This window comes from Aotus nancymaae, unplaced genomic scaffold (genome assembly GCF_030222135.1).
Source record: "Aotus nancymaae isolate 86718 unplaced genomic scaffold, 86718_ANA_hifiasm-v0.15.2.pri h1tg000108l, whole genome shotgun sequence".
NCBI lineage: Eukaryota > Metazoa > Chordata > Mammalia > Primates > Aotidae > Aotus > Aotus nancymaae.
This window is the reverse complement of record NW_026988523.1, coordinates 37,880,697-38,144,558: the sequence shown is the minus strand read 5'-3', so window position 1 is coordinate 38,144,558 and position 263,862 is coordinate 37,880,697. Positions and strand designations below refer to the sequence as shown.

The 263,862-nt window shown below is 42.3% G+C and overlaps 5 protein-coding genes, 2 long non-coding RNA genes, 1 other non-coding gene and 1 pseudogene across 14 annotated transcripts; 5 read left to right on the top strand and 4 right to left on the bottom strand.

Annotated features, from left to right (window-relative positions):
- The first annotated feature begins 61,218 nt into the window (after window positions 1-61,218).
- On the top strand, window positions 61,219-62,515 carry LOC135272244 (uncharacterized). Its single transcript, XM_064370462.1, has 3 exons — window positions 61,219-61,508; window positions 61,734-61,926; window positions 62,094-62,515. Exons 1-3 carry the CDS (start codon window positions 61,219-61,221, stop codon window positions 62,460-62,462), a joined length of 852 nt encoding a protein of 283 aa, XP_064226532.1. The 3' UTR covers window positions 62,463-62,515.
- A 3,916-nt stretch (window positions 62,516-66,431) lies between these two features.
- On the bottom strand, window positions 66,432-69,575 carry ACKR1 (atypical chemokine receptor 1 (Duffy blood group)). Its single transcript, XM_012449733.2, has 2 exons — window positions 67,910-69,575; window positions 66,432-67,471 (listed from the first exon to the last, which is right to left on the bottom strand). The coding sequence occupies exons 1-2, from the start codon at window positions 67,928-67,930 to the stop codon at window positions 66,482-66,484; spliced, it is 1,011 nt and encodes a 336-aa protein (XP_012305156.2). The 5' UTR covers window positions 67,931-69,575; the 3' UTR covers window positions 66,432-66,481.
- An 89-nt stretch (window positions 69,576-69,664) lies between these two features.
- Window positions 69,665-101,231, bottom strand: CADM3 (cell adhesion molecule 3). 2 transcript variants are annotated; one of them, XM_012449728.3, is made up of 10 exons: window positions 100,999-101,231; window positions 82,836-82,937; window positions 80,649-80,789; window positions 79,998-80,150; window positions 79,169-79,306; window positions 78,673-78,843; window positions 76,294-76,384; window positions 75,686-75,855; window positions 72,892-73,017; window positions 69,665-71,982 (listed from the first exon to the last, which is right to left on the bottom strand). In XM_012449728.3, exons 1-10 carry the CDS (start codon window positions 101,078-101,080, stop codon window positions 71,864-71,866), a joined length of 1,293 nt encoding a protein of 430 aa, XP_012305151.1. In that variant the 5' UTR covers window positions 101,081-101,231; the 3' UTR covers window positions 69,665-71,863. The 2 variants fall into 2 exon arrangements, with proteins under 2 accessions (XP_012305151.1, XP_012305152.1); XM_012449729.3 differs by lacking the exon at window positions 82,836-82,937.
- On the top strand, window positions 84,259-261,690 carry AIM2 (absent in melanoma 2). 3 transcript variants are annotated; one of them, XM_021667356.2, is made up of 6 exons: window positions 84,259-84,647; window positions 250,679-250,960; window positions 255,421-255,554; window positions 257,738-258,160; window positions 260,563-260,748; window positions 261,474-261,690. In XM_021667356.2, the coding sequence occupies exons 2-6, from the start codon at window positions 250,699-250,701 to the stop codon at window positions 261,498-261,500; spliced, it is 1,032 nt and encodes a 343-aa protein (XP_021523031.2). In that variant the 5' UTR covers window positions 84,259-84,647; window positions 250,679-250,698; the 3' UTR covers window positions 261,501-261,690. The 3 variants fall into 3 exon arrangements, with proteins under 3 accessions (XP_021523031.2, XP_012305153.2, XP_064226721.1); XM_012449730.2 differs by lacking the exon at window positions 84,259-84,647 and adding an exon at window positions 227,062-227,312; XM_064370651.1 differs by lacking the exon at window positions 84,259-84,647 and adding an exon at window positions 242,093-242,161.
- LOC110567566 (uncharacterized) lies at window positions 104,497-117,014 on the bottom strand. The gene is made up of 3 exons (XR_002477955.2): window positions 116,953-117,014; window positions 115,459-115,671; window positions 104,497-104,721 (listed from the first exon to the last, which is right to left on the bottom strand). It is a non-coding gene; the product is annotated as an uncharacterized LOC110567566 (long non-coding RNA).
- On the top strand, window positions 128,895-128,968 carry TRNAR-UCU (transfer RNA arginine (anticodon UCU)). Its single transcript has one exon. It is a non-coding gene; the product is annotated as a tRNA-Arg (tRNA).
- Window positions 137,455-162,998, bottom strand: LOC135272291 (uncharacterized). Its single transcript, XR_010340404.1, has 3 exons — window positions 161,909-162,998; window positions 139,795-139,888; window positions 137,455-139,177 (listed from the first exon to the last, which is right to left on the bottom strand). It is a non-coding gene; the product is annotated as an uncharacterized LOC135272291 (long non-coding RNA).
- Window positions 221,530-222,057, top strand: LOC105715399 (cell cycle checkpoint protein RAD1-like; annotated as a pseudogene).
- Window positions 230,023-242,109, top strand: LOC135272290 (endogenous retrovirus group FC1 Env polyprotein-like). 4 transcript variants are annotated; one of them, XM_064370648.1, is made up of 3 exons: window positions 238,498-239,392; window positions 241,184-241,234; window positions 241,465-242,109. In XM_064370648.1, exons 1-3 carry the CDS (start codon window positions 238,498-238,500, stop codon window positions 241,506-241,508), a joined length of 990 nt encoding a protein of 329 aa, XP_064226718.1. In that variant the 3' UTR covers window positions 241,509-242,109. The 4 variants fall into 4 exon arrangements, with proteins under 4 accessions (XP_064226716.1, XP_064226717.1, XP_064226718.1 ...); XM_064370646.1 differs by adding an exon at window positions 230,023-234,485 and having other exon boundaries at window positions 239,186-242,109; XM_064370647.1 differs by having other exon boundaries at window positions 235,432-239,392; window positions 241,184-242,109.
- Window positions 261,691-263,862: the final 2,172 nt, after the last annotated feature.

Genomic DNA, 263,862 nt, shown 5'->3' with positions numbered 1-263,862 from the left:
TTTTTATTAAATTTATTTTTAATTTAACATGGATTTTCTTTTCTTTTTTTAAAATATATATATTTTATTGCACTTTAGGTTCTGGGGTACATGTAAAGAACATGCAGGATTGTTGCATAGGTACATACATGGCAATGTAGTTTGCTGCCTCCATCCTCATCACTTATATATGGCATTACTCCCCATGTTATCCCTCCCCAACTCCCTACACACCATTGTCCCTCCCCTAGTACCCTCCAACAGACCCCAGTGTGTGATTCTCCCCTCCCTGTGTCCATGTGTTCTCATTGTTCAACACCCACCTATGACTGAGAACATGTGGTGTTTGATTTTTTCTGTTCTTGTGTCAGTTTGCTGAGAATGATGGTTTTCAGGTTCATCCATGTCACTACAAAGGACATGAATTCATTGTTTTTTATGGCTGCATAGTATTCCATGGTGTGTATGTGCCACATTTTCCCTGTCCAGTCTATCATCGATGAGCATTTGGGTTGGTTCCAGGTCTTTGCTGTTGTAAACTGTGCCACAATGAACACATGTGTGCATGTGTCTTTATAATAGAATGATTTATAATCCTTTGGATATATACCCATTAATGAGATTGCTGGGTCAAATGCAATTTCTATTTCTAGATCCTTGAGGAATCGCCACACTGTCTTCCACAATGGTTGAACTAATATACACTACTACCAACAGTGTAAAAGTGTTCCTATTTCTCCACATCCTCTCCAGCATCTGTTGTCTCCAGATTTTTTAATGATCACCATTCTAACTGGTGTGAGATGGTATCTCAATGTGGTTTTGATTTGCATTTCTCTAATGACCAGTGATGATGAGCATTTTTTCATATGCTTGTTGGCCTCATATATGTCTTCTTTTGAAAAGTGTCTGTTCATATCCTTCTCTCACTTTTGAATGGGGTTGTTTGTTTTCTTCTTGTACATCTGTTTTAGTTCTTTGTAGATTCTGGATATTAGCCTTTATCAGATGGGTAGATTGCAAAAATTTTTTCCCATTCTATTTGTTGCTGGTTCACTTTAATGATTGTGTCTTTTGCTGTACAGAAGCTCTGGAGTTTAATTAGATCCCATTTGTCTATTTTGGCTTTTGTTGCCAATGCTTTTGGTGTTTTGGTCATGAAGTCCTTGCCTACACCTATGTCCTGAGTGGTTTTGCCTAGATTTTCTTCTAGGGTTTTTATGGTTTTAGGTCTTATGTTTAAATCTTTAATCCATCTGGAGTTCATTTTCATGTAAGGTGTCAGGAAGGGGTCCATTTTCTGCTTTCTGCACATGGCTAGCCAGTTTTCCCAACACCATTTATTAAACAGGGAATCCTTTCCCCATTGCTTGCTTTTGTCAGATTTGTCAAAGATCAGATGATTGTAGATGTGTGGCATTGCTTCTGAGGCCTCTGTTCTGTTCCATTGGTCTATATCTCTGTTTCAGTACCAGTACCATGCTGTTTTGATTACTGTAGACTTGTAGTATAGTTTGAAGTGTGGTAACGTGATGCCTCCAGCTTTGTTCTTTTTGCTTAGAATTGACTTGGCTGTGTGGGCTCACTTTTGGTTCCATATGAAGTTTAAGGTGGGTTTTTCCAGTTCTGTGAAGAAGGTCATTGGTAGCTTGATGGTAGCTTGATGGGGATAGCACTGAATCTATAAATTACTTTGGGCGTTATGGCCATTTTCATAATATTGCTTCTTCTTAACCGTGAGCATGGAATGGTTTTCCATCTGTTTGTGTCCTCTCTTATTTCCTTGAGCAATAGTTTGCAGTTCTCCTTGAAGAAGTCCTTTACATCTTTTGTTAATTGTATTCCTAGGTATTTTATTCTCTTTGTAGCAATTGTGAGTGGGAGTTTGCTCATGATTTGGCTCTCTGTTTGTTGGTTATTGGTGTATAAAAATGCTTGTAATTTCTGCAAACTGATTTTGTATCCTGAGACTTTGCTGAAATTGCTTATCAGTTTAAGGAGATTTTGGGCTGAGATGATGTGGTCTTCTAAATATATAATCGTGTCATCTGCAAATAGAGACAATTTAACTTCCTCTTTTCCTAACTGAATACCCTTTATTTCTTTTTCTTGCCTGATTGCTCTGACTAGAACTTCCAATACTATATTGAATAGGAATGGTGAGAGAGGGCATCCTTGTCTAGTTCCAGATTTCAAAGGGAATGCTTCCAGTTTTTCCCCATTCAGTATGATATTGGCTGTTGGTTTGTCATAAATAACTTTTATTGTTTTGAGATATGTTCCACCAATACCTAGTTTATTGAGAGCTTTTAGCATAAAGTCTGTTGAATTTTGTCGAAGTCCTTCTCTGCATCTATTGAGATAATCATGTGTTTTTTTGTCTTTGGTTCTGTTTATGTGGTGGATTATGTTTATAGACTTGCATATGTTGAACCAGCCTTGCATCCCCAGGATGAAGCCTACTTGATCATGATGGATAAGCTTTTTGATGTGCTGTTGCAATCAGTTTGCCAGTATTTTATTGAAGATTTTTGCATCTATGTTCATCATGGATATTGGCCTGAAGTTTTCTTTTCTTGCTGAGTCTCTGCCGCCTTTTGGTATCAGGATGATGTTGGTCTCATAAAATGATTTGGGAAGGATTCCCTCTTTTTAGATTGTTTGGAATAGTTTAGAAGAAGTGGTACCAGCTCCTCTTTGTATGTCTGGTAGAATTCAGCTGTGAACCCATCTGGACCTGGGCCTTTTTTGGTTGGTATGCTATTAATTGCTGCCTCAACTTCAGCCCTTGTTATGGGTCTATTTAAGGTTTCTTCCTAGTTTATCACTTGTATTTCAACATAAATGTTCCATATGCTCTATAACTTTAATGACCTTTTATGGACATATATGAAACAAATGTATGACTAAGAATAAAAACCATGTAAAGTGGTATAACAGTCAAAATCACCTTGCTGTGATAAACTCTCCAAGTGGCTGAGTCATGAGCTAGTGCTTCTAATTTCCACTGACAGACGTGTTCAACTGATATGCACTTGGATGTCTTTAGGAGGTTCTATATTAAAGGAGCAAGGTCTCTTCCATTTCAAAGCCCACAGCAACCCTATGCAGGGAATGGTGTCAGTTTTCCGAGAAGATAGTAGTCCTTAATATTCACTTTTTCCCAAGATCTGGAAACAAAGATAGTATTAGAGAGGCTGTACCCTCATGAAGATAACATGTTAGGCTTTCTCAGAGGAAAACAGGAAATAAGAAGTTACAGGAAGTGGGGCAGTCACAACACCTGAAACAAGTGCTCAGGGAGGAAAAGGCATTTATATTCATTTATATTTAAATTAGGATCCTGTCAGCCAGAACAAAGCCTTTGTCCTTCAAAAAAGAGTGTAGAAAGCAAGGTAGGAGGTGTCTCTCCCTTACTAGGACTTTTGCAGTCCCCAAGAGTCCTCTCAGCTCTCCAGGTTCACTTGGAAGGAATGGCACGGTGAAGTAGGTACTGAGTTCAGTTAGGTGGAAGCTCCCAACCTAGAAAAACAGTGGTAGAGATAGACTAAAGGGTTCTTTATGGGGAGAGAGAGAGTTAGGGTGGGAAGAGTTAGAGGTGGTAGAAAATGACAGCAATGATTTTTCAAATACCAGAAATTTTTAGGGCCAGAGAAAGGAAAGTTGGTTTACCTACAAAAAGGGAACACCATCATCCCTACTTTATGAGACTGAGAAAAGATTCAAGGCCTATTTGCCAGAAGAAGAGATGATGCTGCAGAGGTGACAGCCTTGGCTAGGCACTTTCTAACTGTGTGAACTTCAGGAAGTTATATACTTCCATGAGCCTCAGTTTCCTCATTTGTAAGATAAGATTTTTTTTTTTAAATCTACCTTATAAAGTTTTATAAATATTGAATGAGATTAATTATGACATTAGATATTTAAAATGTTATAAAATATTAGTAGTTTAAAAAGCTTTAATATTTCTGTACTATCTGCTCAGAAATGAGGTATTCTTTTCCCACATGGTATATTTCCCAAAACAACTACAATTTCTGGCTTTCCTTCAAACTCTTATAAGGAAACAATTAGTAACATAAAAAATAGTAGGATGTTCTGAAAATACCACTCATGATGATCTGCTTCGAGAGATAAGGAAAGAAGAGTTTATTTCACCTTTATGTGAAAAATATTAATCAGAATCTTATTATAAGTGCTCTTAGGAAAACTGGATCTCCACATGCAAAAGAATGAAACTGGACCCTTATCTTACATCATATACAAAAATCAACTCAAAATGGTCTAAGGTCCTAAAGGTAAGACCTGACACCATAACACTCCTAGAAGAAAACATAGGGGGAAAGCTCATTCATATTGACTTTGGCAATTATGTTTTTGGATATCACACTAAAAGCACAGGCAAGAAAAGTGAAAATAAACAGATGAGACTACAACAAACTAAAAAACCTTCTGCACAGCAAGCAAACAATCAAAAAAAATCGAAGGGCAGCCTATGGATTGGGAGAAAATATTTGTGAACCGTATATCTGATAAGATCTAATATTCAAAACAGATAAGAAACTCACGCTACTCATTAGCAAGAAAACAAACAATCAAATTTTAAAATGGGCAAAGAACCTGAATAGACATTTCTGCAAAGAAGACATAAAAATGGCCTGCAAGTATATGAAGTGCTTGATATTATTAATCATTGAAGAAATGGGAATCAAAGCCACAATGAGATGTCACTTCATAACTGTTATGATGGCTACTAGCAAAAAATGAAAGATATGAAGGTGAGGATCTGGAGAAAGGGGGACCCTTGTACACTATTTGTAGGACTACAATTTGGACAAACATTATGCAAAAAATTATGGCAGTTCCTCAAAAAATTAAAAATTGAACTACCATATAATTCAGCATTCCCTTTCTTGGTATCAGGAAAAATGAAATCAATATCCCAAAGAGATATCTGCACTTTCATATTTATTATAAATTATTCACGATAACCAAGATATGAAAATAGTGTCTGTCGAAGGAGGAATTTAAAAACTGTGATACACACACATACATACACACACAAAATAGAATATTATTCAGCCTTAAAAAAAGATACTACCATTTGTGACAACATCATGAGGCTAGAGGGCATTATGCTAAGTGGAATTAGCCAGATGCAGAAAAATAAATACTGCATAATCTCACTATTAATTGCTGCCTCAACTTCAGCCCTTGTTATGGGTCTATTTAAGGTTTCTTCCTGGTTTATCAACTTGTATTTCAACATAAATGTTCCTAATGCTCTATAACTTTAACTAATGACCTTTTATGGACATATATGAAACAAATGTATGACTAAGAATAAAAACCATGTAAAGTGGTATAACAGTCGAAATCACCTTGCTATGATAAACTCTCAGAAAATATAAAAAAAATTCAATATTTTTGAATATTTTTAAGTCAAATAAAAAGAAACAGAAAGTAGAGCAGTGGTTAGTTACCACGGATAGGCACAGGGAGAAAATGAGGAGATGTAATAAAGAGTACAAACGCGCAGTTACGTAAGGTAAGTAAGTCTAGAAATTTAATGCACAGCGGGAGTATTATAGTTAAAAATATTAAATTATATATTAAATATTGAATTATAATTCTATTATAATATTATTTATATAATATCATATGATATTATAATTATTATATTAAATTATAGTTAATATTAAATTATATATTGAAAATTTGCTAAGAGAGTAGATTTTAGGTGCTGTTACCACGCATACACACACAGGCACACACGTGCACAAAAGAGACAACTATGGAAGGTGATGGGCATGTTTAGTTGTATACATGTAGTAATCATTTCACCATGTAGATGTATATCAAAATGTCTTTTTGTACACCCTAAATCCATACAATAAAAAATGAGGGGGGTGAGGGTAGGAAAAATTTTTCAAAGCAGAGAGGATTTTCCTTCTATATTATGTGCATTTTATTTCCAGCCCTGCCACTGACTCACTATGTAACCTTAAGTCAGCCATTTTATCTCCATGTGTTAATTTTCTCCTCTGTAAAGTGGGATAATGAATACAACTTTCTGTTCTCTCAAAAAAAAAAAAAAATTCTTGCTATGATTATCTCATCTTAGGGAGAGGAGAAAAAATCTCACTAAATATGCTTCATTTCAAAGGGAACACATTGGTTTAGCAAATTATAGATGAATGTATACTTTCAGTCACACCTGGCTGAAAGACGGTTGTATTCCTTCTATTCCTACTGAACAAAATTAAGTGGATGAGCACATAGTGATTACACATCCACCTCTGCCTTAAAAGAGGGTAAGTTCATGAGATTGAGCCTCAGCCTCTGAGATGGTAGCTTCAAGTACATTGAACAAACAGGAATTTGACCCTTTTCTTATGAACAGGTAACCAGGGATTGGGGAGGATATGATACAAAAAAGTAATATTTATACCTATTAATTCAGGATTTCTACTTCTTACCCAAAGAGGAATGACAGAGACTCAGGAAAACCAAATCATAGACCAACAGAAATAATCAATACATTTATTTATTATTAACCACATCCAACTCCACCAGAAGAATTTTTTGAGTGTTAGGGTGAAATATCCAGGGACTAGGTATGGAAAGAATAAAAGGACAGATAGGCTCCACAACCTTTGTTCATTACACTCCATAAACCAACCCTTTTCATGTCCCTGGAATTGAGTTGACAGAACCCAAAAAGTAAGTTAGGGAAAATAATTTACCATATAAGATCTTTCATTGCAATATCATATGTAAATAACACATATTTGTAAGCCCTATACCTAATAAGCCCTATGTGGAGATAGAAATTAACATATACTCAATAGGAATTTTATAATATTTCTCCTGGTTCTAGAGAAATCTTACGTATCAACCTCACCTATGGTTAAAGCCTCTTGTTCTACAGCATTTGGACCAAGACAATAAGCTCTCTCTATATCCGTATAAAATTGAAGCCTACACTCTGTCTATTGGCTATGGAGAGGGCATTGTCAAGCCATCCTAAGACTCTCTTGTTTCAATCCATGTGCACCAGCTGGAGGCACTGTAGAGCTCCTAGGTAGAAGAGAAGCCCCAGGAGAGAAAGGGATACTCAACTGAACAGAAAACAAAGATCACCCTGACACAGAAGCAGGATTTATTTGGGGGCAAGCTTGGTAGAGATAGCCCTTTAATGGAGAGATCTGGGAGTCCTGTAGAATAATGTGCTCTTGTCAAAGGAGATACGCACCACCTGTTGTGAGTACATCATCCTAAACTAGTAAGCTTTCTTTTATTCTTACAAACTTTTCTTTTAAAATAATTTTGGATTTACAGAAAAGTTGCAGGAATACTACAAAAAAAAAAAAACTTCCCAGATATTTGATTTTTATTGTGATAAAATATACAAATATAAAATTTATTATTTTAACAATTTTAAGCGTACATCGGTGATGTTAACTATATCATGTTCTATAAGCATCACTATTTTCATAACATTTTCATAATCTCAAACAGAAAATGTGTACCTACTAAACAATAACTCTCCATTTCTTCTTGACTGCCATTCCCGGGTAAGCACTAACCTACTTTCTGTCTATATGGATTTGCCTACTCTGAACATTTCATGTAAATGAATCATAAAATATTTGTCTTTTTGTGAGTGGCTTACTGCACTTAGCATAATGTTTTTAGAGTTCATCCATGTTGCAGGACGTACCAGAATTTCATTTCTTTCTAAGGTAGAATAATATTCTATTGTGTGCATATAGCACATTTTATTTATTTGTTCATCTTTTGATGGACATTTGGGTTTTTTCCACCTTTTGACTACTGTGAATATGCTATGAACATTGGTGTACAAATGTCTGTTTGACTCTCTGTTCTTAATTCTTTTGGGTATACACCCAGCAGTAGCATTGCTGAATTATATGGTAATTCTATATTTAACTGTTTGAAGAACCACCAGACTGTTTCTCACAGTTGCTGCCTCATTTTACATTCCCAGTAGTTATACACAAGGGTTCTAATTTCTCCATTTCCTCACCAACACTTATTATTTTCTATTGTTTCTGTTGATTTTAGTATAATAATGATCCTAATGCCAAAGAAGTGGTATCTCATTGTGGTTTTGATTTGTACTTCCCTGATGGCTGGTGATGCTGCACATCATGTCATGTGCTTGTATTGGCTATTTGTGTATTTTCATTGGAGAAATACATATTTTAGTTATTTGCTCACATTTTAACTGCTGAATTTTTTTTCTTTTAAAAAAATAGTTGTAGGAGTTTCTTTACATGTTCTGGATATTAATCTCTTATCAGATATTGAGATAAATGATATGCACATATGTCACCCCATTCTGCAGGTTGTCTTTTCACTATCTTGTTAGTGTCCTTTGACACACAAAAGTATTTAATCTTGATGAAGTCCAGTTTATCTGTTTTCTGTTGCCTGTACTTTTGGTGCATATCTATGAAATCTTTGCCTGATCCAATGTCATGAAGATTTACTTCATCTTCTTCTAAGAGTTGTACAGTTGGCCGGGCATGCTGGCTCACGCCTGTAATCCCAGCACTTTGGGAGGCCGAGGCAGGTGGATCACGAGGTCAAGAGATCGAGACCATCCTGGTCAACATGCTGAAACCCCGTCTCTACTAAAAATACAAAAAATTAGCTGGGCATGGTGGTGCATGCCTGTAATCCCAGCTACTCAGGAGGCTGAGGCAGGAGAATTGCCTGAACCCAGGAGGCGGAGGTTGCGGTGAGCCGAGATCGCGCCATTGCACTCCAGTCTGGGTAACAAGAGCGAAACTCCGTCTCAAAAAAAAAAAAGAATTGTATAGTTTTAGCTCTTACACTGGGGTCTTTCATCTGAGTTAATTTTGCATATGATGTAAGGGTCAGACTTCATTCTTTTGCATGTATCTCCTGTTTCTCCAGTACCATTTATTGAAAGCACTGTCCTTTCTCCACTGTTTTGGGACCTTTGTTGAAAATCAATTAGTTAAGAAAATTGTTCACTAAACAAGGCCTTTAAAAGCAAGGCAAGCATGGAAAGGAAGTCTGTATTAATATTAAGTTATATTCCAACTGAGCCAATGTTTAATTAACTTTTCAAAAATTAGTCAATGTCAAGGTCGTATACAGAAGTTTTCTGTAAGTACAATAGGGCATCTGGGTGCCCTAGGTTAAACCAGTTGAGAAGATGACTTATTTCTATTGTAGTTAAATGATGCATCTGGCTCAGCCTTAGATGAACTGGGAGGAGCTTATAGACTTAAGGTTCCAGTTAGGTGCAGAGGTGGATGTAATGAGAAGCTAATGAAACTTCTCTCTATTGGCACACACCACTTATACAAAATCATCTTTTTTCATTCTGACTAAATATTCATATATTTAAAATCTGAATCCACCCTTTGTCGGTACCTGTACAGAGAACTGAAGTCAAATTCTGGTCTGCCTATTCTACTTGAGGAGAAAAAATCCTGATTTTAGGATTTTATCCTAGGCCCTTGTGTCAGAATTTTATGATGTGGTATATAAAGAAGAAAACATAATACCACAAAACAATGCCATTTAAAGAAATTTCTTTCTTCAACTACTTGTCTCTCCTCCATGGAGCAAATTATCTTTTCCATAACAAAATGTCTAATTAGGTTATGTTATAATATTGTGCTCCCACTTCCTCTCCCTCCTGCACACCTCAGGTCCTTGTTTATAGAGTGATAAATATGCAAAAAGATTTTAAGCATCTCTTCATAAAAACTAACCTGGATTTTGGTGGTCCTCTGGAAGTAGAGAAAATAAGAGAGGAAGAGGTGCAGGAAGAAGTTGGGCAACATGACACAGATGACAACCTGTGAAGAAATGTGGTACAATGAGAGATTTTAATGAGTGGTGATGATTAATGAATTTCAGAATTATCAGATATTAATATAGAAACAGTTTGAGGTGTGGTGCTGTAATGTAACATTTCTTTATCATTTCTTCCTACAAATTCTGCTATTAAAAACAAGTATCGGCTGGACTTCTGCTTTGTGGAAAAAGAGGGAAATAGGCTGAGTTCCTCTTCCGTGTTGGAGTGGGATTAAGAAAAGACAATGGCCACAGGAAGTAAGGTGAAGGGAGGTGAAGCGAAATCAGGAAATCAGAACTAGAAGTAAGCACACAAATAAAATTTCTAGTGAAGTTTTGAAAATTATAAGAGGGGTTTTTACTTCCCGTCAGACATAGAATAGTAGATTTGAACCAATTTTAAGGAATTATTTGTGTATGTCAAAGGACAGGTTGATTTCAACTGACATCTGTGACAACTATGTATGTGAAAGAATAAGCAGACATTTACCAAGCAGCATGTGTTTAGTAAATGTCGTGATTGCCTTCCCTGGGGTACTGAAGGGGATATCAGTGAGCATTAGGGAAAGGAAATGGTCTTCCTCTTTGGAAAGACAGAAAGTAGCCAGAGCATGGAAAAACAGAATGAGCAGCAGAAGGAATACCATGCTAAAAGCTGGGAGGCTTTCGTTTAAGTGTCAGCTCTTCCATTCATTCAAAGTGACTCTGAGAAGTTTGTGCTTTAAATTCTTTACACACAAAATGTTCAAACCACTGTCTCTCAAATGCTGGACAGCCTTTTCGAACTGAGCCCTTCCATTTATCTTTCTTACAGGACATCCATTTTTGTTTTATTTTGCTTTCAGCAGGTGGTCTATTATTTCTGTCATCAGAAAGTGTTTTTGATCATAGCTGTGGCTTACTGACTATATATAATGCTTTCTGGTTTTTTGGCATTCACAAAGTATATTGCCCTTTTTCTTCCCCGAAAAAATTATCTTTGATTACCCTGAATATGATTTTTCCCCTATCCAGACAGAATGCTAATTCTTCAGGGTCCTCCAGATTCTTCATCTAAATTAAGTCCTAAGAAGAGAAACCCGTTGCCAGGAACTTCCATTGACAGAGAGGCATCCCAAACTTTGAAGATAACTATGTCTCTCAAATATCCAGAACTCCTACTAAAATTTTTTGTTTCAAATGAGTTTATTAACTTCAGGGGTAGTAGTGGGGAGTATTTAGTAAGGATCAGAGATTGTCCAAAATGAGGTTGGTGTAGACTAGCAAGCACATCATGAAAGGCGTCTTATCACTAAGATCAAAATTAATAGGAGTTGCTGATTAAACATACACTTTCTCATTCAGCTCTGCAGTTAAGATGTGTTGGCTCCCATTGTATCAGGTAGCTGTTTTATTTTACTGGGAGTTCCCTTTCATTTTCTTATATTGACAAGAATTAGTCGTTAAGTGCTAGTAGTAAAATAGAGATAGTATGCTTGTCAGGTTGTTATCTTGGGTTTATTACCTTTAGAAAAGGGTTCTGTTTATCACAGGCATTCCTTGCTTTATTGTGATTCACTTTACAGATATCGTGCTTTTTTACAAATTGAAGGTTTGTGACAATTCACAAAGCAAGTTTTTTGGCACAATTTTCCCAGCAGTGTGTGCCCACTTCATGTATCTGTTTCATGTTTTGGTAATCCTCATAATATTTCAGATGTTTTCATTATTATTATGTCTGTTATGGTGATCTGTGATCAATTATCTTTGATGTTACTATTGTAATTGTTTTGGGGTACCATGAACTGTACCCAGGTGAGACAGCAAACTTAACTAATGAATGGTGTGTGTGTGTTTCCCCATCTCTCTCCTTCTCCCCCAGCCTACTTATTCCCTGAGACACAACAATATTGAAATTAGCTAATTAACACCACAGTGGCCTCTAAGAGTCCAAGTTAAAACAAGAATAGCACTTCTTTAACTTTAACTCAAAACCTGGAAAGAATTAAGCTTAGTGAGGAAGGCACGTCAACAACTGAGACAGGTCTCCTGTGTCAAATAGTTAGCAACGTTGTGGATGCAAAGAAAAAGTTATTGAAGGAAATTAAAAGTGCTACTCCAGTGCACACAGAAATGAAAAGAAAGAAAAGCAGCCATACTGATGATATGAAGAAATTTTTAGTGGTCAACATAGAACATAAAACCAGCCATAGCATTCCCTTAAGCCAAAACCTAATCCAGGACAAGACCCTAACTTTAATTCTGTGAAGGCCAAGAGCGGTAAGAAAGCTGCAGGAGAAAGTATGAAGCCAGCAGAGGCTGGTTCTTCAGATTTTGGGTTTTATTTTTGTTTGTTTTGCAGTCTGTGTCTATAACTAAAAGTGCAAGATGAAGCAGCAAGTGCTGATACAGAAGCTGCAGCAAGTGATCCAGAAAATCTAGCTAACTGAATAATTGAAGATGGCTACACTAACCAACAGATGTTCAATGTAGACCAACCTTACAAAGGAGGAAAATGTAATCTAGGACTTTCACAGCTAGAGATGAGATGTTGATGCCCGACTTCAAGGCTTTCAAGAACAGGCAAGCTCTCTTGTTAGAAGCTAATGCAACTAGTGGTTTTAAGTTGAAGCCAATGCTCATTTACCATTCTAAAAATTCTAGAGCCTTTAGGAATTATGCCAAATCTACTCTGCCAGTGCTCTATAAATGGAACAAAGCCTGAATGATAGCACATCTGTTTACAGCATGTAAATATTCACTAAATATTTTAAGCCCACTTTTGAGACCTACTGCTCAGGAGAAAAAAAAAAGATGCCTTTCAAAATATTACTGCTCCTTAACAATACACCTGCTCACCCAAGAGCTCTGATTCAGTCATTTCAAGGAGATTAAAGTTGTTTTCATGTCTGCTAATACAACATTCATTCTGCAGTGAATGGATTAAGGAATACTTTTTTACTTTCAAGTCTTACTATTTAAGAAAAATATTTTGTAAAGCTATAGCTGCCTTACCTAGTGATTCCTCTGATAGATCTGGGAAAAGTAAATTGAAAATTTGCTAGAAAGGATTCAACATTCTAAATGCCATTAAAAACATTTGTGATTAGGATGAGGAGGTCAAAATACCAACATTAACAGCAGTTTGAAAGAAGTTGATTTCAGTCATCATAGATGACTTTGAAGGGTTCAAGATTTCAGTGGAGGAAGTCACTGCAGATGTGGTAGAAAAAGCAAGAGAACAGGAATTAGAAGTGAAGCCTTAAAATGTGAATTGCTGTAGCATCATGATCGAACTTTCATGAAAGATGAGTTGCTTTTTATGGATGAGCAAAGAAAGTAGCTTATTGAAATGAAAACTACTCCTGGTGAAGATGCTGTGAACATTGGCGAAACAACAACAAATGATTTAGAATAGTACACAAACTTAGGTTATAAAGCAGTGGCAGGGTTTGAAAGAATGGACTCCAATTTAGAAAGAAATGAACTGTGGGTACAATGCTATCAAACACCAACATATGCTACAGAGAAATCTTTCATGAAGGAAGTCAATCAATGAAACAAACTTTATTGTTGTCTTATTTTAAGAAATTGCCCAGCCAGCTCAGCCTTCAGGAATCACCACTCTGATCGGTCAGCAGCCATCAACACTGAAGCAAGACACTCCACTAACAAAAAGATAACAATCCACTGAAGGCTCTTCAGGCTAGCACTTTTTAACAATAATGCATATTTTAATTAAGCTATACACATTTTCTAGATAAATGGACACTAAATAGAATATAGTATAATGTAAATATAACTTTTATATGCACTGAGAAACCAAAAAAACATGTGACTGACTTTATTGTGATATTTGCTTTGCTACAGTTTTCTGGAACCAAGTCTGCAATATCTCTGAGGTACGCCTGTATTTCCTCCTGGGAAAGTGACATCTGGTTAGTTTATGCTACCTTACAGAAGATAAAAATACACATTCTTTTGGGGCACTTGACATGTAGAAAATAATTTCGTGGTCTTTACCATGCAAAACCTTTGGGCTCAAATTCAGAGCCAGAACTTACAATAATTACTATAGTGGTTTGAATGGTGCTTATTTAAAAGATAGGGCCACCTCAGAATGTGACTTATTTGGAATAAGGGTCTTTGCAGATATAATTTAGTGAAGGATCTGGAATAAGATTTATCCCGAATTAAGGTGGGCTCTAAATCTAATGATTATTGTCCTTCTAAGAGACAGAAATAAAAACATAGACAAACATGAGAAGAAGGCCATATGAAGAGCAAGAGTTTGTCAAGTTTTTCCATGCGAAGTTTCTCTTTTTCCTCTCTTTACGTACTCTAGTGTTTGGAAAGAATTCATTATGCTTAGCCCACACTTTAGGAATAGCGAGTTATGTTTCATCTTTGGTGGTAGATCTGTTCAGATATTTGGTCAATTTTGTAACTGAGTTGTTTGTTTTCTTATTGTTGGGTTTTAAGAATTTTTATGTAATTTGCATAAAATTCTTTATCAGATATGAGCTTTGCAAATATTTTCTCCCAATATATGGCTGCCTTTTTCTTTTCATTCTCTTAATCACATCTTTCAAATATCAGAGTTTTGTTTAACTTTAATGAAGTCAAATTTATCAGTATTTCCTCTCAAGAATCATGTGTTTGGTGCTGAATCTATAAACTCATCACCAAACCCAAGGTCATGTAGATTTTCTCCTATGTTTCCTTTTAGAAGTTTTATAGTTTTGCATTTTATATTACATTTATGATCCACTTTGACTTATTTTTTTAAAAGATGTAAAGTCTTGGATTAGGCTCATTGTTTTGTGTGTGAACATCCAGCTGTTGTGGCACCATTTGTTGAAAAGAGTATCCTTTATGTATTGAATTGCCTTTGCTCCTTTGTCAGAGTTCAGTTTCCTACAAAATAACTTGCTAAAAATCTTGATTGAATTTGAGACAAATCTATAGTGTATTTTGTATTAGCTGGTAGTGGTTTTTTCTTTCTATATTTAGTGCTCCTTTCAAGATCTCTTGTAAGGCAGATCTGGTGGTAATGAATTCCCTCAACATTTGCTTATCTGAAAAATATCTTATTTCTCCTTCACTTAGGAAACTTAATATAAAATTCTTAGTTGAATATTTTTTTTCCTATAAAAATGTTGAATATAGGTTTCCAATCTCTTCTGGCTTGTAGTTTCAGTTTTAGCTGAGAGGTCTGCTGTTAGTTTGATTGGGTTCCCTTTGTAGGTGACCTGCCCTTTCTTTCTAGCTGCCTTTAACATTCTTTTGTTTCTGATCATTATGTGTCTTGGGGATGATTTTCTTTTGTCAAATCTTGGAGGAGTCCCCTGTATTTCCTGAATTTGACTGTTGACCTCTCCAGCAAGGTTGGGGAAGTTTTCATGAATTATATCCTGAAATATGTTTTCCAAGTTGTTCACTTTCTCCTCCTCCCTTTCGGGGATGCCAATGATTCATAGTATGGGCCTCTTTACATACTCCCATACTTCTCACAGGTTTTTTTTTTTTTAGTTGAGACAGAGTCTTGCCCTGTTGCCCAGGCTAGAGTGCAATGGCGTGATCTCGGCTCACTGCAACCTCTGCCTCCCTGCAACCTCTGCCTCCCAGGTTCAGGTGATTCTCCTGCCTCAGTCTCCTGAGTAGCTGGGATTACAGGCATGTGACATCACGTCTGGCTAATTTTTTTTTTTTTTTGTATCTTTAGTAGAGACGGGGTTTCACCATGTTGGCCAGGCTGGTCTTGAACTCCTGATCCCGTGATCCGCCCACCCCAGCCTCCCAAAGTGCTGGGATTACAGGCATGAGCCACTGTGCTCAGCCAGAGGTTTTGTTCATTTTTTTAAAATTTTTGTTTTTAAACTTTTATTTTAAATTCAGTGGTACGTGTGCAGGATGTGCAGGTTTGTTACACAGTTAAATGTGTGTCTTGGGGGTTTGTTGTACAGATTATTTCATCATCCAGGTATTAAACCAAGTATCCATTAGTCACTTTTTTTTTTAATTTTCCTAATCCTCTCCCTTCTCCCACACTCTGCTTTCCAGTAGGCGCAAGTGTGCATTGATCCCCTCTATGTGTGCATGTGTCCTCATCATTTAGCTACCACTTATAAGTAAGAGCATGCAGTATTTGATTCTTAACCAAATTTTGTTTCCTTAACAGAAAATCAACTACTGCATGTTCTTACTAATCAGAACTGTACTTTTAAGAACTGTCTATCTTCGGTGGCTCACGCCTATAATCCCAGCACTTTGGGAGGCCAAGGTGGGTCGATCACGAGGTCAAGAGATCAAGACCATACTGGTCAACATGGTGAAACCCCCGTCTCTACTAAAAATACGCCTGTAGTCCCAGCTACTCAGGAACCTGAGGCAGGAGAATTGCCTGAACCCAGGAGGTGGAGGTTGCGGTGAGCCGAGATCACGCCATTGCACTCCAGCCTGGGTAACAAGAGCGAAACTCCATCTCAAAAAAAAGGAAAAAAAAAAAAAAAAAAAAAAGAACCGTCTGTCTTATTTCAGAGAACTAGTCTTCAAGTTCTGATATTGTTTCCTCTACTTGGTGTATTTTGCTGTTAATACTTGTGTTTGCGCTGTGAAATCACTGTATTATGGAGCTCTGTCACAACTGTTAGGTTCTTTTTAATACCAGCTGTTCCTCCTTCAGCTCCGGTATTGCTTTATTGTGATTCTTATTTTCCTTGGATTGGGTTTTGCCATCTCCTCATCTCAATGGTCTCCATTGCCGTCTATAAAGTGTCATTTCCTTGTCTCCTGGGACTCCACCCCGGAGAGATTCAGGTCAGCGGTAGCTCAGTGCAATCAGCCCAAGATGGAGGGTTGTACAGGTAAGTGTGTGCCAGGGGTTCCCTGTCTGATGACAAGCAGTCAGGGGTGTGGGGGACCTATGGGAGATGGACTGGCCTCCTCTCCTTGGGTCAACCATAGCTTGTTGGAGGTATGGCTAAGGCACTTAGGGTCTTTGCTCCTTTGTTTGTCTGAGGGTGGTAAGGGCAGTTCCATTGCAGAGGCAGTGGCAGAGAGGCTTTCAGTTGCCCCTGGAGGTTCTGTCCAGAGCATTGCCAAGTTGTTACTGGCTCAATAGCTCTGGCCGGGGTGGCTGGAGGCCCGGACCTGGTAGGAGATATGGGAATGAGGACCCACATAACAGTCTGATCACTTTTCCACAGGGCTGCCTTGGTATGCTTGGGGTCCATTCCAGTCCCTAGTCACCTTGCATTTTCCAGTACCTGGAATTATCACCAGTGAAGGCTGCAAAACAGCAACGATGGCAGCATATCCTTCCCTCTGGGAGCTTAAGCCTAGGGAGGTATGGGCCTGTTGCTAGCCCAAAGGCACTTGTAGGAGGTGGCTGGAGACCCCAGTTGGGAGGTCCTGCCCACTGAGGAGGAACCAGATTGGGGACCCACTTAAAAACACAGTCTGGCCATGTTTTAGTAGAGCAGCTGTGTTGTGCTAGGAATCTGCTTCAGCTCCTGGTCACCTTAAAAACTCAAAGCCTGAAGACTGGAATGGCTAAGTTGTCCAAACAGCAAAGATGGTGGCCAACCCCTCCCTCTGAGAGCTTCATCCCAGGGAGATTACAAAAGTCTGTCTACCAGAGAACACCAATGGAGGTGGCTGGAGGTCCTGGTTGGCAAGTCCTGCCCAGTGAGAAGAAATGGGATTAGGGATACACTTAAAAAAGCAGTCTGGCCATGTTTCAGTAGAGCAACTGTGCTGTGCTGGGGGATCCCTTCTTCCCCTGGTCAGCTCAGACTCTCCAAAGCCTGAAGGCTGGATCAGCTAAGTTGGCCAAACAGCAAAGATGGCGGCCTGTTCCTCCCTCTGGGAGCACCACCCCAGGGGGGATAAAATCTCTGTTGAGTGGAGAGCATGGTTGAGAGTGGCTGCAGACCCCAGTTGGGAGATCCTGCCCAGTGAAGAGGCATGGGATTGGGGACCCACTTAAAGCAGCAGTCTGGCCATGTTTTGGTAGAGCAGCTGTATTGTGCTGTGGTTGGGGGATTCCTCAGCCACCAGTCAGCTTGGGCTCTTCAGAGCCTGAAGTCTGGAATGGCTAAGGCCCCCAAACAGCAAAGGTGGTAGCTTATCCTCCTCCCCGACCCCTCTCCATCCCCTAGGGGGTTCCTTCTTAGGGCGGTGCAATGCTGCTACCAGTGGCTGGCTGAAATTCCAAGCCAGTGAGTCTTACCTTGTAAGGTGCTGTGGAAGTGGGGCCTGCATGCTGTCACTGTTCTGCCCCTGATTTAGCCTCTTTCCTAGGGATATGCTTGGGGGTCTAATCTTTCACTTTGCTGGAGCTGCAGCTACTTTTGCCGGAAAGCCCGAGTATTTAAGGCTCCAGGGTATCCACACATGCCTGAGCGGCTGCTCTGCCTAAACTCCACGTAGCTCTGTCTGTCAGACTGCAGGCCCTGGTGGGACAGGCTCACAAGGAGGGTTGCAAAAATCCATGGGAGAAGCATGGTTTCCTGGGGTCACACATTCACTCACTACTTTCCTGGGTGGGGAAGATTCTCCTGGCTCTGTATTACTCCCTGGTGGGCCATTGTCCTGTCTTGCTGTTTTTCATTCTTCATGGGTCAGGTTTTTTCCTTGATTAGTCCCAATGCTAGTACCTGGATGTTTCAGTTGAAAGCGTTGTGTTTACTCTTCCCTTCTGTTCCTCTCTGGCAAGCCACACACACTAACTGCTTCTAGTCAGCCATCTTAGCCCCTCTCCTCTTCTTCCTCTTTTTAGGTAGATCCCAGTTCCTGAAACATAATTTGTCCTTATGCCTAGAGAACTAATTTTAAAATTATTTTTAGGTGAATTTCTTGGCAATACATTCTTTGTTATTTTATTGAAAAAGATCTTTCATATTTGAAGTGTATTTTTGATGGATGCAGAATTCTAGGTGGGTGTTTTTTTTTCTTTCAAAGTTTTAAATATTTTTCTTCATTCTTTTCTTGCTTGCATGGTTACTGACAAGAAGTCTGCTATAATTCTTATCATGTTCTTCTATAGGTCAGATGATGTGAATTTCCTCCTGGATTTTTCTAAGATTTTTTTTCTTTGTCTTTGGTTTTTCTGTATGCTGAATGATATGCTCACTTCTTTGTGTATTTTTTGGTATTTCTTCAGCTTGTAGTTATCTGAGCTTACTTAATCTGTAGTTTGAGGTCTGTCATTAACTTTCAAAAATGCTCTCTATTTTACTTCAAATATTCCTGTCTCTTTCTTCTCCTTCTAATATTCCAATTACACATATGTTATACCATTTGAAATTGTTCCACAGTTCTTGTGTGTTCTGTTTTGTTTTTTGTTTTCTTCCTCTTTTTTCTCTCTCTTTGTACTTCAGTATGAGAAGTTGGTCTATATTTAAGTTCACTGATTCTTTTCTTACTCATGTTCAGTCTACTGATGAGACCATCAAAGACCTTTTTTATCTCTGTTACAGGGTTTTTGATTTCTAGGATTGCCTATTATTGTTCTTAGAGTTTTAATCTCTGCTTTTACGTTACTCATCTGTTTGGCATGTTGTCTATTTTGCCATTTTCACTCTTAACATAATAATTATGTTAGAAAATTAGCAGACAGTTAATTATATTATATGATAATTCCAAAATCTGTTATATCTGAATCTCTTTCTGATTCTTGCTTTGTCTCTTCAAATTGTATTTTCCCTGTCTTCTGGCACATTTTGCAATTATTTTTGAAACCTATACAACGATGTATTAGACAATAAAAACTCAGGTAAACATGCATTTAATGTGAGGTTTTATGTTACTCTGGCTAAGAGTTGGGCTATGTTTAATGTTAGCTATGTAAGTAAAGGCCAGAGACTTTAAATTCCTCTAGTGTCTTTGTTTTTTCTACTTTGTTAACTTTGAGATCCCCTAAGTACTTCTCTTCAGAGAGAGTTTAAATCTTGTAGCTCTTTTAACTGTGACCCACCATTATACCAAAGCCCTTTTGATCTGATGGTAAGATGTGGAAGTGTGTTGCATTCTGTAATCTTATTATTAAATCTCACTCTTTTAGTGGGCCTGTGTTCCTAGAATGTGACCTCCACAAATGTGTCTTATCCTCTCTCCTCACTCTTGGATGGAATAGGAATGCTAGAGAGAGCTAGAGTGAGAGAAATTATTTTCCCCCAGGTGGGATAAAGCTCTGATAAATCTTTACCCCTGGAGAGTAAGTCTTTGCTATGAAGAACAGTCAGGCTGTACTTTATAAGTTATTCTTTCCCTCCCTCTACCTGAGCCATGAATCTCTGACTTCGGTAAAACCTGCAGAAGTATGTGGAGGCCCTTAAGATTGTAGCACCCAGGAGTTTTTCATTCTCATTACATTATCCTTCCAAAATTTATCAATATTGTTATTTAAGTGTTCCAGTTTATGGCTCCAGGGCTTCTCCAGCAGTAAGCAGATCTATCTTCATGTGCTGGATTCACCTGTTTTTCCAGATTTAGGGGTGGCAATTTGCCCTGAAATCTCAGTTTTCTGATGCATTCATGAAAAGTTGCTAATTTTGTTTATTTAGCTTCTTTATTGTTGTTGACATTAGAATGGAACTGATGACTTCTGAGCTTTTTGCATGAGGGAACTGAAAACCAGCTAATCTACTTTTAAAGACCGGATTTGTTTTTTACTACCTTTTTAAAGGGTGCTGTATTAGGCTTTTCTTGCATTGCTATGAAGAAATACCTGAGACTGGGTAATTTATAAAGACAAGAGGTTTAATTGGTTCTGCACGCTTTATAGGAAGCATGATGCTAGCATCTGCTCAGCTTCTGGGGAGGCTTCAGGAAGCACAATTACAGCAGAAGGTAAAGTGGGAGCAGGGACTCCACAAGACAAAAGCAGGAGGAAAAGAGAGAGAGTCAGGTAGCGGAGGAGATGCCATACACTTTTAAATGATCAAATCTCATAGGAACTCAGAGCAAGAGCTCACTTATCACCAGGGGATGACCTAAGCCATTCATGAGGGATCCGCCCCCACAATCCAAACACCTCCCTCCAGGCCCCACCTCCAAGGGGGATTACATTTCAGCATGAGGTTTGGTGGGGACATGCATTCAGACTTTGTGAGGCACTCTCTGCAAGTTGGCACAGGCTAGATTTTCTCAGAATAAAATCTAAGTAAAAATATCAAGTCAATACATATTTCAGCTCACACTGAGTTCATCTCTGTCTGGGTCTAAATTCTAATATTTTTTTTTTACTCAACTTTCACTTAATCAAATACTATCTAGTAATATTTGACTAATTTTTTTTTATAGATGGGCTATCTCTTTAAATATAAGCTTTTCATAAATATAAAAAATATTTTATACAATCATCGTATCCCTACTTGTGCTATCATAAGTGTATAGTAGACATATGGGAAATATTAAATAGGGTGGTCCAAGATTTGCAATTTTTTCCTTTATTTTGGTGATAGTGAGGCTTCATCAGGTTTTCAGGACAGAGGTATGTGCAGATCACTTCAGTTTATAGAGGATTATTTTACAAATAGATGAGAAGGAAGAAAAAGAGGATAAAGCAGCCAAATATTTGGACCCCACAAGTGGCTGACACATCATTCATTACTACTTTAAAATACAATGATAAATGTACTCATTTCAAAGCAAGTGCAATAAACTAATAGCAATTCTTCAAGTCTTCCATGTGGGCATCTCAACTCTTCCCTCTTTGCTTCTCCTCTTACTACGTACTTTCTGCTTTATTTTTTCCCCTTTTCTCACTCTCTATATACTTTATTCATTGATTGTTTAATTTAATTAATGAAGATTTAGCTGGAGATATTAGCAAGATAGCAGAATGAGAGGTCACAGGCTTCACTACCCCCACAGAAAGTTCAACTGGCAATCACCCACAGACAAGGACACCTTTGTGAAAACTCCAGAACTTGAGAATAAGCCTGAGAAAACAGTGTGGACCACAGAACTAAATAAAGACCACAAAAGAGCGTAAGTAAAATGGTCCCACTGACTGCATCACCCTTGCCCATCCCATGAGTCATCAAAGTACCACACAGAAAGGACTCCCCAGGGCTCAGTTTAAACAGTGGGAAAAGGGAACTGGAGTTAGACATCCAGCTTCCCTAGAATTCTGAGACACTTCCCAGGAATTCCACTCTGGTCTCACCTCACAAGAAGTACAGAGGGTAACAGCATGAATACTGAACAAACCTTCATGGTGACTCTGTGTACCTTCTAGTGCCGGTACCTGATCAGAGATACCAGCCAACAGCATTGCCTACCCACAAAGCTGAGCTGGTCACTCATAGAAGTGATGGGAAGTCCTACCTAGCTTGAATCCCTAGATGGCCAGCCTTCATGCCCAGTCTCAGATCCTATCACAAGGCCCTCAACCCAGGAGAAAGAGGCCTGTCCCAGCACAATTTAGAAAACAGTGGGATCCAGTTTATAAAACATTTAGCACAGCCTCAAAGCCTACTTAAGACCCTGTCCAGAGAGGGAGACAACCAAACAGAACACTTCAGCAAAATGCAGTGGCTAATTCTGCCACACTCAAGTCTGTTCCATCTTGAGCAGCTCCACTGCCTAGTCTCAGGACCAAGCCTGAAACCCTGTCCAACTGAAGATCTCAAATAACAGTACAACTTGGCCAGAAAATACACCTTGTGGCCTAGGCTGATCTGAGGTCATTGCAATGTACATCTAGCAGATCTGCCTGATTGTGTGACTCAGCCAGTGGTGTCACCTGACAAAGTAGCCCAACCAGCAGCCACACCCCAAATCCAAGAAGCTACCCAGAGAACTCGAAAACAAGCTCTGTCTGCACAGGTTTATTACCAGCTGGTCCATTCAAAATCACAGGTTAGACTAAACAAAAAAGTCTATCCCTGGCAAGAATGCTTGTAAAATCTGGAAGAGGTGGCTGTCTCTTCAAATATGCAGACACCAACATAAGGGCACAAGAATTACAAAGAATCAGAAACTCATGACAGCACCCAAAGAAACTAACAAATTAAACCCACAAAAGGGTTCACCAAGACACATAGTAATCAAACTATCAAAAATAAAAGAGAAAGAAAAATTCTGAAAGCAGCAACAGATAAGGAACACATAAAAGGGAGTTCCAATACAACTCTCCACAGATTTCTCAGGGAAAATACTGCAGTCCAAGAAAGAGTGAGATAATATATTTAAAGTGCTGAAGGAAAAAGAAAAAAAAAAAAAAGAAAAAGCCAAACAAGAATATTTTACCCAGCTAAGCTATCCTTCAGAAATAAGAAATTCACTACCACCAGGCCTGCCTGATAGGAATTACTAAAGGGAATTCTTTAAGCTTTATCAAAAAGCCACTAATTAATAATGCACACCATATAAAAGCACAAAACTCAGTAATAAAAGTAAGCCAGCGTCACATTTCAGAATATTTTGGACTGAAATGGTGGTGTGTAAATAAAGGTTACCTCCAGTATGGTGCTTAATAGATCTATTAAAACAATTATAGCTAAAATTAGTTGTAAAACATATAGTGGAAAGAAGTAAAAGCATAGAGTTATTGTATGCAATCAAAGTTGTTTTCTGAAGCTTGAAATAACCTATTATCAAGTATAAGATGTTTTATGTAAGACTCATGGTAACTAAAAAGTAAAAAATTATTATACTAGATGTATATAACACAAAAAGGATTCAAAACATACTATTATATAAAACCTTCAAACCACAAAGGAGGACAGCAACAGAGAAAGAAAGTATATACAAACAATTAGCAAACAAGTTATAAAATGATAGTAGTAAGTTCTTACCTATCAATAATTACCTTCAGTGTAAATGAATTAAATTATTCAATAAAAAGACATAAAATGATGGAACGTATTTTTTAAGACCCGAATGTATGCTGTCTGTAAGAGACTCACCTCACCTTTAAGGATACACACAGACTGAAAGTAAAGGGATAGAAAAAGATATTACATGTAAATGAAAACCAAAAGATAGAAGGCATAACTGTACTCATATCAGACAAAATAGTATTTAAGTTAAAAACTGTAAAAAGAGATAATGGTCATTATATAATGATTAAAAGGTCAATTAATCAAGAGTTTATAATAATTGTACACACAGACACATACACACACGTACACACATATACACCAAATATTAGAGTATGTAAATATATAAAGGAAGTACTAAAGGATCTGAAGGGAGAGAGTGATAGTAGGGAGATTTCAATAACTCATTTTCAACAATAGACAAACTATTCACACAGAAAATAAATAAACACTCATTGGATTTGAACTACACTTTAGACCAAATAGTACTGAAAGATATATAAAGAACATTTCATGCAAAAGCACATTGTTTTCAAGCATGCCTGGAACATTCTCTAGGATACATCATATGTTAGGCCATGAAACAAATCTATATAAATTTAAGAGAATTAAGATCATATCAATGCTCTTTTCTAACCTCAATGTTATGAAACTAGTAAACAATAACAAGAAAATCTCGGAAAATACACAAACACATGGAAATTAAACAACATGCTCCTGAGCATCCAATAGGTTAAAGAAAAAAAATCAAAAAGAAAATAAGAAAAATCTGAAGTCAAATGGTAACGAAAATGCAACATACAAAACTTATTGGGTGTAGCAGAAGCAGTTCTGAGGAAAATTTATGGCCAAAAAATGCCTATTTAAAAAAAAAGATTTCAAATAAACAAACCAGTGATACATCTCAAGGAACTAAAAAGAAGAGCAAACTAAACTCAAAGTTAGCAAAAGAAAGAAAATAGCAAAGATTAGAGCAGAAATAAATAAAACAGAGACTTAAAAAACAACAGAAAAAAATCAGTGAAACCAAGAGTTGTTTTTCCGAAAAGTTAAACAAAATCAACAAACTGTTAGCTAGACTAAGAAAAATTAGCTAGACTAAGAAAAAAGAGAGAAGACTCAAAGGGAATCAGAAATGAAAAAGGAGAAATTACATCTGCTACTACAGAAATACAAAGGATCATAACATATTACTGTGAACAATTACACAAGACAAAATTGGATAACCTAGAAAATGTGTAAATTCCCAGACACATAAAACCCACCAAGACACAATAATGAAGAATAGAATATGCGAACAGATCAATAATGAATAAAGAGATTGAATCAATAATAAAAAGTCTCCATCAAAAAATTCCAAAACTTGATGACTTTCCTGCTAAATTCTACCAAATATTTAAAGAACAAATACAAGCTCTTCTCAAACTTTTCCAAAGTCAAAGAGGAAAAATTACTTTTGAACTCTTTTTGTAAAGCTAACATCACCCTGATACCAAAACCAGACAAAACATTACAGAAAAAAAAAATACACGTCAGTAACCTTGTTGAATATAGATGCAAAAATCCTCAACAAAATACTAGCAAAGTAAATTCAATGTTACATTAAAAGTATTATTTACATGATCAAGTGGGATTTATCCCAGGGATAAAAGAATGGTTCAACATTTGCAAATCTATGAATGTGATACACCACTTTAACAGAATAAAGGACAAAAACCATGTGATCATCCTATTAGATGGAGAAAATAGCATTTGACAAATCTGAACATTCTTTTATGATAAAAACTCTCAACAGATTAGGATAAAAAGGATGCTCCTCAACACAAGAAAAGCTATATATAACAAGAGAACAGTTAACACTGTACTCAACAATGAAAGTTAAAAGCTTTTTCCCTAAGACTAGAAATAAAACAAGGATGCCCACTTCTATTCATTATAGTATTGTTAGTCCTTGCCAGAGCAATTTGGCAAAAGAAAGATATAAAAGGCATCAAAATTGAAAAGGAAGAAGGGAAATTGTTGCTGTTTATTGATGATATAATTTGATATAGAGAAACCCTAAAGAATCCATCAAAAAAAAAAAAAATCAGAACTACACTTTGGGAGGCAGAGGTGATCATGAGGTCAGAAGTTCAAGACCAGCCTGAACGACATGGTGAAACCTCATCTCTACTAAGAATACAAAGATTAGCCAGGTGTGGTGGCATGCACTTGTAATCCCAGCTACTCAGGAGGTTGAGGCAAGAGAATCGCTTGAACCCAGGAGGCGGAGGTTACAGGGAGCCATGATTGTGCCACTGCACTCCAGCCTGGTGACAGTGTGAGACTCTGTCTCAAAAAAAAAAAAAAAGTCAAAAGTAATAAACAAATACAGTACAGTTTTGGGATACAAAATCAATAGACAAAAACAGTAGTGCTTCTATAATACTATCAACAGACTATCTGAAGAACAGATTTTTTAAAATCCCATTTACAATAGCTAGAAAATTAAAATACTTAGAAATACATTTAATTAAAGAGATGAAAAATCTATACACTAAAATTTACAAAACTTTGATGAAAGAAATTAAAGAAACAAATAAATGGAAAGATATATCATGTTTATGGTTTGAAATAATTAATATTGTTAAAATGTTTATGCTGCACAAAGTGATCTATAGATTTAATGGAATCCCTATCAAAACTCCAATGTGATTTTTCACAGAAATAGAAAAAATTCTAAAATTGCTTGAACCATAGAAAACCCTAAATAGCCAAACCAATTCTGCATAAAAAGGACAAAGCTGGAGGCATCATACTACCGGGTTTTAAACTACATCATAAACTATAGTAATTAAAATAGCATGATATCATCATAAAAATCGACACATAAAAAAGAACAGAATAGATAGCCCAAAAAATGAACTCATGCAATTACAGTCAATTGATTTTCACAAAGGGTCGCAGAATACGCAATAGGAAAAGGACAGTCTCTTCAATAAAGGATGTTGGGAAAACTGGATATCCACATGTGGAAGAATAAAATTGGACATTTTTCTCACATCATGTACAAAAATTAAGTCAAAATGGATTAAAGACTTTAAGACCTGAAACTGTAAATCTACTAGCTGAAAACATAGGTTAAAAACTACATGATATGTGTCTAGGCAATGATTATGACCCCAAAAGCTCAGGCAACAAACCCAAAAAGAGACAAATGGAATTACATCAAGCTAAAAAGTTTCTGCACAGCAAATAAAGCAATTAACAAAGTGAAGAAGCAACCTGTGGAAAGAAAGAAAATGTTTGCAAACTATATGGGATTAAAATTCAAAATTTATAAGGAACTCAACTCAGTAGAAAACAAATAACCATATTAAAAATGGGCACTGAACCTGAAATAGATATTTTCCAAAGAAATCACAGAAATGGCCAACAGATACATGAAGAAATCTTCAATATCACTAATCGTTAGGGAAATTCATATTAAAACCACAATAAGATACCACCTCAAACTTCTCAGAATGGCTATTTTTAAAATGACAAAGGATGCTAAATGTTGATGTGGATGTGAAGAAACGGGAACCCTAGCACGCTGTTGGTGTGAAAGTAAACTAATACAGCCATTGTGGAAAACAGTATGGACGTTCCTAGAAAAAAATAAAAGTAGGGTTACCGTATGGTCCAATATTCCCACTTCTGGCTATATATTTAAAGGATTTGAAATCAGTATGTTGTAGAAATATCTGCACGCCCATGTTTATTGCAGGACTATTCACAATAGCCAAGTTATGGCTATTGTGTCAGTTAAATGCCCATTAACTGATTAATGGGTTAAAAACACACACATACACACACGTATATATACACACACACACTGCAATATTATTTTGCCTTTACAAAGAGGGAAATTATCATTCACGACAACATGAATGAACCTGGAGGACATTATACCAAGTGAAATAAGCCAGACACAGATAGACAAATACTACATGTTCTGCTTACATGTGAAAGCTGAGAAATCAAACACATAGCAGCAAAAAGCAGAATGGTGGTCACCAGAGGCTGGGAAATGAGGGAAAAGGGGAGACACGGGTTAAAGGGAACAATGTTGCATTACACAGCAGGAATAAATACATATTTGAGGTGATGAATATGTTAATTAGCTTGAGTCAATCATTCCATGTTATATACATATAGCATCGCTTTGTACCCCATAAATATATACAAGTGCAATTTATCAATATCCAATATAAATCAATTTTTTTTATACTTTAAGTTCTAGGGTACATGTACAGATTGTGCAGGATTGTTACATAGGTATATACATGCCACGGTGGTTTGCTACCTCCATCCCCCCATCACCTACTTTAGGTGTTTCTCCTAATGTCATCCCTCTCCAATCTCTCCACCTCCTGCTCTCCCTCCCTTAGCACCCTACCCCCCAACAGATCCCAGTGTGTGATGTTCCCCTCCCTGTGTCCATGTGTTCTCATTGTTCAACTCCCACTTATGAGTGAGAACGTGCGGTGTTTAGTTTTCTGTTCTTGTGTCAGTTTGCTGAGAATGATGGTTTCCAGCCTCATCCATGTCCTTGCAAAGAACATGAACTCATCCTTTTTCATGGCTGCATAGTATTCCATGGTGTATATGTGCCACATTTTCTTTATCCAGTCTATCACTGATGGGCATTTGGGTTGGATCCAAGTCTTTGCTATTGTTAACAGTGGTGCAATAAACATATGTGTGTATGTGTCTTTATAATAGAATTATTTATAATCCTCTGGGTATATATCCAGTAAAGGGATTGCTGGATCAAATGGAATTTCTCTTTCTAGATCCTTGAGGAATCACCATACTGTCTTCCACGATGGTTGAACTAATTTACACTCCAATGTAAAAGTGTTCCTATTTCTACACATCCTCTCCAGCATCTGTTGTCTCCAGATTTTTTAATGATCTCCATTCTAAATGGCATGAGATGGTATTTCATTGTGGTTTTGATTTGAATTTCTCTAATGACCAGTGATGATGAGCATTTTTTCATACGTTTGTTGGCTGCATAAATGTCTTCTTTTGAAAAGTGTATGTTCATAACCTTCACCCGCTTTTTGATGGGATTGTTTGTTTTTTTTTTTTTCTTGTAAATTTGTTTTAGTTCTTTATAGATTCTGGATATCAGCCCTTTGTCAGATGGGTAGATTGCAAAAATTTTCTCTCATTCTGTTGGTTGCTGGTTCACTCTAATGAGGATTTTTTTCTCTTTTTCTTTTTTCTTTTCTTTTCTTTTCTTTTTTTTTTTTTTTTTTTTTTTTTTTTTTTTTTTTTTTGCTGTGCAGAAGCTCTTAAGTTTAATTAGATCCCATTTGTCTATTTTGGCTTTTGTTGCCATTGCTTTTGGTGTTTTAGTCATGAAGTCCTTGCCTAAGCCTATGTCCTGGATGATATTGCCTATGTTTTCTTCTAGGGTTTTTATAGTGTTAGGTCTTATGTTTAAATCTTTAATCCATCTGGAGTTAATTTTTGTATAAGGTGTAAGGAAGGGATCCAGTTTCAGCTTTTTGTACTTGGTTAGCCAGTTTTCCCAACACCATTTATTAAACAGGGAATCTTTCCCCATTGCTTGTTTTGGTCAGGTTTGTCAAAGATCAAATGGTTGCAGATGTGTGGCATTACTCCCGGGCCTCTGTTCTGTTCCATTTTTTAAAAAGTTGTAATGAGTACTCCCTGTATGCTCAGCCTTCTACAGGGCCTTGGGAATAAGGAAGAAAAATAAATATTTCCTGCACAGAGAATTTACAGCCAAGAGAGACAAGTTTAGAAGTAGTTATGAGAACACATAGAAGAGGTATTTAATCAAGTCTAGGGGGTCAAGAAAAACTTCCTGTAGGAAGTAACATCCAAAATGAGAAGTAAACAAAAAGGGTGACTTTACCAGCAGGGTGATTGTGGGGAGTGTTCATTACAAGCAAAAGGAATCATATGCACAAGGTCTTAGAGGAATACCATAGTGTCAGGAAAACCAAAAGTAGTTTGGTATAACTAGAGTGTAGAAGACAGGATGATGGGCAGCAGGAAGGAGCTGGTGGAAATATAGAAATATAATGCCTTGAAGATAAGCAGGGTCCAGCTTCTAAAAACAATTTAATTATGGCAATAAGTGTGAACTTTACCCTAAGTGCTTCTGGAGGGAAGACACTGGAGGCTTTCAGCAATAGAAAAGATGTGATCCAATTAGTATTTTAGAAATATCACTCTGTAAACAGTTGGAAGAAGGGGAGTAATCCTTGATCCAAATTGACTGCTTATTGAGCTAGTCCACCAATCTAAGTAAGAGCTATAAAAGAAGAGACAGGAACAGAAAAGAGGGAGAAATACTTAGGAAGTAGGATTGCTCAGGCTTAGGACTGACTGTATTAGACTGTGCAAAAGTACTTGCAGTAATTGAAAAAAAAAAGCAATTGCTTTTGTACCAAGCTAATATCTGAGGGAAAGAGGTCATTGGCCAGCCTTTTGATGCTGCATTTGCATCAGCACCTTGTTTATACCTGGGCCAATCGTTGTACTCAGGGTGAGTGTCATGGGTTGAAAACACAGCAGCAGTGTTCCTCAGTAGGACACATCGGCTATGCCAATTTGAATAGCCCCTGACTCTGGCTCTGGAGGGTGAGCAGGAAGCAGAAGACTACAGGAATAAATGTCTACAGACACTTCTCTGTGTCAAGAACAAGGGAAGGCTTTCATATGAGGGCCAGTAGGAGTCTTCTTGAGGATGGAAGGGGTAGCAGGATAGATGCATGGTCCCCAGCAGACTCTTGCTGTTCCTAGAGATGGTGTGGATAAGTGGGAAAGATCCACCGTTCCCCAAGATGATCTTGTCTACTCTAAGTGTTCCTTTATGGAGAGCCACTTCGTAAGCCGAGGCCATCAGCTTCCCCTTCTGCCAAGTCCTAATCTCTAGCAGCTCCCTGGGAGGAAATGAAAGTCACACTGCAACCCCTCCTCCTGGTGGTCATTTCCCATGGACTAGCCCATGAAAGCTGTTTTTCTGTAAGAGTGCCTCTTTTTTACTTTTATTCATTCTTCTGTGCGCGGAGGTTTCACTCTAAATAAAGCTATGCTATCCATCTAATTATTGTGTGATTTTGAATGAATACAACACCCACTAGCAGCAGCCATGCTGTTATGCTTAGGTCCTGATGGGTCACAAGCCTATATTCTTGTGATTATGAAACTATTTCTGGTGAAACTGAGAAAAAATAAGTGAATACTGCTATTTAAAACAGCAGCTGCCTTCTAAAGCAGACTTGGGAGGTGGATCTTGTTAAAAATAGTCTCGGGGACTCTGCTGGTCTTTTCTGCTGCTAATGTTGACTGCACCTTAATGGATTTTGGTGCAACCACTGTGGGCCTGGAACTGAGTTTTTGAGTAGGGACTAGAGGGAGCTCTGTTCTGTATTATAGTATGGAACGAATTCAGAGCCCATAGGAGTGAAGGCAGATATGGGAAAGAAATGAGTGAGAACGAGATGGGAAGAAAGATGGGAGGGAAAAGGAGCCTGAAACAGGGGAAAACCTTTACAGTCCATTAGGCACCATAAACAAACTACTTTTCATGGCAGTGTGGCTAGAATAAACTAGGGCAGGGACGACCGACATGCACAACATCTTTTCAAACTTTTAGTAAAGTCTGATAGATACCTCCACACCAAGGTGAACACATGAATAGGGAAGTATGTTTTGGACATGAAGCAATCTAGAAACTAAACTAATACAGCAGGAGCAAGAGGTAAATATGATAACATAAACCTCTGAGAATTCAAAGAAATCATGGGCAGGTGTTGATCTTCCCGTAAGTTGTGAAATGGGGGTTGAGAACCATTCTTTTGTAAAGAATGTTTACTCCAGCTAAACAATGAGATATACTAACAATGACTGTTCCTAACATGTGTGAGTTATGGGGAAGTACGAATGGCGTATTTTATATCAATATACAAAAGTTGTATATCATGTTAAAAAAATTGGTAAATAAAATATGTTCTAAAATCTTACTTAGGCAAATATATCTTCATAATATCAAAACTTTAAAAGTATGTATGAAGTTATGATTTTGATATGACTGAAAGTTGTCAAAACCTCAAAGATGTCTGAAATTATCTATTGTTGCCTATGTCCGGGTGTTCTGTTTAAACTGGCTACATTTGGTTAAGAAATAAAATAGGGCTGGGTGAGGTGGCTCATGCCTATAATCCCAGCACTTTGGGAGGCCAAGGCGGGTGGATCACTTGAGGTCAGAAGTTTGAGAACAGCCTGGCCAACATGGTGAAACCTCATCTCTACTAAAAATACAAAACATTAGCCAGGCGTGGTGGCATGCACCTGTACTCCCAGCTACTCGGGAGGCTGAGGCAGGAGAATCACTTCAACCCAGGAGATGGAGGTTGCAGTGAGCCGAGATCGCTCCACTGCACTCCAGCCTGGGCAACAGAGCAATACTCTATCTCAAATAAATGAATAAATAAATAAATAAACAGAAAAAATAAATAAAATGGACACATGATTTTATATTTATTTTCCTCACCTTCATTTCAGAAAAATCTCTCTATTTATATTCCTTTAATCAGTATTTTCACATAATATTTGCCTCATGGAAAGCAATGCCCAATTAGAATTAGATCATTTTCCTTGAATTATTATGGTTTCTGGATACTTTTTGCTATTTTCATTTCTTTTCTTCCTTTCTTTCCTTTTTTTTTTTGAGACAGAGTCTCACTATGTAGAACAGATGAGTGGAGTGGACTGGAGTGGAGTGGTGAGACCTTGGCTCACTGCAGCCCTGACTTCCACGCTCAGGTGATTCCCCTAACTCAGCCTCCCACGTAGCTGGGGTCATAGGTGTGCAACACCATACATGGCTAGTATTTCGTATTTTTATTAATAGTAGAAATGGGGTTTTGCCACATTGTCTAGGCCGGTCTCCAACTCTGGAGCTCAAGCAATCCTCCCGCCTACGCCTTCCAAAGGGCTGAGATTACAGTCCTGAGCCACTGTGCCCAGCCGTTTTTGTAATTTTCAATTTGTAGAAAATTTGCTTTCTGAGGCAATAACCATAGGAGCTGACAAGAAAATAATATTTAGAGCAACGTTTAATGTTGTAAATGAGCCATAAATCTTGAATATATGTTCAAACATTGTAATAAGGTCAAATGTAAGAAATTACCTTTATCACAGAATATGTTACAAAATATTTAAATTTCATCATATAAATTATTACCACTTATATCTGAATTTTTTTTTACCATTTCTAGAAGCAATATATAGATACATACAGTATTACTTAAGTTCTTCTTTCAAAATTTTAATGCTGGAATATTAAAAAGAGAACAAAAAATCTCCAGATATAGTTATAGTCTTTAAAATAGCCTATATAGAAATTAATACCAGAATGTCTGTGTATGAATCCTTTCTTTCTGAGTTATAAAAATGTTCCCTTGATTTCTTTCTCAAGTTTATGTTATTGTAATATCCCTTTGTTGCATTTTCACATGTAGTTTCTTTTAGCTTAGAAACATTTTCTCTGAGCTTCAAGACAGTGACGAGTTTTTTATATATATTTATATACACATATATATGTTTGTAAATATATATGGAAAAACATTTTCTCTAAAAGCTTGAGCAATATCTCTTTACCCTTTTAAAAAATATTCATTCGATATTGGTAGTGGTGTTCATTATTAATAGCAAGCAATGTTTCTTTTCTTTTTTCTTTCTTTCTTTTTTTTTTTGTTTGAGACGGAGTTTTGCTCTTCTTGCCCAGGCTGGAGTGCAATGGTGCCATTTTGGCTCACCACAACCTCCGCCTCCTGGGTTCAAGCGATTCTCCTGCCTCAGCCTCCTGAGTAGCTGGGATTATAAGCATGCACCACCATGAACAGCTAATTTTGTATTTTTAGTAGAGATGGGATTTCTCCATGTTGGTCAGGCTGGTCTTGAACTTCTGATCAGGTAATCCACCCACCTCAGCCTCCCAAAGTGCTGGGACTACAGGCATGACCCACATTTCTTAACAAATGTTTTTGTTAAGAATGTCACATTTTTGGCATAGTTGGGTCTATGTCCTCTAGAGACAAATTTAAACTATGCAATGTATATGGCACCAAAAATCCGCTGAAGTTTTGGCTAAAATTCTGGCACAGATATATTAATTTGAATTGAAATGTTTTGTTCAAACTATTTATATTATGTCAAAAGGATGTCATGGCCATTTTCTAATATCTTCATCTAATAAAGCTCAAGATAGTAAAGCTAATTTCTTCCTTAGTCATAGAATTTGCTAATTTCATAAATGTAACTTTCTTTATATTTCAATGAGCAGGTCAAAATTGTGTTTGACCTTTCCAAATTGCAAATTTGCTTTCAATAATTCTCTTTTTCTTTCTCATTTTTTTATTAGTAATTAGATATTTAGTAGGGGTTGAAGTTACAGGCATTTCCTTTCACCTGTTCAAGTTGAAGATTTGGTAGGAATAATTTTCTTGCCCTTGTGCATTGTTTTTATAAATAATTCTTTATGTAATAAAACATTTGTAATGTAATAATCACACATTTTATGCGAGTCTTGCATGTCAGAAGTGTGGTTACTTTCATTGTTTATAATTCTAAATTGTTCATCTTTTTTTTTCTTTTTCTTTACAGCTTTTTTTCTTTTATAAACTCTAATTTCTTAATGTTTCTATCACATTCTTGTACTCATTCTTATTTAAGGGATTTTAAAAATAGCCATTAAAGTGTATGAAATTTGAGTATATTATTAAAATTCAAATTAAAATAAATATAAAAGATTTTATAAACAAAATAATTTTTATGTTTTTAAGGAAGTTTTCTTTAAAGTACTTAAATATGTTGAAATAAAAAGGCATATACAAATTTGATTTAATAAATATCAAAAATTGAATTCAAGATTATTTTAAGCTAAAGTTTTATTTATATTTTTAAACTTTACTTAAATCAACTCAAATATTTTCACAAAAATAATTTATTCACAGTTTTAGGGTTCATTGTCCATGTACTTGCCAATGTAAAGAATCAGTGCCATACCATTTTAATATTATGCATATTACATTGGCCACAAATAGCTAAAGTTAAGAGTTATATAAATTATTTAACGTTGCAAAACATTTCTCATCTGCCATGTGCTACCTGTGCTAGTTGATGAGTCTCTGTGAAGCCACAAATTGGAGTGCAAAGAGAAGCAAGAAAATGGACAATTGGCACTACGGGGGAATGATAATCTTTTATACAAGAATGTGCCGTATTCATGTTATCCTAGAGGACAAATTTGACAAGTTAATTAATTTGTTTTTTTCTGTCCTAATAGCTTCTGCCATTCAAACCTCTCCTAGTGCCACAACACACCAACTTAATGGGATTTGGATACAGTTGCTTCTTAAATTAATTTTATTATTAATTGGTACGTAATAAATATGCATATTAATGGGGTACAGAATGATACTTTGTTACATGTATACCATGTGTAATGATCAAATCATGGTAATTAGCATATCTATCACCTCAAAACATTTATCTTTTTTTGTGTTGGGAGCATTCAATATCCTCTCTTCTCATAATTGCCTTTTATATTGAGGACAAAGGACAAGGGATGTGGAGAAGCATTTCTCTGGGGGAATGAAAGTTGTTAGAGCTATAGGTGTGAGTCACCGTGCCCGGCCCTGCTTTGGGTTTTTAAATAAATTTAGTTTTGGCTGTGTTTATGATACAGTGGTCCCTCTCCAATGTGAGGCTTAAGGCAGGATTTCCTTGCCCAAATCAAAGAGTGTCACTGATACTAGCAATTGTTTTAAATATTTTCATGGTAATAAAACACCGTAAGTTTAGCTTGCTAGTATGTGTATTGGTGATGAGAAGCCTTATTCCCTCTTTGCCTGTGTCTCAAATTACTACATTTCTCAGTAGTCTAATTATATATCTTGAATTTCAATCTCCCAGTTGTGAACATTGATCTCTTTTTTTTTTTAATCTTTCATCTTTTTCTCCTTCTCTAGTAAAACAAACAAATAAAAAACCAAAAAATCTGCTATTCTAGTAACTGTACTTCTCTAGCTCTGGTCTGTGTGCCAGGGGTTCGAATTTTCTGATTGGTCAACCTGAATCATCTGCTCATGACAGTCTTGGGAAAGATGAGGCCCCACCCACCGTACTGGGCACATAGTACATGATGGTTCATCAAAGCTGCTTTCCCCACCCTAGACATAATGATTAGGTCAGAGGTGGGCATGTGGCCCCAGCAAGGATGGGGTTTTGGGAGATTGATATCTCTCAAAATTGTAAACACTAAAGACCTTGTAGGTCTAGAGATGCCACAGGCTATTTTCGCTACGAACTAGGGAATGCATACCTGAGAAAAAACCAACACAGAAGAGCAAGAGCCGGGAGACTGAGAGACAGGCATCTCATGCTTTCACTTGAGCCCCTGGATCCAACCTCACTTATTGTGGGTTTTTGAGTTATATGAACAATCACATCCTTTTATTCTTGTCTTTTCTTTTTTATCTACTTCATGTTAAATTTTGTCATTCATAACCAATTTCTTCCAAATAATATACAACCTTCCTCCTACCTGCCTTCTGGTATTGTTCTTTTCTGTACTTCAACTTCAGCGTTTGACGTGACTTTCCCATTCAAGTTTCTGTGACATTGAATGAAAGAGTGAATGAAGCTAACAATGACTTACTGTGTTTTCCTACATTCAGCAGCATTGATCACATCTGTCACTTTCTTCTTTGATATGTATTATTATCTTCATGCTTACAAATGAGGAAATATCTGCTCATAAAGTTTACGTTTTTTGCCCAAAATCAATAGCTAGCAAGCAACTGGGGCAGAATTCAAAGCCCAGACTGGCTGACTTAAAAACCTAAACTTTTTCTCCCCCCTCAAGGAATCACCAGTAACAAAAATAGTGTTCTTTGATTATTTATTTGCTTAAGATACTCTAAATCAAGTTATCTATCTGCCTGTCTCTTGGTTCTGTTCATTGATCTCTCCCTACTGTCTGCAAATCAATTAGTTTAGTAAGTAGTGATTCTCATAGTTGACTTTCAGACTCTTCTTCGTATTTTTAGAATTCTTCTTAGTATCTTCAGCACCAAGCACACACCTTGGCACATGGTAGGTGCTGTAGGCTACAGAAGAATTCTTTGAACCATTGATTACTTGCTCCTTGACTATATGAAAATAACTACTGTGTTCCTGAGTCTTCTCTTTTCTAGAATAAACTTTTTTAGTCCTTTCAATTCTTCCTTATAAACATGTTTCAGTTGAAGAGGGTTTAGGCTGTTGCAGCCTTATAAATATGAAGATCCATTTTCTTAGGAAGATTAATTTTATATTTAGGTACAGGGTGGTAAGAGGAAAGAGAGAAAGCAAGATGACCAGTGACATTCTATCCTAGGAACAAGCCATGAGCTTTTCATGGCCCTTACCATAACATGACAATTATTTATTTATCACTGCCATTAGACTGTAAATTCGATAAGAGCAGACATACTATTTGCCTTGTTTATTAACTTTTTTGAATGACAAGAATAAAATGCATGATCTTACACCTGGTGTTAAGCCTGTAGGTTTAAAGTGAGACTACTTGAGTTTGAGTCCTGGATCAACCACACACAGGCTCTATGATATGCAAACTGCCATAGAACAGACCACATAATTCCCACAGCCTTGATAGCCTTGTCTTTAATTGGATAACAGTCATTTCTATCTCAAGTATTTATTGTGAAAATAAAATTAGGTAGTTCATAGAAAGTGTTTGGCATAATGACTGGCACATATTAAGCACTCGAAAATGCCTGTTGCTGTTATTATAAGATCCTCAATAAATATTTTTAAGTGAACTAGTTATAGTTTCCTGACCTTCACTATTCTTGTTCCTAACCTCTCCATACATGCTGGTTTGATGATGTTCCTTGCATTCGAGCAACATTTCAGGTGGGATGTGATATCACAAAGACTGGCCACCATCCTTTTGCGTCATTAGCTTTCTCATCTCATCAAGAGTTTACTCCTTTGTGCTTGCCAGACCCCTAAAGCTTTCTCAAACATGTGCCATTTATCAGCTTGTTCATGGAAATCTTGTGGTAGTAACTAAGCACTCATCACATTGGAATCCAGTAGTCAGGGTGATAGCTGTGACTTTAAAATGAAGTGTGGACCTGAGGGCAAAAAGAAAGGACGTTGTCTCCTCAGTCACCCAAGAAAGCAAAGAAAATAATTCTGGAATTGGAGTCAGATGGGAGGAGAACAAAAGTTAAAACTGGAAAGCAGGATGGGATGACAATAAAGACTTGCTTTATATGTCAGCAAATGCCAAGCTGAAGTAATAAAACTGTACTTATAGTTGTTAATCCAGATATAGTTTGCATCCTGAAAGCTTTGCACACTGCAATAAAGTCTCTTTGTCCTCTGAAACAGCTGTTGGGGAGGGGTGGAGCTGAGAAGTGAAGGGGAAAGCAAGGGGTCTTGGGGCATGGCCTTCAGAGGGGCAACTGCTCTCACCTTATGTGGTGCAGTGGAACTGTAATCAGCAGTGACGGCGGCCACAGAGCCTGCTGTTTGGGAGCTGCCCTGGGTGCCTGCTCCATCACATGTTCAGAGAATATCATGTGCTTTCAGCAGCCCAGATGGACACCACCTGTTTCTGTGCCAACATCCTGAACTTGTGGGCACTGAGCGGCAGCCAAAGGGCAATGTCCTGACTAAATCGTAGCTGGGGGCCTTAGCCTTGTCACTGAACTAAACACATTTCTCTATGCCTTTGATTATCTCTGTGTATGAGGATGGGCTCACAGCCCAGGCACTCATGGGCAAAAACCAGTATCTCCCTGCTCTCAGGCATATCCGGGACTGAGCCAGGACAGCCTCTCATCCAGAGAAGGGATTAGTCTTCTTTTGAACATATCCTTCTCGATGACTGGTATCTTGAAAATGTATAATGAAGATTTGGTTATAGCATTGAATCATTGACTAGTTAATGAATTAAAAGGTTGCTTCTAAAGTTAATGTTTGGCTCCTGTACAAAAGATTTAGGCCTATGTTTAGCCTAGCTCACCTAAAAATAAGGTTTCCTTTTCTCCCAAACTCAAAATGCCTTGAGGAAATATAATACCATGTATACATCCTGGAGCCCTAGGTGACCCAGTCCTGTCTCTAGCTTACATTTATAGGCACTCTGAAAACAGAACATAATTAAAATAAGTCTGATCTTTGATGCCCTCAAAGAACACTTACGAGAATCCCATTCAGAAAGCACAACATTCCTGACACAAAGCAAACATTTCATGGGTAGCAGTTTTACTTGCGGTATTATTATTATTTTCTTATTTTACAAGTCCCCTTGTCTGCAGGGGCTCTGTCCCAAAACCCTAAAATCTTTTTATGAAAGCTCCCGTCAAAGCACATACCTCATCTGAATCACACAGAAGCCATCAACAGCTAGGAACGCAGCTTAAATTAGTTTATCAGATTGGCTTCACTCATTTAACAGAGACCAAAGTAACAGAACCTTGGAGCCCAATAAATAAATAGAGGTTTCCTGGCCTCCAAAATGCAGACCATTCAAAAGAGTGCTTATTAAAGGCTCAAATTTCCTGGTTAAAAAAGACAGATACTTCGAGTAACTGTAACAGATAGTGGATAAATTTCTTTCTTATACTTTTGGAGGAAGTAGCTACCTTTAAATGTGAATGTAAAAAAAAAAAAGACACATTCTTAGACTTTGTATGGCGTAATGCAAGTGATAGAATACAAATAGAGCAATAAGGTTCTACTTTATGGTATCTTCTGCAAGGAGCATTACAAATCAAACGTGTATGTCTCTAGCATCAACTTAGGGAAGCAATTCAATTATGGAGAAATATACCCTGATAGGATGAGGTCAACTCATCAATCAATAGAAACTTTGTAGCATAACTTTTTTTTCCCAATTATCAGTATTTGTTGAGCATTTACATTGTACTAGGCACAATAGAACATACGGAAAACACAGTCCCTGCTCTTGAGGGGCTTACATTCCAAAAGAAAAAAATACACCTCTTTTAAAATGGCATTTTTGTTTGGTGTTTTCTGCAGAGTACTGAGGAAATATTTTGTAAAGTGAGTTTTGGGTACAACTTAGCCCCATCATTATTTGGAGAATAGAGGAAGAGAAAGAGCAAGGATTTTAAAGGCAGACCGTGACAGACCATTCAGGAGAGGTAGGGTTTTAAAGGGAGATAAACAGAATCTCATCAACTGAGGAGAGATTTGCTCAGTAAACAGGATGAGGGAAATAGTCTGTGTGATGCAAGCAAAGAAGCAGAGTATCTTAGACATTGAATGGAGCCGGAAAGATCACGTGGCCTTTTTCCAAGTACGTGGCCACCGAGTAGGAATGGTTGGTGGCAAGACAGAGGGCTAAAACAGGAAGGTAATCTTGTGCATCAGACTAACACCTCACTCTTTTCATTCTATATTCTACAATTACTAAATAGTTTTTGGTTCTCCACTTTGCCAAATGTGTGACCTTTGTCAAGTCACTTAAACTTCTGGGGCATATCTTTAATTGCACAAGGACAAGGCCAGGCTAGATAATCACTACGTTTCTTCCAAGTGCTAAAAGTTTCTGTAAATTATATTATTTGTAATTTAATATCCTGGGCAGACAACATATCCAGAAGCTACTAAGAGAACTGATTTCCATTTTTAAGCTTTATATAATATAATGTGCATCTTTTCCTATTAAAACTATGCTACTTCTTCTATTTGCCTTTAGTCTGGACCAACTGGTGTACTTCATTAGAGCAGTATTATTGTTCCCATTAGATATCATATTATGGTTTACAAAGTGTTGTCATGCTAGAGGAGAGGCAATAGGGCATAATGATCAGAGTGTGGGCTCAAGAGCCTGACTGACTGGGTTTGAAACCTTCTTTACTGCTTCTTACCTGAATGGCCTTGGGATAGTTACTGGTGCTCCAGTGTTACCTACTATAAAAAAGGGATGCAAGAGTAACTGCTTACTAGGATTATTGAAAGGATTAAATGTATTAAGACATTAAAGTGTTTCAGACAGTTGCACAGCCACAGCAGGCACTCAGTGACCATTAGCTACAATGTTAATTACTACTATCGTGTCCTTTGATTGTCACAAAGCTAAGCAGGCATTTCCAGTGACCCTTCAGATGAAGCAACTGGAGGATAAGACAAGTTGCACTGATGATCAGAGGTCACACAATTCAGAAAGTTGGGTCATGAGAATGGATCCTAGGCATTCTAATTTCAAGTCTAGTGATCTCTCCACACACCATGCTTTCCCTGTGAAGCCAAGAGCTAGAATTTCACCATTGACCAGTCTGATGAGCTTCATTCCACCCGAACTCTGCTCCCCAGTGAGCGTACACCCCAGCACCCAGTCTTAATGACCAGCAAACAGTGCTAATAGCTACACAATTTTCAGTGTGGGGGCCAAGCCATTATAATATCTCCCAGAGACAACTGCCTTCACTCTCTTTTCACTGGAAGTAATTACTGTCTGCTTTTAATAGCCACATCGCTTTACAGTGTACATAAGTGTCCATAGAAGAGACCACACCATCATTCACTTCCCAGCACACATTATGGCTTCCTACATAAATATCTTATTTACTCTGCTACACTCTTCACTCCTTCAGCGAATTGTTGATGTCTTATTCAGTTTGCACCTGGTTATGCACTCTATAACTATCTGCTGATTGAATAGAAGAATGAGTGTATACTTGAAGTATTTAGGATCAAGCTCCTGCAGAGAGACATAATTGAATTCAACTCAAGTAAATTTTGAATGATGAAATGTACCTGGCTCTATACCATGTTATAGGAGATCTAAAACATATGTCATAGTCTCTTAAACTTTTTTTGGACAGGCAAGACTTATATTCATGAAGAAATTATACCTGCGGGGGGAAAATGGAAATGAGGTAAAAGAGTACTGGCAGTTCTCCAATTAGAATGTTCTTCCAAGAATTTATTTTAAGTTAGTTATCTGAAGTTTGGAGTACATCTACCTATGAAAACATTGTAATGAGCTTTATAATATGTTTCCAATATTGGTCCACAATATTTTGCCAGAAAAGTTAAAGCTGGGAAGGACTTTAGAATTTATCTAGTCAAACCCTCTCATTTCATAGAAGAGACAATCTGATGTTCCTAGGATCACATAGTGAGTAAACTGAAACTAGAATTCTCATTTTAGTAACACTCAGTAGTAATAATAGAAAAGCAATCATCACGACAGGGAACTGTGCTTGTATAAATATTTATCAAAAGCCCATTATGCGGCAGACCATTCAAATGCCTTTTTACCCAAAGCACCATCGTTGACGATCCTCTCCTTCCTCTGCCCTCTTTGATTTATGTTCTGCTGATTTAACTACTTTTACATTCCTCTTATCCATCCTCTTCGCCCCATCTCCACCATCACTTTCCTAGTTCAGGCCACTTCTTCTCTGATCCGGCCAATTACAGCAGCTTCCCGGTTTGCTCTCGCAAACCCTTTGTCTCTAGAACCTTCAGAGTGATCTATCTATGATGTTTAAGAAACAAACTATATCGCCGGGCGCGGTGGCTCACGCCTGTAATCCCAGCACTTTGGGAGGCCGAGGCGGGTGGATCACGAGGTCAAGAGATCGAGACCATCCTGGACAACATGCTGAAACCCCGTCTCTACTAAAAATACAAAAAATTAGCTGGGCATGGTGGTGCGTGCCTGTAATCCCAACTACTCAGGAGACTGAGGCAGGAGAATTGCCTGAACCCAGGAGACGGAGGTTGCAGTGAACTGAGATTGCGCCATGGCACTCCAGCCTAGGCAACAAGAATGAAACTCCGTCTCAAAAAAAAAAAAAAGAAACAAACTATATCATTATATTTCTCTGCTTGAAACTTTCCTGAGTCCACTTTGCCTACCATATGAAATGCATGCTCCCTAACTTGTTCTACAAAGTTCTCCATTGACTACTGCCTCAGAGCCTCCCCTGTCACTCCCGGCCTCCCACTTCAAGCTATGACAATACAGACCTGCTTGCCATTCTCTGCTCAGACTCTGATAGTTTTCCTTCCTCTGCTGGCTCACATTCTCACCTCTCTCTGTAGTCCCCACCTCCCTTCTCAGCTCACCTGCCTAGGTCCTATTTGTCCTTTGAAAATAGAAGTATCCGCTTCCCTCTGTCCCTATGTTGCTTCAGCCTGGCTCCTAAGGAGAGATTTTTTTAGCTCTTTATTCATTGGATGGTGATAGGAAATAATTCAAAACAATTTTTCCATTACCCTATTAGGTGACCAGGGGTTTTCTAAAGTCTCAGTATGTCCAGGAGCATTACTTGAGTGAGTCAAATCAGGGGATCCTTGATATAACTGGACCCATTGCATTGACTGAAGAATTGATACATATCTGAGGCAGAGATCAGATTGCATGCAGTAACTGTGTCCTTAGAGAGCAGGAATGGTCAGAGCTTGAGAAATTGACTGGCCAGCTGCCCTTGTGGGAAGATTGTCCCTACAAGCCACTGCTGGGATAATCCTCTGGTGTAGGCACTGCTTCTAAGCAGACTGCTCTCTTGTCCACTAACCTGTACCTTTTCTGGCCCAGTGTCCTGCCTGGTTCTGTAAATGGCTTCTTCAGGGACTTAGGATCCTGACAGATTTTTTTTTTTTTCTCCTGTGTTTCCCTGTGATCCGCTCACCTCTTCTCCAAGACTTCTCTCAACAAGGGCTGATTCCAGCTTCCTTACATAAAAAGGGTGTTGATCTATTGGGAACCAGATATTTACCCCAAAGCCTATTTCCATGTGATCGCATAGGCCAACTGCAGCGACCTAGCAATTTCCCCTGTCCAGCCTTTAAACCCAAAGGCTGATTATTTTCCCAATGAGCAGAAATAAGGGTTCATTTTTCACCAAAACAATATTTCTCCAATCAAAATAAAATTGGATGGCATTTATTTACAACAGGATGTCCCTGTTAAGCTTTAAGACTTAGTTCAGCATCACGGCTGACATGCAGCCATCCTGACGAAAGCAGGTCTTTTCCCACTCCTCTCCAGCTGGGCTGAGTGCCTCTACTCTGTGCCTTGGAATAAGCAGACCAATATCTCCATCACTGTACTCACCACACTGTTGCAATGATCTATTTATATGCCTGTTTCCACCATATGTGTGAGTTTTCTGAGAGCAGGGGAGATCTTATTCATCTTTATATTTTTTTAGCCTAGCAACAGTGTCTGACAGATAGTAGATGCTCAATAAGTAATGGTTTTACTGTATTTCACTGTCTTCCTTTGATAGCTAGAGTAAATCAGAGAGCTGACCTCTTCCTCAGGAAAGTTATATCCAATTTAACCTTGATTATTAGTATGGCAAAGAGCCATCATTTTCTGATGGTTCTTTTCTGATGCCTCCTAGGAGGGTGCTTCTTAGATGAGTCACCAATAATTACTATGCAGATGAAAGATACATGAAAATATGTCTAGCAGGCCAGGCACAGTGGCTAACGCCTGTACTCCCAGCACTTTGGGAGGCTGAAGCGGACAGATCACCTGAGGTCAAGAGTTTGAGACCAGCCTGGCCAATATGGTGAAACCATGCCTCTACTAAAATAAAAAAAAAAAAAATGAGCTGAGCTTGCTGGTGCACGCCTGTAGTCCTAGCTATTCGGGAGGCTGAGGCAGGAGAATTGCTTGAACCTGGGAGGCTGAGGCTGCAGTGAGCCAAGATCATGCCATTGCACTCCACCCTGGGTGACAGAGCAAGATTCTATCTCAAAAAAAAAAAAAAAAAAGAAAAAAGAAATACATCTAGCCAACCAACAGCCAACAGTTCAGATTGACTGAATGACCAGCCAGAGGTGTGATGGTTTAAGTCAGTTAGATGTCTCCGAAAGAAGTCTACCAGTAATCCCAGCTACTCAGGAGGCTGAGTCAGGAGAATTGCCTGAAACCAGGAGGCAGAGGTTGCGGTGAGCCGAGATCGCGCTATTGTACTCCAGCCTGGGTAACAAGAGCGAAACTCCATCTCAAAAAAAAAAAAAAGAAGTCTACCAGGAGTGAGGGTATTTGTGGAAGGGTGGCAAGTACTCTGATCACTAGCACACAGAATCAGATCCCAAAAGGACTTTAACAGTTATTTCTTTCAAGAGCGCTTCATGTTAAGCAATGATCCTACAGTCTAGATAACAATTTATTTTAAAAATAATAATAATCTAACAGAGTTCTAGGCAAGTATGAAAGGCATTTACAATAGGGCTTCTTCCAGGAAGTTTTGTTCTTACAGAGGAGATAAGGCACGCACATTTGCAACTGGTACACAGATATCTTTCTGGTTGCTTTTCTCCGAATTGCAAAAATTGGCAGAGAGGCAAGATCTAGTGGTGATGAGGGACTTCAACTAGCAGGACATCTGCTGGAAGTCTCATGCAGAACATCTGATGAATATTTGCCTGGCCTTGCTGACAACTTCATCTCTCGGTAGACAAAAAAAAGTAATGAGAGGAAACTGCTAGTCAAGGCTTAATTACGACCAGTTAGGAAGACCTGGATAATGATGTGTGTGTGATAAGAAACGGGGAGGAAAGTGACTGTGACATTTCCGAAAACTGATAATAAATGATAGGGTGGCTCCTATTATAGTAAAATATGGCAACCATCTCAATTCCTTTTGGGAAACAAGCAATGCATGAATAAATTAACTAAAATATTCAGATCAGTACATCCCAGACACCAGAAGAGCAAATGTCTAATAGTTCAGAGCAAAGGATTATGATCTTGTGACCCATGATGCAAAATTAATAATGGGACTCCACCCTCTAACAGGATGGGCCCTTCTAAGAAATGAAATTCAAATAAAATAATCATGAGTCATCCTGATTAAAAAAAAAAGGAGAAGGCAGCTAACAAAACCCATGGGGTTTCATAAAGAGCTCTTTGATGAGCTCAGATTGAATAAAGGCTTGCACAAAAGATATAAGGAGGAGAACATAGCAGAACAAATCCAAAACTTCACATGGTCCTGTAAGGGCAATAATAAGATTAATGCTCACGATACACTGAGGATTCAGTGTGTGCCAGGAACTGTGCTCAGAACTTTTGCGTATATTAACACACTGATTCCTCAGAAGAGCATGACGAAGTAGATGTCATATTCATGACTTTGTTACAGATGAAAGGTCTAAGAAACAGAGTGGTTAGGTTACTGACTCAAGGTCAAAAACCCAATAAGGAACAGAGTTGGGATTTGAATGTAAATAAGCCGCTCCAAGAGCTGACACTCAACCTCTATGCTCTCCTTCTATCTATTTTGATACTTTTCAGGACATTGTTTGGCAAGTTAGAGCAGATTGCATAGGCCTTTGGCAAAATCGTAGTTTCAAATACCTTTCAAAGGGGACATTCCATGAAAAAGGAAGAAGAAATGATAGAATAAAATGGAGGTGGTGAAATAGAAACACGGCAAAGAAGCAGCCCTAATAAACTCTTAGATCGTTACCATGTTCTCCAGAGAGGTTTTTAAGTTGAAAAAGGTAGATTAAATATTGTAGTCTCTAAGCCAGATTAAGAAGGCAAAGCTTCCAGTTGCTCTAAAATATTAACTCGTCAAAAGAAAAACAAGACACATTTGTGCTGTGATTGTAGCATCAAAGTAAAGTGCTCGGGTCGGAAGGTATAAAGGGGAAACATCACGGAAGCCAAGATCCTAATGACCACGCAGGTCAGCGCTTTGCCCACAGATCCTAACGACCACGCAGATCAGCGCTTTGCCCACAGATCCTAACGACCACGCAGATCAGCGCTTTGCCTACAGATCCTAACCACCATGCAGGTCGGCACTTTGCCCACAGATCCTAACAACGACCACGCAGGTCAGCGCTTTGCCCACAGATCCTAACCACCATGCAGGTCGGCGCTTTGCCCACAGATCCTAACAACGACCATGCAGGTCAGCGCTTTGCCCACAGATCCTAACGACCACTCAGGTCAGCGCTTTGCCCACAGATCCTAACGACCATGCAGGTCAGCGCTTTGCCCACAGATCCTAACGACCACGCAGGTCAGCGCTTTGCCCACAGATCCTAACGACCATGCAGGTCAGCGCTTTGCCCACAGATCCTAACGACCACTCAGGTCAGCGCTTTGCCCACAGATCCTAACGACCATGCAGGTCAGCGCTTTGCCCACAGATCCTAACGACCACTCAGGTCAGCGCTTTGCCCACAGATCCTAACGACCATGCAGGTCAGCGCTTTGCCCACAGATCCTAACGACCACGCAGGTCAGCGCTTTGCCCACAGATCCTAACAACGACCACGCAGGTCAGCGCTTTGCCCACAGATCCTAACGACCATGCAGGTCGGCACTTTGCCCACAGATCCTAACAACGACCACGCAGGTCAGCGCTTTGCCCACAGATCCTAACAACGACCATGCAGGTCAGCGCTTTGCCCACAGATCCTAACGACCACTCAGGTCAGCGCTTTGCCCACAGATCCTAACGACCACTCAGGTCAGCGCTTTGCCCACAGATCCTAACGACCACGCAGATCAGCGCTTTGCCCACAGATCCTAACGACCACGCAGATCAGCGCTTTGCCCACAGATCCTAACCACCATGCAGGTCGGCACTTTGCCCACAGATCCTAACAACGACCATGCGGGTCAGCGCTTTGCCCACTTTACTCCATGTTACCAACTAGATCTGAAGTTTATGCTCAGTTCTGGGTATCATGTTTTGTGAAGAGTATTGACTAATCCTTACTCCACCCATGTCCAGAGGAGTAAAAACCGATGGTAAAAAAAAAAAAAAAAAAATAGGTACTGTGCTGTGTGGAGATCTCTTAGTGGAAATGGGGCTGTCTTATCACTATAGGTGTAGGCTGGGTGCAGTGGCTCACGCCTGTAATCCCACCACTTTGGGAGGCCAAGGCAGGTGGATCATCTGAGGTCAGGAGTTTGCAACCGGCCTGGCCAACATGGTGAAACCCCGTCTCTACTAAAAATACAAAAAAAAAAAAAAAAAAAATTAGCCAGCTGTGGCAGCAGTTGCCTGTAATTCCAGCTACTCTGGAGGCTGAGGCAAGAGAATCACTCCAACCTAGGAGGCAGAGGTTGCAGTGAGACAAGGTCACACCATTGCACTCTAGCCTGGGCAAACGAGTGAAACTCCATCTCAAACAACTACAAAACTATAGGTATAACATTTGCATGGTAATGCACTATTTACAAAGTGCTTTCCCGTGCATTATTTTCCTCGATCCCAACAACATTCTTCACCAGCAGATCCTCCTACTCCATTTAACAAAAGTTTGAAGGCGGAAATCAACATGATAGCAGAACTGGAACTGAGATTAAGCCGAAGGCTCTGCTCACTATACCAAGCTTCCTCATGGTTGGTGTCTTCAGAGATCTGAAGGACAGTCATGTAGAAGAGGAGTTAGACTTGCCTCTTAGCTCTATCTGAGCTCTAGAGTATAAATAACGTTTCAGCACCCTGACCCTGTTCAAATGGAGCCAAGAGAATGACCTATAAGGTGAGTCCACTGATGGGAAATTTCATCTATTAGAGCAGTGGTTCTCAGACTTCTACATTTCATGAACAAAACAACAGTAATAAATGGAGAACTCACATGAGATTAACAATTTTACCACCTGCCTTTTGTCAGCTCACTGAAAGAAAGGAAACCAAACACCAAGGAAAGAATAGTTTACCACTACGTTGCCTTTCTGTATTCCATTTTGCTACAGACTGGTTAAAAAAAAAAAAAGTCACAAATTGGCAACAATCCACAGACCATTATTTGGGAAACATTGGATTAGAGAGTTTTTAAGGTTCTTTCTAATTTTAAAAATCATACAACTTTAAAACATGTATTTTGGTACTTAATTATGCCTTTCTTAAATTTTAGCTAACATCTTGAAAGCTTACTCAGTGCCAAGCAATGTGTTAAGTTCTGTACATGTCAGTCAATTTAATGCTCCAAATAACCCAACGTAAAAGATGCTGCTGGTCTACTTTCAGTGGAAACTAAGACTCAGAGAAGTTCTGTGGCTCGTCTCAGGTTACACAGCTGAATTGAACGTTAGTGTCTCACTTCAGTGCCTTTGCTTTTAATTCCTGCTGTAAGAGTGAATGTTTGTGTCCCATCCAAATTCGTGTGTTGAAATCCTAACCCCCAATATAATGGTTAGGAGGTGGGGCCGTGGGAGGGCGATTAGGTCATGAAGGCTTAAGTGCCCTTATAAAAGAGACCCCAGAAACTCCCCTTGTCCCTTCTGCCATGTGAGAAAATGTGAGAAGACAACTGTCTAAGAACCAGGAAACCGGCCCTCGCCAATGCCAAATCTGCCAACATTTTAATCTAGGACTTTCCAGCGTGAAGAACTGTGAGAAATGAACGTCTGTTGTTCACAAGCCACCCAGTCTATGGTATTTTGTTATAGCAATCTGAACAGACTAAGACAACTGTGTTATAGGCCTTCTATTATATTATTAATACTATAAAATATTTCAAGTATTAATATCTTTATAGCCTCTGAGTTCCTAGAAGGCAAGGTCACTATGTTTTTAATTTCTGAATTCCACAATAACAGTACAATATCTACACTACATTGAATTAAGTTAACGCATGTTTACTGAATGCCTACGAGAGTGCATACTCAGCTTGCCTTCACTGAGGCACACGGAAAGTGCTTGTTGATTAGTTGATCTGCAAACTCATATAGGAGAAGTTTTAATCTATGATTGCTAAAACTGTTTTCTCATTTAACTCATATGCTAGCTGAGTATTCAAACTCACAGGAATAATCAGCCAGGGGAGACTTTTCTCTGACTTAATAACTCAAAGAAGGAACACCCTGGCGTCCTGTTGCCTCTGAGACTCTCCTCTCAGTGCCAGGCAGAACAGCAACGATTGAGCTTGTTCTTTATTTCCTGTGTTCTCCATGCAGGTAGCCATGCCTGCCCACTGTCTGTCAGCTTGCAAGAACAAACAGGCTCCCCTCTGGGCCTTTTGAGCCCCTGGACCATTAAAAGGCTCTTGGGAAAAACCTACTGTGAGCCAAATAGGAGGGAAAGTGGGTTCTATGAGAAAAGGTGGATGGGGGGGGTAACACAGTCGCAAGGAAAAGATTCTCAAGGGACTGGGAGCTTGATGTTTGACTTCACAGCTTATATTCATATAATGCTCATCATCTGCCCACTGTCCTGTGTGCCAAAGAGATTGTTGTATTGCACTGCCACCTCGCCAGTGAAAAAGCGTGTAACTTGCTGAGAATGTCCATTCCAATCAGCTAGTTAGTATCTTAGCAGGAACACAGCAGATGTCACCTAGCAGTCGGAATGGCGTGTTTTGAGGATTTGGGGTAAGGCGAAGGCTGCTGTGCTGCCCTTGTTCCTGGCCCTGGGGCCACCTCTCCCTGGTGCTGGTGCCCCTGCACCTTCACTTAGCCCGTTCCCCAATACGCACACACTGGCTCGTCCTGTATCAAGGCCCAGGGACCGTGGGTGGGTGAGAACGAAAGTGAGAAGAGCAAAATCTATCCATGACAACCTGAAGGTGGCAATAATCACATTTACTTGAAAATTGCCTGAGAATGAGCTGCATGTTCTGTGTGAATATGCAAACACATGCAAATGTATGCAAATGTGCGACCCTCCTAACTATTTTCTCCATCTGGATGTGGCCCCTTGTGGCGAGGCCAGAAGGAAGTGGGCTCTGAGTGATGGATTCCATCCAGTTCTCCCTGACCTGAGACGGTAGCTGAAGAAACATAGCCTTTGTTCTTCTGGCCATGTTTCTCCTATTGCTGGGGTTTGGGAGGGGACTTGGGCACCCAGATAATCTGACATGTATATAATGTCAATAAATATACATTGCTTTGATGCATTCTGAGCTGATGTGGGAAAAGTAGCCTGTCTCATCCTTGTCCCCTGTCTCATGTCCAGTCCCTGCCATCTCAGGCCCCATCTTTGGCCCCACCATGATGTAACAACATGATAACATTACCATATTGCTGTGAGTATTACAGTAATGTGGGACGGTTCCACATCTCTGAGCCGCAGCCACCATCTGTAAAACAAGAAGGCAGGCTGAGAGCGGTGGCTCACGCCTGTAATCCCAGCACTTTGGGAAGCCGAGGCGGACGGATCACCTGAGGTCAGGAGTTTGAGACCAGCCTGGCTAACACAGTGAAACCCCATATCTACTAAAAATACAAAAATTAGCCGGGCATACTGGTGCATGCCTGTAGTCCCAGCTACTCAGGAGACTGAGGGAGGAGAATTGCTTGAGCCCGGGAGGCGGAGGTTGCAGTGAGCCGAGATCGCGCCACTGCACTCCAGCCTGGGCGACAAAAGTGAGACTCCGTCTCAAAATAAATAAATAAATACAATAAAATAAATTCTAAATAAATAAATAATAAAAGAGAAACCAGAAAGCAAAACCTGATTCGCTCTAAGCTCCCTCCTGGAAGGCCAGATGTGAATGTCTTGAATGTGTGAGGGAAATGCAGCAACGGGGCGGTGCTGTTATGACTTACCACCAGCTGGGCACATGAGCGAGAGGGCACATTAAACTCATCTGGAACACAGACCTGGGTTCATGTCTCAGAATTTTCTGGTTTCTAAAAGTTGATACTTGGATGAGCTGCATTACTTCTGATTGGAGAGCCCCATTTTTCTCTTTAGTAAAAAGAGTCCATTAGCTCACAAAGGGTATTATACTTAATCTATCCTCAATGCATGCATTAATATACACAACAGACATTTAGAATGCATATTATCATTCCAGCACTGGACTAAGTTCTAAAAGTAAAAGATAAGAAAGCCGCAGCCTTTGTCCTTAAGAAACCCTGTTGGTGGGACCAACACATAACGACAGAAGTTAAATAATGCATGGTAGTAATTTTTTTAATTTTTTTTTTTTTTTTTTTTGAGACAGCATTTCTCTCTTGTTGCCCAGGCTGGAGTGCAATGGTGTGATCTCAGCTCACTGCAACCTCTAGCTCCCGGGTTCAAGCGATTTTCCCATCTCAGTCTCCTGAGTAGCTGGGACTATAGGCCCCTGCCACCATGCCCAGCTAATCTTTTTTTTTTTTTTTAGTAGAGACGGGGTTTCACTGTGTTAGCCCGGATGGTTTCAATCTCCTGACCTCGTGATCTGCCCACCTTAGCCTTCCAAAGTGCTGGGATTACAGGTGTGAGCCACTGCATCCGGCCCACGATAGTAATTATTATGCCCAGTGTGCTTCAGGAGCACAGAGCAGGCACACCTAACTCACCAACACTGCTTGCGCGGACAGAGAGGTTGGGCGCAGGTCAGGGAAGACCAGAGCTAAGTCTTGAACAGGTAGACATTAGCTAGATGAAGGGGAGGTGTTGAGAGCTTTCCAGGCTGATGGAGCGGCCCCACACTAAGGCACAGAGGCTGAGGGAAGGTGACTTGCTTTGGGGGAACTACTGGTCATTCATCATGTCTAAAAGTTAGCATGATTGCTGGTACTGGAGAGACAGGTTTGGGTAAGGTTCTAGAGGACCTTGGGAGCTATGGTAAGCTTGTCTTTACACTCTGATGATGGGGAAGCCACAGATACTCGCAGGAGTGATAGGGATAGATTGGTATGTTTTAAGAATCACTTTGACTGCAGGTGGAATTGTTTTGAGGCGAGTCTGGCTGAAGCCCAGGAGGTCCATCCGAACCCTGGAAATGCTAGTTCCCCCATCTGTCCCTGAAAAGTCAGATCTGTGTAATCCAGGGCCCCTATCCTGCACTATGGCCCAGCACTGCTCTTCCGTGTAATGGTGGAGTAGGTAAAGTCTGGCTCCCGGCTGCCCCGCCCCCACTCCTTCTTTCATTCAGCTCCTTGGCACTCCCCAGCTGCCTGTTTCTCTCCTGCTACCCTCGATCCTCCTTGTGGCAAAATTTCTGATTCATTAACTTACAAGTAGTGTCTGTTATTTAATCCATTGCCCCTCTTGGAAAAATGTCTGTGTTAAAAGAGGAACTCAGAGAGGGGACAGTGTTTGCCAAGGAGAGAGACCTCTCGTCACAGTCATTTCAAGGATCAGCAGAGCGTGTGCAGCGTGTGGGGACTGGGCTATGACGTGTCTGTGCCACTGAGTACGGACAAGGTCTGGCCACTGGGGATGGGGTGGCATGGGCTCTGCCTGCCTTCTGGGATGTGTACCTGGACAGAGCCTGGAAGCAGGAGACCGTGTGTGGCTGTGTACACTTGTGCATGTGAGTGTGCCCACTTACCCCGGTCTCTGACGGTGCACAGCCTGAGACCCCACATGCCTTATGACTCTGTGTAGTCTCTCTGCTACCTCCAGGGGACACATTCTTCCATCCTATGCCCAGCTCCTTGGCACCCCTCGGCACTCACTTCTGATCTTGCTTTTGCGTCACACCTGATGCGGTGATGGTAGTGACGGTTCCCCAGGGTCACCTTTCTTTCCAGAGGCCCCTCCCACCCAGAGCAGGAGAAAGAAGGCAGGTAGAAAGGTCGTGTTCCCCATTGCCACACAGCCCTCAGACCTGTGCCATTTGGGGGAAGATTCGAGGAAGGTCTGTTTTTCTGGGGCAGAGTTGAGCCTGGGAAAGAAAGGGTGTGGCTTTTTTGTCACTTTTTCTAAAAATGGGAACTAGATGGTTGTGCAGGGCCTGTCCCCGGTGCATGGTGATTCCTGAATTTTAAGGTGGAATCTGGAAGACAAGGAGGCTGCTGGAAGTACTGGTGGGGTGGGAGAGAGGACACCCTAGATAAAGACAGGTCCTCCTTTTGTTGAAGATCCAGCAAAACGTGGGGTGCTTCTTAAACTTCACTCGCGTGCAAATGCATCACTTAGGATCTTGTTAAAGTGCGGCTTCTGATTCAGTGGCCAGGTCTGGGGTGGAACCTGAAAGTCCACATTGCCTACAAGCTCCCCGGTGATGCTGATATTGATCCATAGCCCACAGCTTGAGTGGCATTAGCAGATGATGAGAGTGGGGGGAGCTCTGTGGCTGATAAGCAGGTGAGTTCTCCCAGCCACTCCACCCTCCCACAACAAGGAGCTTCCAAAGGACACCGTATTCCAAGGAACGGAAACCATAGGATAGGGTTGTGAGAAGTTGCAATGTGGTCATCTGAGGGTTCCTATAGTAAGGTTACATATGATAAAAGATTGAGAGCATTTTATGCCCTTCTCTAAACAATACTATAATGCAGCAAAAGCCAGCCCAGATGCCATTAAAATGCCCGCCAACAGCTCCCATGACCATCATTCCTACTATCCTTCCCTCGCCCCCTGTTGACTTCTGTTGTAAAGGAATTCTTCCTTAGAGGTCCCTATTCAACACTGTTCTAGGCAGATTCTGTGAGTCCTTTGGTCACAGGGCTGAGTATGAACCCAAAGACAGAGCCGGAAGGGTAACTCCCAGCAGTCCAGCTCCCACGTGCTGCTGCCTTTGTAAGAACTTGTGTTTAGGTAAAATGGCCCCAAAAGGCAATGGACATTTCTCGAATTGCCTGCGGGGCAAACTCTTCTTTAATACAAATTGCAGTGTATTTCCTCCCAGCTGTAACTAATTTTAGAGCTTCCACATCTGTCGGTCCATTTAATCTTTACATCAGACCTGTGAGCCAGGCAAGGAAGGTGTCATTACCTGCTTTTGCTCTTAGAAACTTAGAAAGCTGCGAAGTATTATAGCTCAGAACACACAACTCATCGTCTCCCAACTCAACCCAGTGCTCTCTCTGACCACCCCAACTCTGATGCATTTTCCATTTTGCCAGGGAGTGAAAATGAAACTTGGAATCCCTAACTGATGACCTGGTATCCTAGGGAGCTGTCTACTCTGGTTTGTAAAAGTTGTGTATCCCTCAACTCCCTTCTTTCTCAAGACAAGGTAAAAAGGGTCAGGAAGAATTTGGAAAGAAATTCCTGAGTTACGTCACCTCGACTTTTAATGTTAGTTCTAGAGAAGAGCCTTCTGAAATATATATATGTATTTAGGTGTCTCTGCTTGCTTTTTGCAGGACTCCTTCGTCCCGCTTAGAGCCCGTATCAGCAAAATCTCTGGCCAAAGCTGGGCCAGAGAAGCGAATTGAAGTGACCGCTTCTGACCACTAGAGGGACCCCAGGCACCAGCTACAATTTCTCTGCAGCAACTAGTGCCTGGAATGGTACCCACCCACCTCTTGGAAAAATTCAGGTTACGTGCATATCTGGCTAGGAATCCTTTCGTTGTTTGGTCTCCTGAACAGACAAAAGGTATTATAGCTCTGAACCGGAGGAATTTAGGTCCATAACCCAAGCAAGGAGAGTAAAGTCATCACAAGTGCAAGCTAGACACCAGAATCAAGGATTATGCATTTTAGTCCAGTTCTTTCACTTAACATATTATCATAGAGTTTCAGAGTCTTCTAGTTCCAAAAAATTATAATTAAGGATATCTTGGATTAGGTCAAAGACTATTGAAAATCTTCCTCTAGGTGATTCCAGTGCATTGCCAATTTGAAAGAAAGCAGTTAGCCTGGTCCCAGCTCCATCCCAATTCAGGGGACGCTCTCTGCTACATTTTGATAACTTACTACTGTCCAGTCACAGTTTGAATCCTTTCTGTAACTATGAACTCGTAACTCAAATTACTTTTACCTTCTTATTTTCTTTCTCTTATTTGCACCAGTTCCTTTATCTCATTACAGCATTTGTAATTTATTTGTGTGCTTATGTGTCTAATTACTGCCTTTCACTTTAGTCTCCAAACTCCACAAAGGCAAGGCTGGCTATCTGATATGCTCACCACTGTAAAACAAGAACACAGAGCAGTGTATTAACACATGGTCTGTTCATGCGCATTTCCTCTCTCCCCTGCTCCCTCCCCTCCCCTCTCCTCCCCTACCCTCTTTTCTACTCTCCCCTCCTCATCCCTTCCCTTCCTTCCAGAATGTGACAGCCATCCCTGTGGCTCAGACTGCATTGTCAAAAGCTCTTCCTAACATTCAGCCAAAATCAGCCTCCCTGTTACTTCTTCTCCTTCGGTGTTTCCAGTTCTGAAGCTACATACATGCCTAATGCTTTTTGAACAGCACACCTATTGAGTTAAAGACAACTATATATTTTCTACACATTTCCAGTGTAGAAATCTCCCCTTGCACTTTTAGTCTCTCTGTGTAGAAGTAGCATGGTCTCTAGAGTGTCAATATTTTGGCCACTAGCTCTCTCTCCCACCTTTTTTTTTTTTTTTTTGAGACAAAGTCTCACTCTGTTGCCCAGGCTGGAGTGCAGTGGCACGATCATGGCTCACTGCAGCCTAACCTCCCAGACTCAAAGAATCCTCTCACCTCCGCCCCCTGTGTAGTTGGGACTACAGGCACACACCACCATGCCCAGCTACTTTTTGTATTATTTGTGTGTGTGTGTACAGATGGGGTTTCATCATGTTGCCCAGACTGGTCTGGAACTCCTGGGCTTAAGAAATCTGCCCACCTCAGCCTCCCAAAATATGAAGATTACAAGCGTGAGCAAGCTGGAGTGCGGTGGCACGATCATGGCTCACTACAGCCTAACCTCCCAAGTTCAACGGATGCTCCCACCTCAGCCCCTTTTTAAGCCTAGCCACCCCCTTTTTAAGAACTCTCATTTGTTAATGGCCTTGAAACATGCGGCAACCAGAGCCAAGCCCTCAGTTCTAAATATGGCCTGTCCAGGGCAGGAACGGTGTTGTGTCTCCCTCGTCCCGTACACCGCGTCTCTTAATGCAACTTGAGTCTGCATTAGCGTTTTGGCTACCACACGCGCTACTGAATCACCTTTAGGTTGTGGCCAAGTGAAACCTCTAAGTCTTTTAAATTTTTTATTTTTATAAGAACTTCTGTTGAGCCAGGTATCTTCCATCCTGTTTTTGTGCTATCGATTTTTTAAAACACAGGTTTTGCATAATTCCTATCACATTTTATTATGATTATTTAATTATTATTTAATTTCTGCATATGTTTGCTAGCCCAGTGACCTTCCCTTCCCTTGCTCTTGTCACACTCCCCAAAGCCTGCCATGGAAGTCAGGCCTGTCAATCAACCCAATCTGTGACGTGAACAACCCTCTTCTGGGGCCTAAGGGAGGGGATGGGAGAAGGAGAATCAGGGTCCTGTTTTTGGAAGCGTCAGGCAGATAGCACAGACAGTCCACTTCTTCCTTCCATCTTTATCAGGTCACAGACAGGAAACGGCCAGCTAATTTGTAGAGAACTTTCTTCTCAAAGGCTCCACGCCCATTCCCTCTACTCTGGGGTAATTGTCTTTCAGCGCGTTGGCTTCCAGAATCCACCACAACCGCCCAGAGGAGTGTGAAAGGGCAAGAGCTTCTCGCTCTCGTATCTTCTCTGCATCTGCATGTAAGGAACACTTCTGAACATGACACTGAGACAGGAACACCCCCTGACTAGAGGCTTTTGGATTTGCTACGTGCCTTTGACTGTGAAATAGAAGTTTTCTCTGAGAAGTCTAGGTGACTGAGGGATTTCGGGATTTTCTATGTGTCCTGGGATCCAAATGTGTTTAAGGTTGTTTGGGAGAGGACTGGGAAATTTTGAGAAATGGGGGAAAAAGGAAGAAAGAGAGGGAGGGAGGGAGGGAGGAGATGGAAGGACCAGGTGGGCCCAGGGAGATTCTGATGTCAGTAATTGTGTATGATTCATTTCCAAGTCTTCCAGTACTTTCCCCAGCATCTTGAATGTAGTAGGTATTCAACAAATTCTTTAAATGAAATGAATTATACAATCCTAAGTGCCTTAAAGGGTGATCCTGTTCCCAAAACTGCAGAAAGATAATTTGCCACAGGGGGGCGACAGAGGCCAGAAGGTGAGAGTAGGAACCGGCGTTCACAGGCTGGGAAGGGGCAGGGTTGGCGCGGGAGCTAGGTTGAAACTAAAAGGGAGGTGAGAAAACTGAAGGAAAAAAATATCAACATGGAGACCAAAGTGACTTTTAGGTCCAGGGCGGGTAGTGGGCTCTCCCTGAGTGTGATGCAATCTGAGGAGGTGGCTGGACTGTGAATTTGATTCTGAGCCAGTGAAGGACTTTGTCTCCCAGAACTCTGGGGGAGTCTCAGTGACTCATTTTCCTCAAGCAAAGATAAAAAATGACAACCTTTCCCAGATTTCCCTTGCTGGCCAAAACCCAGCAGTACCCCAAAGGGAAGGAAGCACTGTTTCTTTAATGCCTGGTTTGGGAACTGTGGTGAAGTCCTCAGCTCCAGTTAGCCATAAATTAACACAAAAAAACAGGTTCACAGGCCAGAAATCTACTGAAGATTCTCCAGCCTCTTCAGTCCCCATACACTGGAATGACACGGGAGAGGCTCTGGAAGACTTGGGGATGGGAGGTCAGTTTTCTGCACCAATTATTTGCTTGTTCCTCTTCCCTCTCTGGACTGTGAATCCTCCAGTGTGGGCAATGAATCTTTATTTATGAAATTAATTAACTCGGGTACTTAGTAGATGTTTCCTGAGCTCCGATCACGTGCCAGTCAAAAGACTCGTTCATGGTTGAAGTTTCTTTTCTAGTGTTGGAAGGAGGAGGTAGACAGGCAGTACACTGGTAAGCAAATAAATGAATAAAGAAAAATTTAACACGTGATAAATGCTACAGTGGAAACATCCCAGGGGAACTGGTAGAGAATAATTGGGCGCACGGTATGGCCAGGTTACCTTCCACTGGATGTCAGGGAAGGTCACTCTTGTGGGAGATGACATTTGCACAGAGACCCCAAGGATGAGAAGGTGCCAGTCACATAAAGAGCACAGGAAAAAGCATTTTGGGCAGAAGAGATATCAAGTGCAAAGACTCTTAGAGTGGAAAAGAGATTTGCCCCTTCAAAGAACAAAATTCACCCCTGGGCATAAAGCTTCATGAGCAGCGGGGATTCATGGCCACCGGCTAATCATGAAGTCCTGCCAGATAGTACAGAAGCACTTGGGATTAACTCAAATGCAGCAGCGAAGAACTAAATGACAAATGGAGGGTCTAATGTTAGAGTTTTCTAAAAAGCAACTTTATTACTTTCATTGGATTTTCAGAGACCTGTAACCCTCCTCCTATCCCCTAAACGTTAGTGTAAGGTTGGCCGCATCGTGGAGAGTTCGGACACGCCCCCTCCCCTCGCCGGGAGCTCGGACACGCCCCCTCCCCTCGCCGGGAGCTCGGACACGCCCCCTCCCCTCGCCGGGAGCTCGGACACGCCTCCTTCCATCCGGGTCCCACTCCCCTCCATTTTGTCCCACCCACCTTGGCCACAGCCAATCGGATGCCTCCACTCCCTATAAAACCCTGTGCCTGAGAGGAGTCCGCGCGACTTCTCCGGCCCTTCCTGTCCGGACCGCAGAACCTCGTCCGGGAGCCTGAATAAATTCCCTTGCATTGGATTATTTGCGTGCTGGCCTCAGTTTCTCCGTTTTGTCTTCGGTGAAAACAGACCTTACAGATGGCGAGCCAGCCAGGAGGGAGTTGTAAGACCCCTTCCCGGGGAAACTGACTCCTCCACGCAGAGCCGGACCCGGAAGCTGCTGTTTGTTACACCACAAGGTAAGACTTCTGGTACCCACTACCTCACCTGCTGCTTTCAGGGAGTCCCTGTCAGGAAACCGCTGCGCAGCGTCAGGGATTCGCACCGCCGTGGGGTCCGTGACCCCCGGCTTCCCTACTGCGGGGTCCGTGACCCCCAGCCTCCCTTCCCCACGGGTCCGTGACCCCAGGAGGCCTCCCGCCGCGAGTCCGTGAGGACTCCGGCTTCCTTCCCCACGAGTCCAGGACTCCAGTTTAGGACCTGAGTGTAAGAGGAGACGTCCCTACACTCTTGTTCTCTCCCCGTGAGGGGTATTTAGGGTCAGGAATTTGAGGGAGACGTCCCCACTTTCCTGAACCCTCACCAGCAACCGAGGTGTGGGTACTCAGAAGCCCTGTTTAAGCAGCCCTGCCTCACGGCAGAGCCAAACCCCTGGCTCATACCAAATTTGTTGTTGTAAATTAGCCCATTTGGCATAAAAGGCTCCCGTTTTCTAAAAAAAAACTGTATTTTCAGTCTTTTTTTTTTTTTCTTTTTCTGTCTCTCTTAGCTTTCTCTCTTTCTCCCTTTCAAAATGGTGGCTGTACCACGCCCTTAAGATGGTGGCCACTTTACACTTTTAACTTTATCCTGTGCCTCGCCCTTAAGGTGGTGGCTGCCTTATACTTATAGTCTTATCCTGTGCCACGCCCTTAGGTGGTGGCTGCCTAACACTTTTAGTCCTATCCTGTGCCTCACCCTTAAGGTGGTGGCCGCCTTATACTTTTAGTCTTATCCTGTGCCACGCCCTTAGGTGGTGGCCGCCTTACACTTTTAGTCTTATCCTGTGCCTCGCCCTCAAGACACTTTTAATCCTATCCTTCTTCCTTTCTGCCTAATTCCAATGCAAGTGAGTGAGTGAGTTTATGTGTAGTCCCACAGCGTAACAGCTGCAGGGCTTGTGTGGGCCTCAACCCGGGGTTCCACAGGGACGTGACCAGGAAAGCATCAGCCTGGCCTCCCATCTGGGGGGCACCCACCCTTTGTTTGTCAGTCTTGCATGTAGTACTGTGTTTATTGTAGCCATGTGGCACATAGCCCTGGCCATGTCTTTTCTTGGTTTTTGCCTAATTATGATTATTATAAACGTGCAGGCTTTCTGGTATCTTCGTTCCCAACCCAACCTCTGTTCCTCTTGCACCACCACCAAGGTACTTCTAGCCAAAGAAACCTCCTCTCTGCCCTTAGCCCCTCCACCTTCCTCTTCTTTTTCTGACCCTAATGCGCCAGAGGAGCTCTCCTTTCCACTGGCCCGACCCAATGATCCTCCACCTTATGATAAACCTCAAACCCCTTTAGCTCCTCCACCTCCTGATTACAACCTGGCCTCACCTGTTAGTGCTCACACCCGCTCACGCGGTGCTCCCAACGACAAGGCCTCCCTCCTTTGCCCCCTCCGTGAGGTGGCCGGAGCAGAGGGCATTGTCCGAGTGCATGTTCCCTTCTCCCTCTCTGACCTATCGGCCATTGAGAAACGCCTAGGTTCCTTTTCCACCAACCCTGCTGCTTACACCAAGGAATTCCGTTACCTTACTCAGGCATATGATTTAACCTGGCATGACACGTTTGTCATCCTATCCTCCACCCTCACCCCAGACGAGCATGACCAGATTTTTACAGCAGCCCGGGAACACGCTAATCAGGAACATCTTACTGATAACCAGATGCCAGTAGGTGCAGCAGCGGTCCCGGAGGCCGACCCTAATTGGGACTATCAGGACGGTTGAGATGGCCGCCGCCGCCAAGACCAGATGTTATGGTGCCTCCTGGTGGGCATGCAAAACGCAGCTTAAAAGGTAGTCAATTACGATAAGTTAAGGGAAATAACTCAGGGGCCTGATGGAAACCCAGCCGTCTTCCTTGACTGCTTAACTAATGCTATGATCCTCCATACACGGCTGGATCCGGCCTCCTCAATAGGAGCTATGGTCCTAGCCACCCACTTTATCTCTCAGTCAGCAGCTGATATAAGGAGGAAACTTAAAAAAGCTGAGGAGGGCCCCCAGACTCCCATGAGAGACCTGGTAAACATGGCATTTAAAGTTTTTAATGGCCGAGAGGATAAGGCTGAGGCCACCCGACAGGCCCACTTAAGGCAGGAGGTTGGCCTCCAAACCCAAGCTCTTGTAGCAGCCCTGAGGCCGGCAGCACACCGAACATCTGGTGAGGGAGGTCCAGTGAAACACTTCCGAAATGTTTTAAGGGTCCCACCCGGGTCCTGTTATAAATGTGGTCGAGAAGGACATTGGGCCCGGGAGTGCCCCCGTCCTCGACCACCCCCTGGACCTTGCCCAAATTGCAAACAGACTGGACACTGGAAGGTTGATTGCCCATCCCGGACCAAAGGCCCACTCCCCGCACCTCTATGTGAGGAGCAGGCCGGTCCACAGGAAGCAGTCCCTTCACCTGAATTTCTTGGCCTTCTGGATGACTGATGCAGCCCAGACTCGAGGACCCCCATCACCCTTGCCGAGTCCAGGGTAAAGCTACAGGTAGCGGGTTGGATTGAAGCCTTCCCTACCTCTCGTGAAACAGCAGATACGGTAGCATCCATTCTTATTCAAGAGATCATCCCCCGCTTTGGCCTACCTGCCACCATCCAGTCAGACAACGGTCCAGCATTCATAGCCCAGGTAGTCCAGCTGGTCGTCAAGTCTCTCAACATCTCCTGGAAACTACACATCCCCTACCACCCTCAGTCATCGGGTAAGGTCGAACGGGCCCACGGCATTCTCAAAGACCATTTGGCCAAACTGACCATTGAGCCAGCCCCTACTATGCCTGGCAATTCTACTTGCAGGAATCCTGGAAACAAGGCCCCACCACTAGAACCCAATACAGCGCTACCAGCTCGTATGTGAGAAGTTGGACGTGTCCGACTCTTCAGTCGAGGTGCCAGCCGACTGACCTGTCCCCCTTACTTCGCCCCTATTCAGCAGGAAGTAGTCAGAAAGAGCGGCGCCCTCTATCTATCATCAAAAGGTCGGAATGTAAGGTTGGCCGCATCGTGGAGAGTTCGGACACGCCCCCTCCCCTCGCCGGGAGCTCGGACATGCCCCCTCCCCTCGCCGGGAGCTCGGACACGCCTCCTTCCATCCGGGTCCCACTCCCCTCCATTTTGTCCCACCCACCTTGGCCACAGCCAATCGGATGCCTCCACTCCCTATAAAACCCTGTGCCTGAGAGGAGTCCGCGCGACTTCTCCGGCCCTTCCTGTCCGGACCGCAGAACCTCGTCCGGGAGCCTGAATAAATTCCCTTGCATTGGATTATTTGCGTGCTGGCCTCAGTTTCTCCGTTTTGTCTTCGGTGAAAACAGACCTTACAGTTAGTAATACCTGATTTAGGGAAGAAGACTCGGTCCATGCGCTTAGAAACACTAGAAAGATAAAAGGCGCAGCTTGGAGCTACGTACAATGTATTATTCCACGATACAGAGAACTACCCAAGAAAAAAATACGATTGTCTTTGAGGAAGGCAAGGGTGAAACTTGAGACGTTATCTAAGAACCCTGAGGGCGTAGGTAACTTTGAGTTACTACAGATGTGGAACACACAAAGAAAGCTGAGGACAAATGGTATCGATGCAGGAGTTGAGGCTCTCACGCTGGAAACCAAGTTTGCAAACAACTGGGCAATGATTCTGAGATGCTAGAGAGTTATAAGAACTTAGTCTTCTCATTTATAAAAATGTGTCCGAAAGGTTTCCTAAATCTGAGTGCTACATAAAGGTGTCTGATACGTCCACGCAAAATGATGTTTCTGCCAGCGCAGTGGCTCACGCCTATAATCCCAGAATTTTGGGAGGCTGAGGTGGGCGGATCCTGAAGTCAGGAGTTCGAGACCAGGCTGACCAACCTGGTAAGACCCCTCATCTCTACTAAAAATACAAAAAAATTAGCCGGGCGTGGTGGTGCACGCCTGTAATCCCAGCTACTCGGGAGGCTGATGCAGGAGAATCAGTTGAACCCAGGAGGCAGAGGTTGCAGTGAGCCGAGATCGTGCTGTTGCACTCCAGCCTGGGCAACAGAGTGAGACTCTGAGACTCCATCTCAAAAAAAAAAAAAAAAAAAGATGTTCCCAAATTCCTCTAACCAATCTTCCAGAGCCAATCTCTCAAAGATTTTCTCTTCCCTTCACCAAATAGTTACAGGAAAGAAGAAAGCTAACATGCACTTTTGCTGAACTGATGTTTAAACATTCCCCGTCCTGTGTTCCCTGCACCCCTCCTGCCCAAATCACCTAGAAGATGTCTAGAGATGATTTGGAAGGACTTGGACTTGTTAATTAACCTAAACAGTCGCATTCATCGGCAAGGTGCATTATTGTTAATTAAAACTGCAATTCTCCTTGTGCCCAGACTGCGGGCTGCTGTTGTCAGAATAATTAGATAGCATACGATGGTTTTCATGCAAATCCCTGGCAATTAGAGTTGGCGATGAATTGGGTTTGAAATCCCAGTGAAGTTCTCAATCAGAATTCCTCTGAGGGAGGAAGGTGGTGATAGGGTTGGGGGATAGGGAAATAGGAAGGGAAAAAGGGTGTGAGGACCAAGCGTTTCTTTTCTAAATCCTAAGGGAGGGGTTGCAGCCTGGAATAAATGAACTATGAGCATCAGTGTGATGTTCAAACTTCCCTTGAATAATAGATCTCTCTCCTTTAGAAAGCAAAGCAAACTGACCTTCCTCAGGGTCTTGTGTTTTCCCAAGAGCTTGCCTCCCTGGCTCTCGTCTTTCTGAGAGGATTTTTTTTTCTTTAGCCAGGAGGCCTAATATCTCATACACAGCTAAAATCCCTGCCAACCCTAAGATTAAATTCTTAAGGGCTCTAAGAAGACAGGATTTGTATTCCTGAAGGGTCGCAGAAAAGATGCCAGATTCAGACCAATTTTAGAGTGGTTGGTGGCATGCAGTGGGTTAAATGCATGGGGTGGCAGGTCCCCGGGAAAGCTTTAAAGAAATGATTGAGGTCCCAGTTAGACTTAAGGAGGAGCTCTCCAAATGCTGCATAGGTCTTGGCAGGAAAGAGCAGCCTGAAAGGCTTGGGGCAATGCTGGTGGGTGTGGGGATGGGGAGGAAGTGGCGGGGTGGGGGCGGGGGCACTGTCTCCAGCCCACCCTAACCTCTTAGAAGCTTTGGGCTTCTGCAGCTGCCTTTCCCTTGCGAAAGCCTTGAGAGCCGCCAAGCTGTTAACCAGGAGTCTAAAAGGAGGGATTGGATTTCTATCCGGAGGCACAGGGTTGGGGCAGATAAGACAAGCCTAGTGGTCTTAAATTAAGCCTCCCTTGTATCAGGTTGACACCGAAAGATTCAGGGAGTCAAAAACGCCCTCTCCTCCCCCTCAACTAGGTCAGCTTCCAAATCAGTACCTCGTAAGGGAGGAGAACAACATCTGGTAGAATGGGAAGAGTGGTCAAGGACGGGAGGGGGATATTGAGAGGAGCCCACAAAAAACAGGGGCGAAAATACTAGACTAGGACACATCCATGAACTGTGGTTGGAAACCAGAGCATAATTGAGGTTTGTAAATTATTTCGTTTTTCTTCATTTTCTTTCCCTTCCTTTCTGTTTCAGAATGTCTCCCGCGTCTCAATCGGTCCCTAAATCCTGCCTTTCAATTTATCATGAACCAATCAGGAGCTAACCTGGTAGTTGCTAAGAGACAGGAGGTGGGAGATTTAGAGGTTTTGTCATGGCACCCACCCAGGAAAACTCCCTAAGCCTTTTGCACCCTCCTGCCTAAGATATTCTAACTCATCTCTGCACCTCTCCCGTACTGGCCTACTATTCCCAAGCCCAGAGAGTCAAGCAGAAACACTTCAGTGAGGAAGCCAGGTATGGCATATCTTTGGAAAACGGAAGGATGGTAATTGGGTTCAAACTGATATAACGTATCTGCTCAAGTTTCCCCAGCCTTTAGTTGGGTTAGAGGTAGAAACTGACTGTTTTGTAGCCTCTCGGGTAGAGGGTAAATTTGTTCCTGGTGGTAAAAGCTGTGCCTCCAATGAGGAGGAGCTTCTGTCCTTCCAATCATCTAAACTTGGCTAGGTCGAGATTGAGAAAAATATCAAAGTTCATGATTAAGCAGTCAGAGAAATCAGCGGTATATTTATTTGGGAAAGAGGTGCCCAGGGTATTGGGGTATTGTGTGGAAGGTAGAAAGAAAGATGTGGGAAAGAAAAGTTTATTTCAAAACCTGAGATTTTGAAAGGGAAATTCGGGGAATTCCAAGCAGAAGATGAATCAGATCGGGCCTCCCCCTTCAAGTTTCTCCACCCTTCACAACTTCTTGATCTTTTCTTCCCTCCACACATCCTACACAGAAAAGACGAGGCTTAAAAACCAGGGTAAGGAAAACTCATTTGGGTAAGGAGTGAGTCATAAATCCTGACTCTATATCCTGGAAACAGGGATGGGTGCAGAACTGAGTGGGGGTTTGGGTCCTGAGAAAAGTCAGTGCACACACACAGGTGTGGGTAGTTCAGGTGCTGCCAGAGATGCAATCTCGTGGGCGGACCTATGTTATTATATGAATACATCTAACATAAAGGTAGGTTCTAACAGATCGAGAAACAGATGTATGCACACACGCGCGCACACACGCACACGCATGCACACATTTGGGTCATGCTGAGGAACCTGGGAGAGATGACTCCCAGGAAGTGGCTTTTAAAATTATCTTGAGATGTTCCCTGAACTGAGTAACATCCACCTTCCCCACCACCACCGATCTCTAAACAAAGCCAGGCAGGAGACAGAAGACAGAGAGAGGCTGGGCAGGTCAGATGGGGAGGCAGAGGTGGTATTGCTCTGGGCTTTGCCATCACTCTTCCCTGTTTATCTCTGTTTTGATTTCTGTTCCATTTGCTTCCTGGAACAGCTTTTCCTCCATTACCAGCAAAGCCATCCCTTCTGGGTTTTTGGGTTCAACTGCTCCCCTCACATTCTGGTTTCTTTTCTCCCTTGAGATGGCAGTGACCCCACACCTCAAGAGAACGTCTGTGTGCCCCGAGGCTGTTTCTTCATCATTCCGTTTCTCCCTAGGCCAGCTATAGAAACAGACACAGGCAAGAAAGTCTGACATAAATGTCTCTCTCTCCATTCTCCTTCTTCTCCCCAGACAAAATAAGAAACCACCCGCTTCACAAAAGCAGTGTAGACTTTAATTCAGGTTGACAGGTGGGAAGAGAACTAGGATTTGCTTCCAAGGGTGTCCACAGGAGAAGAACATCTTTCAGGGAGGGGCAGGGAGGGCAGGAGGGTGCGGGTGGCCTGGTGGCAGAACAGGGCCAGGAGCAGGGGCGTAGCCACGCAGTGTACAATTGCCAGGGCTTCTGCCAGGTTCAGCAGCAGGTCCAGCACCTGCTGGGCCAGACACGTTGGCAATAGCAACAGCTTGGACCTCACCAGGAAATCCAGTCCCAGAACCACCCCATGAGGCCACCAGAAAATAAACCAGACCCACAAGATATTCATCCAGGGCCCTGGCCCCATACCCAACGCCTTCTTCAGCCCCTTGGCTCCAAACAAACCCAATGGCAACAAGACGAAGACGGCAAAACAGGCGACAGTGTGTGTGGCCTGCAAAGCCTTCAGCTCCGTGCTGTGTATCGGGGTGCAGAGTCCATCAGAACCACCACTGGACAGGGTGATAGGCAGTGTCAGCAGGGCAGCCGCTCCCCAAAGTCCCACAGTGAGCCCCAGGGTGAGGCCTGGGACCTGGCCTGCACCCAGTTTGGGGCCCAGGGAGGCATGGCACCCTAGGAGCAGAGCCTGGGCAAAGGCTGAGCCATACCAGACGCAGTAGCCCAGGCTACACAGGGCGGAGCTGCGGGTGTTACCTAGCCCTGGTGCCAAGATGGGTACCACAATGCTGAAGAGAGCACTGCCTACAGCCAGCTGCGCCAGGACAGGCCAGCCAGGGCAGAGCTGCCAGTGAAAGAGAGGTCTGAAAAGTATGAAGAGGACGGTGCTGCTAGCTAGGATGCCCAGGACACTGGCGAGGATGAAGAAGGGCAGTGAGGAGTCGTCGAGCAGGTTACAGGAGTGGCAGGGGGCAGCTGCTTCCAGGCTGGCATCGTAGTCTATCTCTGGGAAGGAATCATTCCCATCATAGGAAAAATCCCATAAATCTTCCAAGTTCAGCTGACTTGAGTTCTCAGTTGAGGGGGAGAGCTCCGCCTGGAGGACATACCCAGAGGAGGCCGTCAGAGTTGCCCCAGAGAGTCTCCTGGGAACTGAGGGGCAGGTGGGAGGGGAGGACAGAGATGAAAGAGGAAGGTCGGGTGGGAGAACAAGGTCTCTGCAGGAGTCGGAGCCGATGAGGACAGTGGAAAAGGACAAAGCTGGGAGCCTGACGAGCTGGAGCAGGAACCGTCCTGGGGAAGCCGGGGCAGCTGGGGATGTAGGGATGGAACTGAGTCAAAGGCAAAGGGCAGTCACAAGAAGGAGCTGGGAGGCCAGTGTAGGAAGAAGGAGAAAGACTTTAAAGGAAGAGGAAAAAGAGGGAAGGGAGGAAAAATGAGGAGGAAAAGGAAGAGATATAAAGACTGAGGGGCAAATAGCAGGGGAAATGAGGGGCATGGGGGTAAGGAACTCTGGGGCCTGGCCCATACTCACCTGCTGCAGACAGTTCCCCATGGCACCGTTTGGTTCAGGGCCGGCCGACAGAAGGGCTGGGACGGCTGTCAGCGCCTGTGCTTCCAAGATAAGAGCCAAGGACTAATGAGGGCCACCAGGCTCGGGGCAGGGACAGGGGGCATCAGGAAGTCTTACCCCACGCCCACTGCCTGCACAAGCCTCAGGCCTATTGGGGAGCACTGGCCTCAGGGCTTCCTGTTTTGAGGTTGGATTTGACCGGTTGGGACTACACTCAGGAAAAAGGTGGGGACCAGAAAGTGGGCATTTTACCGAAGTGGAAAGGGAGGTTGAGAAACCAGGGGGCTTTCCAGCAAATAAAGATTCTTCAAGCACAAGGAAGGAAAAGAATGGGGCTGGGTGACTTGTGAGGCAGAGATAAGGGAGGTGCTGGGAAATTGGAGTGGAAGGGCGGCTGACTCTCACTGCTCCTCCATGCCCTTGAACCTGATCCAAGGAAAGGCAGTTCAAAAGCCACGTGTGGTAGAAAGAAAGGGTGGTAGCGGTCGGATCTGTCCAACCGGAGGGGTGCGTGCGGGTGGGCACGGGCTCTTTGTGTGCATTGATCTCTGTGTACATCTGCTGTGTATCAGTGGGCACATATCTGTGTGTGAGGGGCTCGTCTGCTGTGTGTCTGGCTATCTCTAGGTCTGGGTGTTTCAGCGTGACGGCGGGAGGGTTGGGGTGGCTGTTGAGGCTGCATGATGAAACCATTTCAGGCAGCTAGTGGGTGTTTGCCTAGCCACCTATGGGCGCAGTGCAGGCCTCTTGCATACGAAGTGGAATACAAGGTCTGACAAGTTGAAGTAGGCTCTGGGGGACAATGGGACAGCATATTTTAAAATGGGACTGTTGCCCACAGGGTGATGTCTTTTCAAATTTCTACTGTGGGACATAAAGTCTGTGGAACCGCTTCACTGGCCAGGCATCTTGGCAGTATGTAAAGTTTCTTATTGAAGGGCAGAGCTGGCAAGCAGAGAGAAAGGGCATCTTCCCTGCAGGCAGGCAGAGTCTCCTAAGCCCATGTCACTTCTTTTTAGTGGCCCCTCCCTGCTGCCTGCCCCCGTCAGCTGCTTCCCCAGCATCTCCACTGTTTCATCACCCCTCTCTGCTTTTATTTCCTCAGTTGGGAAGACATAGCGGGGACCTAGGGAGTGGTGAGCCATGAAGTGTCCAAGTCAGAGCAATGAGATAGAAAGGGCTGTTGCATTTGTCCAGGACAGCATTGGCTGCTTCAACCCCAAAGCTGTCAAGGCCCTTCTGTCCCATTCATGCAGAGCTTCCTGGGGGGCAAAGCACCTCAGACCCAAGGTGCAGAGGGATGGGTACCTCATAGAGATTTCCCCCCTTTTCTCCCAAGTCACTCGCTCAAGTTTCAGGTTCGACATGAACGGGCTGGAAAGTGAATTTAGTCTGGTGGTGTCTAGTGATGCTCTCCGGGGTGGGGTTGACGGTGCCTCCATCACCGTCTCAACATTCTCCAGCAATGCCTGGCAGAGGGTGGGGGGAAGCAGTCAGACGCCCCCCAAGACACTCTCCGGAAAGGAAGGGCTTAGCAAAAGGAGGTGAACACACTTCTCTCCCTTGGGCAGTTATACTGTTTCTGTACATAGATATCCTTGAGTGGCCTGGCAAGGGACACACCACCAGGCACCACGTGCAAGGGGTATGGGAAGGACAGTCCTCACATACACACGTCCCAGCAGCAGCAAGAGGAGCAGAAAGGAGGCAGCCGAATGACACGGATAATCCAGATATATTGAGGGTGGCCCCTCTGAGATTAGCACAGGAGAGTTAGAAAGATTATAAAGATACACGGTCCCCTCCCTGCTCCCTTCCCCCACCACCCCCCGTCCCTGGACAGACACACACAGCACAACAGCCCCTCTCCCTCCCACCCCCCGTACAAATATGGCTTCTGTGTAATATGGACAGAGTGGTTCAGCTCGAAGAGGAAAAGTCGTTTTCCCAAAAGCGGGTGCTGGGAGACAAGAAGCTCAGCGGGCCTGGGGCCCCAGGCTCCCTTGCTGTTGTAAGAGGAGTAGGCCCTGGCTTAGGTGAGGGGCTGCCTGTGGTGCCCAGGGCCCTAACCAGCAGCTGGAAGATTCACAACGGTAGTACCTGAACTGAAGGGGGGGTGGGCAGACCCGTCAGACTGCAGCTGCCCCTTTTTGCATGCCCGTTGTCAGAGCACGGAGGAAAAGCTGGCGGAGGGTGGGAGCAATGCCAGGGGCATCCTGGAGCTGAGGCAGGGCAGTCCAGCCAGGACAGGGAGGACCAGGAACCTCATTTCCATGGCAACCAGCTGGGGCCGTGAGAAGGAAGACAGGAAACCAAAAGGAGGGGTGGGGACCCAGCCGTCGATTCACTGGGTACAGACTGTGGGAAAAATAGGTGGTGGTAGGTCATTCCAGGGTCAATGCCAAGGAGAGGCCTGAGGGGTGCATAGCAAAGGCTGTGGCACTGACTCCATGGCTCCGAAGAGGGAAATCCAGGGAAGGACTGAACACTGTGTTTCAGGGAGATGGAATGGACAGCTGGGCAAACACACACCCAAGGACTCCTTTCTCCAAGACGGATGGGCATCAGGGTGGCAGAGGGAATACCAGCATGGAACAACCTCCCAGCTGAGGCATGAACCCTGACTAGGAAGACCCCATTCCCAAAGCCTCCCCCAACATGTCCCACAGCCCTGTCCACCTGCCCAGGACCCCTGGCTCTTGGCCCTCCTCCTCAATCCCTTGCTCTGCCTCTCACTCACTCAGACGCACATGCACACACACACACACACATGCATACACACTACACACACCACATACATGCACACAGTTCACATTATTCCCTTAGTTTGGGCAGGAAACAGCTCAGTGCAGTGAAGCTCCTTTTAGTAGTTTTGTTGTTATGTCTGCCTGGCTGCTGGGGGAGGAAGGACTGAGGGCTGATGTTGGGACCAGGAAGGGGGCACAGGGTGGCCAAGGTAGGAGGAGCAGTTGCTGAGCAACAATCCAGAGTCTTGCTTAAGAGTGAGGGGCCCCTCAGCGCAGGGAAGCAGGGGCGGTTCAGGCCTGAGAGCAGTGCCTCTCCCACCACTGCTGGAGCAAGGAGGGACAGCCACACTCTGCTATCCCCAAGGGCGGTTCCTATGGAAGGGGCCCGGCTTTGTTCATTTGCGGGAAAGCGGGGCGATGGTCCACCTCCATCCTTCCTCCCCAAATCTACTCTTCCTTACAGGGACCTGCGTCCTCCCCAGGTTGAAGGCCTAGGTCCCTGCATGGCTGCATTGCCTTCTGCGGGTCACATCTCCCCAGGGCTCCCCTACTCATCACTTTCCCATTGCTATGGAAGAGAGGGGTCAGGGTGGCACCTGCCTCACTGTCCATAGCGCTCAGGTGTGTGGCTAGCAAAGGAAAAGCCACGCCCAGCCCTTGCCGACAACCCTCCCGTTCCACGATTTCTGGAGAAGTCTGGGAAGCTGCTCTGTTTTAGAGGATGAAGGGCGGGCTGGTGAGAGCCCCCAGCTCCGGAGCAGCCCTGCCCCTTACCCCTCCCTGTCCCTCTACCTTCACTCTCCCCCTAACACTCCAGGGTTGTGTTTTGTGTGTTTGTTTTTTGCTTTTCTCACCCCAGGGCTCCCGCCTCTCCAGCCTGGAGACAGATTTGATTTGGGATTGTTACAAAAATAATAATAACCCAAATGCAGAGAAGCCACGGAAAGGGCTAAGGGCAACCCTCCCCTCCCCCCCGCCCTCCTCCCTCCCCATTCCAAACCGAGTACAAAACCGCACCCAAAGCAGACATTCTGTACAGGGGGGTGGGTGGGCTGGGGAGCAAGCGGGAGGGGCGGCCCTGGGGTCGCTCTGTACAAGTCCGGGTTGATGACGGCCCCAGCAGTCCCCACGGGGCCCCTGGGGCGGCACAGGAAGTGGGTGGGTGCCCCTAGATGAAATATTCCTTCTTGTCGTCCCCTCCCGACTGCCCGCCTTCTGCATTGATGATGGCCGTGTCCGCATCTGGGGCATCGTCGGAGCCTTTTGCCTCATGTGTCAGGTAGGTTCCTGTGTAGAGACAGAGGCTTCCCCTCTCAGGAGCAGCTTCCCAACCTCTGAGTCCACCCTGCCCACTTTCCCACCCACCCACTCACGCACTGCTCAAGTAATTTTTCTCTTGCCAATAGCTCTCTTCTATTCCACCTTACCTAATTCCCATTTTGCTTCCAGCATCCCTCACCTGACCACACCCTCCATGAATAATGAATCCTGCCCCTAAGTAGAATCTCATCTATAATACAAAGCAAGAAAGAGAAGTGTGAGCGTGTGTGCGTGTGTGTGTGTGTGTGTGTGTGTGTATGCCTGCGTGTGTTCAGACAACTTGGTGGCGGGGGAACTGCTATGCCAGCTTCATGAGCAAGGCAATTGAGATCTGTCTCATGTATGACCAGCTTATGGAGTCGGGCTTCTGGCCAGAATTAATAGCAGAGCTGGAAGTCTGAGAGGAAGAACATGGGAAGAGATAGAGAGAAGGCGTGGTTAAAGGAGAGAAGGTAGGAAAAGCGGGGAGAGAAAAGAAAGGCAATGAGATCAAAGGAGAAGGAAAATGAAGTTAAACAGATAGAAAGGAAGAAAGTGCAGGAAGCAATGAGCTGGAGATGCAGTTTCAGGAGCTCTCTGTCTTGCAGCAGGAGACCTGGAGGTAGAGCAGCATGGGAGCAACCGCTGACTGAGTGGGAAGGTTTGATTTCACTTGGACGATCCCCAAGTGATCAGGCTTTACTGCCGGGTTGGTGGTGCTCAGTTATCACAGGGTTGGCAATGATAGGCTTGGCTTCGTTTTTTCTTCCCTAAACACTCCAAAGGGCTGACAAGTCTCTGAAGGCCCTTTCCACTGTCGGCTTCTCATCGTGCCCGCCTCTGATTGGTCTCCCTGCCCCTCCCAAGTTCTGCTGATGCTCTCCCTGTGCCTCTGACCTTTGTGCCGGATCAAGTAGTGGCCAAGGAAGATGAGCATGATGAGTAGCAGGAAGACAATGAAAGCCACGATCCCGCCGATGATGGCGTGGTAGGTGCTGGAGGAGGAGGGCACCGGACTGGGGTCTGGAGGAAAGGGCAACACACAGTCAGATCTGGGGAGAGCCCTTGTCTTACGGCATTCCAATGTGGCCATGAATAGGCTTCCTTAGCAGGGAACAGGCACTAACGTCAGGAAAACGGAGCAGCATCATTCATGATGCCTTACTGTGTGCTTATATGCCATGCCTGGATTATAGTATTTGTTAAAACGAACGGATGGGTTAATGAATAAGTAAATAAATCTGCCCATACCTAGCCATCTAAGTTGAGATCTTGGCACAGAAGCTTGACCTTGGTCAAAGATCATTACTTTAATGCCTCTCCCTCCCTCCTTCCCTTCCCTCCCTTCCTCCCTCCCTCCTCCCCTCCCTCCCTTCCTCCCTCCCTCCTTCCCTTCCTTCCCTCCCTTCCTTCCTCCCCCTCTTTTTTTCCTTCCTTTCTCTCTTTCTAGTTTCCTCCCTCCCCCTGCTTTTATTTCCTTCTTTCTTTTCTCCCTCTTTTTCTTTTTAATTTCTGGGTTATCAGACTGTTCCTTCTCTGTTTCCATGTGCTCTTACCCTCTTGTCTTCTTGATATTCTGAGCAGGCTCCCCTAGCTCTAGGGGCCTTCTCAGCCTATTCACCCACTGCCTTAAGATCAGAGAGGGAAGGAGCAGTAGAAGCTGATGGAGCTAAGAATTAAGCACTTTGACAGCACCTTACAAAAGATGATAGACTGTGACCCCTATGTAAAGAACACTGTTCCCTCATGGCAGGGGAGTTTAGTGCTCCAGTGACACCCCAAGCCTCCGGCATTTCCTAAGAAGGAAGCCTGGGATTCCATCTTCACTTTGCCACCATCCAAAGGTTTGTGGAAAGGACAAGGTGCTTTCTCCCATGATATGGACGTCTCTGCCACTGGATATACAGCATCTGTCCTCCATGGTAACCTATATAGAGGATCAACAGCACAGACTGGGCCAGGCGTAACAAAGACAGCAGCAGCCATAGCCAGAGTCTCAAATATCAGAGGACTCGCACAGGCCCAGCACACAGTTCTGATGTAGCCGTAGACATAACTCTCCCAACCATGGGAGAGCTGCTGTTTTCCATTGACTCAGCTTGAGTCTTAATGCCTCATTGACTCCTTACATATTTTGTCTTTCCCACCTTATGTCTCCTCAGGCTTGGCTGGGCCAGCGTTTCAGTTCCTTGCCTGTCTACGCCTTATTTGAAAAGAAAACATTTGTGTTCTGGTTTTTTATGCCCTGCCTGAGAGGAAGGGAGAGGACGAGTCCAGGGAATCTAGGGTATGATTAGGGTGGAGGTGAAGGTGTAACTTGGAGGAAGCAGAGTGAGTTTACCCGCTGTCTCTCTCGGAGTATGCAAGACGCAGTCCACCTGGAAAATCAATCCTGGATAATTATTCCACAGGCTATGGAAATGGCAGTTCCTTAGAAAAGCACAGGTGTCTATGGCCAAACGACCTCTGGGCTTATCAATTACAAGCCCCTGTCTCTAGGTAGAACTGCGTTTAATTTCATTCCAGTCAGGCCCACTTTAGGATATTCCTTGGAAGAAGATGCAGTAGCTCCTTCTACCACCAGGCGTCAGCACTGGAACCAGACACTGTCCAACGGGACTCCCTCCGCCTGGCTGTTTAGCACAGGGCAGAGGGGAGATCAGCAAGATACCAACCACAAGGGCACAAGAACTTTCTCTCGCTGCCAATCATCATCAGATTGGTCTGGAGAGATCTGGGGGCAGAGACCGGAGCTCAGTGCATTGTCCTTGCTCTTGGCATCTTACAATAGCCTTGTTGTGCTGAGGCAGCTCCCACATGCTGAGGTCGGCCCCTGGAGTGGGAATCACCCATCCAGACATTCTGATCCCAAGAACTCAGGCCTCTCATCGCCGGGAGGCCTGGCTGCTATCCCCCCAACTGCTTTAATGAGTGTTTCAAGTAAGGGAGTCTCTGATGTTTCCCCGACAATACACATCTCCTATTCTGACAAAAGATTTATAAGACTTTCTGGTGGAACCCGCAGCCATTGGGATCTTCAAAAACATCCCCTGTCAACTCTCCATAAAGGGGCCTCTGTGCCACCCTGTCACTACTCCTGAGGCTGGGTTTTGTGGTCACAGCTTTGAGAAGAACTTCAGAGAAGGAGTATCAGCTGGTCCCTCTAGAAGATACGGCATCTCAGAAAAGATTCTATTTCTTGGCATAATACAAGTTTCTCTCTATTTTCTGTCCAGACCCAGTACAGTGTGTTCCAGGTATGCAGCAAAAAAAATGACAGCAATTGCATGCACCAGAGACCTAGTTGTAGGAGGAGCAACTCTGAGAAGGGCCAGTTAGAGAAGGAAATGCACCTGTGCCCACACTTGAGGGGCCCGGGGGCCTCTGCACACAGAATTATTGTTCTTGTTGTCAGATGAGTGCAGGGGATGGAAGATGGTGTCACCCAGGCCACCACTACCAAAGAAAGGTAGATGAGAGCCCACCCTTCTAATGTTTTTTCACTAAGTGGCCATTACACATTCTAGAGTGGACCTGGGACCTAAGGCCTCAGGCACCCCAGCGGTGGGCTGGCTTTCCTTTACTCTACTCCCTGTCACAGTTTGGGGATGTTATCAGGAAGTATGAAAGAAAGGGCATAAGAAGGACAGAGAAGGGAGATTCTGGAGGAAGAGAACTGAGAAGCGCTCACCGTTAACATTGAGAGTGTAGTAGGCCTTGTAGCTGCCCATGTTGCTGGTGGCCGTGCAGCCGTAGGTGCCGCTGTCACTCTTGTTGAGGAAGGGGAAGATCAGGGCACTCTCCTGGGTCATCTTCAGGGGTGGCACACTGCCCTCCTTCTCCCATAGGTACTGCTGGGGGCTGTCGAGGCAGACAAATCAGAAGAGCTCAGGAGAGCATAGGCCAGGGAGCTAAAAGAAAAAAAAAAATAACTGGGAGCAGGAATGTCAAGGATTGTTTGATGAGGCTGGAGAAATAAATTATCAGGGCCAGAGACATCGAACTGCTATATTCCAGGTGGCCTCTTGGGATTTGTTCTAGGGAAGCTGGAGGTCTCTCAACTTGTATCTTACTTTAACTTGGCCTTTGTGGGAACCTCAGGGACTGAGCTAGGGAGTGGCCCCTTCCCACTTGTGCTGCTTTGCAGAAGGAATAATTGCAGGTGGACATTATTGGACAATCAGGGAAACGAGAGGCTTGGGTGAGACAATACGGAGGAGATAGGAAGGAGCTGTTAGATTAGGAGACCATGTGAGGGTGCGGAGGGTATTGAGGAGACCAGGAAATGGATCTTCTTACACTGGATTGCCACGACCCTCACAGTGTAGCAACAGCTTCTGGCCCTCACGAGGATGCGGAGGGTCTGGCCTGATCATGGCAGTCGGTGTGTCTGTGGAGAAGGAAATGGTGTCAGTGAAAACCTCCCCACACAGCTTAGGAGATTCCCTCGCTTGGTTGCCCACTACAGCTTCTACCTCTAAATGTCTCCACAGCCCAAGAAGCTCAACAAAGACCTTCCTTCTCCTACTTCTTATGAACAAGGACCATTATTACTATTGAATATGTGAGCAACTTCTATTGCAACCTTGTGTGACAGGATTTTGGAAGGTCTGTTCTTGATGGGGCCATAGGAGAGGTCTTAACAGAAAGCTGAAAAGGGAAATGAGTGACTGACCTGTGCCTAGCAAACTTTCTAGCACATAGGCAGGACCTCATACATATCTTTTACAGAACGAATAAACTTGAACTTGCCACTTTTAAGCTCACAACTTCTCAGTTCTCTCTGCTCTGCAAGGGAACTTAGAACTGGAAGCAATGCTTGAACACAAAACATCATTTTGAATGGTCAGTCCAAATACGAAGTGAGAGCTTTGAAACAGCAAGAGATCGGGGTCATGTTTTGGCTGCAAAAAGGCACTGACACAATATAGAAGGGCTCTGAGAGGGAAGAATGGCATCTGCCATGGACGCCAAAGGGCTGCTTAGGAGGCTAGGTCCAGATGGCCTCTCAGAACAATACAACCAGATGCTGGTCGAGAACAACAGATAAAGAGGCTGAGCTTCCCCTAAGGATACAGCCAACCTTAACAACCAGTTAATGAACGTGTTTCAGCCAAATCAAATGGGACAAAGAGAATCAGGCCAGGTGAAAGAATAGGTGTCCTGGGACCCCACAGCCATAGACATCTCTAGCACGGTGCCTGGAGCATAGCATTTGTTGACTGCTGATCACAGTTGGGCCAAAAGGGTCCCTGGCGAGTAACTGCCAGATGGTTTGGTATCTAACAGAGGAGTCTTTGGGGTTCAGGCAGGGGACCAAGGCTTTAGCTCTGGCCAGGGACCAAGGAGCAGGTGGGGGAAGCTCTAGGCCAAGGCCTCACACTCGGAACTAATAATTAGAGAAGCACCTTATAGCAATATAGAACTTTGACATTTACAAAGTTCTTTCATAGGCATTGTTTTATTTATCCTCATGATAAAACTCAGTGAAGTAAGCAGGAACCACAGAAAGATGAAATGTTTGTCGGGACTGCCCACAGGTGGAGTCTGCTACGTGAATAGCGATGCCGCCCTAAGCATACCACATGTTAAAGTTTGAGTAATGGGTCTAGGAGAGGATTAAATAGCACTGAAATCAGGAAAATAATTGGGCCCGGGTCTATTCCACAGGAAGAGGATTAAGGGCTTTGGTTATTTTGAAAACTGCCCAACTTTTAGGTAAGTTAGGACAGGAAATGCACCATTTCCTAACTCGACCTTCTCCCCGGGGACTTCAGCTGATTCTTTTCCCTTTGGTTCCTCCACTCGGAAGGGCTGTTCTTTACCAATTTCCAATTTCCAATTTCCTTAGATGAGAAATTCCCATTTCCAAACTTCCTCAGAAATATGCTGTCCATACTAAAGGTAAATTCCATAGAGGGTGTGAATGTCCTTGGAAGGGCTAGGCATAGTGAAAGTGACAGTGGCCATTTCAGGTCAGAATCCCAGGAAAATACATAGAGCTGGGCAAACAGAAGGGTAGTCACTAAGGAAAAGGTCTGGGAATAATGATGCCAGGGAAACTGTGCTTTCCCACCGCCCATGTTTTCTTGAAATCACAGAATGCTAAACCGAGATAAAGCTGTAGTGACCCTCACGCTCATCTCTTTCACTTAGCGTATCAAAAATCAAGCTCAGTGGTTAAAGTAACTTTCTTAATATAATACAGCTAGTAAGTGATGGAGTGCAGACTAGAAACTACTTCCTGGGAATCCTGAGTTACTACAGTTACCACCGCAGTTTGCAGTCTGGCTACATTACACTGGCCTAGCCCGGGGGTTGGTACACTTTCCCTCTGGACCAAATCCTGCCACCTGCACGCTTTTGTAAATAAAGAAGTTTTACAGGAACATAGCCCAGCTCATTTGTTTACATATTGTTTATGAGTTCGTCCCTACAGCAACAGCAGAATTAAGTAGTTGACACAGAGACTGTATAGTTCTCAAAGCCTAAAATATTCATCACTGGGCCCTCTGCAAAGAGTTTTCCAATCCCCGGCCTAATCTCGGCAGTCCTTGTTTCATTTCTTCCTATTTACTTAACTGTGCATGTTGTTTCATGCACAGTCGCCTTCACTCTCTTTTTCCTTGGTCCTCATCTCATCCCTCATCCTTCTTCATCCCCAAGCCCATGACATACATAAAACTTCAATGCGTTGAGAGGTGGATCTGTCAGCTCCCTTTAGAGATTCATGGTTCACAGAGCACACGATGTTCGCCCCATCATCCTCCCGGGTAACCTGAAATGTCACCGAGCTGCTCACGGTGAAGGTTTTACCATTGGGATCTTCCTGTATGCGAGTTGGTTCCCCTAGAGTGCAGAAACAGTGGCACACACACAAACACACAGAGAGAGACACAGTAAACCTAACATACAGATATCACGTGGGCCTTACTGTAGATGTACAGATGGTGAGTCTCAACCTAGATAAACTTAGAAGGTTGTGGCATGGATATGTACTCACAGGGAGAATGTAGGCCCCAACACACACATAGGCACATAAGTGCACATAAAATATCTGTCATTCCCCTTTTCTTCTTCCATACCATGCCTCCTGTGTACATTCATAGACAGGCCCTTCTCTCTCTCTTTCCAGCACCTCTTCCTCCTGTAACCCAAGGCAGGAGGTACTCACCGTGGAGTTCTTGGTCACCCTTTCTCCAGGTGAGCCGGGCTGCAGGTTTGCTCCCAGAAGACTGACAGTTGAGGGTGGCTGTGTCCTTTTCCCGTAATGAAGATTTATAACCGGTGATGATGGGCTTCTGTGGAATTCCTGCCATGAATAGGGGATGGCCAGGATAGGAAGGAGAGGCACCATAGGGTCACACTTCTGCTCTCCCTGTGGAGATGGCTTCTCTGCGCACCTAGGTTCTACTATAATTTCTCATGGGTTAGAAGACTAGAGAAACCATCCTTCTCTTTGCTGTCCTCTCTGAGGACCAGAGGGAAGATTCTGGGAAGGCAGCATGGTAGTGAGGAGATACGCCATAGCACAGACATGATACACAACCCACCACTTATACCAGAACTGGTGGCCGCAGAGATAGTGTGAGTCTCAGAGAGGCAAAGAAGAAAGGTGAAATACAGAATGAAATATACGATGAAGATGAGAGCACGTAAGCAACTGAGGGACTTATTTTGGAAATTATAACACGTGCACGTCTTGTGTTTTCCTCACACCATCTTGGGAGGTAGGTAGAAGGGGTATGATCATCTCTCTGTTATACGAGGAAATTCAGGCTCAGAAAGAGTAAGAAGTTTGTCCTAGATCAAACAGTAAGTAGAGCACAAAGGGTTAAAACCTGTTTCTTTTTACATTTTATCCCATTGCCAGGGGAACACAGGCTGAACTTTCCTAAAGTGCTTGGAGACTTGCCTGGCTCCAGGCTGCTTCAGGGACCCATGTAGGGAGGTGTGTTTGCAAGGAAGCATGCTGTAGAGACACTGGGGTTTGGGAGTCTCACCTAGGACTGTGACGAGGGACTTGGCAGTTCGCACAGGCATCGTGAAGATCGAGCAGGTGTACTCGCCCTCATCTGCCAGGGCCACGTTGCTGATGCTGATGCTGAGCTCGTGGGGAGTCGAGGTAACCAGCTGAATTCGATTATCTCGAAGGGCTGGGGAAATCAGGAGAATGGAAAGCTAGGATTTTACTGGCACCTGTCGTGTTTATTTTCCAATCCCAGGCCAGCTTCTTTTGGGGAAGGGGTCTAGTATGGTGGGTAGGGGAAAAAATAACTGCTCCTGAGCTTAAGAAGTCTTTAAGTCATTCAGTCACTTTTCTGGGTCATTGGACATAGTAGCCTAAGAGATACTCAGAAAGTAATTTGGCTCTTGTAAGCTTCCATGTAAGATACCTGGGGCAACATTGACTTCTGCTTTCTGTCAGAGTTCCTGTGGGGTGAAGTCACTCCGGAACCCTAGAAGACTATGCATGCTTTAAACCAGAGCTGTAATACTGGCATCAGTTGGGGAACTCATGGCTTGTTATATCCTGAAACAGCATACCGCCACGTTTCTCACCTCTGGACTACAGGAACAGTCCCCCTTGGTGTCTGCAGTCCCCTCCTCTAGCCCACGGTTTTCACGGAGAAAGATAACTCATGAGATACTACCTCTCTTCTCCCCAAAGTAGAGAGTCTGCTGAGCAGGGTTAGACCATTGCAGGGATGAGTCCTCGTGATCTTTCACTTGGCACTTGAGCACCACGGTGCCACCAGCCACCACTGTTTCATCAGATGTCCAGGGCTGGCTGTCTGCAGGAGTAGAAGAGGGTTAGTTTCCTGAGGACCCCGAGCCCCTCCTCCCATTTCTGAGCCAAAGTACACCTCATCTAATTCAGACCTTCCAAGGCCCTGGTGTAAACAAGGTCTCGGTGCACCCTTAAGGTTTCATGGGGGAAGGAAAAGAGGTGGTGGTGGCGGTGGGGGGAAAGACCTCAGCTTTTCTTGCTTCGAATACACAGAAAAACAAATAGTCACTTGTTAAATGTTTCCTGAATGAAACTGACAGGGCCACGAACGTTTAGAGGAGTAAAGGCACCCCAAATCTACACATACCACTCCACGTATGTCTTTTTGCTATGGTTCTACCATTCACCTTTGAAAACGCACATACGTATCTGTCGTTCTATGTTTTGCCTTCCTGCCACCACCTACGTATAAGAACAAGAACAGGAGAAGCAGCTGTGACTAATGATTCTAAAACTCAAATGGAGAAAAGGCTAAACCAGCTCTTGGCTTGCACATTCCTTTACACAAGACGTGCTGGTAGAAAACTGCAAAACAAACAAACAAAATATTTTTAAAGCGAAACATTTTTACACACTTTTCAATTCTTCTGACAATAACTTCCCTTCAATCAAGGCCCTTAGCATATTCCCCACGGTATTAGTGTTACCCGCCTCGCAAATCACCATCCTGATGTCATTTTAAAGAGGGAAGGATTAAGGCTTTCTCTTCAATGTGATGAAAACATGCTTTCTAATCCTTCTCTCCTTAGTGAAGTTAAATAAAACAATACAAAAAGGACTAGGAAGGTACCTTATGGATGAGCCATTTGAATCTCCACTGTGCCTTCTGGCCAGGCCTACCTGGGAGCCCTTCTGGCACCAGGACCCTTGCTTCCTGCTGTTCCGTGTTCCCCACAGCATGGATTCTGACTTCCAGTGCTGATTCCCTCATCTGCAGAACTGACTTTCTGTGACTCAGTAGCACTAACCTCCACAGAACAAATCTAAAACAGACACCACCTTCCAGCTCTGCTTCTAAAATCTCCACCAAAAAAATCTGTTCCTTGATACTAAATCATTTCACCAACATTGCTTATGTCTGAATAGGAAACTGAGAGACTTACTTCCTATATTCCCCTATAGAGAATTTTAAGACAATTCCATGCTCCCTTTGGCACCCATCTTACCCCTGACTGCTTATTCTTTTCTTGGTTTCTGGAATTCCATTTCCAGGAAATACTCAGTGGGTGCTCCCAGCAGAGCAGAGGCCCCGAGAATGAAGATGTTTGTGCTGGAGTTGATGCCATGGACTGATAGCATCGACTGTTCAGGGTGACTGTTCCCAAATTGGAGCACAAGCCTGGTTGTTAGTATCAGCATTAAGAATTGTAAAACTTAGTAGAACCGAGTGAGATCTTTGGGATCGTGGAATCCCTCATTTTACAAATGTAGGCAATGAGGCAATGGAGATGCAATGATTGCCTAAGCTCATTGTACTAATTTGAGTTAGAACTAGAACTCTGTTCCCGTGTCTCTCAATGCGGTGCTCTTTTCATTGAAACACTTCTCAAGTCATCATCTAAACTGAGCATTAAAACTATGATTCTGAGATTAGTGTACAAGGGATTGAGCTGGCTGGGGTAAAGTTGAAAGTGATACATTCCTAAAACCTCTTAACAAATGGTTTGAGAAACCTTTCATTTACCATAGCCACGTGCCAATTTTTGACCAGTCATCCCTTTGTCCCTGGTTCCCTTTGAAGAATTCCACCTCGATTGTGTCTTTCCAGGACCTCTTTATTCTGAGTAATATATTCCCCTGGAATCATTTTATTTTTGGAAAGAAGTGTAGGGGGTACAGAGGTCTCTGTACTGGAGTAAGGGAAGAAGGAGTAGGTGCAACAGAATTTGGTGGTGCAGACTAAGAACTAAAATGTCAGATGGAAGGGAGACAGTGCTGTGTGGTAATGAGAGGAGTGAGAACATGTGGTGGAGGCAACATGAGTGGGAGAGGATGTGAGGATGAGTGAGGGAACTGAGGGACATTGAGATGAGGGGGCCTGGATTCTCACCTTGACTGGCCAGCATGTCAGGGCTGCTCCAGACTGTGGAGCTGATGGCCTCGTCGAGTGGAGCCAGAGTTCCCAGCTCCAAATCCTGCTCCTGCCAGTAGCCTGGGGAGAGAACCTCCATCAAGCATGAGCCCTACATGTATCCTGCTACAGTGTGGGGCTCGACTTTCACTGCTGGGCATGTGGGAAAGGCTAGGTCCCTAGGAAAAGTAGGTTCACCAGGATACCTAAGAGAAGGTAGGTTTCTCACCAAGGGGAGAAATTAACTAGAGTCCTGAGAAAGGAAGTGACTTTTTCTCTGAAGGGGTGAATTAAAGGAGGATGCTAACTTTTATCAGTCAATCATAGAATGTTAGAGCCAAAGGAATCTTAAGAGTTCATCCAGTCCAGTTCTCCCACTTCGCAGATGAGGCCAATGAAACCCTTAAAGGTTAAAAGTGACTTGGTGAAGGTCACCACTGAAAAATGAAAGACCGCCTAAGAGTTCTCCTTCCTTATCCAGAATTGTTTCTGCTCCACCGTATGATTCACTAAAATTACTACACGTTTGATAATTAGAAAATACTTTCACATGTAATTTTCTTAATAAACCTGTAAAGTAAGTACAAGGACACTGTCATTCCTATTTTGCAGAGTGGAAATAGAATGACTCGCCCAAGGTCATACGAACAGGAGATGAAGACTAGAAATTAAATGCCTGATTTTAAATGTAAAGCTCTATTTGTTTCAATGTGAGACTCCCACCATTGAAGAAACACAGGTGGTTAGGGTTGTAAGTAGTACCACATCTTCCCAGATTGTTACCCTCTATGGGATACTCAAATTATCTTTTAACTTAATGACGGGGCCTGCTCCTTCCTCTGGAACCACAAACCCCTTTTCCAGGGCCTGAGTCCCCGCCTCGCCTCTCTTCCTGCAGGGTAACTCCGTGCCACGGGCCTTGCCCCCAGCCCAACCTGAAGAGGCGGAGGGACAAAGAAACCGGCCTCGTGAATCAATTCAGGGTCTCCCGCCGCAGCGCCCCGGTGTAGCCAATCAAGTGCGCAAAATTCAGTGAGCTCATCAGCTGCTGAGCGGAGCCCGGGGCTGCTCCGCGTCCGGGCCCGAGAGTCGCGGGAGAACTTCGCCCGCCGTCCCGGCGCGCCCGAGAGCCCGCTGGGAAGAGGCTGGTGGAAGAGGAGGGGGAGAAGGGGGCGCCAGGACCAAGAGAGGGCGCGCGGGGGCCGGGAGGTCGAGATTAAAAAGGAAAGAGGTGGGACGCGGGCTTGGGGTCCCTGAGGAAGAAAAGGACAGGACTAGGGAGAGAATTGCCTAATCAGAAGCCAAGGGAAAGGGGCGAGGGACGAGAGGAGAGGGAAGGGAGAAGTCGAGGGGTACAGGAGAAAGAGGGGTGGGGAGGGAAGGGGGAGAACGGGAGGCCTGCGCGGGGAGGGAGTCAGGCAGGAAGCGGGCAGCGTTAGAGAGCCCTAGCACCGAGGTTCCCTGGCCTCCATGCAGGCACCTCCCCTCTTCACTGCTCCTCTCAGGCAGCTTCCAGGAGATTTTAGTAATTACTCTGTTCTTAAATGGGAGAAGCGCTAATGCCCAAATGCTGAGAGGGAGTAAAGCAGAGAAAACGGAGAAAAACAGCAGAGAGAAGTAGGCAAGAAAGGCGGGAAAGGGAAGTGTTGATAAAAGCGAGGCAAGCAGGATGAGAATGAGAGAAGGAGAGGGGCCAGCGCTGTCACCTCCAGCAGGGGCTCTCCCTGAGCGCCCCCCACACTCACCCTGCTACCTTCCGTGCACCTGGAGGATGGAGGCAACCTGAAGGTGGTGAGTGTTCACGTTGTTTTTCCCGTTGTGTGTTCGTGGGTGCACTGCGTCAGCGTCAACACACAGTAGGGAACCAAATTGGTTGTGCCCAGGTGTGGGACGGCAGAGGGAGAGGGAGAAGACGGAGAGGAGTCGACATTCAGCCCCTCTGTGTTGGTAACCAGTGCACCGTGAGTGCTAAATAGGCCTTTGCCCAAATGAATGGAGGAAATAGCCGTCTCATACCATGGTATAGGACTTTCCATTTACAGAGTGGATTTTCAACCACGAATTCATTTAATCTCAAAACAAACTCAAGAGACAGGCAGCCAGATAGAATTCCTTTTTAGAATGAGGTTCAATTATTTACCTAAAGGCACACAAATAGTATACCTCTTGAGAATCCTTTCTCTGATGGTGCTTTGGGGGCTTTTTCAACATTTTATATTTCTTACGGCATTCCAGTGTGATTTACTCGTTTAGTTATCAGTCTCCTCATCTAAACTTTGAGCTGGTTAAGAGCAGGAGCCTTAAGTTATTCATCGTTGTATCTTTAGCACTTATCCCATAGTGGGCTCTCAGTACATTTAATTGGCTCTGGTAATTCATTCAGCCACACTTGGCATTGTGCTATGTATATTGTTAATCAGGCAGAGCATGTATTCTGTCCAACAGCATGGGCTTAGTCTTCACTCTCCTGCTTCTTCTTTCATCTGTGCTTTTTTCTGCATCCTCCTCAGTTGCTTTTCTCTTTGCTCATATTTCTTTCATCCCTCCCCTCCTCCTGCATTTCACAGGCATCTTCTTTCTGCATAGGATGAATAAGTGATGTAGATCATTCAAACCAAACCGGATTGTTCAGATGAGAGGACTGATAACCAAATAATCTCCAATAAATGGCCTATTGGGGATATGCATGATATATTGCCTCTGTAGGTTTACAGAGAACTCACTCTCATTTGTGGTGTCAAGAAACTGCGCAAGAACTGGCTGTTTTGTTTTTCTTCCCCCACGGGTGACATTTTTCCCTCTAATTTTGAAATGCACTTATAATCTCATGTTGTCTCTTGAGAACTGTCTCTTAATATGCTTGAAAGTTATCTCATCATTTTTATAAAATTGTAAGCCTGTATGATAAATTCCGAATGACCACTCCCCAGAGAGTGAATGATTGTTGATAATGCTATCAACAGAAACATGGATATGTAACAGAAATTATAACCTGGGTTGTGAAACACTTGTACCTTCTTTGGATTCAGATTGTGTCAGTCATTTATGACATCAGCATGAATTCCCTCAATGAATTCAGACGGAAAAGGAAAACTTAGGAGTACTCTGAATGGGTGGTATGGAATTTGAAGTGGAAATAGGAGCTTGGAAGGAGCTTCTGTCATTGAGACCATAGAACCTTTAGTGAGAGAAGGCCCAGGCTGCTCAGGTAGAAGAACAAACGAAGAGCGCTTCGGTCGGTCGTATTGGTCAGATTGTTTCCCTCCTTAGAAACCATCACTGACTCTCCACTGTCTGCAGATAATACCCAGAGTTGTCAGCCTGGCTTTTAAGGTCCTGGATAGTCTGATGCCAAGCTTCCTTTCAGTTTTGTCTTTTCGCTACTTCACTCACCCCGCATTCCAGGCAAGCGAAGCCATTTGGAATTCTGTGAATGCTTTGTTTTCCTGCATCCATTCCTTTTCCTACAAGAACTTTGCTGATAATGCCCTTCACCCATCTGCACATGTCTAAACCTTATCTATGCACAGTATACATTTTGTGGCATTTCCTTGATCGGAAGTCTTCCCTGATTGTCCCAGATGGAAATAATTCCCCATTTCTCTGAGTTACACACTTGATCTGCTTTTTCTTAAATTATGCACTTCTTTCCACTTTGTACTGCAAGTTCGACTTTCCTCCCAAATTATAAAGATTCCATAGGTAGGACCTGATGAATTCTGTATCCAGTATTGGCCCTAATGCAGCATATTACATATAAGAGGTGCTTTAATAAATATTTCTTTACTAAATGAATCTGATACTGAGCGTCTTCTATTGTGAGAGTTAGGTTCAAAATCTGTCAGTAGAGAGGAAATAGCAAACCAAACAGGATAGGAAGAAACAGGCCAAGGGAGATGGTAGGCTAATCAGAAAACTATAAGACAGAAGAAATTGGTATTTATCAACAGTTTCTGTATATCAGGATCCAAATTAGGTGCTATATATTCATTATTCCATAACAGCAACCTTTTAATATATAGGTATTATGACACACATGTTAAAACTGAGTCAAGAAACTTATTCATATGATGTATCTAAGAAGTACTGGGACAGGATGGACTTTAAACTTAGACCTCTCAGACCACAAAGCCCAGGCCTTCTGCACATATTTACTACACTGTCCCACTCTGTAGAAGCATGTTATTTTGTGTGTGTAGTGGTGGCATAGAGCATAATGTGGGAGAGATTCCTTGTTGCATTGCTGGCCAGGGGTGGCTCACCTAAAGAATATTTACAAAATTCACCTGGAGTATGATGAAAATGAAAGTATAGCAAATTGGAAATGGGTGCTTGTGATATTGGTGGTCCTGTGGTTCATACCCATTGAATTATATTTTTACTTGGATGCCTTAATGTGCCTGCGTCTATACCTTTGGGACTATTTCATGCACTCTTAAGTGATTCACCATGTGGGACTCTTCAGAGAACCAAGCAAATAGCATATCTAGTTAAAAAAAAATCTCCTTGTGTATTCATAGCACTCTTGCACCTAGGCTGAAAACTAAAAAATTATCTTATTTGTTCTGAATTGCTTTGGAGGTTACTTAATTCTTGGTTTATTTGCTCATGGGTTCTAGTATCTCTAGGATTTCCAGCATTTCAAAGGATAAAGTAGCCCTTTCACCTACTAATTTTCTTCTGATTGATTGTTCATTTTAAGAGTGGCAGAGGTGGGAATTGGAGAATTACTAATGTGCTTCTTTAAAGCAGCATTGGCACCTGTTACGGAGTTTTTCACTCATAGCACAGGATCTCACACATAGTAAGTGCTCAATAAATATTTGTTGAATAAATAAATGAGTGACTCAAATAAATAAATATGTATTGTCTTGAATTTAAGTAACTTTAGAAGTCTATGAAAGTCTTCCAGTATAACCCCTGATTGCTTGGTTAAATCATCCCTGCCTTGTCTGTTTTGGGGACCTACAACATATTGTAGGCCTTTCAGCCATAAACAGGGTCACAGGTGCACATGTCAGATGTGGAACAAGAGGACAGAGCTCTCCTGCATAACTGCTGGTGGCCTTGCCAGTGCCTGGGTCCAGAGTCCCACTTCCCTGACTGTAGAAAAAAACAGCTCCCTGAGTAGGAGTTGATGATGATGGTGATGATGATGATGATGACTCAGCATTTCTCTAACTCCAGAGTTAAAAATACTGTTCATCCCAGCCTACTTGTTATTCCTCACGACTACCATGACAGGTGGGTGGAGGAGTGTTATCTCCAAGGGAAAAACATATTGGGGGCTGTGGCCCAGAATACTGAAGGGACCCACTTTTAGAATGGTTTATCTACATCCATTCCTGGGCTCCTTGTCCAGATTATGTCATTCTCATTTTTCCCTAACCCCAGCTTCTTAGTGAATTCTGTGTTCGTTTGGATCACACACACAAGAAACTGGCCATGGCAAAATCAGGATTAGAACTTAGCCTCTGGAGCTTTTCTTTATGCTCAGAGTGACAGTTTTCTTTGACAGTGAATGTTTGATTGTGCATTTGAAAGAAATCAGACCAGTTCCATCTGAATTCTGATTGAGATGAAAACTTCAAGATTTTGGGGAGTTGCTTTGCCTGTAGTGCACAAAACCCTGGTCAGAAGGAACTCTGGACAGTTAATTTCCTTCGATTGTTTTTGGGCAGCCCGCAGCGATGCCATATTTACTGAAGTCACTTTGTAAATTCTTAATCTAAGACTTTGATTGCCTGAATGTCAAAATATTCTCTTACTTCCTGCCCTCCATTCCTTTCTAACTATGTCTTCCCTTAAATTCCTAATTTCCTTATGGCCACGATATAACAGTGCAGTCAAATAGAAGCTGGGCCCTATGGGGTGGGAGTTACTCTGTCATCTGGGACCCTCTTTCTTTTCAGGTACTATTTTTTTACGTTTTTCATTGCTCCTCAGGGAAAGGCCTCTTGTCCCCTCACAGGCAGCAGGATCTCCTAAAGCATCTCCTTTCCTTAGCTCCAGTGCGCTCAAGCTCACATCCACTTTGGAACTTCAGAGCTCAGTCATGCTTCAGCTGCCTGCCTCCCTGATCTAAGCCTTCTCTCCACCTCACTGCCCCATCCACCCTTTTTCTGGCTGGGCTACTGAGACCTTGCTCCTCCTTGTTCCCTCCCTCTATTATTTCTGTTGCTGTCTGGTTTTTCCTCCTAGAGTCTTGTTTATTAAGCAGCCTCTTGATAAACTACTCTGTCCCAGCTTTGCTTTACTCTCCTAGGAGGCATACAGGATTTGAGTGAAAATAGATGGTCAATAGGAATGGAAAACAGAATCTTCACTATAAGAAGGCCTAACATGTGGATTAGCTGCTCAGCTTGGTAAAGCCTAGGCCCAGAGATCAGAGATTTATGGACTCACGGGTCCTGCACTATTGAATTACCCAAGAAATTTAGATTTGGAAGGAACTTGTACCAATCTGGGCTCAAACAGGTTTATTATTACAGACATCTTTTGGTTCAATCCTAAGCAGGTTAAAAATGAAAGGCTTTTGTTTTCCGCTTTTGGAATGGTGTGTGGCTAGGCTTTTCCAGGCTGAAGGAGGAGGGAATCTTTGGGATAGTTAGCTAGCTTGCCTGTGGTGGGTGTTAAGGTAGGGTTAAAATTAAAAGCTTGTCTTAGAGTTAACCCTTGGTTCTCACTGAAAAAAATTATTCTAAAGATTTTTTAATATCCAAATCTTAAGACAAAATTCAAATGTTTTCCCCTATCCAAACTTTAAGGTATGAATACATATATTTTACCTATTTCCTAAAACCTTGCAGTCAACTTGCATATCTGGTCATTGTCTGCTGAATCCTAATGGTCAGAGGTGGTTATTTCTTTTCTTTTCTTTTTTTCTTGATGGAGTATCACTCTGTCGTGCCCAGGCTGGAGTGCAGTGGCACAATCTCAGCTTACTGCAACCTCCGCCTCCTGACTTCAAGTGATCCTCCTGCCTCAGCCTCCTGAGCAGCTGGGATTACAGGCACACGCCACCATGGCCAGCTAATTTTTGTATTTTCAGTAGAGATGGGGTTTCACCTTGTTGGTCAGGCTGGTCTCAAACTCCCAACCTCGTGATCCACTCACTCAGTTTCCCAAAATGCTGGGATTACAGGCGTGAGCCACCATAGCCAGCCTAGAGGTGGTTATTTCTAAGATCTTTTTGATTTTATAGAAGGATGGGACTAATGCCCTTCCTGACTCTCTATTGCCCAAGTTCAGTAATTCCTTTTTTCTTTCTGTTTCACCTAATTCTGACCAAAATATTCTCCCCTCTATGATTCTTAGAAGCATAGATTTTTATAGTTGGAAAGATATTAAGTATCATCTGGTCCAGTCCTCTTATTGCAAATACGAGGAACCAAGGCTCAGAGAGGTTTAGGAATTTGAGCATGGTCACACAGGCAGTGAGTGGGACCTGCACCCATTGGCATTTCATAGCAGTCCTTGTGGACTGACTAATTCAGTGGTTGACACTGAGTGTGATTTTATTTCCACTGGCACCCACCCTTCCTATGCCCCATCTTCTGTACATGGCACTGAAGAACTCCAGGACCATGGACCTTATGAGAAGTAAGTCTACTAAATGCCCAGTAGGTTGGAAAAGTTGGGTTATGATGAAGAGGGAGTCCCTGAAGATGGGGCAGATGGTGTCTTCATACCGTTCAGGGCTTTACTGGCAGGTTCCAGTTCACACAGAAGAGGACATCAGGCAGAAGTCACTGCCATGCCCTTTGGAGCTAAAAAGGGTGACTGTGAGGACAGGTTGCATGTGTGTGTGCATGTGTGTGCACGTGTGCATGTGTGTGTGCATATGTGTGTGTGCTTGCTGGCACCTGCACGGTGAAGAGCTGAGGGAATGCTAACCTGATTGTGAAGCAGGAGACAGAGGCCAGAACAGAAGAGAAAAAAAAGCAGAGGAACATGTCCTATTCTTGAGCTAGAGAGAGAAAAAAATCTGGAGGCAGAAGTGGGCTTGTGGTAGGCTGAGGGGGGCCCTCAGAGACTTAGTTAAGATTCTGAGGAGCAGAGACTGGGAAGTGGGTGGCAGGGAAGGAGGTGGGGACAGCTGTTGCTTTGATTTGCTATTGAGTCAGTGTTCTCGGTGCATTAGCACCAGGAGGGAGCCCTGGGCTGGCCCCCAACCAAAACAAGCCCCTCTGTAGCCAATACTGAGTTGTAGCAAGAAGAATTGCAGTCGAGAGACAGAAAGGAAGGGGATTTGATCCCAAAAGAGTCTCTTCTTTTACTTAGCTGCTTCCTTCTGGGACTGGGCTATGTGCTCTAGACAAGCATCTAGTGTTCCGCACTGAGGGTGAGGGGCTGAGGTGAAACTGAGCACAGGGGAGGACTCAGTGAGGACCTCTAGAGCACAGATTGTGTGCAGGTACTGACTCTCCTCAGTTGTTTTGGGGTAGTATCCTGAAGACAGGATAATAACAGCCCTGAGCCATTTTAGGAGTGTCTGTTTATTCCATCTCCTCATTCCCTTCTCACTATGATCAAACACTTTAGACATACTGACAGGTATGACTTAAAATCTGCATTCTAATTTAATACAGCCAGGATGCCAGACTGAACTCTTAGTTGTCCCCTTAAACTAAGTAGAGGAATTTTATACCCTTACCCTCAATGTATCTTACTGCTTTCACACATATGTAATAGAACGGGGGGAAAGCCCCCCCATCTTAGGAAAGTACTTGAGAAAGGAAACATAGCAGAGTCAAACGCAGAATTCAGTTTAGCTCATTGGAAGGGTATGGGAAAATAGAGACTGAGAATGGGCCAGAAAGTCCAGAAAATCAGGGAGAAGTAAAGAATAGATTCTCTGGAGATGAGAAATCTCAGCCCAGGTTCCAACAACTTGCTCATACTCTGCAGTACCTATCCCAGTGCCCCAATACCTGTCTGAGGGCATGGATGAATTCCCTTTCTCACTGGGCTCTGTCTTATTCTCCTATGCTCCTTTTGTTGCACTTTAGATATTTCAGGCTGATGGCTTGGTGTGGTGGGACAACAATACTGTGAAAAAGTTTAATTTGTTAGAAGTCAAGCAAGAAAGCATTCATCTCTGCTGGTTCTGATTTTCCTGACTTGTTGTTACTGTCTCCCTTCACTGGATGATCAGAGTTGGGGTGTGGATGACAGGTTCAGGGCAATGGTTAGGAGCATTACATGAAGAAAAATGTGTTCCGCTCTACACACCCGCACTACTCTAGTTTTACTGATTCCCCCAATCCGAACTGCTATTTAGTCTCCCTACACTCTTCTCACTAAAAAAAAAAAAAAAAGATCTGTGTTTTTAAAATTGCGGTACATTGTTCACATTAGCCTCACTTTGTACCTTCCTGAGAATTTAACTCTTCTGTGAAACAGATACATTCTCCCGAGTCTACAGATTTCAGTCCCCAAAATGGAAAATAATATTGTTCTAGCATAAAGAACTCTATCTCTCTTCTTAAGTCTCAGTTGAGTGTCTCTTATTTGATGTGGGCAAACATGTGTTTTTATTCCCTAAGATGCATGCATATTTTGGCACGTGCCCCTCAACACACACACAACACACCATGATTCTCACTAATCATATTTCTGTGGTTTTTTTTGTCTGACATGGATGCACAGATTTTATTATGACCCAGATATAGAGCCCTTTTCACATGCCCATATTAGTCAGAACCCCTTACTTCCAGAAAACCATATGGCTTAAACTCAGAGATTCTCCCCAAAGCAGAATTCAGGCTCTCTCTTCTGCTCAAACTCCCCAGGAGAGGGCCAGAATCCTCTCCTCTCCAGGGCTGAGGCTCAGTCCATCTGTCACTGACATTGGACTCCAGGGCTTGGAAACCAGAAAAAAGTTGGCATTAAGTGGCAGTTGAGGATAAATGAAAATATGAGGGGCTCAGGGGCTTAGTGGTGGTGATTTTTTTATTTGTGTGAGATTAGAGGATACAGATTAGGGGAAGAAACATATAATATGTATTTGCAAATATCTTTAAGAACTACAGTAAGAACTAGTGAGTGCAATTGTTCCACTGTAATTTTTGCATTTTCTGGGCAAAAAAAAAAAAAATGATTAGGAGCAGATGGTAAAACTGGCTCTCATTTTATAATAACTCAAGAACTCAGCTCCAGGCTCTTCAAAGACTGACTGACCGCTATGCTAACTTCCAAGTTACCTGTCATTGATGTACTTACTGAAATCAGAATTGGAAGCAAAGAGGCAGGTCCTAGAAGGGTAAAAATAAACATAGAAACAAGAATCTGGATATTTCCAGTAAAATCTGGTGTCAGAAGTACTAGCTGTTCATCCTACCTTGCCAATATTTTGAAGTATATGAAAAAAGGAGAGAAATGAATAATGGTTAGCCTACAGATGAGTGGCTGAGACATCAGCCTTCATTTCTTTTTCTTTTTTTCCCCTAGGGCAAGGTGATGCACCTGATCTTCTTGACCCTGAACTACAAGTAAATGAGCTAAAGGTGCTTATAATTAGCAATCAATACACAATTAGTGTAAGTCTAGTTGAGGAAAGGGAAAATAAATCCTTAGAGAAGACAACATTTTAGTTTGTTCTTTAAGTTATTTAGCTTTCTTATTGTTCTCTTGGAGACTTCCAAGAGAAAGATAGAGAAGAGAAGGTTAAAGAATCCCAGAGGTAAGAGTTCACATTAAAGGATGATATATGTACTGAAAAATATGTTGAGATTTCTGTATTTGAGTCCTTTCTGAAACCCACCTGCTCTTCATGAGAACAGGGGACTTAGGAAGATGAGTAGATGGGAGACACTCCAGCTGTTCCTATAACCCTAATTCTGTCTTGCTGAAGGCTCGCTCATAGAGATAAATCACTCTCATTACCTGTCCTTGAAGAATGAAGTTTCTCCTTGTTTCAAATGAAGAAATGAAAGAGGAGTCCTGGAAATTCATTCTGGAAGCCTGCCTCTCCAGCAATACTCTGCCGTAGGTCACTCATGAGAACTAACGATTATATTAACTTTTATCCATAAATTGACATGGAAAAATCAGCATTTATGAGATGAGAAGCTTGTGTAGTTCTAATGTGATGTGAAGAACAGGCTGGCTAATCTAAGACTGACAGGGGCTGAGCACTCTCGGCCCCCTGCCCCATTTGACATCATTGGTTTATGGGAAGATATCCTCAAAGCATAGCAGAGTACAGTTTAAACATGCATCTACTGAGATATGGCCAAGGACCTGTGCTCTCTGGGAGAAGATGGTTATATTTAAAGCCATTTAGTTTTGTACAAGGTAGTTATAAAGGTGGGGGCATTAAGTCAAGGTTTTGATACTTGTTTTCTCCCACCCAAGTGCTAGCCAGGTCCAACCCTGCTTAGCTTGCAAGATCAGACAAGATCTGATATGTTCAGGATTATATGGATGTAGACTTGATACTTGTTTTCTATGCCTCTCATTGACTGGGTTCCTCCATTATCTATGCTGATGACCCATTGTCATGTATTATCTTTGCTAAGGTTGAGGGGAAAGGGTAAAAAAAGCACCATGACAGGAGAGTTAGAGTTGGTTGTCATGCTCAGAGTTCTGTTAAGAGGCACATGTTTATAAACTGAGTAGGATTCATTTTGCATTCCACACTTATACTGTATACAGTCAACCCTGCATATCCATGGGTTCCACCTCCATAGACTCAATCAACTGTAGATTGAAATTTTTTTTTTTTTTTTTTTTGAGACGGAGTTTCGCTCTTGTTACCCAGGCTGGAGTGCAATGGCGCGAACCGGCTCACCGCAACCTCCGCCTCCTGGGTTCAGGCAGTTCTCCTGCCTCAGCCTCCTGAGTAGCTGGAAAATATTTTTAAAAGTTGTGCCAGTACTAAACTTGTTTAGACATTTTCCCTGTCATTATCACCCAAACAATACAGTAAAACAACTATTTACATAGTGTTTAGATTGTATATGGTATTATAAGTAATCTAGAGATGACAAAGCATACAGGAGAGTGTGCATAGGTTATATGCAAATACTACTCCATTTGATATCAAGGCCTTGTGTATCTGCAGATTTTAGTATCTGTGGGAGGTCCTGGAACCAATCCTTCATGGATACCAAAGTACAACTGTGTATGGTTATCATATATATGAGCAATACTATCTTGATCTAAAACAGAACTATATATAGTTCTATTTTTAATCTATGAATCCAAATATGACAAAACATTCAGTTCTTTTGAGGCCATTCGAGGTCACTGTAGGCCACAATTTCCTGAGCATCTTATAAAACCCTTCTAGCACTTCTTTTTTAACTTGAGAATTGCTTGCCCTTCTGTTCCCTTCCTGCAGTTGATCAGATGGCCGGGAGGACTTCCTAGATCTGCATCTCAGAGTTTTGTTCTGTATTTGTGATGGAATGGGTCAGGGACCATAACCAAGATCATGTGTGTGTTTGTGGTCAGGTGAGGGAGATTCCAGCCCTGTTCTGGGGACTGCACTGTGGAGAATAAGGTGATTATGAAACTTGGAGGTAAAACAGGACCATGGAGAGCAACAAGAAAAGCCTGGCGTGTCACTGTCAGGGGCTAGCACCATGGAGAGCTCAAAGCACAGGTATAATAGTATGCTCTACAAAGTACAGGGGAACTGGGATCATGGGGTAAGGCAGCCAGCTCTCAAGCACAGGAACTAAGAGAACAGACATCATGGTTTCTACTAGAATCACTCTACGTTCATCACTTGCTCTATAAGGTCTCCTGAAGTGCTTTGTTTGAACCTGTCAGGTTGATATACAGCCAAGAGATTGTGCTGAAAAATGAGGACCACCACCAGACTGAGTTTGTCAACATTAGCCTCTGCGATTATGTTGCCTAGATATTAGTGGTGATGGAGGGGCTTTTAATGTGCTACAACTTATCATGAGTAAAATTAGGCCTATCTTCTAAAGAGGGAACAGAGAGCCTGTGCCCCCTCAGTGACAGTAGGGCACAAGAAAGTCAGAATGTGTATTTTCATCAGGTAGGGTATGAGATGTCTCAGACTCAGAATGCCCTAATGTATCCAAAATTGCTGTAAGTAGTTCAAACAGTCACACCTGGAAGAGAGGTATGGAATCATGCCTCTTAAGCAGAATATTGTTCTCAGGATTTAGAAGTCTCTCTTTTGGGAAACTTGATGACTGTCTTAAGGCTTAGGAAAATTTTGATGAAGAGAGAGATGATTATTTAGTACTTGCTGCTTCGGTGAAGAATATGTACCTTTACTTCTTGGCATCTTAGCTTCTATTGTGTAAAAATCACAACAGCTTCATGTGTTCAAGCCTCCTGAGAGTTTGACTTCTCTGTACTAGAAGGGATGGATCTCGTTGTCATATATAACAGGATTGGACTGAGTTTTTACTTGGGTAGTTATTGGAGCCCTGGGCACCAGCTGGTTCTGATCCTGTAAAAAAAGTCATCACTACTGCTGATCCTAGAGGCAGAAACAGGTCTCTAGCCCTGGAAACTTGTTCTTCTTCATTTTATGATGATATGGAGTGTTTATACTTAATCTGAGCAAGCTTTTAGAAATGGAATCTTTTTCTCATGGCTTGCTTCTCCAGGTCCTTTTCTGATAGTTTGCTTCTCTGTGTCTTCCGTGGGGATTGCTATTCTCAGAGATTATGGGTGGACCTCTAAAACATGACCCCATACAGGAAACAAAATGTTCTAGTGCACGGGCCTATAGCCAATGGTTAAACATGAAATATTACATTCTAACATGAAAAATAAAAGAAGATATAATTACCAAAACTTTATAACTTTGAATTTTTCACTCAGTAGTTAGTAAGGAGCTGGTCCAGTCCACAGCTTGCTTTCAACAAGAATCTGGAACCTAGATCACCATCCCTAGGCAAAATTCCATTACTGAGAATTAGATGACAAAAAAGGGATAGTTGAGCCAGTAGGCAGTTCCACTGGAGTAGGAAACAACAAAGAATGAGACTAGTCACAGGCCCAGGGGTTTTACTTCTCTGGTGATACCGTGAAGATTTTTCTTCCTACCATGTGATTTAACGAAAAGAAACTTTTGATTCAATTTTACATATTATTTGACTGCAAGAAAGTAGTAACAGCAAGGAGTACCAAAATCAAATCTAAGAATTTACAGAGCAATGGCACAACTGCTCAGTTTGTTATTTCAAAGTAACCAGAACACCAAAGAGATGCTGTCTGTGGAATTTTATGGTTGCAGAACTATGAGTCACTCTCTCCAAGTGAATAGTGAATATCTCCAACAAGGCACTCTTGCAATTAGATTTGGACTTCCTTTCTTCTTCAGTTGGAAGAGGAAAGAGAAAGAGCCTAGGGGTAGTAAGCTGGCTCATTCTATCGGTCTAGGACAGAGGATTTTGAACTGTGTGGTAGAACCCTAGGTAGTTACTTAAGGATTATAGGAATGTGTAAAAGCCAGTAAGACAGGGAAAAGATATATAGGTCTTATTTCATTATTTCAACCATAGTAATTCTCCTTTGGTATGTTTTACTTATTTGTTAAAAATGTCTCACATCTTTGTTTTAAAAACAAAATGAGAAAACTGCTGCCCTAGAAGAAACTATTAAAACCAACAGTGCTGTCCAGATTATGGAGAAGCTTGGAATAGAATGACACAACGGCTGGATAGGCAGCTGACATTCCATAGACTGGGACCTACATGAAACAGACTGGTTCTTCATGGAATGAACTAAACTCTGCTATACAAGTGTCTCTATGATGATCTTAACTTTTCCATGCCAGAAAATGCACACGTCTAAAAGGAGCGCATATCTTTTCCCAAGAGTTACAGCTGCAACTAGGAGGAGAACAGGAGCAGAAACAGAACAGTTACAGCTGCGACTAGGAACAGAAACTGGCTGGAGTCGATCTGCCAAACAGATCTGTGGGCAGCACTAGAGAGAATGCCTGCTGGACTTCTGTGGCACATAGGGCATGATACCGTCACTGGGCATCTGGCCAGGGGGCTGCAGAATGGATGGTCATGGACAGAGGTCATTGAGAAGAAATAGATGTTCATGTGTGGGGTAGTGCAGTACAAGGTTAAATTGCTATAACCTTATCTGAATCAAAGAGACGCTATCCATCTATCTGTCTTTACCCTAGGTCAACTCACAGGAAATAACTTGAGAAGGGAGAGCCCAAGAAAGCTGGTCATGGTGTTGAGTATTGAGCTGTTCACCAGAGAGAGGACACATTAAATTCATAGGACTTGTGTTCTCCAAATCTGGAATTGTCAACTTCTGTGAATACTAGTGAGAAGGAAGGGTGGATGGCACATTCCTGAACTTCTAGCCACAACACTCATGGCCAGTCTTAGATATCAGTTGCTTGCCCTCTCAATCCTGTTCAGCCTTATGAAGCTTAAAAAATTTATGCTGTACTCCAGGGAATGATATGCCCCAGCAGCATATAAAGTTTGTTTTCTTATTCCAAATGAAAATAGATATGCTACCACAACACGCTTGACAATTCAAGCATCAGCATAAGAGTATCTTGTCCTTATACCTTCACACCGCCTCTCTCATAGTTTTGGTCAAACATTACCAGTTAAAGATAAATACTGCCTAGCCTTCTTCCCAGGGGCCTCAGGCCAACTCGGGGGTACTAGATCATCTCCATGATCCTGGCTAAAATAGTCTTCAGGATTACTATCCCTGAGCATTAAATCTGTGCATTTATCTCCCACCATCAGCACTGGCCTTCTTAGATCCAGAAACTAAAAGACAGAATTAATCTAAGATAGAAGATATGGTGGTTATGTCTCATGCATCAGTGTGTCCTGAGATACTGCACACCAGACAGATGTCCATTTTCTGTAAAGATAATGCTCAACAAGGAAAATGATGCTTGATTTGACTCCTCTTTGGAAACAGACCCCTGCTGTTTATCTCTCATTTCCCCACCTCTCCTCTAGAAATTCCCCATTCAGAAGTTACTGCCTTCCACTGTTTCTCTCAGGCCACTGCTCTGAAACATATTTCTAAATATGATAGAACGTTTCTCTTCCTGTCAACTTTAAGCCTGAATAGGGGCTGAGCCCCCAATTTGAGGACCAAGAAAGAAGAGTGTAGTTGGTGAAGAAAGACTTGGCTAGTATACTGATTTACTCTAGTCTATAGTTTTTTTTACATCTTAGAGTAGAAGAGCTCACAGCTTTCTGGATGACGTCTTTCTTTTTGGGGCCCAGCCTAGCACCATCAGTTCCCATTACTGAACAGTTGCAGTTTAGATCGTATTTGCCTCTCTTTATAGAACTCAGCAGGTTAGGAAGGCCAGGGGCTGCAGCTGAAAGTCAAGGCCTAGTAGGAGGGTCATTATTGAGGCACAAACACCCAGCAGCCTCTCTGTCTCTAACTTAGCCTGCTCTCCCCAAGGACTCCCTTCAGTTCCTCAGTGAGTGGGGTCATCAGTGCAGTCCTCTGGGGAAGGGGATTCCACGTAGGGGAAAGAAGAGGCTGCTGTCTCTGTGGTGACTAGGGCGGGAACTCCCTTTGGGGAGTTTGATGGGTAGAGGGCGGAAGGAGTCAGCCAGCCAACTTAAGGGAGGGGATCCCCAGGGTCCCCATACCAGGGGAAGCTCCTTTATCATGATGGAGACAGGGCTGGGGGAGGTCAGGTGAGGTGGAGCGATTATTCCTCCAGCACCCTGTCTATTCGCCTGTTTTCCTCAGATGAAATTCTCTACATCATCCTCCCCAGTTTCAACCCCTCCCCTCTCCACCCCCGCCCCGCCCTGTGCCCATCCCTGCTGGCCACTGGGTCCATCGCCCAGGAGCCACCTCCCCTTTCTCCTCCCCTGCGGTTCTTTCTGTTTTTCGTTGGCATCTGGCCGGGCACAGCCACCACCCTCCCCCTTCACTCTCCCCACTTCCCTTTGCTCCACAGAGGTCCTGTTCCCTCTCCCCCTTCCTCCATCCCAGCCTTCCTTCTCTTCCTACCGGGGCGGGCGGAGGGGAGAGAAGGATGCATTCCTTTAGTCTCTTCACAGCTTGCCCTCCCTCCTCAGGGACCTGAGGCTCTGAGCTGTGGCCCCCTTCCGGGTTTCCCTACACGCTGCCCCTCTGCCATCCCACTAACCGTTAGTAGCCTTTAAGAAAGCTGAGGTGCCCCCACAGCGCTGACCTACATAGCCCGGCCCAGGGCGGGAGGGGCTCTTCCCCAAGTCCCCTCACCCCTGGCCCCTCCTCCTTTCTTCCCCCGACTCCCCTCCTTCATCTCTCTACCATTAGGAGCCTAAAAGAAGGTTTGAGTTCCAGACTGGGGCAAAGGGGTAGGTATGTTACCCCACCCCAAATCTGGGAAAATCAGTGCTTAGCCCTGAAAAGCTTGGGTTTCCCAAGCATCCTGCTCCCCAAATATCTTGATCCTTTCTTTTGCGCCCCCCACCCCCACCCCGCCTCTGCTCCTGTCTGGATTTCTTTTCCCAGCTTCTACCACTGCCGGGGATGTTACCATCCTGGGCCCCCTCCGGCCTGTGTTGTTGTTTTGCTCCAAGGATAAGGGCCCCCTTCTTTCCCCACGCCCCCCTCAGCAGCCTCACCCAGGCCCCCTTCTCTGCCCACTCGGAGCTGGGCCGCGGGTCGTGGTGGGGGACGGGCGGGGGAGCAGAAATGTTTGCATACATCAGTTTAGGGGATTGCACTGGCTACCCAACCCCTACAGACATACATACACAAACACCCGACACACGCCCTGACTGAAACAGCGACAAATCTCACTCCGCCCCCAACACACACCGACACAGACATACACACAGATACTGACACAGAAACGCAGAGCCAGACACCAACACAGACGCGCGCGCACACGGACAGCAACACATTCAGACCTCGGGCTGCTCATAACGGACATCAGCCGCGAGAGCCAAACCCCAGTGCACACGCAGACACACGCTCAGTGGTGTACACAGAAGGGTGCACACGCCGGCACACCCACAGTCCACAGAGACACGGATGCTCAGAGACAGACACAAGGGTATTAGCAGCGGCTGGCGACTTTAAACCCCGCTTCCAAACAAAGCCAACAGGCTCCCTCCGCCAGACTCCGGATCCCAGCCCCCGCCTCGGGTCACTCCCCACCTCCCCAGGCGCCGCCCCCTCCCTCACTCACCGTCCTGGGAGAGGTTGGCCCCGCCGGGCGCCCAGCGGCAGGCGAACAGCAGGAGCAGGAGCGAGGCGGCTGGGCCCCCCATCGCGCTTCCCGGCCGGCTCCCTGGCTGGGCGCTGGCGAGCCTGAATCCCCGGGGGCTGGGGATGGGGAATGGGTGGACTACGACGTTGACCGAAAGGGCGCCCCCGAGCCGCTTCGGAGCCCGGGGCCGAGGTGGGGACCAGGAGGGAGCCGGCGCTGCTGCAGTCGCGGGGATTAAATAGGGCGCTCGGAGCAAACCATTTCGTTGGAGGTGGAGGGGGGTTGGCAGGGGGCTGGGCTGGTCGCGGGGGGGCCAGGCTGCCGCATTCCCTACTCCCCCCGCCTCCCACACCCCCTCCTTGCCTTCGTGGTGCCTTCCACCCTCTCCCCTGGGAGCTCCGCCAGCCGGGCTCGGGTGTGGATCAGAGGGAGGGAGCTGGCTCAGCAGTGGGACCCCGCGCTCACCCCTCTTAGGCTTGGGGTGGAGGGAGGGGAGTCCGACAGGGCCGTGGGCCAGCTGGCGAGCGCGGCCACTGCAGGCCTGGGCAAGGGCGTGCCCACTAGCCTGAGATCCTACAGCTCCGCCCTCCATCCTTTGACAACTGGGGATCCCCTTAACCCCGGAGTCCCCCATCAACAGTGTACCCAGGGACATCTCTCCAGTGGATAACTACTAACTCTCAGCCTTCTTCTAAACACTAACATTCCTAATTCCTCTTACCCGAGAGCCCATAGTTATCTGTCCAGCAAAAATTTGTGGCCCCAGGCCTTAAGCCCTGGGGTCGCCCTATCAACAATGTACCAGGGACATATCTCCAGTAGATAACTGCTAACTCTCATCCTTCTCCTATACACTAACATCCCTAATCCCTCTTACCAAGAGCCCATAGTTATCTGTCCAGCAACAATTCGTGGCCCCAGGCAATCTCTCTTGAAAGGCATCTTCCAGCAAATCCCCAGGCCTTGGAAACCAATGTCTCCCTCAATCCCATGTCAAGGAAATAACTCACCCTCTGAAAACGTGATTTCACCCCAGACTCTTGCCCAATCTGGCAGCCTTCAAAGCAACTCAGTCGTTTTCTTTCTTAACCCTCCCTATTCCATCTCTTTATCCCCAGTCCTTTTCTCCAATATTTTTTCTCCTTTCTTTATCTTTCGCGGGATTGTGCCCTTCTCAAGTTTCAGTTAGTAAGGTTCGTGAAGAGTCTGATCTAGAAACCGTCTAAGGACCCCTGCATCTGTGATCAAAGCAGTTCTCACTCCTGAGGCCACATAAAACAGATGGAAAAGAGATGCAGGGTGTTCGTACTTAGTCTTGGCTTAAGTGTCCCAAGTCTCTGGTGTTTGCCATTCTTTGTGACTACCTCTGAAAGAGTCTTGATCTATCTCAGGGATCTTTCTGAATCAGTTTTGCTGAAACTTAGCTATTGGAAATACATTTCTAAATGTTAGAATTCTATAATAAAATAATTTTAGGTATGTAAGAATTCTTTAAAAATATCTATTCCAACCCCTTAATGATATAGGTACAACTGAGGCTCAAAGGAGGCTAACTGAACAAGGTTACTCTGACAGTTAATAGTGGAAGACACAAGTGTTGGCTGGGATGTGCAACAATATGATTTTGAAGTGTCCTCCAATCCTGTGAGGCTAATAATATTTTATCCCTAGATGAGGGATTTGGTGGCATGTCTTCTACCTCTTAGACCAGCTCTCTTTCTATGCTGATGACCGTCTCATTGAGCTAATCCTTAAGGTTTGGGTAATCTTTCCTTCTTGAAAGCAGAGTTTTTCACCCCCCTTGTGATCTAGTTAATGTCCCTGTCACCCAGAAACTCAAGGGCAGGGATGTGGAAAGTACTTGGTTACCAGCAAAGTCCTGTATAAATGACAAGCAATGATGGAGAAGTCAGGAGAGAATATTCTCCAGGGAAATCCTTCTGGATTGTCAGGATGCTGCCTCACGGTTTTTCTCTTACAGTTGTTAGAGTTGATGGTTTCTGGGAGAAGGGTTCTGCCTGCCTCTTGGACATTTCTTGGGTGCCTCGGTAGTTAAGATTTTCTTGCAGGGAAGTGTTAACCATCTTTGGCTGTCTGACTTGCCCCACTTGACGTATCTCAGTGACTCCAGACCATTCTGTCTCCCTGTGGTTTGCAGATATCTTAGAATCTCCAAAATGTGAAAATAAAGGGGGTACTATATTTGAGGGGTGCAGAAACCTGGCTATAAGAGAGAGAAGAGGCTGAGTTAGAGGGTGGGGAAGAGATATTGGGAAAATTGAACTTTCCTACAGAGGTGGGGCCGTGTTGGCATGAAGTGAGTTGTGCAGAGAGCAGGCAGTAATGTGGGTGTTTTCAAAACAGAATCAGCTTCAGAGGGGAAAGATCAGGCAACCCTAGTTAAAGTGTCTTAGTGGATAAAGAGTATTATCTTTCCAGCTAGAAGACATCTTAGAGATCGTCTAAGTGGGCTTAAGAGAGGACAGGTTAATGGAGGGGGGCGGGAAGCGAGAGTGGGGATGGGTGGGATAGGGAGGTCAGGATGTAGGATTAGGTCTCATAGTCCTCTAATTAATCACCTTTTCCATCTGCTGCTCTGCAGTGATCCCCTTCCACCTGTCTTCCCTGAATTCTCTAATAACTACTGGTCTGGCCCTACCCTCTACTGTAACTGCATGGGACAAGAACCAAGGATGATAGGTAAAAAGGAAAGCTATTTTGCAGAGAGTATTAAGAGGTAGCAAATGAGACTCTGGAATGCTCTTTTTCTACTGGCTCTTATTCTCCTTCTGCATCATCAGCATCAGTTTGGCAGCAGTTTAACTCCTGGGAATAGGAAACAGTCACTGGCTTTTAGAATTATAGAATAAGGGAGTGTTAGAGGTATACAGGACCTTCAAGATTATCTAATTAATACCCTTGTTGAACAGATGAGGAAAATGAAACTCGGAAAAGCTAAATGACTTTCTGTGTTCATACAGCTAGCTGATAAAGGGGTTACCAGCACTGGGTGTGGGTGTGAGATAGTACCCTTGGAGGCAGGAAGGATAAGAAAAATCATTCACAAAATCTAGAGCAATGTCCAATTTGAGGAATTCCTCACTCTTGTGTACTTCAGAGTGAAAGAGTAGTTTCTCCTACTGATGTGGATGTTCGCATTTGGGATAACTTCGTGCCTGTAGTCGTTCTAATGCCCTTTTTACATGTGCACTCTGTATCCTACATGCACCCACCCTACTCACTAGGAATATAGTTTTACAAAGAAAGACTGACCTACAAGGATTAACCCCATCATGAAAATAGGTAGAATAAAAGTATCCATGTTGGATTGTGATCTCTATGGTTACTTTCCACTCCGAAATGCTGTGACATACAATATGCATTTCCCAGAGACGTGCACAAAGTCTGGCATAGGTTGTCTGTGGAATTACAGAGCTAGTAGCTACAGTGAAAATCTGAGGAAGCAGGGAAGGGGAGTGGAGAGAAGACGGGTTTTGCCTCTTAGATGCCCCTGTCCACTCAGCAACAGCCTGGGTAGCTGGGGGTGAGGAATGTGATGCTGGCACTGGTGCTGGGCTAGGCGCAGCTGTGTGGGCCCTGGGCATTCCTTTCCCCATGCCGCTCTTGCCGGGAGGGAAAAGGGAAAGAACTCTGCCTGAGTGGGTGAATTTTACATATTCATCAGGGTGAAGATGACAGCACCTGTAGAGAAAAAAATTAAGAAGGCTTAATATCCATTCAGACACTGCTTTGTACTCTAACCCTTTTTTCTCCTCTGTATGAGTTTTCTGTATCAGTAAATTCTACATAGCTTTCCACATTGCTTTCCTCTTCAGTTTTCCACCCAGCTAAACCAGTACTCCTCATACTGCTTCTTACTCCCATTTTCCAGTTTTAATTAACACCAACCTTAATAATAACCCCATATGCATTACAATTGTAACCTTAACTGAATTGTAATTTCAGTCCTAACCCTAATCCATTATAGGCTCTGACTATTAATTCTAACACCAACCTGAATTTAATCACCAATTTTAACTAGCATTTTGATTCTAACGAGTTTTAAGCCAGCAATCAGGGCAGCAACTTGCATGTAATAAAAATCATCCTAGATACCTTTATTGAGAACCCATCAAGTGCCAGATTTTGTGCTGGGTACTTTATGTACACAGTAGTTCACTTAAGTACTAGAAAGTACCCGAGTATGTCTGGAATTATTAGCTCCCTTACGAAATCAAGGAAACAAAGGTTTAACAAGATTATGTAACTTGTAAATAGTGAATCCAAATCCAGGTCTACTTGACCTGAATGCTTGTGCTCACTCTTCTTTCTGCCAACAAATACTTTTTAATTGAACGTCTATTGAGATCTTAACTAATGGTGACTGGAATGACTTCTAAAAGACTGAGTTTCCTCAAAGCATATTATTATTTGTTTAGTTTTTTTTTTTTAATAGTGATACGAAATACAAACCAAACCAACAAACAAAAAAACCCCAAGTCTCCCAGCCCAGAGACCCCACTGTTGCCTTAAGACATTAATTTATTTACAAAGTTAAAATATTCAAACTATAAATAGAAACAAACTGAAAAGCCTCCTCTTTCCCAGAGTTGCCATATTGCACAACTCCAGGGGGCATTGTTCAAATTGGAGTTGTGCAAAGCAGCAGCACTGCCTCCCACAGCTTATCAGGAAAGCAGATAAAGTCAAGGTAAATATCTACCAAATTAAATCACCCTATGTGTGTATGTGTATATATATATGACTTAGGCATGAGAATTTCTAGACAAGGTAAATTTGTGATTAGCAATGACTATTAAGGGTCGAATTCTATATTAAGTTCTTTACATTTATTCTCCATTTTAATATCCACAAGCACGCTGGTCAGTACTCATTACCCCTGTTTTACAGATGAGCACAGTGAGGCTTGAAGAGGCAAAATGACTGGAACGAGAGCACAAAGACGATAAATGACAGACTTGGGTTTTAAATACAGATTGTCTTACTCCAAAGTCTACATTTTCAGTCATTACACTTAGCCAAGAAGGCTTCTCAGAGAAGAGGTCATTTGAGCTTGGTTCTGAAGGAGAGATGGGAGTTTCATGACATTAGAAAAGAGAATGGCCTATGAGACTGTAGTTGCACTCAGATTAATATGGGAGAAGATGGTCAAGGGGAAAGGGAGCTAGAAACTAGATTTCAGAGGCAAGGGAGTAAAAGGTGAGAGAGTAATAAGGGAGTAAAACAAATATAAGCAGAGACCAGAGATATTTTTTGTGATAAATTCAGGCAAAAATGAAATCATATAATAATTACATGTGTCACTGTTGCTCCAGCTACAGGCTCATTGATATATTATGGAAAGACAGTAGACACACATAATCATCTGCAAACCAAAATACGCATTTTCAGTTACATGGCTATCTGTCGCTTCTCCATCGAACTCTCTCTCTCTGTTCTTTCCCTTAGATTGTGTGCTCCAGCAGCATCAAATGGCTTGTAATTTCCCAAACACACTATGTTGTTTCATGCCTCAGTGTCTTTGCACATACTATTTTCTATACCTGGATTGCCCTTCTCATTAAGCCTGATGAAACTTGTGCTTGTGTTTATCCATCCAAACTTTGATTAGGTGCCTCTCTTTGAAGCTTTCTACCTACATATAATCACTCCTTGCTAGGTGCTATCATTGTTTTGAATATGTATCTCCACTATTACACTTCTTTCACTGTGTTGCAATGATTTGTCTATGTTTCTTTCTTCTACGTGCTCTTTGAGGGCAGGAATGATATTTTGTGAATCTCATTTTTCCGAGTGCTTTGTGTAGAAACTGAAAAATAGTAGAGCCTTAGTTAATTCTGAGGTAATCCCAAATGATATGTCTATAAATACATAGGCTTGACAAATCATTTTATTCCCAGAAGCACATACATGCATATAACTAGACTTCATTGGCATACCCCCTGCAGCTATATATGCATGTGATCACATTGATATAATGTGCCCAAAATAAAGTAACTGATCCTAATATACATATACAAATATTTTCACCCACTTACGTGAAGTACATTTTTTAATTTTTAGAATTAACTTTAGAACCTGCCACAGCCGTTTGCATAATTTCAGTTGTGGAGAATGTTTATCCTTTAAGTCTGGCTTTTAATTTTAAAAACAGCCAAACATCTTTAGGATTCAAGCCTTATGGAGAAGTTGGTGGTTCATGTTGTGTAATATAATGAACAAGACTTGGCTGTAAAGTAATAGGAAATGACTTATAAGCTGACTTATTTGTTGGTTCTTAAGGCAATTACCAAATAGGAGTTCTAGAAAGTTTCTGAGCAGTGTCATTTTGGTATATTTGTTAATATAAATAAAATCAAGCAAGAGTCCTGTAATTTTATATCATACCTGGCAAACAAATGTGTTTGTGTATAAGAACACAAAAAGTTATGTCCAGAACAGAACTCCTTGATCATTAATTTATTCATCCATTTATAGTTTTATTTTATTTTTGCTATTTGTTTATTAAAGATATTTATTTATTTATAATTTTTTTTGCAACAGAGTCTCACTCTATTGCTGAGGCTGAAGTGTAGTGACACAATCTCGACTCACTGCAACCTCCAGCCCGCCACCACCCGTGGCTTAAGCGATTCTTCCCCCTCAGCCTCCCAAGTACCTGGGATTACACTCGGATGCCACCATGCCCTGTTAGTTTTTGTATTTCTAGTAGAGACGGGGTTTTACCATATTGGCCAGGCTGGTCTTGAACTCCTGACATCAGGTGATCCACCTGCCTCAGCCTCCAAAGTGCTGGGGTTACAGGCGTGAGCCACCATGCCCGGCTATTTATTTCATTTTATTTTTTGCATGTCTATGTGCCTGCACAATGTTAGTTGAGATTGATTTTGACCTGGATGTTTTGTTGCAGCCTATTAAAAAAAAATCTATAAGCTCCCAGCTTTTGAAAATATATAAAATAAAATGTTCTATGGGTGGTCATACCCTTATTCCCAATTACCACCCCATTTTTGAGCCTCATTTTAGCTGTGAGGAATGAGGGATAATGCAAGGGTTGTGGATAGGATATTTGGGGATGCAAAATACTTGGTAATTGAGACCAATCTGACAGTCGTGGTTTTCTTTTTAGAATCATAAAATAGAAGTAGATGTTAAAAAATGCTACAACAAAATGTCAACGTTTGGTGCTAGTCACTTGAGAATACAAAGATGAGTAAGTCATGAAATCTACCTTCAAGGAACTCACAGTCCAATAGAGAAGATAGGCTTGCAAACACATAATCACTACATCATGTGATAAGTGCTACAGTAAAATTATGTATAAGGCACAGTGAGAGAAGAGAGGAGGCAAAGAGTAAATTTGTGGAAAACCTTAAGACTAAGAGTTGGTCAGGTTTAAGGGATGAAAGACAATACCAAAGAGAGAATGGCCTATGTGAGAACAGTGAAACAGGAAGCAGCATGGTTAGTTGTGGCTAAATTGTGCAAGGAATTTATGTTAGAGATTGCTCTTTATTCTGCAGACAAGGAGTCACGGAAGGATTTTAAGCAGGGAAATGTCAGTGACAGATTTACATTTTAGAGCGATAACTCTGGCAGTAGTGGATGGATAGATTGGAGGGATACGCAGCATTTGATACAGAAACCTGACCCTTCTGGAGACCCAAATCCAGCACCATGACATTAAAGAGGACCCACCGAGTGTGGTCCTGTCTTAGCTCCTATGGGTAAGGTGGAGATAGCACACAGAACACTCACACACTGATACTCAGTGTGGACAGTGCTGTAGGGCACACGGATGCTGACAACTGTGCGCAGCAGCAACATAAGGTTTTGTAGAGTAAAGCATGAAGGATTATGAGCACTGTCCCAGTTTGCCAGGGACTACATCGTTTCTCAGGACTTTCAGTGCTAACATCGGGAAAGTCCTGAGCAAACTGGGATGGTTGGTCACCCTAAGCAGTTCCTGACAGAAACAGCCTTCCCTTGGTAGCACCTGTTACCCAGACCATCTCCCTGGCAACCAGCTGGGGGTCATCTCCAGGGCAGATTGGAAGGGGAGGAAAGCCAAGTGAGATTTTTCTTTCTGTTTCAGGGGAGGGTAGAGGTGGGAAAGGGGTAGGGGGTAGTGAGTCAGAATAGCGAGGCCAATTGAATGGGAGGAGAGAGAAGAAGAAAGGCTAAGTAGGAGACAGAATGTAGATTTTTTTTCTTATCCAGGATCCTACCTTCATTCTCTGAGATCTTGGGCTCTCTCTGGTGGTAACGAACATTGAAGACTCAAAACAATAAGTATTGCAAGGAGTGAATGTGAATATATTTAGCTTTTTATTTATGCATAGGTTTCATATGTTCATGCATGTATTTATTCAGCATTAATAGAGTGCCTACTATGCACTTAGCACCTTGCTTATGCTCTATCATTTAGTCTTATGCACAACCCTATGACTTGTAGGTAGTAGTATTCTCATTTTACAGATGAGGAAAATGAGGCTCAGGAATTTCATAACTTCCTGTAGGTCACACCTTAACTGATGGAGCTGAGATCTTCATTTAGGTGTATCTCTAAAATTCTTGGTCATGCCAGCAGACCAGCATACCCACCTGTGCCTGATTCAAACAGTTACTTGGAGCCACCTGTTACAAATAATACAGATACCTGTGACATTACGGTTCTAGGTTAATAATAAAGATCCTTTACCATAGTGCTAACAGGTGCTCCCAGGTGATTCTTATGCCCTGACAGTCCTGACAAATGACCCACTATAGTCTGGGTCTCCTGACCAGCTCATTAACTCCTGAGGGAACCGTATGTGTAAGTAGCTCGTTAGAACATAGATGTGTTAAGGTGTAAAACCAAAAAATATCACTGAGTCTTTCAACAAATAATGTTCTTAACTCTTCCTCTCTAGCAATTGCTGACCTTGTTTGTAAGATCCCGTGTAATCTGGCCTTTGCCTATCTCTCTAACCTCATGCAACCTCATGGCCACAGTATCTGTTTTGTTGTTTATTTGCTTTTTTGTTTTTAATCTTCAGTACACCAAGCCCATTCCCATTCTATGCCTTTGCATGGCCCTTCCTTCTGAACCGAAATACTCCTGCCCTGCTTTGTGCTAAGGCACTTCAGCTTTCACATCTTTCTTTTTCTTTTTTTTTTTTTTTTTTGAGACAAAGTCTCCCTCTGTCGCTAGGCTGGAGTGCGGTGGCGCTATCCCGGCTCACTGCAACTTCCATTTCCCTGTTTCAAGCAATTCTCCTGCCTCAGCCTCCCGAGTAGCTGGGACAACAGGCACGCACCACCATGCCCCAGCTAAGTTTTTCTACTTTTAGTGGAGATGGGGTTTCACCATGTTGGCCAGGATGGGCTCGATCTCTTGACCTCGTGATCCACCCACGTCGGCCTCCCAGAGTGCTGGGATTACAGGCATGACTGCTTTCACATCTTAGCCTAAATTAACTTCCTCAGAGAGGCCGTCTCATTTCCTTGCGATCACTTTCATTTTCTGCTGTTTTCTTAATAATTTATCTGTTGTTTATTATTGTCTTTATTCCTTCTACCAGCAAATGTAAATTCCATGAGGAAGGAAACCCTGTCAACTTTGATCAAAGCCGAGTTGCCAGGAACTTAGAGGATAGAGGATATTGCACATAATAGTACCTGGCACATAATAGGTGCTTTCTTATTAAATGCCGGTTGACTTGGAGAAGAGGGTTCACATTCTTTTTGATTTTACAAGCAAGAACTTTTGTCATAGGTCCAAAGTAAACCTCCCACTGCCATTTAAGACTTTTCATTCTGGTTCGTGAAAGAAGACATCTCTTTCTTTTTTATGAGCCTCTATATAATATCCCTCTAGAGGATTTAAGACTGTTATTAAATTACCCCTTAACCTCCTCTACATTAGGTGAAATGTCCTAATTCTTAACCTTCTGCCAGTTCTTTTATCATTCTAGTACCTTTTCTCTGATCCTTTTCACTTAAATAGTTGTATTCAGAACAGGTCCTAGTAGGTGAGTTAGGCTTTGGCTGATGGTCATGAGTTGAACATGATATGCTATTCCATGCCCCTTCATATGTTTTTTGGTATTTTTTATTTTTAATCTGTTTCTTTTAGCTAACTCACAGTTAGCTTGTGGTCCATTTTGGTCCTAAAATCTTTTTAAATCCTAAAATCCCAGAACCTGCTATTAACAAAAGTAGTATTCCCTAGCAAGGTGACATCTGTTTAGGTGCGCCACCAGTTTTTGGTCCCAGGGCTTCCTTATGGACCGCTGTGCCTGTGTGCCCACACCTGCCAGGCTGGTGATTGCTGCTGCTATTCCTGTGGCTAAGCCAAGAATGGAGGCAGATACGTTTAGTGTTCTCACTATGTTCAGAAAAGGCCATAGCTTGTTTTCATGTGGACTGTGAAGGCCTAGGAATGACTGTGTGTGCTGCTCTGAGAAAGTTAACCAGGCTCTGGGCCCAGCTCCAAGGAGACATTTCTGACTCATTGGAAAGGCAGAAGAGTGCAGGAGAGTGAGAAAGCATGGATTTAGAAAGTGGACTCATCTGGGCTTAAATACCAGCTGTGCCGCTTATGTCATTTGAGATCAGTCTTTTCGTTTGTTAAACATCAGACATTGTTTTTGTCTATTTTGTAGGCTTGTAAAGATTATTAAATGAAGACATTTATGTAAAACTCCTAGCATAGAACTCAATACATGTTAGTTACCTTTATCTGTGCCCTTTTGACCTTAGAGGAGGGGGATGTTCCTCTGTTTCTCTGAGTGTGGCATAGAATCTTGCCCTGTGTTCATTGTCCGAGTATAAAGCACTGCTTGGATCTAGATTTTCAGTTCCAGTAACTTTTTTCACTTTTGCCAAGGTCTCTCTGTTAGCCTGCTCTCTACCACCCTCGTGTGGCCACCCTGACCCTTTGTCATTCCTGATCCTCTGCTCCCTCAGTGTGGTGGCTTTGCTGTAATGCAGCCTCTCCCTGCTTTTTGGCATATAGAACTCCCAACTCCTGTAAGTTTTAACACACATCTGAAACATTTTTCAGTTTAATTTTAGTCTTCTTTTCTCAAGTAGTGTTATCTCAGTTCTTCTAACCTTTTCTCACTTCTTTCTAATATTTACCCATCTGTCAAAGACTGCATGAATTCTGTCCTACATGTTGAGAATTTGGACCCAGTGAGGTCTCCTCAAGTTTCAGATCCCATTATCTGTTTCCTTGCTCAATGCCAAGTTCTCTTTCCCATGAATGACGAAGAAACAGTGTACAGTTGACCCTTGAACAACACGGGTTTGAACTGTGTGGATCCACTTATACGTGGCCTTTTTTTTTCAATAAATACAGTTTGTCCTCTGTACCTGCAGGCTCCATATCTGCAACCAAACAATATTCTCTGGTTGAGAAACCTGCGGATATGAAGAGCAAACTTTTTCTATATGCCGGTTTCCTGGTTCTGCTGGTTTCACAGGGTCAGTTGTAGAACCTGAGTATGTGCAGATTTTGGATCCTGCGCCAGGGGTGTGGGCGTCCTGCAACCAATTCCCTGCAGATACTGAGGGATGACTGTATTGTCATAGATTATCTAATCGTAGAAAGCACTATTTTTTCCCCCTGAAAACTCAAATCTGTTTAAGTTAATAAGGAAAAGTGTACCTGTCCTTGCCTTGTTAAAGGGTAATGATGGATCTTGGATAGACCCAGAATATTAGCACTTCAGACTGAGGGTGTACCTTCTCCCTTTCCTAATTGCATAGCATTTCTAGCACAGGAAATGAAGGATTATTTAGGATATAGTCAGTATACTAGTTTGAAAAAGTTGGTGGATGAGAAATAAGGGAAATCACTTTGGTGAGATTGCTAGTTTAAACCAAATTTGAGAGGTGGGATTTGAAAACTCGACACTGAAGAGCTTTATCTTTATCCCGTCAGTAGGAAAAAAATTGTAGCAGGATGTTATGTTACTGAATTGGTATTTAAAGATTAATCCTAAGATTCACTGTGGTAATGATGGTAATCTTTAATTTATAAATTTGACACAATACTATGCTAAATCCCAATAAGATATTTTATGGAACTTGACTAACCGATTCTAACATTCCCTTGGAAGATAAAGTCAAGAGTAAATAGCCATAATTTTTTAAACACATGAGGCTAAGGGGGAGGATGATTTTTCTAGCTATCCTAAGCTACTTTAAAATTACAGCAATTAAAACATGAAATCTTGGCACAGGAATACATAAATAGAACCATGGAATCGAAGAGAGAGTGTAGTTACAAACCAACTTGGAAATTTAGTGTATGAAGAGTGCTACCTTCATTATATACTACACTTCTAATCAGTGACTAAAGGGTTGTGCTGTTTAAAGACATTAAAATAATTGGTTATCTGTCTGTCAGTTGGTATGGGATAGGTCTAGCCTTCCCTTATATCATATACAACAATATATTTCAGGTGGACTCATGATAAATTTTATAAATGAAACCCCACCAAAAATGTTTGTAAAAATTGTTGAAAACATACTTAATCTTAGAGTAGGAAAGATCTTCCTAAGCAAGACACAGCACCTACAATCCATAAAGGAAATCACTGATAAGATTTACTGCGTGATTTTCTTTTTCTTTTTCTTTTTTTTTGAGACAGAGTCTCACTCTGTCACCAGGCGCCAGGCTGGAGTGCAGTAGCACGACCTCGGCTCACTGCAACCTCTGCCTCCCGGGTTCAAGCAATTCTCCTGCCTCAGCCTCCTGAGTAGCTGGGACTACAGGCGTGCACCACCATGCCAGCTAATTGTTTTGTATTTTTAGTAGAGACGGGGTTCCACCATATTGGCAAGGATGGTCTCGATCTCTTGATCTCGTGGTCCACCTGCCTCAGCCTCCCAATACTGCATGATTTTTAAAACTGATATAATTGCGGACTCATAGACAAAATGTAAAAGTAAGTCACAGACTGGGACAATTTTATTCACAACATATATAGCAAACTATCAAATTGCTAACATGCAAAATAGTCAGCAAATAAGCATAAAAAAGACTAACAGTCCAAGAGAAAATTGGGCAAAGGCTATGAGTAGGATTTCTCAGAAAAAAATGCAGTTGTCTAATAAACATCTGAAAAGATGATCGATGGCATTTGGATTTTCAGAAATACAAGTTACAGCACCAAAGAGATCCTAGACTGTTAAAAAGCATCAAAGAACCCGTCAGATTGTTAAAAATTAAAATGATGGATAATACTCAGTGTTGGCAAGTGCTTAGGGAAAGAGGCACCTTTATATATTGTTAGTGAGGATATAAATTGGCACAGCCTTTTTGGAGATATTTTGGCAGACTGTATCAAAATTAAAAATAGAAATACCAGTAGTGCTATTTCTACAAATGATGCTATAGATCTGTTCACACATGAGTGCTCTGATTTATGTGCAGAGATATGCATCACTTCATTTTTTCCCAGTAGTGAAAAATTGAAGACAACATAAATATTCATCAATAGTGAATTGGATAAATAAATTATGCTGTATCATACTTTGTAATAACACATTGCAGTTAAAAAGAATGAGGTAAATTTATATCTACCAAAATGGAAAGATACAGAAGGTATATTGTTAAGTGAAAATACAAGAAAATACACATACTGCTTTCCTTTTTGTGTAAAATGGGAAAAAGCCTAAAACATATACATGTGTATAAGTTAAATTTTATGTACATATTAATATGTGTTTAAGTAAATGAATAGTTACTTACTGGCTCTGTGACTTCAGGTAAGATACTTAACCGCCTCAGTACTTTTTTTCTTTGTATGGAAAACAGAGATAATTTTACATGACCCCTAGGGTTGCATGATGTGAGAATTAAATAAATCAATCTATTTAAAGTGCTTTAAATAGTGCCTGGCACATGGTAGGCACTTGAGTGTTTCTGTTGTTCAGATGCATATTAAACTTGGAAAATTATTTTCTGGGCCAGTAGTGAGACTTAAGGCATAAGGGGGCTATAATTGTCCATATTATATACTTTATATTTTTATGATCATCATGTGCTTATGTGTTAAATGATTATTATTTTTTTAAGTTATCATTAAAAGCTTATTCTAAGAAGATGAGTTAAAAGATGATTATAGAAATCCAGGAACAAAGTAAAAGAGTCCTGAGTGAGGGCAGTGGAATTTGGAATGGAAAAGAGGTGCTATGTTTGATGTTGGTTATGGGAAGCAAGACGGAGGGAGAAGGCTAAGGCAGCTCTCAGTTTTGGCTTTTGAGTGACTTAGAAAATGCTGAACCATGAAATAGTGGAGTTAGGAGAAGCTTGTTGTGGGGTGTAGCATTTTGGAATGAAGGAGGATTAGTGTTTTACCAGACGTTGCTAAAACAGAATACCATAAACTACATTGCTTAAACAGCAAGACTTTGGTTTCTCACAATTCTGGAGGCTGGGAAGTCCAAGATCAAGGCACTGGTGGATTTGATTCCTGTTGAGTGTCCTCTTCCTGGTTTGCAGACAGCCACTTTCTCAAGGTGTCTTCATGTGGTGGAGAAAGAGATTGTCTCTCTGTGTTTCTTCTTATAAGGACACTAATTCCATTTATTAGGGCTCCACCTTCATGACCAAATCACCTCTCATAGGACTCACATCTAAATACATAAAAGATTAGGGTGTCAACATATAAATTTGCAGGAGACACAAAAAATTCATAACAAATTTTGTTTAGATTACATTGAGTTTAAGCTGAAGGCAACCCATCTAGTAGGAAATATTCAATAAACTGGATATGAAAACTGGAGCTCTGGAGAAAGTTGAATATTCTACTACTTTGAATAAGAGCAGCCTAAGAAGCCTAAAGTACTCAGTCTTATTTTAAGAGTTTCCATCTAATATTTCAATTAGAAAAATCAAGAACTGTGGTATTATAGGATGTTATGTGGCTAGAGGGATAAAGACCTGTTCTAATGGTTTGTTTGTTTATTCTTTTTCTTCAGTGAACATATATTGAATAACTATCTTGTGCCAGGGACTGCCCAGACTATCAAGAGTAAAAAGAACTCAAGTTGCTCGCTCTCTGGTAGGAACAGAGATGCTCAAAATTGAGTACATTACAGAGTGCTCAGTCTTCCGATAGCCATATTCACAGGGTGCAGTAATGGTGTGAAGATGGCTGTGACCCAATCTGCTTGGGGTTGTGGTAGATGTCAGGGAAGATATTATAGAAAATGAGGCGATTGAAACTGAGTCTTCAAGGAAGAGGAACAGTCTTCCAGACAGATGTGAGGGTGGGGACATGAGAAAGGTATTCCAAAAAGAGAAACCATTGCAGCATACCAAGTCCTATTAGTATGGAAAAAGAAACTTTTTTCTTTTCATTTAGGGCACTCTAACTGCTTACTGTAAAACATAAGTTGAAGGATGAGGCTGGGGGATAATAGTAAATGATGTTGAAAAGATGGACAAGAATCAGATCACAAATGGCCTTTAGGCTCTTCTCTAAACAAGAGAGAAACTTTAAGGGGTTTTGCCTTCAAGAAAAATTATAATTGCTCTGTTGGTGGTGTGGCTGATTGGTGGAAGGGCTGCAGGGATGGTTACAGGTAGACAAGTCAGAGATTATTAAAATACCAAATTGTCCTGGCTACAGAGGATGAACTATCTGACCCAAGGCAAGAGAAGTGGGAATGGAAAGTGAAGCATACATTTGAGGGCTACCAAAGAGACAAGGTGGATCGACCATAGTTGCTGATTAAATTTGGAAGATACAGTTTTAGGGGGAGGAGGCTTGACTCACTCCATGTTTATGGATTTAAGAGACTGGATGGCCAGTTTTGTCTCCCCAAAACTGCTTTTATCAAATCAATCTTCTTTCAATTTACTATTACGTAGCCAATTCTATTACTGTGGTTCAGATGTCCATTACATCTTACCTTGACTACTGCAAAAGCCTCTTCAATGTGCTCTCTTGGAATTATCTGCTGCAGCCAGAGTGATCTTTCTAAAATGCAAATCAAATCATCATTCTCCCTTACTTAAAACCCTTCACTGCCTCTGCATCTCCTACAGGATTACAATTGGCCTTTAACATGACATACGTCGATCTGCATGATCTGATCTTTGTTTCCACATGGCCTGTCACTTGTCACATGGCCTGGGATTTTGGACTTCAGCAGTTTCTCATTTCTTGCAGTTTCTTACACAGACAAGATGGTGTTTGCTGTATTTTCACTAATGCTTTCCTCTCTTATCTCCTTGGCTTCCCCAACACACACACAGACACACACACACAAACATACACACACACACTCTCTCCGTCTCTCTCTGTCTCTGTCTCTGTCTCTTTCTCCACCCCCCACCCCTAACCTCTTCTTTTGCTCTGTTTATAGCTGTTCTTACTTTGAAACTCAGCTTAGGTCTGTAGCTCTAGAAAACTTTCTTAGACTCTTCAGACTGGATTCATTTACCTATTTTTGTTTTTGTAGCATGCTGGATATATGATTTCTATAGCTGGGCTACTTTGCTTCATGATTTTGTTTATTTTTCTGTTTTTGACTGTAATTTTTATTAAGAATAGACATGATATCATCATTATCTTTATATCTCCAATACAGAGCACAGTTCTTATTATACAGTAGGTGTTTATGGATTTATGGAGCAAATAAATTAATAAATGAGTAGGTGGATGATTATAACCATTAATTAAACTAGTGGATTAGGCCGGGTGAGGTGGCTCACGCCTGGAATCCCAGCACTTTGGGAGGCCGAGGTAGGCAGATCACCTGAGCTCAGGAGTTCGAGACCTGCCTGGCTAACATGATGAAACCCCATCTCTACTAAAACACAAAAATTAGCTGGGAATGGTGGCAGGTGCCTGTAATCCCGCCTACTAGGGAGGCTGAGGCAGGAGACTTGCTTGAGCCCAGGAAGTAGAGCCCAGGAAGTGAGCCGAGATTGTACAGCTATACTCCAGCCTGGGTGACAGAGCGAGACTGTCTCATAAAAAATAAATAAACTAGTAGATTATGAAGAACAGATTTATGGGGAAATGTAAGTTCTGATTTGTACATTTTGCAGTTGAAATCACTATCAGTCACATAGGGATGGCAATCTAAAGGCGGCTGAGTATCCCAATCTGGATTTCACATTATATGTCTGATTTTAAGATACAGATTTAAGGGTTTTCAACTCATAGCTGGTGGTATGTGTAGTACATATGCCATTTACAATCATCCAGGGAGAAGATATAAAGAAGAGGGCCAAAGTACACCGTATGACAGTGTTTTTGACCACAACTCATCTGTCTATGTATATACATTCACATGTAGCTGATACAAAAATTTCATGAAACAACACATGGTCTTCTTAGAGGGTGATACTCAGCTATTTTCTATTCTGTCATATCCTATTCTGTCATCCTTTTCTCTGCTATTTAATAATATGAAAGTACTGCTAACCTTCTGGCTTGCAGTCTGATAAGTGTCGCTCTATGGAACACTGATATTTAAGAAGGAAGAGGAGGAACTGGTGAAAGAGATTGAGAAGGAGGGGCCGAGAAATAGGAGTAAATGAGAAGAGAGTGGCATGCCCCAGAAACAAGAGGATTCAGCGTTTCTAAGGGTGAAGGTATGTTTAATAGTGTGGAATGCTGCAGAAAGGTGAAGTGAGACTATTGAATTTGACAATTAGCAACAAGCCATTAGTGACTTTAGTGAGGACATTTAGCAGTTGCTAGAGTGGAGTCAGTTGAGGAATGGATGGGTGAAAGGGAAAGAGCCCAAGCATTAACTATTCTCTGTAAAAATAAAGGCTGTCAGGCACTAGTATAATAAAGATTTTCTCTTTCTTTATCACACATTTCTTATAACGACTTTACAAGATACATGTATTATTTCTGTGTATTTTTAAAATCAGATGAGTTATCTGAATCTCAGAGATCATTTAGGTGCCTTTAGGTGTCTGTCATCATACACAGCTGGGATTCAAACCCTGGGCATCCCAACTTGAAAGTCTATAGTTTTCTGATTAGATTATACCAGTTTATCTGTTTTCGTGATATTGGATGCACAATTTAATTTCTATGATTCCGAGTTTACCAATCTATGTAATTACAGATGGAGAGGCTTGACAAAAATTACAGACTACCAACATATAGAAAGTAAAGAGCAAATATCCACCCACTTAGCATTAATCTTCAAATTAGTTTTTCTCTAAATTTAAAAAACCAATAACAATATGTGACAAAAATTTAGCTGACTCATGAATAAAAGAGACTTGATTACTTTAAAACCCTTTTCCATTTTGAGCATTCTGTGATTCCAAAGAGAGGTTATTAGATGCTTTTGATTTTCTCGTTTACTAGTTAAGAGTAAATGCAAAGCATTCTACTCTTCCCTTCACTGCGTTCTTAGCATGAAGACTATGTTAGAGAGTCTCCTCAATAAAATACTGGCAAACTGAATCCAGCAGCACATCAAAAAGCTTATTGACCATGATCAAGTTAGCTTCATCCCTGGGATGCAAGACTGGTTCAACATGCACAAATCAATAAATGTAATCCATCACATAAACAGAACCAGTGACAAAAACCACATGATTATTTCAATAGATGCAAAAAAAAGGCCTTCAATAAAATTCAACACCCCTTTATGCTAAAAACTCTCAATAAACAAGGTATTGATGGACTGTATATCAAAATGATAAGACCTATTTATGACAGACCCACAGCCAGTGTCATTCTGAATGGGCAAAAGCTGGAAGCATTCCCTTTGAAAACCAGCACAAGACAAGGATGCCCTCTCTCACCACTCCTATTCAGCACAGTATTGGAAGTTCTGACCAGGGCAATCAGGCAAGAGAAAGAAATAAAGAGTATTCAAAGAGGAAGAGAGGAAATAAATTATCTCTGTTTGCAGATGGTATGATTGTGTATTTAGAAAACCCCATCGTCTCAGTCCAAAAACTCTTTTGCTGAAGTTGCTTAACTTCACCGAAGTCTCAGGATACAAAATCAATGTGCAAAAATCACAAGCATTCCTATACACCAATAATAGACAAATAGAGAGCTGAATCATGAGCAAACTCCCATTCACAATTGCTATAAAGAGAATAAAATACCTAGGAATACAACTTACAAGGAATGTAAAGGACCCCTTCACAGAAAACTACAAACCACTGCTCAAGGAAATAAGAGAGGACACAAACAAATGGAAAAACACCCCAGGCTCATGAAGAATTAATATTGTGAATATGGCCATACTGCCCAAAGTAATTTATAAATTTAATGCTATTCCCATCAAGCTACCATTGAATTTCTTCACAGAATTAGAAAAACACTTTAAATGTCATATGGAACCAAAAAAGAGCCCATAGAGCCAAGACAATCCTAAACAAAAAGAACAAAGCTGGAGGCATCACACTACCTGACTTCAAACTATACTACAAAGCTACAGTAACCAAAACAGCATGGTACTGGTACCAAAAGAGACATATAGACCAATGGAACAGAACAGAGGCCTTGGAAGCAACACCACACATCCACAACCATGTGATCTTTGAAAAACCTGACAAAAACAAGCAATAGGGAAAGGATTTTCTATTTAATAAATGGTGTTGGGAAAACTGGCTAGCCATATGCAGAAAACTGAAACTGGATGCCTTCTTTATACTTAATACAAAAATGAACTCAAAATGAATTAAAGACTTAAATGTAAGACCTAAAACCGTAAAAACCCTAGAAGAAAATCTAGGCAATACCATTCAGGACATAGGCATGGGCAAAGACTTCATGACTAAAACACCAAAAGCAATGGCAACAAAAGCCAAAATTGACAAATGGTATCTAATTAAACTAAAAGGCTTCTGCACAGCAAAAGAAACTATCATCAGAGTGAACAGGCAACCTACAGAATGGGAGAAAATTTTTGCAGTCTATTCATCTGACAAAGGGCTAATATCCAGAATCTACAAGGAACTTAAACAAATTTACAAGAAAAAAAATTCTATCAACAAGTGGGCAAAGGATATGACAGACACTTTTCAAAAGAAAACCATTTATATGACCAACAAACGTATGAGAAAAGCTCATCATCACTGGTCGTTAGAGAAATGCAAATCAAAACCACAATGAGATACTGTCTCATGCCAGTTAGAACTTTTTAATTCCTGATTAAAAAGTCAGGAAACAACAGATGCTGGAGAAGATGTGGAGAAATAGGAATACTTTTACACTGTTAGTGGGAGCGTAAATTAGTTCAACCATCATGGCAGACAGTGTGGTGATTCCTCAAGGATCTAGAAATAGGAATACCATTTGACCCAGCAACCCATTACTATGTATATACCCAAAGTATTATAAATTATTCTACTATAAAGACACATGCACACTTATGTTTATTGCAACACTATTCACAATAGCAAAGACTTGGAACCAACCCAAATGCCCATCAATGGTAGACTGGACAAAGAAAATGTGGCACCTATACGCCATGGAATACCATGCAGCCATAAGAAAGAGTGGGTTCATGTTCTCTGCAGGACGTGGATGAAACTGGAAAGCATCATTCTCAGCAAACTAAAACAGGAACAGAAAACCAAACACCACATATTCTCATAAGTGAGAGTTGAACAATGAGAACATATGGGCACCAGGAGGGGCACATCACACACTGAAGCCTATCAGGAGGTGGGGAACAAGGGAAGGGATAGCATTAAGAGAAATATCTAATGTAGATCACAGGTTGTTGGGTGCAACAAACCACCATGGCACATGTATACCTGTGTAACAAACCTGCATGCTCTGTTCACGTATCCCATAACTTAAATTATAATAATTTAAAAAAGACTATGTTGGGGATTCCAAGCATATATCTCAATATGCTGATTTTATTTCCTTGGATATATACCCAGTAGTGGGATTGCTGGATCCTATGGTAGCTCCATTTTTAAATGTCTTAAGAACCTTCATACTGTTTTCCATAATGGCTAGCTAGAGCTAACCATTCCACAATATGTATACACTTCAAAATACCGTGTTGTACATAATATAAATATATAATGTTATCTGTCAATTAAAAAAAAATTAAGAAGAGTGACTCAGTAACACTGCAGTGAAATTTTAAAAAGCACCAAATTAAGAGTTGGAAAACCTGGAATGGAGGACCAGCTTTGTGAATGCCGAGCTGACTGATCTTGAGCAAGTTGTTTTATTTAATCTGGAAATCAGTTTCTTGTGTCATAAGGAACCTGGGAGGAGAATGAGCCACTAAACAAGACACCATAGAGAACTCTCTTATTCACCGGCCTGTGCTGCTTGTTCTGTCTTTTAAGCAGTACAGCCTTTGACTCTACTCTGTGGCCCTTCTCAGGGCTGGCTGGCCATCCTGTCCTATGCTTAGGGCACTGTTCAATGGTTGCAAAGACTGGGAAGAGAGTTAGGGGGAGAGGTCTCAGAATTTCGCATCCTGGAACAGATTGTAATGAAGGCAGCCAGTGCCTCTTAGTAGACACCTGTTGAGGCCTCCCTGGAGAGGTCACAGAAGTCAGGACACCGTATAGTAGCTCACCCTAGTCCCACCTCTTACAAACTGAGTTACTTTGGGCAAGCCACCTAATGTCTTTGATCAAGGTTCTTCTTTTGTAAAAGAAAAATAATGATGGTCACTCTTCCCACAATATAGGAAAGTTCTGATGATAAAATGAGACCATTCAAAACATCTTTATCATCATTATTACTACCATTGATACTGTGTCTTAGAATCATAGGTAGCATGAGAAGGCCTTGGAAATTGAGCTACTACTTTCTAAAGGAGGAGAACCTGAAGAAGACGAGCTGGCCGACTCAAGGTAAAATGTTTCCCCTGGACCCTGTCTTCAGTGTGGGGACTTGAAAAGGCACAGACTTGAAACGAGCCGCTCCTGCTGTATAAGGATAAACCATATATAGACCCTGTTGTAATTTGTCAGACATAAGGTTCTTGTGTAAGGACAAGTTTAGTCTCTGGGATTGAAACTTTCACAGTCATGCTCTTTGGTTTAATTAAACTGATGGACTGTGAAAGATGAACACCTTTCTTCTCTTGCCATTGCAGAGGAGTCTGCCTTACTTTGTAACCCTCAAGGCTTTTTCCAGGCTGAATGGGAAGTGGGGCTGAGGTAGGGGACAGATAGCAAAAGCCTAATTTATTTGTAATATTAGGCAAAAACCAATGTTCTTTAATCCCTTGGCCTACCATCATAGAATCCTTGACCCTTTAAGGATCTGTCTTCTAATTCTTTGATCTCTGGCCCAGAGTGTCTGGCCCTTTAAGGATCAGGGCCCTATAGTGGCTGAAGATTAAGAAGTCCTGTTGCCAGTCCATTCTCATGGCAACTCAATCCCATGGGGATTAGCAGGGCCCTATTCAGGGCCTCCCAGTTTTAAAGCCAGTGGCGCACACAGTCCCAGACAAAGAAGTAAAACAAACACAGGTGTGTTATAGAGTCAGGCAGAATGCAGAATATCTGGAGATGAGCATGGGGAAGAAGGAAGGACCAGCAAGTCCTTCTGGGTAAGCGTCAGGAATCTGGTACTGTATGGATGGGGAGGAATGAGATTCAGAAGAACAGGTACTACCAGTTGAAGAGTTAAGGAGATGAGACAAAGACTGAAAGGTTGATGGGCAAGTAAAGTGGTCTGAAGAATGAAATCTAGAGGAAAGAAAAAGAAAGACTGAGGATGAAGGGCTGACAATAACCAAGACGCTGGGTCTGAGCAATAGATTTTAATGATAGAGGAGTTTGGAGGCCTGGGAAACTCAGAGTGCCTTGAGGATGATGGCTAAGTGGGGCAGAGACAGAGAAGAGCAGTGGGCCAAATCTAGGGAAGACTGGGGACAATGAGTTTGGCCAATGTGTTTGGAGTAGATGGAATCTAGGGCAGATGAGAACAGATGGGGGCATGGCCAAGGAATTGAGCGTTATAGAGATTACATGGTAAAGTATTAAGGAATGCCAGTTGCAGAAAGTGGGGAAAAGTGAAATGGACAGAAATGAGGAAAGGTGTGGACAGAGGTGAAAAGAACATTTTAAAGCAGGAAATGACTAAGAGTTATATACTCCAAGGGAGAAGGAGACATTGATGAGAGTGGCAACAGGAAAACGTAAGACAGGACTGGGGATCTATACAAACAGGATGACTTGGGATTAGAAACAGCAGGATAGAGGGTCCTGATTCTAAAGAGGATAAATGAGATTGAACTAGAGAGTTAGCACCAGGAATTATCTTATTTGTTGGCTTTGGGTGAAGCAGAAAGTTTTCCCCAAACTTCCCGGAAAGATTTAATGGGATACAATAACCTACTGCCTTCCCATTTGTTGAACACTATTAGCTTCCTCATCCTTCTTGACCAAAGAGATACTTCATGTCCTTAGAGACACACTCTCTAGAATTCTTTTTTTTTTTTTTTTTTTGAGATGGAGTCTTACTCTGTCACCCAGGCTGGGGTATAGTGGCGTGATCTTGGCTCACTGCAACCTCTGCCTTCTGGGTTCAAGCAATTCTCCTGCCTCAGCCTCCTGAATAGCTGGGATTACAGGCACTTGCCAACATGTCAAGCTAGTTTTTGTATTTTTAGTAGACATAGGGTTTTACCATGTTGGCCAGGATGGTCTCGATCTCTTGACCTCATGATCTGCCTGCCTCTGCCTCCCAAAGTACTGGGATTACAGGCACCGGCCTCTAGAATTCTTTAAATGACTTCCTGGAGAAATCTGTCAGAGGTAGGTGAGAGGCAGTAAGGAAGGGGAGATTCCATCTCCAGCTTTCTCAGCATTTCTCAGGCTCCCTTTGGGAGCTGACCTCCATATGGACTCTTGTGACCTTGACTAGCCCTGGAGGTCCAGCCCATTGTTAAGATAGATCAGTTCTGGGTCGACTTTTGTGAAGTCTTGAGAAGACTCAATAACTCAGTTTGACTGGACTAGACCTGGAATTGTTTCTGAAAGTTGGATGGGATGATGAAAGGATAATTTGCTCAGTATTTGTCTTTCCTTAGCTTGATTCTCAGGCTCAATTGTTACCCGGATTATCTCATTTCTTCCCTCTTAGAGTTTGAGAAAGGGGCCTGAGACGGAAATGAACAACCTGCAGTCAGGCTCACAGGCTAGGAGGAAGGACAAATAGACTTTGGGAACATAAATATTTTATTATGATGGGTCAGAAAACACATAATAGGGATGGGGAAATGAACATGGGGTAAGACCTCATGAAGATTAAGTGTCTGAAAAGGACTGAAAGGCTTTTGCATTGCGGGTATGTCCGTTTTACCCTTCCTTAGGGGGTGGGAGTTATGAACTGAACACCTGCACAAGAGGTCTCACTCTATAGGCCTGACATTGCAAAGCACCTTTTCCAGCCTTCCTGGGAGGTACTCACGGGAGGAAAGACCTGGGCTGACTCTTTGGGGGTGAGATAGTAAGAGGGAGATGATAACAGGTAGGAACATGAGAAGATGATATATGGTAACACTTTTAGAAGGTGTGCTCACAATAGACGTGGATTAATAAGGTTTACGTCATCGTAGGGCCTGGAGATGAAAGTATAGTATGTAAGGGCTGTGCTGTCTAAATGACAAATTCACTGTCTTACTCCATGTAATAGCTTTTAGAATTTAAAATACAGACTAGTTGGTATAGGAACCTTTAGAAAAGCTGTAAGACAGACCACAGTAGGATGTAGGATTTCATTGGACCAAAGGGAAAATTTGAAGAGCATTTATCATATGTATCCCAGCAACACCTTGTGAATGAGATAGTATATGAGCATCACTAGCTTGTCTGCAGGGTCACAGAGTGGTATATTCAATTAGAGGTAGAAGTAATGTTTGAGTCACAGATCTTTGGAGAATTAAATCAATGCAGACTTTTTTTTTGGAAGGGGAATGTACTTTTCTTCCAGAGAGTTTACATAAACATGAATGACATACAGCTAGTTTAAAAGAAGAAAAAGATGTACTGGCTTCAATCATTTTGAGTGACTTGACTTAACCTTTCCTGCCCTTTAAAACTATAGATTTATTTGATTGTTTCTCTTCTTATTTCAAATTAAAAACCTCGTTTAAAGACATTATTGACACTATCAAGAGGCTTTGTCTGTTTTATGGATGGTAAAGCACAATGAGATGTCAGAGAGACATCTCTTATTTGAAAAAGGTCCTCGGACAAAGTCCAGAGTGCTTTTGTTGATATACATTATAAGAATAAGGAGATCTGGAGAGACCTGTCGATGGGGGTGTTTTTTTGCTAGAATGAAGAGATTTCTGTGGGCTGGTGAGAGGAAGACAAAGGAAGGGCATTCAATAGGAAAGAAACAACCCAGGCAATAGAGGTGAGAATTAACTCATGGAATAGAGGAAGAAAGGGGACGTGAAAATCTGCTTCCTGAAATCTCTTTATCAGTAGCATATCACTAGCATTAGTGCCTCTAGTTTATAATGAGGAAATAGAAGATCAGAGTTAAGGAATTTTCTCAGAGTCTCAAAACAAGTAAGTTATACAACTTCCTGTGAAGATGGATCTTTCTGTTTCCAGAGTTATAGTCTTTGTGTGGACTTGCAAATTGGTATTTTATCTGGCGGGTAATAAGATTGATTCCTTTTTTTCTCCCATACATGTTTCAGGGTCATTCCCATGTTGCAGTTTAACTATGGGATTCTTGAGGGTAGAACCATGCCATTATTTATCTCTCCATCATATTCCCAGCACCAAGTGGAAACATTGCAGAACATAAATGAAGCTCCTGGAGGGAGCTGGAGAGCTGGGACTCTTCATTCAGGTTGTAGACAACACAGGATCTTTTAAGAAGCAGTGATGCTTTGAACATCACTCAGGGGGCTGATAGATTTCTTGGATATAGGACAATTTCTTTATGAAGGTCAGACGGTGTGTGTGTGTGTGTGTGTGTGTGTGTGTGTGTAAGTGAACACTGAGCCTGGCAGGAAGTATCCTGAGAGTCTAGCTTTTCCTTTCCCTTGCATTGGAATGGTTCATTGCTAGCCTGTGGAGTTAAGCTTCCCTTTACAACCACATAGACCCCTTGACTAACTGCTTCACCAGCACCTTGCTACTAGCCACTCAGAGCAATACGATCTCTGGATAGAAAGGTCTATTCTATGCCTCCTTGTTTCAAGTGTATAATAGAAACAATCATCCTCACTTTTCTGAGTTCCCATCTCTAAGTCATAGACAGAGGGCAAGCCTGGTTGAAGTAGCTGCTTTCCACCATGTGTTAGTCTTTTGCTTATATTCCTGATCTGACTGAATTGCCTTGGTTGTGTTCTCTACCATGTCTCATTCCTGGGGCTATATGAATGAATAGAGAAGGGGGAGATGTTGTAACTGTAGTCTTAGAGTTAGAAAGCCCCTTAAAGGTTTTCTAATCTAATCATCCCATTTAGTCGTATTGTTTCTTTACTTGTCCATCACCTGGCCTCACAGGTTAGAAATAACTGTCTTGTATGATTAGAGTCGGCTGGCAGTGTCCAGAGCTGGGGGCCATGGAGACACACAGTGAAGGAGGAGGAGGGATATCTGAGTTGGTTCATTGCTTTTATTGTAACCTTTTGAGGGGGAGTGGGCTGGTGAACACAATCAGTCTTTAAATCAATGCATTGTTGTTGGAAGCATAGAATCCAATTATTCCTGGGTATCTGGGAACAAAATAGGAGAAAATGAGCTAAAAGTGAGATAAGAAGGATTTAGATTAGACATTCAGAAGAACGGACTCAGTGCAAATTATAAACAACAGTGATTATGGAATTGTCTTCTCTGAGAGGCTTCTAAAAATAGAAATCATTTTCTTGGATCTGAGCTAGGTATGGAGGTCTTTATATATGGTGATGGAGGGTTGGTCACTTTGATTGTACTAGGATACTTCTGGCAAACAGAGACAGCTGAGAAATCCTCGTTCTTCAAAGTAGGTAGCACTGGGTGAAAGCTGTCAGGGACTTGGGGCTGAGGAAGTTCGGGGAAAGAGATAGAGCTATTCGTGCAGAGCTGTGTGAGGACATCTGTATTTCATCAAAGATCTACCACTCTCAACCTCCAACCCTATGTCTACAAACACACTCTCCCTTCCCTCCCTTTCTCTCTGCCCCCCATACACACACTTTCACACACACACACACACGTACATTCACATGTACTTACACACTGAACACACACACTGGACACTGTTTTTTTCTCCACTCCCATCCTTAATTCTAGTGAAGATGCTGAAGGTACATCACATCAGACTCCCGGTACCTCCTGTCTGGGCTTGACAGATAACAGTTCTCATTGCTGAGAACCAGAGCAGTCTCTTAGAGCTCAGCTGCCATTCTCTGCCGCTGTTGTTCAGTGTTTCTTTACGGAAGCAGCTCCTTTGTCTCTGGGATCGAGGTTTTTCCTGAATCCCCAAGCATTGCCCAGCCCCTGTCTGAGAATAGCTGGACTGGGATGAAACCACAGTGAGGAAGTGGGGGTGGAGGTAGAGATGGCTTCTGCGTTTTCTGCAGGGTTGGGTGCACTCTGCTTAATTAGCATGAGAATCGAGAGATTTTCGTACCATCCCTAAGGGATGGAGAGGAAAGGAGAGCAAAGGCTCTAGTTCTGTCCGATTCCATCAGGGATTCTGAGTCTGGGAAATTGACTGCTGTCACATTCCTCCAATCCTCTGGGGACCATCGGACCCACAGTATTGAGAAAAGCTTTGATGAAGCCGGCTGGTGGATCTCCACTCCAGATTTTCCAGCTGTCCCTGTCCCCCCCACCGCTCAGAGAGCAGGATGCTGAGATGGCTCGGTGATGCAGAAGGTATGTGCTTTTTCAGTTCTGGTGCTGATGCTGTGTGTGTGGTGAGGTCTCTGTGGCGCAATGGACGAGCGCGCTGGACTTCTAATCCAGAGGTTCCGGGTTCGAGTCCCGGCAGAGATGGTCACCTGGCAGGTGCCTCTTTTATTTTGAATACTGCCAGGCTAGGTTGATAATTATATTTATTCCTCCCTGGAGGCTATAGAGGAGAGAAAGGAAACCCCTTTCCCTGAGAATCCTGGACCTCTCCCCTTTTCCTTTCCCTCATTCTTCATTCTTTCTGTATTCCTCTCTTACGGATTTCATTGTCTCGTAAGGCTCAGATGTCTGCTGCGTCTCTCTGCTCAGCCCAACTGACACAGCATTTGAATCCTTTACTTCACAGTTGGATAATTGGCACAGAGTGACCAAGACACAAAGTCACAGGTTTTGGAACTACTGTGGTTTCCTCCTTTGACCTCTGAGACCACAAAAGGGCAGATTTTCCCATATGCCAATGAGGAAATGTCCAACTGTCCTCTGAGGTAATACCTTCCTTGGCCAAAGTGTTATCATCTGGTGGATGTCAGGAGGTGGCCAGGGGTATGCAGAGGATAATTTCTCGCCTTGTCTGTCAGCTATACTTTTTTTTATTTTTGGGGCTTTTTGTGCTAACGCTCATCACTCACTTCCTGATCTATCAGGTGAAATGTAATCATTGCCCTTTGTCTCAGTGGAATAAACCGCAGAGCAACACACTGATTACCAGCAGCAAGTTGGATGAGCTTATCCCCAGAAACCTGAAGGTTTTATACTTCAATGCTCTTTACTGTGAAAAGTTTGTACCCCTCTCTGTTTGTAGGACAAACTTCAAGTGTTGTATCTGAATGCTATCTCCATAATTCCTGATTTTCAGCAAGCCGTGTTCTCACCACCTCTGTCCTCCTGCATTCACTTCTGCTGTCTCCTTGTCTTGTCTAAGGGGCCACATTTAGCCAGACTGGTAGCGTGGTCAGATTGTGATGTAGCTTGGGTTTCTATTTTGGGCTGGTCTGGCTCTCTCCCTTGCATATTGCTACCTCCAGCTTATTAGCTAGAGGGAGCTGCCCCTGCCAGGAACTGACCTCCACCTCAGGTGAACCTGGGAAACCTGAGAAGATATATTTCCCAGGACTGCTGGGGAGACTCAGCATCTCTCCCATATGGGACTCTGGACGGGTGACCGGAGGACACAGCCATGCACTTGCACTCTGAGGAAGCTGAGGTAGGGAGAGGCAGGAAAGTCTGCATAGGAACTTAAAGCAACCATGCCAAAAGGTAGGGGGAATTGACGGGGTAGACAAGAGGACTCTGGAGGGAGATTGATGTTTTCTGCTTCCATGTGTGCATGTTTATACAAATGGAAACTCTGAAATTCTCTTGAAGTAGTATGGTACTTTAAAGACTTAAAATTCTTGCAGTAAGAGCTAACATGGCTTTACATTTCTGGGTTACTTTGGTGGAAGGCCAATTCAGATGTTATCTCTCTCCCACCAGTCCCATAGATATGGCCTTTGTAGAACATGGTGTGGACCAGAAGTTCCTGAGCATTCTTTCCTGGAGCTTTCTGTTTATTGTTAACTCAGCCTATCCCAGACATTTTTTGCTTTAAGCCCTGGCCTGAAAGGAAAAATTCAGGGTGTGTGGTGGTGGGGGGAGGGAGTTCAGGAAAGGGGTATGTCACATTTTTCAACCATAATCTAGACTACTACACACATCTTCCTGATTCTCCCTGTATCATAGCATGGTAATGGAGCTGCCTAACCGTGAGAATTCTGAGTGAGTAAGGATATTATCCCTGTATCACTGTTAAAATTTGGGGCAAGGGTGGAGGTTCATTCTGGCCTACTCTATGGTTTGCTCATTTCTGGAGTCTTTCTAGGAATAATGATCAGACTTCATGGAATTGTGAGGGCTGGGAATGAGGTGGGAACAGGGTGTGTGTGTGTGTGCCCAAATAGACATTGTATTGGGATTTGTTTAAACGTTTGATCAGAATGTGATAGAGCCAGCTCTTTATGTGAAGTTCTATGCCTGTGAGAATTAAAATCCACAGATAATTCCCCAAGCCTGATTTTATCCTGTCATTTCTATTCCCTTTCTTGGAGTCAGAGGACCTTGGTATAAGATACAGCCTTACCAAGTTGCTGAACATCTGCACTTTAATTTGCTTATGTACAAAAAGAGTATATCGTCTTTCCTACAAGTGTAAAAATGGACGAAAAGTTTGTTGTACAGCGCTGTGCAAATATAGAGGCTCTGTTAGTTTTCAAGTTGCCTTTGTCTTTCTCCCAAGCATATGGGAAGGGTACCTGGACATAAAGTAGCGAAAGAAAAGGGTGTGAATTCTCAGCCCCTGCCTGGAATATCCAGGGTGGCTGTGTGTCATCAGCGGGCCTGATGCTACCCTGTGCTACCATAAGAAAGAGGACTGATTGGACTTTTCTAGCTGGCAGGATCCTTCAGAGAGCATGTGGTCCCTCTGTGCCTTAGAGAGAAGACTTTATCTCAGCCAGATAGGTGAAGGGTCCTCCTGGCTACTGCACTCAAGGGAACTAGAAGTTTTATTTATTCAGCTATTACCTAGCCTTCACCTCTCCTCATCTCTGAAGGGTGGTGTCTTGGAGACTCGAAAAATATCACCAGGACTGGGGAAAAGATTTTCCACATGAGTAAAAATTCTTCTATATGTGATAACAATTCTCTTCTGAATACATGAGGGATATCTCCTAATTTATGAATATCATAATTACCATGTTTTAAAGATACTCAGAATGTAAAATAGAAATGGGTGTGTGTTTCACAAAGTCACTTCATTGTAGGATTGAAATACTTCAGAGATGCCGGAGCTGATCATTAATTACAAAGTGTGCGGGCAGGATATATGTTATTTATTATTGTATCCTCAGTGCCTGAAATATGGTAGGCATTTGATGGATATATTTGAAAGAGTTAATGCTGAGTTTGATTGACTATAAATTACGTAGATAGGAAAGAGAAAGAGATTACTCCTGGCTTCTAGGGAGCTGGAGCACAGGCAGTATCTTCACGCATTAATTTACTTATTTAACAAATATTTGTCAAGCACCCACTTCGTGCCACTTTCCACTATTCCAGGCACCAAAATAGTAGACTCCACTCCTTCATGGAGTACATAGTCCCACGATGGAGACAAATGACAGGTAAATAAATATTGTAATATTTATTTGCCAGTAGCATTTTAGGTAGTGATGTGTGCTATGGAGGAATGTAAAGGATGCGTGGAGGTGGAGAGTGATGTGATGAGTGGAGGCTGTGGAAGACCTCTTGGAGGTGGTGGCTTTTGAGTGAAGACCTGGATGAAGTGAGGGAGGACAATGAAATTCAGAGGATGGGCATTTAAAACAGCGACACAGCAAGAGCAGAGACTCTGACGTGGGCACCAGCTTGATTGGAAAGCTGACAGGTCAATGTGGTGGAGTGGAGGGAGTGATGGGAAGAGTTAAGTTTAGAGTTTGAAACAGGGCACATCATCTGGGACAGTGTCCTCCACCCTATTGCATCCAACTCTTCCTTGTTAAATCCATTATTTTTTCAATTCTCCTCTACTACCCTGCAATGAAATTCATAGATAACATATCTTTCCCATGCCAGTAATTAAATCAATATAATACCCTAATTGTAATGTAAGAGAGGAATAAAAGGAAATAAACCTGTAACGAATAATATATTTTTAATATGTAAATGCCATACCAGCAGTCTTGCACCTGTATGAAGAATCACCCTGAATGCAACAGCTACATGTGCAGACCAATGCAGCCATGCTGCACTGCTGACTTAAATCTCACAAGGGATGTCATTCACCAGCAGTGTCATGGTTTTCCAGACTGGTGAACACTTTTGGATAAATTTTTGATCAAAACAAAGTAAGTCTTCTTGCAAAATGCACAGTACTTTGCATTCCTGGAAAATTTAAGAAATTTTAAATCATGCAGAAAACTCTCTAACATATAAAAACAAGTTAGACTCTAGGCTCAGATACAAATACATAGAGGTGTTTGTTTTGTTTTGTTTTGTTTTGGTTTTTTGAGACAGTCTCACTCTGTTACCCAGGTTGGAGTGCAGTAGTGCGATCGTGGCTCACTGCAACCTTTACTTCCTGGGTTCAAGCAATTCTTCTGCCTCAGCCTCCCAAGTAGCTGAGAGTATAGATGTGTACCACCACACTCAGCTTATTTTTGTATTTTTAGTAGAGACAGGTTTCACCATGTTGACCAGGATGGTCTTGAACTCCTGGGATCAAGTGATCCACTCGCCTCGGCCTCCCAAAGTGCTGGGATTACAGGCATGAACCACTGCACCCGGCCCCAACACATATGTTTTTAGTAGGTCACTCAGAGGTATACATCGTGGGTCAATTCTTCTTTGTGAGAGACGCCCTTGCACATTGTGGGACTCATATGTCCTATATGTTCTTCCTCTCTCCAGCTAATAGTGGCCCCAATCATTATAAAACAAAAACCACTCCATCAAATGTTCAAACCACTTCTGAGGGGCAATTCCAGTGCCACTGGCAATCCCCGACATAAGGCTTGTAGGTCAGGCTTTTCTAGATGTTAGTGAAGACCATTGATGAGTTTGAGCAGAGGTTCTGGTTTCTATGTTAAAAGGCAAATTTTATCTGTTGGTAGAGAATAGACAGAGATAGAAGAGACAGGTAGAGAATAGAGTCAGGTATGTATGCAGGTTTGCAGGTCTGCTGTCCAAAGCCTTTAGCCACAGGAAGCTGTGGCACTGTGGTTCCCAGGCAGTGGTGCTGTACCACCGGAGGTGGAAGGTTTTATAACAGTCCACTTACAAAAGTGATTTATGATCTCTGGAGAGCTTACCTGGCACAGATCGCTTACATTCTGTCTGGAACTAGTTATTTTTTATTTATTGTGATTACAATTGTTATTACCTAGTGGTAAAAATGCTCATTTTCCTTATATTTAAAGCTGTAGCAAGTAGACCTTATCCCCAAAAACATGATTGCAGTGTTTATGTCCTTAGTACTTGCTATAAATCATAATGGAACAGAATATCTTTAAACTATGTCCTCCTTGGAGATTAGCTGGGTCTTTTTGCTTCCAGGGTGGTAATACTGTTCAGTGATGATTCTTGTGAGAGAATGAATGGTGAGAGATGACGTATTACGATAAGGGAAGTTGATAACCATGAGCATAGCAGAAGCAGCAACTTCATGGGAATGACACAGATCTGGGTCTGAATCTGAAGTCTTGCCATTTACTTGTATGAATGTAGACATGCACTAAGTCTCTGTAAGTCCCTGGATTTTCTCATCTAGAAAATGACCTAATGCCTAGAATTAAATAGGGTAAACTGTAAAATTGTCGAGGTAGATACACAGGAGGTACAAACACATATTCTTTCTAAACCTTCAGATTGTATGGATCAAGCTAGTTTCTTGGAGGCTGTGTGTGAGGACTGGAGAGATTTAGCTACTGCCCATGCTTCTAACCCGTGTAGATGGTTGGGTATAGTGGAGTCCTAGTGGAAGTCAAGACATGCATAATGTTTTTTAAATGGTAGTTACCCTCCAAGACACGTTCTCCCCTCACCGATCACTGTAGCAGCCCTAGATTTCTCTTTAGGGATATGAGCAGAGAAGTCCTACAACAATCCTTTGGTTTTAGTCCGTGTGGAAAGGGTCACGTTAGGACTTCTCTGTGTGGGGCAATGCTGGGCTTTAAAGCCTGGGTTGAGGGCAAGTGTGTCTGTTTTGAGAAGGCAGGTTGGTGTCTACAGAGATGGAATTAGACTAAAAACAAATGCCTGGGGAGCTGTAAAGAGACAGGAGACCAGGGCTTGTCTGTTGTATTCTGGCACAAAGCTCTTTCTGGGTGAATTCTTTGCTGTGGACCCAGCTCAGTCCTGAATTTGAAGGGAACATCTTCTGAGAATCACTAACAATTGCTGATAACTTTGCTACATCCATAGACCACTTTTGGAGAAGAAAGTGGTATCATCCAAAATATCAGACTATTTAGAACAAGTTATATTATTTTGCGGGAACATGAAACTGTTAAAAAAAATTCTATTATGTATAAACGTCTAGCAGTGCTTTTTAAGTTTTATACTTAAGTGTGTCTCTAATGGCTGGGGAGAGTGATGGCTTACTGCCAGGTTCAGAAAGCAGGGCCTAAAGTGGCCTGTACCAAGCACAGCATTCCTCTGAAGTCATAGACTTTATGCTACATTCTAGTACAGATTTGGGGTTCTATGTCATTATGTCTGCATTTTTAAAATACAAAAATAATCATCTGGCTCCAAATATTAGAGTACTAGTGTTATCTGACATGCCCTGAGATCCTGGCATGTATAAGTTGTGAAAGCACAGAACTATATTCATATTAAAAATGAGGTGTAGTTCCTGATTATCCACTTGGAGAGGAAGGTGAAGGTAATCTAGAGGCAGGTTAAGGAGATGGAAACCTGACAGAGTTGAATGAATAATAATCATTAATTCATTTACTCATTCAACACATGCTTATAGTACTTGCTGTGTGCTAAGAACTGAACTAGGTACAATGATGAACAAAAGAGATGGAGGTGATCACAGAAACACATGTAAAGCTCCAATGGTAACTGAAGGAGAGATCCAAGGAGCAAGGAAGGCCTGTGACCAGGAGAGTTGACCTCTTGGGGAAGATCAAGGACAGCTTCCCCCAGGCAGTGTCTCTTGACTTGAATCTGAAAGATAAGAAGGAAATAACCAGGCAACGAATGAAGAAGAGAGGCTTCTATGCAGAGACAGCATACAAGAAGCTTTTTTTTTTTTCGCAGAGGGAGGGAGAACACCATGCACGAAGGACTGTAAAGCAAGTTCCGTTTCACAACAGAGAGTAAGGGAGACGGTCGCATGAAGTGAACTGGACAGACAAGGCCCCATAGGGTCTTGTAGTCTCTGTAAGGTTTTTTTCTTCTTATCCTAAAAACAATGGAAAACCACTGAAAGATTTTAAGCCAAAGAATAACATGATTGGATTTGCATTTTGGAACGATTACTCCAGCTGCTGCTCGGAGGACAAAGTGGAAGCCTGCCAGGATTGATCCTGGAGCTAAATTAGAAGTTACCACCAGTGGTTGTTGTGAAAAGCAATATTAGCCTGGATTAAGGGGGTGATAATGCTGCTGGTGGTAATGGTGGATATAGAAGAAAATGAATTTTAGAAGTATTTATGAGCTAAAACATGCAGGATTTGTTGAGGGATTGGAAATGGTACAAAGGGGAAAGAGTGGACAAAAAAGGCTCTAAGATTTCTGGTTTGCACACCATTAGCTAGGATCAGAAACACTGGAAGAAGGCCAGGTTTGGGGGAGAAAATGGTGAGTTTAGTTTGAAGCTTCTAATTTTGAGGTGCTTTTGAAATATAGTAGAGGAGGCCGGGCGCGGTGGCTCAAGCCTGTAATCCCAGCACTTTGGGAGGCCGAGGCGGGTAGATCACGAGGTCAAGAGATCGAGACCATCCTGGTCAACATGCTGAAACCCCGTCTCTACTAATACAAAAAAATTAGCTGGGCACGGTGGTGCGTGCCTGTAATCCCAGCTACTCAGGAGGCTGAGGCAGGAGAATTGCCTGAACCCAGGAGGCGGAGGTTGCGGTGAGCCGAGATGGCGCCATTGCACTCCAGCCTGGGTAACAAGAGCGAAACTCCGTCTCAAAAAAAAAAAAAAAAAAAAAAAAAAAAAGAAATATAGTAGAGGAGACATCACCCATTTATGAAGGTGAGAGCTAGGTCAGGTCTCAACTGCTGATTTAACTTTGGAAGTCATATGCATGTTGGTGGAATTTGATGCCAAGAATATGGAAAAGATCCCATAGGAAAAAGTACAGGATGAGAAGAGAAAGGGCCTAAGAATGAGCCAAGAGGAACTTCAGCATTTAATAACAGAGTAAGAGGAGTCAGAGAAGTGGTGGTGAGAGGTAGGAAAAAAAGCCAAATATTATAATTTCTGAAGCCCAGAGAAGGAAGTATATAAGAAGAAACTTGTTTGAGTATCACATGCTGCTGAGAAGTCAATAGTGATGATAACTGAAATGTATCCATTTGATTATGTGACATGAAAGTCAAGAGTGATAGCTGTTTTAGTTTCTCTGGAGTGTCAGGTAAAAAACAAAAAAGCAGATGGAGGGAATTGCAGAGGAGTTGGAGGTAAGGAAACAGAGAACGTACACAGGCAACTTTTAGAAGTGTGGGCATGAAGAGATGAAGAGAGGGCGGTGAGGAAGCTTTGAAGAGTCAAACAAAAATATCTCTTTTTCTTTAAAACTTTTTATTACAGTAACTCTCCAACATAAATAAAATTAGAGAGAATAACATTATGAATCCTCATGTACCCACCACTCAGTTTCAACGTTGATCAACTCATGGCCAAACTTCTTGTATCTGTAGTTCCATACATTTTATTTGCTTTTTAGTGGGAGACTTGAGCTTCTGTGAAAGCCATTAGGAAGGAAATCGCTGAGAGAGGAGAGAGAGAGAGAGAGCGAGCACGGGAGAGAGCACAAAAGCAAGTGCATAAATGGAAGCCAAGGTTTCTGGGAAGGGGACAGGGAATACAGAGTGCCAGAGAAGGCATTAACAGTGAGTAGCTGGAGCCAGCTCCTCGGGGACCACTGGAAGGAAAGAGGGTGGATGCTTAGATGAAGATTCGTGTGTTGGTATCTGAGAGGGAATGTGTTCCCTTTCCGCGTCCACAAGGGGGCGTAGTTTTAAGGGCAAGAATTTCCCAGTGGCATGTCCCCCTCCCATCTCTCTCCATCCAGGAGATTCAACGGTTTATGTTTGAATTTCGCAGGCGCAGGAAGAAACTAAAAGTCAGTCACTCCAGCGGAAGTTCTAAGGAACTCCTTTTATTGGCCTAGGGTCTTGGAAAAGGTGGGGGTTCCTCCCAGGATAAAAGTCCGTGTCCACATACCTGGCCGGATTTCCCCTCTGCACTTCCCTTCCACACTCTTCGTGGAAGCCTTTCTTCTCCTTTCCTTCTCTTTTCTCTACCTAAATAAAATCACCTTTCTGCAACACTTCTAGGGTCCAATATTTACTTTTGCGAGCATACAGCGCATCTGCAGTGGCCCCACCGCTTCTTCTTTAAAAGGTTGGAGGCCAAGAACCCACAGGAGCTGTGCCTCACCGGCACTCAAGAAAAAAACCCGGTTACATCTGGAAGATGAGGAAATTCCATCTGATGGCAGTGGCTATCCTTCTTTTAAAGTAAATAGCCATGTCTTGACAGAGCTCATAACTGAGAAAAACAGGAGGTGTTGAATGTTTGAAAACAGCACAGAAATTTGGATTAGTTACTGTGGAAAGTGAGAGGATGGTAATAATACAGCAGAAAAATGTGGAATATTTACTAGGCAGTGTTAAGGACCTATTTGGAGGTGCTGGACTGGCTCTGATAGACAGATGCAATTCACATGTGTATATTAATAGGTGTCTATTTGTGTGTCCAGCTTGCTAATGTTTGCCTTCAAAATAAAGGGTGTTACTCTGTTCCCTGGTGGAGGAATGTGTCCACACGCATGTGTATGTGTGTGTTGTACAGAGGATAAGGGTATATGGATTGCACAATCTACTGAGTGTGTGGTCAGAATATATATATTACAGAAGAGATGATTTTAATTCTTAAAATGTAGGTGTGTCCTAGTCCGTGTGGCTTCTTTGTCACATTCATTGGTTGAGGGCGCCACCTGCTGGGAAGCTTGCTCAACGTCGCCAGACAGCTTTTCCAGTGCAAACTCTAAAGCCTTTTTTCTTGGTAAAGTTTTGTGTTTGTTTTTTTGTTTGTTTGTTTTGAGACAGAGTCTTGCAATTGTTGTCCAGGCTGGAGTGCAATGATGCAATCTTGGCTTACTGCAACCTCCACCTTCCGAGTTCAAGTGATTCTCCTGCCTCAGCCTCCCAAGTAGCTGGGTTACAGGCACCTGCCACCACTCCCGGCTAATGTGTTTGTATTTTTAGTAGAGACGGGGTTTCACAGTGTTGGCCAGGCTGGTCTTGAACTCCTGACCTCAGGTGATCCACCTGCTTCGGCCTCCCAAAGTGCTGATATTTCAGGCATGAGCCACCACGCCTGGCAAGTCAGTGATTTTTGCCTCCATGAATTTTGAGTTTCATTTTTTTCAGATACTATTTTACTTTCTGTATTTTGGGGTAAAAGCAGGAATGTTAAAATGTGTTCTTTCCCAACTTGATTTTGGTCTTTCAGTCAAATACCACACCTACCCTGTTTAAATGCATGTGTTGTTTATAAATCTCAGCCATGATCTATATATGAAAGAAGAGAAATAAAATTTCAGACTCTTATCTGAAATACCATTAATAAGAAATAGATTATCGGTTAAAGGTGTTAAAAGTACAGATGACCCAGCTGTGTAGATTGAGCAGTATTATTGAACAGTCCCGAAAATTTAGATTTTGTTGTCCGCCCACTTTCTAGCCCAAATTATTTTTCTCTAGGTTCTTTAACTGAAATGTATGTTTCTTAATAGCTTCCCAGCTGATCCCTAAGGAAACTAGTCTGCTATAAATTATTTTTGTAATCGTCTTGTCTTAACCTGAGTATAGTGTCCTTTAAAACTTTTCCTCCAAGATCCTTGCATCACACTACTAATTTGCTCCCAATTTCTAGATTTTCATTAAGTAATTTCCTTCCTCCGTACTGTATGACAGAGTTCAGAGATAAATTATTCTAACTACTACTTCTGTAATTCAGTCAACAACCTAATAATGGTCATTAAATATATATATACACATATGTGTGTGTGTATATATATTTATATATATACACACACACACATATATATATATACACATCATTTAGAGAAACACAGTATAAAGTGTACCAAATTATTCCCCAAGGAAAACAGCATTTGTTCACTTACTTATCCAGTCTTTATGACGTGCCTGCTGTGAGTCTGGAACTGAGGATGCATTGGGAATAAGACAGACATGGTTCTGGGTCTTACACTGCTTGCTCTGGAGTGTGGAAGACAGACATTGATTAGGTCATCCCAACACATTATGGAGGGGTCACGCTTAGGGGAAGTACAGAGAACACCATGGAATATCTGGAGGCTGGAGAGTCATCAGGGCTTCCTGGAAGAAGTGGCATTAAGCTATGAAGGAAGGCGAGAACAGAAACACTCCAGGCAGGCCGTGAGACTGATATCTAATGCTGAGAGCCAGATTGTGGAGGAACTGATAAATCTTTTGAAGGAGTTTTGATTTTATCCTAAGAGAAAATACCAGCCAATGACAGATTTTAAGTGTGTGTGTGTGTGTGTGTGTGGTGACCAGGCTTAGATTTATAGTTTGGAATACAGTTTGAAAAGATTACTCCAGATGAATTTGGAGAAAGACTGAAGGGACGCTAGGCTGGAGACAGTTTAAGGGTATATGTGATGTGGTGTTGGCTTGTATTAGAGCAGTGGAGAGAGAGAGAAGAGAATGAATCTGTAGGTGATTTAAGTTATCAAATGGATAAGACTCAGTGGAAATCAGTTGTAAGAGGTAAAGGAAAAAGAGTCCAGGATGATTCCTGGCTTTCTAGCTTGAGCGAATGGGTGAATGGAAGTGCCCTTTATTGAGAATGGGGATAGATAGAGGATGTAGATTCTCAAAAAGGCCAGGGAAGATGAGTATTTCCACTTAAGACATGTTGAATTTGAGGTGTCTAATATGTGCCAGTAGATATGTCTAGTAGGCAGCTAGATATATGAGCCTGGAAGCGTAAGAGAAGTCTAGGCCAGAGATACAACTTAGGAATGATCAGTCTGTTGTGAGTAAATTGATGTCTTGGGATTGGTCAATATCTCATAGAAGGTAAAATGAGAAAAGCAGAGTGGCTAAGAAAGAGCCCTGAGGAACTCATCATTTAAGAAATCATTAGGGGAGGTAGAAGTGAGCAAATGAGACTGGCCAGATAGGCAGGAAGAAAACTAGGAGGGCTGGGGCCAGAATCAATGAAAAGAAGCTTTTTAAAAAGGGTGCATGAGCCAGTGTCAAGTGTTACTGATAAGGGCTGATATTTCGTTCAGAATTTGGTAATACATGGTAATTCAAGGGCAGTTTCACTGGGAAATCGAGGAAAGTAGCTTTCAGTGAGTTCCCAAGTGAGTGAGAAGTGAGGAAGGAGAAGCAAGGAGTGCATACAAATAAAACATTTGTTGTGAAATGGAGTTAGTGGAGGGGGTGGGAGCTGGAGGGGGGAGTGCGGTTTAGAGAGTGGTGATGTTTGTTTGTTTGTTTGGTTAGGGAATGGTCAAGAATGTTTAAATGCTCATAGAAATCACCTCATAAAAAAAGATTGAAGGAACAAGAGAGGGGAGTAATCAATAGATAGTTTAGTGATGATGATAATAAAAGTTGTTCTCTCCTTTATTCAGTAACTATTCTAACAGCATGATGCTTTTACCTCCTAGAGAGGTACTTTTTATTGTTATCCTATTTTTTTGAGAGAAGGAAACTGAGGCATAGAATGTCACTGTGAGTAACCCACATCACATAGTAAGTGGTGGAAACAGGGTTGACACCCAGGCAATCTAACTTGAGACTTGCACCACTCACCACAGTGTCTTATTGCGGTGTCCGCAACCTAGCTGTGGACTTAAATGGGAACAATCCACCTGTGCTGCTATAACTCAAGAGAAGGTGGATAGAGCAGGTACGCACGCAGGTGTCAGCTTAGTTAGCATCATAAACTTCCCAGAGATGCCATAACAAATTTCCCCAAGCTGGGTGCCTCATAAATAACAGAGATTTATTCCATCAAAGTTTTGGAGTCTAGAAGTCCAAAATCGAGGTCAAGGTGTAAGCAGATTTTCACTCCTCTGAACAGATTTCTCAGCTTGGGGCTGCCTACTTCCAAACTCTGCCTCTGTGTTTACCTGGCCATCTTTTCTGTCCCTCAGATCTCCCTCTGCCTTTCTCTAGAAGATGCCTGCCATTGGATTTCAGGCCCACCCTAAATCTACCATGATCTCATCTCAATATCCTTACGTTAATTTCATCTGCGAGATGCATTTTACAAATGAGGTCACAGTCACACGTTGTAAATATTAAAATCTGGGCGTGTCTTTTGGGGGTCCACTATTCAAGCCACTGCAGTTAGGAGATTGGATGAGCTCCTGACAAGTAAACTCTGTAATTTCTATGAGGTAAGAATGTAGAGAGATCACACATATAAGGAGAGTGAAGAAATCTTGAAGTATCATTACTGAAATTTGAAGAGTGGGCTGACTAGGAAATGTAGTTTGTGGAGCAGTGTGGAGAATCAGATGAAGTTTATCATCATGAATTAACAGTTGTGTGATTTTCTCTAGCAGAGATTAGCAGCCTGGGTGCAAACACTGAGGAAGCTGAGAGTTAAAGTGTCTACAGCTTGGGAAGAAGGGGTGCGGGAAGGAAGGAAGGACAAAGGCAGAGGGGGTTAGGATACTGGCAAGTGGCTTTCAGTGGAAGGCCATAGAGGTGAAGTTAGGTAGGCATGGAAGTGAAGTCAGAAAGAGGACTACTGGGTCGGTCCAAAGCAGCCAAAAGAGTGGGACTAATTGAGTGAACTAGCTGTAACGATACTAGGCTATTCTCCAAGTATAGAATATTTAATCGTATTACTTTAAACACACACAGAAATAATCTGGATTAGTGGTTACAGTAAAGACAAATAGAAATTTAATAGAGATAGAAAAAGAAAAGAGAAGACAGGTTTCTGGACAGGCCACCCATGTAAACCCAGAGTCATGCAGGAAAATGGCAGGGCTTGGAGTGATGAGTGTGTGTGTGTGTGTGTGTGTGTGTGTCAGCCCTGGCACATAAGATGACAAGTTATTACAGAGTCATTATTTTACTGTGGGTTTATGATACATTTTTTATTATCACACTCCTATCACCATATCTGGCCACGGTTTTATACTAGGCACTGTGCTGAGAGATGGGAGGTTGCAATAAACAAGACAAAGTCCCGACTCTCCAGAGGCATGTGTTCCAGTAGGAGAGACTGACAAAAAGAAAGGAACAGAAACAAGTAAACAAAGCTGTTACAGTTTGTAATGAGTTTGTTATGAAGGGAACAGATAAGAGATTGCAACAGAGACTGATAGGCAGAGTAACTTTGGTTAAAATGAAAAAGAAGGCACTTGCAGTTGGTGACATGAGAAGCAGGGAGATGAATGCTCCAGGCAAAGGGCTGCTACAGCAAAATGCTACAGACCGGGTGGCTTACAAACAACTGGAGGCTGGGAAGTCCAAGGTCAAGGCATTCAGTGTGTGGTGAGGGTCCACTTTCTGACTCATAGATGGCTACGTCCTCATGGTGGAAACAGGGAACAAACTTCTTTGTGCCTCTTCCATAACAGCACTTATGAAATCCCATTAGGGATCCCATTAAGGATCCCAACAGGGAATAGTTTTGCTGTGTCATAGATTACATTTCTGATCAGCTTCATCAAGGTATTCTTTCCTGCTTCCCAAAGTGATACTATCCATTTTGGATTTTATTTTCATTACTGATAATGCCAGAGACTTTGCCTCCCAGTGGCCCCACCCCATCACATTGAGGTTAGCATTTCAGCATATGAATTTTGGGAGGGACACAGACATTCAGACCGTAACACTAGTCAGGGCTGACACTGATCTGTTACTTGACTCAAGATAGTGTGGCGTGAGAGCAGAGGCGACCCTAGGGGGCCCCCATGCACGTTTGGGTTACCTTAATTTTTTTATTGTGAAATAAATTATACATACCCAAGGGTATATGGAATGTATATGAACCATTTAGAAAGGATAATTACAATAATAAAATAAGCACTTAGAATCCTACCAGTCAGCTTAAAATGAGAACATTGCCAGTTCTTTGAAGACTCTTCGGGTGAACCTCTTCAACTGCATTCTTTCTCAGTCCCTAGGGGTCGGTAACCAATCATTCCCTTGGCTTCTTTATAGTTTTATTTCACGTATAGCTATCCCCAAATAATATATCACTTTGTTTTGCTTTTTAAACTTTGTATAAGGGGAAACGTATTCTTATATGAGTTGTTTTTGTCCCCTTTACGATTGTGTTTTGAGATGTATTCATGTTCTTAGATATAAAACAGTTTATGCTCATCAATGTATAATGCTCCATGGTATAACACAATTTACTAATGCATTCTGCCTTTGAAGGGCATGCAGATTTTTTTCCAGGTTTTTTGTCTGTTATGAACAATGCTGTTGGAATAATCTTGTATCTCCTAGAGCAAGCAATTTCAGATTATACACTTGGGAATTGGATGGCTGCGTCATAGTTTATTTTCCTGTTCAACTTCACCAGGGTCTATGTTCTTGCTTTCCCAAGTAATTCTATCAATTTTAGGTTACATTTTCATAAGTGATAATACCAGAGACTTTGCACACTAGAGGAAGAGATATTACCTGGTAACTACCTATAGCAGTGGCCAAAGTGCAGGAAATGGGTGGAGACTCCCAGGCCAATGACAGTTTAGTCTTGCATTTTCCTCTTTGTTTCCTTTCTTCCTTCCCTAACTCCCATTCTCAGACGGGAAATAGTTCTCATCATATGAATGTGTTCAGAAGGCTTCCAAAAAGCTGAGCATGTCAGAAAACAGGAGATTCAAATTAGAGGCAGAAATGAAGGAACAATTCCTTTGCACACAGTTTTCGAGGTTCTAGAATGGCCATCAAGCAATAGATTGGAGTGGAAGTGTTTTTTGTAGCCATCAATTCTTTGGTTTTTTTGGCTTTTTTTGTTTGTTTGTTTTTGAGACAGAGTCTCACTTCTTCACACAGGCTGGAGTGCAATGGTGCAGTCTTGCTCACTACAACTGCTGCCTCCTGGGTTCAAGCAATTCTTCTGCCTCAGCTTCCCAAATAGCTGGGATTATAGGCACTTGCCAGCATGCCTATAATTTTTGTATTTTTAGTAGAGTTGAGATTTCACCATGTTGGCCAGGCCGGCTTCAAACTCCTGACCTCAAGTGATCCTCCTGCCTCAGCCTCCCAAAGTGCTGGGATTATAAGTGTGAGCCACTGTGCCCAGCCGCCATGAATTCTTATAGTCACAGTAGGACTGATGGTAAGAACTGCATGTTTTCTATTTTCTTGTCCACAAAGGTCATGGAAATCTGGATGTAACTCTGCCTGACACAGGCCAACCTTGCCCCTGAATTTCCTGGAGTAAGCACTTCTTACTTACACACCTTCCTCTCTCTGTCCTCTTTCTCTCTAAAGGGTCAGCCGTGAACCATTCACATGAGAAAAAGAGCCTCTAATCCTCACAAAATCCATGAAAAGTAGATATTATTCCCACATTAGAAATGGAAAAACTAAGGCTCAGAGAAGTGAGTAACTTGCACAAAATTTCATAGCTTCTAAGTAGCAGATTTGACAGTCACGGCCACATCTGTCTAATTTCATCTGTCCTCTTTCTCTCTCTGGCTCTCCCTGGCCCTCTAATGTTTCGTATCATCATTTATAACCATGTGGTCCTTAATAAGTGACTTACCCTGTCTCATCTTTAGATTGAAATATAACAGTTCACATAGGCTCAGTAGATGTTTATTTGAAAATGAAAATCACTATATGGACTTATGTTCTAGTAGGAGCAATGTTGTGGGCCTGCAAGGGTCTTTCCTTTGACATTATTACTGTTTTTATATTTATCTCCTAAATCTAAGCTCACAGCCTCTGGCTAAGCATGTGAGTTTAGCTTGTTCTATAGCTAATACATGCCTACTATTGGTAGGTCTTTGCTATAAAGCATGTTCCAGTGTATTGTTGCCTATCTATTATTTTGCTTTCATACTGTTTTGCTAACAGCATGAGAGCATATTTCCTCTCATAATGGTCAGGATTTTTAGTGGGGCTTTCCTGGGATATGCTGTTACCAACTCACAACATACTCTGGCTCTGATACTTGTCTCAGAGAAGCAGTCAGGCTTGGCAGCACAACCAGCATGCCAATAGCCTGCTCCCTGGGGACGCTGCTATCACTGCCTCCCAGACACTTTACCTCTCCAGCTGCACCTCAGGCTGCTAACAGGGGAGTCAAAAGCAGAGAGGAGCCATCATTCAAATGTGGGAAAAATAATAAAATCAGTTTCTAGCTTGATGTGGTTTGGTAAGATCTGTTGCCACCACCTAAGATGCACCTGGAAGGTAAATTATTCAGACCTTTCTCCTGCACCACCTTCTCGCTGCCACCCATGTCATCACCACCTCGCCCGTTTTCCTCCTGGTCTCCTGGGCTAGGGAGGGAAGTGCGCTGGTGGTCCTCCAATAAACCTCTGAAACATCGGGAAGTTCAAGACCGTGATCTGAAGAGGTGTTCTCTGTAACCAAAAATATGTTTTTTTCCCGAAACAGAAAGTTGAAATAAAAGGAGATTTTAAACTCTTCTAATAATTGTCATGCCACATAAAGAAAAATATTAGGAGCCTTATGTTTCATTTCCCATTTGCATGTGGTTGCTCTATAACACTGTATCCTCTACTTTAATAAATAAACTGGGGGGAGAATTTCAAAGAATAATAACAATTACAGAGGGCGGCCATAGACGAGAGACCAGAGATTTTACATAGTCTAGAACGGGGGATAGGACACTTTTTCCATAAAGGACCAGAGAGCGATATTTGGTTTTCTGGGTCCTTCCATCTCTGTGGAATATTACTATTTGTTTTGATTTACAATTCTTTGAGAATGTAAAAAACATTTTCCGCTTGCGGTCCATACCGAAATGCATTGCAGGCTGAATTTTGCTTGTAGTTTGCCAAGGCAAACTCTAACAGCTCATTCTCAATTTCGCTACCACAAATTATCGTTTTAAAAAAAGAGATGTAATATGGTTAGTTTTGAGAGGAAGCAATGAGCAGAAATATTAGGACCAAGCATGAATAATTAGGTAAGAATTTCTAGAAGACAAAATGAAAGGGAGGACAGAGATAGGAGTTAGGAGTGTGAGAGAGAGACAGATATGGGATGAGGATGGAACAGAGCGTCTTGAGCAAAACAGAGATTCTGGGAAAATGGAGTAAATGAGGTAAATTTTCTCCTACGTATAGTTAGTGGCAAATATACATCACCCCTGCTGTGTAATAGAGTGAATTTGCATAGGCATTTGAGAAGAAATCTACTCTTACCTTGTTTGTAACTACAGTCTTCTTTTGACTATATGTGTGGCAGGACTTTACTTGCTTTCCTGCGACCTTCCAACACTGGTTTAGCACTTGTTCAGTTAGCTTTTGTGATTTAAAAAGAATGGAAAGCATGAAGCACCCGCTTGTTGCAGGCTGGCGAGGATGGGTGGATGGGTGGGAAGAATGGACAGCAATAAATCTGGGCAGCTTTCTATGGATTGTGAAGCAAATGCATTAATATCGGCCATGTAACTTTTGCCAAACTATGAATCGTTTTGTCCCAGATAATTGGCCATCAGAAAACATTTAAAGATGAAGAAAGAAGAAAATCTGAACACAGACTGAGAGGTAATAGAGAAAACAAGGAAATGAATCTCAAACATAAGGTTGGAAAACAGAACAATAGGGTACTTTTAGCTTGAAGTAATTTAAAAGACAGACTTCTAAATGCCTTAGAAATATTGCATATTACAAAAAAGAACCAATGTCCCTCAGAATTGTGACCAGGCACTGAATTACGAGTCAAGATCTCCTGGCTTCAGTCGTTAACCTACTCCTTACACGTCTTGTGACTTTAGGAAAGTAATTTAGCTTACCCAAGTCTCAGTTTTCTCATGCAGAGAGTATTTTTTTCAATAATAGTGTTTTTACTTGTATGTAGAAATTAAAGGGCTTGTAAGCTATAAATAACTGTGATAATGATAGAGATTTTATTACTCTTAGTATTTCATTTGTGGGTTGATTTTACTCCTGCATAATAGGAAGCTACCTGTGTACAGTGATTTGAGGGCTTTCCAAAGGATTCTCTACTTGTCAAATTTCTCCTGAATTGGACTACGATGAAATGACTAAATCATTTTCATGAAGACCAAAGTTTTTATAGCCTTAGGTTAATTGATTTAGGAACATTAAGATGCAAATGTTATCAAAAACAGGGCTCAACTCAACTGTGGGCATGTAAGCTCTTGACTAACTGGTCATCTAGCAATGTCTAGAGAGAATGGGTCAGAATCGCCACTAAATAGGGTGGCCCAAGGAACTTGGGGTCACCATGTAAATGCCTATCAAGAGAACACCTGAGAGGAGCAAGGCATAAAGAAGAGAGGAGAGGCCTTTTGCAGCTGACTTCACAATTTTGACTCGGGCTGATTGGTTCAGCCGAGAACCAAGGTTTCTGAGAGATGGCAGCCTTTGACTCTTGTTCCTTTCTATTCCTTCTCAGTGCCATTTTTTTTTTTCTGCACAAATGGCGCTCAGGACTGTGTCCCGAGTAATCCCCCGGGGGCGACTGTGGTCCAGACAGCTAACTTTACACCAGCAAGTCATGCTTCCCATCCAGGGGCCACTTCTTTCAGACTCCCTTGCTTCTAGTTGGAAATGGAAGCCAACGGCATGGGCATGGCTGTGACACATCTTTTATAGGCTGGGATGGTTAAAAAGCAGATGCTCTTTTTCCACTCTCTTTTTCCTGTCAGCTTACTGGATATTTGATGCCAGTGGCGATGTTGGCAAACAAATCTTGAAGATAGACGGCCAGACAAATGGATGGAAACCGTGTCTGAGTCACTGCTTGGAAGAGAGCCACGAAACCAAGAGTGCTTACATTCGACTGGAATGTGAGCAAAACATTCTTTTTTTTTTTAGTGTTAAGCCATTGGGAATTTTGGTTGATACAGCAACTAGTGTCACTGAGATTAATACAACCACTGATATTAGTAAACTTTCTCCTGAGATGACTCTGGTCTGCAGATTGAGATCTGCTAGCCTTTTTTCTTGATCTGTACGCTTTTCTCTTTACCTTCTCTCCCCAGATTCTTTCTGCTTTCCCTGCAATCATGTCTTCAAATGAATAATGAGATCAACAAAGAGCAAGAGAACAGAGGAGTGATGATTATTTCATTAATTGATTTTTTCATTAATTGATTTTATTTTTCTGCTTAATTTGACAGCATGGGAGTAACCAAGGAGCTGGGTGGAAATCAAGGACAGGTGTTTGTGGGCTTAAACTCCTGTGCTGGAAGTGGAAAAGGTATAAACAGTAAAGACTTTAAGTTTCAGTGACATGATTTTAAATCGAGAGCCAAGAGAAAGGGTGCTTTCTCACCACTTTGCATCTATAGGATCAGTTTCTTGTTTATTTCTGACTTTCCAATGGGCAGAGTGCCCTTGAAATGTCAGCTTTGTCAGTGGAGCACGCTGAGTCATTACTAGGTCTATAACGTCGGCACAGGATGCTCAGGGAGTTCCTTCTACCTAAAACCAAGCTGTGTGCTGGGAGCCTAGGTCTAGATACTTGGATAGGAGAGAAAACTGAAAGCACAGGTGTTGAAGAAGGTCAAAATTACACACACAAAATAAGAAAACCAAGAACCAAAAACTTAGAAAACACAACAACAAAAGAACATGCTACAAAAACACATCAAACTCGTCTCTGAGATCTTATAATTTTCTATTTATATAAATTGTCTTCACAGGTACACTCACAACATGATCAAGTAGTGATTGTACCTAAAACAATTGTGACACTGTGTTATTTGAGCAGTAGTATTGGATAATGGCTTCTAAATGAAGATTACTCCACAGTTACCTAGGGATTAAGTGGCTTAACTGGAATTGAAACATGGTTTTTCAGGGCTCCCTCAATGGTTTCCATCACCAGTTTATACAGGCAATAGAGAACTCATTTGTCTTGAATAATTCATTAGCTTTCCACAGCCAAGTATCTTGCTCCTGGAGAAAGAGCTTGCTATGATGTGTTGGATTCTGGCTGAGAATCTCTGGGTTTGAATCTTGGCTCTGCCACTTACAATCTTTAGGAGAATGGGTAAGTCACAACATTTCTCTTTGCCTCAGTTTCTTTATTGGTAAAATAAGAACAATCATAGGGCTTACCACATAGATTTATCAAAGGAATTAAATGACCTAATAGATGTAAATTATTGGAACAGAAACCGCTAAATGAAAATCAGTTGTTGCTAGTGTTGTTTTTCTGTTGTGGGGTAAATGCATTTCCCTCTGTTTGAGCTTCTGTTTGACTGCAACACAGTTGTACATGCCTTCTGACCCAAGTTCCTTCAGCCTTCTCTAGAATGTATTTACAGCACTGGATGTCCATAACCAGCTTTTCTTTCCAACAGTCATAGCTGGGCTCTAGCCTTTTCTGTGGAGCTGTACTTCTTTCTCCTTCTCCATTTCTCCATTGATTCTTATCTTCCCTGCAATTGGGTGCTTTCCCCTCAATGGCAGTTTTACACGTGCTAATACAATCTTTTAGCTCTGGTTCAAGGGTTATAATGATGAAGGATTTTCATCAATTGGAATAAGAATACTTAATGCTTAACATTTTTCACAGCCAGCTCTGTGGCAGAGAGGACAGTTTAGGAGCAAAAGACAGAACAATAGCTGTGATAATGACACAGGCAATCACAGAAGGGCAAGAGAACAAGCTGTCCTAGGATGCTTGTGTAAGAAAAATTGCACGTGTCGTCTTCCTAATCAAAAGCTATAAAAAATTGACTGAATTGCATATCTAATAGATACATGACTGTACAAGAAAAGGAATTGTATTAAGTGTCTTTTGCACACAGGATCTTTAACTATGCATCTTTTTGTGGCACAATTTTTCAGAGCAAAAGTACTCAAAGAAATCTTGAACTTAACCCAGTAGTCGTATTGTTGCGATTATAATTTTGAAATTATTTTATGTACATTCTAGATAAAGCAAATAAGTAAGAGGTTAGTAACATCAGAATGCAATGTTTTCAATGTATGAGAAAAGAGAAACAAATATAGAAACAAAGAAATTAGGAGGGAGCTAACTCTATAAAATCAAATATAAGTTGTAAATATTAGTATGAACATAAGATTCTATATAACACGCTACACATAATCTATGTAATATATATCATGTATTACATGCAATGTAATTAATCTACATAATGTATCTCTAATTTATCTACATATAATCTATAAGTCTCTGTATGTGTGAGTGTGTTTTTGTGGAGAAAAAGAGAGGGATAAGGAAACAGAGTGGCACACACGCACATGTGCACACACACGTGTGCACACACACACACACATACACACACAAAGGGTAGGGGAGAGAATGAAAATACATGCTTTATCCACTCTGTCCAATGAAAGAACTTAGAAACCATTATGATCCAGTAGTATTGAGCACACCTGACACTAAGGTATTGTTTTCTAAAATAGCATTCTCTCTAAAAAGAACTAGGGCTCCTTATAGAACTGGCTGATTCTAGGTTTGAGACAGGGAATATTTACAATGATTTTAAGATCTCTTATTGTATCAGGGAGTTTCTAGAGAACAATTAGGGTCTTGGCAAAAGGATGCAGCTTGAAGGGGTTGTCACTGACTGAGTTTGGGACAATACGAGCATCAAAAAGATAATGTTTTTGATTGAACATATTAATAAAAATGTCCAAGACCAAAATGATATTCAAAGAAAAAGGAAAAGATAAAATATAAGATTATTTGCCACAGTAGAGGTTATTAGTATGCAAACTTCTTACTCTAAAAATTAGTAATTAAAAGGAAATAATTAAGCTGTACCGTTTGTATTTGTCAGGATAGATAGGTTATGCTGCAGTAACAGACAACCTCAAAATCTCAGTAGCTTAAAATGAAAGAGTTTATTTCTCACTTTCACTGCATGTCTCTCCTGAGGTTACAAGTGTTCTGATTCATGTCATCCTCACTGAGGGAGGCAGCTCATGCTTTCACTCTTTGGTGCTCATACCATCCAGTAAAAGAGGAGCAGATCCCCAGGAGCCATTGCTTCTTTATTCAGAGTTCTGGTGGGAGAGATATGTAATGCCAAACTAGGGACTGGAACAAAGCACACCAGAGCCACAGCTGGGCCTCAGCCAAATCACAGACCTGTGAGCAAGAAATCTGTCATACTCAACTAAGATACTGGATTGTTTGTTACTGATGCAAAAATTGATTAATACACTCCCTATGTATGCAGAAGGAAAAAAAAAAAAAGAAACCCAAACACCAGAACATTGGTGAATAGCCCAAATGACTATTATATTGCTTTTTTCTTTCTTTCTTTATTATACTTTAAGTTCTGGGGTACGTGTGCAGATCTTGCAGGATTGTTCTATAGGTATACACATGCCATGGTGGTTTGCTGCCTCCATTTCCCCTGTCACCTACATTAGGTATTTCTCCTAATGTTATCCTTTCCCAACCTCCCCACTCCCTGCTATTGCTCCCCTAAGCCCCCACCTCCCAACAGATCCCAGTGTATGATGTTCCCCTCCCTGTGTCCATGTGTTCTCATTGTTCAACATCCACTTATGAGTGAGAACATGGAGTGTTTGGTTTTCTGTTCTTGTGTCAGTTTGCCGAGAATGATGGTTTCCAGATTCATCCATGTCCCTGTAAAAGACATGAACTCATCCTTTTTTATGGCTGCATAGTATTCCATGGTGTACATGTGTCACATTTTCTTTATCCAGTCTATCGTTGATGGGCATTTTGGTTGTTGCAGGTCTTTGCTATTATGAATAGTGCTGAAATGAACATATGTGTGTGCACATGTCTTTATAATAGAATGATTTATAATCCTTTGGGTATATACCCAGTAATGAGATTGCTGGGTCAAATGGTATTTCTATTTCTAGATCCTTGAGGAATTGCCACACTGTCTTCTACAATGGTTGCATTAATTTACACTCCCACCAACAGTGTAAAAGTGTTCCTTTTTCTCCACATCCTCTCCAGCATCTGTTGTCTCCAGATTTTTTAATGATCACCATTCTAACTGGCATGAGATGGATCTCAATGTGGTTTTGATTTGCATTTCTCTAATGACCAGTGATGATGAGCATTTTTTCATATGTTTGTTGGTTACATAAATGTCTTCTTTTGAAAAGTACCTGTTCACATCCTTTGGCCACTTTTTGATGGGGTTGTTTTTTTCTTGTAAATTTGTTTTAGTTCTTTGTAGATTCTGGATATTAGCCCTTTGTCAGATGGATAGCTTGCAAACATTTTTTCCCATTCTGTTGGTTGCCGGTTCTCTCTAATGACTGTTTCTTTTGCTGTGCCGAATCTCTTAAGTTTAATTAGATCCCATTTGTCTATTTTGGCTTTTGTTACCATTGCTTTTGGTGTTTTAGTCATGAAGTCCTTGCTTATGCCTATGTCCTGAATGATATTGCTTATGTTTTCTTCTAGGGTTTTTATGGTGTTAGGTCTTATGTTTAAGTCTTTGATCCATCTGGAGTTAATTTTTGTATGCAAAAATCTTCAGTAAAACACTGGCAAACCGAATGCAACAGCACATCAAAAAATTTATCCATCACGATCAAGTAGGCTTCATACTGGGGATGCAAGGCTGGTGCAACATACGCAAATCTATAAATGTAATCGATTACATAAACAAAACCAAAGACAAAAACCACATGATTATCTCAATAGATGTGGAGAAAGTCTTTGACAAAATTCAATGGCCCTTTATGCTAAAAACTCTCAATAAACTAGGTATTGATGAAACATATCTCGAAATTATAAGAGCTATCTATGACAAGCCCACAGCCAATATCATATTGAATGGGCAAAAACTGGAAGCATTCCCTTTGAAAACTGGCACTAGACAAGGGTGCCCTCTCTCACCACTCCTATTCAACATAGTATTGGAAGTTCTAGCCAGAGAAATCAGGCAAGATAAAGAAATAAAGAGTATTCAATTAGGAAAAGAGGAAGTCAAATTGTCTCTATTTGCAGATGACATGATTGTATATTTAGAAACCCCATCGTCTCAGCCCAAAATCTCCTTAAGATGATATTATATTGCTTTTTAAAGGATGAGCTCTGTGAGTATTGCAGAAGATTCCCAGCTAATAAGTGTAGAAGGAATGATACCAGTAGAAGTCACCATTTTGATATCCTGAAATAATTAGTTCAGGAAAGAATTATCAATGAATTTTGGAACCATTAGGTAAAAGCTTTTTAGGAAATAGAATATTTGGATGAGGCCTAAGTACCACCCTTTTATAATGGGTGAAGCGCCCTTTAAAATAAAACTGTCACCATGAAACTATGCCTCACTGATAGTGGACAGCTTGGCATTGTGTGCCTCCTGAGGTAATGCAATAAGAAGTAACAGCACTGCCTTTGAAGCACCCTTACCGCAAATGTTTTATCTGTGTGTAATCAAGATGTTTGTTCAGATTCCCAATACATAAGGAGTACAGGAGACACAGGTATGTGTTAAACAGTGCTGTGAGATACAACAAATCAGGAATGTGGAAATTTTATAAAGCTGTTGTTTGAGACTCTTTAACACGCCGGTGTCATGGGGGATAAAAAAGCACAGCCTGTGCTTTGTTTTACTCTGGTTTAAAATTAGCAAAAGATATAAAACAACTAAATGCAGTGCATAATCCTTGATTGGATTCTAGTTTGAAAATGCTAACTACAAATGAATTTGTGGCTCAGTTTGGGAAATTTGAGTATGGCCTGGATGGAGGATATCAGGGTATATTTGATAATGTTTCTGGGTATGATAAAGGTATTAAGAATATATAATAGATTTTTCTTAGCTTAGGAGACATATGCTGATGTTGTTATTGGCTAAATGTCATGATATCTTACCCAGTTTCAAATGCTGCATCAGTAAATTTACACTGGGACACAAAGATACATACAGTTTTGCAGTTAAGGCAAAATGTTAACATTTATTGCATCTAAGTGATGGGTATATCAATTATTCTGTCAAACTTAAATTTGAGTTTATTTATCATAAAGCTGGAAACAAAACAAAGCAAGACACTGCACGGGGAAGGGTGTGTGTGTGTGTGTGTGTGTGTGTGTGTGTGTGTGTGTGAAGTTCAAAGCTGTGCTTAAAATGTCATCCTGACCCAGAAGTCTAGTAAGGTAAACATGGCCTCCACCTGTTTTCCTTTTCTTTTGTATTTTTAACCATTTTATTTTAAAGGTTCTGAGCCTAAATGCTTGCTCTTGAACGTCTATATCTTTCATAATTTTCCTCGTACAAACAATAATTGACTAATATAGGAGAAAGAGTCGATAATTACACTTTACTTGACTCAGGGCCTCCTGGAGAAACCATATCTTACTAGATGTCCTGGTGCTTTTCTGTTCTTTCTTTTTTAATTTTTTTTATTGCATTTTAGGTTTGGGGGGTACATGTGAAGAACATGCAAGATTGTTGCATAGGTACACACACGGCAGTGTGATTTGCTGCCTTTCTCCCCATCACCTGTATCTGGCATTTCTCTCCACGCTATCTCTCCCCAACTGCCCACCCCGCGCTGTCCCTCCCCTATTTCCCCCTGACATACCCCAGTGTGTGGTGCTCCCCTCCCTGTGTCCATGTGTTCTCATTGTTCAACACCCACCTATGAGTGAGAACATGCAGTGTTTGATTTTCTGTTCTTGTGTCAGTTTGCTGAGAATGATAGTTTCCAGGTTCATCCATGTCCCTACAAGGGACACGAACTCATCGCTTTTGATGGCTGCATAATATTCCCTGGTGTGTATGTGCCACATTTTCCCTGTCCAGTCTATCATTGATGGGCATTTGGGTTGGTTCCAGGTCTTTGCTATTGTAAACAGTGCTGCAGTGAATATTCGTGTGCATGTGTTTTTATAGTAGAACGATTTATGATCCTTTGGATATATACCCAGAAAGGGGATTGCTGGGGCACATGGAATTTCTATGTCTAGGTCCTTGAGGAATCGCCACACTGTCTTCCACAATGGTTGAACTAATTTACACTCCCATCAACAGTGTAAAAGTGTTCCTATTTCTCCACATCCTCTCCAGCATCTGTTGTCTCCAGATTTTTTAATGATTGCCATTCTAACTGGCATGAGATGGTATCTCAATGTAGTTTTGATTTGCATTTCTCTAATGACCAGTGATGATGTGCATTTTTTCATGTTTGTTGGCCTCGTGTATGTCTTCTGTAAAGTGTCTGTTCATATCCTTTGCCCACTTTTGAATGGGCTTGTTTGTTTTTTTCTTGTATATCTGTTTTAGTTCTTTGTAGATTCTGGATATCAGCCCTTTGTCAGATGGGTAGATTGCAAAAAATTTTTTCCCATTCTATTGGTTGCCGATTCACTCTAATTATTGTTTCTTTTGATGTGCAGAAGCTGTGGAGTTTAATTAGGTCCCATTTGTCTATTTTGACTTTTGTTGCCAATGCTTCCGGTGTTTTGGTCATGAAGTCCCTGCCTACGCCTATGTCCTAAATGGTTTTGCCTAGGTTTTCTTCTAGGGTTTTTATGGTGTTAGGTCTTATGTTTAAGTCTTTAATCCATCTGGAGTTAATTTTAGTGTAAGGTGTCAGGAAGAGGTCCAGTTTCTGCTTTCTGCACATGGCTAGCCAGTTTTCCCAACACCATTTATTAAACAGGGACTCCTTTCCCCATTGCTTGTTTTTGTCGGGTTTGTCAAAGATCAGATGGTTGTAGATCTGTGGTGTTGCCTCCGAGGCCTCTGTTCTGTTCCATTGGTCTATATCTCAGTTTTGGTACCAGTACCATGCTGATTTGATTACTGTAGCCTTGTAGTATAGTTTGAAGTCTGGTAGTGTGATGCCTCTGGCTTTGTTCTTTCTGCTTAGAATTGACTTGGCTATGCAGGCTCTCTGTTGGTTCCACATGAAGTTTAAGGTGGTTTTTTCCAGTTCTGTGAAGAAGGTCACTGGTAGCTTGATGGGGATAGTGTTGAATCTGTAAATTACTTTTGACAGTATGGCCTTTTTCATGATATTGATTCTTCCTAACCATGAACGTGGAATGTTTCTCCATCTGTTGTGTCCTCTCTTATTTCATTGAGCAGTGGTTTGTAGTTCTCCTTGAAGAGGTCCTTTACATTCCTTGTTAGTTGTATTCCTAGGTATTTTATTTTATTTTTTGAGATGGGATTTCGCTCTTGTTACCCAGGCTGGAGTACAATGGTGCGATCTCGGCTCACCACAACCTCCACCTCCTGGGTTCAGGCAATTCTCCTGCCTCAGCCTCCTGAGTAGCTGGGACTACAGGCACACGCCACCATGCCCAGCTAATTTTTTGTATTTTTAGTAGAGGCGGGGTTTCACCATGTTGACCAGGATGGTCTCGATCTCTTGACCTCGTGATCCACCCGGCTCGGCCTCCCAAAGTGCTGGGATTACAGGCTGAGCCACCGCACCTGGCCCTATTTATTTTATTCTCTTTGTAGTAATTGTGAATGGCAGTTGATTCTTGATTTGGCTCTCTTTAAGTCCGTTATTGGTGTATAGGAATGCTTGTGATTTTTGCACATTGATTTTGTATCTTGAGACTGCTGAAGTTGCTTATTAGTTTCAGGAGATTTGGGGCTGAGATGATGGGGTCTTCCTGATATACAATCATGTCATCTGCAAATAGAGACAATTTGACTTCCTCCTTTCCTATTTGAATACTCTTTATTTCTTATTTTTGCCTGATTGCTCTGGCTAGGACTTCCAATACTGTATTGAATAGGAGTGGTGAGAGAGGGCATCCTTGTCTAGTGCCAGATTTCAAAGGGAATGCTTCCAGTTTTTGCCCATTCAGTATGATAATAGCTGTTGGTTTGTCGTAAATAGCTTTTATTATTTTGAGATACGTTCTGTCAATACCTAGTTTATTGAGGGTTTTTAGCATAAAAGGTTGCTGAATTTTGTCAAAGGCCTTCTCTGCATCAATTAAGATAATCATGTGGTTTTCGTCTCTGGTTCTGTTTATGTAGTGAATTACGTTTATATACTTGCATACATTGAACCAGCCTTGCATCCCTGGGATGAAGCCTACTTGATCACTGTGGATAAGCTTTTTGATGTACTGTTGCAATTGGCTTGCCAGTATTTTATTGAAGATTTTTGCATCTATATTCATCATGGATATTGGCCTGAAGTTTTCTTTTCTTGCTGAGTCTCTGCCAGGTTTTGGTATCAGGATGATGTTGGTCTCATAAAATGATTTGGGAAGGATTCCCTCTTTTTGTATTGTTTGGAATAGTTTCAGAAGGAATGGTACCAGCTCCTCTTTGTATGTCTGGTAGAATTCAGCTGTGAACCCATCTGGACCTGGGCCTTTTTTTGGGTGGTGGGCTCTTAATTGCTGCCTCAACTTCAGACCTTGTTACTGGTCTATTCAGGGTTTCGACTTCTTCCTGGTTTAGGCTTGGGAGGATGCAAGTGTCCAGGAATTTATCCATTTCTTCCAGGTTTACTAGTTTATGTGCATAGAGTTGTTTGTAATAATCATCTCTGATGATGGTTTGAATTTCTGTGGAATCTGTGGTGATATCCCCGTTATCATTTTTTATTGCATCTATTTGATTCTTCTCTCTTTTCTTTTTTATTAATCTGGCTAGTGGTCTATTTTGTTGATCTTTTCGAAAAACCAGCTCCTGGATTTATTGATTTTTTGAAGGGTTTTTTTGTGTCTCTATCTCCTTCAGTTCTGCTCTGATCTTAGTTATCTCTTGTCTTCTGCTAGGTTTTGAGTTTTTTTGATCTTGCTCCTCTAGGTCTTTCAATTTTGATGATAGGGTGTTGATTTTAGATCTTTCCTTGCTTCTCATGTGGGCATTTATTGCTATATATTTTCCTCTAGACACTGCTTTAAATGTGTCCCAGAGATTCTGGTATGTTGTGTCTTCATTCTCGTTGATTTCAAAGAACATCTTTATTTCTGCCTTCACTTCATTGTTTATCCAGTCAACATTCAAGAGCCAGTTGTTCAGTTTCCATGAAGCTGTGCAGTTCTTAGTTTCTGAATTCTGAATTCTAAGTTGATTGCACTGTGGTCTGAGAGACTGTTTGTTTTGATTTCCATTCTTTTGCATTTGCTGAGGAGTGATTTACTTCCAATTATGTGGTCAATTTTAGAGTAGGTGTGATGTGGTGCTGAGAAGAATGTATATTCTGTGGATTTTGGGTGGAGAGTTCTGTAAATGTCTATTAGGTTTGCTTGTTCCAGGTCTGAGTTCAAGTCCTGGATATCCTTGTTAATTTTCTGTCTGGTTGATCTGTCTAATATTGACAATGGTGTGTTAAAGTCTCCTACTATTATTGTGTGGGAGTCTAAGTCTCTTTGTAAGGCATTAAGAACTTGTTTTATGTATCTGGGTGCTCCTGTATTGGGTGCATATTTATTTAGAATCATTAGCTCTTCTTGATGCCTTGATTCTTTTACCATTATGCAATGTCCTTCTTTGTCTCTTTTGATCTTTGTTGATTTAAAGTCTATTTTATCAGAGACAAGAATTGCAACTCCTCCTCTTTTTTGCTCTCCATTTGCTTGGTAAATCTTCCTCCATCCCTTTATTTTGAGCCTTTGTGTATCCTTGCATGTGAGATGGGTTTCCTGGATACAGCACACCAATGGATTTTGGCTTTTTATCCAATTTGCCAGTCTGTATCTTTTGATTGGGGCATTTAGCTCATTTACATTTAGGGTTAATAATGTTATGTGTGAATTTGATCCTGCCATTTTGATGCTACCTGGCTGTTTTGACCACTAGTTGATGCAGTTTCTTCATTGTGTTGATGCTCTTTACCATTTGGTATGTTTTTGGAGTGGCTGGTACTGGTTGTTCCTTTCTATGTTTAGTGCCTCTTTCAGGAGCTCTTGTAAAGCAGGCCTGGTGGTGATGAAATCTCTAAGTACTTGCTTGTTTGTAAAGGATTTTATTATTTATTTTTCCTTCACTTATGAAGCTTAGTTTGGCTGGATATTAAATTCTGGGTTGAAAGTTCTTTTCTTTAAGGATGTTGAATATTGGCCCCCACTCTCCTCTGGCTTGTAGGGTTTCTACTAAGAGATCTGCTGTGAGTCTGATGGGCTTCCCTTTGTGGGTAACCCGAACTTTCTCTCTGGCTGCCCTTAGCATTTTCTTCTTCATTTCAACCCTGGTGAATCTGATGATTATGTGCCTTGGGGTTGCTCTTCTTGAGGAATATCTTTGTGGTGTTCTCTGTATTTCCTGGACTTGAATATTGGCCTTCCTTGCTAGGTTGGGGAAGTTTTCCTGGATAATATCCTGAAGAGTATTTTCCAGCTTGGATTCATTGTCTTCGTCACATTCGGGTACACCTATCAAACGTAGATTAGGTCTTTTCACATAGTCCCATATTTCTTGGAGTCTTTGTTCATTCCTTTTTACCCTTTTTTCTCTAATCTTGCCTTCTCGTTTTATTGCATTGAGTTGATCTTCGACCTCTGATATCCTTTCTTCTGCTTGGTCAATTTGGCTGTTGAAACTTGTGTATACTTTGCAAAGTTCTCGTGTTTTTCAGCTCTATCAATTCACTTATATTCCTAAGTTATTTATTCTTGTTAGCATTTCGTCAAATCTTTTTTCAAGGTTCTTAGTTTCTTTGCATTGGGTTAGAACACGTTCCTTTAGCTCAGAGAAGTTTCTTATTACCCACCTTCTGAAGCCTGATTCTGTCATTCATCACACTCATTCTCCATCCAGCCTTGTTCCCTTGCTGGTGAGGAGTTGTGATCCCTTGTAGGAGGAGAGATGTTCTCGTTTCGGGTGTTTTCATCCTTTTTGTGCTGGTTTCTTCCCATCTTTGTGGATTTATCCACCTGTCTTCTTTGTAGTTGTTGACTTTCAGATTGGGTCTCTGAGTGGACGTCCAGTTTGTTGATGATGAAGTTATTTCTTTCTGTTTCTTAGTTTTCCTTCTAACAAACAGTCAGGCCCCTCTGCTGTAGGACTGCTGAGGTCCACTCCAGGCTCTGCCTGCCTGGGGATCACCTGCAGCGACTGCAGAACAGTAAGGGTTGCTACCAGTTTCTTCTGCTGCTATCTTTGTCCCAGAAGGATACCCACCAGATGTCAGTCTGAGTTCTCCTTTATGAGGTAACTCTTTGGATATATGGGGGTCAAGGAGCTGCTTGAGGAGACAGTCTGTCCTTTATAGGAGCTCAAGTGCTGATCTGTGAGCTCTGTTTTTCATTCAGAGCTACTGGGCAGGTACATTTAAGTCTGCTGCAGCAGAACTCATAACCCCCCCTGCCTTTTTTGTGTGTGTCCCAGGGAGTTAGGGCCTTAATTATGAGTTTCTGTTGTGCTTCTGCCTTTTTTCAGGGCTGCTCTGCCCAGCAAGGAAGCAGCCTAGTCACTGTCTGCCACAGAGGCTTTGCTGACCTGCTGTGGGCTCCACCCAGCTGCCATATGAACTTCCCTGCAGTCCTGTTTACACGGGTATGATAGGGCTGCCTTGGCAATGGCAGGCTCTATCAGCAATGGTGGACTACCTCTGTAGTGGTGGACTGCCTCAGTAATGGCGGACACCCCTCCCCACAGAGCTGGACCATCCTGGTTTCAGCTGTGCTTGCTGTGAAACTCTCAATCCAGTGTGTTTCAGATTGCTATTTTTTTGTGCGGGTGGGACCAGCTGAGCCTGATCACCTGGCTCCCTGCCTCAGAGCCCCCCCCCCCTTTTTTTAATTCAATGGTTGACTGTGTCTCCCAGGTATTCTAGTCCCCTGTTGAAATGTGCCAGGATCTGTGTGATTTCCCATGCAGCAACCCACTGCACTGGCTGAAACAGCCGCGCTGAGATTCGTGGTGCTTTTTTGCCCAGGAATCTCCTGGCCTGGCTCCCTGTTTCAGTCCCCTTTTATATCAGTTGAATGGGCAACTCTGTCTCCAGGCAGCTCCAATTGCCAGCTAAAATGGCACCTGGACTCTTTGTATGGAGAACCGCCATGCCAGGGTACCGTCCAAAACAGCCATGCAGGCCAAAACAGCCTCACTGGCAACCCGTGGGGCTCCTCCACCTGGGAATCTCCTGGTCTGTGGGCAATAAAAATCCATCTGGAAATGCAGCGTCCACTCACCCTCTGCGCTTTTGCTGTGAGCTGCAATCCTGAGCTGCTCCTAATCGGCCATCTTGGATCCTTAAGTCACTTTTCTGTTTTGTAAACAAAAATTTGGATGCAAAACTTATTTGTTACACTTGATATTATTTTTCCTATCTTCTCACCTCTTCTGCCCTGTCGCAGGAGGTATTTTTCTTCCTTAAGGTTAATCTTACCTTTTCTGCAGAGCAGATGTTTCCCTAATGCCTCTAGAATCCCGATCTGATCTTTTTTTAGCCTCATTCTTTGTGAAGTTTTTGTTGATTCTTGGCTGTCAGCCTCTCTGTCTCTCTCTGTCTTTCTCTCTCATGACCACACACATGCACCTGTCACCTCCGTTTTTAAAATAAGTTTTTTTCTGCTACTACACAGCTTCCCAAGATGTTTTACCCTATCTCTGTTCTTCCTTTGACAGCCAAATTTCTGCTAACTACAGTCTGTACAAGCTATTGCCATTTTCTGGCCACTTACTCATTTTTCTCAATCATTTCTGAAACAACTCTCACTAAAATCACACACACAAAAATAACCTGATAGCCAAATCCAATTTTTTTTCTGTACTCACATATCTTTCTCTTCCTGCAACTTAAAAAACAATTCAGTATATTTTCCTTCTTGAATTTTCTCCCTATAGCATTCAGGGGACCTTAATACCACTTCAGAAGAATTCCCAATGCCAAGTGACTTTCCTTTTTTTTAAATTTTTTTGTTTTCACAGGGTCTCCCTGTGTCACCCTAGCTGTAGTACAGTAACATGATCTTGGCTTACTGAAGCCTCCACCTCCTGGGTTCGAGTGATTCTTGTGCCTCAGCCTTCTGAGTAGCTGAGGTTACAAGCATGTGCCATCATGCCTGTCTTTTTTTTTTTGAAACGGAGTTTTGCTCTTGTTACCCAGGCTGGAGTGTAATGACGCGATCTCGGCTCACTGCAACCTCCGCCTCCTGGGTTCAGGCAATTCTCCTGCCTGAGTAGCTGGGATTACAGGCATGCACCACCATGCCCAGCTAATTTTATCCATTTTTAGTAGAGATGGGGTTTCACCATGTTAACCAGGATGGTCTTGATCTCTTGACCTCGTGATCCACCCACCTTGGCCTCCCAAAGTGCTGGGATTACAGGTGTGAGCCACCGTGCCCGGAGCCTGTCTAATTTTTTGTAATTTTTGTAGAGATGGGGTTTTGCCATGGTAGCCAGGGTGGTCTCGAACTCCTAGCCTCAAGTGATTCACCTTGGCCTCCTAAAGTGCTGGGATTATAGCTGTGAGGCTCTGTGCTCAGCCCAAAGTGACTTTAAGAAGACTAGAGGTGCACTGGCCTTTTCCAAGCAGGACTGGTCACTTTATTGGACCCTTTACCACTGAACCCACGGCCACAGTTGTTCTAATGAGCTCAAGCTACTGCCTTTGCCCAGACTCCGTTTTTCTCTTCCATTTGAAACCCTTTGTGTTCATGTGTTTTCCGTCTATTTCCATTCTGTTGGCTTATAGCTTATAACTCCTCAGCATAGTCCTCCTCATACTGACCATCTCTTTGGGGTGTTCTTTTTGCTTTGACTTGAGTTCTTTCCATTTATACAGTCTCTTGTCCGCTACTCTAAGTTGTGAACCCCCTTGAAACAAAGGAAGAGCCCTTTGCTTTTATTTCTCTACCCCTAAAATACTCTTTGGCTGAGGTCTCAAGCTAATAGGAGAAAAACTGTTCAGGCTTGTCAGAAAAAAGAAATAGAAAGCTAAGAATTTTAATGGGAGGAGCCTTAAAATCCTGTAATACCTGTGCCTTCTCTTTCCCAGGGATTAGCACACAGTTAAACAGTAAGAGCTAGTCAAGTTTCTAAGTAAAACTAGCCAGTGGCACTTTTTCCTGGCTAACTTTCAAAACTTCTTATCATATCCCACCATTATTCAATAAAGAACTCTGTCTATGTTCCTACCCTATCAAGATACATGGTCCTCCCTGAAGATCTGACTTACGGACTTGGCTGCTGTGCAAGGAGGTTCCAGTGAGGTAAGCCCTGTGAGAAGTTTTCTAGAAAAAGCTCCGAGAACCAGTTTCTAACCAGAATATTAGGAGGAAATAGTAGTTATAGGTTTCTGTGATGGAAAGAAGGGCTGGTATTGACTCTATTCCAGAAAAAAAAAAAGCTGTAGGTAGTCCAATTTTAAACCTTCACTTGACTGAGAGAATAGAAGTCATCTTTTATTTCACCACAACTGAGACCTTAACAAAAGAAAGTACGTTTGGCTGCATCAGGAATTAAAATATACTGTTCAGGCGGTTGACCCAGGTGAAGTCTAAAAGGAATTATAACTTTCTGGGTGTGTTGGTCTGCTGGTATCTTAATTGGCATAAATTTATATTTAGAAGAGGTCTTTTGATTTCTGGCTGAAGGAGAGAGAAATGTAGGGCCTGGGGAGCAGATCCTAGATAAAAGATAACAATGATATGGCAAAATGCCTATCATGTAATATTAGGTTGAAAACATCAGAGTATAAAACTGTATTCTGAAAACAGCATTCATGCAGTTTAAAAAAATGTCTAGCAGATAAACTCTCACCCCATAAACTCCATATTCAAGAAATGTGGCTTTAAACATTTTTCTGTCACATATTTTAACTTCTTTTTTCATTAGTCCATTTGGGGTCAGAAAATTTACTTCATTTCATTTAAGATTGGACCCCACTTTTCCCATAGCCACAGCTAAATTCGTGGGGTTTAGGGAACAGATTACATTCATACGATAACTATTCTTTGAAATTTGTTGTGATATCTTCTGTAGACCTGAGTATATAATAAATATTTCCAAGTATTCTATCAGATCAAAGTTGTTAATTGTGTTAACTTTTCTATATTTTTTTTCTTTTCTGGCTGCTTGAATGATTATTTATTGAAATAAGTGTATTGTAGTTTCCCACTATCATGGTGGATTTGTCAGCTTATTCCTTGAGGTCTCTCAATTTTTGTTTATACCTGTTAAGTCTATTTAATGAGGTGCATGCATGTTTAGAATTGTTATATTGCTTTGTTACATTTGACTCATGTTTAATTATTGCATAGAAACTATCTTTAATGATGTTATTTGTCTTAAAGTCTTCTTTGATTATTATTAACATAGCTATACTAGCTGTCTTTTGGTTAGTATTTGGCTGACATATGTTTTCTCATTCTTTTCTTTTCAGTCCTTCAGTATTTTTATGCCTTATGAATGTTTTTTGTAAATAGCATAGGAAATGGAGTGTGTCTCATTCTGAGGGAATGTATTCTCTTCCCTGGTTCACAAGGGGACATAGTTTCAAAGGTAAGAACTTCCCAGCACCATACTTCCACCCGCATCTCCATCCAGGGACTAGAGGTCTTTGTTTAAACTTTCCCGCTCTTGGGGGAAAAAAAAAAATCAAAGGTCAATCACCTCAGCGGAAGTTTAAAGGAACTCCTTTCATAGGACAGGAAATCGAATGGGAAGGTAAGACCTCCCAGGTTAAAAGTCCCCGTTGCCCACATCCAGACAGACTCCCTATCTGGATCCTTTTCCATGACCTCATGGGACCTGCTTTTCTCTCTCTCCATTTCTTTCTCCTTTACTTCTCTCTCTGCTTAAATGAATCACTTTCTGCAAAACTCTTTGGGGTCTGATATTTACTTATGAGCTCACCACACCAGGGGAGTAGGGGGGTCCTCCCTCCCCTTTTTGAGTCAGTGAGGGACCAAGAGCCTGGAAGAACATATCCTCCTGGAACCCAGTCTCAATTCTAGTCTGACATTGTGTTTTAACTGACAAGTTTAACTTATACGTATCGGGTAATTGATATATTTAGATTTGGTGTTACCATCTTGTTTACTTATTTATTTATTTATTTTTACTTATTTTTTTGAGTCAGAGTCTCGCTCTTTCCCCCAGGCTAGAGTACAGTGTGGTGATCTTGGCTCACTGCAGCCTCCATCTCCTAGGTTTAGGCGCTTCTCTAGCCTCAACCTCATGACTGGCTGGGATTACAGGTGCCCACCGCCATGTCTGGCTAATTTTTTTTTTTCATTTTTGGTAATGATGGAGTTTCAACATGTTGACCAAGCCTCAAACGATCTGCCTGCCTCTGCCTCCCAAAGTGAGGCACTGCACCTGGCCCAATCTTATTTATTTTATATTATACTTTTTTCTTCTATGTTCACATTCATCTTTTTAAAAATCTTTTTTAGGACCAATCTTTATATATATTTTCTTTTATTTTTGTTTCATAAATCCTGTCATAAACTCTGGGGACAAGTCATTTTCTTAAAGTACAAGTAAATTGCTTCCAGATGTAGCTTTTTTTGTGTAACTGTTTAGAAGCAAGTTCTCTTTCTCTCTTTTTAATTGAGGTGAAACCCACGTAATGTCAAAGTAACCATTTTAAAGTGAGAAATTCTGTGGCATCTAATACATCCACAATGTTGTGCAACCACCACCTAACTAGCTTTAAATAACGTCTATTTTGCTTTGTTTTGTAATGCATTTTAATAGACCCTATGCCAGAGTATTTCAGCCTTCTTGAACAAGGAGGACTCTCTATACATACCCAGCACCTTCCAAAGGAGATGTGGACTGTCCTTGGCCTAATTCCCTATTCACTTTGCTATTAGAATTACTGTTGGTCTAATTTGAGGTCAAAGAGCAGGTTACTTTACTTAGTCCTACCTGTTCTTGCTGTGGTTGTTTTCATGAGCTAGGGTGGTTTTGTCTAAGGCAGTTTTGTCTAACAAAGATGATTTTTGTCCTACTTACTGTTCATTGTAGATGATAAATACTAGATTACAAGAAAGCCTTCCCCAATACACATTGTTATGAGGGCTTTACCTGCCTTTACCCTCACCGAGAGCACATTAGTGTAAGGATGTATAATTCCCTAGATGGTAAATGGAATGTGATGTTGCAAGGGTCCAACACTCTCACTCTACCCCAAACCCTTCTCCGATGCATTCTAGACCGTCTGATTTCTGATCCTATGTACAAAAGAGAGGAATGGGAACAGAAGACTCTTTAGCCACTATAAAAATTGTGTGCAGTGAAGTGTTTGATCTCAGTTGTCTGCTTAGTGTAGATACCATTTCTGTAATCTAGAGAGGCAGGAAATGGAGAAGGAGCACATATTTTTCTAACTTTATGACTTGAGGCAAACAGATTTTGGGTTGCACAGTTTATTAAAGGTACTGATTGCTTTTATCAAGTCTTTTCCATCAGCTGCTCACACTCTGGCAATAGGTTGGCTGATGGTGTAAGTTTTTTAAAAAATATTTTTAATGGCACTTGGAGGTTCACAGACCGTGGTATACCAACGGCAGAGCTAAAGTGTCTAAAGGAACATAGAATTTGGGCCTCTTGTAATAGTGGTGCTTCTAATATAAAAGAATTTTTTTAAAAAATTGGTCTATGGTCAGATAATCGGCACACCCAAAAGTTTGGTGATAGGTCAGATTTTGTTCTCAAAATGAGATGCCATAGGATGGCTCCTGAGAGAGGTTTTATGTGGACCATGGTCTTGGTCTCAGCCATCTGCCTGGAGATCAGAGAAGAAGCTAAAAGGAAGACCCCAGTCTCTGCTTTAACTCCTATGCTGCAAGCTGGTCACTGATAGCTGTCTCCCATGGCTTAACACAGTCACCTGCTTCCCTGGGTGGGCAAGTGCCTTAGAGTCCTGAACTATTCTCTTTTTGTCTATGGGAAATTTATAGCAGCAGATCTCAGTGAATTTTCTGAGTCTTTGGAAGTCTATTTGAGGCAAGTTGGTAACACGTTGAGAAAAGTATGAGCTCAAATGACCTGAATTCAATTTCTGGCTCCATCCTTTATAAGCTCAATTATTTTACTTTACTACATTTTTTTTTCATTTATTTTATCACAACCTGATGCAATGTCTTTATGTGTTTTCTCCACAAAACTATAAGTCCTATTTAGGCATGGGATTTGTTTGCCTTTTCCAAACTGTATCTCCATCACCTGGTACAGATCCTGGCACTTTGTCATTAATATTTGTTACATCAGGATTGCTTTCTTTTAATTTTCTTTTTTTCTCATAAGTGACTCTGAAGTGAACACCTTCAGGTTTTCATTATATGTAACTCCAATGAGGCCACCTTCTCTTGAACTATTTCATAAGCTACATTACTTAAATGCAATTATTAAGTTAAAGCTGTAACTTTTTTAATGGCTCTTGACACATATTTTAAAAATTGCTTTTCGTTTTAAAAATTGCATTTCATTGCTTTCATGATGTCCTGAAAGTTATCAGAGTTCCCAGTGGTGTATTTGTAGTTTTTAACTTTGATATAATGGACTGGGCATGGTGTCTCACACCTGTAATCCCAGAACTCTGGGAGGCCAAGGCAAGTGGATCACTTGAGGTTAGGAGTTTGAGATCAGCCTGGCCAACATGGTGAAACTTTGTCTCCAATGTGAGAGTAGGCATCCTGGTCTTGTTCCAGTTCTCAGAGGGAATGCTTGCAACTTTTTCCCCATTCAGTGTTATGCTGGCTGTTGGTTTGTCATAGATGTCTTTTAATATATTGAGGTATGTCCATTGTGTGCTAGTTTTGCTAAGTTTTAATTACAAAAGGATTTAAACAAAATCCAGCATGTTCTCACTCATAGGGGGGTGTTGAACAACAAGAACACGTGGACTCAGAGAGGGGCATCACACACAGGGGACAGTTGGGGGGGTAGGGGAAAGAAAATGGGGGGTGGGGAGGGAGGGGAGTGTGGAGAGGGTTAACATGGGGAGAAATGCCAGATATAGTATGCACCTAAAGTAAAATAAATTTTAAAAATTATAGAAAAAAAAAAGAAAATATCCATTCAGATCAGGGTGGAAAATGCCTTAGGTCTTGCTCCCATGGTTTGCAGCTGCACACTACGACACCACTGATTTTGTTGAATGCTTTTTCTGCATCTATTGAGATAATCATGTGATTTTTGTTTTTAATTATGTTTATGTGATGTATCACATTTCTTGACTTGCATATGTTAAACCATCCCTCCATCCCTGGTATGAAATTCAATTGATCACGGTGGACTATCTTTTTGATATGTTGTTGGATTTGGTTAGCTAGTATTTTGTTAAGGATTTTAGGATCTACATTCATTGGTGATATTGACCTGTAGTTTTTCTTGTTGTTATGTCCTTTCCTAGTTTTGGTATTAGGTTGATACTGGCTTCATAGAATGAATTAAGGAGGGTTCTCTCTTTCTCTATGATGTAGAATAGTGTCAACAGGATTGGTACCAATTCTTTGAATGTCTGGTAGAATTCTGCTGTGAATCTATCTGGCCCTGGGCTTTTTCATTTGTAGTTTTTTTAAAATTTTGTTTTTGAGATGGAGTCTCATTCTGTCACCCATGCTGGAATGCAGTGGCACGATCTCTGCTCACTGCAACCTCTGCCTCCTGGGTTCAAGTGATTCTCCTGCCTTTGCCTCCTGAGTAGCTGGGATTACAGACACACAGCACCACGCCTGGCTAATTTTTGTATTTTTAGTAGTGACAGGGTTTCTCCATGTTGGCCAGGCTCTTCTCGAATTCCTGACCTCAGGTGATCCGCCTGCCTCAGCCTCCCAAAATGCTAGGATTATAGGAGTGAGCCACCACGCCCAGCCACCATTTCAGTCTCACTGCTTGTTATTGGTCTGTTCAGGGTAGCTAATTGTTTCTGGTTTAAGCTGGGAGAGAGATAGCTTTCCAGGAGTTTACCCATCTCTTCCAGGTTTTCTAGTTTATGCACATAAAGCTGTTCGCAGTAGCCTTGAATGAGCTTTTTTATTTCTGTGGTGTCAGTTGTAATATCTCCTGTTTCATTTCTAATTGGGTTTATTTGGATTTTCTTCTTTCCTTGGTTAATCTTGCTAATGGTCTATTAATTTTATTTATCTTTTCAAAGAACGAGCTTTTTGTTTCGTTTATATTTGGTATTTTTTCTGTTTCAATTTCATTTAGTCATGGGTGTACTCCTGCTCTAGAGTTTGCACAAGAGTATTTTCCTCTTTCTGCAACATTCTTCCCCAGGTGGCTGTGTGATCAACTCCTTCAGGTCTTTGCTTAAATGTTACCTTCTCAATGAGGCATAGTCTGACTACGCAATTGAAATCGCATCATCCACTCCCTGCTGCAGTCCTCATCCATTTTTCTTATCCTGCTTTAGTAATCCCCATTTCAGTAACATGCTATATCTCTCTCTCACACACACACACACACACACACACACACACCCCTATTGAATTAAAGAGTAAATGAATAAATGCAAACCTACCTAAACTGTGGCTCATTTCCTCAAAGACTTGTCAGATCACTGCAAGCTATGAGGAGACAAGGAGTTAATAGATGATGGTGATTTACTGGTTGATCCCTAAATGTCTTTCACATTTTCATTTCCCAAAGAATTGTTGGAATTTTCTACAGCGTAGGATTTTACTACTTTACCACAGACCAACTTAGAGAAAGTCTGGAAGACATGTAGGTCTTCGTGATCTCTGGAAATAATTCTACAGAAGCATCTACATGATTTGTCCAGGAAGAAAGCTAATCCTGCAGTAATGATTCTAAAAGTAAAAGGTATTGGCATTGGCACAGTACTATGTAGTTGACAGAGCTCTCTCTATCCTGCTCTCTTATTTAATCCTCACAATAGCACTTTCTATTATTTTTATTTAATTGATGAGGAAACAGAGCCCAGAGAAACTATGACTTTCTGAAAGATATTAGGCTAGTTGTGGCAGAGAGCCTTCACACTTCTGGTTCAGTGCCACATGTTTACTAATATCAGTTAGTATATCAGGGCACCCTTTCATTAGTTGTGCGCTTTGGCATCTGTAGGAATCTATGCAGGAGACAGAGAATGTTCTGACTCACAGTCCATGAGGGAATATCAGTGGTGTCGTAGTGTGCAGCTGCAAACCATGGGAGCAAGACCTAAGGCATTTTCCACCCTGATCTGAATGGATATTTTCTTTTTTTTTTCTATAATTTTTAAAATTTATTTTACTTTAGGTGCATACTATATCTGGCATTTCTCCCCATGTTAACCCTCTCCACACTCCCCTCCCTCCCCACCCCCCATTTTCTTTCCCCTACCCCCCCAACTGTCCCCTGTGTGTGATGCCCCTCTCTGAGTCCACGTGTTCTTGTTGTTCAACACCCCCCTATGAGTGAGAACATACGGTGCTTGGCTTTCTGTTCTTGGGTCAGTTTGCTGAGAATGATGGTTTCCATATTCATCCAAGTCCCTACAAAGGACACGAACTCATCGTTTTTTATGGCTGCATAGTATTCCATGGTGTATATGTACCACATTTTCTTTGTCCAGTCTATCATTGATGGGCATTCAGGTTGGCTCCAGGTCTTTGCTATTGTACACAGGGCTGCAATGAACAGACGTGTGCATGTGTGTTTATAGTGGAATGATTTATAGTTCTTTGGGTATATACCCAATAGTGGTATTGCTGGGTCAAATGGAATTTCTATTTCTAGATCCTTGAGAAATTGCCACACTGCCTTCCACAATGGTTAAATTTACACTCCCACCAACTGTGTAAGAGTGTTCCTGTATCTCCACATCCTCTCCAGCATCTGTTGTCTCCAGATATTTTAATGATTGCCATTCTAACTGGTGTGAGATATCTCAGTGTGGTATTGATTTGCATTTCACTAATGACCAGTGATGATGAGCATTTTTTCATATGTTTGTTGGCCTCATATATGTCCTCTTTTGAAGAGTGTCTGTTCATATCCTTTGCCCACTTTTGAATGGGCTTGTTTTTTTCTTGTAAATCTGTTTTAGTTCTTTGTAGATTCTGGATATTAGCCCTTTGTCAGATGGGTAGATAGATTGTAAAAATTTTTTCCCATTCTGTTGGTTGCTGATTCACTTTAATGATGGTTTCTTTTGCTGTACAGAAGCTCCAGAGTTTAATTAGATCCCATTTGTCTATCCTGGCTTTTATTGCCATTGTTTTTAGTGTTCTAGTCATGAAGTCCTTGCCTATGCCTATGTCCTGAATGATATTGCTTATGTTTTCTTCTAGTGTTTTTATGGTGTTAGGTTTTATGTTTAAATCTTTTTGATCCATCTGGAGTTAATTTTGATAAAAGCTGTATATGACAAACCTACAGCCAATATCATACTGAACAGGCAAAAGCTGGAAGCATTCCCTTTGAAATCAGGAACTAGACAAGGATGCCCTCTCTCACCACTCCTACTCAACATAGTATTGGAAGTTCTAGCCAGAGCAATCAGGCAGGAAAAAAAAAAAAAGAGTATTCGATTAGGAAAGGAGGAAGTCAAATTGTCTCTATTTGCAGATAACATGATTGTATATCTAGAAGACCCCATCGTCTCAGCCCAAAATCTCAAACTGATAAGCAACTTCAGCAAAGTCTCAATACAAAATCAATGCGCAAAAATCGCTAGTGGGAATGAGAACCAAGATGGCCGATTAGGAGCAGCTCAGGATTGCAGCTCCCAGTGAAAGTGCGGAGAGTGGACGCCTCATTTCCAGATGGATTTTTATTGCCCACAGACCAGGAGATTCCCAGGCAGAGGACCCCCACAGGTGGCCAGCGTGGCTGGTTTGCTCAGCGTGGCTGTTTTGCTGGCACCCCGATGCGGTGGTTCTCCATACAAAATATACGGGTCCAGGCGCCATTTTAGCTGGCGATTGGAGCTCCAGGAAGACAGAGTCACCCATTCAGCTAATTAAAAAGGGGACTGAAACAGGGAGCCAGGCCAGGAGATTCCTGGGCAGAAAAGCGCCACGAATCTCAGCGCCGCTGTTTCAGCTGGTGCAGTGGGTCGCCGCACGGGAAATCACACAGATCCCAGTGCCTTTTCAACAGGCGACTGGAACACCTGGGAGACAGAATCGACTGTTGAACTAAAAAAAGAAAAGAAAAAAAGGAGTTCTGAGGCAGGGAGCCAGGTGATCAGGCTCAGCGGGTCCCACCTCCACAAAAGAAAACAGCAATCGGAAATGCTCTGGATTGAGAGTTTCACAGCAAGCACAGCTGAACCCAGGATGGTCCAGCTCTGTGGGGGAGGGGCGGCCACCATTACCAAGGCAGTCCACCAGTATGGAGGTAGTCCGCCATTGCTGAGGCAGCCTGCCATTACAGAGAGAGTACACCATTACAGAGGTGGGCAGCCATTGCTAAGGCAGTTCTAACTACACCCGTATAAACAGGACTGCAGGGAAGTTCACACGGCAGCTGGGCAGAGCCCACAGCAGCTCAGCAAAGACTCTCCAGGCAGTGTCTAGGCTGCCTCCTCACTGGGCAGGGCAGCCCTGAAAAAAGGCAGCAGCACAACAGAAACTCATAAATAAAGCCCTAACTCCTTGGGACAGAGCACCTGGGGGAAAAAAAAGGCGGGTGTGGTTTATGAGTTCTGCTGCAGCAAAATTAAATCTACCTGCCCAGTAGCTCTGAATGAACAACAACAGAGCTCACAGCTCAGCACTTGAGCTCCTATAAAGGACAAACTATCTCTCTCCTCAAGCAGCTCCCCGACCCCTGAATATCTAAAGAGTCACGTCATAAAGGAGAGCTCAGACTGACATCTGGTGAGTATCCTTCTGGGACAAGGATAGCAGCAGAAGAAACTGGTAGCAACCTTTACTGTTCTGCAGCTGCTGCAGGTGATCCCCAGGTAAGCAGAGCCTGGAGTGGACCTCAGCAGTCCTACAGCAGAGGGGCCTGACTGTTAGAAGGAAAACTAAGAAACAGAAAGAAATAACTTCATCATCAACAAACTGGACGTCCACTCAGAGACCCAATCTGAAAGTCAACAACTACAAAGATGATAGGTGGATAAATCCACAAAGATGGGAAGAAACCAGCGCAAAAAGGATGAAAACACCTGAAACCAAAACGCCTCTCCTCCTACAAGAGATCACAACTCTTCACCAGCAAGAGAACAAGGCTGGATGGAGAATGAGTGTGATGAATAACAGAATCAGGCTTCAGAAGGTGGGTAATAAGAAACTTCTCTGAGCTAAAAGAACATGTTCTAACCCAATGCAAAGAAATTAAGAACTTTGAAAAAAGATTTGACGAAATGCTAACGAGAATAAACAAGTTAGAGAGGAATATAAGTGAATTGATGGAGCTGAAAAACACGAGAACTTCACGAAGCATACACAAGTTTCAACAGCCAAATTGACCAAGCAGAAGAAAGGATACCAGAGGTCGAATATCAACTCAATGCAATAAAATGAGAAGGCAAGATTAGAGAAAAAAGGGTAAAAAGGAATGAACAAAGTCTCCAAGAAAATGGGACTATGTGAAAAGACCTAATCTATGTTTGATAGGTGTACCTGAATGTGACAGAGAGAATGAATCCAAGCTGGAAAATACTCTTCAGGATATTATCCAGGAAAACTTCCCCAACCTAGCAAGGCAGGCCAATATTCAAGTCCAGGAAATACAGAGAACACCACAAAGATATTCCTCAAGAAGAACAATCCCAAGGCACATAATTGTCAGATTCACCAGGGTTGAAATGAAGGAAAAAATGCTAAGGGCAGCCAGAGAGAAAGTTTGGGTTACCCACAAAGGGAAGACCATCAGACTCACAGCAGATCTCTTAGTAGAAACCCTACAAGCCAGAGGAGAGTGGGGCCAATATTCAACATCCTTAAAGAAAAGAACTTTCAACCCAGAATTTCATATCCAGCCAAACTAAGCTTCATAAGTGAAAGAAAAATAAAATCCTTTACAAACAAGCAAGTACTCAGAGATTTCATCACCACCAGGCCTGCTTTACAAGAGCTCCTGAAAGAGGCACTAAACATAGAAAGGAACAACCAGTACCAGCCACTCCAAAAACATACCAAATGGTAAAGAGCATCAACACAATGAAGAAACTGCATCAACTAACAGGTGAAACAGTCAGCTAGCATCAAAATGGCAGGATCAAATTCACACATAACAACATTAACCCTAAATGTAAATGAGCTAAATGCCCCAATCAAAAGACACAGACTGGCAAATTGGATAAAAAGCCAGAACCCATTGGTGTGTTGTATCCAGGAAACCCATCTCACATGCAAGGATACACAAAGGCTCAAAATAAAGGGATGGAGGAAGATTTGCCAAGCAAATGCAGAGCAAAAAGAAAGCAGGTGTTGCAATTCTCATCTCTGATAAAATAGACTTTAAACCAACAAAGGTCAAAAGAGACAAGGACATTACATAATGATAAAAGGATCAATGCAACAAGAAGAGTGAAAAATCCTAGATATATAGGCACCAAATACAGGAGCACCCAGATACATAAGGCAAGTTCTTAATGCCTTACAAAGAGACTTAGACTCCCACACAATAATAGTGGGAGACCTTAACACCATATTGTTAATATTAGACAGATCAACCAGACAGAAAATTAACAAGGATATCCAGGACTTGAACTCAGACCTGAAACAAGCAAACCTAATAGATATTTACAGAACTCTCCACCTCAAATCCACAGAATATACATTCTTCTCAGCACCACTTCACACCTACTCTAAAATTGACCACATAATTGGAAGTAAATCACTCCTCAGCAAATGCAAAAAATGGAAATCAAAACAAACAGTCTCTCAGACCACAGTGCATCAAGTTAGAACTCAGAATTCAGAAACTAACAGAACCGCACAGCTTCATGGAAACTGAACAACTGGCTCTCGAATGTTGACTGGATAAACAATGAAGTGAAGGCAGAAATAAAGATGTTCTTTGAAAACAATGAGAATGAAGACAAAACATACCAGAATCTCTGGGACACATTTAAAGCAGTGTCTAGAGGAAAATATATAGCAATGAATGCCCACATGAGAAGCAAGGAAAGATCGAAAATCGACACCCTATCATCAAAATTGAAAGACCTAGAGGAGCAAGATCAAAAAAACTCAAAACCTAGCAGAAGACAAGAGATAACTAAGATCAGAGCAGAACTGAAGGAGATAGAGACACACAAAAAAAAAAACCCTTCAAAAAATCAATAAATCCAGGAGCTGGTTTTTCGAAAAGATCAACAAAATAGACCACTAGCCAGATTAATAAAAAAGAAAAGAGAGAAGAATCAAATAGATGCAATAAAAAACGATAACGGGGATATCACCACAGATTCCACAGAAATTCAAACTATCATCAAAGATTATTGCAAACAACTCTATGCACATAAACTAGTAAACCTGGAAGAAATGGATAAATTCCTGGACACTTGCATCCTCCCAAGCCTAAACCAGGAAGAAGTCGAAACCCTGAATAGACCAATAACAAGGTCTGAAGTTGAGGCAGCAATTAAGAGCCCACCACCCAAAAAAAGCCCAGGTCCAGATGGGTTCACAGCTGAATTCTACCAGACATACAAAGAGGAGCTGGTACCATTCCTTCTGAAACTATTCCAAACAATACAAAAAGAGGGAATCCTTCCCAAATCATTTTATGAGACCAACATCATCCTGATACCAAAACCTGGCAGAGACTCAGGAAGAAGAGAAAACTTCAGGCCAATATCCATGATGAACATAGATGCAAAAATCTTCAACAAAATACTGGCAAACAGAATGCAACAGCAAATCAAAAAGCTTATCCACCATGATCAAGTAGGATTCATCCCAGGGATGCAAGACTGGTTCAACATACACAAGTCTATGAACATAATTCAACACATAAACAGAACCAAAGAAAAAACCACATGATTATCTTAATTGATGCAGAGAAGGCCTTTGACAAAATTCAGCAGCCTTTTATGCTGAAAACCCTCAATAAACTAGGTATTGATGGAACGTACCTCAAAATAATAAAAGCTATTTACAACAAACCAACAGCCAATATCAACTGAATGGGCAAAAACTGGAAGCATTCCCTTTGAAATCTGGCACTAGACAAGGATGCTCTCTCTCACCACTCCTATTCAATATAGAACCAGAAATTCTAACCAGAGCAATCAGGCAAGAAAAAGAAATAAAGAGTATTCAAATAGGAAAGGAGGAAGTCAAATTGTCTCTATTTGCAGACGACATGATTGTATATCTAGACGACTCCATCGTCTCAGCCCAAAATCTCCTGAAACTGATAAGCAACTTCAGCAAAGTCTCAGGATACAAAATCAATGTGCAAAAATCACAAACATTCCTATACACCAATAACAGACTTAAAGAGAGCCAAATCAAGAACGAACTGCCATTCACAATTGCTACAAAGAGAATAAAATACCTAGGAATACAACTAACAAGGAACGTAAAGAACCTCTTCAAGGAGAACTACAAACCACTGCTCAATGAAATAAGAGAGGACGCAAACAGATGGAGAAATATTCCATGTTCATGGTTAGGAACAATATCGTGAAAATGGCCATACTTCCCAAAGTAATTTACAGATTCAATGCTATCACCATCAAGCTACCAAAGACCTTCTTCACAGAACTGGAAAAAACACCTTAAACTTCATATGGAACCAAAAGTGAGCCCACATAGCCAAGTCAATTCTAAGCAAAAAGAACAAAGCCAGAGGCATCACACTACCGGACTTCAAACTGCAAGGCTGGTTGCCTCACCAGGAGCACGGACACACACCCACCCCCCTCTTTTCTGAAAGCTTGGACATGCTCGGACATGCTCGGACATGTTCCCTTCTCCCCTTCTCTCACAGCCTGGCCTTCAAACAAAGGCTTGTAACCCTACCCAATAGTAGTCCTGCTTTGCCCACACCCTGCTCTCCCACAACCAATCACACTCCTTCACTCCCTATGAAAACCCATGTCTGAGAGGAGTCTGTGCGACTTCTCCAGCCCCTCCTGTCGGACCGCAGAACCTCACCCAGGAGCCTGAATAAATCCTTTGCATTGGATCTTCTTGTGCTGGCCTCAGTTTCTTCATTTTAAACTTGGGGAGAACAAACCTTACAAACGGTGCTGAAACCCAGGAGGAGTTGTAAGACCCCTCCTGGGGGAAACTGACTCCTCCACTCAAGGCTGGACCGGGGAGCTGCCATTCCACCACAAGGTAAGACTGCTGTTGCCCACTACCCCACCTGCTGTCCTCATGGATTCCCTGTTTGAAACTGTTGCAACGTCAGGGATTCCCACCGGGAGTCCGGGACTCCAGCTGCCATGGGTCTGGGACCCCAGCTTAGGACCGGAGTGTAAGAGGAAACATCCCTACGCTCTTGTTCTCTCCCCGTGAGGGGTTTTTTAGGGTCAGGAATTTGAGGAAGATGTCCCCACTTTCCTGAACCCTCACCAGTGACCGAGGTGTGGGTACTCAGAAGCCCCGTTCAAGCAGCCCTGCCTCACAGCAGAGCCAACCCCCCCGGCTTATACCAAAATCTTTATTTTGAACTAGCCTATTGGCATAAAGGCTCCCATTACTTAAAAAACTGTATTTTCGGTTACTTTCTCTCTCTTTCTCTCTCTCTCTCTCAAAATGGCAGCCACTTTCCACTTTTAACTTATTTTTCTCTCTCTCTCCCTAACTCCAATGCGAGTGAGTGAGTGAGTTTTTGTGTAGTCCCACGGCCTAACAGCTACGGGGCTTGTGTGGGCCTCAACCCGCGGTTCCATGGGGACGTCATAAGGCATAACGGTGATTCACCTCTGGACTGAAAAGTTCTGAGGTGACCAGGTCCCAGGGTTATACGGGTACACCTTAGCCAAGACACCCCTGAAACATCCCTTCGGGGATGTGACCGGGAAGGCATCAGACTGGTCTCCCATCTGGGGGGCACCCGCCCTTTGTCCATCACTCTTATATGTGGTACTGTCTTTATTGTAGCCTCTAATTTGCCATGTGGCAGACAGTCCTAGCCCTGTCTCTTTTTGTTTTCCTCCTTATTATAATCATTGTAGCCTGTAGGTTTTCTCAGCCACCCCCTCCAGGAAAGGAACTCTTCTGCCCATGTTGGGTGTGATATGTTCCTATCCCTTCCTCGCTTCCGACTGCCCCACAAAAAGCCAACTATGGAGAACCAGAAGTCCCCCTTAGACCCTAAGTCACCATTAGGATGCCTAGTCCAAAACCTACCCAAACTAGGTCTTTCCATAAAAAGAAAAAAGCTGCTCTTCCTTTCCACCATAGCCTGTCCACAGTATCCTCTAGACAACCAGTCCAAGTGGCCTCTGGAGGGCACATTCGACTTTATTGTCCTGACAGACTTAGATAACTTTTGTGAAAAGAACCGTAAATGGTCAGAAATCCCTATCGTGCAGGCTTTCTGGTATCTTCATTCCCGCCCCACCCTCTGTTCCTCTTGCACTACCGCCCAGGTGCTCCCAGCCAAAGAAACCTCTTCACGCTTAGCCCCTCCACCCTCCTCCTCTTCCTTTTCCGACCCTGACATGCCTGAGGAACTCTCCTCTCTGCTTGCCTGACCCAATAATCCTCCGCCCTATGACAGACCTCAACCCCCTTCAGCTCCTCCACCTCCTAATCCCAACCTGGCCTCTCCTGTTAGTGCTCACACCTGCTCACGCTGTACTCCTAACAACGAAACCTTCCTCCTTTGCCCCCTCCACAAGTGGCCAGAGTAGAGAGTATTGTCCAAGTGCACGTTCCCTTCTCCCTCTCCAATCTATCAGATGCATATGTAATCCTATCCTCCACCCTCACCTCAGACAAGCAGGACCGGATCTTTACAGCAGCCCGAGCTCTTGTAGCAACCCTGAACCCGGCAGCCCACTGAACATCTGGTGGAGGTCCATCAAAACCCTTCCAAAATGCTTCAAGGGCCGGGTCCAGGCCCTGTTTCAGAAGTGGTCAAGAAGGACATTGGGCCCGGCAGTACCCCTCTCCTCGTCCACCTCCTGGACCCTGCCCAAACAGCAAACAGACTGGACACTGGAAGGTTGATTGCCCATCCCAGACCACAGGCCCACTCCCTGCACCTCTATGTGAGGAGCAGGCCGGTCCACAGGAAGCAATACCTTCGCTTGAATTTCTTGGCCTTCTGGATGACTGATGCAGCCTGGACTCGAGGGCCCCCATCACCCTCGCTGAGCCCAGGGTAAAGCTGCAGGTAGTGGGTAAGTCCATTTCCTTCTTAGTGGATATGGGAGCTAACAATTCTTTCCTACTCAGGGCCTAGCATACCTTCCCAGGTCTCAGTCCTTCTTTACCATTCCTCTACACTCTCTTACTTTCTCTTTGAAAATTCTTCAGTCAGCGTTCATCCCACTTCTCTACTCAACTCGGCTACTTTGTTTCCTCTTCCATCCCATTCCCCCTCCCCAGCCCATTCCTGTCCTGAACTAATAGATACATTTGTTACACATCGGGAGGGCCTGTCTAACCTTCCTCTCTCTAGCCCAGACCTTGCCTTTTTGTAAATGGGAGTTCAATAGTGACAGCCAAGGGGTGATGAAAAGTGGCCTATGCAGTAGTTAGATTCAGCCACCCTTGAGGTACATCGCCTCCCCAGTGGACCCACAGAATGAGGGCACCTTAACTAACCAACTCAGGGGCTCGAGATGAAGGTGATGATGAAGGTAATAATGAAGGTGATGGTAGTATGTTGTAGGTGATGACAGAGGCAATGGTGATGATAGTAAAAGTGATAATCATAATGAGGGTTATGGCGATGGTAATGATGGTAAAAGTGATCATAATGAAGGTTATGGTAATGGTGATAATGGTAATGGTAGTGATGGTAAAGGTGATGATGCTGAAGGTGGTGATAATAAAGGTTGTAGTAATGATGATAAGGGTGATAATAAAGGTGCAACAATCCCCAACCTTTCTCTTGGCTAATGCTAGTCAAAGCCATAAACTTCACTAATTGCTTTTATGTGCCTCCCTTAACAAACCCCCCTTAGCCGCAGTTCCCCTCCAGACTGGGTTCAACCTGTCTCTGACACCACCCTAACAGGGATCCCGCTGTTCAAGACACACTCCCAAGATCTTTTCTTCTGCTACGGAATGACTAATAGCTCCAGCTGCAACACGACGTTAAAAGTAAAATCCACCCACTATGCACCTCCAGAAGGATACTTTTGGTGTAATGGGACCCTAACCAAGGTTATAAATGCCTCACTTCCCTCCCCTTGCGTACCTGTTACTCTAGTCCCACAGTTACAGGTATATGGGCAAGCTGAGTTTCTATCCCTCCTTATGCCTCCCCCCCCCCCGGCCATTCGCCAAAGCAAATGAGCTATTTTGCTCCCAGTAGTAGCCTCTCTTTAGCATCATCTTCGGTAGCCGCTGGAATAGGAAGCAGAGCGATGGGCTACAGTGTCACGTCAGCCACTGAACTGGAAGACAAGCTCCATGTGGCCATTGAAATGTCAGCCACCTCTCAAATCACATCACTGGCCCAGGTAACTCTCCAAAACTGACGGGCCCTTGACCTCCTAATGGCGGAAAAAGGGGGTACCTGTCTGTTTCTCCAGGAAGAGTGCTGCTATTACATTAATGAATCAGGTCTACTAGAGGAAAACATCAACACTCTCCACCACCTCCAGGAAGACCTCCGTACAAAGCAAAATACAGCAGTCTTGCCTCTAAACTGGTGGCATTCTCCCATGCTTACCTGGCTAACCCCTATCATCACTCCTATCATCGTAATCTGTTTGCTATTATTAATGGCCCTTTGCTTCTCAGGTTCCTACAAGCTCATATGTGAGAAATTAGATGAGTGGCTGTTAACCAAATGCTACTTCGTCCCTTCGTCTGATTCACGGTCGAAGCACCAGCCAACTGACCTGTCCCCCTTACTTCTCCCCTATTCAGCAGGAAGTAGTCAGAGTGGCACCCTCTATCTATCATCAAAAGGTCAGAATGTAAGGCCGCTTGCCTCGCTGGGAGCTCGGATGCACACCCCCCCTTCTCCGAAAGTTCGGACATGCTCGGACAAGCTCAGACAAGCTTGGACATGCTCAGACATGTTCCCTTCTCCCCTTCTCGCACAGCCTGGCCTTCAAACAAAGGCTTGTAACCCTACCCAATAGTAGTCCTGCTTTGCCCACACCCTGCTCTCCTACAACCAATCGAGCTCCTTCACTCCCTATAAAAACCCATGTCTGAGAGGAGTCCATGTGACTTCTCCGGCCCCTCCCGTCAGACTGCAGAACCTCACCTGGGAGCCTGAAAAAAACCCTTTGCATTGGATCTTGTGCTGGCCTCAGTTTCTTCATTTTAAACTCGACAAGAAGAAACGTTACACAAACTATACTACAAGGCTACAGTAATCAAAACATCATGGTACTGGTACCAAAACAGAGATATAGACCAATGGAACAGAACAGAGGCCTCGGAGGCAACACCACACATCTACAACCATCTGATCTTTCACAAACCTGACAAAAACAAGCAATGGGGAAAGGAGTTCCTGTTTAATAAATGGTGTTCGGAAAACTGGCTAGCCAAGTGCAGAAAGCAGAAACTGGACCCCTTCCTGACACCTTACACTAAAATTAACTCCAGATGGATTAAAGACTTAAACATAAGACCTAACGCCATAAAAACCCTAGAAGAAAATCGAGGCAAAACCATTCAGGACATAGGTGTAGGCAAGGACTTCATGACGAAAACACCAAAAGCATTGGCAACAAAAGCCAATATAGACACATGGGACCTAATCAAACTCCAACAGCTTCTGCACAGCAAAAGAAACAGTCATTAGAGTGAATTGGCAACCAACAGAATGGGAAAAAAAATTTGCAGTCTGCCCATCTGACAAAGGTCTGATATCCAGAATCTACAAAGAACTAAAACAGATTTACAAGAAAAAAACAAGCCCATTCAAAAGTGGGCAGAGGATACGAACAGACACTTTACAAAAGAAGACATATATAAGGCCAATCAACATATGAAAAAATGCTCATCATCACTGGTCATTAGAGAAATGCAAATCAAAACTACATTGAGATACCATCTCATGCCAGTTAGAATGGCAATCATTAAAAAATCTGGAGACAACAGATGCTGGAGAGGATGTGGAGAAATATGAACACTTTTACACTGTGGATAGGAGTGTAAATTAGTTCAACCATTGTGGAAGACAGTGTGGCAATCCCTCAAGGACCTAGAAATAGAAATTCAATTTGACCCAGCAATCCCATTACTGGGTATATATCCAAAGGATTATAAATCATTCTTCTATAAGGACACATGCACATGAATGTTCACTGCAACACAGTTTACAATAGCAAAGACCTGGAACCAACCCAAATGACCATTGTTGATAGACTGGACAGGGAAAATGTGGCACATATACACCATGGAATTTATGCAGCCATCAAAGACAATGAGTTCACGTCCTTTGTAGGGACATGGGTGAACCTGGAAACCATCATTCTCAGCAAACTGACACAAGAACAGAAAATCAAACACCACATGTTCTCAGTCATAGGCAGGTGTTGAGCAATGAGAACACATGGACACAGGGAGGAGAGCATCACACACTGCGGTCTATTGGGGGGAAATAGGGGAGGGAGAGTGGGGGGTGGGGAGTGGGAGAGAGATAGCATGGGGAGAAATGCCAGATATAGGTGATGGGGAGGAAGGCAGCAAATTACACTGCCATGTGTATACCTATGCAACAATATTGCATGTTCTTCACATGTACCCCAAAACCTAAAATGCAATAACAAAAAATTAAAAAAAAAATCACTAACATTTCTATACACCAATAACAGACAAACAGAGAGCCAAATCAAGAGTGAAAACCCATTCACAATTGCTACAAAGAGAACAAAATACCTAGGAATACAACTAACAAAGGATATAAAGGACCTCTTCAAGGAGAACTACAAACCACTGCTCAAAGAAATAAGAGAGGACACAAACAGATGGAGAAACTTGCCATGCTCATGGTTAGAAAGAATCAATATCGTGAAAAAGACCATACTGCCCAAAGTAATCTATAGATTCAGTGCTATCCCCATCAAGCTACCAATGACCTTCTTCACAGAACTGGAAAAAACCACTTTAAACTTCATATGGAATCACAAGAGACCCCGCATAGCCAAGACAATCCTAAGCAAAAATAACAAAGCCAGAGACATCACACTGCCAGACTTCAAACTATACTACAAGTCTACAGTAATCAAAACAGCATGGTATACTGGTACCAAAACAGAGACATAGAGCAATGGAACAGAACAGAGACCCCAGAAGAAACACCACACATCTACAACCATCTGATCTTTGACAAACCCAGCAAAAACAAGCAATGGGGAAAGGAGTCCCTGTTTAATGAATGGTGTTGGGAAAACTGGCTAGCAATGTGCAGAAAGCAGAAACTGGACCTCTACCTGTCACCTTACACTAAAATTAACTCCAGATGAATCAATATTTTCCATGAGGCTTTCAGAAGAAAGAGGATTTTTTTCTCTCTCTCTGACATTTCACAGTCCTCTTCCAGTTCCTTGATGTTCCCACAACCATGACAGCTATAAGCATAATAATAGGTAACATATATTCAGTACACCATGTGACATGAGCTGTTCATGAATTACATGCTTACATGTGATTGCAGCGGAGGCCTGTCTAGAGCAGCCATTGTGAAGATGCTGGCTGTCATGAGGGAGGCGTGGCTGGAGCTATGCATTCCACAGAGCCTGTGGGAGCCAGGAACAGGCAGGAGCGCTGCCTGCTTCTGAGTTGGTGGAGTGGGAGACCTGCGCTCCCTGGGCATGACTGCAGCCACCCACCTGCAGCTCTGGATTCAGCACTGATGTGCTCTTGGGGGCTTGGAAGCCCCCACCCCCCACAGTCTTAGAAGTGCCTGCTCTCACTCCCTGGCCTCTCCCCACACCGGGCGCCTGCTCCCATGTGGAGCAAAGTTGTAGCTGAGTCCAGGCACTGTCACGACCTGGCCATGAACAGCCTGGGTGCTGGTGGACAACATGATTGATGGAGACAAGAGGCAGACAGGCTCCTGGGCAGAAATGGGTGGGTCCTCAGTGAAGCCCCACCTTCAAACCAAGGATAGCCTGAAGCATGGGGGCCAGACTGTCCATTCTGGGTGGAGTCTGCAGCCCGGAGTGAGAACTTATGGTGCGTTTTCCAGGCCCACCTATGACCACCCATGGACCAATCAGCACACACTTCCTCTCTTCTGAGCCCATGAAAACCACAGACTCACATAGACATCAGGACTACGAGCTGTGGGAAGGAGCTACCCAATTCTGGTCTCAGCTCATTGGGACGACAGATAAGAACTATTCACTCCAAATCTCCTCTCTGCTGTGAGCTGGACACTCACTAGAACAGCCTGCCTGCATATAGGAGGTACCCATTTTGGGTCTCCCAAGAGATGTTCCTGTCGCTTAATAAAGCTCCTCTCCAGCTTGCTCTCTCCAGTTGTCCACTTACCTCACTGTTCTGTACATGAGACAAGAACTCGGGACTGCTGAATGTTGGGACTGAAAGAGCTGTAACCTGTAACATAAACAGGGTGGAAACATGCCCCACTCTGCTCACCATGTTGCAGGCAATGAGAAAGAAGAGCTGTGGCCCAGACCAAGGGGCTCCCCAAGTGAGGGCTGTAACACCTCTTTGGAGCTCTGTGGCTTCTGGCGTCTGTGAGCTTTTGGATGCTACTGCATCCCCCCTGTTCAGACACCAGTGCCCACAGCAGAAGCTGCCTGCAGTACATCTGGTCCACCCGCAGCCTCATGTGGACCCAGCATCTATAATGGAGCTGCCTGCCCTGCCACAGAAGCTGGATTGCCTGGCTGTGTGCAGTGGCTGGACCTCGTACTTGCTTGCTCACATACTCCTTGCTTCTCTGTGCCTGGCTCACCATTAGCAGGCATGAGATCCAGGCTGGTAGTGCAGGCTGAGCACAACCTGCCAGACTGAGTGGGTGGAACGAGCCCAGCAGGCCTGAGCAACACTCAGGCAAAGACACCACTGGCCACAGAGGGTTCTGGCTGGTGAAACAACACGTGGAACATGCTGTGACACATGTAATTCACTTATATTTCACACCAGCTATATCATAGGTACTATATTACTGGCCCACTTTTCATAAAAGGCCCTGAAAACACATTTCAGCACATCTCCTAGCTAGAAAATGATAGAAATTGAATCTGAACCCATGTAGTCCATGCTCCAGAAAGGCATTGTCCAAGAGAAATATAATGCAAGCACATGTATAATTTTAAATTTTCCAGTAGCTACCTCAAAAAAGTAAAGAGACAAATGAAGTTAATTTAATATGTCTGATTAAGCCCAATATATCCAAAATATTATCACTTCAACATGTCATCACCATAAAAATTACTAATAAGACACTTTACATTTTTTGTATTATGTCTTTGAAGTCTGGTGTGTATTTTAATATTACAGCATATCTCAATTTGAAAAATTTTAATCAGAAATATTTCATTAGTATTTAGATTTCATAAAATTTAGTTGAAAATGACGGTTTACATGTTTAATTTATTTCGACCATACTTATTTTCAGTAACTGAATTGAATATGAAATTTAAATTAAAACTAAATACAATATAAAATTCAGTTCCTCAGTTGCACATTTAGGATGCTTGAGAGCTATGTATGGCTTATGGGTGCCACTGTGGGTAGTGTGGGTTCAGAGTCCATGCCTGCATGATGCCATAATGCTTCAGTATCGGGGAGAAGCCCACTTGTCACTGTGGCTCTGCCTCCATTACCCCTACCCTGGAATAGTCTCTTTCCATTTTCTTTTCATGGGCTTTTCAGGTCTTCTGACATTTAGCTCCTAATATTGGCATCCTCATATTCAGCATTAATATTCAAATACCCTGGTGTACACTTTACAGAGACCATGTCACCTACTTGGGGAAAGTAAAACTTACAAAAATATAGTGTAGGCTTTTCCTGTTATTTCTGCTTACTAGATCAGAAAATTTGGGATGACCCATCCTGGGGGAAAATAATAGCCAGACAGATTTATGCCAAACCCTATTACTTAATGAGGTTCCAAAATGGCTCCTGCAATTACTTTTTAAATCCCCTTACATCGTCCTTTGGCTGGCATGGGCAAATTTGGGAGAGGAAAGTGATTTGTCAGAAATGGAAAGGAGGAAACTAACCCTAGAATTTCCTTCAATACTGCAGAGTTGTTATTTGGGAAGGCTATGGAAGTGAACATGAGAAGAAAGGAGAGGTGTGTAAGGCAGTGGAAAAAGGGAAGACTCAGGAGTGAGTATCTCTCTCTTGTATTCTAGTCAATGGTAAGCACCACCTTAAAAATAGGGAAAATGATTATTTCAGTCACCTTGCTCATGTATGCCAGGTCCAGAAACTAAAGCAATGGGTTGAGGACTATGAAAACCTTCCTCCACCTGCCCTTGCTCTAATTCTTCCTTTGGTGAAGTGGAAAGAGGAAATGGCTCTCTCTCCAGATTGATCTAGAGCAGGTTTTGCTGCTGTGACTGACTGTCTTCCTGAGGTGAACATTAAGCTGAGGAATATTGTGGAACCCATACCAACATAGTAGATGCAGAAGCAAAAATGTGAGAATTGTGGAAACTATGATGTATTGACCGTTCTCACACTGCTACGAAGAAATACCCAAGACTGGGTAATTTATAAAGGAAAATGGTTTAATTGACTCACAGTTCTGCATGGCTGGGGAAGCCTCAGAAAACTTACAATCAAGGATGAAGGTACTTCTTTACAGGGTTGCAGGAGAGAGAATGAGTGACAGCAGGGGAAATGCCAGAAGAATATAAGCCCACCAGATTTCATGAGAACTTACTCACTAGAATGAGAAGAGCATGGAGGAAGCACTCCCATGATCCAATTACCTCTAACCCGGTGCCTCCCACAACACATGGGAATTATTACAATTTAAGGTGAGATTTGGGTGGGGACACAGGCAAACTATAGCATCCCACCTCTGGCCCCTCCCAAATCTCATGTCCTCACAATCAAAACACAATCATGCCCTTCCAACAGTCCCCCAAAGTCTTAACTCATTTCAGCATTAACCCAAAAGTCCAATTCCAAAGTCTCATCTGAGACAAGGCAAGTCCCTTCTCCCTATGAGGCTGTAAAACTAAAAACAAGTTAGCTACTTCTTAGGTGCAATGCGGGTACAGGCATTGAGTAAGTACACCCATTTCAAATGCGAGAAATTGGCCAAAATGATGGAGCTATAGGCTCCAGGCAAGACAGAAATCCAGTGGGGTAGTCAAATCTTAAAGCTCTAGAATGATCTCCTTTGACCTCATGTCTCACATCCAGGGCACACTGATGCAAGAGGTTGGCTCCTATGGCTTTGGGCAGCTCTGCCCTGGTGGCTTTGTAGGGTACAGCTGTCCTCCTGGCTGCTTTCATGGGCTGGCGTTAAGTGTCTGCTGCTTTTCCAGGCACACAATTCAAGCTGTTTGTTTGTTGATCTATTATTCTGAGCTCTGGAGGACGGTGGCCCTCTTCTCATAACTCCACTAGGCAGTGCCCCAGTGGGGATTCTGTGTGGGGGCTCCTATCACATATTTCCCTTCCACACTGCCCTAGCAGAGGTTCTCCATGAGGGCTCTGCCCCTGCAGCACACCTCTGCCTGGACCTCCAGGCATTTCCATATATCCTCTGAAATCTAGGCGGAGGTTCCCTAACCTCAATTATTTTCTTCTGCATACCCACAGGCCCAACAACACGTGGAAGCTGCCAAGACTTCGAACTTGCACCCTCTGAAGCAATGGACTAAGCTGTACATTGGCCCCTTTTAGCCAAGGCAGGAGCCAAAGCAGCTGTGACGCAGTGTACCATTTCCCAAGACTGCACAGAGCAGGAGGCACCTGGTCCCAGCCCAGGGAGTGATTTTTCCCTCCTAGGCCACTAAGCCTGTGATGGGGGGTGGGGGGCTGCTTCTGTGTGGGTCTCTGACATGCCCTGGAAACAGTTTATCCATTTTCTTGATGATTAACATTTGCCTTCTCATTACTTATGCAAATTTCTGCAGCTGGCTTGAATTTCTCCACAGAAAATGGGTTTTTCTTTTCTACTACATGGTCAGGCTGCAAATTTTCCAAACTTTTATCCTCTGCTTCCTCTTGGTCACTTTGCCACTTAGAAATTTCTTCCACCAGATACCCTAAATTATCTATTTTAAGTTCAAAGTTTCACAGATATCTAGGGCAGGGGCAAAATGCCACCAGTTTCTTTGCTGAAGCATAGCAAGAGTGACATTTGCTCCCATTCTAAAGAAGTTTTTCATCTCTATCTGAGCCCACCTCAGCCTGGACTTTATTGTCCATATCACTATCAGCCCTTTGGTCAAAACCATTCAACAAGTCTCTAGCAAGTTTCAAACTTTTCCACATCCTCTTGTCTTCTTCTAAGCCCTCCAAACTGTTCCAACCTCGGCCTGTTACCCAGTTCCAAAGTCACTTCTACATTTTCGGGTATCTTTACAGCTGTGCCTCACTCTCTCAGTACCAATTTACTGTATTAGTTCATTCTCACACTGCTATGAAGAAATACTCAAGATGGGTACTTTATAAAGAAAAGAGGTTTAATTTACTAATAGTTCTGCATGGCTGGGGAGGCCTCAGGAAATTTACAATCTAGGCAGAAGGCACCTCTTCACAGGGCAGCAGGAGAGAGAATGAGTACCAGAAGGGGAAATGCCAGACACATAAAACCATCAGATCTCATAAGAACCCACTCACTATCATGGGAACAGCATGGGGAAACTGCCCCCATGATCTGATTACCTCCAACCAAGTCCCTCCCACAACACGTGGACGTTATTACAATTCAAGGCAAGTCTTGGGTGGGGACACAGCCAAACCATATCATATGAGTATACGTGATGTTGTCTAACTTATATGATGAAAGCAAGGTTTACATCTTATTCTGTATGTAGCTGAGACCACCTGGGTCATCTGAATCTGGGAGTCATGTAGATGTAAATCCAGTGACAGTAATCATCCATCCTCAGTGATTTTACAAAGATTTTTCACTTCCGTTATCTCACTTGAACTTCCCCAAAAGGATGTAGAACAGATATGATTAGCCTGCTGACACTGAGATTCCGGGGGTTTAAGTGGTTCATTCGAGGTCACAGGACCAACTAGCCACACAGCCAAGAACCAAGTCTTTGACTTTAGCCTCCTCTTCACTAAGCTTTGCTTCCCTCTACAGGTAAAATGTAAGACAAACAGCATAGGAATCCAGATTCAACTGTTGTAAAGACTGTTACAGACTTTCTAGGCCCTAGAGACTAATGCAGGCTTAGGTTCAGAACAGGTTTGATGGCCACTTCTCTACTTATTCCTGCCTCCACATTTTATAATAGGAACATCTAGAATTTCGTCATTTCTCTCCAACTGATCCATTGTTTCTCTCTTTCCTGATTTCGTGCACTCCTTCTTTCCTTCCTCCCCCTTTGCCTTTGTCCTGCCTTTTCTTCTTTTCTCCCAAAAATATTCATTACATGCATTTGATGTACTAAATATTACAGGAGTACCAGAAAAATAAAGATGAACTTTAAAAAAAATTTCCCTTGCTTAAAAAAACACAAATGGTTTCATAAGGGAGCCAGAAAGTTGCAAGAGAGAGAAATAGTGGTGTCATATAGAAGAGAGTGTTTTATAGATGAAGGTGGCTAAGGGTTGGGAAAGTCTTCATTAACATGGAGAGTCAAAAGAGCAAGGTCTGGAAGGGTGAGTAGGAATACCCTAGGCATTATAAGGTAGAGAAAAGACAGATCATGCTTCTGTAAAATTTACTTTGCATGATGATTTTTGCCAGGTTTTATCTGCCAGTTCACTTATTGTGGGCATGCTGTTGTTCCTAATTTTATTGCAGACCATGGAGCCTCGGCTGAAGCACAAACAATTCCATGGTAGAAGCTAAAATGAGAGGATAAGGCTGGGAGTAAGAATGACATTTTGCTTTCATTTTTTTAAGTCCAAAGAAGGCAGTTATTAAGGCCAGTGTGCAAATGTAAACACAGTTGGAGGCATTATTTGAGGCCAGGGGATTTCCTTGCTGCTCTTCAAATGAATCTCTCTTGTCTTAGACTGATCTTGCTGGCTTTTTCTGGGAACATGGGAGGATTCTAGAGCTGTAGGGTGTCCTCTACCAAGGAGAATCAATTCCAGCTGGGAAATCTGGGGACTTGGTTGCTGATCTGAGCAGGCACCAGCCCATTAGCAGGTGTCGTTATGTTCCTGCTTTTAATCCAAGAAGGTGACTTGAAAAAAGAAAAGTCATTTCCTGAAATGGGCACAGAGTGACATGATAGGTCTAGTGCTTTTGGGAGGAAAAATAAAGCAGGTCTGTGATGACCTTGTGGGATGCATCCTGAGTTGTGCATGATGGGGCAAGTCAGAATCTCACATCTGTGCATTTTCACCCGTGTTGCTCTCACCTCTAGTCTATTTCATTCACCCAGTTCTGTGGCCACTCCTGGGAACTTTTTTTCTCTGAACAATAAAACTTGAACATTTTGCTCTCTAACCATCGCCTACTTGGCTCTCTGATTGTCCTTTCAATCCTGGGGCCATTTTCCCTGCCCTTTGTCTCCTCCTGCCCCATTCAGATCTGCAGTCTCTTTTCTCAATGTGAATCAGTCCACCTGTCTTCACTGCCTTTTCTGTTAAACTCAGATTTCATGGTCAAGAGCATTAATAACCCTTGCCATATCCTTAATTCTGTGGACCCACCCTGCTGTTACAGGACCCCAACAGTCTGACTTTCTTGAACTTTCTCCAGGGTGACTGAACACTGATGGAAAAAAAAAAATCACACAACCATGAAGCTTGTGCCACTATGTTTTTAAGACTCTCAAATGCAACTGAGGCCTGCCTTTTCAGTGGATTGAAGTAGCCTCTTGTTGTCATCCTGTTTTCTTCTCCATAGCACTCATCGTCACCAGAAATTTTCTCAGGAGTGTGTTTATTATCTTCCTCCACTGAAACTCTATGAGAAAGGAACTTTGTTTATAGTACGTGCTTTCCTGTATCTCCAGCACATGGTACATGTGGAGTATGGCACGTGCTTAGAGGATGTGTGTTAAACAGTCTCAGCTTAGATGCCACTAACTCTAGGAATTTTTCTCTAATCCCTATCTCCTACCAAGTCTGACTTTACAGTTTTTTCCTTTAGTATCCTGCGTTTTTCCATCATCGAATTTTCACACTGTATTCTCATTGCCTGTGTACTTTTTTTTTTTTTTTTTTTGGAGACAGAGTCTCGCTCTGTCGCTAGGCACCAGGCTGGAGTGCAGTGGTGCAGTCTTGGCTCACTGCAATCTCTGCCTTCTGGGTTCAAGCAATTCTGCCTCAGCCTCCCAAGTAGTTAGAACTATAGGCACACACCACCACACCCAGCTAATTTTTGTATTTTTTAGTAGAGACGGGGTTTCACCATGTTGGCCAGAATGGTCTCGATCTCTTGACCTCGTGATTCACCTGCCTCGGCCTCCCAAAGTGCTGGGATTACAGGCATGAGCCACCGTGCCTGGCCTACGTACTTTTCATAACACTGGAAATATTCTACGTCTCTGTTGTCCAGTACAGTAGCCACTAAGCACACATGACTATGAAACACCTGAAATGTGGCTAGCAGGACTGAATAAATACATTTTTACTCTTATTAGTACTTAATTTTAATTAAGTTTAAATTGAAATAGTCATATACGGTTAATGGCAACTGTTGGAGAGCAAATACTACTCTAGGTTTTCAGGTCTGTGAGGTAAGAGGCTGTTTGTATAGCTTTCTGATGTATTTCTTAGGGTCAGCACAGTGCCTGACTTGTGCCACCAATATGAAGAAAGTTGGCCACATAATCTGTAGATCATGTGTCTCGTAGTGGTTGATCTTTTCCGTGGTGAGATGAAAGTTCAATGTGGAAAAATTCTGTGTCAAAAGGATTTGGATATCTACACTGATGAATTTAAGATATTTAAATTATCATTATTGGGTATGTGGAAGGTTTTCGGGTATGAGCTAGCATTAGCTGGTAGGCTTAAGATATCTGAATTCATGGTTGAAATTGTTATTCTGACTCAACTCTGAACTATACCGTAGAGATTTTTTAAAATGTATTTTTGTAAATTGTCGGGAGATGTACAAAATGAGAAAAATGAAGAAGACCCTTCCTGGGAATGTAACACTGTCTCAGAATGGCGTAAGTATCACTTTATTTCTCCTTTGTGGCTGAGTGGTTGCAATGCCTGCGATTCTTGAGTTAGAAAATTGATTTGCTGATTTGGTAATGTGAACTAGGACTTACAGTTTGTGTCATATAACAAGCACTCATCTACTCATCTAAGTGTTTCTTGTACATTAACTTATGTGATCCTCACAACAACTTCATGAAATAGGTACTGCTATTATCTCCATTTGACAGATAAGGAAATTTAAACATAGAAGGGTAAGGGACTTGATAAGGAAATTTAAACATAGAAGCGTAAGGGACTTGACCAAGATTACTCAGATCACTCAGTTAAGTGGAGAAATGAGGATGTGAGCCAAGCATTCTGGTTCCAAAATCCATTCTCACTTGGATTGCCTATTGTATAGTCATTTGCACTGTCTCTCTGTTCTTAGCATAATTCTGTACTTCACTGGGGCTGTGAAATTGTGTGTGTCCACATGTGGTGAGAGTTTCCTAAAGATAGTGGTTTTGGGTTGCAGGCTGGCAGGTGAGGGAACTGGAAGGAATAAGGAATGGGAGGATGTAGCTATGGCCCAGGGGACAATAATTCACCTTGGAGTTAGAAGCCTCTGCTTCTAATTCCATTATGAAATTTGGGTAGATGTTACCTAATTGTATTATTAAAATTACATAAAGTATGTATGTGAAAGGGCTTCATCCTAAGCAGGATCTGTCTGAGAATCTGATATATTGGCACAGTGGCTAGTAAGGAATGTCAGGTCTCAGAAACTACAGTTACAAGACTTAGCAGTTTGCCTGAGACTGGGGCAGAATTTGGACTTTTCTATTTCTGTCTCCTGCAGTTCAAGAATTCATGCCCTTGTAGGGTGAAAGGTAGGGATCTGCCTACTCCCTGACTTTACTTTCTTACAGTCCCCGATTTTCCATTCCTTGGAGCTTCCTAAGTCTCAGAGCAGCCATAATGACTAGGAAATCACCTAGATCACCAGCAGGTGACAATACTGAAAGATGAAGGGAATACTTTTTGTTTGTCTTTGTCACTGAGGGCCAGTTTCATCTCTGTATGCCCCGCATCTCCCCCATCATCCTCCACCCTTAGGGAATGAAAGTTACCTCTAAGTCTTGAAGCAACCTATGCCATACCTCTGCTCTCCACCCTGCTGGTACCTACAAATAGTTACAGACATTCTTCTACTTGCTGGTTCCAGCTCTGACTCTACTGACTAGCCATGGTATGTCTGCCCTGAGAGTGCCATTTGCAGTCCTGGCTGCGATCATACCTCAGGGAAGAACTGGCAAGCTACAGAAATTATGAAAAGTTTAGAGAGGCAGTCTTACAAAGAAATACATTTAAATTGTCTCTTAAAGCTGGAAAAGGAGCCCGTGGATATATAGAGCACCAAAATCCATAATTTTTAAAGTGAAAATAAATAGCAACTTATTTATTAAATACTAAATTATTACTCCCCTGGTATACATGACACAATGAACATTTATTAAGCTCAGACTGTGAGCTAGCCATTGTGCTAGGTGATTCGCACATTATCCTATTTCTCTTTACAACATTACTGTAAGATAGGCATTATATTTTATTTTACAGACAAGAGTCAGAGACAGAGACAGGGGCTAAGTAACCCACCAGAAGCCAACTAGCTAGTGAATGGAAGAACTAGGGTTTGAAGATGTATTAAAAATATTTAAGTGTCTGCTCTTTCTACTACACAAAGTTGCCTCTCTCGAAGCACAAAGGAGAAGGTGTGGAAAACTAATTAAAGAAGGAATTTTCAGCATACAGTAGCACTGTGTTTATGTTGAATCTGGAACCAGCACACTTGTCTTTGGTGGTGGAGTCATCCCAAAGCCCAGGCTGATGCTACCAAGACAGCTTACAATCTGGCTTGTGGTAACGTGAGATTTTGTGAAAACGGACCTGTATAATGTGATGTCTCAAATTTTATTGAGATTTTATATATGAGACCCTAGTCTAATTCCATACTCTTTGCAATTTCTTCTCAATTTGGTCCCTCCTTCCATCATAGTAACCCTGACGTGAAAATGAACATCCATAGTCGCCAGTATAAAGCATTGAATCGAAATTTTGATGCAGTTCTTTTCAGTGGTCTTACCTTATTAGGGAATTCTGGATAGCATATAATGTATGATATTGCCAATTCAGAGACCAAAATGTTAAATGCTTCTAACCACTACAGATTTCCAAGCACCCATTATAATATTTTAAGAGTATTTTTTTTTTCACTTCAAGGCAAGCATGGTACCTTAAAATTCTTAACTTGCATACATTTTCTATATCAGACAGAGTAAACTAGGTATCTTTCAGCAAAGGAGGAAGACCAAGAAAAAGGTGCACAACATAGCAGAGAGCATTCTTAAGCATGTAGCTGGGGAAGCAGAGGTAACAGAGGGAGCTGTCACATAAGCAGAGGCCCTGTAGGCCGGGGTGGCAGACACAAGGCTCCAGTGCTCTTACGTCACCATTCTCTTCCTGAGCCCTCAGAACAGAGAATTCATAGCTCAGGTACATTTTCACAAAGTGTCTCAAAACACAACAGCTCATGCAACCACTACCAAATTGATCTGAGTTGACATTTGTAACAAAAACTATTCTCTATCCATGCTTTATTTTTTTCCTGCCTTGGAGAAACAGCTGAATCATTTCACAAATCCCTTAGGATATAGAGAAAAAGAAAGAAGGGATAGATTTAAATGTTTTCCTTTGATTTAGACTGGCTGTAATGCTTGATTATAGAGCATGTACAACCAAAATAAGTACTCCCCATAATTATATTAATTTACAGAGAGCAATGAAAATGATCAGAGGGGATTTCTGCAGAAGAATTAATACCTGTAGTGCTTCTCTCCCTGGATGATGGGATTATGAATGTTGTTCTTTGTCTGCTTTTGTTTGGCCACATTTTCTGATTTTTTTTTTCCAGTAATGATTTAAATAGCTTTTATAACAAAGACAAAAAGAAATGGGCTAGGCCGGGCTCGGTGGCTCAAGCCTGTAATCCCAGCACTTTGGGAGGCCGAGGCGGGTGGATCATGAGGTCAAGAGATCGAGACCATCCCGGTCAACACGGTGAAACCCCGTCTCTACTAATACAAAAAAAATTAGCTGGGCATGGTGGCGCGTGCCTGTAATCCCAGCTACTCAGGAGGCTGAGGCAGGAGAATTGCCTGAACCCAGGAGGCGGAGGTTGCGGTGAGCCGAGATTGCGCCATTGCACTCCAGCCTGGGTAACAAGAGCGAAACTCCATCTCAAAAAAAAAATATATTTTATTTAGCCCTTTTCTTTTCTTTTCTTGAGACGGAGTTTCGCTCTTGTTACCCAGGCTGGAGTGCAATGGCGCGATCTCGGCTCACCGCAACCTCCGCCTCCTGGGTTCAGGCAATTCTCCTGCTTCAGCCTCCTGAGTAGCTGGGATTACAGGCACGCGCCACCATGCCCAGCTAATTTTTTTTGTATTAGTAGAGACGGGTTTTCACCGTGTTGACCGGGATGGTCTCGATCTCTTGACCTTGTGATCCACCCGCCTCAGCCTCCCAAAGTGCTGGGATTACAGGCTTGAGCCACCGAGCCCGGCCTAAAATAATTTTTTATATTCAGGTTTTTGTTTTTTTTTTTTACATTTTTTGCATAAGCAGCCTAGACCAAGAATAACTGGCCCCAAATAAATTAGCCATACAAAGCAAATAGGTACAATGACATCCTTAATTTTGGAAAATTGATTTTTAAAATGTAAATTTTCATTAATCATTGCAAAAAAATTTTATAGTATGTCAAGTTACCAATACTTAAAAAAAAATTGAGTGAGAACATATGATTTCTTGAAATTGTTGAATACAGCATACAGAATACTTTTCAGCACATGGTTAAGGTGTAGAAGTACACCAGCTCAACAATTAACTATGTACCTACCACCCAATTTATGAAATATTAGTATTAAGTTGGTGCACAAGTAGTTGTGGTGCTTGCCATTACTTCTAAATGGCAAAAGCTGCAATTACGTTTGCACCAACCTAATAGAAGGCTATCATTATTTCTGAAGCTCCTTTGTGTCCTCTGGTTCTAGCCACTTTCCACTCCTCTGAAGTAATGACTGAATTTTGTGTCTTATTATCTCCCTGTTTTTCTTTTAAGTTTTATACCAATGAACAATATATTATTTTTATACATTTTTATAATTTAAATAAATGAAATTGTTATATACATTCTTCTGTAACTTGCTGATCTTCATTTATGTCATAAATGCCATTCATTTTCACAGCTGTAATGTATTCCAGCACATGAATATGCCAGAATTTATTTGTCCCTTTGACAAGGATCCCCTTTTTGGGTTTAACAGTGCTGATAAAAGTTTCCCTGGGACTAGGAGTGCTGGTCATACGATGTATGTATCTTCAAAATTAATAGATAATACAGCATTATTTTCCAAACAAGTTGCATCTCCCTATGCTACCAGCAGTAAGATTTCCTATTTGTTAATCTGTAGCAAATATTAAATCCAATTTTTCTCCCAGAATTCAATGTGTTCTGGCTATGTCAGTGCACTGACCCTCAGGAAATTCAGATGCCTTTTAATATCATATAGCTGGGAAGGGAAATTGAAGTATCACACTAGATCTTGTAGAATTATATATATGCTGTCACTAATACTTATTTTCCATTAGTTGAGTGTCACAAAGTTGTGTGTGTTTGTGTATTTGTGTGGGTTAATGTGCTTTCAGTATTTTATTTATGCAGAATCAGATTATATGAGGTTAAGATTTCAGCCTCAGGAAATAAATTTTCTAGGATCAATATTTTTTTTTTAGATGGAGTCTCACTCTGTTGCCAAGGCTGGAATGCAGTGGCACGATCTCGGCTCACTGCAACCTCCACCTCCCAGGTTCAAGAAATTCTCCTGCCTCAGCCTCCCAAGTAGCTGGGGTTACAGGTGCTGACCACCACATCCAGCTTTTTTTTTTTTTAATGTATTTTTAATGGAGATAACGTTTCACCATGTTGGCCAGGCTGGTTTCGAACTCCTGACATCAAGTGATCCGCTCACCTCAGCCTCCCAAAGTGCTAGGATTACAGGCGTGAGCCACTGCACCCAGCCCCTGGGATCAAATTTTGACTCCTCTACTTACACCTTTGTAAACTCAGGCAATTAACCTACCCTCTTCCCTCTGAATCTTGGTTTCTGTATGCAAACATGAGTACAATTGTTCCTATTCCTAGGGTTGTGGCTGGACCTAGAGGTTCACTTCCTTCTCTACTTCCTGACATGGGATTGCCTCTGCTTGCCCACTTCTCCCACCTCACCCTTCACCATGTTCTTCCTTTTCCCCAGAAAATAGTCTTTAACCTTCTTCAGTATGATAATGTAGGCCTGGGTCCAGAAGGGGGGCCAGTCTCTATTCTGGGTAATCGCAGAGTATGTTTTTGGATTTTAACTTATGCATAGTTAGGGCTAAAATTGTTATCTGCTATTACAAACTTCTGCTGCATATATATTTATAAAATTTGGGTCATCTTCTACATATTATGTAGTAACTTAATTGTTTTCAGCTTATGCAACATGGTGAATCATTTCCTGAGTCATTCTGGTGGTTAGTCTCTTAGTTTTGCATGTTCAGATAATATTTTCATGTTTTACTGTTAAAATTGTGAATAGTCATTTATTTAAATGAGTTTATATGTTTGCTTCTTACAATAAATATCAGGAACTAGAATCGTTAGGTTATATATAATTGCCCTCCTTTTTCAATAATGTTTAATTCATGATAAAATGACTCATCTAAGGATTTCACTTAATTGTTTTCTTCCTTAATTTGAGCATTAGAAATAGGGCTATGTTTAGTGTGTGTGTGTCCTTGGACAATCACCCTCTGCTTCCTCCTACATTGCTACCATTTACTTTCTATTCTATGTCTCCTTGAGGCCCCTTTCATGATGGAATATTTTTATAGGTGACAGCAGTTTAAGTGTTTACATTCTAAGTAGGCCCTTTTCAACAGAGAGGGACGAAGCCACCTCTTTTGCTTTAGCAATTGCTGGTGTGTCAGTGAACACACATACATTCATATCATTTGTTAGCACTCCCTTTACACATCAGCCCCCAGAGTTACTCTCCTAACACCTTCCCACAAGGGGATCCAAAGGGCAGGACTTCAGCTGGCTGCCTTGATTCATCCCATCCTACAGATTGCTCTCAACACAGAGATGATCAGGACAATGTAAGGATTGTACTTTGTAAGTATATATTTAATTCATTGTCATCAGTTACATGCTGGCCATCCTCAAGCATATAAGATAGCCTTGTAACTTGTGAATCTTCAAAAATCATAGGAGTTTCTCCTCCTCTTCACTGATGACAGTAACTAAAAGAGTCTCAGCCTAGAATAAGTAAAGGGAAAGGCAGAGCTTGACAAAGCATGTCACGACAAGTATGTCATTGTGGACTAACTCTACCTAGCATTTTTTCAGTGGTTATAATGCCACACGTGTCTTTAAGGTATTAATAGGATAGAAGACAAGTTTTATGTCTTCTACGCTTATAAGACCAAGAATGGACCAGGTGGGGTGTTCATACCTGTAATCCCAGCACTTTGGAAGGCCGGAGGTGGGTGGATCATGAGGGTCAGGAGTTCGAGACCGGTCTGGCCAATATAGTTAAAACCTGTCTCTACTAAAAACATAAAAAATTAGCCTGGTGTGGTGGTGTGCCCCTGTAATCCCAGCTACTTGAGAGGCTGAAGCAGGAGCAGTAAGCCAAGATGACCCCATTGCACTTCAGCCCAGGTGACAGTTCAAAACTCCATCTCAAAAAAAAAAAAAAAAAACAAAAAACAAGAATCCTCTTCCCTCTGCATCTTGGTTAAACATAAAAAAAAGTAACCAGAGTGGATCCAAGACAGCAGATTAGACAAAACTCCAGCTCACAACACCCAGTGAGAGAGACGCAGAAACCCAGAGATCTCCTAGCTCCAACTGAGGTATCAGGTGCATTTCAATGGGTCTGGTCGGAGGGTGAGCAAAGCCCACTCTTGACAGACTGAGGCGGGGAGGGGTGCTGCTTCACCCAGAAAGTGCATCTGACCATCGAGTAGAGGCTCCACCTCTGGCGCTCTGGTCCAGATACAGCGCTTCCCCCAAAGCCTCAGTAATACACAGAACAGGGGATCTTTGCCAGTCAAGCGCTGGGAATTACAAGTGCGGAGTTGAGTAAGCTTCTACAGACTGAGCTATCGCCTCCTCCTCCTGCCCAGAGAGAAAGGGAGCTGTAAGCAGGAGCAGCTGGGTGGCCCCTACCCCATGACCAGAGAGAGAGAAAGCTGAAGGGGGCAGACAGCCAGGTGTGACTGGGCAGGTCCCTAACCTCCCCAACAAGCCCCAGAGGGCTGAAGCTCTGACTCTAGTGGGTTGCCCGTAGCCAGTGCCACAGTCTGAGATGAACCCTGAATGATCCAGCCCAGTGGAGGAAGGGCACAACCCACCACTAGAGGGGTGGGACTGGGCTACATGTTTTAACAAAAAACACAGGAAGCCTACGTAGCAACGGGACGGCGTTCTTGACAACCCAGCAGTGCCTACAGGTCAGCGGAAGAGGCAGGCCTAATCTCCCAGCATAAACAAAAAGACACAGGAAGCTTCCCTAGTAACATGAAGGAGTCCCTAGAAACCCAGTAGCGCCCCCACAGGCAGACAAGCGACCTCATCAAGCAGCTCTCTGACACCACAGCATGGTAAATCCACAAAGATGTGAAAAAACCAGGGGAAAAAGGTGAAACCATCAAAGACTAGAACACCTCTTCTCCTTCAAGGGATCACAACTCCTCCACAACAAAGGATCACAACTTGACTGAGAAGGAGTGCGAAGAATTGACAGAAACAGGATTCAGAAGGTGGATAATAACAAACTTTTCAGAGCTAAAGGAACACGTTCTAACAATGCAAAGAAACCAAAAACCTTGATAAAAGGTTAGACGAAATGCTAACTAGAATAACCAGATTAGAGAAGAACATAAACGACTTGATGGAGTTGAAGAACACAGCACGAGAACTACGTGAAGCAAACACAAGTTTTAATAGCTGAATCGATCAAGCAGAAGAAAGGATATCAGAGATTGAAGATCAACTCAAGGAAATAAAAAAAGAAGGCAATACAAGAGAAAAAAAAGTGAAAAGAAATGAGCAAAGCCTCCAAGAAACATGGGATTATGTGAAAAAACTAATCTATGCTTGATTGGTGTACCTGAATATGAGGGGGAGAATGAATCCAAGCTGGAAAAAACACTCCAGGATATTATCCAGGAGAACTTCCCAAGCCTAGCAAAGCAGTCCAAATTTCAAATTCAAGAAATACAGAGAACTCCACAAAGATATTCCTCAAGAAGAGCAACCCCAAGGCACATAATTGTCAGATTCACCAGGGTCAAAATAAGGAAAAAATGCTAAGGGCAGCCAGAGAGAAAGGTCAGGTCACCCACAGAGGGAAGCCAATAAGACTCACAGCAGATCTCTCAGCAGAAACTCTACAAGCCAGAAGAGAGTTGGGGCCAATATTCAACATCCTTAAAGAAAAGAACTTTCAACCCAGAATCTCATATCCAGACAAACTAAGCTTCATGGACAAGCAATTATTGAGAGATTTTGTCACCACCAGACCTGCCTTACAAGAGCTCCTGAAAGAAACACTAAGCATGGAAAGGAACAAGTACTAGTCACTGCAAAAGCAAACCAGTTGGCAAGACCAAAAATGTAATGAAGAAAATGAGTCAACTAATGAGAAAGAAAACCAGCCAGCAACAAAATGGCAGGATCAAATTCACACATAACAATATTAACATTGAATGTAAATGGCCTAAACACCCCAAGCAAAAGACACAGACTGGCAAACTGGATAAAAAGTCAGAACCCATCAGTGTGCTGTATTCAAGAAACCCATCTCACATACAAAGAAACACATAGACTCAAAATAAAGGGATGGAAGATTTACCAAGCAAATGGAGTACAAAAAAGGAGGGGTTGCAATCCTAGTCTCTGATAAAGTGGACTTCAAACCAACAAAGATCAAAAGAGACAAAGAAGGACATTACATAATGGTAAAAGGATCAATCCAACAGGAAGAGTTAACTATCCTAAATATATACGCCCCCAACACAGGAGCACCCAGATATATAAAGTAAGTTCTTAACGACCTAAAACTAGATTTAGACTCCCACACAATAATAGTGGGAGACTTCAATACTCCACTGTCAACATTAGACAGATCAACGAGATGGAAAATTAACAAGGATATCCAGGACTTGAATGCAGAGCTCGACCAAGTGGATCTAACAGACATATACAGAATGCTCCACCTCAAATCCACAGAATATACATTTTTCTCAGCACCACATTGCACTTGCTCTAAAATTGACCACATCATTGGAAGCAAATCACTCCTTAGCAAATTCAAAAGAACGGAAATCATAACAAACAGTCTATCAGACCACAGCATAATCAGACTAGAACTCAGGATCAAGAAACACACTCAAACCTGCACAACCACCTGGAAACTAAACAACTTGCTTCTGAATGTTGACTGGATAAACAATGAAATGAAGGCAGAAATAAAGATGTTCTTTGAAACCAACCAGAATGAAGACACAATGTACCAGAATCTCTGGGACACCTTTAAAGCAGTATCGAGAGGGAAATTTATAGCAATAAATGCCCACCAGAGAAGAGAGGAAAGATCTAAAATCAACACCCTACCATCAAAATTGAAAGAACTACAGGAGCAAGATCAAAAAAAACTCAAAAGCTAGCAGAAGACAAGAGATAACTAAGATCAGAGCAGAACTGAAGGAAATAGAGACACAAAAAACCCTTCAAAAAATCAATAAAGCCAGGAGCTGGTTTTTTGAAAAGATCAACAAAATAGACAGACAGCTAGCCAGATTAATAAAAAAGAAAAGGGAGAAGAATAATATAGATGCAATAAAAAACGATAAAGGGAATATCACCACTGGTCCCACAGAAATACAAACTACCATCAGAGATTCCTACAAACAGCTCTACTCACATAAACCAGTAAACCAGGAAGAAATGGATAAATTCCTAGACACTTGTACTCTACCAAAACTAAACCAGGAGGAAGCTGAAATCCTGAATAGACCAATAACAAGGGCTGAAGTAGAGGCAGCAATCAATAGCCTACCAACGAAAAAAAGTCCAGATCCAGACGTGTTCACAGCTGAATTCTACCAGACCTACAAAGAGGAGTTGGTTCCATTCCTTCTGAAACTGTATCAAACAATACGGAAGGAGGGAATCCTCCCTAACTCATTTTATGAGACCAACATCATCCTGATACCAAAACCAGGCAGACACTCAACTAAAAAAGAAAACTTCAGGCCAATATCCATGATGAACATCGAAGCAAAAATCTTCAATAAAATCCTGGCAAACAGATTGCAACAGCACATCAAGAAGCTTATCCATCATGACCAAGTAGTCTTCATTCTGGGGATGCAAGGCTGGTTCAACATATGCAAATCTATAAATGTAATCCATCACATAAATGAAACCAAAGACAAAAACCACATGATTATCTCAATAGATGCAGAGAAGGCCTTCAATAAAATTCAACAGCCCTTCATGCTAAAAACTTTCAATAAACTAGGTGTCGATGGAACATATCATAACATGATAAAAGCTATATATGACAAACCTACAGCCAATATCATACTGAACAGGCAAAAGCTGGAAGAATTCCCTTTGAAATCAGGCACTAGACAAGGATGCCCTCTCTCACCACTCCTATTCAACATAGTATTGGAAGTTCTAGCCAGAGCAATCAGGCAAGAAAAAGAAATAAAGGGTATTCAATTAGGAAAGGAGGAAGTCAAATTATCTCTATTTGCAGATGACATGATTGTACATCTAGAAGACCCCATCATCTCAGCTCAAAATCTTCTCAAACTGATAAGCAACTTCAGCAAAGTCTCAGGATACAAAATCAATGTGCAAAAATCACAAGCCTTCCTATACACCAATAACAGACAAACAGAGAGACAAATCAAGAGCGAACACCCATTCACAATTGCTGCAAAAAGAATAAAATACCTAGGAATACAACTAACAAAGGATGTAAAGGACCTCTTCAAGGAGAACTACAAACCACTGCTCAAAGAAATAAGAAAGGACACAAACAGATGGAGAAATATTCCATGCTCATGGTTAGGAAGAATCAATATCATGAAAATGGCCATACCGCCCAAAGTAATCTATAGATTCATTGCTATCCCCATTAAGCTACCAATGACCTTCTTCTCAGAACTGGAAAAAACCACTTTAAACTTCATATGGAATCACAAGGGACCCCACATAGCCAAGACAATCCTAAGCAAAAAGAACAAAGCCAGAGACATCACACTGCCAGACTTCAAACTATACTACAAGTCTACCATAATCAAAAAAGCATGGTACTGGTACCAAAACAGAGACATAGACCAATGAAACAGAACAGAAACCCCAGAAGAAACACCACACATCTACAACCATCTGATCTTTGACAAACCCAGCAAAAACAAGCAATGGGGAAAGGACTCCATGTTTGATAAATGGCATTGGGAAAACTGGCTAGCAATGTGCAGAAAGCAGAAACTGGACCCCTACCTGTCACGTTACACTAAAATTAACTCCAGATGGATCAAAGATTTAAACAGAAAACCTAACACCATAAAAACACTAGAAGAAAACCTAGGCAAAACCATCCAGGACATAGGCATAGGCAAAGACTTCATGACTAAAACACCAAAATCAATGGCAATAAAAGCCAGAATAGACAAATGGGATCTAATTAAACTCCAGAGCTTCTGTACTGCAAAAGAAACCATCATTAGAGTGAATTGGCAACCAACAGAATGGGAAAAAGTTTTTGCAATCTGCCCATCTGACAAAGGGCTAATATCCAGGATCTACAAAGAACTAAAACAGATATACAAGAAAAACACAAACAACCCCATTCAAAAGTTGGCAAAGGATATGAACAGACACTTTTCAAAAGAGGACATATTTGAGGCCAACAAACATATGAAAAAGTGCTCATCATCACTGGTCATTATAGAAATGCAAATCAAAACCACACTGAGATATCATCTCACACCAGTTAGAATGGCAATCATTAAAAAATCTGGAGACAACAGATGCTGGAGAGGATGTGGAGAAATAGGAACACTGTTACACAGTTGGTGGGAGTGGAAATCAGTTCAACCATTGTGGAAGACAGTGTGCGGATTTCTCAAGGATCTAGAAATAGAAATTCCATTTGACCCAGCAATCCCACTATTGGGTATATGCCCAAAGAACTATAAGTCATTCTACTATAAACACACATGCACACGTATGTTCATTGCAGCCCTGTGTACAATAGCAAAGACCTGGAACCAACCCAAATGCCCATCAATGATAGACTGGACAAAGAAAAAGGAAAAAACAATGAGTTCGTGTCCTTTGTAGGGACTTCGATAAATCTGGAAACCATCATTCTCAGCAAGCTGACACAAGAACAGAAAACCAAGCACCATATGTTCTCACTCATAGATAGGTGTTGAACAATGAGAACATATGGACTCAGGGAGAGAAGCATCACACACAGGGGACAGTTGGGGAGGGTAGGGGAGAGACAGTGGGAGGTGGGGGGTGGGGAGGGATAACATGGGGAGAAATGTCAGATATAGTATGCACCTAAAGTAAAATAAATAAATTTTTTTAAAAAGTAATTTATTTTTCTAGCTGTATTATTACTTTATTACATAACTTTTAAAGTTATTTTTATTAATTATTTTTATCATTCTCAGGACCATACAAACCAATTTCTATAAGTTTAGCATTAGGATTAAGGTTTCTTATTTAATGGTGATTCATCCTTCCCACATACAGCCTGCCCCCTTCATTCTGATGTTTTCATTTCAATAAGAGACTGAAAGGAAAGAGAGGTCAATAGGAAGTTACTCAGGAAGAAGAAATAACCATTTCTCCTGGTATTCTGCTTCCTGAGTAACACAAGGGAGCCATTTGAGGTTGAATCTTTGAAACTTAGACACTTTATGCTAATGTGGTAGAGGTTGCTTAGGGGAAGTTTTTAGCATCAATGTAAAACAGAATTTTAACTCAAAGAGCAATCAAAAATTATTTCCCTAATGGTTTCCTAGAGGCAAAATATGCCTTACACATATCTGATGCTGACTCTGACAAAGGGATCTGTGTCTCCAGTTACCTCCGGTTACCTCCAGTTCCATGTCAGGGGACTAGACAAACTGCTCACGGTAAAAACTAAAAGGCAAACGAAAAACCTCCCAAACACAACCTTGTAAGAAAGACAGTAGGAGTTTTCACCTTAAGGTAAGTTCTGGACTTGGTCTGAAGTGGCCATAGAAGGTATTTAGTTAAACATTTTTACTTAGAGATAAAACAAAAACAAAATGGAAAGGTATGGAATTTTAGTGGCACGATGACAATTACAATGACAAAATTATGAAATGTGAAGCAATCACACACTTTCTAGCAGCATGCGAGAGAGACTGATTCACAGACTTTAAATTCATGTATTATTTTTACCTTCTGGTATATTTTTGCACTTTATACTCATATCTTTTTCTGGCGTATGTATCTTTACACTGCATTCCTGCACTTTAAAGCGGCAGTATTTTTTAATATGACTGAAGTTAAGAGTTGAATGTTGTCTTAAGTTGCATCCTCAAGAAACAGACTGTTAGATTTGTCTGCAGGAAGTTTATTACAGGGTGCTCTTGGGAAACCCTATAAAGGAGAGAGGGAAACTGGGTTGGGCAGAGGGAAATGTTAAATTGTAATGAGGGCTGCAGCCAACCCCCCTGGGAATCCTAGAGTTGGGATGGCCTCTAGTATGAGTAAGTGAAGCAAGAAGGTTGTGACCTTGAACCTCCTCATAGACCAATCCTTGGCTTCAGGCTTTCTCCATGGAGGGATGCAATCTCGGGGAAGGCAGTTCCCTTCAGCAGAGGGCAGTCCTGGAACACAGACTCAGGTGTCAGCTGTAACACTTCTAGCACCCAGGAGAATAGGCACTTTGGTTGTCAGGTTGAGGGACCTAGATGATAACAGCCTTCAGTTCAGTTACTAAAAATAAATAGTTACTGAACTAAAGACCAATAGAATCGGTAGGGGAGAGATGAAAGAGCAGTGATTTATGGAAAGCCTAGAAGAATAACTGATGTAGGAAATCATGTGTATATTCTTGTGATCGTGTGATTCTGGGACTCAGGATAAATGTTTTGAGTGGCCATTTTTGTTTGGACTGGCACATAATTTAAAGAACTAAGCAGAGTGATCCTGTTTTATTTTGTTTTGCATTCAGCTATCCTGAGAGTAAAAGAGTGAAACTAGGAAAGTAATTTTTTAAGTTAGAGCCAGATAGTGAAACTAAGCAGGGGAGCCCTTAGGTAAGGGGGCTGAACAAACAATCCAACATAGGGGCTTCTTTAAGCAAGCCACATGCTTTATATCCACCTCCTGTGCTTCTATTTCTTGATACACTTTGGTTATGGACTTGGACTTCTTCATTTTGCCACCAGGTTAAACTTCTTCAACAAAATGAACTTCTCATAGACAAAATGAACTTCTTCATTCTGCCACCAGGAGGCAGTGTTTGGTAGCGTTTAAGAGGATGTGCTTTGGTGACACCAGATGAAGTCCAAATCCCATTTCTACCATTCACTAATTGTATCACCTTGGTCCATTCACACAACACCTTGCCTCTATTTTCTCATCTATAAAATAAGAATAATAATAGTGCTCACTTTGCAGGATTGTTAGGAATATTAAATTGAAATAATGCTTGTAAGCACCTAGGTCAGAGGCTCATAGCTGGTCTCTCATGCCAGAAATGGTCTCCCAGGCTGCAAACACCTTTCCCATCTCATACAAATGACAGTCCTTAACCAAGTTTTCTTAAGAAACTAGTCAGTGTTTTCTTTGAATAAAGGATGAAGGAGGGAAGTAAGATGTAATGGGTTTGGTGATGAACTAAATTAAAGTGTGAAAATGGAGATACCTGTGAACACAGCTGCTCTTAGTCATTGTTTGGGTCCATTTTGTGTTGCTTATACAGAGTACCTGAAACTGGGTAATGTATAAAGAAACAAAATTTATTTTTTACAATTCTGGAGGCTGAGAAGTGCAAGGTTGAGGATCTCATCTGGTGAGGGCCTTCTTGCTTATGGGGACTCTGCAGAGTCCTAAGGCAGTACAGAGCATCCCATGGAGAGGCAGCTTAGTGAAGCAGCTCACGTCTCTCTTCCTTTTTTTAAAGCCGTAAGTCCCACTCCCATCATAAGCCATTAGTCCATTAAGTCATTAATCCATTCATGAGAGCAGAGCCCTCATGACCCATCACCTCTTAAAGACCCCACCTCTCAATATTACCACCTTTCAACAAGAGTTTTGGAGGAGACAAGTATTTAGATCATATCAGCCATCAATACATAGAAAGAAAAAGCTGCAGTTATTTAGACACTGCAGTTTCATTGAAGCTGGGGCTTGTGGAGGAACATCATTTGCCTCCATGGAGGCATATGTTTTGATATTGAACTGGGAAAGCAAGACTGAAACCGTAGGTCATGCCCTTGACACTATGAAGAAGGAGACACCCAGCCCAGCTGACTCATGCAGCTCCTGAATCCTGGCACTCCTTCCTCTCATGGTTCTAAGGCATGTTATTTCATTGAAAAAACATCTCAGCCACATGATGAGGAAGATGTAGGATCAAAAAATCAGAGACACAACTTTTGTGTCCCACATCTCATCGTCACATACCTCAAGCCCTTTTCCAGAGGCAGTTCAGGCACCCCCAGACCTCAAGCAGGCCTGGTAACATCAAAATCATCCTATGCCTCTTCCCCTTTTTCTGTTCACCCGACGTTCCAACTGGAGGCCCAACTTATCACCAGTTGCATTAAATCTTTCCAACATTTTGTAATTTCCCTTCATCTACTTGGTTAAATGAGAAACAGGAGAGAAGCAAGAATAAACTGAAAATGTTTTCATTATGCAAAAAAACCTTAGGGATCAGAGGATCACTCTGGCAATGCAGAAATTGACCAAACTCTGCTGCTCATCACTATTACATTAAAAAAATAATAGACTTAGCAGAATAAAAGAAAAGCCTGGCATGAAATCATAGGTTATTATTATTAAGAATTTATTAACAAATGATTACTATAAATGTTGGGCTATAAATACCAAAATCATCCTCCTGATCCCCCCGTTCTTGTCTTCAGGTATACTCCCACAGTTCAGCCAAGTATGATTCCTTCCACAGACATTTAAAGGTTAACTTAGTCTCAGCCATGGTAGATTTTTTTTTTTTTTTTTTACTGCAGCCTCGCCTGACTGCCATCATCCCTACCATCACCCCGACTCAGCCCTGTCACTAGTATTGTCAATATAAAGGATGTTGAGTAGCCTAGGGGTCAAGGAAAAGGGAAGAAGGAGAGACTATTGGGTTGGGAGCCTAGGTCAGTGGGAAAGTTGCAGTTCCAGTAACAGTAAAAGGGAAGTAAGGATGAGAAAGTACTTTGAGTTACTTTGCTTAGTGTTTTAAATATGTGAACTCTTAATTTTCACAATACCTTCTAGGATTAGTGACTGTCAACCTTCAATAGATTAAGAGACTTGCTCAAGGTCACACAAGTTAGTGGAGCAGGGATTTTATTTTGCACAGGCATAGTGTCCAAGCCTGTGAGTTTACTTCTCTGCACTTTATTGCTATGATGGAAAATCCTTGAGATGATGGGAAAATAAACAACAGGAGTGCTTAACTCAGACTTGAACTTGGAGGATTAGAAAATAAATTTTGGGGGAAGTGAGATATAAAGAGGGACCTGGGGATGAGTAGGAATTAGCCAGTTGGGAGAGGAGGATGAAGTAGAGGGCAAGTGTATGTGGACAGAGGGAGGCCAGGAAAGGCCTGGCCCCAGAGCTCTCTGATGAGCTGGCCAACAGGATAATAGAGACAGACTCATGTCACAAACAAAGCATCCATGGTCATGAGGTGGAAAGAGGAGAGACACTGACAATGAGGACAAAGGTGATAGGTTCAGAAGCTGGAAGAGCTTTAGGATCTATTCTCTGGCTTTTATTAATATTATTGCCTGACCCTTATTGCCTTTTTACCTACTCTCTGTTTTAGTACGTTGAGATCAAATATAAGTAGAGCAAACCAAATTAAACTGAAGAGGGAGACCCAGGCATCTCAGATCAACTTCCCCTTTTCATTCCTAAGACTGTAAACTGAAACCTTTTCATATGTAATTCCTGAGACTGTAAACTGAAACCTTTTCATATGTAATTCCTGAGACTGTAAACTGAAACATTTTTCATATGTAATTCCTGAGACTGTAAACTGAAACATTTTTCATATGTAATTCCTGAGACTGTAAACCGAGACCCTTTTCATATGTTAAGCTATAAACCTAAGATTCTTCCACGTGTAACATCTAAAGTATAAGCCTATATAAAGGCAGAACCTTCCTTTGTTAGGAGAGCTTGGCTGTTAGGCAACTATGCCACCTTGCTCCTGGCCTAATAAACCCTCCTTCCTCCTGTATTCAGTGTCTGAGAGATCTGTTTCCCATGGCCACTCCTGCTACATTTTTGGTGCTTTGGCCGGGAAGCGAGTCTCGGATAGCAGACAGTGGGAAAAAGTCTCTTAGGTGGTTTGCCTAGCCCTGTGGTGCATCCCTGCAGGGGGACTCCTGCTCACTGGGGTGACGCATCCTGAGAGTGCTCTTAGGCAGGTATTTGCCTGATGGAAAAGCCTTGCCAGAGCAGAGCAGGGAGGCCCTGCAGTGTGGATCCACCCAGTGGCTGAACACCGAGGAGGAACGAGTATTTGAAGAAGTCCAGACCACTGAATTTGGTAAGATTGAACCCCGGAAAGTAGCGCACCCCATTTTGGATAGAAGCATGACCTGATCACGCAGGGGTGCCAGATAGGCACTTTTAAAGGTAGCTCTCTCTGTAACTAACCTTGGAAGCTTTTGCTTGTGGTTTTGAATTGGAAGGAGAGCAATCGGATGTGTGTCTGTGTGTGTAGATGTGTCCAGCCAGACTCATCAGTTGTGAAAGGTATCGGGCCCATTAGGAAGGGCCTAATGTGTTAAGCAATTTGTAAGAATTAGAGACAGCCACAGAAGGTTGAGCGAAGAAACCTCTGGGTATTGTAAAAGGATTGAAGTGAATGTAAATCGGAGAGTGCTCTGTGCTGCGTCTTGCTAGGTGGGAACTGCTGTGAGTGAACTAACACTCTCCTAACTGTGGGAATTGTTTCTTTGACATGTTAATATGGGTCACTCCCATAGCAAGCCCACACCTTTAGAAACCATGCTGAGAAATTTCAAGAAGGGATTTAGTGGAAATTATAAAGTAACTATGACACCAGAGAAATCAAGGGTTTTATGTAGGGAAGATTGGCCAGCATTTAGGATAGGTTGGCCCCCAGAAGGGACCCTAGACAGGTTCCTTGTCTCCAAAGTAAGGCATGAAGTTATATATGGCAAGCTAGAACACCTCGATCAATTTCCATACATAGATTTGTGGTTGCAGTTAGTGTTAAACCCTCCAAAGTGGCTAAGAGAGCAGGCAGCGACTGTTTTAGTAGCCAAGGGACAGACTGCTAGAAACCACGATCCCCCTCACCACTGAGAAAAGCGGACTCCCAAGGTTTTGGTCAACCCAGTGGCAGAAGAGTTTCTGTCAATAATACCTCCTCCTCCTCAAGGACTCCCTGCCCCTGGGCCAGAAGCCTCAGCATCTCCACCAGAGCTGCACACCCCCAAATCCTCCAGAGCAGACAAAAGAGAATGTGGAAAAACTCCACACATTGCTGCCCACTTCCCAGAGGGAACTCCCCCTCTGGAAGCCCATCTATGACCCAAGGCTGGGGTGCAGATGCCTTTGAGAGAGAAAGGGTACACAGGAGTGGATGAGGACGGCCACATGGTAGAGAGGAGTGTTTTCACATACCTGCCATTCACCTTGGCTGATCTTATCAATTGGAAAAATAACAACCCGTCTTATACCGAAAAACCCCAAGCTCTCATTGATCTACTGCAAACTATTATTCAGACTCATAACCCCATCTGGGCTGATTGCCATCAGCTGCTTATGCATCTTTTTAACATGGACGAAAGGCGGAGAATATGCCAAGCCACTTCCAATTGGCTGGAAGAGCATGTTCCCGCAGATTACCAGAACCCCCAAGAGTATGTCAGGGTCCAGTTACCGGGAACTGACCCCCAGTGGGATCTGAACACCCCGGAGGGCATGCAAAGGCTAATGCGGTACAGAGAAGCCTTGCTGGAAGGATTTAAAAAAAGGGGCCCAGAGAGTTACAAACATTTATAAAGTCTCTGAGGTTCTTCAAGGAAAAGATGAAAGCCCTACCCAATTCTATGAAAGACTGTGTGAAGCTTACTGCATGCACACTCCTTTTGATCCTGAGAGTCCCAAAAACCAGGGTATGATAAATATGGCATCTTACAGTTGGCATTGCCTAAAACTGGGGTCATAATGGCCCTCGGGGTGCCTCATGAGGAAGAGTGGAGACTTCGTAACCGAACCAGACCAGGAAGTAGAGCCTGAGTTAGCAAAACAATGGCATAAGGTCTGGGCAGAGGACAATCCACCTGGACTGGCAATTAACCAGGCCCCTGTGCTCATTGAAGTCAAGCCTGGGGCTCAGCTGGTTAGACAAAAGCAGTATCTGGTTCCCCAAGAGGCGCTAGAAGGCATTCAGGTCCATCTAAAATGCTAAAAGGACTATGGAATTATAGTTCATTGCCAGTCTCCATGGAACACCCCCCTCTTGCCTGTTCTCAAACCAGGGACCAAAGACTACAGGCCAGTAAAAGATTTGTGCCTGGTCAATCAGGCCACAGTGACTTTGCACCCAACTGTGCCTAATCCATATACACTGCTGGGATTATTGCCAGCAGAGGATGGTTGATTCACCGGCTTGGACTTAAAGGATGCTTCCTCTAGCATCAGGCTGGCTTTTGAAAGTCAAAAACTATTTGCATTTCAATGGGAGAAAGCCAGAAGCAGGTGTAGCCACTCAATACACCTGGACCCAGCTTCCCAGGGCCTCAAAAACTCTCTCATCATCATCCTTGGGGAGGCATCAACCCGTGACCACCCCCCAGAAGCTTCTCGCTTGCATGCTGCCCCTGTATGCTGATAACCTTCTATTGGGACACCCCATGGCAGTCGGTTGTGCAAACAAATGCCTTATTTCAGCACGTGGAGGACTGTGTGTATAAAGTGTCTAAAAGGAAAGCCCAGATTTACCAAAAAGCAAATGCAGTATCTGAGGCTTACCATATGGAAGGGGGAACGCAGCCTAGAAGCAGAGAAGAAGCAAGCCGCTTGCAGAGTGACAGAACCTGAGACTAAAAGGCAGGTGAGAGAGTTCCTGGGAGCGGTGAGTTTTGTAAATTGTGGATTTCCAAACTGCAGTACTAGCCAAACCCCTCTATGATGTGACAAAAGGGGGAGACAAGGAGCCCTTTGAATGGGGATCCCAGCAGCGTCAGGCCTATCAGGAACTGAAAGCGAAACTAATGTCAGCTCCAGCTTTGGGGCTGCCTGATTTAACAAAGCCCTTCACATTATATGTGGCAGAAAGAGAAAAAGTGGCAGTTGGGGTCCTAGTCCAAACAGTAGGACCTTGGCCCAGGCCTGTAGCTTACCTCTTCAAGCAGCTAGATGGAGTTTCCAAAGGATGGCCCCCATGCTTAAGGGCCCTGGCAGCAACTGCTCTGCTAGCACAAGAAGCAGTTAAGCTAACTCTGGGACAGAACCTAAATATCAAGGCACCTCATGCAGTAGTGACTCTAATGAACACCAGAGGGCGCCACTGGTTATCAAATGTTAGGCTGACCAAATACCAGGGCCTGCTATGTGAAAATCCCCGCATCACCATTGAAGTCTGCAACACTTTAAACCCCGCCACTTTGCTCCCAATGTCAGAGGGTCCCATTGAACACAACTGTGTTGAAGTCCTGGACACAGTCTATTCCAGCAGGCCTGATCTTCAGGATCAGCCATGGACAGTAGTAGACTGGGAGTCGTATGTGGATGGGAGCAGCTTTGTCAATCCACAAGGGGAAAGATGTGCAGGCTAAGCCGTGGTAACTCTGGACACTGTAATCAAGGCCAAATCCCTGCTTCAGGGCACCTCAGCTCAGAAGGCTGAACTCATTGCTTTAACTCGAGCCCTAGAGCTGAGTAAAGATGAGGTTGTAAACACTTACACTGACTCTTGATATGCCTTCCTGACTCTCCAAGTACATGGAGCACTGTACAAAGAGACAGGCCTGTTAACTTCAGGGGGAAAAGAAATAAAGTATCAGGATGAAATTCTGCAGCTGCTAGAAGCAGTCTGGAAGCCCTGGAGGGTGGCTTTCATGCATTGCTGAGGACATCAGTGGGCTCACACCTCCGTAGCCCTGAGAAATTCCCGAGCTGATTCAGCAGCTCGTAAGGCAGCATCTGCCCCCTACCAAATAGCAGCTATAGCCCCGCTGATTCCCCAGATCCCTGATCTAATACCTAGTTACTGTAAGGAGGAAAGAGACTTTCTCCAGACAGAAGGGGGCAACTGATTAAAGAAGGATGGATCCACCTGCCAGATGGAAGAATAGCAGCTGCTGGGGGCAGCAGCTGTACAAGCCATACATGAGACCACTCATTTAGGTCAAGTGTCGCTTGAAAAGATGTTGGGCTGGTACTTTTACATCTCACACTTAGCAGCCTTAACCAAAACTGGGACAGCGATGCATTACATGTTGGCAACACAACTCAAGGCAGGGTCCAACTCTTCCCCCTGGAATTCAAGCTTATGGAGCAGCTCCGTTTGAAGATCTCCAGGTAGACTTTATTGAAATGTCCAAGTGTGGGGGACATAAGTATTTGTTGGTCCCAGTGTGCACATACTCTGAGTGGGACTGAAAGAGCCCATGAAGTAACCCGTGTGCTGCTTCAAGATTTTATCCCTAGGTTTGGACTGCCACTGCGTATCAGATCAGACAATGGACCAGCATTTGTGGCAGACTTAGTACGGAAAACAGCAATGGCCTTGGGTATCACCTGGAAACTGCACGCTGCCTACCCACCTCAGAGTTCCAGAAAAGTGGAAAGAATGAACCAGACCATCAAAAACAGCTTAGGGAAACTGTGCCAGGAAACAAGATTAGAGTGGGCACAGGCACTTCCCTTGTTCCCTATTCAAAATTAGATGCACCTATTCAAAATTAGATGCACCCCCTCAAGGAAGACAGGATATTCCCCTTATGAAATCTTACATCATAGGCCCCCTCCCATACTCCGGGCACTCCCGGGAACTCCTTGGGAGTGGGGGGAGATTGAGTTAGGACACCAGTTATGAGCTCTAGGGAAAATTGCCCAGGATATTTCAATCTGGGTAAATGACAGATGTCCTGTAAGCCTTTTTCTCCCCAGTTCGTCCTTTCTCACTAGGTAATCACATGTGGAAAAAGGACAGGAGTACAGCCCCTCTAAAGCCACAATGGAAAGGACCTCAGACCTGATCCTGATCACTCCCACAGCCATGAAGGTAGAGGGAATCCCAGCCTGAATCCACCACAGCCGTGTAAGAAACCAGCAACAGCTGAGACTTAGACCAAGGCAAGGACTGCAGAAGCACCTTAAAAAGGACAACAAGCCTTGCTCCAGCCACATCCCGGAAGCTGGCTGGTCCACGCACTGCCGAAGCATGAGGAAATTCATCATGGGACTTGTTCTTCCTAATATTTGGACTTGTACATAGGAACATTAACTAATTTTGAAGAATGCCCTCAGTATGTACACCAGGTATGACATAAAAGTTACTGCCATTCTTTTGTACTACCGTTCTTATAAATGTACAGGGACACAGAAGGGAACCTGTTTATATAATGGTACTCAGCATAAGGTGTGTAATCTGGGAGATGGACAGGTAGCTGTCATAGGCATCATTAAGCCCTCTTTCTTCCTATTATCTGTTAAGACAGGTGAGCTGTTAGGGTATCCAGTCTACTCTGCTAGGGAGAAGAGAGACCTAAAAATAGGAGATTGGACAGATGATGAGTGGCCACTGGAGAGAATTATTAAGTATGATGGGCTGGCCACATGGGCCGAGGATGGCTCGTGGAGATACCGGACCCCTATTTACATGCTCAACTGGATCATCCAGTTGCAGGCTGTTTTGGAAATACTAATGAAATGGGAAAGCTCTGTGCCTCTTGGCCCGACAAGAAACTCAAATGAGAAACGCGATTTATCAGAACCGCTGGCCCTAGATTATTTGCTAGCAGCTGAAGGGGGAGTCTGTGGAAAATTCAATCTAACCAACTGCTGTCTGCACATAGATGACCAGGGGCAAGCAGTGGAGGATATTGTGCGAGACATGACCAAACTGGCACACGTGCCTATACAGGTGTGGCACGGATTCAACCCTGAGTCCTTATTCGAAGGTTGGTTCTCATCCTTGGGAGGATTCAAAACACTCATCATAAGTGTTATAATAATAATAGGTGTTTGTTTTCTGCTCCCTTGTCTACTCCCCCTGTTCCTTCAGATGATTAGGGGATTCATCACTACTGCAGTTAACCAAAAAAATGACATCACAAGTATATTATATGAAACATTATTAGTTGGTTTCTTCAGAAAATCTGGAAAGTGAGAATGAATGTGAGACCTCTCACTAATATTATAAAATGGTGAGGGTCTCAAAGATGGGGGGTGAAGAGGGAGACCCAGGCTTCTCAGATCAACTTCCCCTTTTCATTCCTAAGACTGTAAACTGAAATATTTTCATATGTAATTCCTGAGACTGTAAACTGAAACCCTTTTCATATGTAATTCCTGAGACTGTAAACTGAGACTATTTTCACATGTTAAGCTATAAACCTAAGATTCTTCCATGTGTAACAACTAAAGTATAAGCCTATATAAAGGCAGAACCTTCCTTTATTAGGGGAGCTTGGCTGTTAGGCAACTATGCCACCTTGCTCCCGACCAAATAAACCCTCCTTCCTCCTGTATTTGGTGTCTGAGAAATCCGTTTCCTGCGGCCGCTCCTGCTACAAAACATCATAGAATGATGGGTAAAATCTGGTGGAAGCCAGTAATTATCTGTCGGATGTTTCCTAGACCTGAAGCAGGATTTGCTAGATCTGAACCCTATTCTTCTTTCCCCCTACACTCCACCACCAGCTTTATTGAGGTGCAATCAACAAATAAAAATTTTATATACTTATAGTATACAATGTGATGTTTTGATATTTGTATACATTGTGGAATGATCCTGTAATGAAGCTGATAAACATGTCTGCCACCTCACATAGTGTGTGTGTGCATGTGCATGTGTGTGCATGTGCACGTGTGCCTGTGCCTGTGCGTGTGTGCACGTGTCTGTGCACATGTGGGTGTGTGTGTGCATCTGTGTGTGTAGGTATGTGCGGGGGTGTGTGCATGTGTTTGTGTGCATGTGTGCATGTGAACATTTATGATCTGCTCTCTTAGCAACACTCAAGTACACACTACATCACTGAATGCCATCTTCCTTGAAATACCCTTTGCCTTGCCTTCCAGCACTCCACCAGGTCTGGTTTCTTTTCTCTACTGCTCTGACCTTTCTAAGTCTTCCTTGTTGATTCTTCCTCTTTAGCCCAACCACTTGCTGTCTGATCTCTACGAAGCTTGGAGGCCTGCCCCCTTCTCAGTCATGATGACCTCTCCTGACAGTATCACCATCTTCTGCAGCATCAGCTGCCATTTGTATTTGGATGCTGTCCATGTTACTGTCTGGAGTTCTGACCTTTCATCTAAGCTCCAGGCTCATAGATTCAATTAAACATCTCCATTTACATATCTTATGGGCACCTCGAATGCAATACCTCCAGTGCTAAACCCACATTTTCCTCATTTATGTTGACTTACTCCTCCTTGGTGCTCCCTGTCTCCCTAATGACACTGTCATTCACCTGTTTTCCTGAGCCAGAAATCTGGGAGTAATTCTGGAATCCTCATCTCTCTTGAATGAGTTTTTAGTGCCCATGTGTCTTATGTGTGTCTTTTCAGAATCTTTTAAATAATGCACATGTAATAATTCTCACATCCCCACCTCAGAAGACAGAGGTCAAATTATCAGTTTTTTTCTTGCAGCCAAGATGGACACAGGTGACCTAGGCTTGCCCTGTCAGATGCTTCCTAGGGAGGCTTGATTTAGAAGTCATCAACATGAGAATCTGGCTCTCCATGGAGTTTCCATCTTGCTGATGTGGCTGGCTTCAGAGATGTCTGGATTTTAGGCAATAGCAGCAATTGCAACATACATATGGAAGTGGCATTTGTACTGTAGATTTAGCAATTGCAGTGTAGTCAGGTCTTGGCATTATATGTTTAGGGAGCAGAAAGCAGTGAACTTGTTCAGAATAGTTTTGTTGTCTGGTTTGGTGTGTATGTATGTGGGTGGAGGGAGAAGGTGTGGGAAATACATTTTTGTTTTTCCTTTTTTCTGTGAGTTTAGTCTTGACTTTGTTCCTTCAGTCTCACTCTCCAGTGATCTCTGAGGTATATGTGTGTGTGTGTGTGTGTGTGTTTGTGTGTATTTCAGACAGGATTTTACTCTGTCACTCAGGCTGGAGTGTGGTGGTGTGATGATAGCTTCCTGCAGGCTCAAACTCCTAGACAATCAAGTGATCCTCCTGCCTCAACCTCCCAAGTAATTGGGACTATAGGTGTGTGTCACCACGCCCTGATAATTTTTAATTTTTTGTAGAAACAAGGTCGCTGTTTGTGGCTCAAACAGCCTTCAACTCCTGGATTCAAGCAATCTCCCCCATCTTGGCCTCCCAAAGTGCTGGGATTACAGGCATGAGCCACTGCGCCTGGTCTGGGTTTAATATTTTTAATAAAGTTCCTCTCTCCTTAAACTAGCAAGGGTAGCTTATGTTGTTTGCAGTAGGAATCTTGAGCAATTGAAGTTGTTGCTTTCTCTCCGATAGAAAGTCTAGCTGTGTTTTGAGCTGTGTGAAAGAACAAGGGAAGGACATGGTGAACAAGAAACAGAAATAGGTGGGCTTGGAGGAGAGCAGGCCCTGCCTCTCCAGGGTTTTTTCATGTGATCACATTATATAGAATATATAAATCATGTACAAATATTCCAAAAAAGCAAGGCAGAGTGATGGAAAGAGATTGGAATTTTAGAAAATAATTGTGTTTAAATTTTTACTCTACCGCATACTAACAGGGTACCCTTGAGCAAATGACTTAACCTCTTAAAATTCAGTTCCCTCACTTACGGGGTGTAGTTAATATATTTACCACAGAGTGGTAGGGTTACATGAGATAAGCTGTGAAAAAGATCTCTCACTTATTGGCTTACTGGCTGAGTGGTAAAAGTTAGCTCTCTGTGCCAGAGGCAATCAGGGACTCCAGAAAATGCATCAAGAATTGGTTATATATAGATGGTCCCTAATTATTGACTACTCAATTCCATTGGCCTAGAATTCCACTTTTTGTACTTCCACATATCAAAACTCATATTCCTTCTAATAGGACTAGTTCAAGTGCTGTTGTTTTTCTCTAATTGGATCTTTTCAAATTCCCTTAGCTGGAGGTAATGAATTCTATTTCTGAAATATTATATTTTATAATAGGTCATATCTGGATCAATGGTATAGAATATATACCTTCCTGCTCCCAATTCCCACTCACTTGAGGCAACATTTTTTAACCTTTCATAATAATATGTTATATTCCTAGTTTTCAATTTTAGCCACTCCATTACCTATTGATTTGCTGCAATTGAAGATACAAATTTAATTTTCTTATACCTGTTTTCTTACATTTTTGGAACCCTGCATCTTACAAATACATGTAAGTCATCTCTCTTCCCACTTTCCCAATGTAGTAATTTCACAATTGTTGATTAAATCACTGACTGGTGTTTTACATTACCATAACTAGCTAAATAAAACTAATAGTTAAGTCATATAGTATGTTTAAATTTCTTCTTTATGCATCTTTATTTTTTTCTGAGGCTAAGGACACATCTTTAATATTTTGTTCAATCTTGATGTGCTTATCGTTAATTCTTTTAGAACATCCAAAATAGTAAAATTTCTCTCAAGATAAATTCAGGTAATTTCTCTGCAACACATACACATATATCTCACATGTTTTTCCTCAGGAAATATTCTTTCTTGAGCTTTCTGTCCCATGCTTTGATCTAGTTTCAGTCTAGCTGTGTAAGTCAAGGTTTAAGGGCTCTGGTCACCCTTATCCTGGGGTGACATCATCCTTGTGGACTGAATGTCACCCTCAAAATTCATATGTTAAAATCCTAACCCCTAATGTAATGATATTAGGAGGTGGGGCTTTGGGGAGGTGATTAAATTATGAGGACACAGCCTTCACGGATAGGATTAGTGGTCTTATACTATCTGGGATAGTGCCCAGAGAGCTCTTTCATCTCTTCTGCCATGTGCCAACACAGCAAAAAGCCATCATCTTGCTACGTGTGGTGGTACATGTCTGCTGTCTAGGAGTTAGAGCCCGGCTTTGGCAACATGGCAAGAACTTGCCTCTAAAAAAACAGAAAGAGAGAGAAAGAAAATCACAGAAAAGAGAAAAAGATGGCTGTCTGTGAACCAGGAAGCAAGTCATCACCAGATGCTGAATATGCTGGTACCTTGATCTTGGACTTCCCAGCCTCCAGAACTGTGAGAAATAAATGTGTGTATAAATTATTGTTTATAAGCCACTTAGTCTATAGTATTTTTGTTATAGAGGCCCAAACAAACTAAGACATGGAGATTCCTGAATAGCTTTGTTCCTTCCTTACATGTACATGTACTTATTATAATTATCAGCTAGGTATAGAAGACCAGCCTGAAAATTGTTTTTCTCAAATGTCAAAGGAATTGCTCCACTGTCTTTTAGCTTCCAGTGTTGCTGTCAGGAATGCCAATTCTATTCTTATTCCTAATCCACGGATATGATCTATTCCTTTCCAGGAAGCTTTTAGGGCCTTCTCTCTCAGTGTTTTGTAATTTTAAAAGCATGTGGCTAGAAAAAAAAAAAAAAAGAAATACCTAAAAATCAATCATCTAAGCTCCCATATTAGGAAACTAGGAAAATAAGAGTAAGTTAACTGCAAAGTAAGCATAAGAAAATAAAGTTTTAAAAAATTAGAGCCCAAATCAATGAAATTGAAAGTAAAAATTAAGAGTGTTGGGAGCTGCTCCACTTACTCCTGTTTTCAGGGAGATAGATCTTACTTCCCCAGGGACTTGGCTGGGAAGGGCTCTCTAGCATCTGGGCCACACTGCAAAGGGTGGAGTATTTTGAGAGTTTACATATCAGGAAGAGTCTGTTACTTTTTAAATTAACTTAATTGTCCTTCAGACTGTTTATTTTTGGATCAAGTCCTATGCCAGGGATTTTAACTGCACTTTGAATGTGTTGCCAAGGTTATGATGACCCTTGGATGCTATTTTTAGAAGAAGGAGGAATGGTGACAGTATGCAAAATCGATACTCAAAAGCCTGAGGAGCCTCTGGATTTTGACTTCTGCAGCACCAATGTTATTAATAAAATTGTTCTGCAGTCAGAGGGGCTCTGAAGCATTTCCCAAATTGGATGTGATGACTGAAGTCCTACAGATCATCATGTCTCCTGACAAGCATTATTTCAGGTTATCTACTTTTGGAAATGTAGGAAGTTCGCAACTTGACTTCCAAAGATTCTTATTTGATGCAAGCATTTCATTGTAATCAGACCCAGGTAAACAGATTTGATTTCTTTGCTGATACCCTTTACAAAGGCATTAGTCCTATCTTGTAAGGTTTCTATTCACATAAATGACAGGATTTCTTCCATTATAGCATATTATCAGAATGAAGAAGGGCAAATATGTTTCGTGGAATATTACTGTTGCCCTGATGAAGAAGTTCCTGAAACTGAGTCTTGAGTATGATGATTCATTGTGATATTTATGTGTGTATTCATAAGTTGAGTTCTCATTCTGAGTATGAAAATATTCATAATTTCTTATTGAATTTTCTATAGAGAAGATGCATGAAGAAGATAAAAGCAAGGCCCCTGTATCATAATAGTTATATATTTTGTGAACAAATGCTTTCATGAAGTCATCGATTATCTAGTATTAGACTATCCCATGGCTCTGTCTTTTAAACTCAGGGGAATCATTCTGAGCCAAGATAAATAAGTTAGATGCTCTATTCCATTTAAGTAGAACATTTCAAGAGTCTAAAGATTTAAAGTTTGTTGAAGTCCTATCAGAAATGTTCTTTTGTTTATTTACTATTAGAAAACGCAAAGGCATGTGGACATTGATGCCAGAGATCATTATATATTAAAGCAGTGCTTCTCTAAGTGTTGCACCAAGACTAACAGCATCAGAATCACCCAGGAACTTGTCAGGAACGCTGGGGGTGAGGCCTAAAATCTGTATTTTCACAAGCTCCTCCCAGGAAATTCTGATGCACGTTAAAGTTTGGAAACCACTATTTAAAGGATACTTTTTTAAAGTTAGGATTTATTTGCCTTGAGGTGTTTGCTTTTACCTGCGATTTCTTTGTAAAAGTTCTGAAACTGAGGCATCACTAAACGAGTCTGAACAATTCTTTACATGATGTATTTCTAAAGTATACCTTTTTAAGAAATCTATGGACAAGATAAAAAAGTCTTCAGAGTCATATATTTTCTCCTTATTCTTAAAACTGTTCAATGCAGTACTTATTAGATACTTTTCATTTGCCCATAAACATTTCTTGACCAAATGCCCATCAATGATAGACTGGACAAAGAAAATGTGGCACATATACACCATGGAATACTATGCAGCCATAAAAAACGATGAGTTCATGTCCTTTGTAGAGACATGGATGAATCTAGAAACCATCAGTCTCAGCAAACTGACACAAGAACAGAAAACCAAACCCCACATATTTTTACTATTTTTACTCATAGGTGGGTGATGAACAATGAGAACACTTGGGCACAGGGAAGGGAACAACATTCACTGGGCTAGGTGCGGGGGTGGAGTGGAAGGGAGGGGAGGGACAGTGGAGGGGCAGGGAGGATGGGGAGGGATAACACCAGGAGAAATGACTGATGTCAGTGACGGTGGGGAGAAAGTGGGGGGAGGGAGACAGCAAACCACCATGGCATATATGTACCTATGCAACAATCCTGCAGGATGAAGGATGTGCACACGTAACCCAGAGCCCAAAATAAAAAAAAAAAATCAATTAACTTTAACAAAACAGTTAGTGGTTTGTCACAAGACTAAATATACTCTTATTATACAATATAGCAATTGCATTCCTTAATACTGACCCAAAGTTGAAAAATTAGGTCCACATAAAAATGTGCACAGATACTTATAGAAGGTTTATTCATATTTTCCAAAATTTGGAAGCAACCAACATGTTCTTCAGTAGGTGAATGGATAAACTGAGATAAATGCAGACAATAGAATATTATTTAGTGCTAAAAAGAAATGAGCCATCAAGCCACAGAAAACCATGGAGGAATCTTAAATGCATATTACTAAAAAAGACAACCTAAAAAGGCTATATACTGTATGACTTCAACTATATGAAATTCCAGGAACAGCAAAACCATGGAGACAGTAAAAAGATTAGTGGTTTCCAGGATTTGTGGGGATAGATAGATGACTAGACAGAGCACAAAGGATTTTAGGGCAGTGAAACCACCCTGTATGATGCTATGAGGGTAGATACTCATTATACATTTGTCCAAACCCACAGAATGTACACCACCAAGTGAACCCTGATGTAAACGATGGAGACTGAGTGATAATGATGTTTCCATGCAGGGTCCACCTGGTGGGAATGTTAATAATGAGGAGGCTGTGCATGTGTGAGGCAAAGGGGTATATGGGAAATCTCTGTACCTTCAGCTCAGTTTTATTGTGAACCTAAAACTGCTTTAAAAAAATAAAGTCTACTAAAAAACAAACAAAAAATAAACTAGAAAAAAATGCAAAATGACATGCTTTTGTGTGTGTTCTGTCTCATTCAGCAAATTTGATATTTCTTTGACAACCTTCTTCTTTCTCCATTGACTCTTGTTTAAATGCTTATTAGCTGGTTATTATTCATCCTGGAATCAACCTGTATATATGTCTTATCTTTTCTCTCCTGTTTTTGCATTTCATTGTTTTCTAGGTATACTTTTGGAAAGAGCTCTTCAACTTTATCACTCTATTAGCTTTAAAGTGTTTCTGGTATCACATTTAGAAAATATATTTATAAAATATCTTCTGTTAATTTGTTCATTTTTTACAAGTATTAGCACCGTCTTTTTGTTTCATAGATGTAATGTCTTTTCTTATCTCTCTGATGACCGTATATATTTCTTCTTCTACCCTCTGCTTTGCCCTTAAGTTCCTTCTTCTGATTTCTTTTTGTTTGTTTTAAAGTTGGAGGCTTTTCCGAATGTTATTTATATCTGTTTACTCATATTTAAGAAGAAATGTGCACACATATATACACACAAAAGTGACTTGAATTCTTTTTGTGTGGACCTGGTTTATTTATGAGTTAGTTTAATTATAGGATTAACAGGAAAGGGCCTGAGTCTTTGTATTGGAAAACTCAAAATGTCAGTTAACCGTGGGAGCTTTCCCCTCTTGGGCCAGTCACTACAGTGGGATCCTCCAGTGTTCTGCTTATGGCATAACCCTGGCTATGAGTACTTTAGGGGTCAGGGAGGAAAGGGCTTGGAAATCCCACTTTCCTCTGTGAAATTGTTAATAAACCTCCTTTTTCAGCACAGTTGCCTCCTTTCCCTTCTGTGTCTTGTGTCACCCAGTTGGGTATCTCTCTGATTAAATTTCTTGGTAAAACAAAGCTGGGGGATGAGTACTTGTTGATCTGCCCCAGGTGCAGCAGTGTACCTGCTCCTCATTGAGACCACTTCCCAGCCTAATCACGTAACTCACCTTTCACAGGACCTGAAGCCTCAAATCACTAAGCCTTTCCGGGGCTGGTGCTTGTCAGGTTCTCCCCCAGCAGGGAGCTTTCTCTCATTTACTCAGTAAGTCACCAAATTCATACACTTTACATCTTTTTAATTCTTATATATTGTTGTCATTTTGGTGTCCTTTAGCCTTCTGTGATTCACTCATTCATGCATTCATTCATTCAACAAACATTTTCTGAACACTTTGTGTCTGACACTGTGTCAGCTGAAGTGGATGCAGTGAGCTAAGAGGGAGAAATCTTTTTCCTCATGTGCCTTACATTTTAGGAGCAAGAGCCAGAAAATAGACAAACAAATAACATATATGGTATGTCTGATGGTGGTCAGTACCACATGTGGGAAAAAATAATGTGGAGAAGAGGTAGAGAACATGCTGGTCAGAGAATCCCCACAGATAAGGTGATATTTGAGCTGACAGCTGGCAAAAGTGTAGAAATAGGCCTTAGAGGAGAAAGCGAAGGCAGTCCTGCAGCTCTGGACTGATGACCTGAGCATGGTTAGGTGCTTCTCCTCTGCTCCCATAGCATCTTGAGCATGCTTTAATGGTAACACTTATCACCATGTGCTATTGCAATTATTAAATTACACGTCTGTTTCTATGACTTGGCAGAGCCGCTCAACATCTGGAACTTTGTCTTATTAACTATTATATTCCCAGAATCTAATACATCCTATTAGATGTTCAGTGCATAATTGTTGATTCAATGAATGAGAAATGAAAAGTTCAAATAAATTGCTGACCAGAATCAAGCCCTCAGGCTCTGAATTTAGGGTTAGGAGTCTGGGTTAGGAAGAAAGACTGTATATGCTTTTGAGGCAAGCAGTTAGTGAGGGAATGAGGCACGATTACTTGCAGGTAGCTACAAGCAATAAAAATGGGGTCAAAAACATTAGAGCAGAGGGACAGGCCCCCTAGTAGACAGGAACTGTTACAACCAGCTGTGACAATGAACACAGATTGCAGACTTCCTCCTTAGGTACGGATGAGAACGTAACACGGAAGAAACTGGCCGCAACTGGTTAAATCCAAGATGGTCGAAAACTTGGCTGACTGCTGACCCTTAGCTTCATTATGCCCTTAATGTCATAAAATTTCCATAACGAAACCTCCCACTCCCATCATGCACCTGACGCCATAACAGTTCCAGATTAACTATCTTTAGTCGAGAAAATGGTGGCATCCTGATTCTGAGAATTGCCCACCCATTTTCCAGAAAACCCTTCCCCTTATTATAGAGTACTTTCTACCTTCATTGTCTTATCCCTATATTATATGAACCACGTTGCCTGTGACTCATTCTTTGAGTGCCCACACTCCTCCCTTGGGTGTGTCCTTGCTTTTGCTCCACAATAAAATGTCTATACTTTCACTTTGGTCTCATTTTCAGATTCTCTTACGCTTTGAAGACAAGAAACTGCATTGGCCTACTGGCAACACTTCTAGATGCCCTCCGAGATCAGTGTGCTTGTTTATACCAGAAAAATGTTATCTGGGCCAGACAACGGTGTTCACGCCTGTAATCTCAGCACTTTGGGAGGCCAAGGCGGGCAGATCACACGGTCAAGAGATCAAGACCATCCTGGCCAACATGGTGAAACCACGTCTCTACTAAAAATACAAACATTAGCTGGGCATATCTACAGTCCCAGTTACTCGGGAGGCTGAGGCAGAAGAATCGCTTGAACCTGGGTGGCGGAGGTTGCAGTGAGCCAAGATCACGTCACTGCACTCCAGCCTGGCGACAGAGCAAGACTCTGTCTCAAAAGAAAATAAAAATAAAAAATAAAAATAAAATGTCATCTGCTAGGCCCCTTAGTCACAAAGTATACCAGTAAGTCATCTGTGGTCATTTTTCACAGCTTCCTGACCACTTTCAGTTTCCAATCAGTGTAACTATGTGGGATGACTCAGCTACAAGTTGCTACAAGAATCTTCTTCTGTGGCTGCTAGAGAGAACCCAAACCAGCTCAGCCAATTAGAACTCCAGTTGTCACTCCAACCCGCGCTGGCCCTGGGGGTGAAGGGAAGTATTTATTCGGGGCATGTGTGAAGCTGTTCAGAAGTTTCAGAGCCTTTGTCGCTTTGAAAGTCACCTAGGTGATTTGGGCATGATCTCCTAAGCCCCCTGCTAGTTAAGCTCTCTGAAGAGAAGATGGCAGACCCGGTTTGCTGATCACACCAGGGATCAGGAGGTAAGCACCATGGAGGAACTGGGCTAGAGACAAGAGACTTAACCCTTTCTCCACCAAGAAAGACAACTGAGGAAAGACCAGCCATGCTATGCACCCCTCTGAGAACTTGAACCTGCTAAAATGGACACCAGCTGTGAAAGGATGAGTTCATTTATTTTATTCACTTTAGCCATGTTCTCTGGTGTCTTTGAGCTGGTGTTCCCGAAGCTTCAGCTTCCATTGGGGTTTATCTATCAGTCTATTTGTAAGACTGATCTTTATGCCACATTCCCCTGGCTGGGCCCCCCTACCTTCCAAGGCAGTGACCATTTTACTTGACTGAAGCCCCGTATAGCACTTGGGAATTTCCCAGTAATGAACGCCTCTTCTCACACAGTGCAGGGCTTCATTTCCTGACCCCAGGACCACCCACGAAGCCCCTGGTCTAGCACCAGTGGGATGCTCTGGTGTGATTTCAACATCACTGTAGTTCTTCATCATCTGTTGCCCTGGTTTGCTCATCCCAGCCCAGAAAGCCTTTTCATTCCAACCTTGCACTTCTACCTTCCCTGTGTCATCTTGATCTATTCTTTGATAAAACATTTTAAATAAGATATATTCCTACCTTTTAATCTCAGTCTCAAATCCAAATTGCGAGCTGCCATCCCATATGAAACTATTATTTGTCACAAAATATCATGACTAGGTATCTACTACTATCACTTTTTTTTTTTTTTTTTTGAGACAGAGTCTCGCTCTGTTGCCAGGCGCCAGGCTGGAGTACAGTGCCGTGATCTCGGCTCACTGCAACCTCCACCTCCTGGGTTCAAACAATTCTCCTGCCTCAGCCTCCCAAGTAGCTGGGACTACAGATGCGCGTCACCATGCCCAGCTAATTTTTATATTTTAGTACAGATGGGGTTTCACTATGTTGGCCGGGATGGTCTCGCTCTCTTGACCTCGTGATCTGCCTGCCTCAGCCTCCCAAAGTGCTGGGATTACAGGCGTGAGCCACTGCTCTCGGCATACAATCACTTTTTATACTGATACCTAACCCTAGCTGAATGATTACTCTTTGCAAGGCTCTGTTGTAAGTTCGTGACTTACTTGAATGGAATTATCCTATTCTAACATTAATTCTTTAATGTTGATAATAACATTTCCCCCATTTTGCAGTTAAGGATATGGATACTTTAGAAGGGTATAATTTACCAGATGTCACAAAACAGCTAGCAAATAGCTGAACCAGGATTTAAGTCTGTGTCCGGCTGAATAACTGTCAGCCTTAGGCAGCAAGTTAACACAGTTTGAAATCCCTGCGGGGTTCTGCAGTCCTGGTATGAAGAAGGTAGGCACTGTTCCTCCATGGCAGATGGCACATAGGGGAAATGCTGGGTGGGCTTTCTTTGTTTCATAAGGTGTGTCTCAAAGAGGAATCATTCTTAGGTTTTACTTGCTTAAGAAATTTTCTTTTTGTTCTTCTATATCGCCAATTTTTCCTCTCTCCCAGATCATTCTCATCAACATGAAATATTCTGTATTTTCTCCAATGGTAGAAAAGCAAGCAAACAAAAAGAAAACACTCTGTCAACCCCACATCTCCTTCCAGCACTTACCACATTTCTCTGGACCTTTATAGCAAAAAGGTTGGCTTTACTTGCATTCTCCCTATTTTGTCCACCCTTTTTCTGACCACTCAATTTACATGAGCAATTTTGCTCCTCATTCCTGGCACCCCTCTGCCTTGCCTGTTTCGTTTTCCTTCACAGCACTTATCAATCTTAATATATTTTGTATACTCAAGTTAAAATTTCTTCTGCACCATTCTCTCTCTTTTTTTTTTTTTGTGAGACGGAGTCTTGCTCTGTCACCAGGCTGGAGTGCAGTGGCACAATCTCGGCTCACTGCAACCTCTGCCTCCTGGGTTCAAGCAATTCTTCTGCCTTATCCTCCCGAGTAGCTGGGACTACAGGCGCATGCCACCACACCCGGCTAATTTTTGTATTTTTAGTAGAGACGGGGTTTCATCATAGTGAGGATGGTCTCAATCTCTTAACCTTGTGATCCGCTCGCCTCGGCCTCCCAAAGTGCTGGGATTACAGGCGTGAGCCACCGCGCCCGGCCCTGCACCATTCTCTATCAAAACTGCTATTATCAGTGTCACCAGTAACCCCTAATTGCTAATTCGATGTCTTTTCTGCAGCCCTCATCCTACCTAGTATGTTAGAAACATGTGGCACATTTTATCTTTTTATCTCCTTAAGAATTACTCTCTCAGCACGTTAAACACGGCTCTTTCTAGTTTTCTGCCTATCTCACCACTCATGCCCGTTCAGTCACCATGGCTGGTCAGTCTTCATCCCTCACACTGTCGATATTGGAATGGCCAGGGGCGAACTTTGGACTTCCTTTCTGCACTTCCTCCCTTGGTGAAATCGTTTAATCTTTGTGGCTTTTACTGTTACTACCTGCGTGCTAGTGATTCCCAAACTCACATCTCTAGACTAGTACTTTCCTAAACTCCACCTGGGTATCTGAACTATGCACTTGGAGCTCTAGCAGGCATCACCAACTTAACATGTCCAAGTTCACATTCCTAACCTTCTCCCAGCACATTCGAAATATGCTCCTCTGACATCCACTTTGCAGTATCAGTAGCATTTTGACTTTTTTCAGGTGTTTAGTCAAAAAACCTAAGTGGTTTTTTTTTTTTTTTCTGTTTTTTTTTTTTTTTTTTTTTTGAGATGGAGTTTTGCTCTTGTTGCCCAGACTGGAGTGCAGTGGCACGATCTTGGCTCACTACAACTTCCACCTCCCAGGTTCAAGCGATTCTCCTGCCTTAGCCTCCTGAGTAGCTGGGATTACAGGCATGCACCACCATGCCTGGCTAATTTTGTATTTTAAGTAAAGATGGGGTTTCGCTATGTTGGACAGGCTGGTTTCGAACTCCTGACCTCAAGTGATCCACGTGCCTCGGCCTCCCAAAGTGCTGGGATTACAGACCTGAGCCACCGCACCCAGCCTAAGTGTGTTTCTTAGCTTCTCTTCAGTAGTCCAGGTCCAGTCTATTAGGAAATTCTATTTTCTATGAATTAAATGCATGTAATTTGAGTACAATCGCTTCTTCTATCTTCACTGCGACTCTGCTAGATGGATGTCTTCATCTCTCCCCTGCATTATTACGATAGCCTCCTAACTGACCTTCTTGTTTTTCACCTTGTTGCAAAATGTAAGTCATATCCTGCACTTCTCTGCTCAAAACTCTCTTATTTCATTCAAAGTTAGAGCAAGTTGCTGATGAGGCACTTCGCAGTCGGGTCTAATTCTGTCTGGCTTGACCTCCATCTTCTCTTTCCTCTTGCTCCTCCTCTCCAACCACACTGATTTTTCCAACTTAATTGAATGTTCTGATCACACCCTTGTCTGAGGCCCCCTTGCACTTTCTGTTCTCTCTTCCTAGAATCCCATTTGCTCCGATAAGCTGCCAGGCTTGCTTCCTTACTTTCTCATCCTCTGATTAAGTGTTACCTTTTCAATTTCTGATCTTCACCTTTTCTGACCACTCTATTTAAATTAGCAATTTCACGCCCCATTTCTGGCACTTCTGTCTGCTCCTGCTTTATTTTCCTCCACAGTGCATGTGCACACATGCATGCGCGTGCACACACACACACAATTTATATGATATATATAAAATATACACGAGATTATATATATATTATATATATATGTTTATTCCACTAGCAAAGTACTACTCACTTGTGCAAACCAAGGTCAATTCAGTAGGGAGAAAGGTTAAGAAGGGAGAAGAAAATGTCTGCATGGTTAACACACCTGTCACTGGAGCTATGGCAGTAAGAGAGAGAAGCTATATGAGAGTAGAGATTTTGTTTTTTGTCTTTTTCTCATGTGTTTATCCACAGTATCAGTTACATATAAAGTGTTAAATATTTGTTAAAGTAAAAAATGAATACCCAGATTTCTCTTCCAAGCTTGCAAATAAGAGGAGTGTGTGTGTGTGTGTGTGTGTGTGTGTGTGTGTGTGTGTGTGTCCAATAAAAGCCAAGCCCAAAGGTTGGAGAGAATATTATTTAGCTGAATTGCTAGAGCCGAAGATTGATGTTAACCAGCAAACTCGAGTCCCCTCGGCTATTTCATTTCCTGTAATGCTGAACCCCACCGAATTTCTAAGCCACTTGTGGCTAGAGCATGGAGTAACTATAAGCTAGCTCATGAGTCAGAGACTTGAATTTGTCTTGCTGCCACAGATCCAATAACATGCATGCTAATTGTGCAGACATTTTCTCTTCCTTTCCCAACCCTTCTCCCTGATGAATTGACTTGGTTTAAACAACTGAGTGCCCATCTCTGCTTCCATATTGTACATTTCACCCTTCTGAGAATGGAATTCCCTAATCCTTAACTTGCTTGGCAGAGCCTTTGATTCTAACCCACTCACAGATTTCAATTCTCTGGATTTTCATTTTCCTATTAAAGGTCAGATGGCTTAAAGTATGACCCAGATTTTCACTTGACTATGAGTTCTACATCCTGCTTAGAATCTTGGTTTAAATTATTATCTTCACCTGCCCTATTGGATTGTCTCAGTTACTGACATATTTTAAACCAAACACTTTTGGCCATGTCCCTTTGAATATCGTGTTCTGGAATTCAGACTTCCTCCAGAAGAACAGTCAGGGTTATTGTGAAGCTAAAAAACAGATGACAGTCTGGGCTCAGTGGCTCATGCCTGTAATCCCAGCACTTTGGGAGCCCGAGGCAGGCAAATCACGAGGTCCAGAGATATAAAACCATCCTGGCTAATACAGTGAAACCCTGTCTCTACTAAAAATTCAAAAAATTAGCCAGGCATGGTGGTGGGTGCCTGTAATTCCACTATTCGGGAGGCTGAGGCAGAAGAATCGCTTGAACCCATGAGGCAGAGGTTGCAGTGAACCAAGATCGCACCACTGCACTCCAGCCTGGGCAACAGACTCCATCTCAAAAACAAACAAACAAAAAACAGATGACAGAGATGACAATGAATTAGGGAACCAGGATAATAGGACAGGTGATCAAAATGAGACTTGGGGGAAGGCATAATGAATTGGGCCAGTAACCAACTGGATACTTAGATACCTCTGTTCACTAGTCCTAAATGCATCTTAAGCACAATGTATCAAAACTTCTCCCATGCATACTTCTTAGACTTTGATAAACTTATTTCTCTATCTTTAGTTTCATTTACAACCAATTTAATTTTCCAAAGTAGAAACCTAAGATAATGAATGGTTTACTCTCTTTCTTTTACCTTCAAATGTTAATCAGTGCCTGTAGGTCTAAGCACTCCTCTTCCTCTGTCATTTGTTTTTGCACTCCTTAAGCCCCACATATATACCCTGTAGACTCAAGATACAAACATTATAAATATGAGTCATGTCAACAGCAATTTAGATGTGTGCTGGATAATATGGTTCCAGAAGGGAACTCGAGAGAGCACAAAACCCACACATCTTTGTTGGACCATGCAGAAACCATGAGCCTTTTTTCCCTTGAGGGCAGCATGGCGCAGTAGGAAAGCATTACTTTTGCAATCAAACAGATGTAGGCTAATTCAGGCTCTTCCATTTACTGTCTGTGCATTCTTTTGCAAGTTATACTGTTTCTCTGATTCACAACTTCCTGGTTTGTAAAATGAAGAAAATGTTATCTACATCAGGGCATTGTTGTATAGATTAAATTAGTTGATTGATTTATTCCAAAATAATCATTGAACCCATGGTCTGTGTCACTCATTCTTCTCCATGCTGAAAATTCAGTAAGGAACAAAAGAGACAAAGATCTTAGACAAAGATCCTTCTACTGAGGATAGTAGAAAAATAAGAAAATAAATGAATAAAGTATCTAGAGTAAGTAGTAGGCAGGAAGGTATAAGTGCAAATCATATAAATCTAGCAAAAGATTTTCAAAGCAAAAAGAACAACAAATACAAATATCCTTGAAATGAGAGTGTCCCTAAAAGGGTTCAAGAATGTAATGAGGCCGGTGTGGCTAGAGCAGAATGACAAGGAGACCACTAGTCCCTAAGTCAGTGACACAGTGGTCTTAGCACTACTGAACATGTACAGCCAGTGCCTGTTTTAATGGCCAATCCTTGTGCCATATAGTTTGTTAAATATATTTTAATACCACTCCTGATCATAGGTCTGGTAATGACATAAAGTGTAGAAATTATCTAGCCTAGGGTCCAATACATGGTGAAGTGAATGAACTGCCAAGAGAGAGCAAGTGGATAGCTATAAAAAAATACAATTTCATTGAAAAGTAGGAGTAGACATAATGGTGGCTAAGAATGAGGACAGATTAATAATTTAGGAAAACTAAATAAACCTCAGTGACAAGCAGTAATGTGCAAAATTAAAGGTGGAAGGTAGAGTGGTGAACCAAGCATATGAGGTTGGGGTGGGATGAAGGGGACGTTGGAGCATTAGCACTGAGCGGGAATTCAGTTAACTGAGAGATGTCATTCTTTCCTCTCCAATTTGAATGCTTCTATGCCTAGTTTATTGTCTGGTGGAGGACCCTTGGGCCCCTTTTACCCCTCCCTCCCTCAGGCCCTGACCACATGGAAAGCCCTGATAGGGGAAGCCCTTTCCCCCTCACAGGGAAGGTCCCTTATCTCACTCTGTCTACTGTCCTGGCTCGGCCTGCATAACTTCAGACTGACGTAGTTCCAGCAACCTTCCCACCCGGCAACCAGTCCAACCAATCACCATCCGCCTCATTAGCTCTCCAGTAACTTCCCACCCAACAAACTCCCCGCCCGGCAGACTTCCCGCCCAACAACCAACCTGATCAATCGCCACCCGCCAGATCAGCTCTCCCACTCCCCCAGTCCCTCTACCCCTATAAAAACCACAGAACAAAGAAAGCCGGCGCGAGACTGCTGACTCTTCCCCCGTTACGAGTCCAGTCCGCCCAGAGACTCTCCAATAAAGCCTGAACTCCTCTTTCATCTGGTCTAATTCGGTCATGCCTTGGGGTCCAAGTTACGAGGGTCCGGGCAGGTCAGACAAGTGGTGCCAAAACCCAGGAGGGGGTTGGCCGGTCCAGTGCCTGGCCCTCGTGGCCCAGGCTGCGGCCTCCCTCTCAACCTCGGTCTGCCTGCCTCGCCGCTGCAAGACTCCGGATAAGGTAAGATTTTACCTGCCTTATTATCCTTTCTCTCTAGTGGCCACGGCGATTAACCTCCCGGTGCCAAACCTCCCGGACTCCTCATCCTAGACTCGGCCAAGCCGAAGTAGTCCTCCACCTGGCTCCTGGAGCCACCCCACGAAGGTAGCAGACAGACGGGGACGCCTCTCTGACTGTTAACTTCACCAGCCAAAAACCCGTAGGGACTGCAATGAGAGGGGACACCCTCTCCTTGCTTCCTCTCTATCCGGCACCGGTGGGTTCATCATCCGGTCATGGGGAACACGGAGTCTAAAGCTGACCCAAATGCCCCTTTAGGTGCTTGCTCCTAAATTTTTCTAGACTGGGATACTCGCAAACCCTGCGCAAGAAAAAGCTCATATTCTTGTCCCAGGTTGCTTGGCCCCAAAATAAACTTGATAACCAGTCACATTGGCCCCCAACTGGCACTTTTGATTTCAACATACTTCAGGATCTCGATAATTTCTGCTGCCGCACTGGCAAAGACAATGAAATTCCCTATGTTCAGGTTTTCTGGGATCTCCGTCCCTGTCCCGATCTTTGCTCCTCCTGCTCCACCCATCAAATTCTTCTAGCTCGCACCCCTCATAAACCCTCCTCCACTGCATCTCCCCCTCCTTACTCCTCGTCGGAAGATCTGCCTGAACATCTGTCCCCTCCCACCAGCCCTGGCAATCAGCCGCCTTCAGCTGCTCGCTCCTCCCCCACCCCCTCCGCGCCTTCCGCTTCAGAGGCCCCGCCTCCCCTGACCTCCCTGGTGGTGGCCCATACCCCCACCCCCTCCGCGCCTTCCGCTTCGGAGGCCCCACCTCCTCTTGCCTCCCCGGTGGCAGCCCATACCCGCTCTCATCAACCCACGATCCTAGCCCCTCTTCGAGAAGTAGCAGGCACGGAGGGCTTAGTTCGGGTCCATGTCCCTTTCTCACTCCAAGATCTGTCACAGATTGAGCGGCGACTTGGCTCGTTCTCAGCAGACCCCTCCAATTATATCAAGGAATTCCAATATCTCACTCAGGCATACAGCCTCACTTGGCATGATATCCGCGTTATCTGTACCTCCACACTCACAGTGGAGGAGCATGAGCGTATCCTTGCTGCAGCCAGACACCAAGCAGATAAGGACCATGCTATAGATAACCAGGTCCCTTTAGGCCCTGAAGTAGTCCCAAATGAAGGTCCTCAGTGGGACTATCAGGCTGGTTGTGGGTCTGATATACCCCGAAGGGACCGCATGATCCGGTACCTCCTCAGGGGGATGGATGTTGTGTCTAACAAAGTTGTAAATTATGACAAACTAAGGGAAGTCACTCAACTTCCCGATGAAAACCCTGCCCTTTTCCTCATCCACTTGCAGGAGGCATTAGTCCGTTACACCTGACTAGACCCTGCCTCCCAGAATGGGGCCACTGTCCTAGCCTCCCATTTTATCTCTCAATCGGCCCCTGATATCCGGAAAAACTAAAGAAAGTGGAGGAAGGTCTGGAAACCCCCATACAAGACCTGGTAAAAATGGTCTTTAAAGTTTTTAATGCTAGGGAAGACATGGCTGAGGCAGCCCGCCAAGCCCGAATGAAGCAGAAGGTCACTCTACAGACCCAGGCTTTAGTGGCAGCCGTAAGGCCGGCAGGGAACCAAAAACCTAGAAGCGATTCCCGCACTCCTCCTGGTGCGTGTTTTAAATGTGGAAAAGAAGGACACTGGTCTAAGGCCTGTCCCCAGCCTCGTCCACCCACCAAGCCCTGTCCCATCTGCCAGCTTATGGGACACTGGAAGTCTGACTGCCCCAGTTCATCCAGGGTCCCGGTCTCTCCGGATCAGCATACTGGACAACAGGGGATGGTCACTGGAGGCCTGGAACCTGTTCGTGCTGTCCAGGAGCCAGGCATCCAAAACTCTCCATTCCCAGAACTGTTGGGACTAGTGGATGACTAGCGGGGCCCTGGCTCTCCAACCCTGGTTACCCTTGCCGAGCCCAGGGTTACGCTCAAGGTAGCGGGTAAAAGTGTCTCCTTCTTGCTCGACACCGGGGCTACCTTCTCTGTACTTCCCATTTATTCTGGAAAAACTTTCCCTTCCCAGGTCTCTGTCATGGGGATTAACAGAACTCCCTCCACTCCCAGCCAAACCTCCCCCACTTATGTGTTCTTTTAACTCCTCTATATTCACACACTCCTTTTTAGTCATTCCCTCATGTTCAGTGCCCCTTCTGGGATGATATATCTTGGCCAAATTACAAGCTACTATCATCTTTCCTCACGCCAATGCCTTCCTCCTTTCCCTTGCTGCAGACCCACCAACCTCCTGCCAACCCACCCAACTTCTCCCTGACGTCTGTCCCCAAGTCTGGGACACCAGTACTCCAACTGTAGCTTCCCACCACCAGCCTATACGCATCCGCCTAAAAGATCCTTCCTCCTTTCCCACCCGTTCCCCAATTTCCAATCTCCAAAACTCACCGCCTACGCCTCCGCCCTATTATAGAAAAGCTAAAAAACCAGGGTCTGCTAATCCCAGTTAACTCTCCATGTAATACTCCCATTTTGCCAGACGAAAGCCCTCTGGCCAGTATAGACTAGTCCAAGATCTCTGCCTCATCAATGCAGCCATCATACCTGTACATCCGGTAGTCCCAAACCCGTACACCATCCTCTCCCACATCCCGCCTATAACTACCCACTTCTCGGTATTAGATCTAAAGGATGCTTTCTTCACCATTCCCCTACACCCTGAGTCCTATTTTCTATTCGCTTTCACCTGGGAGGACCCTGTCTCTAACACATCCCAACAATTTACTTGGACTGTCCTACCTCAAGGATTCCGAGACAGCCCCCACCTGTTCGGCCAAGCATTAGCCACTGACCTGCAAAACTGCAACATTGCCCCATCCTGTCTGCTTCAATATGTAGACGACATTCTAATTTGCTCTCCATCCCGCCATGAATGCCTTTCAGCCACCACAACCCTATTAAATTTTCTGGGCAACAAAGGGTATCGGGTATCACCCGCCAAAGCACAAATAGCTACTCCCTCTGTCACATATCTGGGGCTGCAAATCACCCCCAGATACCGAGCAATTACTACTGATAGATTGCAGGCCCTCAAGGCCCTCCAACCTCCCACTTCAGCAAACGAAATCCTCTCCTTTTTGGGTCTAGTACGGTTCTTCTGACACTGGGTACCCAACTTTGCTCTCCTAGCCAAGCCGCTCTACCATGCAGCAAAACAGGCCCCTGTCAGACCCTTGTCCTCCCAAGGGACTGTTAACCAGGCCTTCAAAGCTCTCCTTAAGGCCCTATACACAACCACCAGTTTAGCCTTGCCCAACCCTAACAAGCCTTTTCACCTATACACAGAAGAAAAGCAGCATACAGGAGTAGGGGTCCTTACTCAGCCAATAGGGTCTACCCTCCTACCAATAGCCTATCTGTCCAAACAACTAGACCCCACTGTACGGGGATGGCAACTGTGCTTACGGGCCCTCGCAGCTGCAGCTGACCTCACTACCGAAGCTCTAAAACTTAACCTACACTCCCCTCTCCGGGTTTTTTCCCCACACCGGCTCACCGACCTACTCACCCACGAAGCGTTATCTCATCTCGGACCCTCCCGACTCCAACTTCTACACTTACTATTCATCGAGAACCCCGCTATCACTCTTTCACATTGCTCTCCACTAAACCCTGCCACTCTTGTCCCTCTCTCTTCGGAGCCTCCAGCACAACACTCGTGCTCAGAAATTCTTGAATTCAGCCAGTCCCTGCGCCCAGATCTATCTGACCAGCCAATACCAACTGCCTCAGTTACTCTCTATGTCGATGGCAGTTCAGCCCTTAACACCCCAGGACCCCGAAAGGCTGCCTATGCCATCGTCACAGACACTGACATCATTGAAACTCAGCCCTTACCCCCGGGAACTACCTCACAGCAAGCTGAATTAGTCGCTCTCACTCGGGTGCTAGTCTGGGCAACCGGAAAAGCAGTAAACATTTAAATGGACTCCAAATATGCCTTCCTAATTGCCCACACACTTTGCATGATATGGAAAGAACGGGGTTTTCTCACCACTAAAGGTACCCCTGTTCTCAATGGAAAGCTCATTTCTCAGCTTATTCAGGCAATCCAGCTCCCCAGCAAGGTAGCCATCATCCACTGCAAGGGACACCAATCCACACATACCCCTGTGGCTAAAGGCAATGCCTTTGCTGACTCAGTTGCCAAAACCACAGCAAGGGAAAAGGCCCCTGCAGCCACCCTCTGCTTCCTTTCCAAAACATACAACCCTCAATACTCTCCCACTGAACTAACCAACTTTCAGTCCTCACCCGATGTTCAATTCAAAGACAAATGGGCCTTCAAGCATAACCTCCTTATTCTCCCCAAAAAACAAAGGTACCAAATAATCCAAGACATACACAACTCACTCCACATCGGACCTAAAGCCTTATACCAGTTCCTCAGCCCGCTCTTTCAGCCCCACCACCTCCTTAATACAATACAGGAAGTCCAGTCCTCTTGCACTGTCTGTGCAAAGACCAACTCCCAGGGTTCCTGTCATCCTCGGCGTCAGCTTCATCAACTACATGGGTTTCTACCTGGCCAAGACTGGCAAATTGATTTTACCCACATGCCGAAACATAAGCAATACCGATATCTGCTAACCATTGTTGACACTTTTTCAGGCTGGATCGAAGCCTACCCCGCAGCCTCTGAATCTGCAGAAATGGTGGCCACTCACCTCATCCAGGACATCATACCACGCTTCGGACTCCCGGCCACCATACAATCCGACAACGGCCCAGCATTCATCTCTAAAGTTACTAATGCTGTTTCTACCTCTCTAGGAATCCAGTGGAAGCTACACACCGCTTACCATCCTCAATCCTCCGGTAAGGTGGAGTGGGCCAATGGCCTCATCAAGGAACATTTAACCAAACTTACACTCGAGCTCTGCCAGTCCTGGGTCACTTTACTCCCTATAGCCCTCACAAGGTTACGAGCAAGCCCTCAAGGCCCATCACAGCTAAGCCCATTTGAGCTGCTGTATGATCACCCCTTCCTACTTTCGACTCCTCCATCACCCAATGTCACACCCCTAGATAGTTACCTCCCTTACTTCACCCTCCTTCAAAACCTCCTCAGGGAACACGCCAACGCTTCTCTTCCCCAACCCACCCAGCCATCCGAAAATACACAAAAGGTCTCTCCGGGTGACTCAGTCCTTATTAAGTCTCTCTCTCCAAAGCCCCTCGCCCCATGTGGGAGGGACCGTACACCGTCATCCTCACCACTCCATCAGCCATCAAAATTGCTAAAGTCCAGTCTTGGATCCACCTGTCCCGGGTAAAGAAAGCCCCCTATGGACCCCCCTCGGGTTGGAAAGCTGTTCCTACTGGCCCTCTGTCTGTCAAATTTACCAGGGCTTAGCAGCCACACCCCTTACATATGGAGGTTCTACCTAACCGAAAACTATACCAAAACCACCTTCATCTGTAACACTCCCCCATACAGCCATAATCATCTTTTCATGACTTCTGACTGCCCTTCTACGGGGTGCAGTGCCCCTATCTATCTTAACTTTACCCGCTTTAACAATGTTCCCTCAATGTCCTGGGGAGGAGGATCCTGGGCCCGCTCTCTACTCTGTTTTAATCACGACCAAAAAGGGAGCTGTAAAACCTCCTCCTGGCACTCCTGCATGGCTTGCGTCTGGTCAAGCTGCACCACCCACCCAGCCAGTTTTCGCTCCAACCCTAACCCAAATGATCCTACCCCTCTAATAATAACCTCAGCAACAGATAGCGAGGGAAATACCCAGGCTGGTAGCACTCAGCATTCTCTTAGAATATCCGACCCCTGGGACAGTCGTTGGACCTCCCCGCAAAAGGTATCAGTATATAATACCCCCTCTACCTCCTATCCTTCTTCCCACTTGTACGTATGGCGGATGTATGAGCGTACAACACATCAAGTCCATACTGCCATAAAACAACAAGAACAGACCCTAACTACGCACTTGCAGCCACATTCATCTCCGTTTTCCTGGCTCACCTTCCTTAACGAAGGTCTTGCGCTAGCCAACCATTCAGGGTTAACTAACTTAACCTCATGCCTCATGTGTGCCTCCCTGGGACAGACCCCTTTCATTGCTGTCCCCTATCCCTTTCCTCTTAACACTTCAGTCTCAATTTCTCCCTTTCCCCCCATCAAGGAGGTGAATCTTTATACTCCACCTGATTTCATGCAGCTACGAATATGTTACTCCCTAGGCCAGAACTACTCCAACTGTAACAGGACTATACTGGTAACCACTAATCTAACAGCTCCACAGGGAACCTTTTTTTGGTGTAACAATACCCTGACCAAAACCCTCCATAAATGCCAACCATCAACTCTCTTGTGTCTCCCGGTAACCTTAGTCCCCCGGCTAACTGTGTACTCCCCGGCTGAATTTCAAATGCTGCAAATACCACGTCACCGCACCCGACGGGCTGCTTTTCTACCTCTCGCTGTGGGTCTCTCCCTCTCCAGTTCAGCACTAGCGGCTGGATTAGGAGGCGGAGCACTAATCCACCCTCACCAAGCCTTAGCTCGACTAACCTCACAATTCCAAGCAGCCATTGATAACTCTGCCGAGTCTTTAGCCTCCCTTCAGTGGCAAATCACCTCTGTTGCCCAAGTTGCTTTGCAGAACCGAAGGGCTCTGGACCTGCTAACTGCTGAACGAGGAGGTACTTGCATCTTCTTACAAGAGGAGTGTTGCTATTACATCAATGAATCCGGCCTGGTAGAAACCCGAATCGAAAACCTCCAAAAAATTAAAATTAACCTACAAAACCAAAAATTTTCAACTGAAGCCACAGCATGGTGGTCTTCCTCAATGTACACCCTCTTATCCCTGTTGCTCGGGCCCCTAATAGCTGTCTGCCTAATTTTACTAATTGCTCCTTGTTTTCTACAGTTTCTACAACGGCGCTTCCAGGAACTTACTCAGGCCACCGTTAATCAAATGCTGCTCCAGCCTCTCATTTTGGACTACCAGCCCGAGTGAAGCCTCCTCCAGCCAACCTAACTCCTTATTGCTTTCCCCTCACCGCCCAAAGTCAGCAGGAAGCAGCCAGAAAGAAAGCTGCCACCCTTTTTCCTCTTTAAGGAGTTAGGAATGTCTGGTGGAGAACCCTTGGGCCCCTTTACCCCTCCCTCCCTCAGGCCCTGGCCACATGGAAAGCCCCAATAGGGGAAGCCCCTTCCCCCTCACAGGGAAGGTCCCTTATCTCACTCTGTCTACTGTCCTGGCTCGGCCTGCATAACTTCAGACTGACGTAGTTCCAGCAACCTTCCCTCCCGGCAACCGGTCCAACCAATCACCATCTGCCTCATCAGCTCTCCAGTAACTTCCTGCCCAACAAACTCCCCGCCCGGCAGACTTCCCGCCCAACAACCAACCTGACCAATCACCACCCGCCAGATCAGCTCTCCCACTCCCCCAGTCCCTCTACCCCTATAAAAACCGCAGAAGAAAGCCGGCACGAGACTGCTGACTCTTCCCCCGTTACGAGTCCAGTCCGCCCGGAGACTCTCCAATAAAGCCTGAACTCCTCTTTCATCTGGTCTAATTCGGTCACGCCTTGGGGTCCAAGTTACGAGGGTCCAGGCAGGTCAGACATTTATTTTCTACCATTCTTCAGACTGTATCTATGTCTTTTACTTTTTCTTTGCCCCAAGCTAAAACCATAAACCCTGAACAATTCTGTTGGCAGAAGGGGCTTCTGTGTTTCCAGAGATAATCTCTGTGCTTTAAAGTGGAATAAAGATGAGATCCTGTGTCAGGACAGGAGAGGAAATTCATATGTGTGATTAATTCATCACTGGGTGTGATGGATCCAGTTCTATTCTACCATATGTAGCCAGAATTGGCACCATTCATCTCATGTTCATTGCATGGCACATGGAGAGTATATGAGTGAATGAAGTTTCTGGTTCAGCCAAGCTGCTGTTCTCTGAACCCCCCTGTAATGGACAAGGCATACTTTCCCACCTCTCTTTCTTTACCTCGGCTATTTCCATCTTCTGTTGCTCGTTTCATCTGAGACAGACCATTCTCCAGGAAGTATTCATTGAAGATCCTCACTAGATTGACAATTTCTTGATTTTCTTTATTCCACTTTACTTCAAGGATTCTTTTTACCTTGTGAATTTCCCGACATTATTTCACTCCAAAATTGGAGATGAGACTCACTACTGCTACAAACACTGAAGTCCTTATCCTAAACTAGTTTTGGAGGTTCTTACTGTAACCAGGGTAACTGCAGCCAATTCCCTGGTTCCCACACTGGGAGTCGAACCCCATGCCGCCTGGGTGAGAACCACGAGTCCTAACCACTAGGCCACGACAGAAGTGAAGTAGTTGCAGTTGGGACTTAGGCACTTGGCCCTCCTAACCCCAAGAACAGGGCAATGGGACTCCTTGGCTGTGCAGTGAGTTTTACAGCTTAAATAGAAATCGTGGACCCAAAGAGTGTGCAGAAGTGCAGTTTATTAGGCAGAATGAAAGGATGGCTCCCACGCTTTTGTGGGAGGGGATGGAGAGGATTCCAGCCAGGCTGGGGCGGCTAGGGTTTTTTTACCCCTGAGCTATTCCCGCCCCATTCATGTTCTCATCCAATGAGAGGGGTTCTTTCAAACTTCCTCTGGATTGATTGATCTTTGACTCTGTTACTGGATTGGCTATTGTTTTATAACCCTGAGTCATAGAGCCCCCACCTCCAAGAGCCAGAGGCAGGAAATTAGAAACAAAGGGCCCTATGAGGCAGGAAAGCCTCCACCTGGCCTGCCAGAGGCGGGAAAGCAGAAACAAAGGGCCCTAGCGTGCCAGAGGCAGGAAAACCGGAGAATTCTCGCACTCGAAACAACGGCCCCAGCTGACCCCGGAAAGTTCCTTTAACACAGTTCCTCATTACCTCATATTAATATGATCTATAATTTACACAGATGTACTCAGCAATAAGATCAAAATAAATTTAAATTTCTTAGTATTTCTTGCTTGACATGTTGACGTTGAAGAGAGGAAGATATTTTATAGGTGACGATGAGGTGGTGTTTGAATTCAGAATTCTCTTTCTTACCAGATTTGAAGTTTGAGAATCTTTGGTCTGTGGGAAGAAACTCCTATGCACTCAAATATGTGTTCCTATATTCTTCACATCTTTAAGATTACTGCTTATGGGTATCAAAGGTAAAATAAAAATAAGGAATAATGAACATTGACAAAAGCAGAAGGTAGAAATGCTTACTACCTTGACCTTGTTTGTTCCTAGCTAATGGCAAATGCTGACTGCTCCCCAGGCTTATACAGTCAAAAATTAATGAAATCATTTCACCTACTGATTCTAGTTTTGAGGTCACAACTGGCAAAGCAGAGAAGGGATGACTTTAGGAACAAAGCTCTGATTCCTCCAGGGGTTCGGAATATGGCAGGTTATTGCTTCTTAGTTTTACGGTAGCAATTTAAGTGTTGTGTGATTTTGTAATTGTAGGATATAGTGAGGTAGCCAGGATAAAAATATAACCATAGCCTAAATACTATATTTATCAATTAAAATATGGTTAAAAAAAGTAACTAATAGCAGAAACACATTAAAATGAACTTCATGATTGATTTGGAATCAGCTTACTTTGGAAGTTCACACAAACTCAATTACTTTGATAGAAATTAGGTCAGTTGATGCAATGGAACCAGGGAAAGTTGGATTATTTCCTCCAGGGGTAGAACTTTCTAAGTTCCTTTCCTGAATGCATTTTGACATAAAGCTCTTGGATGTTAAGAAACCTTCTCCACCTTTTTCTCTTCTGAAATTATTTTATAAGTAGAGTTGTTACTTGTCCACAATGCTTTGTTCTAGGTTTAATTTATATTTTTCCAGGCTTAGAAATCTCTGCTAGAGAGTATAGGGTGAAGAGATTTATTCTTCTCCCACTTAAGCAGTTTCAGCCCTTGATTAATCAAACCAAATGGATTCAATAGTGCCTAGAAAGTGGAGATTCCCGAGGGCTAAATTTTTAAAGAGGAAAGTCTAGAGAGTTGATTCAATGAATATTTATTCAACAGATGTTTATTGAATATCTTTTATGTGCCAGATAGTATTTTAGGAGGTAGCAGTGCAGCAGTGAAAACAAAGCCCTTGCCCATAAGGCATTTCCATTCCAATAGAGACTGACAGTTAAAAAAATAAACAAACAGCAACATTGCACATAATGCAGCGTTAAGTAGAGAAGTGTTATGAACAAAATAAAATAGCTTATGGTAATAGAGAGTAATGGGTCATCTGCTATTTGTGCCTGGGGAAGGTTGAGCTTAAAAGGGGACAATTGACCCAAAATCTATAAAGGAGCAAGTTTTGCAGGTATTCTGGGTTAAGGGTGACAAATGATTTAGGCAAAAATTGCTGATATTGGAATTATAACAGGGTTAGATATTTTGAGGGATGTACCTTCCAAATCACAGCAAATAACATCAATCTTTAAAAAAAAAAAAAAACGGAATCATTCCACACTCTGAATGATAAGAAGGCAGTTAGCAAAAGAACAGAGAGCCTGTATTCAGAAGACTTGAGTTCGGGCCTCTGTATTGCCTTTCACTAGCTGTATAGCCTCAGGTAAGTCATCCACCACAAATGCTTAATTTAACGTGTAATAATTGGGAGATGATAATAAATGGAAATCAGTGTGTGTTACTGACAGCATGCTGGGTACTTACACCTGGGGGTAGGAATTATCCCTATTCAGAGATAATTATATACTCCCTTCAAGGTTCCAGATGAAAGCACTTTGTAAACTCTAAGGCCATATCCAGTGGCTAGCTATTATGTATGGTATATGCTTCTCAAACTACAGTGTGTGCACCCCTGGGATCATGAAGCCACCAGATAGATCTGCATTTATTTTCTTTGTATATAAATTTCACCCTATAACAATCAGTGGAACAGATTAGAAAGCCCAGAAATAAGGCTGCACATCTACAACCATCTGATCTTTGACAAAAGCGAACAATGAAGAAAGGACTCCCTATTCAATAAATGGTGCTGAGATAACTGACTAGCCATATGCAGAAGGTTGAAACTAGACCCTTGCCATACACCATATACAAAAATCAACTCAAGATGAATCAAAGACTTAAATGTAAAACCCAAAACTATAAAAATATTGGGAGATAACCTAGGCAATACCATTCTGCACATAGAAACTGGCCAAGATTTTATGATGACACCAAAAGCAATTGCAACAAAAACAAAAATTGGCAAATGGGATGTAATTAAACTTAAGAGCTTCTGCACAGAAATAGAAACTATTAACAGAGTAATATTTAATTATTATTTTTAAATATTAAAAACTATTAACAGAGTAATAACTATTAACAGACAACCTACAGAATGGGAGAAAATATTTGCAAACCATGCTTCTGACAAAAGTCTAATATCCAGAATCCTAAGGAAGTTAAACAAATTTATAAGCAAAAAACAGCCCCATTAAAAAATGAGCAAAGAATGTGAACACTTTTAAAAAGAAGACATACATGCAGCCAACAAGCATTTGAAAAAATGTTCAACATCACTAATCATTAGAGAAATGCAAATTAAAATCACAGTGAGATATTATATCATCTCATGCCTGTCAAATGGCTATTATTAAAAAATACCAGAGGCTAGCAAGGTTGGGTGAAAAGGGAACACTTATACCCTGCTGGTGGGAGTGTAAATTAGTGCAGCCATTATAGAAGGCAGTGTGGTGATTCCTCAAAGAACTAAAAGCAGAATTACCATTCGACCCAGCAATCTCATTATTGGATACATACCCAAAGAAATATAACTCACTCTGCCATAAGGACACATACATGCATATGTTCATTGCAGCAGTATTTACAATAGCAAAGACATGAAATTAACCTAAATGCCCATCAATGGTAGACTAGATAAAGGAAGTGTGGCACATATACACCTTGGAATACTGTGCAGCCATAAAAAGGCAAGATCATGTCCTTTGCAGCGACATGGATACAGCTGGAGACCATTATCCTTAGCAAACTAACAAAGATCAGAAAACCAAATACCAATTTTGTTCTCAATAAGTGGGAGCTAAATAACAAGAACTCACGGACACAATAAGGGGAACAGCACACACTGGTACCTACTTGGAAGTAGAGGGTGGGAGGAGGGAGAGGATTAGACAAAAATACCTGTTGGGTTCTGTGCCTATTACCTGGGTGAGTAATCTGTACACCAAACCCCTGTGACATGAGTTTACCTATATAAGAAACCTGCATCTAACCTAAAATAAAAATTGAAAAGGAAATAAGTACATTTTACCCTATAACAAATACAAGCATTTTTTAAGTTAACAGATATTATGAAGTAAAATGCAAGTTTTTCATTTATAAGACAACATAACTTCAGAGAAAAAGCTGAGTCAATCTTATATAAAATGTGATTAAAATGTGATTGTTATTACATAAGAGGGTTATAGGAAGGTTAGTTTCTTATGGACAAGTAGGAAAATAGGAATCATGCCAAGTTGATCATCACATTAGATATTCAACAAAGGCAGTGTCCTTCCTTGCTTTCATCAGTAGAGTGAGGGCATTTGGATGGCATTATTATTACACATTTTTTAAATGTATTCCTTATTTTGAAAATGGTCCTGATAATAGTTTTAATTTTCACTCATGAACTCTACATGTATAAGTAGAGTTTCTCCAGCCCTTACCAGCATACAGGAAAAAACATTATAAGGCCATCAACAGTGATCGTTTGGAATTTATTAACATTGACTCTACTGATGAGAGTATTCAACTTCCCTAAAATTCACAATCAGTTATTTTTGGCTCATAAACATCTTCTTTTGTTCTTTGGCTTATTTCTTCCACCATTTTGTTTGGGTGTGGGGGGGGGGGGCGGTGTGCACACATATGTATGTTTCCTACAAAGAAATTGAGAATATGCATGCAATCAAATTTGACGAAGTTTTTTTTAGATTCTGCTTGTCCTTTTTATGTCTTATTTAAAAACAACCCCATCAATGAGTGGGTGAAGGATATGAACATACACTTCTCAAAAGAAGACATTTATGCAGCTAACAAACATGAGAAAAAGCTCATCATCTCTGGTCATTAGAGAAATGCAAGTCAAAACCACAATGAGATAACAGCTCATGCCAGTTACAATGGCGATCATTAAAAAGTCAGGAAACAACAGATGCTGGAGAGGATGTGGAGAAATAGGAATGCTTTTACACCTTTGGTGGGAATGTAAACTAGTTCAACCCTTGTGGAACACAGTGTGGCGATTCCTCAAGGATCCAGAACCAGAAATACCATTTGACCCAGCAATCCCATTACTGGGTATATACTCAAAGGTTTATAAATCATTCTCCTATAAAGATACATGCACATGTATATTTATTGCAGCACTATTCACAATAGCAAAGACTTGGAACCAACCCAAATGCCCATTAATGATAGACTGGATAAAGAAAATGCTGCACATATACACCATGGAATACTATGCAGCCATAAAAAAAGAATGAGTTCATGTACTGCAGGGCATGGATGGAGCTGGAAACCATCATTCTCAGCAAACTGACACAACAACAGAAAACCAAACACTGCATGTTCTCACTCATAAGTGGGAGCTGAACAATGAGAACACATGGACACAGGGAGGGCAACATCACACACTGGGGTCTGTCAGGGGGTGGGGAGCTAGGGGAGGGAGAGCATTAGGAGAAATACCTAATGTAGACGATGGGTTGATGGGGTATAGCAGACTATCACGGCACGTGTATAACTATGTAACAAACCTGCATGCAAAGTATAAGAAAAAAAAATAAAAGAAACCTCCTTCTACTTCAATGTATGGAGAAATTCTGTGTTTTATTCAATACCATTACTAGTCTATTTAGATAATTAATCCAGCCAGATATATATTTTGTGTATGATGTAAGATAAAGGCTCAGCATATCATTCCCCATATATTGTCATTTGCCTGAACTTTTTATAGTTGTCCATTCTTTCCTTGTGATTTTTAATGCCACTTTAATTATATACCATGTTTTAATTTACATGTAGTTCTATTTCCACACTCTATTAGTTGATTTTTCTCTGTGCCACTACCATACTGATTTAATTATCATACATTTGTAGTATGTATTGATATCTAGTAGTAGGTAGGGATAGTACATCCTAAAAAACATATTTAACTTATTTTGCACGTTTTTGTCTTTATTTTTTCATTTAGGTTTTGTGATCATCCTGGTAACTTCTATGAAAATCCCTTTGAGATTTTGCATGGGAGTTTGTAGATTAATTTGACAATATTGCTGTCGTCATTTTATCAAATCTTCCCATTTAAAATATCACACATATACCCACTTAATTAGGTCTTTTGAATCTCTCGGTAACGTTTTATAAGGTTCCCTTTAAAACCCTTAAATATATTGTATTAGATGTTCTATGTGCTTTGTAGTTTTGTTGCTATTGGAAATTACTTTTTTATGTGATATTTTTCTCTCTTGGAGTGGTGCTAGAATAAAGGAATGTATTTCTGCATATTAACCTTATAGTTAAAAACATTGTTGAATCATTATTTACAATGTTTTATTATTTTGGATACTATACATAAACAATCATATACTACAACGTGATTCTGGCAACAAGATATAAAAATAGATCAATGGACAGAATAAAGAATCCAGAAATAGACCCACTCATATTTGGACAACTGATTTTTACAAAGATAGGAAAAAAAAAGTCTTTAAAGAAAGAACAGTCGCCGGGCGCGGTGGCTCATGCCTGTAATCCCAGCACTTTGGGAGGCCGAGGCGGGTGGATGACGAGGTCAAGAAATCGAGACCATCCTGGTCAACATGGTGAAACCCCGTCTCTACTAAAAATACAAAAAATTAGCTGGGCATGGTGGCACGTGCCTGTAGTCCCAGCTACTCAGGAGGCTGAGGCAGGAGAATTGCCTGAACCCAGGAGGCAGAGTTTGCGGTGAGCCGAGATCGTGCCATTGCACTCCAGCCTGTGTAACAAGAGCAAAACTCCGTCTCAAAAAAAAAGGAAAGAAAGAAAGAAAGAAAGAAGAAAGAAAGAAAGAAAGAAAGAAAGAAAGAAAGAAAGAAAGAAAGAAAGAAAGAAAGAAAGAAAGAAAGAAAGAAAGAAAGAAAGAAAGAAAGAAAGAAAAGAAAGAAAGAAAGAAAGAAAGAACAGTCTTTTTAACATATGGTTCTGGGAAAATTTATATTCATATGAAAAATAAATGAACTTTGAATCATCCCTCACTACATATACAAAATAACTCAAAACAGTACATATACCCAAATGTAAAATTATTAAACCATAAAATTTTTAGAGAATGTAAAATCTTCTAATCTTGACATTGGAAAAGATTTCTTAAATATGACACTGAAAGCACGATCCATGAAAGAAAAAATTGGTTAACTGCACTTTATCAGGTATATGTATATGCCAACATTTATCAAAGTGTATACCTCCAATATATGCACTGTGTTGTATGTCAGTTATGCCTCGATAAATCTATTTTTAAAACAACAGGAAAATGTATTCTGTTTTCTTTTTTGTTGTTTTTGGTTTTTTTTTTTTTTGAGATGGAGTTTCACTCTTGTTGCCCAAGCTGGAGTGCAATGGTGCAATCTTGGCTCACAACAACCTCCGCCTCCTGGGTTCAAGCGATTCTCCTGCCTCAGCCTCCAGAGTAGTTGGGATTACAGACATCCTCCACCACGCCTGGCTAATTTTTGTATTTTTAATAGAGATGGGGTTTTGCCATATTGGCCAGGCTGGTCTCAAACTCCTGACCTCAGGTGATCCGCCCACCTCGGCCTCTCAAAGTTCTGGGGTTACAGGCATAAGCTACTGTGCCCAGCTGATATATCCTGTTTTCTAAGAATTCCAGAGGTGTTGTATACTTTCTAAAAATGTCTTTCCGGGGAATAGTGACTACCTTGCTTAAGAAGTTCTTACCTATGTTCCACTCAAACCTCTTTTACTACTGTAAACGTTTTGTTTATTTTTCTTTAAAAAATAGTAACAGCTCACCTTGCTTTATTCTGAATGTAGAATCAATTTTGGTGGTATAATCTATGTTTTGGACTCCTTACAGGCAGATCCTGAAGTTCTTAGATGGAGAGTAAATATAAGGAGATACTCCTGCTAACGGGCCTGGAGAACATCACCGATGAAGAACTGGATAGGTTTAAGTTCTTTCTTCCAGATGAGTTTAATATTGCTACAGGCAAACTACATACTGCAAATAGACCACAACTAGCTAACTTGATGATTCAGAATGCTGGTGTGGTGTCTGCAGTGACGAAGACCATTCATATTTTTCAGAAGTTGAATTACATGCTTTTGGCAAAACGTCTTCAGGAAGAGAAGGAGAAAGGTAAAGTGGGAGCCCTGCACTGCCCAGTCCCTTTCTTTGCCAAGCCTAGGCCTTTCCTTTTATGCATCCCTGGGATACGGCCCCCAGTGTGCATTTGTCGGAATTTGTTTGCTAACTTAGTGCACTTGTCTCTTTGCCTCCTTCTACTGAGAATCACTTCTAGGAAGTGTTTGTTACAAATTCCACAAATCCATTCCATCTTCTGTTGGCATCTCTTGTTCCAGCGCTTAGGGTTATCACTTCCATTTATCATCCTTTCTCTTTGTCCATCTTTGTCTCCAGTTCAATTGTAGTGAACTTGGATGTAGGATTTCAAAGTTAACATCCCCCGACTCCATTTACACAGTATATAATGCGCTCACAGTTTACTGAAGTCTTGAAAATATAAATAAATTATTGCATTGGAAAAGCATAAACCGGGATATTGCACACCTTTTCTCCTTCACACAGTCTGTCTATTCCTCTCCTGTCCCCAGCTTTCTGAGGTCCCAGAATATCCTTCTTCAGGGGACAATCTCCTCCTTCTATTAGGGGATTCTCTCTCTATAAATTACCCACAACACAAAGGTTTTTTACATTATTCAATAAATCACTTATCGTCTCCATCTACATTTAGTTTAAATCTTGTTTAAATTTCGGATTTTGTTTCCTAAGAAAATTGATATGTCCCAGCTTTATGTCCGAAGAACAAAAGAGAGCTAACAAAGGAGCATATCATCCAAGGACTCTCGCAAATGCCACAGTTTTCGGATGCAAAGTACAACTGTAGGCCGGGCGCGGTGGCTCACGCCTGTAATCCCAGCACTTTGGGAGGCCGAGGCAGGTGGATCACAAGGTCAAGAGGTCGAGACCATCCTGGCCAACATGGTGAAATCCCCTCTCTACTAAAAATACAAAAATTAGCTGGGCATGGTGGCACGTGCCTGTAGTCCCAGCTACTCGGGAGGCTGAGGCAGGAGAATGGCTTGAACCCAGGAGGCGGAGGTTGTGGTGAGCCGAGATCGCGCCATTGCACTCCAGCCTGGGTAACAAGAGCGAAACTCCGTCTAAGAAAAAAAAAAAAAAAAAAAAAAGTACAACTGTAACAGCAAAAATTACAACAGCTTTTAATGGCATTTGTGAGTGTATGACACGGATGACATCACTTCTCAAACATGACTTATAGGAAGGCTAAATGAAGCCATGTAAGTGATACTACGTACGTTCATAATTCTATACAGATATAGACTGTTAGGTAGTATCTAAGGCACTGAAGAGAAAGGACTGTTTGTTACACATTGGATTTTCCCAGGCTATATGAAGTTAGAAGGTGTAGTTCTTAGACATGGCCCCTAGATGGCAGTAACTACACATGTTATTTTGAAGTAACCAACTGCTCTTTTTCTCGTCTGGGATGAGACAGGAATCTAGGCACATTGGCAAACATAGGCTGAGAAATTTAGAAATATCTTTTATTTTGGCATTAAATCAAGAATTAATTCTTCTCTTTGACCAGGATAGCACAAAGTTTCACCTTCTAAAATCTTCTTCCCATTTTGTGGTTCTAATAATTCTGGGATTTTGTTATTCTGATTAGATAAAAAAGATCCAGTTTGGGACTAGCTTGGAAACTCAGGTGTAGGTCATCCAAGGACTCTCCCAAACGAGAGTCTCCACATGTAACAGTTGCAGGATTCAAAGTATGCTTTTTGGACAGGCGCAAGTGGCTCACGCCTGTAATCCCAGCAGTTTGGGAGGCTGAGGTGGGCAGATCACTTGAGGTCAGGAGTTCAAGACCAGTCTGGCCAACATGGTGAAACTTCATCTCTAATAAAAATACAAAACTTAGCCAGGAGTGGTGGCAGGTGCCTGTAATCCCAGCTACTCGGGTGGCTGAGGCAGGAGAATCACTTGAACCTGGGAGGCGGAGGTTGCAGTGAGCCGAGATCATGCCTCTGCACTCCTGCCTGGGCAACAACAGTGAGACCCTGTCTCAACCAACCACAAAACACAAAGTATGCTTCTTGTATGCTTTACAAGAAGGCAATTAAGTTCTGTCATAGCTAAAATTCCATCCACAGGCATGCTTAGGCCTCCTTTAAATGTAGGAAATTTTTGTGTGTCTATGCTACTTCTATTATTATATGAAAACAATTTTTGTTTTGTTTTTTGAACAGTTAATCTTTTATTCTTGGTTAAATGATCCGTCTCCATAGCCATTGCATGTCTGCATGTAGAGTGCTATACGCTATTCTACTCACGACCTCACCTCATAGAAGGTAGAAGATACCTGGAGAATCTTTAATGAAGACAGAGGCAATAATCAGTAGACAAGAGAAGCTTTTGTAGGAAGCAAAATGAGAAAATATAAGGACACTTAAGCCTAGAGAAAGGAAGCTAAGAGAAAATATGATCAAAGTCTACAAAAGTCCTGTAAGATTAAAATAAAATGCTCAAAATGATAAATGAAATAATAAATAACAATGTGTACCCTGATTATTAAGGCAAATGAGAGATTTATAGTGGGCAGACAAGCTTATTCACAAATATTGCTTTGATACCACTGTGCGTGAGGTGAAATATGGCTGATGTGATGTGGCAGAAAGGTAGGTGGAGTCCCTTGACCTCCCGTGACTGTTTTCTCTCGTATGCTGTCAACAGAGAAGGCAGACTTTATCTGCATACCTTTCTGAAACCAGTTTCATGGAACTAACTTACCATTGGAAGGTTAGTTTAACTTCTTTCTAGAGCAGAGATCCTGCTACAAAATCCCAGTCAGTCAACCACTTTCTGCTCTTTGAAAGGTAATGACAGAGTACCTACTACCTCATAAGACAGTTCATTCGACTCTTAGCTCTAATAATTAAATCGTTTCTCTTTTTACTACAAAGTGATTGCCTTGTTATTTCAGCCCAGAATTGCTCAAATTCTATCAGAAATGACATCTGAGAATTCTTCAGTCCCTCTTCTGCCTGAGAGTGCCTTAAGTCACCAAACATGGCCATCTTATTACATGATCTATTTAAAAATCACGACTAGGAATTGGCTTTTCAAAATAACATATAACCTCACCATAGACCTGGAGGAGCCCAGCCAGATTATACAACTGCATTTTGTAGGCATTGGTGAGGAGGCAACATGCCACCCATCCGTACATTTCTTCATCCATTCAGTAAACATCTATTGAATTGCTAATAGGTGCAAGGAATTCTTTTAGGTCCTTATGAGAAAACAAGGAGTTAAAAACAAATCCAGATTTTGTACAGCTTATACTCTAAAGGGAAGGTAGACATTTTTCTTACAAGGCAAATTAATGCATGTAATGAACTGAGAAAAACGCTCTGATGGAAAGGAAGATGGTCCTTTAGCAGCTCGCGTCAAAGAAGCATTAACATAGCCAGGAGTTAGAGTTGGTGTTGGTCAAAAGCAGGTTCCACAGGGAAGTGACCCTTGAGCTAAGCTCTGAAAAATCCATAGCAGTTAAAGGTACCTTCAGTCAGAGGGAACACTGTGTGAAAATCCCCATGAGCAAGTGTTGACCTGCCTGAGGACTGAAAGAAGGCCAGTATGGCTGGATACAGAGAATCTTCAGAGGGCAGGATGCGGTCCCCTTGACACAGACAGTGCAAAGCCTTGTAGGACATAATTAGAAATCTGCCTTTGTTTCATAGCAGCAGTTTATTCATTTTCACTACTATATGAGGTTTCATTTAACTTATAATTACATATACACATGAACATATACATATATATAGAGAGAATTGGTCTATTTTTGATTGTTATTTTAGTCATTTGAGGCCATTGTGAATAATGCTGCTATGAATATTTATGCACATTATAGGCGTTATGTACTTATCTTTGTATGCGTGTATTTTTGTGTGTTTCTCTTGACTGTACACCTGTGAATGGAATTACTGGATGTTAAGGTAAGTAGATATTGAATTTTAATAAATAGTGTCCCAAACCATTTTCCAATGTGTTATACAATTTAAGCCTACTACTTCATAGTTTCTTTTTTTTTTTTTTTTTTTTTTTTAATAGACAGACAGGGTCTCACTATGTCATCCAAGCTGGAGTGCAGTGGTGCAATCACGGCTCACTGCAGCCTTGAACTCCTGGGCTCAAGTTATCCTCATGCCCCAGCCTCCCAGGTAGCTGCGACTAAAGACATGTACCATTGCACCTGGCTAATTTTGAAAACATTTTCTGTAAATATGGGGTCTCCCTATGTTGACCAAGCTGGTCTCAAACTCCTGGCCTCAAGCTATCCTCCAGCCTTGGCCTCCCAAAGTGCTGAGATTACAGGTGTCTATGTCATGTTGTTTCTTTATTTTTAAAATAAGATTTTTTTTTTTAGAAAAGTTAGCTGTTCTTGAAGATATCTTAATATGGTTTTAATATTTATTTCTGGTGACATTTGGAAATGTGCACTGTTCATATGTTTATATGCTTATTGGCCATGTCTTTCGTTTTTTAATCAGTTGATAAGAAATACAAATCGGTAACAAAACCAAAGCCACTAAGTCAAGCTGAAATGAGTCCCGCTGCACCTACAGCCATCAGAAATGATGTCACAAAGCAACGTGCTGCACCAAAAGTCTCTCCTCATATTAAGGTAGGAGGAGGCGAGTGGAGTGGCCTTTGTCCTTGTAAGAGCGTCCTCTAGTCACTATCACTGTCATTTCTCACATGGTTCTCTGTCCTTTATCTCACAGCATGCAAATAAGGGAAGCAAGGCCACAGAATGAAAAGTGATCTGAGTCACAAAAAGAGGAATCACCTCTGATTTATCAGATTAAACACCTGTTGAGCTTCTAATCTCTGCCAGGCCCTGGACACATTAACACTTATGGTTTGGATTCTATAAGAAGAAAACTCTGAGACAGACAGTTGTTTACAGGAAGTCTATTCTAGATCACTTTCAGAATTAGTATCTGTGAGGAAGTGAAAGGAGTAGAAGAGGAAGAATGTCGAGAACAATGTATTTGCAGCAGAGACCTTGGCCTGACACGGAGCTCGGGAGCTGAGAATGCCTTTCATGGCTCCCGTTGATTTGGGGGAGTCTGTGGTTTGCACAGGCCCAGGTTCCGGGTCACATCAGAGATCCAATTCAGAGACTCTTACACTCTGCCTGCTATGCCTGTTTGTTTCCCCTCTATTTCCCCTTGGATTTTGACAACAAATTGCTTTTTAAAAGTAATGTAAACAAGTCCTCTATACAGCTGCACGGACAAGGTGAGGCGGCCCCATTTAGGTGAGAGAGTAGGGCCTAGAGAGTCTTGTTCTTGGTGAGAATGAGGGAGCAGCAGGCAACATCCGAGTCCCAGCACAGAATCAACCACGCATGCAATTTCATTTCCTATGAAGCAGGTATTACTTCATTTTATAGCTGTATGAGCTACAGAAACTATATACTTCATCCCTTTGTCTAGAGTAACCATTTCCTCTGCGTTTGGCCCAGAAAAACATCTCAATTTTTCAGGAAAACAAGTATAAATGGTGTGATTCTGTCATCAGTAATGAAAATATGCATTATTTAGTCTGGAAGACCCAACTAAAGATACATGAACCAAACAGAAGGACTTCTGTAGTGGACCTCAGTGAAGCTGACCTTTCCCTGCCTTGGTCCAGATGCAGTCAGTTGTACTGCCCATTAGGGACCCTTACTCGCCCAAGCGCCATTGGCCCAAGCTTCAGGTCACATCAGAGACTCCCTTCAGAAACTCCTACGCTTGGCTTTTTATGCCTGTTTGTTTTCCCCTATATTTCCCTCTGGTTCTAGATGGCAAGTTGCTTTTAAAAAGTAGTATTTTCCCCCCAAACAAGGTATCTTATCTCTGTTAATTCAGAAAAATAAAAAAAACACAGAGAATAAAATTACCTATATTGTATCATCTAGGAAAAAACTATATCGATGTTGGTAAATATCTCTCCAGTGTGTGTGTTTGTGTGCTTTAACTGCTTACTTATCCTTTATCTTTTTAGGACCTTTCCCTTTATTGAATCAGTTATAAGTTTATCATATTATTTCTCTAAAGCATTTTTAATATTTGCATAGCAATCTATTTGTGACTATACTGTATCTTATTTAACCAAATCTCTTTTTTAGGTATTTAAATTATTTCTTTTTTTTATAATTTCAAATAATAAGATGTATTTTTTAAATGTAAACCTTAGTTTATAATTCATTATTTCTAAGGGTAAATCCGTACATGTAGTATTGATTCTCCTTTTAAATTTCTCCTTTAACTCACTGGTAAGATCTCTGGCCTAGGTCTCCCCCTTAACTTATATTAAATACAATCTGCATTTTGTTACGTACAGCGCCTCCCTAGGAATTTGGGGAGCCCTGTGCAGGTCACTGAGCTCCCTCACTTTTATACCAGAGTAAAATGAACGTTTTGGACGGAGAAACAAGGACGCATTTACGCCCTAATGGAATCGATAGAAGATGGAATCCAATTTATCAGATTTACCCCATGCCTTAGCAATATTTCAGAGCTCTGATGAGCTCTTTATATACAGCAATTGGCAAAGCAAAAATTTTGTTTCAGGGAATCCTACCTCCAAAACCCGTTACACCGTCTTAGCTGAACACAGGAGCTGAAATCTTCCGTCCGCGTTCTCTGTTGCTTCCAGGTCGTTCTAGGCCTCGGAGCTCTTCCTGACGCCGCTGTAACGCTTCCCTTGATTCTACCTATCTTCAGCTGGCTTCCTGAGGTTTAGCACTGTGAAGTAAGGTCCTCTTAATAGTACCTTTTAGACTCACAGCTGATACCTTTCTGCTCTTGTCTTCAGCCTAAACAGAAACAGATGGTGGTCCAGCAGGAATCTATCCGAGAAGAGTTTCAGAAAGACAGTTTGCCAGTGATGGTACTGAAAGCAATGAAGCCCTTCAACTTTGAGACCCAAGAAGGCAAACAAGAAGAGATGTTTCATGCTACAGTGGCCACAGAGAAGGAATTCTTCTTTGTAAAAGTGTTTAATACACTGCTAAAAGATAAATTCATTCCAAAGAGAATGATTATAATATCAAGATATTATCGGCGCAGTGGTTTCTTAGAAGTGACTAGTGACTCACGTGTGTTAGATGCTAAATCTGACCAAAAGGTTAATGTCCCACCGAACATTATCAGAAAAGCTGGGGAAACCCCAAAGATCAGCACGCTTCAAACTCAGCCCCTTGGAACAATTGTGAATGGGTTGTTTGTAGTCCAGAAGGTACGTTTTCATATCTAATTTCATAATGATTAGTAATCATAGTTTTCATCTGATCTTAAAGCAACTTTAGAAATGGTTTAATATCTTCCTATATAGATAAAAAAATACAAAGTTCTAAAGAGTTGCAGAGTTAACATGCCAAAATTCATACAAAAACTCAAAAATTGTTTTTATTATCAAAAATCTGTCACAATCCTGTTTCAACTTATTCTTATCCCAGTAGCCTCTGAAAAAAGGAACTAGTTCATTCACATAATTTTTATCTCTGTGTTATTTATTTATTTAAAAGAGACGGGGTTTCACCATGTTGGTCAGGCTGGTCTTGAACTCCTGACCTCAGGTGATCCGCCCGCCTCAGCCTCCCAATCTGTGTTATTTTTATACTTTGTACATATCATCTTTAAGTGACTGTTGTTGTGAATGCGATATAAGTTTAGTTGAGTAATAAACCAGATTAATCGACCTGAAAACCAATATGTAAGGCAGGATTAAAGAACTGTGGTTAAATGAAGAAAACAGAAGAGAGTCAGCTTGAGGAGACTTATTAGAAGTGAGAAATTTAAAGTATTATGACTCTGAGCCTCAGGGAAATAGCCTTGTGGGATGACGTTTTCTGATCTAGGACAGGACCTAAAGAACCATAGAGAGGGAACCTGCTGACCCTGCATTCAGAGCCTCAGAACAACCTCTGCTGCCCTGGGTTAGTTTTAGAAGGAATTTATAGGAAGACTCTCCAGGCCTCTTGGAAAATACAAGTGTAAAATGACCTTGGATAGGAAAGTCATGTTCTTTATCCCAGTTTTCAGCTTTCAATCTGGCCAGCTATCCACTAATATATATTGATTTCATCCATAAAATTAAACCTAAAATACTATCAATCTCCTAAATAACTAACATCCTGTTCCCTTTTGCTCTTAGGCTTGATTGTAAATGATTTCTTGTCTTTGATTACTTACTAGACTCCTGACTGGGTCTTGCATCATTACCTCATGTCTCTCTTGGACTTGTTGTTTTAAACAGCTCTCTTCAGGGCGGCTCATCCCTGTAATCCTAGCACTTTGGGAGGCTGAGGCAGGTGGATCATCTGAGGTTAGGAGCTTGAGATCGGCCTGGCCAATATAACGAAACTCTGTTTCTAGTGAAAATAGAAAAATTAGCCAGGCACAGTGGCTAACTTGGGAGGCTGAGGCAGAAGAATTGCTTGAACCCGGGGGATGAAGGTTGCAGTGAGCCAAAATCACACCACTGCACTCCAGCCTGGGTGAAAGAACAAAATTCCATCTCAAAAAATAAAAAATAAATAAATAAACAGCTTTCGGGCCAGGCGCGGTGGTTCACGCCTGTAATCCCAGCACTTTGGGAGGCCGAGGTGGGTAGATCACGAGGTCAAGAGATCGAGACCATCCTGGTCAACATGGTGAAACCCCGTCTCTACTATAAAAATACAAAAAATTAGCTGGGCACGGTGGTGCGTGCCTGTAATCCCAGCTACTCAGGAGGCTGAGGCAGGAGAATTGCCTGAACCCAGGAGGCGGAGGTTGCGGTGAGCCGAGATCGCGCCATTGCACTCCAGCCTGTGTAACAAGAGCGAAACTCCGTCTCAAAAAAAAAAAAAAAAAAACAGCTTTCTTCCAACCTTAGGGTCTTTTTTCCCCCCGATTAACCTGGCTACTGGCCCTGGAGAATCTCCATCTTCTCTATCCAGCAGTTGTTGCTTCCATGCACCATCCCAGGCTCTTCCGAAAAGAAGGGAGTTTGGGACGAAAAGGATGGACATAGGAGACATGTTCTAAGTAAGACACATCTGCCTCCTCTATGTGAACTTGCTAACATCTATTAGATACATACCTGCTAGGTTCAAAGCAGAATCTTTTTCTACAAGTTGACCCTTGAACAATGTAGGGATTAGGGCTGCTGACCCCTAGCAGCTGAAAATCTGCATATAGTTTTTGACTCCCCAAAAACTTAATTACTGATAGCCTATTCTTGATCAGAAGCCTTACAGATAACATAAACAGTCAACACATATTTTTATGTTACATATAGTATGTACTATATTCTTAACAAGTAAGCTAGAGAAAAAAATGTTATTAAGAAAAGGATAAAAAAGAGAAAATATATTGACTATTCATTAAGTAGAACATCATAAAGGTCTTCATCCTCATTGACTTTATGTTAAGTAGGCTGAGGAGGAAGGAGGAAGGGGAGGGGTTGGTCTTGCTGTCTTGGGGTGGCAGAGACAGAAGAAAATTTCCATATAAATGAATCTACACAGGTAAAACCTGTGTTGGTCAAGGATCAACTGTATTTCTTTTTGGATCCTTCTGGCATGTCTGATGTGTGACTGATGTGGCATTCTTTAATTAGATTATCAGAGGTTGGGTGTTGTTTTTCTTTTGCAGGTAACAGAAAAGAAGAAAGGTATATTAAAGCTAAGTGACAACACTGGGAATATGGAAGCATTGGTGGCTGAAAACCAGGACACAAAAAAATGTGAGGAAGGAGATAAGCTTCGACTTACATTCTTCACGCTGTCAAAAAATGGGGAAAAACTACAGCTGACATCTGGAGTCCACAGCACCATAAAGGTGGGAACTGCATGGAGCAAAGTCAACTCTCCAAGGGGATGATAGTTTATGTTTTCTATCAGAAAGCTGGGCTGGAGCCACTGGAATAGAAGACATCGATATTTAGTACACGAGCATCTCACAGAACTGAGGAACCTCCCTCTTAGGAAACACGTATTCTAGATACACAGTTAAGAGAACATGGGCTTTTCGAGACAGAGACACATACTGTTGTGCACGCAGAGCCCAACAAAGAGCTCCTCAGTAACACTGAAAGTTTAAAGCAGAAAGCTTGCTCAGAGTTGGAAAAGTCATTCTGACTTTTTCAAATGTCTTTTAAAGTAGACAGACCGTAAATACTTTGAGGATGCATTTCCCTAGCCAGTCCCACCATGCCTGCACCTACCGTAGTCCAGGGCAGTTGAGTCCACATAAACCCCTACCTCTGACCTTCCACCACACCTTCCTACCCATCTCCTGCCACTACTTGGTGCTGTTCCCCAGGTCTCAGTGTCAGGTGCACCGCCTGCTGTCTCTCCCTGTAAGAGTGGAGACTGAGAGTGTATTTCTCAGGTCAGATATTCACTTCAGGAATATGATCCAAGACGGATCAATGTATTAGAAGGGTGGGAACAAAATAATTTCATGAGAAGATGGTGTACACTTCAGAAGGCCATAGTGACTGCAAACAGAGGAGGGATAACTGGTCGACTGCATCTCAGACTGCATGTTTTTTTCTCCATCAGGTTATTAAGAATCGAAAAAAAAAATAGAGAAAGGAAAAGGACCAATTCAAACCAACCAGGAAGGATATGTGATACAGCCTGTTCAGTCAGATTGCAAGTTACCCGAGTGCGGCAGTTCACAGGCTCCTCTCTCCACCAAGTTAGGATAGGATAATTGCTGGATAAACAAATTCAAAATATCAACAGATGATTACAATAAACGTCTGTTTCTCATTCATTACAGTCTCACTGTCTTGTTTAGTTTGTCAATCCCTTGTTTCAAGCAAAAATACTTTTTCAATGTATTATATGTTAATACAAATTAAAAGAAAATTATATGACAGCAATTGTACAAAATACAAGAGGGAAGAATTAGGAGTATACTGTTGGAAGATCCTTGTACAACATGTGAGGCAGCGCAGTATTATTTAAAAGCAGATACTACACAACTAAAGATGTATATTTTTGTCCTATAGGGCAGTGATTTGGAAATATTTTAAAAGGTATATAAGACAATTTTGTGTTATTGGAGAAAGAATAAGCATAAAGCCCAATGGAAAACTAGAGCCACAACTAGGCTTGCACATTTACAGTCTGTTGATTTTCTACAAAAGTACAAACACAGTTGAATGGAGAAAAGACTAAAAAAAAGTACAAGAACAATTAGATATTTATGCTTAAAAAAATGAATCTGAGCCATTCCTCACTCTTTATACAAAAATAAACTCCAAATGGATCATTGGCTTTCATAAACACTTAAAACCACAAAACTTCTGGTGGAAAACACGGGAGAAAATCCATGTGACCTTTGTCTAAGCAAATATTTTTTAGATACCATGCCAAAAGCATAATCTACACAACATAAATGCTTAATAATTTGAACTTCATCAAAATGAAGAACTTCTGTTTTTCAAAAGGTACCATTAAGAGCATTGAAAGGCAAACCATAGACTGGGGCTTAATATTTATTAGTCACATAGCTGCTGAAGAAACTGCACCCAGGCCGGGCACAGTGGCTTACACCTGTAATCCCAACAGGGAGGGATTTGGGGGGCTGAGGTGGGTGGGTCACCTGAGGTCAGGAGTTCAAGACCACCCTGGCCAACATGGTGAAACTTCATCTCTACTAAAAGTACAAAAATAAGCTCGGTGTGGTGGCAGGTGCCTGTAATCCCAGCGACTCGGGAGGCTGAGGCAGGATAATCACTTGAACCCGGGAGGCAGAGGTTGCAGTGAGCTGTGATCGCACCATTGCACTCCAGCCTAGGTGACAGAGTAAGCCTTTGTCAAAAAAAAAAAAAAAAAAAAAAAAAAAAAAAAAAAAAGACCCTGTATCCAGAATTTATAAAGAGCACTCAAAATCCAATAATTAGAAAACAACCAACGAAATGTTTAAAATTGACAAAAAGATAATACATGGATGTCAAATAAGCACATAAAAATACACTCAACATAATTCATCTTTAAGGAAATGCAAACTAAAACTACAGTGAGGTACCACTATACATTTATTAGAACAGCTAAAATTAAGACACATTGGCCAAACCAAGTGCTGACAAAGATTTGGAAAAATTGAAACTGTCATGCGTTGCTGGTGGGAATGTCAAATGGTGTAACTTTTATGCAAAAGAGTTTGTCCATTTTTAAAAACTTAATATGTATCTACAATGCTATGGTCTGAGGAGGATACAGAACAACTGAAACTCTTACTTCTTGCTGGTGGGAATGAAAGTCTTAAAGTCACTTTAGAAAAGAGTTTGGCAATTTCTTATAAATTTAAACATATGCTTACTACATGATACAGCAAACTTGCTCTAAGTATTTTTATCCACTTGAAATAATTATGTATGTTCACACAAAAATCTGCATGTAAATATTCATGAAAGCTTATTTGTAATTATGCAAAACTGTAAAAAATTCAATTATCTCTCACCTGAAAAATGAATAAACAAACTTTGGTAGAGTCACATAATCGAATTGTACTTAGCAATAAAAAGGAATAAATTACTGATAAACACATCTGCGTGGATAGATCTTTACTGTACACTCAGTGAAAGAAGCCAGACTCAAAATTCTACACAGGGACTCAGGGATGTGAGGATGGAATAGGGAAAGAGGACGCTCTTCCTTCTCTCCCTCGCATACCCCAGGTATCTGCTAGGAAGAGACGAGAACCAGGGATGCCTGCTCCCCTCCTTCTAGATGAGTAGCCATTCATTTTCAGTCTGTACCCCTTTCAAATGCATCCTGAACCCGTGAGACTTCTTTGATAAAGCACCTTTCATTTTTCCTTTCTCCCTCTCAGTTCTCTCTTCACTGATAGGTACTCGTGTCTCCATACTACGGGGACACTCCGTTCAGATGCATCCTCCAAACTAGAAAGAGTTAATTTCCCAAACTTTAAACTGGT

Bases quoted from the DNA above. Each gene is read 5' to 3' on its own strand.
- LOC135272244 (XM_064370462.1), top strand. From the start codon at position 61,219: ATGGTCCTAGCCACCCACTTTATCTCTCAGTCAGCAGCTGATATAAGG. The intron at 61,509-61,733 runs GTCCTGTTATAA...TGACTGATGCAG, and splicing joins GTTTTAAGGGTCCCACCCGG to CCCAGACTCGAGGACCCCCA. The intron at 61,927-62,093 runs GTAGTCCAGCTG...TTCTACTTGCAG, and splicing joins GTCCAGCATTCATAGCCCAG to GAATCCTGGAAACAAGGCCC.
- ACKR1 (XM_012449733.2), bottom strand. From the start codon at position 67,930: ATGGGGAACTGTCTGCAGCAG. The intron at 67,472-67,909 runs GTGAGTATGGGC...TATGTCCTCCAG, and splicing joins TGGGGAACTGTCTGCAGCAG to GCGGAGCTCTCCCCCTCAAC.
- CADM3 (XM_012449728.3), bottom strand. From the start codon at position 101,080: ATGGGGGGCCCAGCCGCCTCGCTCCTGCTCCTGCTGTTCGCCTGCCGC. The intron at 78,844-79,168 runs GTGAGTACCTCC...TCTGCACTCTAG, and splicing joins GGGTGACCAAGAACTCCACG to GGGAACCAACTCGCATACAG. The intron at 76,385-78,672 runs GTATGTCATGGG...CCTTCTCCACAG, and splicing joins TCAACGCATTGAAGTTTTAT to ACACACCGACTGCCATGATC.
- LOC135272290 (XM_064370646.1), top strand. From the start codon at position 239,863: ATGGACCCCCCTCGGGTTGGAAAGCTGTTCCTACTGGCCCTCTGTCTG.
- AIM2 (XM_021667356.2), top strand. From the start codon at position 250,699: ATGGAGAGTAAATATAAGGAGATACTCCTGCTAACGGGCCTGGAGAAC. The intron at 255,555-257,737 runs GTAGGAGGAGGC...TCTTGTCTTCAG, and splicing joins AAGTCTCTCCTCATATTAAG to CCTAAACAGAAACAGATGGT. The intron at 258,161-260,562 runs GTACGTTTTCAT...TTTCTTTTGCAG, and splicing joins GGTTGTTTGTAGTCCAGAAG to GTAACAGAAAAGAAGAAAGG.